The 264,905-nt window shown below is 36.7% G+C and overlaps 15 protein-coding genes, 1 long non-coding RNA gene and 2 pseudogenes across 42 annotated transcripts; 1 reads left to right on the forward strand and 17 right to left on the reverse strand.

Moving 5' to 3' along the window:
- Positions 1-5,824: 5,824 nt before the first annotated feature.
- Positions 5,825-22,825, forward strand: LOC113111170 (uncharacterized). 15 transcript variants are annotated; one of them, XR_003293281.1, is made up of 26 exons: positions 5,825-5,976; positions 6,228-6,313; positions 8,040-8,196; positions 9,001-9,021; positions 9,112-9,203; positions 9,476-9,574; positions 9,666-9,769; positions 10,044-10,162; positions 10,285-10,548; positions 10,639-10,808; positions 10,908-11,086; positions 11,342-11,418; positions 11,778-11,865; positions 11,946-12,082; positions 12,190-12,326; positions 14,778-15,012; positions 15,395-15,524; positions 15,613-15,883; positions 15,965-16,308; positions 16,989-17,572; positions 17,692-17,806; positions 18,110-18,302; positions 18,509-18,634; positions 18,707-18,882; positions 18,967-19,060; positions 22,689-22,825. It is a non-coding gene; the product is annotated as an uncharacterized LOC113111170 (long non-coding RNA). The 15 variants fall into 15 exon arrangements; XR_003293273.1 differs by having other exon boundaries at positions 18,707-19,060; XR_003293279.1 differs by lacking the exon at positions 22,689-22,825 and adding an exon at positions 7,248-7,396 and having other exon boundaries at positions 18,707-20,232.
- Positions 21,322-32,242, reverse strand: LOC113111167 (short transient receptor potential channel 4-associated protein-like). Its single transcript, XM_026275669.1, has 19 exons — positions 32,075-32,242; positions 30,004-30,132; positions 29,784-29,900; positions 29,357-29,411; positions 29,132-29,187; positions 28,900-29,028; positions 28,440-28,641; positions 28,021-28,209; positions 26,521-26,663; positions 26,306-26,437; positions 26,157-26,215; positions 25,964-26,065; positions 25,790-25,873; positions 25,615-25,705; positions 25,397-25,537; positions 25,151-25,262; positions 23,827-23,939; positions 23,512-23,718; positions 21,322-23,125 (listed from the first exon to the last, which is right to left on the reverse strand). Exons 1-19 carry the CDS (start codon positions 32,198-32,200, stop codon positions 22,988-22,990), a joined length of 2,325 nt encoding a protein of 774 aa, XP_026131454.1. The 5' UTR covers positions 32,201-32,242; the 3' UTR covers positions 21,322-22,987.
- A 122-nt stretch (positions 32,243-32,364) lies between these two features.
- Positions 32,365-36,434, reverse strand: sla2a (Src like adaptor 2a). Its single transcript, XM_026275670.1, has 8 exons — positions 35,899-36,434; positions 35,373-35,497; positions 35,118-35,223; positions 34,948-35,034; positions 34,524-34,627; positions 33,792-33,938; positions 33,507-33,636; positions 32,365-33,403 (listed from the first exon to the last, which is right to left on the reverse strand). The coding sequence occupies exons 2-8, from the start codon at positions 35,449-35,451 to the stop codon at positions 33,286-33,288; spliced, it is 771 nt and encodes a 256-aa protein (XP_026131455.1). The 5' UTR covers positions 35,452-35,497; positions 35,899-36,434; the 3' UTR covers positions 32,365-33,285.
- Positions 36,435-36,561: 127 nt separating this feature from the next.
- On the reverse strand, positions 36,562-71,349 carry LOC113111168 (protein NDRG3-like; annotated as a pseudogene).
- Positions 71,350-71,552: 203 nt separating this feature from the next.
- LOC113111171 (PHD finger protein 20-like) lies at positions 71,553-83,348 on the reverse strand. Of its 4 annotated transcripts, none has more exons than XM_026275673.1 (17): positions 83,194-83,348; positions 81,869-81,962; positions 81,606-81,777; positions 80,803-80,887; positions 80,621-80,697; positions 80,011-80,521; positions 77,005-77,061; positions 76,788-76,919; positions 76,663-76,710; positions 76,154-76,564; positions 75,946-76,044; positions 75,661-75,842; positions 75,087-75,186; positions 74,706-74,910; positions 74,241-74,613; positions 73,156-73,306; positions 71,553-73,028 (listed from the first exon to the last, which is right to left on the reverse strand). In XM_026275673.1, the coding sequence occupies exons 2-17, from the start codon at positions 81,949-81,951 to the stop codon at positions 72,886-72,888; spliced, it is 2,829 nt and encodes a 942-aa protein (XP_026131458.1). In that variant the 5' UTR covers positions 81,952-81,962; positions 83,194-83,348; the 3' UTR covers positions 71,553-72,885. The 4 variants fall into 4 exon arrangements, with proteins under 4 accessions (XP_026131458.1, XP_026131457.1, XP_026131459.1 ...); XM_026275672.1 differs by having other exon boundaries at positions 76,663-76,713; XM_026275674.1 differs by having other exon boundaries at positions 76,663-76,713; positions 81,910-81,962; positions 83,194-83,347.
- Positions 83,349-84,783: 1,435 nt separating this feature from the next.
- LOC113111172 (rho GTPase-activating protein 39-like) lies at positions 84,784-113,050 on the reverse strand. Its single transcript, XM_026275676.1, has 10 exons — positions 112,833-113,050; positions 103,515-103,982; positions 93,897-95,193; positions 91,187-91,811; positions 89,567-89,656; positions 87,507-87,580; positions 87,222-87,421; positions 86,485-86,576; positions 86,216-86,385; positions 84,784-86,130 (listed from the first exon to the last, which is right to left on the reverse strand). The coding sequence occupies exons 1-10, from the start codon at positions 112,844-112,846 to the stop codon at positions 85,936-85,938; spliced, it is 3,225 nt and encodes a 1,074-aa protein (XP_026131461.1). The 5' UTR covers positions 112,847-113,050; the 3' UTR covers positions 84,784-85,935.
- Positions 113,051-113,904: 854 nt separating this feature from the next.
- On the reverse strand, positions 113,905-140,568 carry sulf2a (sulfatase 2a). 3 transcript variants are annotated; one of them, XM_026275679.1, is made up of 21 exons: positions 140,145-140,568; positions 123,642-123,881; positions 123,015-123,254; positions 122,075-122,226; positions 121,507-121,676; positions 120,380-120,530; positions 119,761-119,936; positions 119,546-119,674; positions 119,075-119,140; positions 118,705-118,828; positions 118,405-118,603; positions 117,350-117,593; positions 117,146-117,242; positions 116,971-117,065; positions 116,821-116,880; positions 116,520-116,686; positions 116,256-116,398; positions 116,057-116,165; positions 115,914-115,947; positions 115,254-115,307; positions 113,905-114,892 (listed from the first exon to the last, which is right to left on the reverse strand). In XM_026275679.1, the coding sequence occupies exons 2-21, from the start codon at positions 123,820-123,822 to the stop codon at positions 114,862-114,864; spliced, it is 2,622 nt and encodes an 873-aa protein (XP_026131464.1). In that variant the 5' UTR covers positions 123,823-123,881; positions 140,145-140,568; the 3' UTR covers positions 113,905-114,861. The 3 variants fall into 3 exon arrangements, with proteins under 3 accessions (XP_026131464.1, XP_026131462.1, XP_026131463.1); XM_026275677.1 differs by having other exon boundaries at positions 116,520-116,689; positions 140,145-140,326; XM_026275678.1 differs by lacking the exon at positions 140,145-140,568 and adding an exon at positions 125,582-125,981 and having other exon boundaries at positions 116,520-116,689.
- Positions 140,569-149,806: 9,238 nt separating this feature from the next.
- On the reverse strand, positions 149,807-152,729 carry LOC113111174 (mitochondrial import inner membrane translocase subunit Tim17-A-like). The gene is made up of 6 exons (XM_026275680.1): positions 152,621-152,729; positions 151,938-152,037; positions 151,754-151,817; positions 151,018-151,146; positions 150,747-150,857; positions 149,807-150,641 (listed from the first exon to the last, which is right to left on the reverse strand). Exons 1-6 carry the CDS (start codon positions 152,644-152,646, stop codon positions 150,571-150,573), a joined length of 501 nt encoding a protein of 166 aa, XP_026131465.1. The 5' UTR covers positions 152,647-152,729; the 3' UTR covers positions 149,807-150,570.
- A 3,263-nt stretch (positions 152,730-155,992) lies between these two features.
- On the reverse strand, positions 155,993-160,408 carry LOC113111175 (leiomodin-1-like). The gene is made up of 3 exons (XM_026275681.1): positions 159,919-160,408; positions 157,416-159,209; positions 155,993-157,247 (listed from the first exon to the last, which is right to left on the reverse strand). Exons 1-3 carry the CDS (start codon positions 160,186-160,188, stop codon positions 157,221-157,223), a joined length of 2,091 nt encoding a protein of 696 aa, XP_026131466.1. The 5' UTR covers positions 160,189-160,408; the 3' UTR covers positions 155,993-157,220.
- A 668-nt stretch (positions 160,409-161,076) lies between these two features.
- LOC113111178 (protein shisa-4-like) lies at positions 161,077-166,494 on the reverse strand. The gene is made up of 5 exons (XM_026275685.1): positions 165,975-166,494; positions 165,080-165,257; positions 164,626-164,756; positions 163,699-163,887; positions 161,077-162,765 (listed from the first exon to the last, which is right to left on the reverse strand). Exons 1-5 carry the CDS (start codon positions 166,030-166,032, stop codon positions 162,725-162,727), a joined length of 597 nt encoding a protein of 198 aa, XP_026131470.1. The 5' UTR covers positions 166,033-166,494; the 3' UTR covers positions 161,077-162,724.
- A 1,047-nt stretch (positions 166,495-167,541) lies between these two features.
- LOC113111177 (importin-9-like) lies at positions 167,542-179,057 on the reverse strand. 2 transcript variants are annotated; one of them, XM_026275684.1, is made up of 24 exons: positions 178,785-179,057; positions 176,745-176,806; positions 176,578-176,664; positions 176,302-176,503; positions 176,110-176,198; positions 175,917-176,003; positions 175,260-175,379; positions 175,061-175,161; positions 174,552-174,610; positions 174,290-174,441; positions 174,114-174,212; positions 173,928-174,034; positions 173,172-173,311; positions 172,919-173,078; positions 172,153-172,379; positions 171,916-172,064; positions 171,714-171,842; positions 171,352-171,627; positions 170,369-170,535; positions 170,148-170,281; positions 169,945-170,064; positions 169,738-169,848; positions 168,262-168,338; positions 167,542-168,175 (listed from the first exon to the last, which is right to left on the reverse strand). In XM_026275684.1, exons 1-24 carry the CDS (start codon positions 178,948-178,950, stop codon positions 168,065-168,067), a joined length of 3,132 nt encoding a protein of 1,043 aa, XP_026131469.1. In that variant the 5' UTR covers positions 178,951-179,057; the 3' UTR covers positions 167,542-168,064. The 2 variants fall into 2 exon arrangements, with proteins under 2 accessions (XP_026131469.1, XP_026131468.1); XM_026275683.1 differs by having other exon boundaries at positions 172,919-173,081; positions 178,785-179,056.
- A 195-nt stretch (positions 179,058-179,252) lies between these two features.
- On the reverse strand, positions 179,253-198,862 carry LOC113111176 (lysine-specific demethylase 5B-like). Its single transcript, XM_026275682.1, has 29 exons — positions 198,651-198,862; positions 197,425-197,623; positions 195,727-195,804; positions 194,914-195,036; positions 194,569-194,739; positions 193,632-193,760; positions 192,981-193,071; positions 191,463-191,534; positions 191,092-191,159; positions 190,836-190,994; positions 190,441-190,560; positions 190,198-190,356; positions 189,921-190,102; positions 188,888-189,050; positions 188,665-188,784; positions 186,858-187,052; positions 186,407-186,588; positions 186,171-186,295; positions 185,646-185,796; positions 185,436-185,550; positions 184,993-185,348; positions 183,874-184,012; positions 183,590-183,769; positions 183,345-183,497; positions 181,743-182,153; positions 181,550-181,640; positions 181,258-181,463; positions 180,288-180,557; positions 179,253-180,155 (listed from the first exon to the last, which is right to left on the reverse strand). Exons 2-29 carry the CDS (start codon positions 197,575-197,577, stop codon positions 180,027-180,029), a joined length of 4,491 nt encoding a protein of 1,496 aa, XP_026131467.1. The 5' UTR covers positions 197,578-197,623; positions 198,651-198,862; the 3' UTR covers positions 179,253-180,026.
- A 1,115-nt stretch (positions 198,863-199,977) lies between these two features.
- LOC113111181 (guanine nucleotide exchange factor MSS4) lies at positions 199,978-201,233 on the reverse strand. The gene is made up of 3 exons (XM_026275692.1): positions 201,047-201,233; positions 200,764-200,936; positions 199,978-200,595 (listed from the first exon to the last, which is right to left on the reverse strand). Exons 2-3 carry the CDS (start codon positions 200,911-200,913, stop codon positions 200,347-200,349), a joined length of 399 nt encoding a protein of 132 aa, XP_026131477.1. The 5' UTR covers positions 200,914-200,936; positions 201,047-201,233; the 3' UTR covers positions 199,978-200,346.
- A 289-nt stretch (positions 201,234-201,522) lies between these two features.
- Positions 201,523-208,008, reverse strand: LOC113111179 (adiponectin receptor protein 1). 5 transcript variants are annotated; one of them, XM_026275689.1, is made up of 9 exons: positions 207,854-208,008; positions 205,692-205,768; positions 205,392-205,589; positions 205,182-205,292; positions 204,556-204,727; positions 203,830-204,016; positions 203,533-203,720; positions 202,748-202,941; positions 202,506-202,634 (listed from the first exon to the last, which is right to left on the reverse strand). In XM_026275689.1, exons 3-9 carry the CDS (start codon positions 205,533-205,535, stop codon positions 202,506-202,508), a joined length of 1,125 nt encoding a protein of 374 aa, XP_026131474.1. In that variant the 5' UTR covers positions 205,536-205,589; positions 205,692-205,768; positions 207,854-208,008. The 5 variants fall into 5 exon arrangements, with proteins under 5 accessions (XP_026131472.1, XP_026131474.1, XP_026131471.1 ...); XM_026275686.1 differs by having other exon boundaries at positions 205,383-205,589; XM_026275688.1 differs by lacking the exon at positions 205,692-205,768 and having other exon boundaries at positions 205,383-205,589; positions 207,854-208,000.
- A 437-nt stretch (positions 208,009-208,445) lies between these two features.
- LOC113111180 (NADH-cytochrome b5 reductase 3-like) lies at positions 208,446-212,819 on the reverse strand. Its single transcript, XM_026275691.1, has 9 exons — positions 212,659-212,819; positions 212,141-212,287; positions 211,976-212,048; positions 210,946-211,052; positions 210,735-210,864; positions 210,560-210,643; positions 210,395-210,480; positions 210,153-210,252; positions 208,446-209,184 (listed from the first exon to the last, which is right to left on the reverse strand). Exons 1-9 carry the CDS (start codon positions 212,671-212,673, stop codon positions 209,012-209,014), a joined length of 915 nt encoding a protein of 304 aa, XP_026131476.1. The 5' UTR covers positions 212,674-212,819; the 3' UTR covers positions 208,446-209,011.
- Positions 212,820-213,171: 352 nt separating this feature from the next.
- On the reverse strand, positions 213,172-217,817 carry LOC113110601 (aminopeptidase B-like; annotated as a pseudogene).
- A 603-nt stretch (positions 217,818-218,420) lies between these two features.
- On the reverse strand, positions 218,421-236,685 carry LOC113111182 (innate immunity activator protein-like). Of its 3 annotated transcripts, none has more exons than XM_026275695.1 (11): positions 236,539-236,647; positions 229,777-229,938; positions 228,413-228,527; positions 226,307-226,440; positions 225,297-225,419; positions 224,964-225,195; positions 224,782-224,829; positions 223,788-224,082; positions 223,356-223,511; positions 221,934-222,693; positions 218,421-218,871 (listed from the first exon to the last, which is right to left on the reverse strand). In XM_026275695.1, exons 3-11 carry the CDS (start codon positions 228,465-228,467, stop codon positions 218,794-218,796), a joined length of 1,881 nt encoding a protein of 626 aa, XP_026131480.1. In that variant the 5' UTR covers positions 228,468-228,527; positions 229,777-229,938; positions 236,539-236,647; the 3' UTR covers positions 218,421-218,793. The 3 variants fall into 3 exon arrangements, with proteins under 3 accessions (XP_026131480.1, XP_026131478.1, XP_026131479.1); XM_026275693.1 differs by having other exon boundaries at positions 218,422-218,871; positions 223,356-223,514; positions 236,539-236,646; XM_026275694.1 differs by lacking the exon at positions 229,777-229,938 and having other exon boundaries at positions 218,422-218,871; positions 223,356-223,514; positions 236,539-236,685.
- Positions 236,686-243,690: 7,005 nt separating this feature from the next.
- LOC113111184 (probable G-protein coupled receptor 25) lies at positions 243,691-246,029 on the reverse strand. Its single transcript, XM_026275696.1, has one exon. It carries the CDS (start codon positions 245,321-245,323, stop codon positions 244,187-244,189), a length of 1,137 nt encoding a protein of 378 aa, XP_026131481.1. The 5' UTR covers positions 245,324-246,029; the 3' UTR covers positions 243,691-244,186.
- Between the last annotated feature and the right edge of the window lie 18,876 nt (positions 246,030-264,905).

Consider the following 264,905-nt stretch of genomic DNA (forward strand, 5'->3'; position numbering starts at 1 on the left):
TTGGAGTTCTACTATCCGTTTAACAGAAGACAATATACAAGAACAATTTACTAGGATAGACTAGTACATGTGTGATATTTTCATTTTACAGGTGACAAAATATGCTTGCTAAGAGTTTCGTTTTTTCAAACAAACATGTGAATGGAATGATAAAGAATAATAAAAGGCTTCACAGTTCAGATGCGGCTCTTTAGTCTTTGAGAAAGGCATGCTGAAAGCCATCTGTGTCTTGGACAGGCTGTGTCCTACGTTTAAACAGTTGCTCCATGAGACAGGTGCCATTCTCCCCCGGGACGGTTCAGAGGCAGAGTAAACTGTCTTTAGTAGTGGGCAAACCCCCTCACATTCCACACCACATTAAATATTAACTGTGGCCTCTGGCATGTGAATCACTGCCCTTATACGGTTCAGAGGAACCATGGGTAAAGCTACGAGGAGGACACTGTCAATGTGCTTACACCTCATTCATCAGATGTACATTCAGGTATTACCTCCGCACAGACGGCACTCAGAATGACATACCAACTTTATTAGCAAGATCTCCATATTAGCGAGTTATCAGCGCAACACCAGGTCAGACAAACGAGTAAGGTTTAAATTTCTTAACAATACGATGAGGAACAGAGCTGCCTTCAGAGCTTTCATGTATTTTTGCTCAGTATAGGCAGCTTAAACCTAAAACTGGTTAGAGACTCCTGTTGAAAAAACTAGCATATGCTGGTTAGGTACGTTTTGATACAGGGATGCTGGTTTGAGGTGATTTTAAACTGGTTCGGCCAGCTTAAGACCAGAACATGACCAGCATAAACCAGCAGAGGACCAGCTTAAACAAACTCAAACCAGCATCAGAACATATCTAACCAGCATATGGTTTTTATGTTGGGTAAAATCTGTGATCTCTGGCTCAGTTGGTTTGTGGCTTCAGAACCTATAATATGCTGTGTTTTTGCCAACTGGGAACCAGGGCTGTAGTAATCCTATTGGTTAAACTGTCAGTGGGTGGAGTCACACAGACCAAAAACAAAAACAGACATTCCAACACGGAACACACAAAGCAAATATGCGAACTCAGCATGTTTATTTAACATCTGCAAACATATTATGGTATTTTTATGCTTTAGTACATCAAAAATTACATATAGCACCTTTAAATTTGAGGTGAACTGAAAAGGTTTCTCTTTTGGTTTATACATGGCAGGAGGATCAACAACAGACACCAAGAAGCTTTTATTTAACATGAACAGGGACAGAATGGCCATCAGGACATTTTGCATTCAAGTCTTTTTAAATAGATTTCAAGTATTTTAGTTCATACAATGATACATAGTTTAACCCTTTTTTTTAAAGCAACACATAATTTGTAATGGTTTTACTGGTTATAATGAAAATTGTATTTGTTTTAATGGAAACTGTAATGGCGCCTGTTGTTCTCTACTGGTAATTGGTCACCTTCTATTCATAGATTTTGTTAAAGCCACTAAATCCTAATGTAATGTGTCCCAAAACACACTACAGGAAACCATAATTTAATGGTTTTAATGGATAAAAGTTGATGGTTTGTAATGTTTGTAATGGTATTTATAGTGTAAATCATTATAATTTCTGTGATGGTTTCTATTGTATTTGTTAGTAGCGACTGTTAATAGTTGTGGTGGGCCTATTTGGGAGAAGATCCCGGGCCGTTTTTTACTCCCAGTCTGTCCCTGAACATTAATAATAAAAGTCCAAAATGGGGGAATAATGTTTCCAATGAGAAAAGGTGTGCAAATCAACAGAGGATGACATTTTTTTCCCATATTTTGGACTTTTCTGTCTTTTTCATTTTAAATGTAAACCAACTATTACACATTTTTCACACAGGACAAAATGCTTTTGAAAATATAGCTGCCTTTATTTTGGAGGGGGGCCTTCGCAAGCAGATTATCATATTAGGGGGTCCTTGTCATGAAAACATATAGGCTAAAACACTGGTGTAGGTAATCTCAGTGAAACACTGCCTTATAAAACAATTTGAACTATTAATTATCGATTTACAAGGCCTCCACTGTGTAAAATTAAAACATCATCAAGGAAGACAAAACAAACCAGTTCATTTTTCTACAACAGTCATGTTGAAGATCGTCACTGCATCAGTATGAAGCAGACTGGGGACGCTTAATGCATTACTGGAATGAGTCAGGGATTGCTGCGATATCCCAAAGTGCGACTGCTTGTCTGTATTGGTTTAGATAAAGCCACGTGGCGGTGAGATAGCCGAGCGAAGGTATGCCATGACAGGGCATAAATAGAAAACCAGTTAAAGATGCTGGTATCCCCAGTTATGGTCAAAGGCCATGACTTAACTCATGAAAGGCAGTCTAAAGTCTGAAGCCACAGGGGTAGGAGCAGATTCTCTTGACCCCCCACTTGCTAAAAGACTAATTAACTCATACATTCATGTTGGGCTCTGCTCATATTGAGTGAGATTACTGAAGAGCTGATGTATTAACTCATGTCTCCTCAATATGCTTTCCAGTCTCACAACGGATGGATTGATGACTCACAACAGAGACAGCGCAGTTGCTGAAAGGTTTTGCAGATGATTAGCTGACATCCAAGTGCTGAACCAAAATGGAGTGGCTGCTGCTAACTGGCACCAATAAATTTGCCTTTAAAGGCCGGTGGCGGACGCCAGCAATATTTTATTTGAAACACTGACATGCTTTACTATATTTCCTATTATCACTTGCAGAGCTGGGTGTTTATCTGAATTATCAGGTCTTATATGACAAATTAGGTATGTATGTGTGGTGGTCTACCCCCTCAAAAGTGTGTGTGTGCCTGTAAATCTCAGCCTCCCTTTCCTTCAGTCTCTAAGCCTGCTGGCATTTGGTGCACAATGATCTAAAACAACTGTGACCCAACTGCAATTGCAACTTTGATTCCAGGAATCCCTGTTTCAGTCGAGATGATCTGATTTAACTCTACTGTTTCGCAACAGCTGATTAATATGCAGATAAATATCTGCATGCACAAAAGTATTGCTCGTTTCAGGGTTGTGGTTATTTCACAGCTACTTTAATCTTCCTAAATGTTGTGTGTTGTGTTTAAACAGGATTTAAAATGTTACAGGCATCCTCTGATTTCATTATCTCTCACATTTTATCTGTCTGTCAACGTTTTTTATGCACAGTCCTGCAAGTGAGGCTGTACATAACCCAGCTGCCACACTTATGAAGCGTCCCAGAATAGCCCTCAACTGGCCTGCTATATCTAACCAAAGTGCAAGAAAGTTGCCGTCATCAATGAAACACTCAATGCTTTGCCAAAAGATAGCTGCAGTTCCATCAACGACAATCATTTGTAGTTATCCCACTACATTGCTGTAATCGTTAGCAACAGGTTTCAAAGTTGTTCTTTGTAAATTATTCATTTTGTTGAATGATTTCTTGCTCAATGAGCATAGCAACAGTGCTCAGTGTATTTAACAATATGCCTTGTCTATTGCACTTTGTCGGGAATGTCAGCCTTTGGCATGAGACAGGGATGGAGTATTCTTGTCTATATTGGGACACTATGAGTCCCTCCCCTATTGGTCCACACTCTTTACTCCTTTTCCACATACAAGGACACTGATCTCAAGGTCAGATCCACTGGGGCCGGTGTGTAAAAAAGAGGCGCTCCGCTCCAACACACTCAATTACTGCACTGACACCACAGTGGAAAAGTAGCAGCGGCTGCCTGCATAATAAGCTGATTTTAGGCCTGTTATTTTAGCACTTTGTCTGGAAAGTTCTGCACCACACCTGCTGTTTCATAAATCAAAAATGTGTTTTGGCAGTGAAGTGGCATGGATGTGTGAATTAATTATTATATGAGAAGCCAATTTTTTTCAAAATATTTCACACTGATCTTACGCTTAAAAAAAGCCTACTTGATGCAGCCTTGTTGTTTGAATTATATTATTTTAGCTGTACCAAATGGAGCATAAACCCTTACAAATAAATAATTTACAATAATATTAATATATGATATTTAATATAATTGATAATTTATTGTTATATTCTATATTTCTTCCCAAATTCTAATACCACTTTTATGATAGATTTATAGATCGGTTTGGAGTAACTGTATTTATTTTACTACTACTCTGTCAGAAAATTGTGCTCGTTTGCATGGTGGAAAGAAAATCCCTCTCAATTATGTTGCTATTATCATTAAGGGCAGTGGATCTTGGCTTATATCGGCATGTATTTTTAGCATCCCATATCATGTCAAGCACAAGGGACCCTTCAGTAATTTCATCTAGGGTTGCATTTACTGTGGCCACACACACACAGACACACACACACACACACACAATGCCCCCCTCCGCTGGCGTTTACAACAAAGGATTCCGCAAACAAGCAATTAGAGTAAGGGAGAAGACTGAACACATGGGCCATTATGTTCACCTAATACTTGTACTGTATGTTGAGGAGAGAATTGTTGACGAGTTATTGAAGAGATGTTAAACAGCCAACGTTAAGTGTGTTGCTTGTTGCCGCTGAGTGGATCTCTGTAACCTTTATCCAAGCAGGGACCAGGGGGAATTTACAGTGACTACAGCCGCTTAGATGATTGTGGTGCTGAAATCAAAATATAACTCCGAAAACAAGAATTAACTGAGAAAACTTTAAGGAGAAACATGTTCATTATTAATTATTACTGCATTGATTAAAAGCCTGGGTGTTAAGTTGGTGCATAATTGCACACATTTGTTATGGTAACAGCAGATCTGATAATGCCACTATTATCACTAAACAATTTTGAAACCAGGTTGAATAAAAAAAAAAAAAAAAATAGAAACAGAATAGAAATGACAGACAGAAAACAGAAATAGAATAGAAATGACAGTATTCAAAATGAAAAGTAACTCACTAATTGCTTTCATAAATTACTCTTTTTACATAACAGGAAGCCTATTACTTTTGAAGTGAGAAACTGAATTGAAATGTAAGTTAAAAACATGAAATCTGTAACAGATGATAAAACTACAAAATGAATAAAAATAAAACTAGCATTTCCACTTGCTGAAACATCTCAAAATATATTTTTAATTGTTGTTAATATATTTGTTTTTATTGCTGTAATATTATGATTTCTTTTTTGTTTTTAAAAAAGCTGAAAAAAAAATATTATTTAAAATTGGTTCTGTAACTATAGGCCTACTGATTGATAAAAATCTAAATGTAAATAGATTTTTGTAAAAAAAATAAAAAAATAAAAATAACTAGACTATCACACAATCACAATCAGAGTCCTCATACCCTGCAAAATTAAATCCTACTATAAAAATAACAAAGCTTGGGTTTGGGTTAAGATAAAAATGTGGCTTGCCCTTTTGTGTCAGTTTTGGCACATGGTAAGCACCAATAGGCTCTGGAGGAGTGACACATGATCATTTTTGTGACCGTGACCTTGGAGGAGATGATAAAAGGAGTTTGCCCACTCCACCCATTCAGTCCGTGTTAAGGTCAGTTAGCAAATTAAGACTGGACACCTTAACTCGCTTACGTAAACTTGCTTATAATACTATAATAATAATATAAATAATAATCAAAACATTTTTTAAATCTAAAATCTAATTTATCAATATTGAATTGCTTTGTTTTATATAACATAACTTACCTCCTGGAATATACATTTAAACATTGTAATAGTGATTATACCTGCAATGTTTATTACTACAAGTTTGTGTTTTGTATTTATTTTTTGTCAATATATTTTTTATTTTCTTTTTATTATTATTATTATTATTATTTCATTTTTATATGCAAACTAAAATATTTATCTTCTTTTAAGGTTATCTGGAAAGTTTTGCCTTCAGTAAGTAAGGGAGCGGTGGATTTATCATCATGTCGACATTGTTGGATATGAAAGAGTTTGAAGAAGCTGCTCCGTTTCTGCGCAAATCCGACCTGGAGCTGCTGGCAGCGCAAACTGTTGCGTTTGATGGTACTTGAGATACATTTTCAACTGACTTCAGCAAATGTTTTACGGTGGATACAAACACTTCGATTCTCTTTGAAATACTTGCCATCTTGTTTACGCGGGGGATTTTTTGTGTTCGTAATTGCATGTTAGGTTCTTAACTTGTAATGCTGAAAAGGGCATATAGAGGTAAATTCGGTACTGAATGATTTGGATTTCTAACATACAAACCAACGACTTGGATATTGATGACTGACAGCCTCCCTTGTGCGCAGGAAAGAAACGCGCTTGGATACCAGATGAAAAGGACGCATACATAGAGGTGGAAATCAAAGTCATCGTTGAGACCACGGACGGGAAGGTAAAATTAAATTAATCAGGTCAAAACATTATAAGAACATCCTTATTTAACTATTTGTGGGTGTGCCAGAATAAGTGAACTTTTGAATCATTTTTAAAAGTGCTTCTAAATAGTTTAGATCTCAGTTTATAAAATTAAATTGTAATAATCTAATGATTTTGCAATTGGCTAATGGCGATTGCGGTATTTTAATAAATAAATATAGGCTACGAACATGAAATGTTGTTTTGAGTTGAAACTATTTTACATGTAAATTAATTTAAAGCTTTTTAAATAGCTAAGAAAAACAATGTAAAAGACGAACACTGCGTTATATTTAAATATAGGCTTTAGTAGCCTAGTAGAAGCCTAGTAATTTAGTAGGTTAGTATTAATGTACAAACCAAGCTAGTTTTTTTTTTTAAATGATTGAGTTAACTAGCATGTTAATCGGCGATGTAGATTTAAATTTGCATCGTCCACTTTGTATCTTACCGGTTCGACGATCTTCTGATCAAGGAAGGTTTTTTATTTTTATTTTTATTTATTTTTTGAGCTTCCAGCCATTTTTTCACTTTTACCACGTTTAAAATATTTAATACTTTTACACACTTTTAATGGTTCATTCTGCTCAGGCTGTTTGTCATAGTAATTACCGTTTTTAGTCGCCAGATGGCGCCACTAACTATTTTCAATAGCGCTAGAATGAAAAGACAAGGATGGCGGAGTGCTATTAAAGTAGTGCTGGTTTGTTTACATGAGCGACTGCAAGACTATAGAATACCCTATATATATATATGTATATATAGAATAATGTCTTAAAAGGACTTTGGAAATAAATTGATAGCTCAGTGCGCAATTGACCTATAAAAATCTAATATTCCATTTAACAATAGTTCATATTAATTTTTTATGTTATCTATACCCATGCACTGACCATAGTTAACTCCTGCAGTGTTTAACTGCGAAGGAGGATGACGTTCAATAGATGAAACCTCCAAAGTTTGACATGATAGAGGACATGGCCATGCTCACACACCTGAATGAAGCTTCGGTGCTCCGTAAATTAATCTACGAAGGCGCTACAGCAGTTTGATGATCTATGTTGGTACCATCACATCACAACTCAAAGCAAAGAAAAGATCTGCCCTTTCTCACTAGTCTTTGATGCCACAAATAACTTGACCGCAGCATTAAACATAGAGGGGCGGCACTATTCATAGAACTTTACAGTCACAGTAATAAATTTAACACTTGCCTTTGCCAAGGGACAAATACAAGTGAATTCCCTATAGGCATGTCCTTTACAACTGCCACAGTCAAAGTACTTCATAAAGTCATTTAAAGGAAGTTATGTTTTCCTTAAGAGCATTTAAATCATTTAAATTAAATTTGAAAATGTTACATTTTTGTATGAAACAAATTGTATGAATGTACATGAAAAAAGTGAAAGTAGGATAAATATCATTGCCACTTTGACTTTGAATAGAAATAAGGGTACAGATTTTGTACATATGACAGGTGAATATTTTTTGGCTTTGTAATTTAAGCATCATATCAAATTATGTATATACAATAGTATTTTCTATTATCGGCAAGGCTTAAAATACAACCCTGTGCTTCATCTCTATATCCAACAAGTTCTTTGGGCTGAAGAATTGTGTAATTATTATTATTATTATTATTATTATTATTATTATTATTGTGTAATAATGAGATTAATTTTTTTCAAATCTTCTCATCGCAGACATATTCTGGATTCTTCTGTGTGACCGTGAACCCATATAAATGGCTTCCCGTCTACACGACCCCTATAGTGGCTGCCTACAAAGGCAAACGCCGCTCTGTGGCTCCACCTCACATCTGTTCCATCGCTGACAATGCATACAATGACATGTTGTGCAGTAAGTATTACATTAAAGTATTGCTTGTCTCTACCCTCTACAGTAACTTACAGGTGGGATAATTTCAAAAAGGAGTAAGAGACAAGCTCTCTCAGTTTCCCTCAGATCATCTCCCGCTTCTTTTTTTTTTTACCTCTCATGATGGCAAGTGTTTGTTGTTTTCATTTTGAAGTCGCTCCTCATCTAGATGTCCAGCACATTCTTTTACAGTGAAATTACTGTGTATTGTAACAAAGTTTACTGTTTTGGACATCCGGACTCAGATTTGTCTATCCCTACCATTTGCATATGGAAACTAATGTGGCTCACTCTTCTAAGGCACTGGTTTCGAACCTCTGAGGTCATCCAGTTTTTTTCTGTGAAACAAATTTTTTCTTCTTTTCTCCTTTTTTCAGTTTCAAGCAGGCCTAACCTCTTTTCAGCTTTTTGTCTTCATTTTTAAATCCATTGTTCACAGAATTTTTTTTTCTAATTATAATAGGGTGTGGTTGTTAAATATTTTGATGTGAGCTAACAAAATTTTACCCCATTTTTTATTCCTAATCCATGTTTATCTATAAATTTGCATTTTCAGTTATAACAAATTATTTTTTGATCTAAATGTTATCTATTCAGATTGTTGTCTGGCATAGTATAATACTTTTTTACATTTGTAAAAAAAAAACTGCATTATATCGCATTCACATTAAATAATCAGGCTGTCAAATGTAGAATTAAATAATAACAATATAATAACAGATGATGAGAAATATGTGCTATTTTACAAGACAACCATTTTTATGTGTTGTTGTTTTATGTTTTAAGGCCTCTTCCAGTAAAACTGGGGTGAGTATATCTTCACACGTGGGGACATACTGCATAACTGCAACAAATGAAGCTCAAAAACATATCAATTATAAAATTATGTTTCTTAAGGTACTTTAGAAGACCAGATCATTGAAGCTAATCCTGCAATGGAAGCTTTTGGAAATGCCAAGACATTAAGGAACGACAACTCATCCCGTTTTGTGAGTATTTGTCTCAATAAATAGACCAAAGTTGTAGTTTTTGAGTCTAAATTCTGTTTACTTGCAAGTTAAGACCTGTTACCATGTTGTAAAATTAAACTATAAAGCATTGTTGATCCAACCATGGCGTATTTCTTTAAATCCCACTGGCTTCCGCTGACATTGAGATATGTAAGTAAAGGATTCAAAGAATGATGGTGACCCTCCAATTTATGTCATTCCAAAATGTAAAAACTGGCAGTGCAGAGATTTTTCAAATGACTTCTCTCTAGATCTTCTGGAAAAAACCAGAGTGATATTTCAGCAGCCTGTAGAGCGTAGTTACCACATCTACTACCAGATCATGTCACAAAAGAAGCCTGAACTTCTTGGTAAGTTAAATGCTACAATTACAAATTACAAATACAACAATATATTATTGTCATATTATTAATAAATGTATTCTTTACGTGTGGATTTCAGACATGCTTCTGGTCTCTTCAAACCCCTATGTCTACCATTTTTGCTCCCAAGGAGTGACAACGCTGAAGAATATGGATGATGGGCAGGAGCTTATGGCTACTGATGTAAGCTTTAAAATCTCTCATCACCTCTAAAACCATATGAAAAAAAACTACAAAATAATTCGCTTGCCTATCCAACATGCCATGGATATCCTTGGATTCACTCCAGAAGAAAAGTATGGCTGCTATAAAATAGTAGGGGCCATCATGCACTTCGGGAACATGAAATTCAGAGCCAGAGGCTGATGGCACTGAAACTGAGTGTAAATCTAGAATTTAGTTAGTCATTATTACAGTATTACAGTTATCCAAAGCTTAGATTAAATCATCTTTCCAGGTGTTGATAAGGCCTCCTACCTGATGGGTGTTAGCTCAGCAGACCTTACAAAGGGTCTTCTGCACCCCAGAATGAAGGTGGGCAATGAGTATGTGGTTCAAGGACAGAATGTAGAACAGGTGAGAAGTTTGCACAAAATCCTTCCTCATTGGCTGTATGTCTATAGCTACAAAAACAGAATTATTTTGCTATGGCAATAATGCATGTTGAAACCACTGACATTTACTGTTGATCTACTAAGATACAAGGAATAAAGCAGCCTGAGAAATCAGCCTGGTATCCAGGCAACTGTTGCAATCCATGAGTGACAGCTGTGATCTTCATGTGCTCCACACACACTGTGTGGCTCCACCAGGTTAACTATGCAGTGGGAGCTCTGGCCAAAGCCACTTATGATCGCATGTTCTAGTGTTTGGTGGGGCGTATAAATAGGACACTGTACACTGGTCTGCCACGCCAGTTCTTTATCGGAGTGCTGGACATCGTCGGCTTTGAGATCTTTGAGGTGAGTGACTCTCGAAATTCCACACCGCACTTATCTAGATTTCCGTCGGCATTCACACTTGTGCATCTGTCATGTGGATTCTATCAACAGCTCAACAGCTTCGAGCAGCTCTGCATCAATTCACCAATGAGAAACTGCAACAGTTTTTCAACCACCACATGTTCATCCTGGTACAGGAGGAATACAAAAGGGAGGGCATTGAGTGGACCTTTGTTGACTTTGAGCTTGATTTCCAGACCTGCATTGATCTCTTTGAAAAGGTTTTTTTTTGTTGTTGTTGTTTTTTGTACCTAAATCAATGAGATGAAATAAATTAACAATTAGAAAAAATCCCTTCTAAGCTGTTTTCTCTTTGTTAGCCCTTAGGAATCATGTCCATTCTTGAAGAGGAGTGCATGTTCCCTAAAGCTACTGACAACAGCTGCAAGGCAAAGCTCTTTGACCATCACCTTGGCAAATCTGCTAATTTCCAAAAGCCAAGGCCTGACAAGAAAGAAAGTATGAGGCTCATTTTGAGCTAGTGCACTATGCAGGATTGGTGAGTTTCTACCAATAATAGAGCTCCAATGAGGCAGCACTTGATATTACAAGTATTTATGATGCATTTTTAGATTGTCCTTGCTGCTTTTTGTATTGAAAAACAACTTAAGCCAGTCTGTTTGTTGGTTTCCACCAGAAGGTTCTAGGTAGTCTATATGAGAATTATGTTAGCTCTGACTTCATATACAATGAAATATGCCACAATTCTCTTCTAAACCATAAAATACTCCTAAATATAACTTTTTCCTTTTAGCCTCTAAAACAGAAACAAGCGGCAAGGAAAACAGGAAAAAGGCTGCTTCCTTCCAGACAGTGTCACAACTACACAAGGTAGGAATATAACCAGACATTAGTGTACTTGGTGCAAATTAGTTAGTGACAACACATAATCAGATATTCATGGTCATTATAACAAGAAAATCAAAACTCTTCAGTACTGAGAGGGAGGCAGTTAAGACTTGCAGTGATGTTTAGAGAAATGACACATGAACATCACTTTAAGTCTGTGCTGTCTCCTGTTCTCTCTGTGTCCACAAAGAGCATCAACAACTCAGGTAAGTCTAGGAACACATCTGACAATGTTTTGGAGAAGGAAACTTTTGCATATGATTTTGATTGCATTTGATTTGGGCTGTGTTAAAGGCTAGGAACTTCTGAACAACAATGTTTCTGTTTTTTTCCAACTACAGGAGAATCTCAACAAGCTGATGACAAACTTGCGGAGCACTCAACCCCAGTTTGTGCGCTGCATTATTCCCAATGAGACCAAAACACCAGGTGTCGTAACCAATGAGTGCTTCAATACATCCAAACTGATAAGATTATGATGGGAATTACTATATTCCTCCTTTTCACAGGTATTGCATTTATAATTTATAATCAAGTTTGTTGACTGCAGGAAAGCTGCAGATAAACTTCTGGCTTCACTGGACATCGACCATAATCAGTATAGATTTGGACATACTAAAGCAAGTCAGACTTCAGTCAATAAAAGGTTGTTTGCTTGCTTTCAGCCTCAAGCAATGGGACATCAACCACAGGCTAACTCTGTACACAAAACAAAATGGGCTAAATCAACCCGTCTGTGTCTCTGCATTACAGGTGTTCTTTAAAGCTGGTCTGTTGGGAGACCAGGAGGAGATGAGGGACGAGCGTCTGTCTAAAGTTCTCACTCTGCTGCAGGCCACCAGCAGTAGCAAGATCATGAGGATGGAGCTGAAGAAGATTATGGAGAGGAAGTAATACATGATTCTATAAAAATTCTGAAATTAAAATACAGTGGCCCCCAAGAATATTTGGATATTTAAGTCACACTTAAAAATGAATACACGTAATTGCATTAGATAAGATTTCCAACCAGGTTCCAATTTTTTAAAGAAAGATATTTCATAAAAAATGTATTTCCTATAGTTAGTGGAACATCCACCCCACCAAAAAAATTACTTTGACACTTTGAGTTATTCCTGAAAAAAACATAATTTATTTAACCAGTTGAGTTGTTTTACCATTTTCTAATCCATTCAACCAATCTCCGGGTCTGGTGATAGAACATTTAGCTTAGCTTAGCATAGATCATTGAATCTGATTAGACCGTTTGTATCTCGCTCCAAAATGACCAAAGAATTTTTATTTTTGTCCTATTTAAAACTTGACTCTACTGTAGTTACATTGTGTACTAAGATTGACGGAAATTGAAAAGTTGCGATATGGATGATATGGCTGAAACTAGCTGGGAACTATTTTCATGCACTGTGTAATATCACTGCACATGCTGCACACATGGTACGGCAGCAAAGTTCCTTGATTATTACGCCAGAATGAGAGTATAGTTCCTAGCCATATCGGCCCAGGAAATTGCAACTTTTCATTTACTGTTGGTCTTAGTACATGATGTAACTACAGCAGAGTCAAGTTTTAAATAGGAAAGATATAGAAACTCTTTGGTAATTTTTGAGCGAAATGCTAACGGTCTAATCAGATTCAATGATTTATGCTAAGCTAAGCTTAACGTTCTACCGCCAGACCCAGAGATCATTTGTATAGATTAAAAAATGGTAAAACTTAACTGGTTAACTCTAGAGGAGTTGTAAAATAAGCCTATTTTCTAAAAAGTGGAGTGTTCCTTTAAGGTTCAGTCACATTAGCACAATTTCACAAGCAAAAATGTCTAAAGCACATCTCACACAGACATCACTTTCAAACCAAGCATCTTTCTGTTGGTCAGTGCAATTAATTCTTATTGAATTCCTATTGAAAATTACTCAATTTTGACTATGACAATTCACCAAACAACCATAAATGTGCATATATTCTCCATATTCTTGATGCCGTCCCACACAAATATACACAAACTATACTGATATCCAGCAGGTTTACTTCTAATAAAGTTAGCAACAAGCTGTTGCCACATGATATCTCTTAACCCTCAACATATGAGAGGTATTTTGGGGCCATGTGGATGGAGTGTGTGAAGCGTGTGTCTTCAGACATCCATTTGTCCATGTGTGCGTGTGTGGCCGAGACCCTTCATATGCCCCGACACTCTCTGTGAAACGCGAGGTTCTCCATGCCCATATCCATGACCTCCACCCTTCCCCTTATTAGACAATGCAGACGGTGTCCTTAAAGCCCAGAAGCCCAGTGGGTCACCTGACAGCTGCTCAGCCCACTCCCCACTAAAAATACAGTCCAGCACCCTGCTCAAAGGCCTGTTTTGCCAAGGCGCCTGTTCCTCTAAAGGACCACATTGAAAGCATATCTGCAGACTGGCAAAGGATTAAAGCCGCTGGTTCACAGAAGGCATCAGTTTCTAAATAAATATTAGACACTTCACCTTTTGGGTGGCCTGGAGCACAGATGCATGGCAGCTATTTGATCAGACCGAATTCTCTGCCGTCATCCACTAACATATAACCACAGTACTGTGAAAGCAAGCACATGACATCTGAAAGTCGCCCCGTAATAGACTAACTAAAGTGAGCCTCGTTTCATGCATTCATGGACGCAAGCCAGTGGGTCATATGGGGGTGACATAGTCTTCCCAGGATCAGGGTTCTTGTTGTTGACTTAAACTATTAAAATCAATTTCACTAACTGAAGTAAAGTTCAAATAACAAGAAATCAAATATAAATATTAGATCATTAGCAAAACTGTCTTGGCAACTCACTGAATTAAAAATAAGTTTTAGTTGAAGTACTAAACTTACTAAAGCTAAAACTGAAATTAAAACATTAGAAATATAAAAAAATATATATTAAAACAGGATTATTAAAATAATATAATATAATTTATAAAATAAAATTTATATAGCACAACTGCACTCACAGAGACCCGAGTTTGAATCTTGCCTAGAGGGTCTTTGCTGATTCCACTCCCCTCTCTCTATCAAATACTTTCCTTTCAGCTCTCCACTGTCCTCTCGAAATAAAAGGCACAAAAAGAAATAAGAAAATATAAAATAAATGCTAATTCTAAATATTACTAAATACTATAACAGTATAAAATAATACTAAAACAACACTAATGCAGTAATAGTTTGTGGGTTCATGTGGTTAACACATGTAACTGTAAAACTAAAATGAACATTGTATTGTTAAAAACAAGAGGATTGCACCCAAAGCTGCGGCTATATATAGAGCTATATATAGAGGCTGTAAAAATGGAATTATACCCGCCTCTTTTCATTAAGGAGGCTCTTATGATCATCCAGTGGAATATCCGGGCCTTCAACTTCGAGAAGAACTGGCCGTGGATTAAACTTTTCTTCAAAATCAAGCCCCTTCTGAGGAGTGCCGCCACGGAAAAAGAGCTGGTCGCTCTAAAAGAGGAGTTCCTGAAACTAAAGGAGGCACTAGAAAAAACTGGAAGAGAAACAGGTCAGCCTGATCCAAGAGAAGAATGACCTTTCCCTGCAGCTTCAGGCAGTGAGTATCAATGGCAATCATACTGTTTGCTCATAAACACCACAAATATGATGCTAAAGAACTACTCATTATTGCATTTTTATATTTTACTGTGTTACATAAGGGCATTTAGTACAGTGTCATAAAGTTTGCAATTTGGTTTTTGGTTTTAATCGCTGAATGCATTAAAAAAAAAAAAAAAAAAAAAAACGCAAGCTGGAGGATGAGTGCACTTGGCTGAAAAAGGACATTGATGATCTGGAGATGACCTTGGCCAAGGTGGAGAAGGAGAAGCATGCCACTGAAAACAAGCTGAGCCCATTCTTTTGACAAAAATGAAGGACAAGGTTTGTTGTTGAGCCACTGTGAAGTCTGTTAAACTAATTAAAGTCCGTTTTCATAGGTGAAGAATCTGATTGAAGAGATGGCAGCTTTGGATGAAACTATTTGAAAGCTCAGTAAAGAGAAGAAGGCCCTACAGGGGAAGACAAAGTCAACACTCTGACTAAGGCAAAGCCAAGTTGGAGCAGCAGGTAGATGATGTAAGGTGGATAAATGTTAACAGTTTCAAATAAAAGAATAAATCAGAAATTAGTAATACACTATAATTCCATGTTTTAGTTGGAGGGGTCCTTGGAATAGGCGAATGGACCTGGAACAGGCCAAACGCAAGCTGAAGGGCGATCTTAAGCTGGCAATGGAGTCTGTCATGGGCCTTAAAAATGACAAGCAGCAATTAGAGGCAAAGCTAAAGAATTCAGAAAACAACACATGACAGGATGCTCAAAAAAAAAATATTTTGATTCTTAAAATGTCTTTTAAATTGTAAAAACGATTTTGAAATTAACCAGATCAGTTTGAAAAGCTTCAAAAGAAAATCAAGGAACTGCAGGTGAGTCAAACGGGACTGTTTAATTTCTTGAGTTTGTGTTTCTATCAGAACACCTTCGTTCATTCTTTCTTTGTGTTTAAGGCTCGCATTAAGGAGCTCGAAGAGGAACTGGAAGCAGAGCGTTCCACCCGAGCGAAGATGGAGAAATAGCGATGCGAAGGAAGCCAGAGGTGCCACGTCAGCTCAAATTGAGATGAATAAGAAACATGAGGCAGACTTTCTAAAACTCCATCGTGACCTTGAGGAGGCCATACTGCACCGTGAGGCTATGACTGCCGCACTGCGTGAAAAGCATGCAGACAATGTGGCTGAAATGAGTGAGCAAATTTACAAGAGTCAAACAGAAGTTGGAGAAGGAGAGAAGTGAGGCCAAGATGGAGGCAGATGACCTAACCTTCAATTTAGAGCAGCTGGCAAAGAGCAAGGTGGAAAATATGATCCATGTTGCACCACATTCTGATCTAATTTAAATAGTATTAATTTAGCTTTGACTTTAACATTGAAAAATCATGGGATGATTCCAGTTGAGCTCAGGTTTAAAATCTTTTTAGTTATTTGCATGCTCTTAGTTAGTATATTTAATCAAATTATTTCACACAATAAGGTTAAAATGTATTAGGTATCTTGAATTTACAACAAACAACATTTTTTACAGCTTTTATTAACATGGTTTAATGTTAATCTTTAAATTTACTCAAACATTTATACATCCACATTACATTTAGACATTTAGTAGATGCTTTTATCCATAGTGTCTTACAAATGAGGACAACAGAAGCAATCAAAACCAACAAAAGAGCAATAATATGTTAATAATATTATAAGTGCTATGACAAGTCTCAGTTAGTCTAATAAAGTACACAAAGCAGTTGTTTTAATATAATAAATAAAATGAAAACAGAATAGAAAAAGAATAGAGATATCTAGTAATAGAGTTTTTTTTATAATAAATAAAAAGAAGACAAGTACTGTAGATAGATTAGAAAAAGAATAGAGAATGCTAGTGCTAGTGTAAATCACATTAGTGGAAGCACATGTGACCAGTTGTTTAATCTTATGTGCTATACAACTCAGATACTCAATGCATCTTTTGCATACATTTAAGACAAACACACTGTTTGATGACTGTAATCTCCTGAGAGAGCAGTATGAGGGAGAGCAAGAGGGCAAATCTGAGCTGCAGCGTGCACTGTCCAAGGCCAATGCCGAAGTCGCCCAGTGTAGGACCAAGTATGCGACAGACGGCATACAGAAGACAGAGGATCTCGAGGAAGCAAAGTGAGTGTGTGGACTAGAGAGGAAATAATGACTGGCTTCATTGGATCTAAAACTGAACCATTAAATTAAAAAAAATGATAGGAAGAAGCTGGCCGTCTGCCTCCAAGAGGTTGAGGAACAAGTCTAGGCATCAGATGCAAAGTGCTCCTCCCTAGAAAAGACCAAACAATGACTAAAGTCTGAGATTGAGGATCTCGTAGTCGATCTGGAGCACTCTATTGCAGCCGCCGCCGCCCTGGATAAGGGGCAGAGGGAATTCACAAGATTCTGGCTGAATGGAAGCAGAAGTACGAAGAGTGTCAGTCTGAGCTGGAGTCTTCACAGAAAGAGTCTCGTAATCTGAGCACAGAGCTGTTTAAACTCAAGAACTCTTATGAGGAGGCTCTGGACCATCTGGAGAGCATCAAACGGGTGAATAAAAATCTACAGAGTATGCTTTGAACTGCATGGACTATGAGTAGAGAAAAAAACTACAATATATTTATCAGTCACAAAACGTGACTTATCAATACCTTTCATGTTTCTGACAGAAGATTTCTGACCTGAATGACCAAATTGGCCAGGGCAGCAAGACCATTCTCGAGCTTTGAATAGATCAAGAAGGGCTTAGATCTGGAGAAGACTGAAATTCAGGAGGAAGCTGAAGTATGAATCATCTTTGTATCTTCAAATGTTTATAGTTGAAAACCAAAAATACAAAACCTGTCACGTTGTTATTAGACCAGAAAATATACTTAATGTATTGACTTAACCACATGAATAACATATTACATCATTCATGTCAAAAGGAGAAGTATTTTTTATGATTTTATAATTATTATTGTGACATAAAGTGGTAAATTTTGACTGATTATTAAACCATTATTTTCCAGTACTCCATTTCATTATACCATTATTGTTAATACTACAAGGCTTCCTAACTACTGTAACCACTATAAACTTCTCTAGCCATAACCATCAGCGTGCCATAGAGTCCATGCAAGACAGCCTGGACGCAGAAGCAAAATCCTGTAATGAAGCAATCATGTTGCAGAAAAAGATGGAGGGCGACCTGAATGAAAAGGGGCTTCAGCTGAACCATGCAAATCGCTTGGCCACTGAGTCCCAAAAAATGGCCCGCAACCTGCAGACACAGATTAAGGTAAATTAAACTTTTATTATAACAAACATATTCTAATTATTACATCATAATTGTGTTAAATAAGACACAGGTTTAGAATATTTCCATATTAGATGTATGCAAAATTACCTAAGGATTTACCATCAGTCTTTGCAAAAGGCAGTTCTTCCGAGCACTTATGACAAATAATACATAGCCATTTTCCATAATTCTTTCTTTCTCCCCAGAACAAGTCAATGCTTAATAAAAAGAAAAAGTTAGAGAGCGATATCTCCACGTTGTCTAGCGAGGTGGATGATGCTGTGCAGGAGTGCCGAAATGCAGAAGAAAAAGCCAAAAGTGCCATCACTGATGTGAGTGTCTTGCATAGAGAGGGTGTTTTATACTAAATGTTGTGGATGGGAAATTTAATATGACACTTTCAGTGTGCAGGCTGCCATGATGGCAGAAGAGCTCAAGAAAGAGCAGGAGACCAGTGCTCACCTGGAACGTATGAAGAAGAACATGGAGCACCATTAAAGATCTGCAGATGGGTCTGGATGAGGCCGAGCAGATCGCTCTAAATGCAGGCAAGAAAGAAATTCAGAAACTGGAAAGCGGGGTATGAAGTATGAAAAACCTGACTGACTTTAGTGGTGTCTTGCGTTGTGATATAAAGTGAACTTTTAACTTTGCTTTCCTTAAGGTCAGAGACCTGGAGAGTGAGCTTTAATCTGAGCAGAAAAAAAGCAATAAAGAGTCTCAAGTGAATAAACTACGGACCCGGACCAGAGACCCGGGTAGCAAGGCTAGTCCTAAGGCTTGTAGCTCTTGCCTACAGCAACTTCATGACATCTCTTTGATTTGAAACTTTTAAAGATAAAACACAGCCCTTCCTTAAACTCTCTTCAGGATATACACGGGCTTTTGCACAAAAGAGTAGTGTTTAAATTTTATGTGTTTACAATGAATACATGTTAACCACTTGCCTCCTTTGCAGTCAAAAGTGACGGAAGCTTTCAAATACAACTTTTTTTTTTTAGGAAAATCATTTTGAGGAAATTTTTTGATATTGTGCAACATTTAAACAATTTTAATGAGCTATTTTCTCCATTAGAAATAATTGTATTTCTTTATTTACTATTTTTTTTTAAATGCAATATTTCACATTAATACAGAGTGAAGGCTTTTTTAAAGTCAGAATTAAGCCATCATATTTTAAAAAATAAAAACGTGTGTAACCTCTTCCATTAGCACCCTGTATAGATATATACAGAGACTTTTGGATTCCCATAGTTATCTAGACATCATTTTTTAATTTTTTAGGTTTCGCATTTAGATTACCTCTTGTCGAGGTATAGATATTTTTGGGTAGATACATATCAGGTTTTACATTATGATTACAGTCAAACATTAAAATCTTGTTAAAAAAGAAAACACATAGAAAGCATTTTTGTTACTCAGCATTTGATAATTAAAAAATCTAGCAAAATTAGGAATGGATAGTGATATTTCAAAACACTTTATACAAACATTTTGTAATTAATTTATATTTTATTAAAGGGCTGTTTCATATATTTTTAAAATTTGCTCTGTTACAGTCTTACCAGTTAATTTCTGTGTATATATATATATGTGTGTGTGTGTGTGGGTGTCTATTTAGCATTCCTGATATTCTAGAGTCACCCCTTGATTCCTGTACACTTTTTTTCAGACCAGTGGCTTATTTGTAGTTTTTTTTTTATCACCAAAAGATTTACTGAGTTTTCAGTTTTATTTTATTCCATTTAGTTTAATTTTTATTTTTTTTCAATTAATTTCCTATGTCTGTCATTTTTGACAGCGAAGAAGTTAAGTGTGACTATTTGCTAATGTGACAAAAAGTCACCAAGTGTCATCTCATTCCGATGACGCAAAGATTTGTAAAATTTCATAATAATAATGATAATAATAATAAAAAAGTTAAAATCTTTCTTTTACTGTCTATGGTTAAAATAAGAAAAAAAAGGGGGCTCTCAATAGTCTTTCCTGTTATTCTGGTCGATATGGCAGTTGTCGTGATCTTATACTGACACCTAGCGCGTGGATGCAGCATCACAAATACGCAAATATCAGACTAAACATGATTTTAAACATTTAAGTATTATAATTGTAATAATTTCTTGTGGTGTTTATAATCAAATATGCATTTAGGAATCTTTAAGATTACTTACAACATAACTGCAACGCATTTTATGGACAGTTTCGTGAACCTTGGAGAGGAGGTCATTCTGAATTTGCTGCAACAATCTGGTGCTTCTGAATCAACTACTGTATGTTTTGTTGTTAGTTTAAGTATTTGTTATTAAGTATTGAATGTTCAGACGCAGAGTTTTGTGTGTGTGAGTGAGAGAGAGAGAGAGAGAGGGGGTCATATAGGGGAGTCAGCTGTCTTAACCTGTCTCTTGTTTACTGCAAACTCAGGCAATTCTGTTCCCCTTTCGGCTTGAACTGATGGTAAAACTAACGATATTATTAAGTCTATTTACATTTATTTTGAAAGATAAATGTCTAATGGAAAGGGGCTACATTTCCAACTAGTGCTTGTGGTGTTTGGCCAATCACAATGCACTGGGTCAGTTGGCCAATCAGAGCAGCCTTCGCTTGTCAGAAGGAGGGACTTTGTAAAAAAAGTTTTATTTAGGTCTCATTCCTCTCCATATATGAAAAAGCCTTAACTGAGAAAATTTTCATTTTTAAGGGGTCATATAATGCTTTTTTAAAAAGATAATTATATGACCCCTTAAAAATGAAAATTTTCTCAGTTAAGGCTTTTTCATATATGGAGAGGAATGAGACCTAAAAAATACAATTTGTTTTTTTTTTTTTAAATGCTGCATATGAACCATTTTCTTTCACATTACATACCTGTAGTCTAGAGAAAAAAAAAGAAAAGAAAATATTTTTTGATTTGCTTTTACATAAAAAAAAAAGCAGCAGTGTATGATTTATATTCAAACTGTAATAGATTTCTACAAGATGAAGCAATTGATTTTGGAAAGCATAAAAAAAGCAAATCATCCAACCTCAACTGTCAAGAGGCAAGATATTGAATTCCATTTTATTTAAAGCATCAAGTTTACTGGGCTTGACATGGTTCTCATTTATGACTAAATCCATCCAGACAGAGCTACATAAGAAAATGCAGGTATTTAAACCCAAACCCAACCCATGCAAGACATGACCCAAGGGTCGTGGATGATGAAGATACATTCAGATCCTTTGTGTTGATGTAGCAACCATTCTAATCAGAAAAAGCACACATTCACACTACTGCTAATATTACAACTGTACACATTCCTGGGAACGAACAGTGACCAAAAAACTCATTCATTATACCTTTTTATATGAATTGTATGATATAGTTTTGCAAACGCAAAGCACTGTGACACAGTATAAGCAACCAATATAAAGAAAGAACTGGCGAACATCCACAGGTAAAAGCCATCAACTCTTGTGAAACATTTAGTCACGTATACAGAGGAACTTTTGCATACACAGTGAACTCAGGTGCACCAGAATAAAAGCCGCAGCATGCTTAACCTATAGGAGTGGGTTAAAAAAACAACACCAATGAAACGAGGTAGTTGATTGGAAGTTTCTAGTTTAGCGCTTCTAGTCTAGCTCAGCTACCACATCCAGCTCGAAGCGACCGCAGCAGAGCAGCACCTTCGCAAGGGTCCCGGCCACCAAACGCCAGAGCCTCGTGTTTGAGTGCAACACAGATTGTCAAGAGCTGAGGCCTGTAAAGTTAGAAGGTGGTGATTTAGTGGTTTGCTACAGAACACATGACAGATGGCAGCATGGAGGTCAGGGCTAGCTGGATATTCAGGACCATAGTGTGAGTGAACCTGCATAGTTTAACACCTTCAGTGCCCACAAGATATGAAGTGTTTCACTGTGAGAAATAAAACAAAAGGGACATAGCTATTTTTTAAAATTACTACAAAAAAAAAATTAAAAATACAAACTCGAGATCTCTTATTTCATATGTGCTAGATAAAACCTAACAAAAGGAGAGAAGCAATGGAGAAAATGAAAAGAAAACAGGTTTATGGCGTAAGAGAGCAAAATTACAAGAGAAATATGAGAAAATAAATAAGAGTTGTCCAAATTTATCTTCAGTTCTCCGTCATCTACACTGTACAAAGATTTTGACATCAATCAGTTAAGCATGAGAGTCGCTCATCACCTGACAGCTTGGCAAAGTATCATCAAAGCCTTCGTTCAACAATCCAACACTTCCTGCTTTGCTTTTCTAAACTAAATCACAGAGAAAATCTCTTTAAAGGCCGACTGTGCAACTCATAGATCACCCTCATTCGCAGATGCATCTTTCCAATCCATTTAGCCTAAATATTTTCATCTTTGTATATTTCTCTTTAAAAGGCCCCAAACGATTTCCCCGAAAGAATGCCACCGAAACACAACAAGACAGTTTCAGGTCAGAGGTTCGGCTCTGGATTGAGCTGTCCGGGTACGGTGTTCCCTCTCAGTGAATGACAGGACAGGCAATCCTTCGCGGGACGTCCTTCGTTGCACCGTGACCTGGAGATGAAAAAGTGGAACATGGGCACCAAGTAGAGAATGGACAGCTCACTGAGCCGTAGCATGCAGTCGGATGAGGCGGGAGGCTGTTCTATACGCTCTCTGGACCGCAAGTCCCTCCCCAAGCCCACTCGCAAGAGTCAATCCTCTAGAAGGTCCCGGTCTAGCTCCATGTAAGGCTCATCTATGTAACCGATAATGGCACAGGGAGAAGTCCTGTCCTCACCAAGCAGTACTGAAACGGTCTCCTTCCAGAAACTGAAGGGAATACAGGAGCTCTGGAAGAAAAAAGTGAAGATTATATTATATTATACAAAAGCAATGTTTCTCGAACCAGGTTTACGGGTTTGGAATAACAAATGGGTGAAAAAATTGTGACAATTTGTATTGCTGGGTGAACTATCCCTTTAAGGCTCTTGGTTTCAATTTAAGCCCTTTAAAGGCCTTTGTCTGTGGAAGGCCTAAGACTTTCAGATCCACAGGAACCCTGTATAAATGTGCAGCTCTTTATGTAAAAAAAGGCCATATGACCAGAGAATCATAAACATGTGAATGTGTTGTGAAATTATTGAAGTATTTCATACCCTTATTTTTTTGGAACCCCTGACTTAAAGGTTAAAGGAAGAATGCGATACAGTTAAATATAAAATGGGTTCACACTCACATTCTCCAGGCAGGTGCTGTCCTTGTCCTTGTTGAGGTAGTGGTGCTGCCAAAAGCGCAGTAAGTTGTGGAAGTTATTGAGCAGGCAGCCGGGGTATTTCTCGGCGTATTCCTTCTCCCGCAGGGCGTTCAGGTAAAACGGGAGCTTGCCTCTCCTCCGGGCCAACATCAGAATCACCAGGCTGGTGTTAAGACAGCTCACATTCTCCTGGGAGAGCAACCAGAAAAACAAAAGGAGGAAAAAAACACAGGAATAATTATCAAGGAGGCTTCAAATGAGACCAGCAGGGAGAGGAGATGTGCACTATGGTCTTGCCTGTGTGAGGGTCTGCACGTTGATGATGTTAACCAGCCTAAAAAGGAAGGACAGTCTGTTCTCCACTCGAGCCATGTAAGACAGCAGACAGCACTCAGAGAGCACTTCAACCACTGCAGAGGCACAAACACAGACTTAAATAGACACTGCAATTTTAAAAACAAAGCACGGACAATCTTTGGAAATCCATGTCTAATGCTCTGAACCAACTTCTTTTTTGATTAAGCAATTTACCTGATCTTTGAAAGTGAGCAGATTTTAGTTACCTAAGAAAATATCATCTTCCCTTCAGAATTTTCCTAGAGACATCAAGATTTCTTACACTTAATTAACACAGGATGAAATATTAAATATACAAGTAAAGTGACTGGCATTATGAATGATAAATATTGTGATTAATTTAATGCACTTTTAATTTGACTATTAAAGACTTAGCCTAAATCAGACTAGTGAGCAAGAGAATGTGAAGACAGGTGTGTGATCTCCAATCTTTAAGTTGTAAAAACTGGATTAGACTTGGAAAGTTCAATTTGCTTTTGCGAATCAGGATCAGATTTACTGAAACTGATGAGAATTGAAATGAAGTCTATTTAAACCCTTGTGTTGAAAATGTGCAATTTTACATGAAATACTGTTTTAGTAAAACCAGTATGGAGATGCATACTACAAGATGCAAACAAATAAGTGGGAGAAAAAGGTAAGAACATCGCGTGGATCAGGGGCATGCTCCACACGGAGTTACTACAAGCTCAGTTGTAGTTACTTCAAGGTGTTTTTACATATTTTATTCTCTTATATGTCCAAAACTGTATTTTTTCACAAAACACAGAATTCTTTTTTTAACATCTTTTTTAAAAAATCTAGATTTAATATATTTGGTCAAAAACCCAAGTTATAAAAAATGAAGTGTTATAAAGGCTTTTTAAGAAAATATTGGCTTATTGGACGGCAACGCTGACCAAACAAACAAACACTAACCATATACCATTACACAACCACCAATATTGTATATATTTTTTAATTAAATGTATTCCTGATGACAAAGTTACATTTTTTCCATTAATCCAATCTTCAGTGTCACACGATCCTTCAGAAATCATTCTAATATACCAATTTGTGCGGTTTCATATTTTTATGGAAAAAAACAAATATACATGATTTATTTATTAGTGATTATTTGATGAACAGAAAATTCTAAATAACAGCATTAATTTTAAAGTGATTTTTTTACCACCTTTCAAACAATTCAATGTATTGTTGGTGAATGAAATATTTTTTTTTAGCTTCATCACTAACGATCCAAGAGTACAATTGCATGATTTACCTTTCACGTCTTCTGTCTGGCTCTCAAAGCGATCTAGAGAGAGGACGATGCATCGCACGAGCATGTTGGAGTCCACCAGAGAGCTGTTGATCTGAGTAAGGAACACCTGGAACTGAAGGAGACACATTACATAACCAAAGCCATGGACAGGTTGTTTATCACCAGCTTTCACTTCTCTATTACTCTACAGCCTCTACAATAAATCAGAAATCGTATATGTGACCCTCTTTTGGCTGCTGCCAGTACCTTTTCTTCGGTGTTGACGTATTTGTTGAATCTCTTGAAGGCATCAATGTTGAACTTCATAAGCTCCCCGAGCAAATCAAAGTAGCTTTGCAGGACATCTCTGGACTTGCAGCCGCTGTCGATGATGCAGAAGAGGATGTGCTACAAATCAAAGACAGAATTAGACTACTACTCAAGTAAAAACATTATGACACACAAGCTTGTATGAACGTTTTTACCTCCAGCAAGCCTCTCTTCAGCAGAAACATCTGGTCTGCATATGAGGTGGCCCCTCTGAGGAAGCTCTCAACAGCTCTGGCCTGCCAGAACCTTCAGAGGGAGCATGTGTCACTATGACTTATGTGGCATTTCAAAACACATTTAACCAAAATCATTCAGAACCCAGTGACTCACCTGAAGGAAGAGTCTGGCGGTTCTCTTTTCATAACGGTGAGGAGCCGTGTGAGAAGCCCTTTTTTACCATCACACACTAAACTCCTAAAAGACACCACACACCAGACAGATTGTAATATCGTATAGAAATGATGGATATTAGCATGTAAATGATCATTTCATTCTGAATACTACCTGTCGGTGTTTACTAGAGCCTCCACCTCAGGGATGTTTGCCTTTAGGGAGATGGCACTCAACTCATTCAGCTCCTGAGCGTTCAAAAGTAGGTACTTATTCCTGAGGACAAAAGAATAAATGAATAAATGTGTTGTTCGGTCAATCTACAGGTAGCTGGCACGCCACTGAAAGCTCACACAATCTAACTTACTCATGGTGGTCACTAAAGCTCTGCAGGAGCCTCAAGAACTGGATTTTAAAGGAGATTTCCTGTGCAATAAACAAAAACATAACATGATCAATGAGAGTTATGGGAAATAGAATATTTCGAACGAGCGGATAGACTATCCCAAAGTTCACCGGGCTGCAATCACAGTTTTCATTCTGTCCATGAACCACGTGATTAGAGGTGGTGTATTTCCTCCAAATGAGCTTGTCGAAAAGGTTATTGAGTCCAGGAATCAAACGAAACTCTGCCAACATTTTATGCACCTAACAGATATGATAAACAAAGAAGGGAATTACAACATAAATCAGCACTAAGCAGATCCTTTACTGACAAGAAAGGCTCTTGCCTGGTTTCGCTGTCGGCCCATGAGAAGGACACACAGCACGTAAAGCACTTCCACCTTATACATGATCTCATGGACGATCTTCATGGACTGTGGCAAACGGTGCCTCAGAGGGATAGAGGCCAATGAGCTCTCATCAGATGATTCTGTGAGGAAAAAAAAAATATAAAGAAATGCATTTCATTTAGCAAAGACACATTAATCAAATAAAGATGGTACAAAAAATTATAATGGTGCAAAACATTTGTTTCAAATAAATGCTGTTGTCTAGAATTTTCTATTTGTTGTAGGGTTAGTTCACCTCAAAATGAAAATTCTGTCATTAATTACTCACCCTCATGTCATTCCAAACCCGTAAGACTTTTGACAGCAACTCAGCTGTAATGTTCCCAGGAACAGAAACGTAGCAAGGACATCGGTAAAACAGTTCGTGTGACATCAGTGGCTCAACTTCCTATTTTGTGTAGCTATGAGAATACGTTTTGTGCGCAAAAACAAAAATAAAATGCATTATTTAACAATTGTTCTCCCAAGAGTTAAATTTTCGGCCATTTTGGAGTTCCCAAGAATTTTACCAGCCAGCATTGTTTATGTTCGGGGGGGGGGGGGGGGGGGGGGGAGCGCACATGAACATAATCAGCGCATTCAGCGTGGTTTATGCTTCGGGAAAAGCACGCGTACGTGTTGTGATTCTCTCCAAAATGCTGGAAGACAGTAACTCTAGGAATTGTTGAATGAAGTTGTTTTTATTGTTTTCTTTGCGCACAAAAAGTATTCTCATAGCTTCACAAAACTGAAGTTGCGCCACTGATGTCACATGGACTGTTTTACTGATGTCCTTACTACGTTTCTGGGCCTGGGGACATTTATAGCAGTTGCATTGCTGTATGAAAGGTCAGATAGCTCTCAGATTTCATAAGAAATATAAGGTCTCACAGGTTTGGAATGACATGAGGCTGAGTAATTAATTACAGAATTTTTATTTAGGGGTGAACTAACCCTTTAAAGAATCCTACCAGAAAACGCATGAACATTTCCAGAAAAAAAAATATTAAGCAGCAAAACGGGTTTCATCTGCGATGACAAAAAAGGTTTCTTGAGCAATAAATCAGAATGGAATGATTTCTCAAGCATCGTGTGAAACTGAAGACTGGAGTAATGGCTGTTGAAAATTCAGCTTTGCATTACAAGAATAAAATCACATTTCAAAATATATTCAAACAATATTTCACATATTACTGTTTTTACTGTATGTTTGATCAAATAAATGCAGCCATTGTAAGAGACTTCTTATATACAAGTTAACATCTTGAAGTGTGTATATAAGTGGTAAAATGATCTCTTTAGGGGAAAAAGCTAAAATATTAGGTGGAATATTAAAATTAACATGTTATATTCTGCATAATCATTACCAATCACTAAAATTCTCAATTAACGTCATTTCTCATTCATTGTTGCTGCCAGTGCACACCTGACTCTGTGAGTGTGATGTAGCGGTCGTACCTGTGCTACTGTGCTCGGCTTCATCTGTTGCTATCTGCATGAGCGCATCCAGCACAAGAGTGTTGTCGAGCCAAGTGTACCATTCCTCCAGTTCCTGCAGAAAGTTTGATGTTCCAGTCGCCTCGGACACCTTCCGTGTGGCCAACTTACAGAGACGCTCGATGAAGCTGGGGATGTTCAGGAGTGTGACTGGAAAAGATTTCATTGTGTTTTCATTATTGATGCCCTATTAACCCGAACCCCATGAATAAATCCCTTCCAGAATACTCTGCGTTTATACACACTGGAAAGTAGCAGCGTATTGAAAGCAAAAAGCTGGAGTTTCCCTTTAGCAATGACCTTATTCTCCACAAATCCTCCATCACTACTGCACCGTTCTTTGTGGCACTAAGTAAACTCACAGTTTGTAATCCACCTACCCTGGTTGACCTCGGCACGTGAGGGGCTGGTATTGCGTTTCTGCTGTGCATTTTTAGCCAGCAGTGTGTGTTTGTCATCGTTCCCCACGTCTGGCTCAGAGATGGTGACGGAGAGAATACGACAGAAGTTGGCGAGCTGCTGCTGGTCAAAGCTCTGAACCAGTCCTGACAGGTTTGGGATCCACTCCAGCTGAATCATCTCCTGTTATGAACCATCATTAACCACCGTCAGATATTAGGGGTTACATATCCAGGATGATTACAGCAATTCATTATTAGGTGGTTTTTTTTTTTTTTTTAGATAAGACAAATATTCATAATCGTCACAATGGATTTCTGAGCATGTCCATAGTATCAAGATAATAAATCCAGGGCTATTAAAATTTATCAGCAGCTTCATAACACAATATAATTAAGGAAATGAGGTTTGCAGTTGCAGCTATATAATATTAGCACGGACCTTTTTGACTCCAAGAATATCCTCAATTAATGTAGCGGTCTGCAAAAAGGTCTTCTTGTTTGTCATCAGCGTGAAGAGAAATAACACGAAATCATCCCTCGATGCCAAGATTTTTGTGACTCCTTCCGTCTGCAGGAAAACAAGTGCACTTACTGAACTCATGAACTGATCACGTGGATTTTAGTCATGCTTGTGTTCAATTTCTAAATGAGAAGGAAGGCTGAATACATACACATATGCAGCAATTGTACAGCACACTGAGACAGTCCTTCACCAAGTCATCGTTCACTACAAGCAGTTCAAAATTACATTAAAAAAAGATTCATTTATACATCTGAAGACATAAAAACATATCAATGGTTACTAAAATAAGAGAAGATAAGTTATTTTTAATGCATGTAAATATATTTTTATATTCCAAAATAATTTTTGTTCATAAAATCTCTAGTAAACTTACTCTTGGGTTTTTGTAGCGTAGTCAGAGTGGGTCTCATCAGAAGCTCCACCAGCAGCTAAGATGACAAACAATCAGTCAATGAACTCGTCTATGGCTGCAACTAACATCTATGTTGATAAATACAGTAAATTAATCAGCCAATTACTTACCCTTGGATTAAACTAAAGTTCATTTTATTTTACTGCATGTCACTGAAAAAATATTTTCCCCTATTTCCTCCTCCACTATCAAATAAACACTACCCTCATACTGACAGATAAAACTAAATAAAATTAAGTTTATGTATACATGTAATAAACTTTATTGCTTTCTGTAGAATTCTGCACCTACAGATTCAGTGAGTCTGCCGATGTTTTTTTTCCTTTAACAATGTGTAAACAAGTAGAATTGTTGTATTTTTACACTTAGGAATTCTATTAACACTCACATCTACACCTCCAAACAGGTCAAAGGTGTATGTGTTGGGAAAGGTGGACTCCTGTGCCGTCTTTCTGTCCTCTGTCACAAAAGACATGGCCTCCATAGACAGCAGGGATGACAGTTCCTGTATCAGAACAGTAAATTACGAAATACAGTTACCAAGAGGCTTTAAACCGGTTTGTAAGATATGAGTTAATATAAGAAGCGAAGAGAGAAAGAGCCCTCACCTTCAGGACAGTGTGTGTGCGGGTGAAGTCACTGTTTAGGTGGCTGCTCTCGTACAGCTCTTGGAGTAAGACTGGAATCCCGTGCCATTTCGCCCTCTTATCTCTCTCCTGAAGAAGAGCTTCTGGGAGCTGGAACAAAGAATAAATGCTAACTAGATTTGCATTCCCTTAAAGAAATACCAGTTCTCACAAGTCAGCCAAAAAAAAAAAAAGTGCTAGACTTTAGGCTTTAATTCTTAAATGCTATACAAATTCTGCATCACAGCTGCCTTGCCACTGTCATGACACTCAACATATACATCTCTATTTCTATATACACATTACACATTCATACACACATAATCTAAAGTAACTTTAAAGAGAATAGAGACATATCTACAAACAATATATATATATATATTATGCACACACACGTTAAATTATAATATGCACAATTCATTTAAGAGTACAATTATAACTAGACAGTTACATATGCATTAGTTATCAGTACTGATAAATGTAAAATTTAACACATTGAAACTAAAACTAGTTTTTAATAGCATCAATTTGTTGAATACGCTGCCTTACAAAACAAGTAAAAAATAAAATGCATTTGCATGTTTGACAGCTAATGACAATAATGAAATGCTATTACCGGTACAATGAATTTACATGTGCATTACTCTGGAGGTTGCAAAGTTCTCTTTACACACACACAGCACTGACAATCAAATGCAAAAGACATGTAAAAACAAGCTATATCCTTTGCATTTAATTTTGTGAAAGCTCTACACCCTGACACACAGCTAACATATTCATTTAGTTAATTAAGAATTACAGTATTTATTCCAGGTTGTCTAGTCTCATGGAACTTGCGATTAGGTTTGTGTATTTTTTATTACACATAATGCTTATATAGTGTTTAAGTCATAAATATTGATATTGATTGAAGTCAAATAACTGTAAGATTCACGTATGAACTAAAGTAGGTCCTCTACCTTTTCACATATATAAAATACATGACAAGTTAGTCAGGAACTAGTAATACTATTAATAATATTAACAAAAAAAAAAAAAAAAGGACAAAAACATAAGGCCAATCTGTATGGTTTCTGCATGCACAACAAACTGCACCTCAATTAGGATCAGTTTCTAGGTTATTTGGAAACATTTACCAACCTGTCACCAGTCTAAGATTATACTAATAGGTCCTAACTTATTAAGCAGAGAGTGTCCAATTATGTGCATGAAGAGAAAGTGAAACCTATGGGGTTTAATTTGAAGTTCCCAGGCTCAGATCCTGTCCAACTCAACGGGGCATCTTACATAATTCGAGGCCTGAGCCAGCAAAATATCACTGCCTGTTCCAATACCCCAAACTAAATTAGTGCAATTTGCTGTTTAGGCCTGTGACGGGCCAAAACTGCATAATAACATCTATAACAAACCATCTCTGGCGTCTACGTTTAATGTCTCAAACCTACACTACATAAAAAGCCAATCTGTCTAACTCATGCATGTGGACTATCTTGACAGCAAGTATTATTATTTTTGGTTACATGATATCCAAAAGCTTCCATAATGGTCAAAAATGCTGTTAGGTAACGTCATGCAGCTCAGTAGGATGTGAGACACAACCAGTGTTTACTTGAAAACAGCTGATCGATTATAAACATTATATGATTACAGATAGATCTGTGCGTGCTTATACGTGATAATTATTCATACATAATTATACGACTCCATGTGTCGGAGCCTTCAATTGGAATGTATTTGAACCGTATTTAAAGCCTCGTTTAAGCCAAATAATTACCGGACAGTCAAAGTCAAGAACAACCTAACGTTAGCGTTAATTAGTTAACGGCCAGTTGTCATTCTCCGGTTACGTGGTTTATTTTTAAACTATATTTTAGCGTTTGACTTCACATGTATTAAAAGATCACTTAAACTGCTTCTAGATTAAAGTTAAGTGTCACACCCGTCCGATTTATTTTGTTTCTTAACTTAAATCAGGTTGATCGACGGGTCAGACCATAAAGCGGATCCCTGACAGAGGCTTTTCGGAGTCAGTAGCACAAACTCTCCGGTTTACCTGCGTCCCTCTGCTGAAGCCCCGGCCTGCGATCTGACTCTGCCTTAATTTGCTGACAATATTTCTGTTTCGAGTCCGTTTCTTTCCTCCCATCCAAGGGGACTCGGGCCCCAGTACCGTCGCCATTACTTCGTCTTCCTGAACTGCTCCAAACAGGAAGTTAAAATCGTTCAGCCTTCGACGCTCACTGGTGTGTATTGAGCGCCCTCTTGTGACCAGTAGACGACGACATGCGCTGGGAGCTCAAATCCATTTATTATTTGAATAAAAATACAATGGGCCTATTACAATTTTACATGAATGTACAAATATACATAATAAAATCAGTTTTTTTTCTTTTATAAAAACAGCTTTTTTAATACATACGTTGCAGACAGCTGAAAAGACACAGGAATATAGGAAACGTTTAAATCAAAATCAACATCTGTTGACCCTCCTTCTAAAAGATAATTTAGCATTTCAACATAATAGCACATTTTTAAACTAAATGTTGAGATTTAACGTTGAATGTCGTTAAAAAGAAAGAGGCCAGTGGACTACCATTTTGTGACAACAGAATTTACCATAAACTAAATATAATGTCATAAATTAGGCTTTGATTCCATTATTTCATAATACAGAGACAGCTGCCTTATTTTCTCCACATTTAAAGGGACTATATAATTATAGTAGTTTTTTTTTTTTAATTAAAGTCTCATATTAATCATGATGACAAAACATTTATGTCAGTTTTCACCTAGGCCTAAAAGGCAGATTAAAAAGTTGAGCCCCATTTTGACTAAATAAATGACACATTATTAAAACTGTAGATTTCAAAATATTGTTATATTAAATGAAAATGAAAATTAAATGCATTTAAAACATTTTATCTAGCAATTTTCCCCCCACAATTTTATTTACATAATTATGTTGCAAAGTTATATAAAATTTTGTTACTTTGTTTGTATTGTTAATTTTTTTTTCCGTTGGGTCCTACTGACCAACTGAGGAATTTATTCTGTAGTTTCCCAAGGTAATGCATCCTGTACACTATGACAGACACAAAACATAACTATAACATGAAAAACAATCATTAAACAATAAGCAAAACATCATTAATCCTGCACGACACTGGGAATGTTCATGTAATGTGGTCAAAATGCCCACCAAATCCCCAAAACATCTTTAACTTAACTTCATCAGAGTCTTACAACTCTGTCCTGTGTTGGATGTCACTCAGTCCAACTAGACTCCTCTGTGACATAAAGATATGCTTTCATAGTCTCTCTTAGTCCTTCACTGAGCAGACTCTCCTGATCGGTTCCCTTTACCTGCCTTTGAATCATTGACCTGATGATAAACAAAAAAGTCATTTCATAGAAGAGCTCAAATAAGCATCATACTAAATTCTAAAGACTGGAAAGTGTGATCCAAATATAAAAACCGAACATACCTGGACAAATCTCTCCAGTTAAGATTAGACCTCTGGACTGATATTGGCGAGGGTCTATGGGTTCCAGCTCTGCTGGAGTCATGAGGTATGCAAGGTTCAGTCAGCTGACAGTACATACCATTAGAAGACCCTGGAAATGGAAGAAATGAATTAAGCGTTTCTTCTCTCTGATTTATTTTAACATCCAGATGTTATTTTAAACCTCATTAAAATGCAATGGACTGTCTTTTGAAGGTGGAATAGGACTAATATTAAAATAACAGCACCATTGACATTTGAGCTTACGTGAGTAATAGTCCACCAACTGTGTGAGAGTGGAGAAGAAGTGGCTCTGGTGGATGTAGAACCAGCCGTTGTGGAGCTGATGGATTCTGTAGTGCTTTACATTGTGCAGATGGCCTCTATCTTGTCGTATGGAAAGTGAGTAAGAACCTGCAATCAAGGCAATGCATTTGTTAAGGTTAAAGCAACTGTATGTAGTTTTGTATATTTAAGAGCCACCAACAGTTAAGTATGTGTTAAGTGGAATTCACTGTGGTAAATTGGATGGCGCACGTGCATTTGTAGCTGAGCCTTTTCATACTGGCTCAACAAACTCCCAAAATAGATGTTCACACGTTATTGAGTAAGTATAGAGACATATTTAATTTTTGACAGGCTGTGAAGTATGTAAGTACAGTGCATTCTGTACTGTTTTTTGACAAAGCCTATACTGATTGTTCATCTGGTGAAACTTTCAGTAGACAAAACACGGTAAAAGTGTTTTACATGATCATTACATGAGAACATTTTCACAGTGCGTGCCTGTAAATGTCTGTATCTGTGAACATATTCCTCCAGGCCTAATTTTGATAGCCTGATTAGGTCATTAGAAATGTGCCATTTTGAAACCGATATATCAAGGTAAAAAATTAAATAAAAGACATATTGTTACTTAGTCGCTTTAAGAAATAAACATAATTTTTAATACAACAGAGGGCAATCAACAAATTAGCTACTTTTGGGGTGCAGACTAACCAGGGCATGACTGGCTTTCCCGAATTAAAAAACATCCAGAGTAGTTTGGAGGCAGCATAAGAAGTTGTTCTGCATTTCTCCTTGTGATCCCTTCAAACAGCCACCTTTATTCAAATAGATAAAACCCAGAAAAGTTATTAAAGGACATAATTACATAATTTCCTAAAATCTGTCAATCATCAGTGATCATAAGGTATCATATGATTCAATTCAGTCCCTAATTATGATCTGATGACATCACATAATGCTCTGTCTCTGCATATGTTTTCTCTTTTCACCATTTTTATTGATTAACATAATAACAGAAAAAAGGTAAGGGGAGAGATGATTCAGATCTCTCATGAGTGTAAAAAGTCAAAAAATGCACTTATTTCCTTTTGTAACTTTGTAAAAAAAAAAAAAAAAAAGTTTGAACATGACTGACCGATAACGCACTTTGGAAACGTAGGTGTGAGGAATGAAAAACTCTGTGCCAGTTGTTGTAGAATAAACCATCAACATGTCATCATCTCTGCGACAGAAGCAAACCCATTACAAACCCTGCATTCACTGTAGCTAACACTTACATAATTTCATGAAATAATCTTTACTTACTCTGATATAATGTTCAGTCTGTCTCCTAAAAATATAGTGTGTTCATCAGACCTGTGGGGTGGAAAGTTACACAAGGCCACTGCCATGTGCATGTGATTTCCTGATGCTAAAGTAAAACAGACACAGGTGAGGGCTAATTATACACAAGCTAGATGTGAATGTGTCATTTATTTGTCATCTAACAACAGTCATAATAAATTACGCTGAGTAAAGATGTTTGTAAATGGAAGTTTAATTGCAGGATCATGCCCATACATTCATCAGACATCAAGACGGGGTCTTCCAGTCTGTGAACAGAAGATCGACGCCAAGGTCTGCTTGTTAGACAACCCATGCTTATTTTATCACCATGTCTGATGCATTTATGCACAGAAGCCCACCTGAAAACACAACAGAAGATACAACCCTGTATTGTCAAAAAGCTTGTGTGTGTGTTTGTGTGTGTGTAAGGTTTTTGGGCTTTTACATACAAGCTAAAGCCATAAAGAAACAACACATACCTTCTGGAAAATAAACCACAAAAACAATTAATAATCGTATAAAATAAAGAATAAAATAAACAAAAAATAAAGCTGCATATCCAAGTAAGAATCGAAAACAACACGCAGCATAGCAGAAAAATAGAATAAATGAAAAATAAAATCAAAATGAAAGTATAATAAAAATATATTTCTTCTATAAAACATTTAAAAATTAATAAATAAAATAAAAAATCTTTCTTAAAGAGATCCTAAACATTTATCCAGACCATAGCTACACACAAAAATAAATAAATACTTACTAAACTCAGTTTATTCCATTTCATCTCGTTCTGCAAATATGCTGAAATTATACGTTGATTTTCTTGGCCAACAATATGCAGTATAAGCCGTATAAAATAGCATCCACTTATAGACCCCAACACTAGAGAATGCACAACAGAGCTGATGCGACCTTCATCTTCTGTTGTGCGTGTGAATTGATGTGTGTGATCTGTTGAGTAGGAGTTGTGGTGAACAAACCAATATGCAAATGAAATTTCCTGTGTTATTAGACTTTTCAAAATCCACAATCCTTCTATAGTCAGAATTAAACTGCTATGTGCAAGAAGCAGCTCATTCAATTAAAATACATTTCACTGAATGGATATGGATACATAGATTATAGTGCATGTGAAAGGTAAGCATATGCCATTTCAGTCACAATGTTCTAATGCTTTCTTAGACTAATGTGCACCTTCGATTATTTTAAGAGGGTGTTAAAAATACTCCAACCACAACCTGAGGATAAGGGGTGCTCGACATGAGTGTCAAAAAAGTAAATATGTGGTTGGAAACTTTGCAACTCGATCTTCAATCTTCTTTACCGTTGAGAAATTATTTCTTCAGTGATTCTGAAAATAATAGTACTATTTTGAAAGCAACTTTTAATATTTAAAGGGGGGAAAAATGCACAAACAGTCTTATTTTCCATGATCTAACTTTATTTAGTAATTGAGAATCAGTGAATAGTGACTTTAGCAGACACCATTTCATCTTGTCTTCATGTTTATGAAAGCTGTCATTCCATGTGTACATTAATTTATGTTTTAATTCAGAATAATTATGTTACAAATGGTAAGGGAGTAAATATACAAAAGAAAAACAAGATTTAAGACATACTTAGTCCTTGCTACTTTTGTTTTGCATGTTTAAAAGAGCGATGGCCTAATGTAAGAATTAGTGTAAAAGAAACAAATATAAAAATGAAAATAAAAAATGATATTCCACTTCTTTTGTCTGATGAGTCATCCAAAGTCTTCAAAAGCATTGATCACCTAATAGCTGACGACTTTTAGTATAACCTATCAGAGTTTTTAACATAAATACAACAAAAGTCAGTTCTTACACATTCATTACATTCATAGGATGAACAGAAAAGTGGATTCAGTGACAGAACACGACAGGCATTTAAAGCACAGTTAAACAATATCACAGAGTGTAGCAAGATAAGAGCACAGGAGAGGTCACAGGTCACACCATAAAACAAAAACTACAATTTTAATGCATTTACTTTTAATTTAAATGAGAGTGGAACCTTTTCACTTGAACAATCATGCAATGCTAACAAATATAAAAAAGGGCAAAAAAAGCCTGGTGGAAGACCTTTCATGTGTAAATATATATTAGTCTTTCATTTTATCTGCTTTTATGACTTAAAATTTTACTAGTGTATATTAATATGTATATACTCAATGTGCATACCTTCAGTATGTCATACATTTCATTCAAGCCTCCCCTGCCTCACTATTAAAGGCTTTAGAAACACGTGGGAATCTGACACGAACAACAGGAGGTGAGGGGTGTAGTGACAGCAGACAGCAGACTGTGAGCCTTGGGCTTTAGCAGGACACCTCCATCGTTTGTGGCCTGGCCTGGTTGTCCAGGACTCCAGAGTTGGCCCCGTCCAGAGGGCCGTTAAGGTTGCGGTTGCGTGAGCCGTCCGTGGATGTGATGCCGGATGAGGAGGATCGGGACCGAGACAGACGGGTCATGCCAGCCGCTGGTACTGTGAGATGAGAGAGAGAGATATGAAAATGTGATTATTGCAGTCTTCATTATAATCTGGGGCGGCAAGCAAAACGAAAGAACAAGCATCATGCAAGAGGAAACCAAACCGAGAAGGTAATAATAGATAATCACAAATTCGTCTCGTGTCTGCCTACACAGAGTATAAATGTGCACACAGATGCATTTCTGACAAAATTTAGACCTAACGGAAAAAAAAGCTAAGACACATACATGCTTACCTAAAAGACTACACATACATTTTAGAAAAAATGTGTAAAATAAACAGCAAAAATTATTAATAATAAATTATGTAAAAACAATAATAAATGATAAATTCTAATATAAATAAAAAATTAAATAAAGCCACATTCAAAGCAACATTAAAAAAACTTGTACAAATTAATTAATAAATAAAACATGGTCTATATATCATACAAAACGTCTGCTGAAAAACTTTTTAGTTTTTAGTAATTGTAGTGACAGACCGATTGTTGACTTGGCCATGTAACAGTGATATTGTATCACTATATAGACCTGTTTTAAAATCTAAAAACAGTTTCTTTAATGTAAATTAGGCATATGTTTTAAACAAAAAATTACATTTTCAATAAAATACAAGTGTATCAGGTATTTACCACCCAACTTCTAGATATTTGCAAAGGCCAATGAAAAACCCATATCGGTCAAGCACTAAATATTACTGTCAAATATCTACATGCGGACATGTCTAAACACAATAACTGAGGTGAGCCATGCAAGCATGTGCAGTATACATCAGTCAAATCACATCCCAGGTACCTGATTCAGAGCTCAGATGGCTGAGCAAAACATGAGGAACTGTTTGCAAAAGTTGAAGGGAAACATAGAAATGAGAAAAATAAGATCTCTGTACAGCACAGATTTTTGGCATTTCATGGAAATGCTTTCAGTGAAAACAGGTCAGATACTTTTCAGAAACTTTAGTCTGGCACGTCTGTGTTTTAAAATGTAACCCTGCAAGTTACGACCTCGGCCCTACTAATCGCAGCTATAATTCTTGCATGTGTCTACAGCTTTTAATGGCTTCTCTGAAGGGGTTGAAAAATTGCAAATCCTTTCCTGACATTTAACCACCTGACCTGCATTATTGGCTCTTCACCTATAGAGGGAATCAAGAAGCAAAAAAACATTCTTTTATGTATCCTTAGATGATTATGGATATTTTTGGCACCCAAGCTAATTAAAGAAGTCTCATAAATGTCTATTTATTTTAATCCTCTTCTCTTTGTCTGAGACCTCCAGATAAAACTGAACTTTCAATTTATATATTTACACTGGGAGGTAAAGTTACACTGGAGTCCACTGAGTTCTAACAGACCCATAAAGCGAGAGTGAGTTTAGAGGGGGGTAATTAAGAATGAATGGGGGAAAGTCACGTGAGAGGACTCTGTGTCTGTGACCAATATTTACAGAGCTTTGATAACTGATGATCCAAAAATTTTTTAAATAGTTAACATATGTCCTAACTGACACAGAGGAATGCAAACTTTTGACCAATTAGAGGACAGTTTTGATCACATGTGACTTGCATAAACAGTCTGGTACACTTCGCAGTGTTGCCTTGTGAAAGTGCACCGAACCAAGAAGAATACCCAAAATTGTAAAAAAAATTAGAGTCCCTTGTTTTGGAACAAAGCAGACAATCTACAGATCTGAAAAAGCCCTTGGATTCCTCATGACATGACCTCTTTGGAAACTCTATAGAGCTTTAATGGCTAAATTCAAAAGCCTGCGATGAATGTTACAAGCATTATGCTCTTAAAAAGTAACTGTTTTGGTCTGACTTCTGACGTGATGTAAATTCCTGTCTGACTGGAACAAGGACTATACAACAGTGCAGAAATGAAACTGCAAGTATCTTTGGAGAGGGAGGTACAGGGTCAGAGAGAGGGTGACATATTTTCACACAGAGCACTGGCAGCACATTGAGCGCTTTACTGGAGCGCCAAAACCTGTCAACAAATATGTGAGGAGGGCTCATTCAGAGCACATTGTGATGTCGCGCACGTCTGTAGTTTGGAAGGAAATCGAATCAAAACACAGTGTGTGGGAAGACTCGCGGAGCTGTGTGTGGCAAAAAGAAAGAAAAAACAAACCAACCAACCAAAGACAAACTCCCTGAGCCGGATTTGTCTTTATAAAAGATGCCCATTAGTCATAGTTTGGTGCCGAATTGCTAATTAGCATAGACTAGCCTCTGAAAAACCCAGATGCATGTTTATGGAGAAAGCTGACCCAGATTACACAGCAGATTCAACAAATATCTGCAGACAGATTCACAGGCTAAAAGTGTCCAACTTTGAGGTAAACTGACAAAAATACTCACTGTATCCCATTCCCTGTACAAAGTATTTGAAGGCTTCGGCCAGCTTTCCAGGCTGTTGGGAGATTAGAGGTCATTTACACTGGTTTACACTTTCATATCACACTATGCATATATTGGTAAAGATAAAAAGTAAGTGTACATGTGTTTAATACGCTGTTGAACATCAAGAAATAAAGATGGAACAAGACTAACCTGAACAACCTGAGGCAGACCGCCACAGTCAGCCATCTAACAGAAGTGAGATGACACAAATAATGTATAGTGAGAAAGAGACAGAAATAGATACAGATTCAGGGTTGTGCTAAATATCAATGTCATATTACCTTCAACAAAGTGGTCTTTGTTGGATTTAACCTAGAGTTGCATTCAACCTGTAATGTGAAATATTAAACAGAATTAAAATAGTGAAGGGCAGAGCAACAAAAACCAAAATGACCCTGTACTTAGAAACTTACCACAGCCTCAACAGCAGGGGAAGTGTCTCCAACCACCAGAAGAGCAGAGCATCTGTACAGGGACAGGCAGTGATCAAAAACAATACACTATATATATACATATATATATATACATACAAATAAACTAATAAATCTTACGTCAGTGTTTTCACTGTATTCTCATTGAGTCCAACAACTGGCCTTTCGATTCCAAGATCTTGACGCCTGTTATAACCAAATACCTAATTTAGAAGGTTTTTTCAGCACAGGTAATAATCAATATATACATTTTTATAATGAAATGTCCCTTACGCATTGTATGAGCCACAGAAGAGGGCCAGGTTGTCCTGGTTGATGTCCTGGGCAATGTGCAGGCGGTACGTCTGAATCAGTTCTTGGTTGTCAGTCAGCTCCTCCTAATTGATCAGAATAACAACAGAAAAACATTCTGTTTAATGAGAAATAAAAGCCAGCTGGCTTTCATGGTGCTCACAAAGCATTATGGGATTGACTGATGTAAAGTCAAAGGGGTTTACTCACAGTGCTGAAGTGATGAGCCATCACAATGTCCACTAGATTGCTAGTCCACCCAGTGAGCTAGAAGGAAATCAGAATAATAATATTAATGTGGTTAATACCATTACATGAATCAATAAACCTTAGCTAGAATCCTTCTCTGTTTGGTCAAATTGTTTACTCACTTTAGAAGCAGCCCAGTCTATCCAGCCCTCAGCGCAGGGGTCCACATCGATCAAAACCAGCCCCTCCACTAGGGACGGCTGATTGAGCTGCAGACAGAGAAAAAGGTTTCGTTTTTAATGAGGATATCATGGGGAGAGGTTTAAAAATGCATGCAGTCACGGCAGAAGCAGCAGCTGGACTCAAAGCATCTCCCTTTAGCACCTACTGCTGCTGCGGTCTGGCACTCGCATTAATCTTATAGTGTGTCAAACATATGCTTCGAGGATGAGAGAGCAAGGCACAGAAAATGACAAAGGGCACTTAGCAGTGAGTAAATGAGAAAAGAGAAGGGGTATATTACGGGTTACCTTGCATAAAAAGGAACGCTGAATATATTAAGCTTTTGAGTGTGTCAAGAGATATTTTGACTTTGATCAATAGCCTCAGATGCTTGAGGCTGCAGTGCATGCAGTATAATAACAGTTCTGCATTCACAGCCTCTGGGGGCAATGCAGTTTTGCGGCACTATTTTGACCGAGTTCTGAATAGGGCAGTTGGTGGGATGATATAAACATATATGATATAGCTGTTTGATATAGGCCATGTACACAAATATGCACCATTTTAGTGGTTTTATTGTTTACTAAAACTCTAGAAAATTTACATAATAAATGTTGCATTGGTAACCTGCTGAAATACAATAAGTTTGAATTAAGTACTAACAGTGGAAATAAAAAACAAATCAAGCAAAACAGAAATGTAAAAAAAATTTACGTAATAAAGACTAAAACTAAAAACTGCAACTGGAAAAAGCTAAAGTTTACAATTAAGATTTGTAAAAAAAAAATGTATTTTTGTAATTTAAATAAGATGAATTCAGCTATTATAAAATTAAAACCAAATTGTTTGTTATAAAGTTTTTCTATATAAATAAAGTTTTTTATACATTTATAAAAAGTTTTTTTTAAGTAATCATTTAATTAAAAAATATTTATTTACACTTTCAAAAATGTTATAAAAAATATTTGTAATGGGCTGGGGAAAAGTACATTTTAAACTTGACCTGTGAATTTTTGTTGAGCCCTGCAGAGGTACCTAATTTGCAAACTGTAACTTTACAGTCACATTAAGTAGTTATTATTTCTTCTTCGCTAACAGCAAATGGGTTAAACTGTTGGCATCCTTGCACCTTGTTTACAACAGAGACGCCAAAATGTTGCTATGGTTTTACCGATGGGTTTTGGAGGGAATTCGGTATTCTGTAAACACACAGAATGCTAATTTAGGTGATTCAGTCCCGTTAAAAAAGAAAGAAAGAATGAATGAGACAGACACAGAGAGATGCAAAGTCAATGGTTTAAGATAACAAAATTAAAGTTATGCAAAATGAAAAGCTGAAAAATGTCGGAGAACTCACAGCAAAGCGGGTTAAGATGTACGCTCCTGCTCCCACACCAATGCCAATCACACTGTTCACCCTGCAAACGGAAGCACAACCACATCCTATGTCACTTTTAACCACTGCAATATTTAGTCAGAGAAATACTCTAATTGAATCCATCAATGACAAACTGCAATTGTGTGCAGTTCTGCCAGGCTGAGTCTTACAGATGCAGTGATGTCCCGTTCCTGAACGGACAGACCTCACTGATTGATGGTGTAGAGTGTAATATATTACTAATGGACTGTCTTGACTTTGTTACTCACTTTAGCTGAGTCAGGACTGAGGGCAACATCTCTGCCAGCTCATCCATGGTGGGGTACTGGTACCTAAAGATCAACAGATATCAAATATCAAACACAAATCACAGCATTTAGACTATCCCATGAGGCCACGGGAGTGGATTTGTGAATGGCAGTGAAGTGATGATTGGTCACACGACAATGACATCATGGAGACTGTGGTACATCTTGACTGCATTCATAGCACACACATTTATACTATATTTATACTATACTTTTTAACAGTGGCAAAGTAATTACTTGTACTTCTTTTGGATGAGTATGCGATTTCGGATTCAGTCAATATGTTAAATGACAATGCTGCTTCATGGGCTGAGAGTAGGGGTGGGCGATATCTCGATATTTAAAATATATCGAGATATTTTTTAAACACGATATGGATTTTGACATATCGTATATATCGATATATTGTTTATATTCTGATTCCGCCACTTTGCTTGTTTGCCTTCCCTGTGCTGTGCTCGCCCCCGCTCGCTCGCCCCCCGCCTCCTTGCTTTTGTCCCCTCTTACCTTGCGTGTAGAGAACTAGTCAAAAAAAAACAAAGACAACTGGCTCCATTATATGGAGATACTTCAGTTTTAAGGCGTAGGGCGAACGGCAGGCAGATGTCTACTGTAGGGCCTAATGAAACGCGGACGGAATCGCGGAATCCAGTCATAAAAATGGAATTTACAGTTTAACGCGGAATGTCACGGAATTGGTCAAATTTTAAATGAATTAATCAAAAGTCGGTCATGCACTTACATCAAATCGCGAAATGGACTAATATCTGCAAATATTAACCCGGAAAAGTCTATTTAAATATGAATCCTGCATGTTCTGCGTGTCTGTGTCAACGAATGGAGCAGAAGCGCGTCTTCATTCATTAAACACGGAAGCTCGCATAACGCTCGCGCTGATTTCATTGTCTTTCCTCTCTCTAAATAAAGACGTGAACACATGAGGAACATATCCAGAACTGCACTGAGAGTCACTTCATGAGCATCTGACCGTTTGATTTGAGTAAGACTAGCTCATATCACATCATAGACTGTGGTATCACATACACAGAACTGTAAAGGTAAACCCGTCAAAATAAAAGTATTTGACAGAAATCTATTACTATTGTACAGCAGAATGTAGATAGCCCACTACTACTACTATTAAAATGAAACGAACATAATTTTATAAGGAATAATCACACAACATTTCTCCCATGTTTTATTTTTAATAGTAAATCCCCTTTGTTTACCAAAAAATAAAGTTTGCTTAATTTTAAATAATTAAAAGATAAATTAAATGAATGTTTTATGCCTTCATGTGATAATCAGAAAAATGTAAATACACAGAATTTCTGAAGGGAAAAAAAACATTTCACATAAGGCTATTTTAAGAATTGTTTTTAACTAATTAAGTTGTTTTTATGCATTTAAATAATTGCACATGCTAAAACACAGAATTAGGTAACAATAAAACATATGGTGAAGAAAAAAATAAAATGTTTCATAGGCCCCTTAACATGTAATATTTGCCATATTTGTTTTTGCAGTAGTTTTTTGGGGGTTATTTTTCCTGTAAAGATATCGAGATATATATCGTATATCGAGATATAGCAAAATATATCGAGATATATTTTTTGCTCCATATCGCCCAGCCCTAGCTGAGAGTACGTGTCACTCACCCTGTGGGAAAGGGGGGTGCTCCCTCCTGCTGGCCAGGGGCGTCCACGTGCACAACGGCAAAGTGCTGAGTGATCTCCATCATGTCCTCAAAGTTGAACAGTGTGTTGAAGCAGGACTTGTCTGAAAACCAAGCAAACACCGTCACCATCATCATACTCAAGTATAAAACTGATCTGTTGTTTCATTTTTCCACATACGGTTGAGGCCGATGTCATGATAGGTCAGAATGACGGGACAGTTGCCTTTAGGGCTTCCACTCATGGTCACATGGAGCACACCGTAGGGCGTCTCAATGTCATGCTCCTGAAACAAAGAACAACAGTCCAAATACACAAATATTGACAAAATCTTTCCACAAAACCTCCTCAATTTGCCAGAAATGCTTGAGGATTTTCTATGCTACTTAGTGAGTGAAATGTTGGTTCTGCTGCTTTAAGGCAGCATGTATTTGTGTAGTAAGCAATATCTCTCCCATGAGGCGACTCACGCAGATGGCTGCAGGATCAACAGAAAGATCTAGAGGGAAAGCCAAGCAGCTGCACAGAGTCACGATTCAGTTCCACCACACATCAGTGCTCTTGTATTATGCTTTACAAATGCTTTTTCAGTGCATTCTAAAATGATTTGGGTGGATGGTTAATATAAAGAATCCCTGGGCATTCAAATACCAATTAAAGACTAGAATTAAAAGTTAGTGAACTAACTTTGATGTTGGCTTGGCCATCTTGGCCATGGAGCAAAAGAGCCAAAGTACTTGTGTGCCCAACATTGAGTTGCCCCGCTGCAAAATTAATACACATAATAATGCCATAAAAAATACACCTGCAACAGTCTTTTTCCATGCTCCCTTGCTGTTTTCTTTTTTTAATAAAAAGCCTGGGCTATGATAACAGCTATGACAGGGTTGTCTAGCTGGATGTGAAATAAGTCATGCCTATTTTTCTCGTGTATGTATTTCACAGTCCTGCCACCGTTGCGTTGTGGGCAACGACACACAAGATTACTGAAACAATGCATTTTAAATCAAGGAGATCATAAGGGGTCCAAGCACAATGGTTTGTATAGATGATGCAGTTACACACTGTTTAAAATTGTTTAATTTGTACTGTATGTTCATTCTATTTATTTATTTGTGCTATTTACATAATGTTTACTTTTTTTAAGTTTGTTTTTGTTAATGTAAAATAGCACTGCATAGTCTTCACTGTAAGATAAAATACACAATCAAACCAAAATGTATTCAGACACCTTCAACATTTCTCACATAATCACAGTTTATTTGCTGTAGTTTAGAAACTGGTAATAATATATGACAATAACTCAGAACAAATTCATCTTGATAATTTCGGATAACTTTGATAAAAAGATATGTAATGGAATCAACCAAAACTTCAGACTGTCAGTATGACAATATTTACACAACTATCAATACTTTGTTGAACAGTTACCAAGCAAGAAATGCTTAATTTGGTTCAGTCTGTGGTGTGAAAAGGTTGCATTAACAATTAAAGAAAGAAACACTTAAGCAAAACATGGGCAGGTCCTTAATTATTATTTTTTTAAATCAATTTCACTGGTAGCCTACTGTATGAAGAATTAGTGGGTATAATATTTCACAGATCACTATTTTGCCATACTCACTTACATAAATGAACTAGTGGCCTGCACCCACTAGTAAAACAATTCTATCTTATTTTTGGATTGACTTTGGATAAATTCTTGTACTACAAGGTAATTCAGTCAAGAGCAGTGAGTGATTTACTTTCATTTTCATACATTAAAGACTCTGACAGCAGAGCTAGTAAATTAGGCGCGGTCCCTTTAAGAGACAAACGCATCCATTATGATGATACACATCCGATTTTTTTTTTGCAAATCTTTACTTTCACTTAAGACATAACCACATACTTATTCGAACACACTTTCCAACACGGGTATTTCGACATATTTTGTATGTATTTGTTGTCGGTACAAAAGCAAGAAGACTTTGAGACGCGTCTCTGCTTGCTCCCTGAACAACACCGCGCTGCTGAATTGAGCTCTTTTGCTTTTCGCTCTTTTTTCTGTTTATTTAAACTGCGATTTGAATTTGTTCGTTCAGGTCCAGGAGGAAGTGAACGTCCTGAACGACAGCTCTGTTCAGTGTTGCTGTCCCTGTCCGCGATACGCGCGGCTCTCTCTCGTGCACACGCGCCATCAGCTGCTCAGTTCAGTTTCCCGCAGCGCGGGGCTGAAGCCAACTTGATGTGTTGAATGCTCGGAGCACGTTATAAAACGTATTCTTAAAATACACATTTCTGTTTTAATAAATGGTCATATTAAATCATAGCATAACACATAAGTAGGTACAAAAATAATCAGTGATGCATGCGACCCTTTTGGTCTCCGTGTAGCTCCCTGCTTTACCATGTTATGCAACGCTGAGCAATTGCTGCGACGTTAAGCCTGACAGAGAAATCTCACAAGCACATATAAACACTCATTTTCATATGTGTAATATATTCTTCTAATTGTTTTGTGCCGTTTCGCTGCAGTGTTTTAATGTGAAAGGCTGTAAATGTGTAGGCTACTTCAAGTGTTCAGAGAAATACATCGCGAGCTCATCTGTGACGTTCAGCATGATGATTCAGTTAGAAACCAGCTAAGACCAGCGTGACAGTGGCCAAAACTACTTTAAAACCATATAATATATTATTCTAATTGTTTTGTGCCGTTTCGCTGCAGTGTTTTAATGCGAAAGGCTGTAAATTCTCTGTGGACTTCAAGTGTTCAGAGAAATACATCGCCAGCTCGCGGACATTTGGCTGCCGCGAATATATCATGTTATTACTTTAAACAGTTCAGAAACATCTGAATTTAGCTCTTGGTGTGTTCTAACGTGTGGATTGCGTGCAATCGCCGTTTTAAAAGGTCTTAAATTAGAATGAATTCGCTCGTTGTGAGCTCCGTGGAGACAGACTGAGCTGAGCAGCAGTGATTCTTCTCTCATCTTTCTGACTGCTCTCTGCCCAGAAATAAATTATTAATGAGCCCTGACCCCTGTAATAATCAGATATGTTGGTTTAGCTTGTCAGTTTGAGGGAAATTGTATTATTTACTTGGTATTTTTAACCGGTTTAAAAGTGAAACGAAACCCGAAACCCGACTCCTCCCTTTAATCTCGGTTATTGCAACTAGGGGCGCAATTTTTCTCAGATAATGTAAGTCTATGGGTAATGTATTTTGACATTTAAAAATTAATAAAAAAAAAACTTTAAGTCTGATCAGTCTGAAAAGATATAGCACACACCACCGCTCTATCCCGCAGGTTTCTGCCGAGTTTGGGGCTTGTGGCTTTAAAGCCCTAGGAGGAGTAGCGTTCAGAATTTCTGTCAGAAAAATAATAAGAAGAAAAAGAAGAAGTTTAAATAGCATAACAGTATGTTGGCTTGTTGCCAAGCCAACATAATTAGTGAAAACATCATGATTAATATTCATTGCCTAGATTAACACTATTGACTATGCAAGTCATCTAAATCAAGAGCTCTGATGCTCTAATACAGTGGTTCCCCATCCTGGTCCTGGAGAACCCCCAACACTGCACACTTTTGGTGTCTCTCTTATCTGACACACATTTGAGGTCTTGGGAGTCTTCACTACACAGTTGAATCAGGTGTGTTTCAGTAGGGAGACATCTAAAATGTGCAGTGTTAAGGGTTCTTCAGGACCAGGATTGGGAACCGCTGCTCTAATATAAACATACAAAAATGCTGAAAGGATGAACCATTGACTTGTTATACTTTAATTACACTCCAGCCATGACCCACCCCAAACTGTTTAGGAAGAAATCCAAAATCCATTATACATCCTTCCAACAGCCCAATAAGTACAGCAATATTGTAGTTTTCTATCCTGCCATTAAGTATAAAAGCAAACAAACATACTCTGTACACCATTTAAAAGTTTGAACTCAGTAAAAATTAGGTTTAAAAAAAGAAATGCAAGAATGCATTAAATTGACCAAAACACACAATAATGACATTTATAATACTACAAAATATTTTTTTTTATTATAAATGCTATAAATGATTATTTTAAATAAATCCTGTCTGTCTAACCTTTCTGTACAAAGAATTCCATAACAATAATCACGGTTTCAACAAAAATATTTAGCTACACAACTTTTTATTTTTTATTTTTCTTTTATCATTGATAATAATAAGAAAAGTTACCCGAGCACCAAACCAGCATATTAGAATGATTTCTGATGGAATACATTGCTTACTTTATATTATTTTGTATACACACACATATACATACATACATACATATATGTTGATATGTATAAAAAATGGTAATTTTAATTTTATTAAAAAAATGGTAATGTCTGTGATAAGATGACCTCTAAACAGAAATACGTCCTCTGATAAAACTAACAATGCTAATGACGTGGATAGCGTCCAGAATCATCACAGGGAGTGGCTGCAGAACTGTGGAGAGGTACAATACCATCATCCTGACCATATGGTATGACTTTGCAGAACTGTAACAGACTGCAGCCATCGTGAAAGATACAGAGTGTGCTTTTCAATCAGAGCAAAGCCCTGAGTCTAAACAGTTACTGAACTAAGTCATATTGCACATACACACACAATAATAATAATAAAAAGCAAAATGTCTGAAACCACCAGTTACAATTTAATTGGCTGGCTTCAACTCTTGAGAGGTTAATAGCTATTCATTTTTTTTTTATTATTATTGATTTATTTATTTAGTATCACAATTTGTACTGACAGAAATTCTCATTAAATTCTATACATTTTCAGACATTTTTACAGTTTTTACATTTTTACAGTTTTAAGTCCATCTATTGTTTGAAGTAATATATTTCAAATAACCCCACCACTAGATGAAATGTAAAAACAAAGCAAACGGATTAGTCACTTTTCATATCAGACAGGTGATCTCTTCCAACTGTCTATCCAGAAAAGATGCTAATTGGCTTAAATCAAAATTCTGGCTTTGCAAGATGGTGCCTTTCCTTGTCATATGATTCTTTAAACCCAATTGGCCAAAACCAAGTCATATTCCTAAGAAAGCAGAGATACCTCTACAAGCGGAGAGATTCCTTTAAGCAGAACTAATGGAGAGATTAATAACACACACAAAGGGCACAGGGACAGAAAGTCTGAGATCAATATCTTCTGACATAAAATTGTAATTAGGTTAATGTTTTAATTCACTCTACATATTAACAGAGAGATTGGGTTGTTGTCAAATGGGAACACTAGGAATGTAGTCTTGTGTTGAGGGAAGCCAACTACAGTCTAGGTGACCCTGGGTGGAGGCTCATGTTCAGTGATGTATTTACTGACGTCACAAAAAGATGGAGTGTGTATAAAAATATATATAGACATGTAAGTGGGCACTTGTGTGAAAGAGAGAATTGTGCACATTACATCTTCTTCTGCATCAATAATAGAATGAGTCACATCAGAGGGACACACAGAGTCCTGAGATTAGAAAAATTAGCCTCTGTTCTGAAGCTCTTTATGTGAAGTCTCATAATTATGAAAGGCTATTCTTTGATAATATGGGCCGCTCATATGTTAAATTTGGCATGAAAATGGAAATGCATCTCATTTTGAAATGCAAATTAATCCAAGCATATGTTTTGCTTTAAAAAGATTATCTTTATTTTTAATTAAGAAGAAGAAGTCATAATTGGATCTTCCGATGAAAAGGGCAGACTTCTCTATGTAAACCAGACTTAATTTAATCATTTATTCCAGTTAAACTCTGCAGCTATCTTAATGTCTGCAATTTGCATTTAGTTCAATAAAGAATATAGAACGTATATCTGATTCACTGATATATTAGTAACTATATGGAAGAGAATCTCTGTTACTACTTACGTTTTATCACAACTTTAACATTGACACAATTTAGATATATATGTAAAATGAACGAGAAAACAAACCAAAAATACTGATGACTCATCCTGCACTGCACAGAATTTGTCTAATCAAATGCTATCTGGAGAGTATCACACTTCTTATTACCACCTGCAATTTACTAGCAAGTAGCAAATTAAATATCTCTGATATAACTAAAATTTGGCATTCATTAAATATGTCCCATTCAGACATCAATGCATCAATACCAAATACATCTATATGGGAAAATAAAACTGTGTCAAATGATTTTATGGTCTTAAATATAATACTTGTATCTCTGTACAGGAATAGATAAAAATGGGCACCATAGTTGAGTCTGGCATACTTAATGAATGAATGACTGGCTGGTGTGGGACTTTAAAAATGGTTGCTTTGGAACAAATCCGAAGCTCTTGAGGACATGAATGATCAAGGACAGAGAGTGGGAGACTCTGAAATCTAGCATTAAAAAAAAAATCTCCTGTTCGCTCTGCCAAACACATTCACAATCTTCTAGACACACACAAATTTACACTCTGCATATGGGTCTAGAAAGTGTGAGAGAGTCTGGAAAGAGGAGCAGAATAGGAATGAGCCTGAAAAAAGAAGACTAAAACAGTGATTGGCCATCATTAGTCCTGATTAGGTCAACAATCGGCTGTAGAAGCTGAACTAAACTCTAAAAAGTACTCATTGCAAACCATAAACACCTTAAAATATGATCCAATATCAAACGCTTGCATCATCTTTCTCTTTGTGCTCTTCAAATCAGAAAATCAGACTAGGGAGCACTTTAATATCACTTTAATATCTACAAACTGCTTTATCACAATCAAAATATGCTGATCAACCAGCATAGTCTTGGTGAAAACCAAAGTCATGGCTGGTTTGGCTAGTAAAGAAGCCTGGTCTTTTCAACTGGTTAAAGATGTTTCTTACACCCAAACAGTACTATAACAACCACTGACATTATGCAAATTATTTTGGATAAATATGGGTTTTTAAATGGTTGATTCGGAAATAATTATATCTAGTACTCTCGTATCCTGACCATGTGGTTATATCCTTGTGTGCAGACCTTCAAACATGGGGAAAGGACAATCAAAGCAGCTTTCTCTTGAGAAACAGAGGCTAAGCCAAGGTGAATGAATGACTACAAGCCAACAGTCTCAGCCTTTATCACCCCCCACCCCTGCTCACGCTTCCTAGCTAATAGCATCAATCACACACCACAAGCCTGGGGGCCATTACACAGCACAAACTTGATGGCAGATCTATATTACACATGCACACACATATATGCTAATGCCAAACATCCATACTAAAAAACACACACAATATATACTCACTACCACACCCAGCCAGTAACGCTAATGATTCTAAGTGCTCTAAATGTCCTTGATTTGCTTGACCTATTAGACCGCTTGATGATCATTGGGATGTGTGCCATATTTAAAAGATTGATAATTCCTTGTGTTCACTTATATATCATTTTAGTATACATCCTGAACTGAAGATCTTTGTAACTAACAGTTTAGTCCCATATAGGTTTAATCTGTGGTAGGTAAACAAGCTGAGAGGTGCATGACTCGCATGACTAATGCACGAAAACACATCCCTCATTGAAAAAAAAAAAAAAATCACATTTGCTGGCTCACACATCAATCATGACATGCATGCACATGCAAGAAATTCAACGCTAAAACACTCTGAAATCAGGAGTCAGAAATCAGTCTCAGCTTTCAGCTGTAACTGTCTCACTTACACACACACACACACACTCTCTCACACACACACACACACTCTCACACACACACATTCACACACTCACCACTGCATCTCCAGTGCATACATTATGCTCCACATCCAGAACGGTTGACATGTTTCCACACACGAGACAGTGACAGCTTCAGAGGAGACAGGAAGAGATGGGAGGATCCACGAGAGAAACACAGAGCGGCTGAAGGAGGGATGAAGGGGAACAGACAGGGAGAGCAGTAGCTAGGCAGAGATCCAAGAGGGAGGGGAGACAGAAGAGGAGTGAGAGATAAATGAAGAGAGGAGGTATGTTTTCAGCGAGAGAGAGAGAGAGAGAGAGAGAGAGAGAGAGAGAGAGGGAGAGATGGTTGAGATACAGATAGAGTGACGAGGAGAAAGAAGTGACTGCGGTTTGTGCTGGGGAGGGAGTGCTTGCTCATGCATACGGCAGCACTGAAAGAGCCCCGCTGTGATTGGACGAGAGGGAGTCAGGTGGGCGGGAGGTGGCAGGAGCAGGGATGAGAGGGTGGGGCAGACATAGAGAGAGCAAGGAAGGAATGATGCTCTCCACTGCACTTTATTACTTGTTTTTGGGTGGGGTCAACCGGTTCACTTCTCAGATTCAGCGAGAGAAGAGGTGCAGAGAGATTTGCGAATCAAATGATTTGGATTATTGATCAATAAATGATTGATGATTATTGATTATATTAATTCTATTTAGTCATAGTAGTGTTTCTCAACTGGTTTCCCCTAAGGACATATTTGATTTTATAAAAAAAAAAAAAAAAGATTATTATACACAATTATGCAAAATGTCCTTAAAATTTTATATTTATTTTACCTTAGCACATGGTTGTTTTCAAGATTTTCCAGGATTTCAGTATTTGGATAAAATGAATTCAACTAATTTCTACAAAATTACAAATTAATTTGTGCTAAGCAAATGTAAGCAAACACCATGTATTGAAATATACTATACTAATATTATTTATATATATATATATATATATATATATATATATATATATATATATATATATATATATATATATATATATTTAAAAAACACAAGAAGAACTAAACTTTTATCACTTTTCTTGGATTTACAGTAATATTTATTTCTTCATTTTCTACCATTGCAGTAAATTACCACGGTTGCAGAAAATTACAAGAGTTTGCACGTCTGTAACCCAGCAGAGGTGAAGTATGATATATTTTGCACAATCTCTCTATAGCTCTTGGTCTCTGATAGGTTATTGATCTGGCTTGCCTCCATTTATCAGTAGATGAGGCTGAAACAATGTTTTTCATTCAACAAGCCTCTTTGCCATTCCTCGGGGCCACCATAGACAAACACAATCTGAGAAGCACACAACTGGAGCTGGCAAAGGAATTCAGCATTTGTGGATTGGAATACAACACTGTGTTTATAAAGGTATGTAAAGTGTTTTGTTTTTATGTATCAGGCAATCAGCTAAAATCCATTGTTCAGATAACTTGTACTGCATATACAAGTACTACAATATACAGATAAAGTACCCAAAGGTTTAGAAGCAACATGGTTTTATTACTTATTGATGGACCTGCAGCTTCAGCAATAAATCAGATTGTGTTAGTCACTCTGTCCATCTGAGCGAGCGAGTCTTGTGGAGCGTGCTGTACCAGAGTGACCTTCAGGCAAGCATGTACAGACCAGAGGGCAAAGCAGACAGACACAACTCCTGAGGCCTGTCAAGAGACTGACTACCAAGAAACTCAACAATATATGCTTTATTATATAAACAAAACTGACAAAGTAAAGAGAGGTCAATATGATTGCAGGAATTTGGGTTACATTTTTACATCACTATTATGGCGGAGACTGAGAGAAGGTCACTAAGAACTGGAGATCAGAGATTAAATCATGCTCTAAAAAAACCTTTTCTCCTGGGAAGTGGTTTGTTGTGGTTTGAGATTATTTTGAATGCTATCTAATGATATAATGAGACTGTATTGGAGGATATGTATCAAGGATATGGCTTTGCTTACTCTGCGTCCCTGATGCCCTCTACAGGATGAAGTTGTCTCTGAATAATGACGAACCTGTAGTGATGACTTGCAGTATTCACACAGATGCTTTAGCTATTTCTATTGGCTTAAAGCTTAAGGAAAAACAGGGTCTCCAACAGGGGCCTTTTATATAAAACACACACACACACACACACACACAAACGTTTAGACGTGTCATACCCATGTCATTATATAGAGTTGTGTCCTGAAATGTCACAAAAACAAGAGCACACACATATAGTGCTTAATTATGTTTGTTATGGTTCATCTACACCAGTATGTGTAAGTTCTTCAGTCACAGTAGCACTTCTAAAGCTAAAATAAAATTATTTTAGGGATTTATGGATTCAAAGATAGATCGCACAATAGTTTTGTTAAAATCACGTCTTTGTGAACAACTAGAAACTATTTGGAAGTCAATAGCAACAGAGACTGTGGAAAGGTACAGAAAAATAATGGCAGCTAGAATGCAAGCTGTTATCAAAGAAAATATTTAACATTTTTAGGGTTATTCTGTGTGAATAAAGAGTATTTAGTTGTTTCTCTTTGTTATTTGCCTAATAAATGACAATACAATTTTTAAACAAATCTTTGAAAAATTCCTGAAATATTTGTTTTCTCTATTTATGATGACAGGTGGGCTAATAAATTTGTTAAGTACTGTACACACATACACCCCTACCCCCACATCCCTAACAAAAAGCACAAAGAAAAATTAAAAAATATATATTTATATGAATATGAAAATTCATTTAAAATCCAAAGAAAAATCTTTATATATATATATACCTACACACACACACACACACACACATTTCTTTAAAAAAAAAACTGCATTTCTTTCATTATCACAGTTTTAACATATAATAAATAATATTGTTTGAATTTATTTTTTTTTTTTTTATAGATTTAGACTGGATGTTTGTTAAGTATAAATCTGCTGGATCTATACAAAAAGGGGTTAAGAAGTTAGAAAAAAAAGTAGAAATGTAAAATGTTGAAATTTATAACATTTGGGACATAAAAGTTAGGTGTAATAAAAATTAAAGTAAACAAAAAAGTATAAAATGCTAAATTGTCTCCTTCCTAATTTTTTTAACGAAATGCTTTGTACAAAGCCATGTCAGATAGAATTGAGAAACATAAGCTTTTTCCATAACAAATATTCAACCTGACTTGTTAAAATTTCACTATAAAACTATAAGCCCTGGCAAATCATTTATTCTATTAAAAGGACAACAGATTATTTCCCTTTTATCTACTGGCTTTTATGCACCACTTTTTGGATGGTGGCCTGAGAGACAGTCTGCATTACCTCTGTTAACCAGCAGAGAGCAGTCACACCTTAAACCTGATCCACCTCGAGCACATACAGTATATGTGTTCTGCAGCACTCAGTCAGTGCTAGAGGGATTGGATTGGCTGGCCTGGTGTCAGCCCATCGTTGGACTTACACTTAATGTGTGTGAGCTCCTGTACAGAGGCTTGCTGAGTAAGGAAAACTAAAGTCACTATATAACGTAAAGCAGGTCATGCGTGAGTCTCAGCCTGATCACGTCACCAGCTGCAGGTGCTATATTTAGCTCATCTGAGACCCCTGCACTGAAAAAGGAGAATGTGATTCACAAAGAATGGTTTTCTCACTGCTAAACAGACATCAGTTATGAAACATCAGTTATTAACTAAAAATGTGTGTTGGTGTGCGTGTGTGTGTGTGTGTGTATGTACAGTATTTCTCAAGATGTCAATCATACCATCCATAACTCAATAGAATGGATAATCAGTTTGGATAATTCTAATATGTTTTACAGGAAGATTCATTAAATCTAGAGTACATTCTTAAGCTACAACATCAGAATCATCGTATTTCCTCTTAAATTGATTTATTTCAAGTAAACAAAATCAGTTTGTGGATATTTGAGCTGATTTACAGAGTCCTGGAGAGATAAAGTTTGAGCACACAGTAACATCAAATCACATTCCCTATTCATGATACCATATTTTCAGACTTATCTCAACATCAGAATGTGTTTTTCCCAAAATAACTCCTTTGATACTAAAATATGAAGGCTTAACAAGAACCTAAAATACTCATATCAAACCACTTGACGTTTAGCACACACAAAACTTTAATGAACGTTTAAGAATAACTCATTTTATCTCATCCAATCATGAAATATTTATAAGTCTTTTCTTACCTGACAGTCAAAGTCTTGGAAGTTTTGAGAATTCTGTAGGAGAGTGAGATGATATTTGATTATTCTACTGACTTGCAAGAAAATGTCTAACAATGTTACATTTTTATCAAATCATCAATTATTCTCTATTCAGCTTCTGCTGCTCTTTATCCTGACACCACTAGGTGGAGTGAGAGGTCAGGGTGTCACTCCAATTCAATCATTTAAGGAATGATTCACCCAAAAAAGAAACCAGAAGAAAAATAAAAATATGTTATATTAAATTTCCAACCATTATTTTAAAAGAAACGATAAAAGTGAAAAAAAAAGGTGAGTGTAATGTGTCAAATTTGGTGGATTTTAACATTTTATTATTATTACTATTTTTAAAACCTCTTACACACAGGACTCTGTCTGGAAACTCACTGCTATAAGCTTCAGCTCATTCATTAGTTCCAAGGAAGAGGAAGCCAGTCATAAAACGTTTGTCCCTCACCTTGTGGATCATACTGGCAGCCTTACTCAATGCTAATGGGTGTATAGCCTTTACATTTCTATTTTTAGTGTTTCTGATATATGGATGCTGTGTGGTAAAGAAGGATGGCAAGACTGAAACTGACAAACCCTGCGGATCCCATGATGCTAATTCTTGCCAACAGGGGCTGAAAGAGGAATAATAATTACTCTGGAGAAGACTGAAATATCTTTTATTGTGCAGAATTGTTTTGCACCTCAACTCCACCAATCTTATCTTTTTTTACTCCTGTCCTTTCAATTTCGTTCTCTTACAATCATTTCAATAATATTCCACCCCATCCACTTCTTTTCCATCTCCATTAATTTTCTCTTTCTACACTAACTCCCACACAAATTATTCAGTTCGATTAAGTAAAGACAGACACAGGGGTGAAAAGGAACTTCGGATAGAGAAACTCAGATTTCAAACACGAGGAGCCATGGAGGGTATACATGTGTGAGAGTGTTTTCATGTGGCATATATGTATAACATGAGTTCTGATTTTTACGTTCTCTTACTGGTGTATAAATCTTTACATAATCAAGCCCCTGGTTATCTCTCAGAGTTGTTGAGATTTTTATATTCCCACCAGAAGTCTTAGATGCAATGATCAGAATCTCTTTCTAGTCCCTCAGTCCAGACTTAAACATAGAGGGGATCAAGCTTTTTCTGTGGTTGGGCTTCGGTTATGGAACAATCTGCTGCTTGAGGTTAAAGTGGCTCCTTCCCTTTCTATTTTCTTAAAGCATTCTAATTATTTGTTTTAATTCTTCTTATTATTTAATTAAACTAATATAATTTACTTAATAAAAAAATAATAATATAATAATAATTTTCTTTATTTTTATTTTTATATATATATATATATATATATATATATATATATATATATATATATATATATATATATATATATATATATATATATATATATATATATATATATATATATATATAATATTATACTTGGATGGATCAGAACTTAAAATATATATATTTTTAAATTATTGTTTATATTACCAAATTTTAACTTCCATCATTTTATGACTGTGCTATTATTCTAACATTTATATTAAAAACCTTTTTACTTCTAAAAAGGGTATAAAAAAACATGTCATTTACAAGAGAGAAGTTGTGTATATCTGACATAAATATCACTTTATCATGATAGCTTGTTTATGCAGAAGGATGCAAGCATGCTAGTGTGTGTATCTGCATATGAGGCGGATGTTTCTAAAAGGTATATCTCACCTTGTAAGTCAGCAGAGGCTTGATCTCAGTCAGCTGAACGTCTTGTAGCTCATCCATCTCTGTCTGTCTGCAATACAAAAAGAAAAAAAAATGGACATTTGTGAAACACTCATGATCAACTCTATTTCTTATTATAAATAAAAATCAATGTGTTTCAGTTAAATCTAATCTAGTCTAATAAAGTCCAACTTTGCCAGACAAATCTCAGTCCACGTCACATTTGCAGCAGACCTCACCAAGTCAATAAAGGGGCCTTATATTGAATTTCTATTAATAAAACATGCTTTGCAAAACACTAAGCAGAGTTCTAATAAATTCTGCACTTGTAATCAAGCGTAAGTGTAATCACCCTTTTTATTTTTAATTAACCTGGAGGACCTGAGATTGGGTATCAGCCCACAACAGCCTATAGTTACACACACTCATACAGTAAACTGTAATAAAAGTTGAGCACCAAAGGAAACGTCTGCACAATTAAATCTGCTCTTTTTAGTTGCCTTGGAAACAGTGATATTTTAATGAAAGGGTATAGTCTGCTAGCTATCTAATATATAAATGATGCATGATTCTGGTCTGCAATTAACATTCTCAAGGCCGAACGATAAGCAAACATGCACATTGTATTTAAAGCATCAGTTTCTATTTATCATTCTTGCAGCAAAATCACATCCTGTTTTCATAACACGGACTGAGACAGGAATGATTATTTGCACAGACAGCTAATAAGTGACTAAGCAAACTTTCAATGTTCATCCAAGGTGAGAACAAGAGAAATATCATGAACGATCAAATTTTCAGCTTGCATACGAATAGGATAAAACACTGACATAGATGTTACAGAAGTGTGACAGTCGGTATGAATGAGGTGCCTATAGAGATCTGCTGAGCTCATGTTGTAAAGTGGAATGACATGCTGATGTGGCTTAACCCACTTCCACTCGCCTCATCTGTCTCCTGTCACAATCAACCTGACCTTCCTGACCCTGGGACAGGACCAAACGTGACTGATACACAGGAAATACCATCAGATTAGCAAGTCCTGATATGATGACATGCAGTTTTAAAACAATTCAATTAAGATTCGTCATAGATTTTTAAAGTTTCTTCAGTGTGTAGTTTCTTCAAACTAGTGGTGAACCGATATGTTTTTTTTGACAGCCGATGTCGATATCTTGGAAAGAATTAAAGAAATTTGACATCATTTGACAATGGATTTTGAAATGAGTGTGTAAAACAGTTATACTTTAGATAAAGTATTTTTCACAAATAAATAAATATTTAATACAAAATATTTAAAAAGGAAGTAAACCCTGTATCCAACAGGGCACTGAGTATTCTGGGAAGTTTGTGTGCATTGGGAATCATATTTTTAAAATAAAACAAAGGTAACACTCAAATTGGGGTAATGCAAAAAGAGCAGCCTAATTTAAAATCAGAAGTTTAAAGTTTAAAGATTTCAATTCACATGGACTGACCATCACGCAGAGAACACGAAGATCATTCTGGATAAAAATGCACACTTCACAAGATCTCACAGTTGGATTCGACTAAGTTTGCAATGTTTGTAAAATTAAATATTCATTAGTCATTCAAAGATTTGTTTAAATTAAATAAATGCGTATTTAGTTAATGCTGATGGCAAACGAGAAAGTATTATACTGTAATGTTTGCCTTTCTATTACTTATAATATAAAAGCAATCATTGTAATACTTTTTGTATACATTAACCTTTGTTTAACCGTTTTATCTGATTATTAGACAGACTTCTAATCTTATTAGAGAGAACTGTTAACAACGACAGTAAACGAGAGAGAGTGTGAGCACTTTGTGTGCTCAGGCACTGCCTTTCTCAGCGGCATCAAAATAAAAGTCCCGTCTCGAACACATTGACCAACTCCGATATTAGAAAAATGCCAAATATCGGCCGTGGCGATATATCAGTCGACCACTAATTCTACCATTATTATCAATGTTGAAAACTGCTTAATATTATTCTGATAACTGTGATAGATTCTTTGATGAACATAAAGCTGAAAATAACAGCATTTCAAATATACAACTTTTAAATGTCTTTACTGTCTAGGGCTGGGTTTCGACAGAAATTTCATGATTCAATTCAAATCATTCGTTTATTTTGTGCTGTAACTAGTTACAGCGGAAGAGATGGTAAGTTAACTTGTGTTTCACACTGTCGCTTTTCTGTGTGGTGCTACAGCGATCAGTCACTCCATATTAAACAGCACCAAAATGGTATTTATTGTTTGAATACTGTAATAAAATGTACAGACTTTGAAATTTGACACTTTGTTTCATATCAAAAGTAACAATGTACAAAGCTTATGGTGATTTTTTGGATACAATGGGCACTACAATCTTCTGTTCATTGCAGGCCAGACTAATCAATTCTTGGGATAAGAATCGATACGGTTCCATAAAAATTTGAATTAATTCAAATTGAGAATTCAATTATTTATTTACCCAGCACAAATATATTCCTTTTCCATTCTGTGAACATTTTCAAACACATTATTGTTTTTAGTAAAATTTGATCTTTGGTGTGACAAATGAGTTTTTAAAAGTATAAAAATCCATACCTTCAAATGAAGTGTTCATAAAAACCTGCACATACAATAATGAGCAAAATAATAGTTGTAAAGCAGCTTCCCTTATTCCAAAATTCAGTGCCTTTCATCAATGAAATACCAGAGCAGTATGAAAACAAACTTATACTAGCACAAATTAAGAAGTGAAAGCTTAAGGGTGGAAATCTCCACAATCCCAGCAGCAAATCCGGATGAAGGGCATTAAATAATATTTAAACAAGGAGTAACACAAAAAGAAAACAACAAATGTTCAGTGTGTCTGTAAAGATTTGCCAAATTGCTCTCCACTTCCGCACACGCTCCATGAATCTGGGCCGAGGACAAAGGCCAAACTGCAATCATGGCATCTGGTTGTAATCTGGCAAGACTGGAATTATCAAGCAGATTCATACACACATTAGAACAATGCTGCAATTAATGTCAAGATTTCGTGTCTTGCTTCACTAACCCAAATGAACTTCCTCATCAAAACTATCAACTGCAATCAATGTCATCCTCAGTTTTCACCCACTCTAGTTGAGAGTTCAGTGAAGTGTAAAACTGTTTCCATAGAGACAAAAGGGCTGATGTTTATTTTCAGAGAGGGCTCCCGAAGGGACGAGAAGGAGTAATGAAGACTCAGAACAGCAGACCGAGGCATGAGCTGAGACACTCAGACACCACAGTTCTACATTTACTTTATTCCTCACATCACATCAGGGCTTTTCTGAGTATAAACATAAAATCTACTGTAGGTAAAACCCACAACAAAAATCCTGATTCACCATCTTCCCATTTGTATTGCATAACATTGCCATCCGAAGAAATGTGACTCACGTAAAAACACTTCCCAGAGTTCCTGCCTCCTATTTCACTCAGACTCTACACAACTGCGAATAAAAAAAAGCCCAGATCAAATGAGAGCTAGGAGTCAAATAGAGCATTGCTGAATCACTTGCACAGCTAAATTGTCTACAAAAATCATCTTTTAGCCTCGACAAGCTAAGAGTAATCGCCTGAATTTAAATTTAGATTTAACCGTTTTACTTTAATATTGCTGGAAGCATGTTCACTAGACATGCTCTAAACCCTGTTAATACGTCAAAATAGGGATATGCCGGTATCAAATTTTCCTGTTGCGATTAATTGCTCATGATTTAGTCATGGTAAACGGTATTAAAGTGCAAAAGAACTATAAAGACCCATAGTTATCACTTTACAATCTCATTAGTTAACCATTAACATTCACAATAACTACATTTGTTACAGATGTTATTAATCTTTGTAAAAAAAAAAATACAAGTCATAGTTCATGTTAGCTCATTAAATAATACAGTTGCAACTTTACATTTTAACAACATGTTATTAAATATTGGAATAAACCAGAAACAGTTCTTGACTCGATAACTTCGTTATCTGGCTCGGTGTTCATCTTCATTTCTCTCTTCACAGCAGTTCAGTCAGTGTACTGTTTGTACTGTGTTTTAATGCTTATTGGAGATGTGAACCATTTAAACAATTCAGTTTGATTTGGTGAACTGGTTCAAGAAGATCCGGTAACATGGAATGATTCATTCGCGAACCGGATATCACTACACTGCAGTTTTGAACTCTCTCACAACAGACAAGGAACAGAAGACAATGCTGAATAAAGTCATAGTTTTTGCTATTTTTAGACCAAAATGTATTTTCGATGCTTCAAAAAATTCTAACTGACCCTCTGATGTCACATGGACTACTTTGATGATGTTTTTCTTACCTTTCTGGACATGGACAGTATACCCTACACACACTTTCAATGGAGGGACTGAGAGCTCTCCGACTAAATAAAAAAAAGATAAACGGAGGTCTTACGGGTTTGGTCTTATGACATGAGGGTGAGTTATCAATGACATAATTTTGATTATTGGGTGAACTAACCCTTTAATAACATGCACTTATAAATCCTTCACAATAAAAACAAAAATGTGCATTATTGCATTGGCAATTTGTATTTCATGTTGATGTTTAGGTGCATATAACCTGGAATATAAGATAAACCAGTGCTTTTTTTTATATTTTATTTTACAGTTCCATTTTAATAATTTGCTAATTTGATATAATTAATATTATTTAATATTAATTACTAAAGATTATCTAATCCTACAACATTACAGAAATGTAAAAAAAAAATTGTTACAGTGTATTATATAAAATTTTATAATTTTTCCTTGTATAGATGTCTTCACATGGTGAATTGGGACTATTCCTTGGTCTATCTATGTCTAGAAATGTTGCCCCCCACACATCTGACAGCCTCTTACACACACCTGCAAACACATTCTAAGTGAAATAACAAGATCTGGCACGAATGCCGTCAGCAAACACTGGTGAAAGATCGATGGCCATCACAAAGCACTCCATCCATCTCTCTCCCTCTTTCTCACCTTGAAGCTATAAACAGCCCAAGAATCAACAGTAAGGAGTGTCCACAGATGTAGACAGATGGTCTGTGCCTTCTCTTCTGCTTAGGTTAAGTTCTGTCCAGCTGGCGTCACGCATCTAATTTTAATAATCTTTGGTGAATCATTCATCAAAAGGAACTACCAAAATTAAAGAATCATAAAAAGATACAATCAAAAATAAACAAATAAATAGAAAATACTCAAAAAGATCAATAGAATTGTGTTTTATGCCATTGGAAAATTGTTTTAGATTTTTTCCCCCCTAAATTTAATTAAATTAACAGATTATATTTAGTATTTTACTTTTCCAATATAATAAATCAAGTTTCAGAAGGTAGTTTTTTACTTAAAAAAAAAAGACTAAAATACTAATACTGAAAATATTTTTACAGTGCATCGGTCCATGGTAAAACTAAACAAAAAATGAGTGCGTGTTCATGGTACAGGTCACTAATTTTCTAAAGAACAAAAATTCTGTGTGAATGATTTGTAATTTCTTTGTTATGGCAACAGCCCAAAATTAAATAAAACAATTAAGTCCACAATATTTCCACATTATTCCAGCTCATCAGTGCACTGCTAAATTCAGCTCTTACTAGCTCTAATCTTCACCACAGCAGCATAATTCTGTTAAAGGCAGTGTGACATGCTCAGCTCCAGATTATTCCATACGCTGTAACCCTGGTGATTTGGAAAGGGAATTACAAGGAGATTCAGACCAAGAGAGAGAGGCAAATACAGCATCCTTATGAGTAAGGATCACCAATGTGGCATGTTTATAAATGCAAAGGGTTTTCTCAAAGAAGCTGTGGCAAGTGGGGCGGGGCCGAGAGGCGTGGGAACGAGGAGTGAGGCCAGGTGTAGTGATTGGAGATGAGCTACACCTGAGCCCCACCGCTAGTATCGAGTCCCACGTAGGAGATGGAAGGATATAAAACTGGAGCGACGACCGTGAAGGACGAGAGAGGACCAGGCCTGGGATATTATTTTATATTTTGGCTTTTATTTGTGCGCGTCAGTCGCCGTGAGGGGCTGACGCGCTGTTTTGTATTTACTTTGAATATTAAAGTGTTTTTGATTGTGCGCCGGTTCCCGCCTCCTTCTTCCCGATGAATATGGAGATTTGTTTGTTACAGAAGCGTTAACTGAAATGTAATCCATAATAAACATTTTTAACCAAAATTGGTTAAAACGGTTACTATTCAACCTCTTTTTTACGTGGAAGGTCATTCTGATGCTAGGACATCACCACAGACCACTTCCATGCATGCTCATGTGTTAAATTTAAACCAGTCCAGTCATGTTCTCTCAATCTCCTCCCCCTTCACTGGGAGAGTGGAAAGCTGAGGGACAAAACCTCTACGACTAATGTCAGAATGAATCACTAGTGCACTACTGACATATACTACACTGTATGCTGCCAGCTAGATCTGAAATATTGTGAAATATTACATAAAGCAATGATAAAATGTTTAAAAGATAATGTCATTAAGCTGTACTTCATCTTTGGTCTTCATTTTGTGGCTCCGTGTATATCTAATTAAATTAAGGGAAACCCCTCATAAGCAGTTGTGTACGTGATAGGACACATACTACAAAAGCTCTTGTTGTGGCATTGTGCAGCCAATTCACTAGACTCTCTGCCAAAAAAGGACTTCCATCTCTCTCTTTTCATGCACTAAGGGCTGGGGAACACCCTGCATGCTGACGCACACTGTCACAGACTCCAAGCATCATATCCATCAGCCACTTCCTTGCTGTAATTTCTGGAGAAGCAAGGACTTGCATACATATAAGGGTATATGAGGATACTTTCTAGAAGAGACTATAGCAAAACCCTTCTTAGAGCTCCCAGAATGCTTTCAAAGATTTGCCTTTGCATTATTCCTGAAGAGTCAAAGTATTTAGCCTCATTAGAACAGGAAGCCACCCACTGTATCGATTTAAAGCTTACCATTTATTGGCATCATCAGTAAAAGCATCTTATGTCTTCCATACACACTTACACTTTTCAAGGCAGTTTCACACAGGAGCTTTTAGTGAGCTCCAGTATAAAGTTCACAGCTGAAAACAATCCATCCTAAATTACAGCAGTGAACCATCGATGATGCATTTCAATGGATATTCATTGTACAATTTGCAAAATAAATAAAAAAATCCCAAAATTAACTAATGACAAAAGTATTCTAAAATTAAAAGTATAGTAAAGAAGCATGCACATTTAAATATACAAAATAGCGTTTGGAAAAAACAATAACCAATATGCACTGTTTTTCTAATTTAAGTCTTTGCAAGCTCCTAGACAAAAATACTTAATAATATGCATAAAAAGCCTTCCCAGGCACCATGAATTCATTAGGTTAGCATGCTTATTCTTAATGTAAGTCTTTTGTACACAGCACATAAGCCTACCCTAGTAATGTTTTAGTTACGTTTACTTGGGGACATCATATCTGGCATCAAAACAATCCTATTACAGAATGCAGCTGTCTCTGGGCTTTTTTTGAGTTCACAAATACATCACATAAGAGCTGGTGCAATGCTGCAGATATACAGAGGCTTTGAAGAGATGTGATTGAATTCTGTGGGCTCTGTTTGTGTACTGAAAGCACGAGGATTTAAAATAGGTTAAATTACATTGTGAGAATGAAGTCAAGCAGATGGATGTTAATATTTAATCCAGCTCTAAAATATATAAAAGAAAATGTATATAATTTATATTCTATAGATTTCATTTACCTTATTTCATAAAGAAAATAATCAATCATTTATCATAGTAATCCTTGTAAGGGTGTCAGATCCCCCAAAGATGCACGAAGCAAAGCATGGGCTGCATTTGATGGATGTCAACAAATTAATCTGGTTTGAGTAATGACAGAAAATAAATTTACCACCTGTCCAGACAAGATGTGAGCTGGGAAAATGACCTTCTGCAACAGCTCACAGACACATAAATAAAATCTAAACCTGTTGTATGTAGAGCCTGAGCTAAACGGATTTAAGAGAACCTGCATTAGCACAGTTTAAAGGTTTACCTTTTTAGTTAAATATTTCCTCCTGGTGGAATGACCTGCCCAACTCAATCCTTAGAAATCTTCAAGAATCAGCTAAAAACACATCTCTTCCATCTTTATTTGACCCTCCAACTCTAGCACTCTATATTCTAATTCTATTCTATTTTTTTATTATACAATTAACAAAAGCAAAAAATACCTCTAACACTAGCTTGCTTTTTTTTTTTTTTTTTCTATAGGTTTTATTATATTATTTAAAAGCCCTTGCTACGTGTACTTCGTTAAGCTAACTAAGACATGTTATAGCACTATATCATTGCTCTTTGTTGACTTCGACTGCTTCCATTGTCCTCATTTTTAAGTCACTCTGGATAAAGCATCTTCTAAATTACTAAATATAAATGTAAATGTAAAGGGAAATCCCACATGTCTTCAGAATCAGCAGGGCTGAGGAATCTGCTCAAGAATCAAGTTTAATTCTCATCTGAACAACATGACTCTTTGCTTTTATCTTAAATGTATCTATTAATCCTAAAATGTTTTGTAAAATGCCTTCAGAATATCCATGAGCAAGATATGTGTTTGTATTTCAGAGTGAAACATTACAATCAACAAGACAACAAAGTAGGGTAGGACTTGCTTTTGTTCATCAGTAGGTGTTTGGGCCATGAAAAGTGGCAATTAGATCTTAATTTGAAGCCTGGTGGATGGAGAGGATTCATGTTTAGATAATAAGCACAGTTTTGATGGAAAAAAAAACAACAACATTGTTTATAAGCACACAACAGGTTATTTACAATAATAGTACAAAAAAATGCATATCCCCTTTAACGCGCCCTTGCTAAAAATAAATAAATAAATAAAGTCTTACTGATCCTAAACTTTTGAGCGGAAGTAATGCTTATATTGCTGTTGTTTTTTAATAACACAATAGGGATTTTAGGGTAAAAAAGCCAATAAGATACTAAATGTTCACATTCAGGCTCATGTAAAAAAAAAAAAAAAAAATGTTGAAGAAGCAAAACTAGTACTGTTGTGTTACAAAAGGATTAAATAGGCCTGACTCCTTAGGTATACAGTGCAAACTACTGCTCAGGATTATAATTCAAGAATTGCATGAAGACACTCTGAGCAAATAAAATAAGAGCCTCTACTGTGATCTGAAACAGTGCTAGGTGAGTGTGAAACCCGATGATCATTTTGATGGAATTGACCGAGACATCTCAGCAGGCTGGCCTGATATTGAGCCATCAGGCAGAAGCACAGCTGTCAAGGTGAAAATGGGAGGAGGAAACTGTAGGAGACATGGCACAAAACCAAAAACACAGGTTTTAGTGGGCTGGCCATGGTCCGGGACAACCACGTGAAACCCACACGGTCTGTGCGACAGGCCACAACGAATGACCTTTAATGCTAATGAGACAAAGATCGAACAGGTGAAATTGATTAAAAGAGCTGAGATCCAGCACAGGAATGATTCACTTTTGTAGGTCAGATATTAGATGGGTTTGAGCTGATTAACAATGCGCACATCTGAAAAAAGAAGAAGAAGAAAAAAAACAAGTGCACCATGTAGCAACAGCAGATTCTATTTTAAGGTCACAGGGAACTCACAAATCTTCAGACAGTCATGCTAACAACAGGTGCCCAGTTTCAGAGTGTTTTGGACTATAATAAAGGTTGAAGCAGGGAGAGAGCGGTGCAGTAGAATAGATCTACTGAAAGCCTTAAAAATCCCACTACTGAATCACTAAACAAATCAGCCTGATGTTTGTTTGAGCCTCTGTTCTCTTTGCACTACACTGCACTTAAGGAAGGACACTCATGGGAACAAATGCTCCAGAACATCAAATATGCCATTCACTATACAGCACTTACACTATGCAAACAACCAACCTGTTTTCCAGTAAACTCTCCAGCCTGTAAGGTTAAAGGGATAGTTCACCCAAAAATGAAAATTCTGACAAAATTTACCCAGCCTCATGTCGTTCCAAACCTGTATGAGTTGCTTTCTTTTTTGTAGATTGCTGGTAATCAAACATTTGGTGGTTGCCATTGACTATTATGGAAGTAAAAATGTAGTACAAATGTTAAAAATAAATAGTAACATAAAAATGTAAAAATTATAAATTATTACTAGTTAAAAGTTCTCTTTCCAATTTTAATATATTTTAAAAATGTAATTTACTTCTGTGAAGTCAAAGCTGAATTTTCAGCAGCCATCACTCACTTAATATGGTTATGGAAACAATTAAACCTTTTTTTTTCTCTCCAGGATTCATTGATGAATAGGACAGCATTGAACAACTTTACTTGAAATATATATAAAAAAAAACATTACAGATGTCTTTATTGTCACTTTTGATCAATTTAATTCATCACTGTTATATAAAAGTATAAAATTCTTTACAATCTTACACTTTAATCTTAAACTTCTGAACAGTAGTGTAAATACCATGGTATATGGAAATAGTTTTCTGCATCGATATATTCTGATAATATTCTGATTTAGTTTTTTTTGCTAAAAAGTGCACTTTCATGAAATAAATATTTAACAAAATTTCTTATTTATTAGATAAACTTAATACAAAAAAGTACCATAATTATTTGATCAACTATACCTGGTATGAAAATCGCCATTCAAAGAGCTCATTAAGGACTACAGACTGTGCCTTTGGTCTCGCACACGCAGTGAGAGAAAGTCTGGAGGAGCAGCTTGGAATCTGTCTACATCACACAACCACCAGCCTGACACCTGTGATACTGCTCCACCTGCACCAGGTGCTATACAAAAGATGCAGGAGGACTGCAGACGGATATTACTGCGTAGTTTCTTTAAGAGACATTTCACTCAGTATTACATTTTCTTAAAATTAAAACACTCACAACATACCCGGAAGAGAAGACAATGCTGAATAAAGTTGTCATTTTTGTTATTTTTGTACCAAAATGTATTTTCAATGCTTCAACAAATTCTAACTGACCCTATGATGTCACATGACTACTTTGATTATGTTTTTATTAACTTTCTGGACATGGACAGTATACCCTACATACATTTTATATGGAGGGTCAAAAAGCTCTTGGTCTAAATCTAAAATATCTTAAACTGTGTTAAAAAAATGACATAATTTTCATTTTTGGGTGAACTAACCCTTTAAAGGGCAACAACAGTATTCTCATGCACTATTCACCAAGACTTCTAAAGATGGATGAGCCTTATATGGCACAGTGCTACATAAAGATTCTTCAAAAAAAGATCCATGACACATTTAGAATGGCAAGTTTGAGACAAAGTGTCTTCCCTTATCTCTGCAGAGCACTGTGGGCTATACTCATTTGCCCTCATGCTAGTCCACAGTCCTGATAAGCAGGGTTTTATTGAGATTGTGAGCACACTCAATTGAACCGAAGCATTGCTTAATTAAAGCTTGCTGTTCCCATGAGTCCCATGAGTCCCAGGATTCCCTGACATCTATCTACGCATAGGAATACACCAACTCTCTCTCTAAGCTTTACATATAAAAATGTATTTTTCTATTGGGAAGTTAAAATGTTACTTAATGTTTCAACAATAGGAAACACACCAACATTTTTAAAAGACTTTAAAGTTACTTTAAAGTATAATTAAAATGAAATGAGCTAAGGCGATCACTTTTAAAGTCAAAATCAGAATAATAAGCAATCTTTTTCACAAAGTTCATGTCCTGTGCGATTCACTGATTATTTTGGGGGTGATAATGAACAAGAAATGTCATAACTCAGTTGTTAACTTTCCATAGACAACAAAAAACAAGCAAACGGGGTCAACTAGCTCTAAACATGCAATCACGGATGTTTACGAGCAGTGTCCCATCATTAATTACATCTAACAAAATATTAAATTTCCCCTTGAAATGCCTGTTTGAGTACCAGGGTTTTTTCTATTGAAATAAACAGGCTGATCTCAGAAAGATCTGTTAAAGCTTAGACTGTATTACAATAACAAACACTGTGTCAATGTATGTACGACAAACAGATTTCAGTGAAAAAACTATGAGGGGTCTCTTTGGAGCCCCATGTTGTCGGTAACAACAGGTTAGTGTTGTTTTGTTTGTTGTGAAAACTGTGTGTAGTGCACTAAACCGCACACCTGCGAGCACATGGAGTTCACTTCTTCAGCACTGCGACCTTCCCATGAGCAGGTGACCGAGGACAATGTCATTTGTTTCATGCCGGAAGTTGTCATATACGATCGAAAAGAACTGTTACCCCAGAATTCCGTCTCTTTACAGTAACGTTACGTCTTTGATATATATGCGTCATATTAGAAGCTCTGATCTATTGAGAAATACGGCAATTTTATACATAATGGTTAACATTAAGAAGAAGGACTTGATGCCATCACAAATCAAAGTTAGACCGACGGAAATAACTGAGCAATAGAAATAAATTCATACACTACAACAGCAACACATGCATTCAATTTAACTGCTAGGCTATATGTATTGTAGACAAAGACAAATCATATTCAAGAGACTGAATGTAGGATGCAGCTGGCCCTCTTTATCTACATGAGATGAACCTCGATGAAAACTATGAAACATCTGCAGCGACGAATGAACTAAAAATCACATGTAACGTTAATGAAGTACAAAGTTTCTGTTTTAGCGACAAGTTCCAATATCCTCAGTCTACGCTGTGTGAAATAAGGAAAGAAAATCGACCTATAATCAAGCTAAATGTGCGTGTTTTTTTATTTTCTGTCTTATTCAACGGCTGTTTTGTTGGAAATCGACGTTATTGTGGCTCCTGGCAGTTTAGAAACATGGAGCCATTTTAAATGGAATTAACGAACATTGTCCGCCGTAGAGAAGATAAGCAACACTATCACTCTAAATCATGTCACATAATTCCCATCGCTTTTGTTTCTATTCCTAGAACAAATCGTACTAATTTAGTTCTAAAATGAGGTATTTAACTCACCAGTCAGTCTTGAGGTACAATATTTGAATCTGACCAAGGAAAACCCTCCACAGAGGTGTTGAAGTGAACGGAGGACTGCTGGAAAGACTCGTCGTCCGCACGTTTGTCTGCTCTCAGCCGTGTTTTGATGTCACTCGGTGGGCGGGGTCTAATGGGCCTCCCGACGCGTTTGGAAGACCCCCTCAAACGCGATTTATCGCCCTCGTGAGGTTATCTGTGATATCATGTCACGTCAAGTAAAGTTTATATTATTATTAATATTTTTTTGATATATTTTCCTTCGTGTGTACAAATAAATTTGGCAATAAAGCAAATTCTGATTCTTAATAAAATCACACAGCAGACACATATTGTGTACAGTAGGCCATAAACTTGCTTTTATTGTAACAAGCCAGTCTCCATCATAATGCAATATAAAGAGGGAATACTGTTTTACATACATACCGCTTTGGAAAGACATTATTTGTGTACATAATTACATAATTTGAATATATTTATTAAATGCTAATCAAGATAATAGCCGATATGCATATATTTAATATTTTATTAAGCAATTAGAATTTCAATACTGAAATGCATTCGGAATAAAAAAAAGTCCATATTTCCAAGCTCAGAATTAAAGTTTTTGCTTTCAGACAAACAGTCATTGTGGGTCAGATGTTTGTAAATAATCTAAGATTTAATGGCTAATCCATGAGGAAGTGTTGACACTAATCACATTTGCTTCATAAAGGTTAAGGGAATAGCAGACTACTGATGATTACAGTAATTATATTCACAGTCGTTCAGGAATAAATATGCAATATTCAAGAAACATTTTAACATTTAAAAAATTTGATCCTTTAACTACAATGTAAAACACAAAAAACTGTATCATTGCGTGTATTTTACTTCAAACCCAAGCTCTTAAATAGAGGTTAAAGGGGACATCGGATGACAATTTATTTTTCTGTGTTTAGTTTGGTTTCTGGCAAGTCTGCAAGATCAGAAAAATTGAAAAGAAACACCAAGCCAGTTTTAATTTTCAGCTTGCTATTATTTGATGAGCCATACACTGTAACGGGTCTGTGTCGGCAAATGTTTTGGACAAGGAAAAAATAATGTTGTTTTACACAACGATTGAGGAATCTGAACCAAAGTGTGTTACCGACATTTCATAAAGACCCTAAAGAATCATACAAACTTGTGGAAAATGGGCATCCGATGTCCCCTTTCAGGATTACCAGCCTTTTATTGAACACAGGATGGATCCAGTTTTGACTCTTCAAGTAGGCTTTTAGCTTAAACATAACTCTAAATAACCAAAAATATCTGTAAAAAGAAAAAATATGTTTTCTGGTATTTCCATGTTAAATTTCCTTATCACTTAGTGTGGAAATATCAGAGGTTGGTGTATGCTGTGCATTGTTAAATCACAAAGAAATGTCTTGTAAATGTTTTAGCAATGTATTTTGGTGAAACAGAAAGGATGAAAAGTAGATTACATTTGTTGTGAAAAGGATAAGTGAGGTGATAAAGTTTTGTAAAATTCAGTCTTAATTCCACATCCACAGTCTGAATAACAGCATGTTCAGTTTCACATGTTCTCAGTTTATTCTTTAGGCTATTTGGTTCGTGGCCTGGTCTAGGAATGTATCAAGCAGAGGTAGTGCTGTGATGGTAGTGAAATATGCACTGGTGCCCTCATGTGGCACAAGTCAGAGCGATCTGCTGCACCTTTCCCATTTCATTCAGCAGCTGTTTGATGCTGTGCTTGAGTTCAGGCAGACGGTCTAATGGCTCTGGAGGCTCCAGCTCACCTGTGCAGTCCAGCCAGTTTTCAAGCACTGAAAAAAGAACAGTGGATAGGAATCAATATATAGTCATAGTACACATGAAACATTCCCATAATACAAATCTCTGCATGAAAAATAGCAAAACATAAATCCAGCCCTCTGAAACACTCTTGCACACCATCAAGTTCCCTTTCGATGAAGTCCATCCTGTGAGTAACCTCTTCTTGTACGGTCTCGATATGCTCCAGCAGGTTGATCCTCCACTGCTGCTGAGCTCCGCCCTTAACCCCGCCTCCATCAGCACCCGCCTCACACTTCTCTCCTGCATCCTTCATGCAATAAAGTAACATTCACCAGTCACCACAGCATAAAATAGTCAGTCTAAGATTGTTGAAAGTGTTACGGTTGCATTTATTTAATCAAAGGATATTGTAAAGGCTATTACTACAATTTAATAGAGTAATACATTTTAATAGGGATTTTATTCCTGTGATGGCAAAGCTGAATTTCAGCAGCTATTAATCCAGTCTTCAGTGTCACATGATCCTTCAGAAATCATTCTAAGATCCGAGTTTGGTGCTGAAGAAACATTTCACAGCATATCATTATCAATGTTCAAAACAGTTTTGCTGCTATCTATTGTGGAAACCGTGATGCCTTTTTTTTAGGATAGTTAAAAAACAGTGTTCCTATGAAACAGAAATGTTAACATTATAAAAGTCTGTATTGTCTTTTGATCAAATTAATATATCCCAGCTGTTTTCACTGATACTTTTGATCTATTTAAAGTGTCATTGCTGAATAAAAATATTAATATCTTTTAACAAATCTTGTCTTGAACAGACACATTGTAAAGTACACTTCAAGAACAAAGTTAGCTATAAATCATCTAAGGAATAACTGAAAATAAATCCTCAATGACTGGTGATTTGTTATTACATTTTGACATCAAACCTGCTCTGTCTAAATAAGCCATATTTTAATGGATGGAATTTAAAGGTTTTTACATTTCCATCTGGTCATCACAAAAATCTCTAGATTCAAAATTTAATAGACCATTTTTATGCTACTTTTATTGTACATTTCTGTCATTTTGGAGCTTAACAACAGCACATATCCCCATTCACTTTCATTACACAGACAAAAGTGGCATATTTCTATACAAACATTTCTTTTGATATACTATTCCTTTGGATTTGACCATGATAAATATATTTCACAGAATTGGTTGATGATAATAACCTCATTTGATGTGACCCTTACCTTGCTGTGGTTTAAAATCTGAGGACTAGATGTCTTCAGTAGTGCTGGTTGGATCTCTCCATTATAGTGTTGTTCATTCTTCAGCACTGCCTCAGTGTTATGTAATCTGTCTTCCAGGACTGACTCCACACGAGTCTTCAGCACCAGCCTCGGCTCCAATACCTGGTACAGGGTTAGTGGCTTTTGGTAGCAATGCTCACTGCTAATGTAGTCCGGGAAGGATGAAGTCAAGGGCTCTTTACATTGAATGGTTTCTAAGGATGCTGATGCAGAAACTGTTTTTGTGTCCGGAAGAGCAATGCTTTTCATCCTGGTTTTCTCAGTCAACTTCCATGGCTGCTGCCACAACTTGAGGTCTGGGTGACTTTGGCTCCTGTAGTAAAATAGTTTTAAACCATTTTCGTAATGCCATTCAAATAACATTTGCCTTATGGGTTCAAACAGAGATAAAGCAGGATCACTCACTGTAGCATGCTGATTTTGAGCTGCAGGCCATTGAGGACTTCCACCACATGCTGAACGTCCCCTAACAGCTGATGTGTGGCTGCAATCTTCTTGCCATTCTGATGGGAGTAGTTCTCCAGGAAAGAGAGGCCATACATGTGGCCAGTGCTAAGCCAGTCCCTGTCATACCAGTACCGCAGGCTCTGTCTCTGACCTCTGATCTGCCCTGGATACACACAAACAAATACACCGGTAAGCCGAATTTAAACTGAAAATGATGTAGATTTCCCAGCACTAAAATAGGAACTGACAAAAAGCTGTTACTCAAAGTGCTACTCAACCTGAGGTCTACATTAGGGTTACAATCAGAAATCAACGCTAAAACATGCATCACTTCCAAACCTGGAGAATCCCGGCAAATGAAGCAAGCGTATCGTTCTGGAACGTTCTCTTCCAGGAGGCCCATACAGGTTCCATGCTGCCAGTACAGACACTCTTCACACTGAGGTGCAAAAGAACAAGCAACAAACATGATGGTTGTTAATTAAGAGTGAAAGTGTGCAGCTAAATCTACTGTATTTACAGTAACTGTTCCAAACTTTTGGGTGGGTAAGATTTTTCAGTGTTTTTCCAAAGTCTATTTTACTTACCAGAGATAAAAAAAAATCTGTAACATTATTAAATAATTATAACAACTTAAACAGCTTTCTTTTAAAATATATTTTAAAATGTTATTTATTTCTTGTGATGGCAAAGCAGAATTTTCAGCATCATTACTTCAGTCTTTGGTGTCACAGGATCCTTCAGAAATCATTGCTGACTTGGTGTTCAAGAAACATTTCCTGTTATGTTTATAGAATAAATTAAAAAGACCAATTTAATGCATGCTTGCTGAATAAAAGTATTCCTATCTTTAACAAAAATACTGACCCCAACAATTGAATGGTATTCTACAAAAAGCCAAATTAATGATCACCTGTAACATGAAGTCATTTTCCTCTTCCACTTCACACACACAGCGGACAGTTTCCTGACTTCCTGTAGTTGAGGCAAGAGAGCTACAGCTGAGAGGTGAGGCAATGATGTCCAAATCTGCCCCCATTTCATCTTCACTCCATCCACAGCTGTCAGAGGACCAGTCAGAAATGCTATCCTCATCTAGAAACATGACCAACAAATGACTTGAGTTTCGCCGTCACTCAGAAAACAACGCTTTAATAACACACTGCATTGTGGGTAAATACATGCAGATTTTCTTCACCTGATGTGTTTTTTCTCATCTTTTTCTTTTCCTTCAACTTTATTCGCAGGAAGTTTCTAGTCTGTTTTTCTTTTAGCCTGTCACGTTCCTTCACAGCTTCTACAAAGGAAAGAAATCCAGGTTTAGTTAGATCATGTCATGTATCAAAGAAAAACAAGGAATAAGATTATAAATCCCACATGTTTTAAATTATAGCCACCAGCCATACCCATTTCCATAAACCTCTTGTCTCTTTCCTTGTTGAAGTATCTATGCATGTTGCAGTCTAGCTGATCGTCTCTGGTCTTCTTCTTCAGTGAGGTCCACTGTTGGTAATTCTGTGTACTGACAACAGGGGACACTAGAGAGCGTCTCTTCACAGTCATCTGCCCAAACTCATGCGATGGAATGCACCTCTTCTTAGGGCTACCCTGATTTTTAAGTGTGGTTTGTTTGTCCGTTGCCTTGGTCTGGTCCAGTTCCATCAGACGATCATCTCCATGGTAGTACTTCATATGATAGTGCAAGAGTTTTGCTTTGCGAAAAGACTTTGAACAGCCAGAAGCGCTGCATTTATATGGATTATGGTCCAAGTTGATAGAGAGCACCGGTGGAGGCTGGTTTCTGATGACTCTGTATACTGAGATATTTAGATGGAACATTCACCGTCAGTAATTCAAGCTCATTGTGATGAATCATGAATCTGTGAATTTCATTAGTGTAGATCATTATACTCACATGGTTCTCTGCTGAATCGGTTGGGGTTGTGGAAAGCTTGTTTTCTGACTGCTATGATAAAAACATTGATTATAATGAATAAAGGGATATTTGAGCATATATGTGTTGTACAGATGTGATCTCACCAGTAGGCTTAAAGGTTTCTGATTGGCATACTGCTGTTTCATTGGATGATTGTGTTAGATGTAAGGGGTCTGATCCTTTTCCTTGATCGGTGGATGCAAATGTGGGCTTGCAATCATTATGGAAACTTTTTTCTAGAGGAAAGAAATCAATAATGATGAAATCTAACATCATGGCAACGGTAAATATTTTTTTAATCTAGCAATCAAATAATCAAACCTGAATCAGTCTTGTTTTTTTTGGAGACCCTTCGTGCCATTGAAAGTCTCCTCTTCCCTAGAAAAAAATACATTTAAAATAAAATTTTACTGCTATCATGACAAAAACTTCAAGTAAATTAAAAATTACTTTGTAATTATTTTGAACATTCGATTATTTATTTTAAATCATATATATATATATATATATATATATATATATATATATATATATATATATATATATATATATATATATATATATATATATATATATATATATATATATATATATATATATATATATACATATATATATATATATATATATTACTATAGGGTCATTCTGTGTCCAATCAACCAAATTTCAGAAACTTTCCCAGCTCAAATATTTGATTTTTCTAATATTTTCTGAAGAAAGATAAATATGTATATTGATGAAAGCCAAAATATTAAATGCCATGGATGTATATTTACTGAGTAACCCACTATTTTGTAGAGGGGGGACAAAATGGCAATTTACATCTGAGATTCAGAGCCAAATTACAGTCGGTGAAAATGACTTCAGAAAGATGGCAGCATCATAATGTTATTTTTACACAGAGATTGGTAGGTGTATTGGTTAAATATGTTGACTTTAGCAAACTTTGTTGCAATATGTGCCAATGGTGATCATTCAGAAATTAGAAAACAGCACTTTTCAAGTTTTTCTCAAAGGTTTGCATGCCTATAACCCATGAAGTATTAAAGATTTCTTAATGACCTTTTAAATATTGGGTCTTAACAAACTTTCCTTTCGGCATCTTCATTTTTAAGGCCCTACAGTAGGGCTGGGCGATATGGAGCAAAAAATATATCTCGATATATTTTGCTATATCTCGATATACGATATATATCTCGATATCTTTACAGGAAAAATAACCCCCAAAAAACTACTGCAAAAACAAATATGGCAAATATTACATGTTAAGGGGCCTATGAAACATTTTATTTTTTTCTTCACCATATGTTTTATTGTTACCTAATTCTGTGTTTTAGCATGTGCAATTATTTAAATGCATAAAAACAACTTAATTAGTTAAAAACAATTCTTAAAATAGCCTTATGTGAAATGTTTTTTTTCCCTTCAGAAATTCTGTGTATTTACATTTTTCTGATTATCACATGAAGGCATAAAACATTCATTTAATTTATCTTTTAATTATTTAAAATTAAGCAAACTTTATTTTTTGGTAAACAAAGGGGATTTACTATTAAAAATAAAACATGGGAGAAATGTTGTGTGATTATTCCTTATAAAATTATGTTCGTTTCATTTTAATAGTAGTAGTAGTGGGCTATCTACATTCTGCTGTACAATAGTAATAGATTTCTGTCAAATACTTTTATTTTGACGGGTTTACCTTTACAGTTCTGTGTATGTGATACCACAGTCTATGATGTGATATGAGCTAGTCTTACTCAAATCAAACGGTCAGATGCTCATGAAGTGACTCTCAGTGCAGTTCTGGATATGTTCCTCATGTGTTCACGTCTTTATTTAGAGAGAGGAAAGACAATGAAATCAGCGCGAGCGTTATGCGAGCTTCCGTGTTTAATGAATGAAGACGCGCTTCTGCTCCATTCGTTGACACAGACACGCAGAACATGCAGGATTCATATTTAAATAGACTTTTCCGGGTTAATATTTGCAGATATTAGTCCATTTCGCGATTTGATGTAAGTGCATGACCGACTTTTGATTAATTCATTTAAAATTTGACCAATTCCGTGACATTCCGCGTTAAACTGTAAATTCCATTTTTATGACTGGATTCCGCGATTCCGTCCGCGTTTCATTAGGCCCTACAGTAGACATCTGCCTGCCGTTCGCCCTACGCCTTAAAACTGAAGTATCTCCATATAATGGAGCCAGTTGTCTTTGTTTTTTTTTGACTAGTTCTCTACACGCAAGGTAAGAGGGGACAAAAGCAAGGAGGCGGGGGGCGAGCGAGCGGGGGCGAGCACAGCACAGGGAAGGCAAACAAGCAAAGTGGCGGAATCAGAATATAAACAATATATCGATATATACGATATGTCAAAATCCATATCGTGTTTAAAAAATATCTCGATATATTTTAAATATCGAGATATCGCCCACCCCTACCCTACAGTATATGTTTCAGTTCCAGAGATATTGGGGTCTCAATTTGGCTTCAGGAGTAAATCGTTAAATTGTACACGTTCAATGGTCAAAAACCATATGTGGATCAATTTTCACAAATATGATACTTGTTTTCTTCTAAAGAGGAATGTCTGAAGAACAAATAATGTTGAAACTAGAGATGTATCTTGTATCCTTCTGTCAAAACAACTGCATTGAACATTATTTTACACAGTTTGCATGCCTATAACTCAAGAAGTATTATAGATCTCAACATACAATTTTAGATTCTATTTCTTAATAAATAAAAAAAATTAAAACTTCATTTTCAAGGCCCTACTTCGCTTAGTCTCGGAGATATAGGGATATCAATGAGGTTACATTTTCAGATTGTTGAGTGAATATTACCCATTTTCAGTTCTTAAAAACCCAATGTTTGTATACTGCTGATACTTATTGTATTTAAAGAGGAATGTCTGAAGAATAAGTATGCTGAAACTAAAAATGTATCTTGTTTCCTTCTATCAAAACAATTGTATAGGACATGGTTACAACAAAGGGCCCTTAAAGCCCCTAATTACAAGTTTGGGAAGATAGTTCACAAATGCATGTTACATGCTACCCAAACTCAGAGCAGATACAGACATCAGTGTGGAAAACACTCAAACATGACCTGCACATATGTAAAAGAACAGTGTTGCGTTTCACTCTGAAACACATGCCACATGTAGATTGCACATATACCGCACCCTTTGTGATTTGATTATCACACTAAGCCACATCGCCCATATCGTTATTCGTATATTCGTACTGGTTTCCCAAACAAGCCACCAATCAGAAACCAATCACCCCCAAGTTCACATTATTAGTTAGATTTGTACGTACTTCTTATGCGCTGCCTCCGTGACTTTCTGTCATGAGGAACACACTTTGCTTTGATTTCCTCCTCTTTTTGTTCCATGTGAACTTCCGCTTCCTCTGTCTCATTTCTCTTTACCATGCCCTCATTGAAGTTCATACCCATGCCAAACACCACAGAGTTCTCCATATTCTCTGCGGCTTCCTCTTCTTTCTCCTCAGGTCCTGAGACCTTCTTCAGAAATGACTTACTGTAATTGTGCTGCCCTATTTGCTCCATGCACCTCTCCTCATATTCCTCCTTCATGCTTATATCTTCCACTTTAAGGCATGTCCCATTCCCATTGCTTTTCTTCTGTTCACCTTCTTCTCCATCCAAATCTGAGATCTCATTCACCTCTTCCTCAGGAACACGGTCAGTTTGCCCTGCTGCTTGTTTACTGCCATTGACTTCATCCTCCTCCTGCATTTTCTTGTCCCTTTCTGACTTTTTTATTATGGTCTTCTCTTCATTTTTAGCAGTAAGTTTCTTTCTTCTCTATTTGGTGAGAATGAGAAAATGAGTAAAGAGAGAGAAGGCCAAAATGAGTCCTGAAATAGAGGTGCAACATGAATGGGATACAAATGCAAAATAAACCTCTTTGGTGAAGGGCTTCACATGGATTCCTTTGACTGTTTGGATAACACCATCATAGAACTTAACAGTGTAGGATGCTGCAGGATAAATAAAATCAAACATGAATCATTGCATTTCAATTTGGATAAGAATCTGTTCATGTAACACACCTGTTTAATGCAGTGAATATGGCAACTACTTACCATCTTTATTAACGGCCAAGACTTTTGCAGGATAAAATCGACAATCGGACCAACTGGCAAGAACTTTGTCATTCACATGAAATCCCTGCAACAAATTATGAATGAAAACTCAAATAACCGATTTTTTCAGTGGTTTTATACGTGCCTCAACCAAAGAGAATTTAGGGTCAGATTAGCTGATTTTTAAGATTTATTTCGATTCATAGTTATGAGGGACTGTAGGGGTCCTATGATGCTGTTTCCAGTTTTTTTTGTCCATGTTTCTGCATGTTGGTTGCACCACGTTACTAATACAAACAACAATTGTTGATACTTTTATTCAGTAAGGATGCACAAAATTTTTCAAAAGTGACAGTAAGGACATTTAAAATTTTACAAAAGATTTCTATTTGAATCCATCAAAGAATCCTGAAAAAAATACATGCTAGTTTCCATAAAAAAATATTAAGCAGCAGTTTTCAGCACTGATAATATGAAATGTTTTATTAGCTTTAATTTCTAAAGAATCATCTGACGCTAAAAAATGATCCGAAATAAGTTAGATTTTATATTAAAATAGAAAAAAGATGACTGAGCAATGGGTGATTACCAGCTGGACTAGTATCTGTAAAATACTGTATATCGGTTATTTATGATTTGCTTGTGTGATCCACACAGTAATAATCAGTTGAAATGAAAACAGGACTCAGGATGCAGCATCACTTTCGCATCTCAGTAAACAGACTTATACTGTACATGAGGCTTATCCTACTAGATTAGCTTTCATATACTGGGATTTTTAAAAAGCACAGTCTGTGACTCACAGGGATAAAGCTGTCTTCCTGCCGTCCCTCTCTTCTCAGCTGAACCCTCTCCATGGGTCTCAGATAAGGACTGGCCCAGTCAAACCACTCATCGTAGCGATGGCTCCACTGGCGGTAGTGGATTAAGATCTTCTCGTTCTCGTAGTCAATCTTCTCAATGTTGGCAACATACCTGGGAGTGAAACCACACAGAGAGGGCTTGCTATAAAATAGAGGAAGAGAAAGGCTAAGAAAAAAAGTGTTTTTAAAAGAATGGCACTTGCCAGTTCTTCAGACTGTCCCGTGCTTCAAGAGCAGCGCCCACCTTAAACTTAATTCCTCGTCTGTTAGGAGGCGTTTTGCTCATAATGTCAGCAACTAAGTAATATGAAAGAGTCACATTTGAGTAACTTCCCAGTGATCATTACATTACTTTAGGTCAGTTTCATGGCAAATACAGCTTGAGATTCACAGTAAACCCAAAGATTTATTCTAAGTGCCACAAGTCTACATTAACACAATTTTAATTATAATAGATAAAAGTATTAATTAATTGCATGATAATAATTACATTTATGATTTTAATGATTTAGTTACAAGCAGTCATTACAACAATCACAAGATTTAAATTAGTTTTTCATCAGAAATAATTTGTTTTTTTGTTTGTGGTCTGCCAGAGCAGCAGCTAAATCTTTCCCAGTTAACATCACTGATCTTCAACATTTAACTATACAGTGTAGTTGCAAAGAATCCAGGTCATGGCATCATGCCACTAAACAATCCAAACAACAGACGTAACTTAATTATCAATAGCCTACTTAGCTAAGCCTCTTATTTCTACATACATTTAATGTTTAAGTTGAAATTCAAAATTCCTTTTGTATTAAAAAAACAAATTAAATGATTATTTATATATATATATACATACATATACATATATATATATATATATATATATATATATATATATATATATATATATATATATATATATATATATATATATATATATATTGTATTTAAAAAATGTTAAGAATGGATCTATCTAAATGACAATTTAAATTATTGTTGCAAAATGATATAAATCATAATATTGTAAATTACAAAACAATATAAGCATATTAATTTAGTTACTCTTGCATGAGTAGTGACATAAGTGAGAGTGATTAACTGTGATTTTATCAGGAGCCACCAAATGCCTGACAATGACAATGGAAACAATAGGGATTCCAGATATTCCAATATTACACTATTGTTTCTTAATCCCAGATTTCTGCCTGTCTACAGCAAACAGCAGACGGAAGACATCATTTAAGATGATCTGAAATCCGACAGGAACAATATTCATCTAAATTAAAGCACTTCCTTACTGCTCCACACCCTCCAAGAAAATAATGACATGGATAGTAATGGGCGAGTACATCATCGCCACTCCCACAAATACAAGCTGTAAATCACAACATACATCTACCGACGCACAAGTTCCTATTACCTAAAATCTGTAACAGCACATTCAATTTTCTGAAACAGCATCTTTAAACATTCCGTACTCGTCCAAAGTCCCGCTATTGAGAAAACAGTATTATAAAATGCTATAAACATCAGTTACCTGCTGTGATATCCGTCTCTTTTACTATAAAGGCGCGTCGAACATCTATTAAAGACCCTTTTATTATAACCACGTTGGGCACGAGATGCACGCACTTACTATTTTCCAATGTGGTCCACACAGACTACCGGTATGAACAATAACGCCACCGCGCATGCGTCAGGACTTCGAGTCTATATAAAGACGTCGCTTCATTGTGAAGTACCAGTACACAGACATTACATTGACTCCAGTGCCCCCCCGTTAACAAGCTTGCCCCGCCCTTTGGTTCCCCTCGATTTGTAAACATATAACAGCAAAAAAAATGTGGGTTAAATGCGCAGTTTGTCCTGTAAACTATATATATATTTTAAAAAGGAAAAACATCAGCAGCTGCTAAATTCAAATCTGCGTTTGCTGGCTGGCACAGAGCCGGAGACACACGTTTTAAAGCGCTGGTCACTGTAACTAAGTAATTACGATTCTGTTGAGCGGATGATTGCAAGGACCAATCAAAGACGTTCTGATGAGTCACCGCTGAAACAAGCTGTTTCGTCACCACTCGCGCTGGCTGACTGAATTGTGTGACTAATTCTGTCTTCAGAAACAACAAAGTGGAGATGTGCAAATGTAAGTAAGATATTAATTTTACAGTGTATACAGCTTTAGTGATTATTATGGCAGTTTTGAGAGTGCTTGAACTCGTTGGACTGAAGTGAATATGTTCTTTGATATAATGTAAAATTAAAGTGTTACATAGTACATACATACATAGTAACTTTTAATAACTTGTTTTTATTAAATTCACATTAAATACAAAGTCAGTCGTATTAAAAGTTATTTATGGCATGACACCCATATCTGGTACTTGAGTAAAAAAACACGGGGTTTATGCAAAGTTAATAGATTACAGTATCAGGCTACTTTGCCCATAGCCCAATATAAATCAACTAATATAATCTATTAATGTGCAAAATGCATTTACTTACACATATTTGAGAATTAACAAATTTCATAATTTTTTTTAGTTATATCGAATAAAAATTAATGAATAAATAAAAAAAACCTTGCTGAAAAAAAAAAACAATAGACACCGTTACAAAATTTGTAATGGTTTTACTGGTTAAAATGAGATTTGTATTGATTTTACTGGAAACTGTAATAGACTCTGTTGTTCTCTACTGGTAATTGGTTGCCAGAAAACCATTTCATTTTAGTTTAAGTTTTTATAGATTACTTCTAGAGATTGCAGTGATACATGACATGGTGGAAAATGACTGATTAAATAATACTTAAAGTAGGTTAAGATGAATTTTAAAATTGTACCCCCTAAAATCACAAGTGGCCCCTGTCTGCAAAAATGTAAATTATGTAATCATTTACTCAGCCTCATGTCGTTCCAAACCAGAACAAGTTGCTTTCTTATGTTGAACATAAAAGATATTTTGAAGATTGCTGATAATCAAACAGTTGGTGGATGCCAATGACTTCCATAGAATTTTTTCCAACTATTGAAGTCAATGGCAATATATAATATCCCTTTAAAGAGTAATTCTATGATATATTCTCACAAATAAATACAATAAATACAAATAAATCACAAATAAAATGTAACATCTTTATGAAACTTTATTAGAATCCTCAACATCCATCTCACAAAATACATACACAGTCCAAAAGGTGTATAGAATATTTTGCTCATACACAATCAGCCGATAGCACAGAATACTAAATACAAGTGTTTAGATTTTTTAAATCTATTTTCCAACAGCTCACCACCACTCAGCTCCATTTATATGTAACGTAAGTAATATAAGCAGAGCACTATTTACAAGTTTTATTTACATACAAAAACTCAAAAAGAACATTACACAAAGGGTACCTGTCTTTTTAGATAAGTCATGAATTGTATTTTGTTCTTTTTCAAGATTTTACATTTTCATTCTTCAAATGCATTTTCACAGGCATCACATAATGGCATTTAATTCCATTATCACTTAATATATTCATTCAAAAACTTTCTCAAATGTAGTAGATCTAAATGGTATGTATGATGCTGTGGACTTCCACTGGGTGCTAAAAATGTACCATTTCAAGACACTTAACACTTAAAATACTTTACTTAAAATGGAGTATGAAAAAGTCACACCCTATCTAACATAAACGATTTTTCTGTTTTCTCTAAGTTTTTAGATCACACTAGGAACTCTAGTACATTTGTCCTGTACATGACATAACATTATCATTTTTTTAAAAATACACAAATACACAAAGATACTGTCAGAAAACAAACAAAAAATGGATTCTTAATGCCTCTCACTCTGTGACTTACTATACAAAACAAACAAACAAACAGCATTTGAGTGCTCACAAAGCAATGCATCCATGCAAGTTATTAACTTTGACCCACATTAACGTATTTAAACGATTAACAATTCATGACCATTGGAACTGAAGATTTACATTTTTTCATGCTTTTGAGCATGCAAAGAACAGGGGATAACATTTCTGACACAAATTTCAACTTCAACAGTCTTTATATCAATAAAGTGTACAGAACACAATTAAATCATGGAAGTAACAGTTTTGAGTTTTCCACTCGCAATGGAAAAAAACAAAAACAACAAACGATCACCCTTAAAATTGTACCTTTGCCCTAGGTTTTTAGTTTTTGTTCACAATGTCATATTTGTGACTGTGTTTATAATAAGCAGGTTGGTTTTGTATCAGTGATTCATGTTATGCTAAGAAGTAAAAAGAACTTTAAACAGTGCCCTCTATGAAGCTTGTGTCCAGATGTACAATGAGCATTCGCAAGAAAGACATCTCTTTGCGGGTGTTCTCAAATATGACACGGGGGTCGTCCGACTGGCACCGAAGACAATTAGGAGCCATTACCATAGCAAGGTTGTTCACATCCATTTTAGTGACCGCAACGTTTGCAGGCTGAGCAAAAACCTGAGGAAATGCGTCAGAGCAGTCAATAGATATTTTTGTGCATTTGCTGCCTACTGTGAGTGTGTTTGTTGAGTGTTGGGAATACCTGTAGGAAGTGGATGAAGTAGCACAGCACCAGGCGGTTGAGCTCAGGCAGCGACTGCACCACGCTGATGGCTGCCACAGGATCATCATAGTTACTGACACACTGCTTGTAGAAACTCATGGGGATGAGAGGCTCCTCCAGCTCACGGTACCACAGCTTCATCAGAGAGGCTGAGGAAGAACAATATTTTTGGTTTGATATTGAAATGCCAGTACATATTTTCTTTGGCTATGTAATGTTTTTGTAAATGCATGAGAATAGTTACTCACCAGGAACATTGGGGTCGGACAGATTTTCAGGAATCCTCCACTGGTCCACCTGAAGCTTCAGTGCATTAACTTCATCAATATCACCAGGAACCCTGTAGGTGGAGACTGTAACGTTACACTCAAGGACCACTAGAGGGAGCCCACACACCATTGTTATGTAGGAAGAAACTCTGTATGCCCCATGTGTTGAAAATGATAAGAAATGTTTCTAGAGCGCTAAATCAGCATATTAGAATTGCTTTTTTTTAATTAATTATTTAATCTGCTAATTAATCTATAATTATTAGATTTCTGAAGGATCATGTGAGTAATGTCTGTTGAAAACTCGGCTTTGCATCAAAGGAATTAATTGCATTTTATTTAAAAGTACATTTCATTAGTATTACTGTACTAATGTATTTATGATCTAAAAATGCAGCCTTTTTGAACAAGTCTGTCACTGAAACAGTTCAGTTAGCACGATTATATTTGACCCTTTGAGCTGCATATGTCAAAAATATATAGTTTAGTGTTTTGTTGCGTCACACTGCTCCTTGTCAACAGGCTACAAAAAGTACCTTGTAACTGGAAATGCTACTCTATTAGAAAACACCTGTTCAAAAGTCACATTATGAAAAATGTAGTTAAAATTAGTAGATTCGCAACTTTAAATTATGTACTTGTCAACACACTCATATATTAAAACATAGTCTGGTCTTCTATTCTGCCTAATTAGCAGGAATTTGAGCAGGTCTTACCTGAATATGCCCTCAGTCTGTGCTCCGCCCAGAGCTAGCACATACTGAGACAGCTGCACTTGCACCCACGGCAACTTCCTGTCTGGAAAAAGCTCACTCTGCCGCTCCATCACTTCCTCTAGAGAGCTGCCAAACAGTGAAGGGGTCATGATGGCACGCCGACTGTGGTCTACCTCCTCCAAACTGGGCTTACGGAGACCCTTTATGGGAAACACATAAAACACTACTTATTTCTATCTTCCTTAAACACCTGATTCTCCTTCAGTGTATTTGATCAAAACTCACCTTTTTCCCTCCAGTGACCGCCACTTTCTGGAGCTTCCGGTAGCAGTACTTGGCATATGTGCTGATGGGGAGAGCTGGAGACAAAAAGACACAGGGCCTGAACAGTCTAATCACTGACAAGATCTAATGCATCAAAACCTGTTTTACAAGGTAAAGACTTTGAGAACTGAGTTGCTTTTCTTTATCTGGAACATGGGCAAATTGCTCAAAAATAGTTGACATGGAATCAACGATCATGGGATCACAGCGGCACGTGGGGAGTGAGGCACTTCAAAATGAGTCACTGCTTTAACAATGAATGACAAATGGAGATTTAGTTCAATCAAAAGTGTGGAGGATGAAATCCAGCCAGCACAATCTGTTAGTAGTGACTCATCAGAGCAACATGTGAACTAAAGGAGACGAAATAAACAGAGGGTTTTCTACTAGGCTGCGTTTCATCAATGTGCTGTCTTATACTTTTGTTATGTAAGGGCCAAGGACATTAGGACTATAAAAGTAGACATCGCAGAACATTTTCCACTAGATGGAAATAAATGATATTCCCAGAAATCACTTGATGTCAGATAGTAAAACAAACTCCAGGCTTGTAGAATCGCTGGGATTTATTGTACATCCAGCAATGCAGAATTTATAGCAGCCTATGCTTAGCATTTTAGAGAAACCACAGTCGTTCTCCAAGGATTCCTCTGGTTTCAAGAAAGCTTCATAACTCCAAAGTAAAATCCATAGGGGGCATTCCTAATACAGGCTTTTCAAATCTTAACTAAAGGAGCCAGATGGTAAAAATCGGTGCTGCAATAAAAAGCATCTTCTCTGGAATGTGCCTCAAACTTGACACCTCTTCGGATTTATGGCAAACAGGTGACACACATGCATGTTGACATAACCTCTTGTTAATTTCCACACACCAGACCCCAATTACGTCTAATCAGAGATACTGCATCATAAATGTACCCTTTGATTTCTTTTTTCCCCCTGGATTCCTGAACCTAAGCAGACCATTTACAGGGTAAACATACAGATTCCACTGCATTCAAACATGCAGATTCTGATATTTTATATGACTGAATAAGTGCTGGTGGTCTGACTTTGAAACAACAGCTTGCACTCATCTGAAATGAAAGGCAACAATAAAGTAAAAAAAAAAAGCTAGAGGAAACAACAATCTATTCAGAGACCACACAGATCTTTGTGGTGACTCCCTATGTCAGGGAGATGTGTAAATTCCTCTTTTACAATGGCTCTGTCATCAGGGCTTCCAATTTAACATCCCAATAAACTCCTCAGCTGAGCCAGCCCTGCACATTTAGACCAGATCCAACTTCAAGAATCCCTATAGTGACTCACACCCAGCTGCAGCAGTATCTGTGAAGTCGACCCACTCATCTGGACATCTCCCCAACAGATCCAACTAAGTGACTCAAAAACAATGCAGGCCAGAGCAGGCATGTGAGCAATATCCTGCTCAATCAAGTGGCCAGTGGCTGGTGCTGGTCTAATGGGCTTGTGACTAGAGACGGCTCATGAGTAGGTCTGCTCCAGCGACTGTGAGTCACTGTTTTGCCATGCGTGCAGGCTATGAGACCCAGTGTGAGGGATCCTCACTGTGGTCAATGTCATGGTTATGTGTAGGCAGAAATGTGATGCGATCATCAGGACCACTCATTGTGGTAACAGCCACAAGGTCAAAGAATCACCATATGGGGGCACTGTCATTTACTGATAAGCACACGTGATGCATTCTGCCTGATAGGGCTAGTTAACCTAGTTTTATTGACATTGGCAAATAATCGATGCTGCTACACATGACAATGAAAAGCACTCAATATATCTCTACAGAGGCCTGCATACCAACATCTGATTCTCCTACAATGTATTTCATAGTGGTGCAATAAATCTCTGGTTGGTCCATTACATTAAATTTCAACAAACTGAATAAAAGTGACTTTAAAATGTCAGTTCACTCTTTTTATTTATTTATTTATTTATTTATTTATTTTTTATTGTTCCAATGTGTCTCAAATAAGAAATCATCCACAGTTTAAAAATACCCCTACCTTCTGTTTCCTCTGAGTTCTGTTTTCTCTTCTTCCTTGACTTTGAGTTCTTCTTCTTAATATCCTGCTGATCCAATATGTACTGGGTTACTGCAATGAAAACACAAAAACCAAAACAACCTATTAAATAAGCCATATATAAAAAGGTGTTGTTGTCTGAGAACTAAAATAATCAAAACCAATTAATAACATGTATACACGCTGTAATGGAATAAAAATCTGCTTCTGTTTTAATATATTTTAAAATGTAATTTATTTATGTGATGTCAATGCAGAATTTTCAATTTTCTGATATGCTGATCTGATGTTCAAAAAGCATTTTTTTCTTATTGTCAATGTTGAAAAAAATTGTGCTTAAAGGGATCCTATTATGCTTTTCAGCTTTTACAGTACCGTTTGAATTTCGAAACGGAAACCGAAAGTGTCTTTACAGGTCATTATGTTGTTTGAACAAACAGCCTATTATTAGACCACAGCAATCCATTTTGTACTCAAGTTGTTGTTTTGCCGCGTTTCCACCTCAGGAACTTTACCCAGGAACTATGGACTTTGGCCTGGTACTTGGTGTGTTTCCACCGTAGGAACCAGGAACTAAATAAAGTTCTGGGTAAAAAAAATTCCCTCAGAAAGTCCCTGCTGGCGAGGTGGTACTTCTTGAAAGTTCCGGAACTTTCGGGGTGGGACCTGGCCGCTAAACATGCTGATTGGTTGAGTTCAGGCAGCATTGGTTGAGTTCAACCACCATTTATTCAGATCATTTTCAAAATATTACTTTTATTGTGTCATGAAATGTAATTTTAAAAGTATTTCAGGCAAGAATGTAGTTGTTTAAAACTCAAATCTGTGGTTTATTTATAAAGACAGCGCTTATTTAAAAATGTGTTTCGCCGATCTCAGAGACGGTGAGCTCCACGCGATCAGCGGGAGCTCAGTGATCATTTATCCGCCGAGAGCAGCCTCACCTCGGCTAGATCTTCTGATGTGTGCCGCTGGCTCTGATGTCTCTTTAGTGGTTAAACATAAAATATAATTTGATATCCTATTTCGTTTTATTGTAAATATACAGTGAGGAAAATTGCAGAAGCCAAGGCGAGCTGACTGATGTTATCATGTATGCTGCTGTTTGCAGAATTACCGGACTTTCGTCATCGCAGACATCACACTGCCGAGTTGAATGCACAAAGTCTGAACTACCGAGGATGCATGTCCAAAATCAGCGGTACTTTGTATTGAGAAACGCGCACAGACCTACGTCACCAGTCTATTTGCCTAATCTTCCCGGTACTTTACACCACGGTGGAAACACAGAAATAAACAGGTCTGGGGGGAAAAAAGTTCCTGGTACAAGTGTTCCGGGTAATTTCGGTGTAAACGCAGCATTTTTTATGGATCTGTCTGAGGCTGGCCCCTCAGGTCTTTCACACAGGATGTGTTCTTTGCATTTTTAAGGTGAGACATATTTTAAAAATGTCTCATTGCCTTCGGTTTCATTCAGTTGTGTTCAGAGCACAAGAATGTGTCCTGTCTAAACAGCTTTTAGCTGATTTAAAAAAACAACAACAACAACACACCCTGTAAGCCTAGAGTAGGTCGTTTTAAATAATGAATTGACAAACTTACTGTTTTTGTCATTGGCTGGCTCCATGTGCCGCTGAATGTAGCCTTCCAGGTAGCAGCAGAACTTGGGTGAAGGAGCGAAGAAGGCAAGGCACACAGCCATGAGCTCCCAGCCTGCTGCCAGGCTGCGTGGGCTTGTGTTGCCTGTGGTCTGCCTCACGAGTTGGACATAAAGCTCATCCCTCAGGCCCTGCATGCCCCAGCACTTGGTGACAATGAGGAGGGCTGCGTGACGCCGGTCCAGCCGCGAGGGCCGGTCACCCATGTACGCCTGGACGAGTTTAAACATCTCGCAGGCTTCTTTGCGTACAGTGCGGTCATTGGTCATCAGCATAGGCTTCTTGATAGAGCCGCGGTTCCAGGACAGCATGTTGGCGATGGAAACTCGGCGGCGGAACAGGCCCTGGGTGTGCATGTTCAGGTGCTTGCTGGCCCAGTCAGCCATGTTGGCATCAGGGGGTGGGGGTTGACGGAGGGTGGCGTAGGAAAGCTGGTAAGCCCCACCACCACCTGCCTGCAAATTGGAGTCGCTGGCTGCATGATGATGAGGGCCGAGTGAGCCTGTTCGGTTATCTACCATACCTTTCTTTCTACTGTCCAGCTGAACTGTTGGCTCCAGAGTTCCTGCCTATAGGTGAAGAGGAACAGGGTAAAAACACAAAAGCATTCATAAAACAGCTATTATTTTTACACAGCTACTTTGTTTTTGCCCTTCACTTTTTTCTCTGCATTAACTGTAGGATCAGCACTTAAACTTGTAAAATTAGCACAAAAAACTACAGATAAAGAAATCCAATCCACTATATGAATGACCAATCGCTGACATAAAAAGTCTTTCTACAGTAAGTCGTTTCTCCTTCCATGTCTCTTAAAAATAGTGCAAATCCAGCAATGGCCTCATTTTGATCCCTAGAGGAATTTTGTCCTGTAAGGAGGTCCGTTTTGCAGCCATATGCATACTCTCTCGCTGTATTGTAAGCTGTATTCCTGTTACAAAAACCATAACGCATCTGCCAACTCCACTTTTATACTTACTATTTAAATGCAGTTTTTTTTTATGTTGAATAAGTTTTTATGTTTATATTTTAAGTTTACATTTTTAGCAATTATGTGACATGCTTTTATCGTATTTTTTTTTTTTTTTATTGACATATTTAGCAATATTTAATTTATTTTCAGCTTTACAGATTTAATTACTTGAAGTTTTTTTCATCCTAAATGTATATTTCATTTTATTTTGGCTGCATTTAAATTAACAAAAGCATGTTGTATATAACTTTTTTATTTTTCAGATTTTTTTCCATTATATTCACCCTCATCTGCCAATAATTTGGGGAATTAGCACACTGAAATGCCAGTATGGTGAAATGGCTTAGACACCATGGAATGAGGTGACCTATGATGTCATCAGTTTATGGAACAATCCCCAGCAGGTACCAAACCCCTATCGGCTTCACCGCAGACACACAATTGGTCTGTAAAGTGACCACGCCTGTCCAGGACCCAACTGTCCCTACTGTGTCAGCAAAGCTACCATATGGGCCACAGTAGCCATCCTTCCTGCTCAATAGGCATCGTGTTTTGCAGCTCCGCTACATTCTGGCATTTCACCCATTACCATGGCAGACCACTGCTGGATTCGTATCAGAGGACGGCGGGAGGGGAAGAGGTGGGTGCAACGAGAGTAGATATCCTTTACTCTTTTTAAATAGGTAAAGAAAACATTTGTAACGATCAGCACCCGTAAGTCTCAATGCCTTAAAATAGTCCCTTTCATGTTTCCAGAGCTGATTTGGATCGAAACCCAAGTAGTTAATTCTTGAAGGCATTTGAGAAAGTACGGCGCCTGGATGTTGAACAATGCAGATAGAATTCATCACTGAGGGAGGACAGATTACAGCTTTGCTACGGGTCAGAGCGGCAGTAACCGTTCCTTTGAGTGATCATTGCCCTTAACTAGAATCATGTGCAGCCGGGGAATTACCTAACTTGCCTGACTGCAATGCTGAACACCCAAGAGAAAGATGTTGTTGCCTCATTGTGATTTACGGTGTAGACTAAAATAACTGGACTGATATTTTACATCACAATTATGTTATAATGGGTAGAGTAAGGTGTACATAATAATCTGTTTCTTATAAAGACCATGGGGGAAAAAAATCAGACGGGCATGAACAACTTCAACAACTTCAACCAAACAGTCCCGCATGGAGATTAAACAAATACGACGTCTGGTTTTTAATGATGCTGAAACTTAAGATCTGTGGAAAATAGACTGCGCCAAAAGTTCATACACATATTTTATAAGAAACTGCAAATCTCTATAAATTAAAAAGGTACAAGTTACTCCCCTAGAGGACTTGTAAATGTTAAGCTCATTATAAGAAAGTAATAGTTTACTAAAAGGTCACTCGTAACATTTTAGAATATTATTTTGTGTGTTAACATTAATGTATTTAATTTATAAATATACTTTTGTGCATTGTAGATATGTTTTTTTGTCTATACAATGTAAGTAGGGCTCATTTTTGTGAGTAAATAATCATTTTCAGTTTAGATGGACCATTATCTAGTATAATATCTATAACTGAAATTAACAACTTCTGTAAAATTACTGTTGATTCATGATAACCAACTAATGTTAATGAACTGATCCTGTAAAGGGTTAACAAGCCATTTCTACCAAAGGAATATTAAATTGAACTTGTAGTACCTGTGAAGGGGGTCCAGCAGTCTCAGGTGAGGACAAAGTCACACTCTTCTCAAGCGTGTCCACCTTTTCGTAAGTCCTCTTCTGTCGTCCCGGAATCTCCAGAGGTGTGAACACCATACTGGAATGGTTACTTGTCTTGCTAAGTGACCTGCTGCAAGATGCAATGTCCTCCCTGGAGGAGCACCGTCCCACACTGTGTGTGCGCTCGGAGGAAGAGTTCTCCGACATTTCAGAGTCCAGACTAGTTTTGGTCTCTCGCATTGTGTTCGAGCGACTAACCACCTCCCTCATCTCTTCCATCAGACGCTCGTTCAGGGCTGTGAGTTCCCCTGTGCTGCCCACAGACCCGGGTCGGCCCTGGGCCCCGGCACCCATCCTCCTCCTGCTTTTCCTCCGCAGACTTGGAGATGGGCCGGTTGAGTAACCTGAGTCTTGATAGCTAACGGCGGGAGGTGGTGGGGTTGAATAGTCCTGAGATCCTTGACTGCCCTGCCGGCTATGGTGCACTTCCATGGCTCTGAGAACACTTGCTTCTAGGATCCTCCATGACTGCTTCTTCTCCAGGCTGGCGGGCTCCTTCTGAAGCCCCCTTGTTGGGAGAAGCAGAGATTCGGATGCTGAGGTTGGAGAGGGGCTGGGAGAGGGGGCCGGTGAGGTGGAAATAAGCCCTTGCTTGGGGTCTACATTTACCATGTGCTTGATACACTCTAAGCCTGCTGGACTATAGTCCGATGGGTTCCTCTTGTGTCTGGAACTGCTGTGAGATTGACCCGGGTGCTGAAGAAGCTTCATCTTCTGGAGACTGTGTCTAGATGGGCCGTTATGTAGGTGAGCACCTTCAACCTCCATATCTACTGGAGGCTCATCATAAATGGGGCAATCATATGATGGATCATCGTAGAGGCGTGCGGTTGCTCCATACTGAGGAGAAACTGGCCTAGATGAGCTAGAAAGTGGCCGTAGAGATGCTGTCGAGTCCTCAGGGGTCACTAGGCAGAAGCTGCCATTGCTCCCCTTCCTCAAGTGGTGGGCCTGCCTGCAGTCTGCTGCTATTTTTCCTCCTGGTGTGGTTTTGTAAGCCTGTGGTGAAAGCATGTAGCCTGAAACAGATTTGACGCTGCCAGGATTGAGTGTGCAGGCACTATGGTCATTGGCCTTGCTCTGTGGGAGATGAAGGGAAGCAGCTCCACTGGTTACTCTTGTCTGGCTTCTGCCAATGCTGCTGACCTTTACCAACATGGCGGCTTTGGATCCAGGAGAGGGCTGCCACCTTTGAGATGTGTCTCTTTGCTCTTCCCTATTGTTAGAAGTAAGAGAAATGCATTTAAGTTTGTCAATATACGGAAGGCCAAAGATACAGAAAGAAAATGAGGCACAGGCAACACAAATCTACAGAAGCAGTAGCAAAAAATCTAATCTATGAGGCCAAAACTAATCATCTTTATGACACCTTTAACAAGTCCAAAGCTGCAATCTTCAGCCTTGCCTTAATCATCGAGACAGGTCGAGCTAAATTCTCAGCAATTTTGGGAAACTAAGGGTCTGTTAGGAGTATAACATGTCTATCTAAACACCCATACTGCCATTTTGTCAGGAAAACAAAACCATGATTGTTCAACTGAAATAGATTTTAAAGCACTACAACGTTTGAGTTTAAAACAGATTAGTGGTGAAAATGAATGCAGTCCCTTTAATTGTGCTTGTTCGAGAGTTTGCCTACAACTTTTTATTGTCACTACGCCGATCTGCTGCTGTTTGTAAACCCAACAATGTCCAAAGCCTCAGCAGTCCTAAACTGTGGTTCAAACTTAAGAAAAATACTAAAAGCACTATTCCCAGCCAAACATGACTTTCTAATTGCTCCAAATTGGTAATTTTTAGTTATTAAACTTTCAAATAAAACCATATTGATTTTAATAGTCATTTTCTGCCAAATGTTTATCAAATACATAGTGAACCTTGAACAAAAGTAAAATAAGAAAAAACACAGTCACTCACATATAGATGATCCCTAATCATAAATCATATTCCTAATAATAAAAATATAAAAGAAGTCAAGCTAAGAGATTATTAAATACTTTTACCGTTATTGTGTAAGGAGATGCATTTCTGTCCTATATTGAAAGAACTGGAGGAGGAACATGCTTTCACAGGGCTTTTATGTACACGGCTGGTCACCACAATAAAAAACCCCAAGAAATCCTCTAATGAAAATATGCTTAAGCTCCCTCCTCTGGGGATTTCTGAAGAGTCACTTCTCAAATGAACACTTCCTCTTATAACTCTACATTCCATAAACACAAACAAAACATATTATCCCATCAAACTCAGAAAGACAAGATAAGTGGTAAGAGATAAGAGAGTTGTGTCAGACTTTAAGTCAACACTTTTACAACCACTGCAGTGACTATGCTAATCGGCTGTTGCATTTCAAAAAAATGAAGGTATATCACTGTGGTGCAAGCACTTCCCTACTCTTCCATCCAATGAGGTATTTTCCGCCATTAGAACTGTTCCCTTTTTTTCTCAAATCATTTCTCACACATTTAAATGTTAAACACATTCATTTTGAGATGCCAGACAGGTACAACACATATGAAAACTTGAAGCCAGCCATCTGGCAGAGCCCCAAGGCCACTGTAAAGACTGTCTGACGTGACAACACGACAAACAACAATTCAAAGTCTGTCACACTGATAAAGAGACTTGACACTTGAATCACAGAGTGTGAGTGTTTAGATGGTGTTGGTTTTCTCAAGGTGGTGACAGAGGGGCATTGCTTTGGAAGTGTTACCCACCAAAGAAAAGACAGTAAACATGTAGCTGCTCTTTCCTAAGAAATTCAGCCTTCGGCATCTAGCATGACACAATGACAAAACATCCTCACAAGTTCACTTTAACAATACAGCAGAGTGATTTTAATTTGCTTGAATGTTGAATATGCAAAACCGAAAACACTCAATGTAGATTTGGGTCTCCAGGATGTGACACTGAACATCCAGAAGAGATGTTTATGTAAGGCCGACAGATTCAATGTGTTGTTGTTTTACGAGTTCTGCCGATGTGAGCAAGCAGGCAGCTCAATTTCCTGCCACAGGGAATGACTGTTAAAGAGTTCAAAGGACAAACTTCACAGCACAAAGAGAAAATACCAATGCAGATATAGATTTAGCACCAATTTTACTGCTGCACTTGTGTAACGTTCCTCAGAAATGCAAACGATAATTTAATGTACACTACTGTTCAAAAGTTTGAGGTGGGAAGGATTTGGTCTCCTATGCTCACCAAAGCTGCATATTTGATCAAAAATACAAAAATATTAATATTGTGAGACGTTATCACTATTTAAAATGTTGTTTCAAAGCAGCTTTTCAAGTAGTAGAAACATTTATTTTTAGCATGTTGTTTATCATTTTGTAGAATTTCTTAGTGAACGGAAATTAGAGGACAGCACTTTGTAATAGAAATCAGATTTTTCTCTTTAAAATCTTTGTTTAATTAGTTATTAATAAATCATTTTAACATGAGTTCATGGCCTGAATTAACAAAATAATTACAATAATTTGTCCACAATTATACAATATATCAATTAGCTTACAAAGACATGGATTTAGCATTTTTTGCTTACTGAAAAATTACCAAATTTATTGAATATATCTTTAAATTTTTCACACACACAAAAAAAATTAATACTATAACCTCAGCAGCCAAGACTTCTTGTCCCTGACGCTAAAGTATGGCACAAACACACGTCAACTGTATTTAAACATACTCTATGTGAGAAAAACAAAAAACAAAAAAAAAACAGTACTGTGACTATTAATGCACCAGAGATAAAAAAAAATAAAAAAAATAAAAAAGGAAAATGAGAGCGGAAGAGAGAACCAGAGAGAGTGTGAGATTAGTCATGGGAGGCTGCTTTGGTTGGTATTAGACAACGTTGGCATTTCTTCCACTGATCACTCAAAGGCATCGGGATTGTTTAAATAGCGGTACAATGCATGGTTGTTAAGCGCCATGGCAATGGTTTTCTTACCATAACATTCCATAATAAGATCCTTGTGGGTAGAGAGTGTGGCTGCTACCAAAAAGACTGAACGAAAGACAACCTAAAATATCAATGCATCACAAAATAAATGTCTTTTAAAAAATTAAGATAATTCTACATTTTTCTTTGGTAAGATTATTTAGATCTTATTCATTAAACCTATGCACCTTTGCCAATTTACAGATGACACAGTTTAAGCACACATTTTATTAAAGTCATGAAAAAAGGAGGCCAGCATAACTAAAAAAGCAAGTTAAAATCCTTTAGAGCCGCTTTGGATAATTTAATTTGGCAAGGAGGAAAATAAGGTTAACTAGTCAGGGAGGATCAATTCGTCCCAGGCCGTCTGGTGTCTAATAGTCCTAGCAGAGGCAAGAGATTAGGAGTTTTGCAGGGTGAAATGTGTCTAACCTCATTATACTTGTGAATGCATTGGACTTTCCATCAGTATCAGAAAAAATATCAAGACAGCGTGTCCAAAAACTCTTCCCCAACTAAAGAGGAAGAAACTGACATAATGGGCTATTTTCATCGTATGGACAGGAAGAGGAGATGTGGCCTATAGCAAAAATCTGAAGCATGACTCAGAGTTGAAAATCATCTTTTCAACAGATGTGAAAAGCTAAGCAACATAAATACACATGCATATATGCCATTCAAAATCTGGTTTAAGTTTTTTTTTTTTTTTTTTGTAGTCATTAGTCAGAAATACAGTCAAAACAGTACTATTCTAAAATATTAACATTTAAAATATATATTTTTTGATGAATAGAGAGTTCAATATTTTTTTGTAACATTAGAAATGTCTTTACTGCCAATACTGATAAATTTAATGCATCCTTGATAATCCAAGCTTTTGAACAGTACTGTATATGTATTAATGTAATATGTATTATGTATTATGTATTATTTCATCAGAATGATTCATTTGACTCAAACTTTGCTCAATGAAGCAAAACTGATGTGTACGAAGATCTAGAGGACTCAGCTGTTTGTGGACAGCTGAACACCTCTCATTACTGAGCCAGTGGGTCTAGCTTCTTCACATACCGCACACGTGACCGGCCCATCCTCACACCCACACCCTGCTCTCAAAAGACGTGAGAACAACTTAAGCAGATAATTCTAATTATTAAGTGCAATAAAGCCAGGCCACTAACAGGGTGGGAATCACTAGGATCCCTACATCAACACAATTTCGCAATAATCCCAATACTTCGATTTACTTGAAATATTATGGTTTATTACAACTTCCTGAAACATGTATATCGTATTTTTCACTCCGAGCTAATGCTGTACACTCTGCTCTCTGTGACCTCTGGAAAAGGCAGTCAAAATGGCTCGGCTCAGCATATGGACAATGAGATGGCTCTGGAATCTCAGCACTAATCTACATCTGTTGATATGAAAACAGATAGCATGAGAATTCACAGCTCTGGTTACATCTGTGAAAACTGCTTCTTCTCTCATGAACAGTGAACATACTGTACAGAGCATAAGGCGCACAAAACCATGGCCAAAACATGTGAAAATTTGTTTAGAATATTTTAATATGTTTGATAAGTTGAGAGTCACAGTTTTGGTCAACTAGATTAATATATAAAAAATCATAAAGGTAAAGAAACTCAGCAAATCAAAAGGGCCGTACTGGTTTAGAGAAATCCCAGCCCTGCACTAGGCTTTCTGCGTCTCTCTGTGTTTAAAGTGAAGCCAGTGGATCAAGGCAGCAGTCTGTTCTCAATGTATTTTAAGCAACACCAAAGGCACGACTAAAATAAAACAAAAGACGGTTGAAATTGTTCCACTTTCATAGATGATCTGTGTTAGGCCACTAATCTAGTTTTCAGAGTAAAGGACTGAGGTAACACACAAAACGTGTGGCATGGAGTGCAAAGCCTGACTGAGTTATTTTTTGTGTGTTTTTAAGGAATCTAAATGTTTATGACCATTTAAATGTAGAAGCACCAGAAAGCCCAAATGATTTCTGAAATCCAAGATGCCCCTGGAGCGATACTCCCTTAGGATATTAATGGTGACCTTTCCACTCCAAACATGAGCCATAGCCTATAAACAGACTTCATAATTCATTTGAAATGTCTTTTGCAATATCGGCTATTTCTGAACTCCCAGACATTCCCTAAATCAAATAAACCTCGTGAGCATGACACAAGTGAAAATATGGTGCACATGACTGGCACGAAAAGTGTTGTTTCTCTTTCACAGCTTTCACTTTTGGTATCTAACCAAGCCGTTACAAAGGCGGTTTTCAGCCGCACCTAAGAAATCCCCATAAATACCATTATCATAATGACAGATGTTATATATGTTATGGCATGCAACATTGTCGCAGTTATCATCAACTCCATCCCTGAATCATTTAAGTCTGAAAATCATGCAATAATACAAGGCATCTGTCTTTAACCCTAAATATCAATACTATTCAGATCTGACTGAACTCCAACAAAGCAAAGTCTGTTAAATCATTTGTCCACAAAGAGAAGGTTGTATTAGGCTGGGTGTTAATTTAATGTCTTAGATCCCAATCCAATTCATGCTATGGGAAACCCTAACAGCTGGTCTTCGGGGATTTGCGTGCTTAACTAAAACCCTTGTCTTCCTATAGCAGCCACTCGGCCTGGGGTCCGCCTGCAGGACAAAAGAATTTCATGACCCCTTCACAACTTCCCCAGGTCATCCCTGGGTTACGTTACACCATTCCATCACACAGCAAAGGAAGCACAGAGGTGTCCTCTAATCACCAATCTTCTCGCCATGGTAACCTACTAAACGGCTGAATGCTATAACACTGACACTGTTGAATAAACCCTTGTGATCTCTAGTGCAGATGTGGAAAACGTAAGCTTCCTGTTTCCCCACACTTAATAACTTTCAAACTGAAACACCCCCGTCCCAGCCAGCCATCCATCCATCATTTAAACACAATCACGTTGTATGTGTGTGTGCCAGTGTGTATATGTTTGTTTACAGGGTTCTCTCTTACTAGAGTCAAGCTCTGCTTGTCCATACTATGACTTCGTCTTGGAGGGGCAGTGTGATGAAGCCCAGATTTAGTACTTTTTTTGTTCATCAATCAAGGGAAGCTGTTTTTACCACAAACACACCATATGATAACACAGATGGTGCTATTTGGATCATTGTCAGGCTGATATTTTATGACCACTCCCTGGCTTTTATTTTTAGATGGACAAAAAACTGAAATTGTTATTGGAGACTCCTTCCCCTTGAGGCATGAAACCATAACAAAGAACGTGCCACAACAGATCAATAATAATTATACAGCAATTTAGCAAAATTACCTTGCTTTATTCTGGTGTAAGCAAACATGGATATCTTCTTTCCATGGGTGGTAATATACCTAAATCATTTGTTTTTCATAGAATATAATTTGAAATCTTCACTAGCCATAACAATATGCCTGTTTTATGATTTCTGCAAGTCAGCTAGGGCTATGCAATATAGCTACAGTATATCTTAATATTTTTCAGCAGAGGAAATAATTTCAAACAAACTTCCAGGATAAACAAATATATAGGTATTAATGACCTAGGCATGAAATGCTTTTTACTAAATTACATAATTTATAGCTATACAACAATAACTAACAGACTGATTTTATGTTGCCCACAAAATCACAAATTTTAGAGGTCAGTAAGAATTTTTTAAATGTTTTCTCATCAATGTCTTATCAAGGCTTTATTAGTAAATACAGTATTTCATTAAATATAGCTGCTTTATTATTTTTGTGGAAACCGTGACATATTTTCAGAATTATTTGATTATTGTTAAACAGCATTCATTTGAAATACTTTTTCTGTAACATTATGTCACTTTTGATCAAACATTAAGTGAAGGGTCACTTTTTATCGCATCCTTGCTCAATGAAAGTATGAATTTCTTTCAAAAGATTAAAAACCAAAACATTTGAACAGTGGCATATATTGTATCATGAATATCAAATGTATCTCCCAGCCCTGCACACAACCCACAGAAGTTTTTTGAAAACAACTAAGATATTATCATACTGCTAAATTAGGTACAATGCACCCATAAAGCTATAGTTATGGTCTCTGGTTCTTTCACACACAGCTGTCCATTGTTTTGGGCACATCGTATGACCTTTGAAAAATGTGAGTCATCCGTAAGGAGGCTTAGATGTGTGGGGTTCCCAAGAGAGCCATACAGTTGCTTGAGAGGTTTGAAACACTTCGAGGCCAGGAGGTGGGAGATGAGTGGTTTGTTGCCCTTCTAGTTTTACCTAAAGGTCAAAAATTTGTTGCCCTACTAGTTTTACAAAACGGTTAAAAATGTTGGGCCTCTCAGAGACAGCAGTCATGCGTGTCTAAAGCAAAGAAAAAGGACAGCTCTTCATAGCACTCACCACTCACAAAAGTAAGTCGTGCCACAAGCAGCCACAATATTTCAAAATCCTCCAAAGCTACAGTGGGATCCCACAGTTAAGATATTGGACTCCATTAACTCTTTTTCCATGGGTGGATTTGAAAGAACGAGTGCCCTGCTAAACATTTCCCTGAAATAGAAAGAGCCACTGTATATGCTGGATAATGTATACCATGGCCTCAAGAGCGCTTTTCTTTGCGGGAAAAGGGGAAAGTCCAGTCACGTTCGAACCACAATGGTTTGGCTCTCCCTGGGCCCCGACCCCAGCAGCTTTCATCTGGTGGGGCTCAGAGATTGTTTTAGGAAAGAATGAATGGCCAAAGGATTGTAGTTTGGTAAAGCATAAGGCACTGAAATAGCAGAGACACAGCCCAGTTGCCAGGTGAAACAGAGCTGTCATGACTGGAATCTGGTTATGAAGGTGGTTTGATTGGTTGGGGAAGAAACAAACTAACTCTCACTAAGAACTCGATAATTAGGGTTATGAGGAAATGTCAACTTTTCACATTTGGAAGCAATTTATCTAAATGACTGCCTTACGAGTACATGACAAACACAAGGAGTGCAGCAACAAATGCTAAAGGAATACATGGGTTTAGTAAATAGTTTGCTCAATCAAAAGCATTTGTGGCATAATGTTGATTCAATTCCCACATATAAATTCCTACCTTTGCCTGTTTTACTACTTTTACAAATTCAGTGGTATAGCCACAAAACATTAACATGTTAAAATGAATTTAGTGTGAAATATGTGGTTAAACTTTCCAACGTTACAACTTTTGTTGTAATCCCTACAACAACTGCAAAAATGATTTAAAACAATTTACAGCTCAAATAGTACACAAGTTTAAAGAAGAATTAACACAAGTAATTTCTGCTCTAACTCCTCAAAAAATTGGCCCTATTTACTTCTATTTCTCAAAGTAACCTTGTTTTTTTTCCCCCAAGTAATATTTGATAGAAAATTTTTGTAATCAACAGTATGCCACAAGTGTTGCCAGTTGAGCCCAGAGGGTTCTTTAGTTTCAAAGAAAAACAGAGTGATATTCCAGCAGTTGAAGATAATCGGTCTCTGGTTAAGGCCAGTTATTTCTTAGGAACCATAAACGGCTAGACTCAAGATAACATGCGGAGAAAGTTCAGAGGCCTACCTGAGTGAGTCTTTGCTGTTGTCTACGCTGTGGATGTCTGGTTTCTGTCTGTTGTCCATTTCTTGTTGTTTAGGCTCTTTGCTGGCACATTCAGGCTCTTTAGTGTAGGGCTCCATGGGTGGTAGAGGGGTGCGTCTATCTTGACTCCCTGTGGACTGAGTCCCATGTTGATTTTCCCTAGTACCCCCATCAGCCTTTCGTTCGGATGCAGTGCTGCGTTTCATGGCCTGGAGCTGAGACAGAGGGACAATATCTGCACCCTGTGGTCTGTGCCACACGGTCGTGCGGCCAGCAGAGTTGTAGTAGTAAAACCTGCCACTCTGGGGGTCAAAAAGCTCCCACCACTGGTTGCCATCAGCCTGGCGGACGGGCACATCGGTGGGTGGGTCCCAACCACACTCTCCCGTGGCCAAATTCACGTACATACGCTCTTGCGAACGAGGCTCAAGGATTTCCACCCAATCAGCGCTGAGGAGAAAGAGAGAGAGCATTATCACCATTTAAATCATATTTCATTTTAGTATACAAAAAAGCTAGCAAAACCCATTTATTGTCATAATACTGACCCTGATTGTTTTCCAAACAAAATATGGTACATTGGAATCAAAGTAAATCAAATCAACAAAATGGCACAGCTGCACTGTTATAAATTACAGGCTGGGCTCTATGGTCAATCTCTTAAGTGTTATCTGATGGATGTGTTATCAAGGGAATTAGGCCAAAGCCACAGAGAGATTCGCCATGTGTGAGAGTGCATGCTCAGAAATGCTGGCTCAGCACACCCTTAATCCTATCTGCAGATACAGCCGAGGAAACAAAGTTGTGAGCTGGAAAGCATTCACATATATTCCCACACACACACAGGCTATCAGGAGACAAATAAGTTCTCCCATCTGGTAGCAGATGCGCTTGTCGTGGTCTGAACTCTTTAAGTCATCTTAGTGTGTCATGTGACTGCTAAATTATTTACAGATGACACAGGATTGAAAAAAAAAGCGGGACTTAAGACCCTTCAATTGTATTGGAATCACACACAAGACACTAAGATGTAGAAAGTTTAAAAACATGTTTGACCAGTCACTTGACATTACACAAAAACTGTAACCAAGCAGTGATAAATAACACAGAAAATTTCATTTTCATGCAGACTTATTCCGTTTGTTTTCCAGTTATATGCTATTGATGTTGTTGTGAATGTTTCATCTATTCATGTTTAATCTTTGTACCAAAAATTCTGACCATGCTAGACATCTTTGCCACTCCATGGAGAAAGTGACATCTGATGGAGACCTAAACAAAAAATAATCTAATGCAGCTAATTTGGGTCATGCTGCCCCTCTGAGAAACCTATTTTGTTTCTTTTGATCTAGTTTCTTAATGCAGAGAATCTTAAGTGTGCTAAATTAAGCCATGTAGCTCAGACTATCTGTCCTGGGCGGTGAAATTGCTTCTGCCACCTAAACCAGCGAATGGCTTGATATGACTCAATCTGAGGTAGTCAAAATACTGATATTTATCTTAAGTGGTTTAAGCCAGAGTAAACTAAACACTTACATACAAAAAAAAAACAAAAAACAAGAGACAATATGATGTCTCTGATGTCTAGACGTGCAGACACAGCTACTGTAAATGATTCTTTCAATTCTTCAGCTGTTTAGCATGGTCTGATGATACTCCAGTGAGGCATGTCAACGTTTGCCCAGGTTTCACACCACAAAAAGTGTACTCTTTCTCTCCTGCCATGTGCCCTCTATACCACTGGTCAGAGAGTGAACAGGGTGCTTGTGCGTTGTCACAGCCATATGTCCTTTTGTTCCCTGGGCTTCAACCCAAGCTGTGGCTCAGGATCAGAAATAGTCAGCCCACCTGTTCAAAGGTGCTTGAAATGTAACACAATCCAACTCTTTTTATTACTCTGGCTTTTACATTTGAAAAAGCAACAAGTACCAAATATGTTAACATATCATTGCATCTTCATACAAACAAATGTAGATATACAGTGGCCATGAGGGACTACGATACAGATGGTGCCAGGTAAGCTGGGAAATGCAAAGCAAAGCAACAGATCTGACTGTGTCTAAGCAGAGACATGCTGGGACACCATCTGTCTCAAATATACCGATCATTTCATTTTACCTTCATTATCACCATTAAATATTTGAGCCTTTCCTTGAGGGAAATAGCATTTGACTTGAGGAAATGCATTGGTTTTGTGTTGATGCATTAATCCTAAGGGTGTGTGCACATTTGACAATTTGAAAAAATTAATTATAAAAGCTGGCAATGCTACTGATCACAAAGAATTCTGTCCGGTAGTGTCTATTCTGCACAAACTAATTCTTGCTACCAGATCAAGAGCTTTATGGGTGGGAGCTGTGTAATTGAAGAGCGGTTAAACTGGAGCCTTTGTGTGCTGAACTCCACCCACCCTTTTCTCACTCATTCGCACCGTCTCTAGAGAAGCATTCGGTTTCTCCAAAAGAATCCTCAAGACTAAAATCCTCCTCATCAAACTCAAATGTTTGCCATCATATAATCAGGAAAACAGATTTGTATACATGTGAAAAAATTAAATGGAAAGAATGTGAAAAGTTGCATAAGAAAGTATTAGGGTTGACTGCCAAGACCACTGTGAAAATCAAACAAACAACCGTGTGTTTAACATGCAGAGAGAAAAAAAACTATCCTTAAAAATAACCTCACAGAATTAAATCAAAACTCTAAAATTAATAACAGAAATAATTAATGCTGTTTGATGTTTTTCTTTTCATTTTAGAAAATCTTTTTGTATAAGAATAAGTATCCCCATCCTGTTAACTTCTTGTCTGTAATAAACTTTTTTCAAGTTAACTCTTAACTCTGGTTCTGCAAAAGCTATTCTCTACCAGCAGTTATTCCTGGGCATTAGAAATCTGTTTAATACCACCAAAAAAGACAACATTCATGGGAGTCTGATGCAAAGGCTATTCACCCTCTTTTTAACCCTAGTTCTGTATGAAGAAATATTTTTAGAAAGTGTCTAATAATGTCAAATATTTTCCCAATACATAAAACAATGAAATCATTCAAATTCCTGAGGTCTAGAAATCTGCACCATTGTTTAAAAATAACTGTAAGATGGCTGGTCTCCAAGCACTGAAAAACAACGACATAATGGACTAAATCCATTGTTCCAAAACGAGGCCAAATGCCGTTTTTATTCAGTGCTTTTTTAGGGCCTCAATTTTGAAATTCCACCTAAGGTGTTTCTGACTTAGACTACCCGAAACCACTCTAAAAGTAAAGAAAAATGCAACAACTTTAACAACAATTCTCTGTGCCAAAGTCTTTTAGCTGCCAATTACTCCTCATAAAGTTGGACGCCAGGCCAAACAATAACATACTATTCTGAGTTTGACACTTGACAAGCATTGGCCATGCCGAGCCAGTGTTTAAAAAAAAAACCTGCCTTTGACTTAGACACCTTATTAGAACTCTAAATAGCATAAAAAGTGCAAAACAGCCAATAACCGATGAAAGGGGTTTGTGGTGATGTAATGCCATTCAATATGGTGGTATGGCATGCAAATTGTGTGACAGGTGGGGTAATTTCCCTACCTGAGTGAAACGTAGTTTCAATGAGGTGTGGCATGAAAAAATATTTACTTCCTTTGATAAACAAAAACATATCAATTGTTTTAAACTGAAATCAATGTTCACCTCAATCTATTTCAAACTTATTTTATTGGTGCATTTGATTACAGAAACCATGCTGTGTCACTCTCAAACACAAATGAATGAAGTGTCAGCTGAGTACACACATAAGCAAACAATAGGCGTAGCTCCACAAACAGAACACACATGGAAGGACCCTGCCCTGCCTCTGAAATAGAGAAGAGCATGCAGTGCACGTTTATTCAACAAAAAACAAACTGCTGCACCCGTCAAAAGAATTCTGTGGCTCTGTTAAGTAAGGTAACTCATTCCGGTGATAATAGGAAAGGTTAGATGCAAAAACTGTACTCTCACATATTTGAATGACAGTAGCTGAATGAAAATGGGTGGATACTTTTCTTCTATTCCCTCCGTTACATGCAAATGCTTCATTTATCCCATGCTACTAAACACAGGGTTTTAGTTCATAGAATATGTAGTTGATACACAGTAATGAATAAAGTGCCGGCTGGCTCATCTTAAAGAGCAGACTAGGCCTTTGTCAGCACAGGTCATGATACAGACGCTTCCGTCTGTTTCACTTTTATTCCACCTGGCTTTATTTATCTTTGGGGGTAACTCATCAGAACTGAGGCCTTCTGTTAACAGACTAGTTACAGGAATGATTCTGATAAATGGCTGAAAGCCAGAAAAGAAGAGAATAATAATTGTTAAATTAAACATTTGGGTATGGTCAGAGTCTTCTACACTATAAAAAATGTGAGAGGAAAAAAAACACAAATCACTTGTTTGTTTACATTAAAATTAACATAAAACTACTGGCACTCAGCATTAAATAGAATAAGACATAATAAAATAAGCCTATCCTTATCAAAACCAGATCTTCCGAATTATTTTGTGGTGGTGCTCTTAAGTGTTGTCAATTTATACTAGAGTTAAAAATTACTACAAAAACAATCCTATGACAGCTGTATTTTTGAAAGCAGCTTACTGAGATTTATATTTATATATATATATATATATATATATATATATATATATATATATATATATATAATTCCAAATTATAGGATATTGGATTTCTTAAAAAGATCTATTCATTGTTTGAGTGGATTTCAATGGTCAGGTACACATTGCAGCTAAGCACAGATGTAATTCCAGCTGGTTATTTACAGAAGTGACAATTGCATTACAAATTAACATAAAAAAACTAAATTTCAAACTTTAAAATTCAGGTAGTGACAACTAAACTTTTAATACAGTGGCACAGATTCCAGTGTGTACAGATCTGAAACAAACAACTCGCAATGTAGTGACAAATAAGTTGTTGAACACTTTTGAACACTGACAGCTTGTCAAGAGGTGCGGTGTTAGAAAACCACAGATAATATGGTTTAAAAACAAGAGACAATATGATTACACAGGTATGAGTAACCTACAATTCTTGTTTATAATCATGAGATGCTGAAATATTCCTAAAGTTATACAAAAAAAACTTATTTGCCATAAATATCTAAACATGTTTTAAGGTTGCATGAAATAAAAATTCACCTCATTTCTAAGTTATTTATTTTTAAGCTAGTAATTTTCTAAGAAATTAAGTACATTTATCTCGTTTTAGAATCTTTATATTTTTATGCAGTGTAATTGCGGAAATCATATGGCTAATGTCTCTTGCCTTTCCCGAGACGATGATAGCTAAAGCAGATAGTACTCAAGTATTGTGGTTCAGAGGGCATCAAATAGTCTAGCCAAATTGTAAGTCAGTATCATATGCATGACAATACGTGAGAATTCCACCCATTACTAATGGATAATGGGCACATGACAATGGAGAGCATTGTTAGCGCAACCATCAGCCTCTATTCATTTGAAACAACCCCCTTTACAATTAAAGCTCTCACGACACCAGTGCCCAATCAGAATGCGAGTTGTTCCTCTAAGGGGGTGTGTGGCTTTGGGGTAAGGATAAGGGGTCTGAGATGCTGAACTACAACCCCCTTTCCGGGAATTCTTTCTATATAAAGCAAGAAAAGTTGACCTCATTGGGAAGATGCACTGCCTGTATGTACTATATGACTTTTTTGTCTGCACTGCTGCTGATCTACTTCCTGTCTCAGTGGACACTGCTGCCGGAGACTTCTGCTGCAGGCAGGAAGTCTGTAACTGCCAAACAGCAACTGCGTTAGTAAAACAATAAAACCTCTTTCTAGAGGGGACAAATCTGACAAGCCTGCTTTTTGCAGCCATGCACACACACACACACAACCCCAAAGGCCTTATTCAGGCCAAACTAGCACACTGACAGCAACAGTGAGACATGAATGGACATGTGTGAGGGGGTGAGATACACTGACGTTAGCAGGATAGATGTGTGCTTAAATACAGAGGCGCTTGTCTACTACCAGCTGTCAACGTCAGTATCAATACCTCTTTTGAATGAACATCTCATTCTGAAATACACAGACAACTGTACAGATTCAGTAAGATAAAAAGAGGTTAACTGTTCCCTGAGCTGATTATTCCTGTTGTACAGTATATGATGACTTTATCATAACGTGTCCAGTAAGAGTCACACAGGCAACAAGTCAATCTCTACCATCTACTTTAAGTGTTTAAAAATACCAAATTCAACACATCAAATATCCTCTCAGTGTTGAGGGTCATGCTGGATGACTGGGTGGGAGGAGGGTCAGAGGTCACCTAACCACCTCAAAGGACAATGTTGTCAAAGCGAGCTCCTAGGAGATGGGAATGGGAGCCCTGAATACCCAACTGACGGAGTTGTTAACGTTTGTTAGTAAGGATGTCCTAGTAAGGACAAGATAAAAATAATCCTTTCTGCCTAAAGGCCTGAAGTCTTGCAAAAGATTAGCACATTAACGGTGCAAATTGTCGAGATGGGGTCAACAGCTGCATTTTAAGTGCCCCATCCTGAACAAACACAGGAGATGAGATATAAGAAAGCTAATTAATACCAATAAAACAATTCAAATAACACTAATACTAATAAAGGTGTTTCAAAAGACTCCAAATAAAGAATGCAACTATTAATCCATCTATTATTTGCTAGCCCATTAATTTTGTCATGTAAAGCATATTGTGACATGAGTAAAACAGATGATAAAAATAATAGACAAAATAAAAGGTGTGCGGGAATGTGGGTTATGCATCGGTTGATAATTGGAGGCCGATCTGAATGTGAATTTGACAGACTGGAAGAAAAGGGTTTTAGTGGACTAAGTGATTGGAGAAGTCTGGTATATCACTCAACCAAATCAGCCCCCAAAAAATAGTCTAGTCTGTTTTGAAATTTTTTTTCTTGTGCGCAATTCTTTCAGAATCAATGCACCTTCAAAAGTGATGCAGTGTCAATGTCTTTGCCAGACAAACAAAAACAAACTGTGACACAGATGACAGCTGAAATTCACTGTATTCTTTTAAAACCACATAGCTATTTGTGACGCACTGATTCACTGATACAAAAGAACAGCATCATCATCTGACTACATCTGATCTGACTTAAAAAAACAAACAAAACTGGAATAGAAAAGCTCGCTGGCCCGCGAGGCACACCCTCAGGCAGAGCGCTGGAGACGGGCCATTGGATGCTTTTCACATTGCGCTCAAAGGTCTTGTTAAAACACTGGTGCTAAACTGCTGTCACAATGCTACGTCCTCCCTTTGTCTGCACACTATTGTACCAGACATGCAAACAGGGGAAAAACATCCTATTGTAAGATCCCATTCTGGATCAAAAATAAACCTCAGCTTGTCAAGACATACGTTTATACTCACTAGCTGGAACACATCACAAAAGTGCCCATCAACGCTCTCTAATCACATTAGAGTTTCTTCAGAGTAATGCAAATCTACAACACCATCTGAAGCATTTTATACAAGCTTTAAACTTCAGTTATACAGAGACGGGGCTTCAAAAAGCATCAAGTGTCCGATGTCATGCCCCTGTTCAGCTTCTGAACGGGGAACTTGGAGAGAGGAACAGAGAGCCATCAATACTATGGCTGATCAAAGCTTGGTAGTGTGTTACATCAAACAGTTGAAGTCTTTCAGCCACCTCTTTTCATCTATTTACATTTCAGCATCTGTGTCATAATCAAGCTCAGGGTGGAAAAAGAAGGCAGACTACATTTTAACTTAATGAATTTAATTAATTCGAACATCTGTAACCCTTAGCTTAACAGATGCTCTGTGTAGCACCAGTGCAGCACCAGTAAACGCAACATGTGTCCCCAGCTCACATTGTGACTTCAGTGTGTCTAACCACAGCAAAGGTTTTGTGGGATATCAAAGAGGGTTCTGGTGGTTTCCTGTAACCACCAGCGAATATTAAGAAAATTTGACTATAGCACTTGTGAATTAGACCAGATTCACTATCTCATAAAACACTGATTTTTGATTACTGGAACAAAATGGGACACAAAATCGAAAAAGTGTAGTTTAAATATCAAGGAATTATAATATAATAAATCACAATCATAAAACAATATGTGCATTTGTTTACATACTCAGATTCAAAAATAATGAACCACTATGCCATACATATTTATTATAAATATTGCCAAATCCCGCACTTTAGTGTATGAATGAATTGAGCATACAGGATTGGTTTCTAATTTAAGCACCATGTATTGAACATGTACACCACAGCTGCACAGAATATAATTCAACAATGACAAAATATTTTTTATACCATCTGTGTAGCTGATTAGCTACTAATTTTTCTATGATGTTGGGTGCCACTGACCTGCTACTCTTAAAATGATGGAAATTATCTAAAAATACCTTCATAAAAAACAACAACAACAAAAACATTCTAACAATCCCAAATATTTTTTTTATACTTTGTATGATGGTTTGTAAATATCATGGTTGTGACAACAAAAAACCCCACACAATTACATAACATAAAATTATATATAAAACTTTTAAGTCTCACTAGAGCCTGTGTGATGTTACTGAACTCAAAGCAAGTGAAATATTAGAAGACCTTGAGGATGAAGGCTAACTTTGATAGTAAGTTACCTGAATTATTTAAATATCTGGCGTGATAACTTAAAAGCTTAAAAAGAGGTAATGTTGTAATTTAAGTCAAAAACGGAAATGTTGCAAAGTTGTGAAACCTGCTTTGTTCAAACGTCTCAAGATCAGCGAACAGTGCAGTAGTTTATCTGTTCACGCATCAGATGAGACCAGACTGAGATTTCAGTGATTGGAATACTAGTCCAAACAACCAAGGATCGTCAGGTTCCTGTGAGCGAGAGTTTACAGTAGAAGTCCATTCAAATCAAATACATATGGTTGAAAAAGTTGGCCACCGGAATAGATAATGATTTAATGACACGACTGAACAAACGACAACAGCAAACGGAGCAAAATATCACTTATGACTGAACCCTCGTGAGTCGTGAAGTCGTGGGAAAATTATCGCGTCATTCACACAATCTCCATTTTTTCCCTCATACTGATTTATAGGCGACTTATAGAAAATTAAGTTGTATTTGCGGCTTCCTGTAAAGTAATAATTAATATAATGTTACAGAGCTTAGTAGCTTAGTTGAGCAGCAAACGTTTAAAAGACACCGCGCTAACCCCTCGTGTCAAAACTTGCTTACTTTTCTTTAAAGAAAGACTGAACCTTACCTTGTCCCGGCCATTCTTCTCACATTGTACGGTTAAAACACAAAAAATATAAAGAGGAAAGGTAAAGACAGTAAAACTTTATCCCCTAAGTCTGTAGGACGTCCTGCGCGTGAGCTTCGTGTTATGCCTCGAGTCCCAAGTGCTGCTGCGCGCGCGCGTCTGTTGGCTGGGGGTGTCTCGTGCGTGGGCACCTCTCTCTCCCTCTCTCCACCCCCTACACACACAGATAGAGTCACCACGGTTTGCTACACACTGAATAATTGATAATAAAGAAATAATTAATAAAATAAACTACATGCTTTGGAGAGTTTAGGTGTTGGGTTATACTACACGACAGGTGCAAGTTCAGGTGGAGTTGGATTCATATATGTTTGATTGCCTGAAGGAATTTATATCGGATTATTCAAACAGCGCCACCTGCAGGGGAACAAGGTAACATGTTGTAAACGAGGAACACAAACGATTCCAATGTGGTAAAAAAATTAAGTCAAACATTTATATATCAAAACTTGCAAAATGAAAAAAAATCTGCCGGCTACATAAAACTCGATTAAGAGCTGTTTGTGTGCAAAATAGAGCTGTATGATTCTAGATGAGAGTTTTTTATTATTATTTATTATTAATTGAGGTTGTAGTTCTCACAATTTTAAAGAAAAAATATTAGACATCTAAACAAAATCTCACTGAATTTATGAATGGAACCGTTTAATGATCAGTGTTTTTGAATAAATCTGATTCAAATACAAACAGCCCCTTTTTGTCAACTAAAAAAAAAATTGATAGGTGGAATTGAAATTTGAATTTTACAACAAGTATCCGATTCCTGGCCGATTCTTGAATTGGAATTGATTTTCGATTCCCAACCCTATGCTACACCGCTTAAAATACACAATATTCATGATAATTTAGGGTTTGGCTATCTATCTTGTCTCCCAGCCTAGCCAAGCTGGTTTTAGCATGGTCATTCTTAGGTTGTTGTGTTCTTTCTTTATGTTCCCCAAATATATATGGGGACTTAATTAATCCTCTTCGTCCCAAGTGAGACCAAAGGCAGCAAAAAGAAGTACACATGGGTATTTAACACTTTATTCACCAACTACAACACCTTCATTGTTTTCCAAATTTCAAGGCAAAGGAAAACAGCAAAAAGTAAGGAATTGGTTGATGATGACAACTACACAAATATTTGAAATATCATAACTATTATAACACATTACTCAAACACTGTTTAGTATGTTATTAATAAGTGCATTCAAATTAAACGTAAAACCTTTGTTAGACTGAGGGTGCTCTCCTTTTACGAAGGCAAACTCCTGTATGTTCAGTCTGGTAAAAATTATTCTAATATTTACATGAATTGCACATACATTCAAATACATACTATGCAGCATTCAGTTCCAACAAGTGTTAACTTACATAGCACCATGTTTCAAAAAGTAATATTTCCATGAAGAGAATCACATAGGTTGCAGATGACATAAACATTATTAAAGCACAACATGGGTAAAGTATTATGACATTTCCTTGGGATTTTCACTTTGAGAGTAATATTACAATATCCACAGCAGCAGAGAAGTCAGAGCTCACCGGCCCCGCGTTTAACACAGTACCAGAGTCCCACAGTCTTACAGGAATGATAAAGAAGTAGTGTGTTTACTGAAAAATAGACAACAGGTTCCTATCTTGATGATGAGCCATTTGAGTTTTCTCGTCTTATGAGAGCAGTGAAGGTGATCGATCTTAGCCACAAAATGGTACATGCTTGATTGGACAGAGATTTGCTCAACTCCATCAAAGTCCATTATGGTAAAAAGTTTCATTGAAAAGTTCACAAAAAATGTAGCGAAATTTGAATAGAAACATTAATGAACTGCACTGAGAGAGGAACTGAGATGACCACATTGATACAACTCCACACTTCATTATAGCTAGACGTTTGCAGAGTTCACTTGCTGTCGTCGGGTCAGGAGTTCATCGGTTCACATTCCTCAACTCTGTGCATCCTTCACAGTGGATGGTAGAGACAGATCTAACCTACCCATCCTTCCCAAATTTGGCCCCTGAGTAAACAAACAATAACGAATCTTAGTTCTGATAACGGAACTTCAGGTTAAAGCAGAATATGAACAACATAAAGACAAAAGAAAGTCAAGTACAAAATGAGGACAATGTGTAATTATGGCAGTGGGATGCTCTGCGCCATTCTGTACTCTGTTAACACACTTTTTTTATCAGTAATGAAGGACTCTAGTCGTTACGTGCACGTCTAAAGGAATGTCAGGAGAACTGAAAAGCTGCTCATGCAGCGAGGGACAGCATGAACATACACCGTGTGACAGAGGGAAGAGGGCTACTGAGGATTAGGACTGATAACTGGCTGGCTCAATTCTATTAAGCAGATGGTGTGTACAACAAACTCACATTGATTTGGAGGACGGTTTCTTCACTTTTGGCCTCTTTCGGCGATGAAGAGGCCTGAATCATGTGGAGCGCACACACACACAGCACCCCGTGCCAGCAAAAACAAAAACACATGGCAAAGATAAGAAATAGATAAAAAAATATACAAGAAATAAATAAGAAAAATGTTTATAGTAGTAATAACATACGTGTATGCATGTGTAGATATTTATATTTTTAGTATATATTAGTATAATTATATGTTATGTATAAAATTATTAATACTTTAGAATAACTTTAAAATACTGTAATGATAACACAAACATGAAAGTTTCTTAAGCTCACCAAGGTTGGATTTATTATTTGATCAAAAATACTGTAAAAAAACAGTAATATTGTGAAATATTATTACAATGTTAAATAACTGTTCTATTTTATTATATTTTAAAATATAATTTATTTCTGTGATGTCGAATTGTGATGTCATTGTAAATGTCTTTACAGTTTACAGTTACTGATCAATTTTATGTGCAGAATATATCAATTACTTTCTTTAAAAAAATCTTACCCCTTATCACTTTAGAACAGTTTGTACTGTACACACACACACACACACACACACACACACACGTATTAATAATAATCCTTTTTTTAGCCATTAAAACAGGAATGAAGCCATACCTGTAATCGTACAAAGAGTTTCTTTCTTTACCACCTATAAGAGATAATGATGTGTCAATGGGTTATAGATTATAGTATGTTTACAGGTATTATGCTGAAATGAAACATCAATGCCAAAACATTCATCACGTGGCATGACTCACCCGTCTCCTGATCGCACTCTTTGTGACCTTTGCAGCTGCGCAGTTTCATGAGCTGCTGGTGCATGTGATTCACTGCATCACGATCGAGCATGCTCACAGCATTTATCAGCTGCACACAAAATAACAAGAGTGGAGATGATGGGGGTACCCGTGATTAAAAATGTAAAAAAGCCTAAAAGAGATTTTAAAAGAAACCTACCTGATAAGGGTCTGTGTTCAGATCAAAATACTCAAGGAAGCCAGTGGCAAATTCACAGAATAGGAAGTTGTGTGTCTCATTTATAGTCCTCAGACACCAGTAAGTGTTGTTGTTGGCACTGGTGCAAGCACAAAATGGCCCCACTGACAACACAAAAAGAGAATATAAGTGAAATCACATCATTATTTAACTAAGCAAACATATTAAATACAGTTTTGTGTGATATATGGACAAAACGATGTGATATGCTATGCTGTGCAGTACTTGTCCAGAAGGGGGCGGTCTGCCAGTGCTGGTTATCATGGGTGAAGCAGGTGAGGCCAGGCATGCTGCAAGTGTCATTATTACGGAGGCGCTTCAGGAGCTTCCTCAGCTTTTTCCTGCGTTTCTGCTCCTTCATCAGCCACTGTTTCTTATCTTTGGAGGTCATTCTACTAGATTAAAAGAACAGATATCTTCACTATCAACTGTAAACAACTGTCAGCTGCAGATTGCAACATTAGTGATGATAAGGCGTTAGTGGGCCTTCCTTCAGCTTTATGACAGATGATGAATGAAAACCTACTTGACAGAATGCATCCGGCCTGATTTGAGTTTAAACAGTGCCCTATTGTTGTGTTGATACCTTTAAAGAAAACATTACATGATTATGTTACATTTGCGATAAAGTCAACACAGTATGAAAACCTTTTTTTATGTAAAGGAGGAAGCTTACATGTTTTGGTTGCATTCACACTCTTTCGGTCGAACCTGCTTTAGATGTCCTTTCACCTCTCTGAGATTCTTTATTTTGGTCTGCAACGTCTCAATCTATTCAAAGAGCACAAATGTTTTAATAGTAAAATCAGTTGTTTGTTTTTACTCAGACTGTTTAAGAACATAAATCTTACCTCATGCTCAATGTGCAGTTTGTGATCTTTCCATGCTTGTAGAGATTTATAAAGTCCACCATCACATCTGACTGTGTCGTTCATCAGTATCGAGCATCTGAACAAAACAAGTAAAGTTCCTTTTTCAGTTGTCTATCTAGGTTACAAGGTTAACAAGGTTCACTGATACTAGTATATACACGGTAACAGACTATCTGTGTTTACCTGTAGGTGACTTTAAGAGCAGCTGCTGGCGTGAGGGAGTTGAAGTTGTTGTCTGTTGGTCCCATCCCGCTATATTCAGCATTCTCTCCATACACTGCCTGCTTTCTCCCTAGCATGAGGCTGGTGTTGAGGTTGAGGGGCTGGTAGCCTTTCTCCAGGTCCAGAGTGTAGACATTTGAGTCCAAGTGATAAGAGACAGAACGAGCCCAACGGTTACGAGGTAAACTTTTCTTGGTCTTCAACTCTGGAATTAACATTGAAATATTACTTACAGAATGTTACTATAGAATTATTTCTCAAACTGCTATAATACCAATAGCATATATTCATATGAATGTATTCAACCACCAGATGGAGACATTTGTACTGAAAAGAGTAGGTGCTTTTTTCTATCTATCTATCTATCTATCTATCTATCTATCTATCTATCTATCTATCTATCTATCTATCTATCTATCTATCTATCTATCTATCTATCTATCTATCTATCTATCTATCTATCTATCTATCTATCTATCTATCTATCTATCTATCTAAAAATATTTCTTGAGCATTAAATCAGCATATTTCTGAATGATTAGAATGATTTATGAAGGACCGTGAGGACTATACAACTATGTATGTATAATGCTTAATATTTTTGTGGAAACTGAAATAAATATCTTTTGTAAAATTATAAATGTCACTTTTGATCATTTTAACGTTTAATGCATCCTTGGTGAAAAGTATTGTATTATAAAAGTATTCATTTCTTTCTACACACACACAAACAAAGTCTAGCAATTCTAGCAAAAACCAGACTAGCAATTGTCACTGTGATAGATGGAAATAAGTAACAGATACCAAACAGATTTCTTTAGCCACCTTTGAACTAACCCTTTTACATTTTGACTTAACTCTGTTGATTCACTTATATCCATCCACCAAACAATTATATAATAAAATATTTCTTTTCTGAAAACAGAAAACCAGCCTTCCTGTGATTTAACCACCAGCCAAGCAAGAGCACTATGACACTCTCAGGACCAAATGTGTGAATCTATAGAATGACTCACTCTTTTTATTGAGGGCCTTCTTTCTCTTGACAGGTACGGTGGGCTCACAATCACAGTGGTACGATGCCGAAGGAGCTCCATTGACCTGTCCCCTGTTGGCAGCCATCAGACCCAAAGCACGAGGTGCATAGAGACCAGCCATCCCTTTACACTTATACAGCCTCGGTATGCCAGTGGGATCCTCAATACACTGCCACTTCTGCTCAGAGAAGGAGCGGTTAGTTAGAAAGCACTAAACAGCAGGGAACTGCCCGGCAATAATCAAGGGAATATGTAGTGTAATTGAAAGTGAATATTTACCTGGCCTGGTTGCTCACAGGGCGTTTGGTATTCAGCTCTTTGACACAGGTCTCTGACCCGCTGATACTTTGGCAGCGAATTCTGTTCCACCTCTTTGCCATCTGCTAGCTTATGCAGAGGCTTGCTGTGGATCAGAAAGAGATCACATCAGGTTGCCACCCAAAAACAGCAAAGAATTAGATACAGCCTCTATTTGAAACACGCAGATGTGTCCGATGTCAGTGTGCCATCTGGTGCCTCTCTAATGGAGCCATGTCTAATCAATTTCTGGGGTTAAAAATCTTTTTCGGAGCGATACAGTGTAGGAGTTTGTGATACGGTGATCAATTAAAAATGCATGGGTTCATCTGGCCTGATCAAATGTACTCACCCCCTCTCCACCAGGAATGAATCCCGCCACACTTTGGCTTTCTTGTAGGAATGAAACCTGGTAAAACTGAAAGAATATGAAACCAAAAGTCTGGGTTTTTATTTGGAGAATATTACATTTTTATGTTGGTGTAGTTTAAATCACTTCAACTTATATAGTGCTTTACACAGTACAGATTGTTTTAAAGTAACATAACAGGAAAATAACAGTCAATTAATTTCTTTAAATTCTGCTGTAAAGCAGCTCTAAAAAGACAATAGTGTCATTCAGCTCAAGTCTCACTGTGAAAAGTTTAAAAATTATAAAACATTCTGTTATAAACTGCTCTACCGAAGGCTAAAGTCAGTATAATGTCCATTCAGTTCTGTTAAATACATGATGATGTTGCAAAATTCATCAATTATGGAACAAATTTAATTCTGATAAAAACCATCTCTACAGAAGACAAGACTGTCATTATGCAGTGATTACCTATTGACTGGTCTTTCTTTTTCTAACAGCTTGAGGATGGACTTGCCATCCATGTCCAAGGGAATATCCACTCCGGCCATGTCCAGTAAGGTAGGGGCAAGGTCAATGTTCAGAACCATGTGAGGATTGCTGCAGGAGATCACAAACAAGGAATCAACAATGGGTTCTTTTTAGCATTTCAGTGTGAAGTTGTGAGCTTGACATTTTTGACTCACATGGCACCTGCATCCACATTAGGACCTCTCAGGTAGAAGGGTATACGAATGTCAAATTCATATGGCATTGATTTGCCCTTGACCAATCCAAACTGGCCAATGTGATAGCCATGATCAGACATGTAAATGATGAAGGTGTTATCCAGCTCCCCAGTTTCCACCAACATATTGTAAACCTGTAGGGAAAAACAAACAAACATGAAACAGCATTTTACAATATCTTGGTTAGTTGGCCTGTCATCAGTTATTCTTTACATAACTTATACACTATAATTCAAGTTTTGGTTGGTAAGATTTTTCAAATGTTTTTGATAGATAGATAGATAGATAGATAGATAGATAGATTGATAGATAGATAGATAGATAGATAGATAGATAGATAGATAGATAGATAGATAGATAGATAGATAGATAGATAGATAGATTGATAGATAGATAGATTGATAGATAGATAACCTACTAGTGTAATGATATAAACTGCAGAAGCTGCAGAGACACTGAAAGAAATTGCAATACAAATGGAGTAGTGCCAGCATTCTAAGAATGTCACACTGCCAGTGAAATACAAGCAATTTAACTATTTTTGTATATGTGCTGTTAAGTTAGCATGATCTGTGACCTTCTCAACGCTGTCATCCACTGAAAGCAGGGTCTGCAACCTCCTTCTCTGCAACATATTGGTGAACTGCATGTGCACAGGCTTCATGGGTCCTGTGTACCGCAGGATCCAGTGCTTGTCAGGGTTTGGGGCATGGTTGTAGCTTGGGGTTCTGTGTGGGACATTTTCACATTTATTAAAACATTTTACTTTTTTTTTAATACACTTTACAATCCATAAATAAAACTTAACATTGAGAATTTAGAGTCACAGTCCTAAGTTTTGTGCATATTTTGAGAGTACAAAACATCTGGGAATGGCGAAGCTTTGTGTTTAATGCATTGTGTGCTGCTTCATGGTGCTAAACCTGCTGAATAATATTGCTGAGGAATTTCATGGTGTTGCGGATTGAAAATGTCATTGTTGCAAAATTGTGCATTGTGCTGAATTCTGAAGTCCTGTTTCATATTTTAATAAGCCAAGGCATTGTCATCTTTTGGTTTGTGTATATTCGATTTGCATAGAATGGCATGCCAGCTGCAGCTTTAAGAATGAGCAACTGAAAAAAAAATTTGAAAAAAAAAAAACAATAAAATAACTGAATTTGTGTTTCGATAAAGTCGTATGCTAATTCAGAACTTTTGTGAAATATAAAAGTTGCAGAGTAATCAAACTCAAACCACAAAGCCAACAAAAATAACAGTACATACACCAGCCATGGGGTTTATATCTCTAACGGGACCTAAGAATGAACATTTATGCAACGGATAAATCATAATATTATAATAATAGCACTGTGTATCTCTCTTGAGCCTACTATATAAACTCATTTGCCTGAGGCGCTATGGAAACAATTACTGTACACAGAATACATAATCAAACCTCTGTTCCTGCAATAAACCAAGAGCAAATAAGTCATAAGAGTTGGTTCATTAAAAGTAGCTAGTATTCAAATGAGAATAGTGGCTACAGTACTATACAGTGAGCATTATTTATTAGGCGGTCGTATCTCAAACAGCGTGAGAACATTTGATAAAGTGCTGAAGACTGAAAAATTGATACTGAAGGAGATTTATGAGACCACGCAGACTGAGAATTTTCTTAGTCTGTGTGTGTGAGAGAAAGAAATATGAAAAAGAGAGTCTCACATGTGTTGAGATGCATTGGAGAAGGCACTACTGTACTGAGGTGCTGCATCCTCCGGTCCATGAGGGGCAGCGTGACTCAGGACCATCATCACAGGCCTGTGTGGGTACATTCTCTTAGACATACGAAAGTAGTTGATGCTGTCGTTTGTGATTACATCAGTGAGATAATCCTGTAAAAGAAACAACATTAGTCTCTTATGCATAACAAGGCTGCATTTATTAGATTTTTATTTTTTTCCTGTGATGGCAATGCTGATTTTTCAGCAGCAATTACTCTAGTCTTCAGTGTAACATGATCCTTTAGAAATCATTCTGATAGGTTCATTTGGCGCTCAAGAAACATTAATTATCATTATAAATGTTGAAATCAGTATTATTTTGTGGACAATTGATATGGTGGGAATTTGATAAGGTGCTAATACATTGTGCAACCCTTAATATGTTAGGTAAATATTGTGAATGAGCAGAACAGATCCTGACAGTAGTAAATGCCCTACTGTAGGAAGCATATATTAGTTTCATCACATGATGTTCAGTCATGCTCTTTGAAAAAGATACAGCAGACAACCTTTGGATACTCTGTGCCATGTTTTTCTCGGATACCGTTCCGGCACAGTGTGTAGTTGTAGAAGCGAGAGTTCTTCACCAGTGCTACCCATTCTCTCCAACCAGGAGGCACGTAAGAGCCATTGTACTCATTCAGGTACTTGCCAAAAAAGGCTGTAACAGAAAGCGATTATTTTGAGATCAGAAAATGGCAGAAGAACAAATGTCTGAGAGGAACAGTTTACTCCAAAATTTTAAGCGAATCATTCATAAGACATTTCATATTCACAGATTTGGAGAAATTTAGCATTGCGTTACTTGCTCACCAATGAGTGAATGAGAGTCCAAACATCTATTAAAAACTCTACAAGTAATCCACTCGACACCAGTTCCTCAATTAATATCTTATGAAGAGAAAAGCTACATGTTTGTAATAAACAAATCTATCATGAAGACATTTTTAAATTCAAATTGTTGCTTCTGGCTTAATTATGAGTTCACTATTGAAAATACAGCATTCTCCAGTGAAAAAGTCAGCTTGTCTGAATTAGGAGAGCGAAAACAATTCTAATCAAATAGGTATTTTTCATTGTAGAAGGTATAATGAATTAGGTATTTTGGCCAGAAGCAACTGTTTAAATTTAAAATGCTATAATGATGGATTTATTTCTTATAAACACACAGCTTTTTGTTTGACAAGACATTAATTGATGGACTGGAGTTATGTACTATTAAGATATTTTTAATCAGCTGTTTGGACTCTTATTCTGACGGCACCTATTCACTGCAGAGGATTCATTGCTGAGCAGGTGATGTAATGATACATTAATCCACATCTGTTCTGACAAAGAAAACTCAACTGAATCTTGGATTGCAAAAGAGTCAGTAAAATTTCAGCAAATTAGATTTTTGGATGAATGTAGTTCAGTGTTGAAAAAAATAAATGTGTGCTGCCTACTAACCCGTCCTGTAGCCTGAATTGTTGAGGTGAACAGCAAACGTGTGAGGTTCATGGTGGGCCTGCCAGGACGGTGATGAGCAGTTCTCATTGTTGGTGTAGGTATGGTGGTTGTGCACATATTTCCCAGTCAGGATGGAAGATCGAGAAGGGCAGCACATCGGAGTGGTTGAAAATGCATTTGAGAAGTGAGTGCCTCCCTGCATCATTATGCGCTTTGTTTTGTTCATGGCCTGCATTGAGCCTTTGGGGAAAAACAGGGAATATATGTAGATTCGAAAAAAGAGGGAGACAGAGATCCAGATTGTTTTATGTAACAGATGCTTGACCATAAATTTCCTCCCTAAAAGGCTTTGAATGAAAAGCCCAAACAAAGACCAGCAGCAAGGCCATTATGTTGCCACTTCAGTGATTAAAGTGCCAAAAAACGAGTAGAAAAACAGAATGTTTGGCATAATGGACCTCAGCTGTTGGCCGATGCTACTGGACTGAGTGTGCTAAGAAAAGAATAAAATGATATGATAATGAATTGTGAATATAAACTCATACATGATGTCACAGTATGCACATACTCACAATCAAACACTAAAAAACATACCCACATACAGAGTAGCACAGATGGGCAACGCACCTAGTTCAATGTCCTGGTCATCAGTAAGAATGAGAATGATGTTTGGACGAACGTTTCGGCGATCCCTCTGAAGACGAGACCGCAGTCTCTGGCCAGAGAGGTACATGGTTCCATCCAAGGGGCAGAGGAATGTCAGGGCGAAGACAAGGAGAAGGGTGGCCGGTCTCCACCCAACCGCCATGAATTTAACCTGTCTTCCACTTCCCACTCTTGTTAGAAAGATCCCAGGTTCTTCTCAACCTGAAGAAAAAAACAAGACTAAGTGGAATTTCTACAGGGACCACCCTAAATGGAATGGAAGTTTTTAATATATTTTAGGTTCCTGATATCACAAATGAGGTCTTCAGATTTCAGAACCAGCTTGGTTTTACAATATGACTTAGGGAAGGAAATTGTATGTTTTCATAGTACAGTAAACTCTTTTTTAAATAAACATGACGATAAAGACATTTATAATATTACAAAATATTTTCTATTTCAGTTAAATGCTGTTATTTTGAACTTTCTATTAATAAAATAAAAAAATAAATAAAAAAACAGATATGTAGCATTAACACAAACTGGCCTTTACTGACAGTGGCACTTACACACACACTCCTTCTCAAATGACCCTCCACTTCTACTCCTTTGGGATTTTTGGTCACCACTGGCAGAGTAACTGAGGAGCTTGTCCATATAAATGATCTTATTTATGACGCTTGGCATTAATTAATCATTAATGATGCATAGAGACCGACTCATTCCCGAAGTGTAACGATCGGCTCGGTTGAACACATGGCAGCTGGTGTGGATGCTAATGACAGCGGGCTACAGGCCAAAAGGAGGGTGAATGATACGGGCCAAAGGTTAAAAGAGGAAAGGGTCATTATTAGAGAAGACAGTTGGGTGTTAATGGATTGCAAAAGGAAGGGTATGTCATGTCTGACACAAATTAGTTATGGAAATATGTAGATGCATGTTTAGACTGACCTCACAGCCAGAGCCGGGGTAGTTTTTAATGTGGTAGAGGGGACTATCTGAAGAATGTGCGTTTGGGTTTGCTTCAGGATTTTACAAAGAAAAATAAGCCAGAAAGTAATAATATGCACAATTATTAACATGAATGAGAAAAGTGACCATTATTAAAAATGTTATTTACCTGGGAATAACCCCTTGGCTAAAAACATGTAATTACAATGAATCTTGACATTTAAAACGTTTTCAAATGACAGAATACATTTTAGGTTCATCACACTTAACGCCTTTGACGTTACATATAAATAATATAGAATAAATTCTATTGCATTTTGAAAGTTAATATATTTACTTTGCTATCCTATGCATAATTATGTTCAGTTGCATTTTATTATGTAAATTTTGGACTGTTTTCACTTAAAGTACCCATCAGAACAAACCAACCTAAAACCACTGATTTAATGTGTAATCATTAAATTTGGCAAATTAAAGGTAAAATTGCTGCCTTTTATAAACACAGCAATTATAGACCATTGTTTCCTCTGTGAAAGCAGCACTACACATATAACAAGATGTTAATAGTCAAATCATTACAAGCAGAAAACACTCTAGAATTACTAGATAAAATCCACAGCAGTTGTTCTTTGTCCTCTAAGGAGGTCAAACAAAAAAGTCTGATAATAAAATACAATACAAGGATTTTGTGGCTTCTTTACACAACATTAACCCAACACACCACCAACTGTGATGGGTTACATTCAGAAGGAAACATGAGCTAAGATAGGAATTACTGTTTGTTTGAGACCACAGGAAACCCATCTCCCACAGCGTCAACCCATGAAACACAAATCCACATGGAAGTATCCCTCTCATGAAGCTCCATGCAAGTTTATTTTCTTAAAGCTCAGAACACACAGGCTTCAACAGACTCTGGCGATTTCCAGAGGTTAAAATTCCTCCCATCCTCCTCAGTCTCATAATCTTACCTCTGAGCAGTCAAGGCCAGGCGTGCTGTAGATCCAGGCACCCTGCGGTCTTCAGAGCAGATGTGATTGCACAAAGTTCACCCTCCAAACTAACAGCCGAAAATTTCTGCAAGAGTTGCCTTGAGGGTCTCCCACTGCTCATCCCTGGAGCTTTTCATCTAAAAAAATTCTCCAAGGGTATTTTTAATCTTATCATACATCTTGACAGCCTTCTGTCCTGCATCTATGCTTTTCTCATCACTTCCATTTCTCCCACCATCTCCTCTCATACACTCACAAACACTCACACAGCTGCATTCAGTCCATGTTAATTCCCGTTCTCTCCTCCGTCATTGTTCTCTCTCAGGGGAATGGATGAGGTCTGACCTTGTGGGTCTACTGTTTTAAATTCTCTTGGCTGCTCTGTTCACCCCGGGACCCCCTCCTCTACTCCTTCTCCCTCTTGAAGACTCATTGCTGGCAATTGATAAAAACAACAAGTTGAGAAAAGAGTTAAACCTTTTTTAGCTCTAGTTGGACAAACAGGAGATGTTTTCATCCTTAAAAGGAATGCTAACATTGTTAATTGCGACATACTCATTGCTACAAATTCTTTGAACACGTGCATGGTGATGGGAGAGATACGTTTCAAGCAATCTATTTCACAGGCTCTTCATTACTGCCACACCAGTGAGAATAATTTATGACAAGGGGCTTGAGGTAAAATGGTGCCAGTATCAGATGTTCTGTATCTGATCTGCCATTCTGTATGCCAGCCTGTCCTTTAGCGCAATGCTCCTGTTATTGCAGCTGTCAGCGTTTTGATCAGCTTGCATGGTAAATCGGGATGACATGATATGGTGTGGCAAACCTAGGGATATAATGAATGCCAGAATGAAAAAAGAAATAAATAAATAAAACATTTGGACCTCAGAAAATCATAAAACTTCATATCAAATTTCACTCAAAAGTAGGGGGAAAATGCAATAACATTTCTCAATTTTGAGCTAGTTATGAAATGTAGAGTTAATTTTTTTTTATTAAATCCACAGAGTATTGAATATATAAAATACAGCAAAACATAGCTGAAAAGTTTTTATCATTAAAACAAGTAAAACTATTTTAAGTTGCATAAAAATATATTTTACTGGAAATAAAAATAAAAAGCTTAATATTTACATATAGATTTGCATTTATAGTTTTTTCTTTTATTTTAAATTGCTTAATAATTGATTGCAGTTGTCTACAGTACATTTAAGACATCTTTTATTAATTTGATATGGCATTTTGTGTGTGTGTGTGTGTACGCTAACTCTTACAAGCAGGCTGATTTCAATAATAAACATCAAACAGAACCAGACCAGAGAAAAGTAACTCAGTAGGAACGCAGGCACTACTGACAGTCTCATTGACAAACATAATAATGATTTTTACAGAAGGTCTTAAACATGGCAGAACAACCGAAACCAAAAAGAGCCATTGGACACAGGTGAAATAGGGCGCACTTGACCCGACTTTCATGCCCTGGGCCTCTCAAGTACCACCATTCGTCTACTTCCTGCCCTCATAACTATGCTGGCATGGCTTGGGGAATGTGCGTCCACCCTCCAATTCAGTATGCAAACTTTCCAAAGTCTCCTTGAATTTGCCAGCAGCAGTTGGCATTCAGATGCAAATGGTCTGACAAGCCTCTTTCATGGAGAAGACCTTTATCTGCCAGCTAGTTTAAAGTGAGGTGGGGGGATATGTGGACTCTCCAGTTGAATACTGTACATCAGACCCTTTTGTGGTAGACTGTGGCCAAATGGACTTGCGTCGGATTTGGTCAACATCAGTATCCATCATTCCTTACTTGTTTGGAGTGGAACATATAGGCCATGGCACCTACAACAATTGATTCGTGAGTTTTAATGATGGTGTTAGCAGTTGCAGAAGGGCATTTTCTTACGGCAAATATTGAACATATAATTATCACGAGCAAATTGTGGTTTCTTCTTTGATCAGCAATATGATAAACAGCCGAAAAAGCTGCATGTCAGCACTGTGTGAACACAAAGGGCTTCTAAATCATGCATCTAAACTAATTTGACTGGTTCGGAGTCAACACCTTAAGTCCCGTAATCGTCATTGACATGTAACCCCCTGAGACACATCACACGATTATGCTGACAAGAGCAAATGAGAGAGCAAATCAACTCAAGTGAGAAACAATAAAGCATTGCTTTACGTTACTGACAGAGGATGGCTAAAGTATTTATGTTCTCTCTCTCTCTCTCTATATATATATATACACTAAAATACTCAGTAGTAAAGCCACAAAATATTAACAAAAAGAGCTTATAAATTTTTCTGCCCCATTCAGTTCCATTTCTAAGAAAAGAAAATAAGGGGCGATTTAGAATTATTTTTGGTCGTAAAAATCATTTATGCCAAAAAATTTTGTCATTCGTATTTGAATCCAGAATATTAGTTGAATAGTTATGTAAAAGCACATAGAAGTTTTAAAAATGTATCACTTTAATCAAGCTTCCACAACCGATGAGCTTCTTGGAACTGATATCCGTGAGTTTAATATGAGGCTTTTCTGTTTCCGATTCAAACAACACCAAAGAAAGGTCAGAATAACCCTTAATGATCATAATCATATGCTTGTTATTGCAGCAATCATCTAATGATGCACAGATGAAAAGTCATGTTTTGGTGCTTCCTCAAGACAAATGACACTGACACAATTTTCAGAACAAAGAACAAAGGGAGGAAAAGAACAAGACATGAAATACATTAAAGAAATATTTTTAGCTGAATTTAAATAAATGTGGTTTGAAATGTGTGCACTGTTGCTATTATGAAGCTAAAAATCACAAACAACCTGACAGGAACCCTATGTAATAATAATTGTTGTTTCCCTTACTAATTGCAGTGTCTAACTGGCGACAGATTAACAAATGATATGTGTGGTACTCCTGCCATCAGGAGCAAAGGAATCCAGTTCCCGTCTTTCGTATCTGTCGGCAACCATATGGCATTCACTATGCAAGCGTGGTGGTCCTGAGCTCTGTGGCCAGTGGGGGATATCTGTGGGGGTCACCCTGGTCACTTTACCGCCCTCCGTCTGTCCTGTGACAGAAGGACAGAGGGCAGCATACAGTGAGGTCCAAAAGTCTGAGATCGAACATGGAAATCTGGGATTCAAAATTCAATTCAGGTCTAAAAACATAGAGAATGTAGTAGTAACTTTGGAGATCATGGAGCTTGAATTAAAGGAAAAAGGGCACAAACCCACCAAAGGAAAAAAAAACAGTTTGGACAATATTGGATTAAACCAGCAAATGTAAAAGAGAGTTATGTTCACTAATTGACTCAGAACCTTTTGGCCCAAATGTACAAACTATCAGCAGTGCTGTGATTGAGCCTCTGAGGGTTTCACGTGGACCCTCTGGTTCCTTAACAAGCAACTAGAAGAGAAAATAGTTTCTGGTAAATATTTCAACCACAACAAAGTGTTTTTCCACTGCCAAGCACCAGGAACATTTTTTTAGGATTACTCCTTCTGGAAGCACTGGTACCACTCATCCTCTTCTGAAAAGTAAAGAGATGGAGTGAAAACTACTAGTTACTTCATTTGCATATTCTAATGTAAAATATACTAAATGCTGCTCATCTAAATATTCATCACATTAAAACCACAAGTACTATGAATATATCCTTAATAAAACCTGGAATAATATATCCAAGGACAATACATTTATTTGTATGTTTTTATCTATGAAACATTTGAGTTTGTAGTGAAAGATTAGTTTGTTTGTGTCCAATGATTAGTATCAGTTTTCCATGCAGTCTGCTTTCTGCCATGCTAGAGGATGCCAGAACACGTCATTCATTCTCTTTTAATTACTTGCAATTTTTCTTGTCTCCTCTAAATGACTTGGGGGAGAGGGGAAGGATAATGGCCCTGACTTAATGATGATTACAGACAATATTGGTATCTTATTTCTGTAAACTGGCTCAGTGGTGAATACAAAGAAACACATAAATCTTTATGGTCAGTCAGTGAGTGACTCAAGTAGAAATAACAAGCATAGCAATAAATAACAGTGTTTAATTGACAAAATTTACAATAAGTAAAATAGAGAACCAGTCCAACATTAGAAAAATGTAAATCCAAATAAATGAAAAATTTTATGACAATGACATTTAGAAAAAATAATGTATGAGTATGTTGCACTTTTTTGGTATTTGAATATTTGTATTTAAAAAAAGGAACTAACCCTATCTTCCTACAAAGGAGCACTTTTTTCACAGCAGAAATTGTAATTATCACATTCAACGTCTCTGACCCCTGTGGATTCCTGCACATGAACATTAGCTGTAATTCGAGGGCTTCCCACTGTCAGTGTGGCCACTGTTGGGATTTTCTAATCTTCATTGGAGACTGTCCCTGGGGATGTGCGGCTGGTTGGTATTTTCCTTTTTCTGACTTTCCTCATCCTAATCCTCTTCTCTTTCTCCCGTCCGTCTCTTTGTGGTTAGATTAGCAGGCTTAGTGGTAGCCCCTCCAAAATCTATACATGTTACAGGCCTCATTGCCAAAAACACACAAGGGCTTTAAGAACAGCAGGGATGGATGGGAACTTAAAAAGAGGAATTAGACAAGGTCCAGTGCCTAGCACACTGACCCGAGTCTTCATAAGAAATCTCAGCTATTCAGACATAAACTGCTTTGATTGTCTTTATGGAAAAAGAAACAGCTAATGAGGTATGAAACAGTTATGAAATATGGACCTTGAAATTTTAAAAAATTTTCCCCAATAAGTAAAAGAACCCCACATCAAAACAATTCTAAGAAGTGAACCTGCATAAAAGCAACTCAAACAGGAATGAATTTAATCTTTAACTAACTGACTTAACTAACTGAAAAAAATCTAATTGTACTTGCACTGTGTCTGAAATTCTAAAATTTCAGATGGTGGGATAACAAAGACCCATATTGTTAATCATGCTCGGTTTTGGGCACAACCGAGGTATAACCATCAAAAGCTTTTTCTTTTTTCAACATTTCTCTATTTTCAGATTGGAAGCAGTTTATTTCACATGCCACTGCAGCCTCTGATTAAGAAAGTACTAAAGATGCATTCCTGGACAGTTCTTATCATTATCATTTGTTCCTGTCCTGCTGAATTTGGACCTAATAATGTGTAGTCCAAATTGAAAGCAGTTTCTCACACTCACATAACCATAACAGAAATAAATTACCCACTGTCAGACACAAGTGCCAAACTGATAAAACAGCTGGTGAAAATCATTGTTTTAATTGTGCATGAATATCTTTAATCATATCACCAACGACCTATGACTGGCATCCATTGATTTACTCAGAATCAAACCCTCCTGTCAATAATAGAATTCCATAAATGCCCTTCCTGCTTTGTGTAGGTTTCTTTAAAAATGTGGTCAATTTGATAATGATTTCAGCTACCAATAAGACTATTCAGCTCCATTTAATACATTTTACCATATTTAAATCCACAGATTTCCCCTCAGAATCAGCACAAAACAAACAAACAATTAATAAATAAATGTCACTGTGACTAATGAATATAGGCCAACGACTCCTTTAATTCCAGTAATTCCTACAGATCTCACTGGTAAGCCACACATTAGGGATGGGCTTTAACAACTTGTGAACAATATAAAGGTAAAAGAATGTTTCAGTCTCAGGTCACCTGCTGTCACAGCTGTTTAAATCATCTTCTTGATGTTACCATGCCTTTGATCCTAAAACTCCCTCTAATGCTAATTCATAAGAAGCAATGACAAGACATGCAGGCCAAAACTTAATAAACAGCATTCCAAAAATAGTAGTTTCTTAAACAAAACAGAGCATGGAATTAGATACATCAAGTTTAATGGCTATTTTCACTGAAGGGATCAAATGTATACCTTAAAGGGATAGTTCACCCAAAAATGACATTTCTGTCATTAATTACTCACCCTCAGGTCGTTCCAAACCCATAAGACCATTGTTCATCTTTAGAACACAAATTATGATTTTTTTTAAGAAATTTGGGAGCTTTCTTACCCTACATAGACAGCAACACAACTAACACAAAAAGTAGTAAGGACATAGTTAAATTATTCACTTTGACATCAGTGGTTCAACCTTAATTTTATGAAGCTACGAGAATACATTTTGTGCACAAAGAAAAAAAAACTCACTTAATTTAAGCAGCACCTCACGCATGTGTCGTGGTATTCTCTTGAATGTGCGTTGAATACTGATACAGAAAAAAATTAATCGTTGAAGTCATTATTTTTTGTTTTCTCTGCACTCAAAAAGTATTCTCATAACTTCATAAAATTATGTTGAACCACTGATGTCACATGAACTATTTTAATGATGTCCTTACTACCTTTTTGAGCCTTGAAAATGTCAGTTGCATGCAGGGTCAGATAGCTCTCAGGTCTCAGGGGTATGACGGGGAGTAACTAATGACAGATTTTAAATTTTTGCTTTAACTATTCATTTAAATGCAATGTAAATTGCTTTAGATAACAAAAAAAACATCTGCCACTGAATGAAAAGGGAACCAGGTTGGGAAAATATGCAGTTTCCCAAGATAGTATTACACAGTTCCCACATACTGTATATACATTTAGCTTATACAGTACCTAATCATTGCATTGTGGTATTTGGTTACAATAGCCACTTTTCCCTCCATTTGATAACTGGCCATTAATGTGGCGTCACTAAAGCCCATTTCGTTAATGACGCTGTCACTGGGGCCAGTGTATGCGTCTTTTACCCTGTGGCGAGACTGGACCCTCTCAGCCGCCCCTTTGATGATCGTAATCTGTAATCCATAAAAAAGACTATTACCATTCCCACAATTTCCACTGCTTTTCCCCTCCATTTACCTCCCTACTGATCACAATGGTCGTTACATTCACATATAGACCAGCGCAGGTGGTTGCCACTACTAATCGAGAGGTTCGGATGGAATCTGCTTCAGGGCAGAGAGGGCTACACAAAGCAAAATGTACTTAATGAGAGACTGAGTCTGACCCAACCTCTATAAAACAGACCGTAAATTGTGATAGTGAATGACTCTACAGACACACAGTCATGGCTTCGACATTAAGGTCAGTGGACAGCAATAGGGGTCAGTTAATGGCCCTGAATGCACATGAACTGATGTTCTGTGGTCCCATTCCCAACTTAGATGATACCATAAATACAACAGACTTAAGATAGAATAAAAATAATAAACAAGATTGAATTTTAAAATCAAAGAAAGGTAAAAGGAATTATTCTCTTACTATCAACATCACACATCCCTTAAGCTTCTAGTCTGTTGCTAATCTCTATCTAAACCTATTAAAGTAATTAGCAAAGCAGCGGGAGAGTTGTCCATTTTGATAACTCTCAAAGGAAGAGGGTAATTATCAGGGTTTGAGTGTTTTTGCCCGGAGGAGAGAGAGAGAGAGAGAGAGAGAGTCAGAGTGTTACTCTGATGACAGCCAAAAAGTGCGGGAAGAAAAAGCGCGTATGATTTCCCACTGACCTGCCAGGCTAACCCACTCATACAAACAGGAGGTTATTCATTCATCCCCATACACACTGGGATGCATGTGGCGTACCTTTGTGTGCAGGATGTCTGTTGGCACAATCTACGTTGCTTCATTGGGGCGCCTTTTTTAAAAAGCAGGCACATCGCCCAGTGTTGACAAAGCCGGGTATCTCCTGCTGTCTGCTTATTTCATGTGCACCGAGTGGAAAGAATCAATTATCCCAGCACACAGCTCACTGTTTTAATATCTGACTCCTAATTAGATTGCAGGGGGATCTGCCTGGTGTGCGTAGATCAGGGGTTTTAATATGTACACTACCATTCAGAAGTTTGCGTTCAAGAAGATTTTTTAAAGAAATTAATACTTTTATTCAGCAAGGATTCATTACATTGATCAAAAGTGACAGTAAATACATTAACAAGGTTACAAAAGAGACTATTTATATAATTCAAATAAATGCTGTTCTATTGAACTTCCTATTAATTAAAGAATCTTAAAAAAAATCTTAAATATTAGAAAATAATAAGCAGCACAACTGTTTTTAACATTATGAAAGCATATCAGCATGACTTCTGAAGGATCATTTGAAACTGATGAATGGAGTTATGGCTGCTAAAAAATCTTTTTAAAGTTTTAAAATATATCAAAATGGGAAATAATTACAAATCTCAGCATCTCAGCATATGTGTATATAAATATATATATATATATATATATATATATATATATATATATATATATATATATATATATATATATATATATATATATATATATATATATATATATATATATATCAACATTTCCACTATGTCTTTGAAGAGTTTTTCACTTTCTTCCAGGTGGCAGAGGCTGTTTTATCTTGCTGCTCTGAAGGCAAATTCAAAAAAGAGGCTGGAAGGGGATGAGAGGTGAAGTATACACACGATCATGCCTCAAACAGAATAACTGAATATATATCTGCTTTCTGTAATATCACCAAGCATGAGCCCTTTTAGTACACAAAGTAATCTAAGCCTCAAATCCAAATCTACTGATGGACAGCTACGTCGATTCTTACAATTCATTAACATTGCGCTAAACCTCTAAGGTGTGATTTGTCAATGCTCCACCTCAAGATCAACACCCCAGACACGGATGTAATTATGTACAGAACAGAAAACGCATTAGTCTTCAGGTTTGGTCTTGATTATGTCCAGAGGCCAGATCTCTCATGAAAGCTCATGAAAACTGCATTACTTCATACACTCATGAAGAAATGAGATCACAGGATCCTGAGCTACTGATCTCCTCTGTCTCCCACTGTCTAGGTGGCTATTAGTGACTCTGGCAGCTATTTAATATAAATGAGGACTCAAAATGACATGACGGGCAGAGATGCTCCTGAACGTGGGTTTTTATGAGGTCTGTGCATCATTACTCACTGCACAGCTAACTGTGTAATGGGCTGTTTGTTTGACTCACTGCAGGATACATAGCCAGATAAAAACTAATAGGCCCAGTTCTATTTCTGTTCTGGGGCTGTGCAGAAACTAGGCAACAATCCAGTCCCAAATCAGGCTTAACCACGCTGCCACCCACAACCAATTATAGTGAAAGTAACACTAAGGAGACAAGCATACAGGAGGATGTACATCTAAATATTAAGAACTTTCTCACGCAAACCCATATAGGTCACTATTTGTTGAGCTAAGCTAGAATAGTTTCTGCTAATACTTCAGAGTAGTTAGATTAATAACTCAATGCAATGCAATTAATAACACAAAACCTTGGGCCTTGTATCAAATTTATGTTCTGGAACCATTGGGCCGATGATTGAACTTTGATAATCTTGAGTTTCTATGACAGACTATTAGTTTGATGATAAAAAAACGTCCATATGAAGTGTTATCTAAGTCATCCAACATGGCTCATTTCAAGTAAGTGCTTCCCTAAGATATGAATCTCTGTCTTTTCACAGATGCCAGTTACCATAATTCACATTTAACAGCTGATACTCTCAGTCATCACTCCACCTTCACACATCTGCTATGATGACATTATGATAAATCCATTCCTCCAACAGCTGAATAGAAATATGTCATTACAATAAAACCAATAAAAAAACTATAATAATTTAGAATAATTGTTTGTTTTATTGTGCATATTTTCATAGCAGTAACATATCAGTATCAGATATGAAAACTTGGGAAAATGGCAATAGTAAGTTTAAAGTATTATTTTCAGAGATGTGCACGTCACCAACTCATTAGTTCTAATTTATGAAAAATATGTAGCCTATGCAATGGGAGGTTTATCAGTGGTTTCAGATCAGTTCTGGTGCAGACTGGCCCTCAGGCCATGTTTGCTTGATTCCGTCTGGTCCAGATCTCTCTCTGTCTACTCCAGAAGCCTTTCATTTACCCAATTAAAATCTTGATGTGTGGCCACAAAGAAGCTCGCTTTAGTAGTGCGCCCCTGATTTTTCAGCGTGAACAACAAAAACTGAGTTTTATCCCCATCCACAAATAAAAACAAAGTGCTCATCTAAACTTTCTAAAGCTACCACAGGCTATTGTGATTTGATTCTACTAGAAAAGTGGGGAAAAAACTACTGGAAAGAGAGGATAACCTGTCACAATCTAAACTAATTGTCCACATTCAAACATTCAAGTTAAGTTTCGGGCCAGAAAAACTCTGGTGCATGTAAGAGTAGCCAGCTAATCTGCTTTCTTTAGTGAGTTGTGAAAATCCAATTTCAGAAATCTATAATTCCATAAAAGTTAATAAGCAGCCACAAAGCCTGCTGAGCTCCTGAGGGAGTGAGAGATAGATACGGTGTACGAGAGAAAGCCAGAGAGAGTAATGGGTAGATGTGAGCTGAAGTCTGAGTAAGACCCTATTGAAACTCAGTTGTGAGAACCCTCAGGGTACGTGATTGAGGAGAATGGCAAGAATGAGGAAAAAGACACATCTTTATATGTCGAGTATATGAACAATGTTAAAAACAGTACTCTAAAAATATTGATAACATCACTTGGAAAACTCTATATATTCTCATATACAGACTCTCTGTTTGCCCATAAGTGCTTTTGATCACTTTAAGGTCACTGTAATTTCCTTTGGTGTGCAGTTCACCATTAGTCCCAATGACTGTCACAGCTGTCTCCCAGGGTACTTTATCAAACCTCTGCAGCATATCCTAAATGCTGTAGCACCTCTATTAAACTTTCCCAAGCACTTTCACATCACATCGCTGCTTTTTCCCTACACTGCTTCCCTATTCCTACATAAATCTAAATCTACATCCACATAAAATTTTTTAAAAAATAGGCTGCCTTTTATCTTTATTAGCATTTCATTTGCATTAGCATTTTTTTAATGAAGTTATTGTTTTCTTAACAAAATACTTTTTTAATCTTTCTACTTCCATATTTCATGTTTAATTCAGTGTGTTACTTGAAATTTCTTTGTAGTACTCTCATGAACGCACAGCGGAGACTGACAAAGAAGAGAAGAAATCGTTGAATTAAGAAATCGTTTAATTGACAAATTAATTAATTATATTAATTATTTAATAAATTATTTTATCTGTAAAATAAAGAAATATAGGTTTTGAGCAACTTCTCATTTTGAGTTTAAATTCTCTCTTTCAATGGAAATCTACAAGGGCGCCTGAAACCTAAACACCCACATCCATATCCAACACACTCATTTCATTAAAGCACCAATGAGCCACTTACTGCTGTTGTGAAAGATGTTAATGTTACATGAGACGGATTCTAGACCTGAATGCTCATTGCTTCTGGAAGAGGGGTGTGGTCTACAGTTGGAGGAGTGGTCTTTACAGTGGGAGGAGTCTGAGTGATGATTAATTTACATTTACATTTACATTTATTCATTTAGCTGACGCTTTTATCCAAAGCGACTTACAATTGCTATATATGTCAGAGGTCGCACGCCTCTGGAGCAACTAGGGGTTAAGTGTCTTGCTCAGGGACACATTGGTGTCTCACAGTGGATTCGAACCCGGGTCTCTCACACCACAGACGTGTGTCTTATCCACTGCGCTAACACCACCCTATTGATTAATGAGTAAACAGGTAATATTATAGCAATGGCATATTATCATTCAAAAAGCAATTGAAAACATTCACCAGTTATCTCAATGGTGAAGAAAATACACATTGATCTTGACTGAAATAATAATAATAATAAATAAATAAAATAAAATGCTTTTGATTACAAATTCTGATTCTGATCTAAGATTGATGTTCTCCATATCCTTGGCTGAATGTAATTACAGATCTCAGCTGGACACCTGCCGTATCTTGGCACAGCTCTCTGTAATGCATTCACTGCCTCAGAGGGCACCGCCAGAGGTGCTGTACTCCAAATCACTCATCAAAGACTTCCAGTCAGCATTAACATGTAAGACAGTGGGCACCAAGCTCAAATTATGCTTTAGATTCATATCAGGCCTTGTTTTGCTCTCAGCAGCTCATGAAAATGAGACCTTGTGTCTCACAAAGACGTGCTCTAGGCTGGTTCGGATAGTGTCCAGACTCTTTGATAAAAAAAAATAATTAAAAAATCACACGGATGTTCTGGGTGGCTGATTGGATCTCATAAGAGATGTTGAGAGAAATAAGAAAGACAAAAAGAAAACATTTTACACATCTTGCTCATTTTTTAATATATAATATATAAGTAACTAAATAATATGTGCACAACCTTGTTCAATGCTTATCATCATTTTATTTAAAAGCCTTTTATTTGACCACAACAACCAACTCAGTTCTCAAAATATTAAAACATATTTATGGTTAAATATCAAACTTGTATTTACTCTAGAGATTAAAAAGTGCCAATACAACTCTACTTCTCAGCGGTTTGATGGCTTAACCTTTAGAAAAGTCAATGATTCCTTACTGATTTGTGTCAGATCTGTTCTTTTCTAGTCTATCAATTACACTGCTAACACACTCATTAAAACTGATGATGAAATCATGTGATATTGTGTGACCTGGATCATTTCAAATTCGTAGCTTTAATAGGGTTTTCCAGTTATAATTATGGTTAAATTATAGATTTGGTTAGGAGTGAGAAATTTTGGTTAAGTTTAAGTTTGAAATGGACAAAAATGGTGAAATATTGTACTGTAAATTGGGATGTACAATTATGGTGACTTAATCTGACACCAACATTTTAAGACGAGTTTGAGAAGACTAGGAGAAATAAACCTAAAAAGATTCAATGAATGGAAAGAAATTCAAGAATCACAAAAAATTTACCTCCTGAATATCACAACAGCAATGCGTTGGGCACTATAAGTTTATGAAAAAATGATGAACAATCAAGAAAAAAATCTGAGTGATTTTACAATAATAGATATAGTTATAAGGTTCGGTTAGGAGTGGCGTTTCATGGTTAAATTTAAGGCTTAAAGTCCATTATGTGTTCTTTCATGCTAAACGTTACTCAAGGTTTCCACTCTAAAATGTTCTTTTAGAGTGCAAACCTTGGAGATAAATATAAATAACAGATGTTTCGGCTTGCTGCTTTCATCAGTGTAATGAATTAATTTCATGCTAAAACCAACAATACGGAAACTTATATTGTTACAAATAGACAAAGGAATGCTAAATATATATATTGGTTTCTAACTAGTAAACTGGATAAAATCATCAAAACATACAAGAACCCTATTGAGGCTGCGACGGACATATGAAAATGAACCCTAAATAGCTCCCACTCAGGAATTAGAAAATTGAGATCAAATTCCATTTTTGTGTGTGTGTGCTGTCAGACAGAGGTCCCAAATGAGCAGTTTCACTTAGCTCTAAACTTACTGCTGATCTACTTTTTTTATGGGCTTTTTATTGAGATACAGCATTAGAGATATGACAAGAAAGCATTGGGAGGAGAGAGGGGAGCAGGATCTGCAAAGGACCTCGAGATGGTAATCAAACTTGGGTCACTGTTAGCCAATTGCACTATGTGCCGACGCACTAACCACGAGGCAGTTGGTGCCGACAGTGCTGATCTACTTTAAAGAAATCTTTGAAAAAATATGCATTGAATGCATTGTGTAGAGGGTCCAAAAACCAGAGACCACTAAATCATCTGAGTCAAAATGTAAACTGAATACGAATTATTTTAAATTCAGCACTATTTCTAGGTTACTAATCAAAGAAGCATATATGTGACATTGACCATGTGAACTCATTCGTACAGGTCTGATGCACTAAATGTCATAGGACCTGGTCCACAGTTCTGGTTCAGACAGCAGAAGAGGAAAAGGAGGCCAGTTGTTCTGGGGCTGAGCGGAGACAGAGTGAACATTAAATAATGAATGACTAAGGCACAGATCTCTCAGCCCCCATCACCTTTGTCATTACCTCATAGCCTCACACAGCAAACATGAGCACACACTCACTGATGCATATTTTAGTCAATGAATCCATCCAAACATCACTTGCTTCCAGAGACCTACTTGACCCAGAGAGCAGTTCTTCACCATCAAAAATGCAATGTGAGTCATGTAGCATTTTAAAAGGGTGACGAAAGACTCTTGTTAAAGTCCTTAAAAGGGCCAAAATCACACACACGACTCACGACTCAAACATGGTAAGTGACTGCGAGTATGAGCGACAAACATCTGAGATATGAAAAACCAAGAACTATAAGCCACCAACCCGAAGAGCCTGAGAAGTCTAGAAGAAACAAACCTAAAAAACGTTTTAATAGATGCAAAGAAATCCAAGAATCACAACTATCTGAATCTCCCAATGCCAGTGATTTGGGCTTAAAAAAGACATCAATTTAGGCATTTTATTAGCATTCAAGAAAGTCGTATACAAAATATCAGTTAAGTTATTTAGAATTGTAGATTTATTTTGCATATTACAGTCTGGAGAGCGTGGAAAATTATAATCTGCTTGAACAATAGAGGAATATACCTGTGAATCCATTAATGGTGTCAGTCTGACAGGGGTAGTCCTACAAAGCAATAATTAGGGACAAAGGCACGTACCTCACTGATGCCCACCTCTGAATCCTTCCTGAAGAACAGAGCAACTACAGGAGGCGTTTAAGTCAGGGATATGATGATCCGTCACCTGTTCGTTCTTCGCCAGACCACCTCTGACTCGACTCCCCCTCTGCCAGCCGTACAAGTGGGCTCTCTCATAGCCGGTCCCCTGATATAGACACACGGAGAGGTGAAAGGAAGGAGGCGTGGTTCCATAGCAGATAAATAAAAGAGGGCGGGAGGGAAAGGAGTCCCTCAATCTACAATTCAATATCGTCCACTCCTCTCTCTTGTTGTCTCTCTTTCCCTCTCTCACACAGTTACTTTTCCCCTCATGCATATTAACACGTCCCTGTTTCCCCTTGTTCTCCCACACACATGGGAAACTCTATCACTCTCTCTATCTCTCTTTTGCTGTCCTCAAACTCTGTTTTTCCACTCTTTCTGGGCTCTCTGAGCTGGTATTCATCCGGCAGCACTGTGACTGAATCAGGGCAGCTCTGGCCATCTGTTGGAGCCTCAGAGTTTCACCTATTCACATGGGTTCTAAAGCTGCGGGTCTGGCAGCGACGAGAGAAAAGAAGGGGTGGGGATAAGGGATCAATCTTAGAGCAGGAGGGCAGGGGACTGGATCCCCGGGTACAGAGACGGTATTTATTGGGCTGGCAACTATCAGAAGCACTGGAGAGCAGAGGGCTGTTAACAGGGGCACAAGAAACTGCAAAGTGGAGTGCTCAAAGAAACAACTGTGAAGAAAATGCGGGAGACAATTAGATGCATACAGATGAACTTACAAGAGTAAAGAGTAAATAAAGAAGTAAATAGAATTATTTTAATTTTGAAAAAATGAATACAAATATTTAAATGTATTCAAATTAATATATATTTAGATTAAAATTCAATTAAATCTTTCAACCAAATTGACCTTTTTCATACAAGAATTAACCATTTGCAGTAATGCTGAGTAAAAAAAAAAAAAAGGACTATACTACATTTATAGAAAATGTTTTGGGTTATGGTTTAGTTAAGTGCTCACAAAAGAGGTGTGGCTTCAGTGAATGGGCGTGGCTTCATAATGTAAGTATGAGTTAAATGATAGGCTATTGAAAACATTTTGTTATCATTAAATTATATATCTTACTATATATTATGTGGCTTACTGTGAAGATATGTGCTGTTCTAATCTTACAGTTTTCCCATTTTGGATAATTAAAATATTAAAAAAATTGCAATGAAGAGGCAATAATGTGTGAGCTTTAGAGTGGGCTCTTTTGACTTGGACCGGTAAGCAAAAACTTAGCAGTTGAGTGCAACAGTGCCTGTCCACTTTTCAGTGACCTTGGTTAACAAAGTTCGTATTTATTGTATTTTTTAATGGATTTGTCCCATAGGGAATTTTTTTATTTAAGGTATTTTAGAGTTAAACCATGAACAAACCAGCTACGAGATGAATCACATTACAAACTTTGATATGAAGCAAATAAGTATTTGAAAATTAGATAAAAAACAAAGTTATAACATATAAAAGGCATAAAACTGCCTTCAAGTTGCTGGCTGCTGCCCACTGACATCTACAGCATGAAAAAAAAAACACTATGGAAGGTAATGGCTATTCCGAAAACTGTTTAATGACCAATATTCTTCAAAATATCTCCTTTTGAGTAAAAAAAAAAGAAAAAAGAAGTAGTTCATACATTTTGAAACAACTTAGGGGAAAATATGATGACAGAGTTGTCATATTTGGGAAAACTATCCCTTTAACAGTGAATGAGGGAAAGAACTGCATTCCCATAATTGAATTGAATTGATATAAAGGAAAAACAACGGATAAACATTAAACTACTGACTTAAAGATGTTGATATATATACACACACATACACATACACTATGCTTATTACTTGCAAATTATGCATACAAATATACAAGAAGGCAAACTGACTGTCATTCGCAGTGCTTCATGTGAGTGGGCAGGTGCCACACAAAACACAGCTTTTATTTATTTGCTTTAAAAAAATCATGTATAATGTAGTTTACACCTGGAATTTTGCTGTTGAACAGTTAAAAAAAAATCATTAAAAAACAAATTCCCTGAAGATCCTATTACAGTCTATGCCAACACCTAGACCACCCTAGCAATGTCCCAGAACACTCTTCCAAATGCATAATAGCCTATGTGCTAAAGAACACTCAAAACACCTTAGCAATTGTGAGCACACACACACAAACACTAGGAAAACATCTAGTCTCTTTGCAAAAATCTAAATTTTTAAGCTCAGTTCAATTGATAAATTCAATTCAATTCAATTCCCAAGGACACATTTGAAAAAAGAAAAATAAACATCTAATCATGTTGTTCAACAACATAGAGTCACATTACATGAAGTGATAAACAAAACACCAGCAGAAACCACACACTTGCCTGCTCACTCATCCAGTGCAGGCGTCTCGAGCATCTCAGTGATAATGTCACCCACGTGAATACTGGTGCACTGGCAGCTGCCATTTCTCACAATAAAAGTGCCAGTGTCACGTATCCTGTTCCCTCAGGAGCTTCACACAGAAATCAGTCACTGTCTTTGGGACACTCTCATGATGGATGCCTCTGTTTATTTGCATTCGCAGGTTATTTATTTGCACGGAGGCACAAACGATCAGAGGAATAGGACATCTAATCACTCATCCACCCCCTTCCATGCATACAGTATATCTCAGGGGCTGCAGGCAGCATCTCTAATGAAAATGAAACTATTGCCATCAAACAACTAAAGTTTTCTCTGTTTTGTGGGGAAATGAACATCAAAAAACAGACTACATTTAATTAATAACAAATAAAGCGTTTATTTGTGTTTGCTAGGTCTGCAGTGTGATCAAGTGCCAATGATACAGCTAACTCTTCAATCTTTTTCTAATAATAATAATAATGTATGTATGTATATAAAATAAATGTATATAAAAATTCTGACTGGTTAAACTTGGATTTGAAATTGAAACTGCCCAAATGCATGTGGATTTCATGTCCAAGTTGCAGCTGAACTGCTTTGCAGGTAATTAAAATCACACACCAGTCACTAATTGTCACTTCTGATCACAGATTTAATGAAGAAAGAGACACAATAGTCAGTGAGACGAGCAGCTGGAACAGCCCCTGAGACAAACACGTTGTTCTAAAGAGGAGATGACATGTGCAGACACACACACACACACACACACACACACACACACACACACACACACACACACACACACACACACACACACACACACACACACACACACACTCATCACTGAATAGAAAGGCATGATTTATTAATGCATGTTCTCCCAGGAGGAATGAGATGTCTGGATTTTGATCCTGTGAGATTTTGGCGCGTCTCAGCATGGAGATGCAGAGGTGAACAGGTGTCACTGATGTCATTCCTCCTGAGGACATGGTTTGTTGTACTTTCTCCACAGCGATAATCAATAATGGGATTTCACACAAATAGGGTTGGAAAAGATGTTTTGGGTTTATTAGTTGAAAACAAACTACCAGTCAAACGTTTGGACACATTTGACTAAAAGACCTCATAAAACTTTTGATCTAAATGCTTATACATATTTTTTATATTTTATGTCTCTAACATAGAGACATAAGAGACCCTTAAATCCCATTTCATTTTAAAACAAAATATTTAATCTTATCATAAAAAACACGTTATTGTAAAATAAAAAATGTTCTAAAAATTTCAGTAAGATAAAACGATCTAAAATAAAACGATCGATTTGCTTTTATAAGAGGTTTTATTATATTTTATTGAACGAATGAATAAAAAGCAGGCTCAGAAGTCCTTCAATACTGTTCAAAAAGCATTCAATTTGAGTACCATGAAGATAAATAACACACAAGAAAAATACAGCAATAATAATAAACGAGTAGATGTGTTCAACCTTTTGTCTGACAGTAAACTTCCTGAACTAAGAAAAGCTTGTACATAAAAGTCATGAATCAAAACAGTTACACCTGCATTTTGAACAACACTGGTCTTCTTTTAAAAAGCCACGTTTAGTTCCCGTGGGCACGGTTGTTTGCTCGGCAAATAAATAAGGCGGAATAATGTTTACTCTGATTTTCCAAAAAGAACGGCAATGTTCCATCCTGCTGAGCCATTGTCCTTGGCAAGGACTTCACATTGAAATGAACGTGTTTCTTTCCATGCAGTGTGTTTCTCACTGATAAAAACGTCTGCTGTCAGCTCTGGTTTGAGAAGAAGACTTTGTGCAAATTAGACCAACCCCTCTCTACCTCTGAAAGCAGTCCATTCTCTATGGGTATTTTATTTTGTTTGGGCCTGAATCCCTCCTCCATCACCCCACACTGCCTCTTCAAAACTGCTCCTCTTTTATTCCTGACGGCTCAAAGAGCGTCTCTATCCATCCGTCGATGCCCTTGTGATCACCATGGCTACCTTAGGGAAGGAGCCTGTTACAATGGACTTGAATGGTGGTGTCTTAAATATTGAGCGACAACACAGAGGTTTGAGTGGCATGCGGATTTACTACCAATGCATTCCTCATGGCTTGATGTATAGTGGGTTATGGAATAGCAGTAAACTCATTCTCACAGTTAATCCAATTTAAATTTAAAGGAATAATCCTGGGTTCAATAAAAGACACAATAAACACTGATAATCACAACAATTATTTTATTTTGGGGTTTTTCTTTTGACTATTTTCCTATTAACGGTTATTGCTTTTATCGTTTTCTGTAGACCCCACCTTCTCTCACACCATGATTGATCGATTATGTACAATGCCTTCATGCTATTAATCAAACTATTTTTCAGGCATTATCATCAGCAAATAGGAAAACCCAAAAAATTTAGGCAATTTAGCAATCACGTGGAAAAAGATTAAGTGTGGTTACTTAAAACAAATAAACTTTTACAACTTAGCAGCCTAGACTTTAAACTGAATGTGAAAATAATCTCAACTAATACAGCCTCTAAAAATACAGTCACTTCCAAAAGTTGTGTTACAGAAGCCTCTGCATACCAAGGCCTCATTAAATGCACAGCATTCCACCAAACATCTGAGGGTCATTATCACCAACAGTGATAATGTCTATTGTACATCATGCTGTCACGTTGTAATGTATTCCATCTTATTTATTTTTTCCGCTTGCAACTGTTCACATGGCAGACTCTGATTATTCACATAAATAGTTAATATGACATTTATGAACTGCCGTTTATTCCATGCAATTGCTTGCAAGCCTTACATCTAAAAATGATCTGTAATTCTCCCAGGCAGTAGTGAAGGACAGAGCAGGAGAGTGCTGAAAACAAGGAGAACATTTAAAGGGTAGAGTTATGCATTCATTGGTTACAACTGGACACAGTTGCCTCACTGAGCTGCTCAGAGATGAAAATAAAAAGCTTGATTCATCCACTGAATAACAATAAAACAATAGTCACACCTGTGATGTTTTATGATAATTATTTATGATTATCAATCAGGACATATCTAACAAGTAATATAAGTGTGATTCTTCAGCTTCTTTAGAGGCACATTTGACAAAACTAAGCTTCTTCAAATTAAGTTAAAATTAATTATCTTTGAATTTGTAAAAGAAATATTAGTAGTATCTATTAATATTCTCTGTGTGTATATATATATATATATATATATATATATATATATATATATATATATATATATATATATATATATATTTTTTTTTTTTATTTTTTTTTTTTTGAGTTATAAGATTTTTTAATAATACTGCTATGTCATAATTATTCAACCCCTATTCAACATTGCCTTCTTTTAAATCACTTATTTGCATGGTGGGGAATAAAACACAATTAAGCTTTTAGAAACTCTATTAAAAACATAATTAGCTTGAGCCGTTACACATACAGTCAGCCCATGCATGTGTTGAAGTTGAGTAGCAAAGATTTCAGCAGAGATCTCAAAAAAGCTAAAGAGAATAAATATTGTATTACTTTAGAAAGGCTAAGGCTATATGAAGATTTCCAAGACATTGAAAGTTCCTAGAGACACAGCTCTCAGCCTTATTCCTGAGCTTAAAGTGTGTTTTACCAGAAAACCTTTGAGGGTGTTGAAGAAAAAGCACAATATCATAAAAGTTTAATCAGAGCAACTGAGAAAATCCTGCAATGTACAGCCAAAGACTTGCAAGATGACCCAATGAAAGGAGGAAAACCATTTCAATGCAGTGTGTAAGAAGAACACTAGACAAGAATGACCTTCATCTTGAGACATCTTGCAGAATACCACTCTTGATCAAGAAGAACAAAAGGCCACATTGAACTTTATAAAATTTGTGTAGACTGTGGAGCTCTGGAGGAATGTTTTATGGAGTGATGTGACCAAACTGGAACTTTTTGGACCCATGGATCAGCGGTATGTCTGCTGAAAAAAAGGCAAAGCTCATAAGTAGAAGAACACCATCTCCATCGTCAAACTTGGAGGTGGATCAGTCCAGTTATGGGGTTTATGTAGAAGAAAGTGGAAATCATGACTGTATGAAGGACATCATGGATTATTTGAAGTATCAGGCCATTTTGACAAGAATTGTGATGCCTTTGGTGCAAAGACTGAAGTTGATGATCAATGGACTTTCATCCCAAAGTACACATCCAAATCTACTAAATCAGGGATCAGTCATAGAATGTACTTGAGTGACCTGTTCAGTTTCCAGGCTTAATTTTCATTGCAAATATCTGGTTGAATTTGAAGAAAGCAGTGGCAATGTGAAAACCAAAGATTATCAGTGATCTGGAAGCTTTTTCAGGCGACGAATGGGCCAAGACTGTAGTAAAGAGGTGACAGAATCTTCAAAACACTTACAGACAGCGTTTACTGGTGATTTTAAAGAATAAAAGATTCTGCACAAAGATTGAATAATTTTGAACATGAATGTTTAGAGCCAATTTGAATGTTATCACGATTCATCAATGTTCCATTCTCAGAATCACTCAAAAGTGTATTAACAAACTTTTCCTAATACTTTACTGATGCCTTTGTTGAACTGATTTCATAAAATGTTGTTCTCCACAGCAAAACGTCTAGGTCAAGGGGGTTGAATAATTTTGATTGCAACTGTGTGTGTGTGTGTGTGTGTGTGTATATATATATATATATATATATATATATATATATATATATATATATTATCTGTACACCATTTTAAACCATTTAAAAGAAAAAGAAAAAGTCTCCTCATTTATAAATTGATTATATATTCATCTTCAGTCAGATTCAAACATTGATACCATGCAGCTCAGTAAATAAGAGCAGCTAGTTAGTGTGCCTCTGGTGTTAAAGCATAGGGCCTCAAGTGAGAAAAGCATCTAATTAAAAGTCTCTTTGATGGCTTGTTACATTACTGTGCTCATAGATGGACAGATAGGTCTGAGATTGTTGCATTAGCATCTACACATCATTCTGTAAGCATTTACCTATAACTTAAAATGCCACATGCACTCTCTCTTCCTTTATTCAGTCAAACCTCATCTCCAGCAAGACACAGAATGTTTTGGAGTTTTTCACCAAACATCTTGAGTGCCTGGCCAGAGCTTGTTCATTGCACTTGTATACAATCTAGAATGCTACGCTCCCACCGTGCCTTCAAAAGCCCTGAATTAATAATTGCAGCACTTTTTAGGAGCTATGTAGATTAGCAACCAGTCATGTTTGCTGCCTTAAATTATTAATGAGTTGTTTGCACCACAAGCTGACCTTCCTTCTGAAGCTGCTCTCTCCAAACAAACTTGCATGCAAGCAGGATGAGGCTGTGTGAGGTAAAGTGCTGGGGCTTTTTATAGGAGACATGCTTTTACTGAATGAAAAGGATTGGAGCAAAAAGCTGAAGTCAAGCCAAACCACTTGGACCTGTGAATACTGAGGCAAAAGGTGAAAGAAAATTACTTTCTCATAAAACAGAAAGGCTAAAAAGACACAGAAGTAAACTAAATGACATGAAACACTCAATGAAAACAGCACATTTTCAGTCCAGTTTTCAAAGGAACACGTGTATCTGCTGGAATACCTTTTGACAAGCAACATGCAAAGAGAATGAAAATGATTAAACACTGAATTTTCTTTAATCAATAACAGTTCCACACATTTGTGAATGTTTCTTCATTTAACAACATAGTTTCCTTATTCATGATAATAAGTATTCTAATTCATAGTATTCCATTGCTGGTTTATGCTGGTCTCAAGCTGGACCAGTTTAGGACCAGTACATGACCAGCTAAGGACCAACATAAACCACCAATGGACCAGCTTAAACCAGCATCCCATCATCAAAACATACCAAACCATGCTGTTTTTTTTTTTTACAACAGCCATTCAATTTACTGTGAGTCTGTTACCACGTATGCCGTGTAGAACTTTGTAGATGCATTATCTGTTATTCTGTAAAACCTGATTGTGTCTAATCATCACATAAGAAAGCCATGCCTCTAGGCAGAACAAAAATGATTTCTTAGTCTTGGGTAACGAACATCGGCATCGACTTTTGCTCATTTAATATAAGTGGACATCCGCCATAGATTCTAATGAAGCTGCGCATTCAATGAATCATAAGCACAGATTCATGTACACTACATAGACAAAAGTATTGGGACACCCCCTTCTACCTTCTAACTAATGAGCAGGTTTGATTACTTTAGTCATTTCCATGAGTACAAATCTTAATGATAATGGAATTCTAGGGAATTATGCTTTTCATTTTCTAGCAACAGTTGGGACCCTTTCCTATTCTAACATGATGATGCCTCTGTGTATAAGGCATGGTTTAAAAAAAATGAAATACAATAAAAAACAGTAAAAAAACGATTCAGTCAGTGTGGAATATAATTTTATGCCTTCACATTAAGATTTGTCCTCGTGGAAATTGTTAAAGTGGTCAAACCTGTGCATTAGGATATGTTTGTCAATACAGTGCATATTAAAAGGGGATGATGTTGTTTTTCAGTGTGGTGAAACAATCTGCCGAGGCCTGTTCTATAAAACAAGTTTACCAAAAAAGTCAGGTTTATTTCAGTTAGTCTGACTTATTTTGAACCAAATTAATTGACAATAAGTCAGACTAAATGAAATATACCTGGCTTATTTTGTGAACTTGGTTTATGAAACAGGCCCCTTGTGTTCTTGTAGACATCGACAAAGTAACTTTCAGTAGTTTAAAATTCTCCCAAAAAGTGATGATTTAGCCAATCAAACGTTCTCTAGAACCATATTATCGCACAATTTATAGTTCATACCTTAATCCAAATGCTGTTTTAAATATATGTTTAAAAAGATGTATTGTATAAATGTTTTTCAAACGTCAGGATATCGCAGAGATTGTTTTTTTTTCTTTTTTTTAATTCTCAAAAGCTCAATGAAAATTACATTTCTCATTACAACTAATGTATTTAATTGATGTGTTACACATTTTTCTCTCGGTCTCCAAATATAGGCTATTACTTGTTTTAACTTGACAATTTCAGTGAATCACGTTAAATCTATACCGCCATCTAGTGGACAATATTACTACCTTTTTTATTTTAATGGAGATTATGCTAATCCTGTCTGTATTATAACTATAGATAAGCAATTACCATATTCAATGGGAAAAAAAAATCTCATGATTTTCAGACAGAGACCGCCATAGTAGTAATAACTATAGTTTATTTATGATGTTTCTCAGCCTAACTTGGCTTATATATCCACCAGAAAAAGACTATTAATTCTGTCCATTCATAAACCTTTTTTTTCTGATGCATCCTTTGCGATCCTAACATTCATTGTAAATAATTATTTAAAGTACAATACAGCGTAACATCTTGAAACAAAAACTTCTATAAAATAAATAGCAATTTCAAAAAGGAAACTGTGAAGGAATATATTCTGCAAGAGAAGGTTTGGCATGGAACAGTCAACAAAATCTCCAATAAGTATATACGATCTTGTTGAGGCCCATGAGAAAGTTTACATTAAGGCAAACAATCAGTGCACAGTCATGTATTGCGCGCGCGTGCGCACACAAACACACACACTTTATATAGCCAATTGATTGGGGCTCAACTCAAACAACCTAGCATGACTTAAATAGTGCACCTATTGCTTCAGCAAACATTTCCAGCTGTTTTTAAAAAATGAGTTCACAGAAAACAACATGTGGATGAAAACATAGAAGTGAGTTTTGACTTAAACAGGGTGACCCACAGGCCAATGACAAAGCTGAGAATAGCAAAAGGCATACTGAAGACAAACGCAAGGACAGGAACAATAGTGTTTCCCCTTCATATTCCCTTTGTCCCAGTTATTCATGGTTGGTGGCATGCTCTGTTAATGAACGAGGGCCACACTGTAACTTCAGTGTCTTAGATGAGTTCATGGAATAAGAAAAGGCCTTGAGTTTTAAAGGGTTTCTCATTGAAACTGTCTATAGTCTCCGAATGATGAAGCAGGCATGGGAGCGGGTTCTTCTGCAAACTGTGGGCCTGTAAAAAAAAAAAATGACGTTGGTTTTGATTTAAATATTATTTATGGCTATTTGCATTTGTAAAAGTTTTACTCTGTTTCAGAGGATGACTTTGCACACTTACCAGTTGGGAATTGTGCTGAGGCAAACCTTGTGAGCAGAATTCCCGCACCTTCTATTAATGCAAGCAGTATACCTCCCATTGCAGCAGAGCCAACCATGGCCACTGGCCCATCTGTGAGGAGACAAAAAAAATTAATACCACATGCATAAACACAGGTTATCATTTTTTTTAAGACAGAAAAATGAACTGTTAATATTATAAACTGGCATGATTTAGAACCTAGAACTCACTTGACCACAATTATCCACATTTTATTTGGGATTTGACTTACTTCTTGCTGCTAAAATGGCTCCTGTCATGGCTCCACTTGTGATTGAGTTCCAGGGGTCTTCTTTGCCCCTCACCTTGACCAGCCCACAATCAATCATCGAGAAGAGGCCACCCCACACAGCAAAGCTTCCTAATAATCATGAACATTTGACAAACATTTGTATTTTGTAATATCTTTTAAAGTAAAGCCAAGATGTGTGATGCAGACCAACAGTGTAAAAAAATTAAAATAAAACATAACTTTTCAAAGGTTAGCAAGACTGTTTATAAGAAATATTTTTTTTTATTAAACAAGGATGAACTTAAAATATTTGAATAAATAAAGATTAATTAAGTTTTCAAATAAATAAATGCATCTCAATTCATAAAAGATTTCTGGAAAAAAGGTATCACAAATTCTACAAAAATATTAAGCAGCGCAATGGTTTCCAACAGAAGGAATGTTTTTAAGCAGCAAATCAGAATATTACAAGGATTTCTCGAGGACCATGTGACACTAAAATACTAAACTAATGGCTGCTGAAAAATCCAAATTAAATGATATAAATATTTTAAAATTGTTATAATATTTCACAGTATTACTATTTTTACTGTATTCTTGTACAAATTATTCTGTTTGGCTTTCAAAACTACTAAAAAAAATCTTACTACCACCAAACTTTTCAGTTTTTCCAGAGTGTATCACTCTGCATCCATGTTGCAATCATGTGATGGATAACCTTTGAACTTTACATTACCTCCTAGTTGTGGAGCTCTGGTCTTTATGGCTGTCAAGCTACCCTTCATTCTGTGATTCATTCCCTGAAGACAAGAAAAAAAAGAAAAAAAAACACTTCGTCATACTAGAGCCAAGAAGCACTACATGCAGTTAACTCAAAACAAAACAGAATCACTGCATCAGCAGCTGGAAGAATCACTCACAGAAGGAGAGTTTCTAAAGCCTTTGACTGCCTGAAAGATCCCTCCACCAATGGCCCCCATGGTGAAGGCGCCCCCACAGTCATCCACTATCCTCCAGGGGCTGAGAAACCAGAGGCATTGATGATGAGAATGATAACAGAAAAAAAAGATCATCTCTCCTACTATCATCCCTTGCAAAAAAGTACTTTGGTACACACCGTTTAAAACAACAACAACAACAACATGTAACCACTTCTAAAATGACTTATTTGTTTATGCTCAAAGAAGTATCGCAATAAAAGTGACAGAAATATATATACCGGTATCTGTTATATAATTTCTTTAGCGCTTATGCTTTCACTTCTTACTCCTAGCCGGTTGATCTTCAGATCCCACAGACCATATGTTAATAGATATTTTATAAGTTAAGTTTTTAAAAGTTTAAACAATAGATATTGCTAGTAAACAAACTGTAAAAACTAAATCAACTGATTGCGGATGCCGGCAGAACAAGGTCATGTGCTTGACTTGACAGCATGAAGCTTTCAGTGAAGGACATCGCGTTCATCAAACCGACCATATCACGAACATTCGACCACCAAATGGCCTGACAATTACTAAAACCGCATAAACAATAACTAAACTATTTTAACAGATATAGAAACAAAAATATAAATATATAAAAGAATAAGCTGTCAGCTCACCATGGCTCCCTCGCGTACTCCTCCATTTTGTTCTTTTCCGGTTCGCACTGACGTAATCAAACACGTGCCGTTGCTTCGGGTGACGTTCTATGGTGACGTTAGGTTATTCGGGTGTTCTTTTGCTGTCTTTTTCTTTGTGATCGGTGTACAGATGCCCCTCTAGTGGCAGCATTTTTACTAACTGCAACCATTGACAGTGAGTTTGTTATTAGGCAGAGCTCCCCAAAATGCGTGAACTCCATCTGGTCCAGAGGCTTTGATGGCCCACACATTGTTTTACCAGGGATTAAACATATGTAGTAGGTCTATGCTGTAGGCCTAGGCTAATTGTGCTTTTAAATTTGGCTGTTGCTCATTTTGTCTTGATTTATATCCAGGTGCTGGTCATATAATTAGAATATCATCAAAAAGTTGATTTCACTAATTCCATTCAAAAAGTGAAACTTGTATATTATATTTATTCATTACACACAGACTGATATATTTCAAATGTTTATTTCGTTTAATTTTGATGATTATAACTGACAACTAAGGAAGGTCCCAAATTCAGTATCTCAAAAAATTAGAATATACTGTAACTTAAGACCAATACAAAGAAAGCATTTTTAGAAAACTTGGCCAACTAAAAAGTATAAAAATTAAAAGTATGAGCATGTACAGCACTCAATACTAAGTTGGGGCTCCTTTTGCCTGAATTACTGCAGCAATGTGGGGTAGAATGGAGTCGATCAGTCTGTGGCACTGCTCAGGTGCCCAGGTTTCTCTGATAGTGGCCTTCAGCTCTTCTGCATTCTTGGGTCTGGCATATGGCATCTTCCTCTTCCCAATACCCTATAGATTTTCTATGGTTAAGGTCAGGCGAGTTTGCTGGCCAATTAAGAACAGGGATACCATGGTCCTTAAACCAGGTACTGGTAGCTTTGGCACTGAGTGCAGGGGCCAAGTCCTAATGGAAAATGAAATCTGCATCTCAATTAAGTTGGTCAGCAGCAGGAAGCATGAAGTGCTTTAAAAATTCCTGGTATACAGCTATGTTGACCTTGGACCTCAGTAAACACAGTGGACCAACACCAGCAGATGACATGGCACCGCAAACCAGCACTGACAGTGGAAACTTTACACTGGACCTCAAGCAACATGGATTGTTTGCCTCTCCTCTCTTCCTCCAGCCTGATATCCAAAGGAAATGCAAAATTTACTTTCATCAGAGAACTTAACTGTGGACCACTCAGCAGCAGTCCAGTCCTTTTTGAAGCGAGATGCTTCTGACACTGTCTGTTGTTCAAGAGTGTCTTTACAGAAGGAATGTGACAGCTAAAACCCATGTCTTGCATACGTCTGTGCTTAGTGGTTCTTGAAGCACTGACTCCAGCTGCAGTCCACTCTTTGTGAATCTCCCCCACATTTTTGAATGGGTTTTGTTTCACAATCTTCTCCAGGGTGCAGTAATCCCTATTGGTTGTACACTTTTTTCTACCACATATTTTCCTTCTCTTCGCCTCTCTATTAATGTGCATGGACACAGAGCTCTGTGAACAGCCAGCCTCTTTTGCAATCAAGTCAAGTCAAGTCAAGTCACCTTTATTTATATAGCGCTTTAAACAAAATACATTGCGTCAAAGCAACTGAACAACATTCATTAGGAAAAAAGTGTGTCAATGATGCAAAATGACAGTTAAAGGCAGTTCATCGAGAAAAAAACCTTGGGAGAAACCAGGCTCAGTTGGGGGGCCAGTTCTCCTCTGACCAGACGAAACCAGCAGTTCAATTCCATGCTGCAGCAAAGTCAGATTGTGCAGAAGTAACACAATGACCTTTTGTGTCTTGCCCTCCTTGTGCAAGGTGTCAATGGTCGTCTTTTGGATAACTGTCAGGTCAGCAGTCTTCCCCATGATTGTGTAGTCTACAGAACTAGACCAAGAGGCCATTTAAAGGCTTTGCAGGTGTTTTGAGATAATTAACTGATTAGAGTCTGGCACCAGGTGTCTTCAATATTGAACCTTTTCACAATATTATAATTTTCTGAGATACTGAATTTGGGATTTTTCTTTAGTTGTCAGTTATAATCATCCAAATTAAAAGAAATAAACATTTGAAATATATCAGTCTGTGTATAATGAATTAATATAATATACAAGTTTCCATTTTTGAATGGAATTAGTGTAATAAATTCTTTTTGATGATATTATAATTATATGACCAGCACCTGTATAACAACTTTAGAAATCCCGCAATTACCATGTTTTATTTTAAAATGGAAGTTGTCAAAAAAAATTAGCTTGTCCTTTATAGTATAGCTTTTTTGATGGGGCCAAATGGAGCAACATTATGAATTAGTAGATGGCTCTGCATTAAAACATAACTCAAACAATCTTTCTCTATTCCTCATGTCGCCTTTAAGCCATTGCTTTGTGTCCGACAGGCTGTTGGATGTTTCCATTATTAGGAAGGGGAAAGGAATGAGATGCAGACTGAGCCTGCATTGAGAAATTACCAAATATAGGCATTTCAGCAGTGCTGAGGGTTAGTTTGGGGTAATCAAAATATAAACTAGCTTGCTTCAATTCCTATCAACTTTCAAACTCTGAAGGAGAAGTTCACTTCTAAAAGGATCTGTGCATGATTAACAGACCTTTGCAATCCAGCAGTTATGAGCTATAAAGTAATCTATACATATATACATTGCAATAAGTATCTGCTATAAATGTAAGATGTAACAAAAATGTAATAGGATTTTTAAAAATGTTTAACCTTTGACTGAGTTGGATGTAATTTGCAGTGTTACCTCACAAGTGCCTTGAAGATAAAATGTGTTCCTCTATCCTACATAGCCTTCATGTGTAGCTCTTTATTCTAGTGAACAAATAAAGCAGGATTACGTGGCATTTGCAGCAATGCATTAGATCACTGGCTTTTTTATGCCAAAGGAGCTCATTGTAGCTCTGGAAGCGTGCTTCAGCCCTTTATTAGGATCTGTGTGATCATATGTAGAGCTATTCACTAACACTAGAATCGTTAATTCTATCTATGGTTCTGATCTAGACTCTAAAACTTTTACTGCATTTTTATATCCTCATAAAATGACCAGGAAACAAAAAAAGATTTATTCAGATACTTATTATTGTTGTAGGTTACATGACTCTGGATGACTATGGAATACTTTGGGTGGAGTGCCCCTTTAAGGAGTTTGTCTTGATGTAGGCCTAAACACTATAAAACTAGTTTCAGGTATGAAATAAAACTGAAATAAAATAAAATGATGAAACAGATAAAGAGGGTTCTGATATTTTTCTGACAATGACCTGAAAATAATAAAGTAAAATCAAATGACCAGGTGTGTTTGTTGAACCAATCATATCATTATCCGTCAGATTCATCTAAAACAAGTTTTATTTTTCTAAATAACACACACTGAATTATTCAGCTTGATTTCCCACATTGAAACCTGAAAAAAAGATTTGTGAATTTATGTTTCATACTGCTTATTTTCATTAAGCATACATTTAGCCTTCAGATGTTGAAGAGACTTTCATACAAGCATGAAAATATATTACCTAAGCATGTAAGGTACATTAACCTTTTTTTTGTGCAGAGATTGCTTCCATTCCCAAAGTAAAAACTTGCTACATTAATTTTTTTTTTATAAATTACAGATGGATCACACGTGATCAACATTTATATAATCAATGGATTACATACAAAGTTAAAGGAAAACTCAGATCAAAATAAATATTGTTTGTTTAGGCAGTCATATTCACATAGATCTGATTATCAATCCCTTTCTCTTGAATGCTGTAATTCTGTTCTCTTTCACACTCAATCATTTAAAACAATGTATTAAAAAATCTGTAGTACCATGGAAACTATACATTGATTTGTGATTTTATTATTCCCTGATCAGCAAGAGCTTTTACTATAGAGCAGTGATCCTCAAATCTGGCTCGCGAGATCCACTTTCCGGCAAAGTTTAGCTCTAACCCTAATCAAAAACACATGAGTTTGCTAATCAGTGTCTTCAGGATAATTAGAAAATCACAGGCAGGTGTGTTTAATTGGAGTCGGAGCTAAACTCTGCAGGAAACTGGATCTCGCGAGCCAGATTTGAGGATCACTGCTATAGAGATTCCCAAACCCAAAATAACTAGGATAAAATACAGGCAATTATTGTTTCTTACATAGCTCAATTCAGTCACCTGTAAGAAAATCCAATTCTACTGCAGAAACAAACATCTGCTCAGCATCCACTCATACTGTTCCAAACACACACTAGTAAATCTATCGTATGAAATTATTAATTTAGTGCAAATGACAAGCAAGGAATAAACTCTGCAGTTCCACAGGCCACTGAAGACTCTGAGCACCCATGACTGCCCAACACTTTCATTTCTTTATATCGTCCAGTGTATTTTGTACAAAGACTCCTGGGTAGAGGCTGTGCATTTGATTATATACGAATCCTTGCATGTCTTCCATACTATAGGGCAGCAGTAAGACTCTGTATGGAAGATTCTGAGTAATGATCTTCTCAAGGTCTGTGAGATGTCTGTCCTTTCATTCCTGTCTTTTTTTTCACCCACAACTATATCTCTGTAATGCTGGATTATTGCAAGAGCTTTGGTAATGCAACCTGCGAAAAAATGATTAATGGTGAGTTAAAATGTCCAATATTTTCTCAGGGAAAAAGTTCTGAATATGAGACCCAAATTCCCAATAAATCCATGGGAATATTTAAGGACAATTTCAAGAATGTAGCTTGCAATATTGTAGATTTATATATATTTAAATTATTACCTACCTTTTTGAGCTTTCTGATATTGGTGCCTCTAATGGAAGCCAGAAGTTGGTCTCTTGAGTTTTGAGCTCCTCCTCTTCCACCACTCCTATTGTCTAGCTTCCTTTGTGATACGGGCGTCAGGGAGTTCTTCAGGAAATCTCCATCTAGCATTGGAGGTGGAGGCGGTGGTGGTCCTCCAGGTGGTGGTGGTCCTCCAGGTGGTGGTGGTGGTCCTCCAGGTGGTGGTGGAGGTGGTTGTCCACCACCAAACCCACTGAGCCTTTTCTTGTGAGTCAACTTGGGTGACGGGGCAGGTGATGGTATGGGAGAAGGAATGGGAGATGGCCTGGGTGAAGCTCTCGGGGAGCTTTTACCGAAGCCAGGTTTTGGAACTTCTAATGAGTCTTTCTTGTCTCCAGTGCCTTGGGCTTGAGCCTGCTTCTGTTCCTGCAGCCGCTTTTGCCGCTGACGGTCCATATTGCGACTCAGAATATTGGTCATGGTCATACGAGGGCCAGCTAACTCAAAGTGGTAGCCCAATTTCAGAAGAGTTGTGTTTTCTTTCAAGATTTTGGTCATCTCCATCTCAGACTTTCCTCCGATGATGTGTCGCTGGTTGTGGAAGCGTAACTCAGTGAGTGTGGAGTTGTGTTGGAGGGCACGGATCAAGGCCATAACGCCTTTGCTAGTCAGAAGATTGGAATCCAAATTGATGCTAGTGATGCTTTTGTTATTGCGCAAGGTCTCTGCAATAGCATAAGCCACATGGTCATCAGCTCGGCAGTTAGCCAAAGAAAACACTTTGATGTGTGTGTTGTTTTTTAGGGCCTCTGAGAACTGAATAAGTGTTTTGGTTTTTATGACCTCAGAATTGTTAACGTTGAGGTCAGTCATGCTTGGATCATTACAACAAACTCTCTCCAGATCTTCATCAAACATGCTGGTCGACTCATCCTCCTCTTCCTCCTCTGTTGTCTTACTTTTTGAAATAGTGTCTGAGACACCGTTTCCAATTTTCTCTTCCTTAATGGGCTCATTAACTTCCTTTACAATCTCATTTTTTTTCTGAACATCCTCAGTTTCCTTATCGATTATTGATTTTTCAGCAAATTCTTGTGTCTTCCTCACAGCTTTTTGGGGTTCTTTCTCTGTATTTTCAGGAAGTCCCTTTACTTCCAACAAGGGGCTCTCTTTCACCTTTTCACTTAACCTTCTTATTTTGTTTTCTTCATTGTCCTTCTTGGTTTCTTTCAGTTTATCTTCTAGAACCTGATTTTGTTTTTCCTCTATTCTGGATGAATAGCCTCTAGTTTTGTTTTCCTCTCTCTTCCTAAACTCTTCCTTTCTCTCCATTTCCTTCTCCTGTTTCTCCTTCATCCTTGAAATCATCTCCTTTGCTCTACTTTCCCCAGATTCCCTTTTCCAACTGTCTTCCTTTTTATTTTTCTCTTTACTATCCTCCTTCTTCTCCTGAAGCTTGGATATTAATTCTTTGGTTTTGCTGCTACTACTTTCTCTCATCTCTCGTCTATCTTTGAATTTACTCCTATCATTTTGATCCTTCACCTCTACTTTCTTCTCACTCTCCTCGTCCTTCCTAGAAAGGTCAGATGGGCCAAATTTGTCATCTTTGCTGCCCTCTGTGACTTTGCAGGTTCTGTCCTCCATCCTACCATCACGTTTAGAGAAGGAAGAGGTGGAAGGGGTCCTTTGAAGTCCCCCATCTTTGCTATCAGATGCGGAGGTATTCTTCTCTTGGCTTAGGCCCATCTTACGCAGGTACTCTTGCTTCCGGCTCTCCTTCTTCGGCTCTCCCTGTGGATCAAACATGAATATGGACAAACAAGGTGACATATGCAACTAATGTTATATATACTTTTTTGTTTTAGAGGAGCCAAATGGAGAAAATGCCAGTGGCTTAAGACTACATATCAACATGTTCAAATGAAGCCAGTGCTTCAACAGATGGTTAAACACAATCTGTAGTGCATGAACATTGGATGTTTACACTATGCACAGTCGGTTGTTTAACAGTGACAATGTTAACTTGCACAGTGGCTGAGCGTTTGATTTGTGAGCCACACTGTTTTGCACTGGAAAGATCCAGCCTTGGCAGACTTATCCTTAAAAGGCAGTGAGCAAAGGAGCAATCAACTAAGGAACTTCAACCAGGCAAACATTTCAAGAGACTTTTAACATCCAAAGATAGATATGTCTCCATTAGATATAGCCTATGGTTATGTCTCCTGGTTGTATTATGCTTCAAAAAGTAAACATTTACATAGGACTACCCATAGAGTTAGTAATTTGTGAACTCTTACTTTGCTGAAAACATACAAGGGTCATAAAATGATGCAAATCGGCTACATCTATATATTGAAAACGTGTCAACACCATAAAAATAGGAAGCCAGGTTATTTTATTGTATTTATTTATTTTGCTATTTCTTTTAAACTCCTGCTTTATTAAGCATGTTGGTTTAAACATTTTTATAGATGAACTTGTTAGGTAGTGAATATTTTACCTCAGTTGAAAGGTTTCTCTGGAAGCGGGATCTGAAGTCATCGGTCTGGCTGCTCAGCTGTGATTCCTTTTTAACTGGCGCGGTTGGTTTAAAATCTGTTTGGTCCACAACGATGATTTCACTCGGATCTGGATCGGGAACGACAGAAACCTCTTTCTGCAGCTCCTCCATTTCCTCGGGCGACAGGTTTGACAGCAAACTGTCGAGGTCCGGATCCTCGCTCACCTGTCGTCCGGTTTTCGTGAGTCCCCTCACTTTCCTCCGGGACATAGTTGCGTTCAGTAGTGACACAGACTGATGTAAAGTTTTGTTGAAGATATTCTGGTGATTTTCACTTATTTCCCGTTTGAAAAAAAAAATCTATTCATAAACAGTTAAAGTTTAAAATGAAGGAGGATGAAAAGAGTCAAACTGAAGCCTTTCTGGGAACACGAGGAGCAGCGCCAGACGCGATGGAGGATCAGCTCAAGTTTGTGGTGCGAACATTCCTTGAAATCCATCGCGAGCTCATGCCCATATTTAGATGGGGGTACACAGTCCTTTAAAGGCAATTGGGAAGGCTGTGGTTTACTAAAACTCAAAGCATCCCAGAAACAAACTTTTACTTCCTGATCACTAAGGAAATCAGGATTCTTGGAGTAGGCCTACTGACAATATTTTTCCAGTCCTGTTATATTACGTTATAGAGAAATAGGTTGGATATAGGCTAATGTGCTTACAGAATGTGGATCAGTAGACTAGCCTAGATAATTTGGAGAGATAATATTTCATTCTAGTAAATTACAGGATTCCTGTTTTAGCACAAATCATTGGATAATTCACTTCAGATGTAAAAACAAAATATATAATAATTATTCAGCTTATTTTTTTAATAGCTATCTATCATTAAAGGTTCAGAAAACACTAGTCTTTTTGTGGTATATAAAAATATTGGTGATATATTACAAATTCACGCTGGGCAAAAATAATGCGGCATTAAATAATGACAGCAGGCCAATGTTTGATTTCAGGTACAGCATTAATGGAGACAGTACAGTAAATCAATTCTGTTTTTATTGTAAAAAGATAATTATGCAATACTCCTTCAATTAGATCTCTCTTATAGGATGTTTAGTGGAAGTTCAAACACAAGTAGCCTATTAATCACCCCCCCCCCAAGTTATAAATACCTATTAATATTCCACATTGTAAAAAAGACCTTTATAGATCCTTTTCTTTTTTGTGCTTCACATTCCAAAGTGACAAATACAGTAGCATATGCGGTTTATAGCAAAAACAACACTGTTAACTATACATTAATTTAAATAACTAACAAGTTATTTAAACTGTGGACAAAAAGCATCACAAATAGTGAGATGAGGAGGTAGCAGAAATCATTTTAAATCCAAAATTGCACCTTAAATGTATCTGATAATTATTTTAAGCTGATACACATTTGAGTGAGAATCTAATTCTTTTAATTCACGTTCTATTTTATCATTGAAAAGTGACATTTATGATGAACTTCAAAATTAATTTAAGATGGTCCACTGATGGTTATGAATGGGAAAAATTGGAACATTCAATATGACGGCAATGGAAATCCCGCTTTAAAATGGTCCATAGTCTGTTTTCAATAGTGTTGAAGCACAGCTCAAACAGAAGTCACTTCTTTCCATTGATAAACACTGCAAATTTGCATGACCAATGAAACCAATGTGAAATCGGCATTAGAACATCTTACACCAGAATGAGAAATTCCTGAATGTGTGGATCCATACTGAAAATATAGCCTGTGAAATTTTGCTAAACAATGGTAAATGACCGCATTATTGTGACATTGCAATTATAATTTTTCCCCTTAATTCTGAGTTTACATCTAACTATTCAGACTTGGATGGAAAACTAAAGGGACTTTGTTTAAACTTGTCTCACTGTAGATAACATAACAAAACAACATAAATTACTTTGAAAGCTTTTTGAAACCAAAAAAGGGCACAAACGGACAGCTAACCAAATGCACACATTTTTGTGATTCCCTTGACAACTGGTCTATAGCATGAGATACAATTAAGGACATGCAAATCCAAGGAGCGTTAACATTACAGCTCAACCTCAAGCCAGATCTAACAAGAGTTGACGACCTTTAAATGCACAGAATGAAGTTTGGTTGGATGCTATAAAACATGAAATTCTTCCTAATGTAAGTTCTCTCTTATTTACATCGTGTTAACTGTCTATAACATCCACGTTTCATGTCCACATGTTAGCTGTCTATAAGACATGAAAAGTGTACAGCATGAATTGATGTTAATGATGCAAGTGACATTGAATTAGTGGTCAAATAAACACATTATCAACAAACAAACCAGGAGAGACAGCTAAGCATGTCTATTGCAGGATAAAGTGTAAATGACACAAGGTACTTATTTGGTTGAACAGAAAACGAGATCCTGGATGAGTCAGAACTGGCAGTCAGTCTCTTCTGCAGGAAAATCATCTTTAACAGTCCATTTCGGAGAGTTTGACAAAACATAATGGCACGTTTAAAGCAGTCTTTTGAGTCTGTGAGTTGCTGGATTAAAGTGGGAGGAGTCTCACTGATTAGTGACACATGAAAGCTGTACATCAAACAAGAAAACACTCCAGACATGTGAGGTGATTCTGAGGTCAGTTCATGCTTCACTCCACAAATTAATCAAGAAATAAATAACAGAAATTAATTTTAAATGGTTTCTCATACAAAGGATTCCATACAAGCATGGGCCCTCTTCATCATCACCCATTCTATAGGTTATCTTCTGGATAAGATAACCTCAAAGCTCTTTCAGTGCCCTGGGTACTGTGGAGGGGAATATGGTGGAGGAGCTGAAAACAAAAATAAAATAATAACTTAGAGAAAGTTGTTTTGGTTGTCTTTGCTGTTATATGCAAGAGTAGTGTTTTTATTTCCACTCTACACACTCTAAAATTACAGGTTCTTATTTGTATTGATGGTTTCATGAAGAACTTACAACAACCATGAAACCGTTCCATTGCACAAAAGGTTCTTAAACGGATTAGTTCACTTCTGGAATAAACATTTCCTGATGATTTACTCACCCCATGTCATCCGAGATGTTCATATCTTTCTTTCTTCAGGCGAAAAGAAATTAAGGTTTTTGAGGAAAACGTTCTAAGATTTTTCTCCATATAGCCATAAGGAATAATCCATGTAGAATAAGGGTCTTAATAGAACAAACTGAGACAGACTAAATCCAGAATAACTGTGGCAACATCTTCAAGCTGTTTTAAGAAACCTACTGGCAAAGTTACAGTACTTTAAAAAGTTTGAGGCACCTGTGTAAAAATGTTGTAAATGAGGATGATGCCAAAAATAATGTCAAATTGATCTTCTTTATCAGTTAACGTCTATTAACTAAATAATAGAAGCTTTTGAAGCTGCACTGACCCAATGGGTCCCACTGAAGTCCACTATATAGAGAACAATCTTGAAATGTTTTCCTCATAAACCTTAATTTCTTTTTAACTGAATAAAGAAGGACATGAAGAACTTGGATGACATGGGGTTAGTAAATTACCAGGAATTTCTTATTCTGGAAGTTAACTAATCCTTTAATTTGGAAAAGTGATCTTCAGATGAATAAAATGTTCCCTACACTAAGAAAAAATGGTTCTTTTGAGATCTGTTCTCTGAAAGCTTCTTTGGGAAACTTCTATTGAATTACTGTGAAACCTCCTTTTGCTGCTTTTGTTTTTAAGAGTGTAGTATGTGATCTCTCAGAGTGGCCATTCGAATACCTGCTTGACTGTATCCTGCGTCAGGAGGATTGGGAGGATAAGGACCCTGGGGCATCATAGGATAATGGTGGGGGACACCTGGATATTGTGGCACCATTGGATAGCCAGGATAATCAGGATGTCCAATGGGTTTACCAGAAGCATCGTACATGTGCTCCACAGGATAGCTGACCATTGGAATATGCTGGACTAAAAAATGCATACTTGGTTAGTAGGTGATGATTTATATTCTTTGTAAGAATAAGTTCATGCAAACGAGCATTTTGAACATTAGCCATGGTATTGCAATAGAAAGCCAGTGGTTAAATAAGTATGCTTACAAAAAGCAATGCAATTGTAAAACTAGAAAGAGAAATCAAGTCAAATTTATTTATATAATGCTTTAAACAAATGCACAGAGTTTGAAAGCAGCTTTTCAGAAAAACATGACAATTCTTAATAACTTAATGCCTCGTCTAGCAGACTAGAACCGAGCGATAATATAGTTGCATGATAAGAACAATCAAGCAGTTGTTATTTGCTATAAAGTATATAATGTGAGTGCGCTGTAAGTATATCGAAAAAGTTGGACTATTCGACTTTACGAATAGAGCTCTGTGATAATTTACTTTACATGATATATATCCAACTTTTAGTATATTGATGTAATATAAAACAGTTTCCTTTACCGACAGTACAGACAATCAAGCAATTCAATTCAGCTTGATTTTATATCCAGCTATGTGTAAGTGTATATATCCAGGTAAGATTGGATGTACTTACATTATATAGTTGCTGTATATCATGCAATAACAACCCAACAGCAAAACTAAAAAAATGACATGCTAATATAATACAGATTTTTTCTTTGTTCATTTTGAATTCATTCATATGTATTTGTAGTCGATTCACGGTGGGCTGTGAAGAGAATAAAGTAATTGCATTCACCTTCATAAGGAGTTCTGCCACGTTGGCGCTGGTACAGATAACAGCAGGAACACATGAAGCAACAGACCATAGTTGCTATAGCAGCCACAAAGAGCAGGATCGATGAAGCAATGCCAGCTATAGTAGAAGGGCTGAGAAAGGCAGGACAGAAAACTTCACTGATCTTATCCAACACCAATTCTGAATGACCTCTCTGGGAGCAACTCACAGAACACTCACTTTGGACAAAAGCATCTGCTAAATGAATAAATGTAAAATAAAACACTTTCTGTTGGGTCTAGAAATTAGCACCTTTACCATTAAGATTAGCACTTCTTTTATAAGTCATACTTTTGCTTAGCTATTTTTAGAAACATTTTAGCTATTTTTAGAAACATTAACCAGTCTAATTTGAGGTTAATGAGCCTCTCTAGGCCACTAAGAGGTCAATAATCTAGAATCTTGAAAAGTGTACCTGAGATGGAAAAGCATGCAGCGCTTCTGTCCCGCCTCGGTGATCATCTTGAAGCCATCCAGGCAGCAGTAACGGCGGTGACAGTTCCCACAGCAGAAGGTTATGAGCGGGCAGTCAAAGCCATTGTGCCAGGTGCCATTTTTGTCCACATACCACAAGCAGTCCTCATCTGCACTCACTAAAAGAAATAAAACAAAACTGGTGCTTATAAATATCAAAATACTAACAAATATTGGATGTTAGATTCTGAAGGTGATGCCAAATCCTACGATAATACTGAACATGAACAATAACCTAAATAGATAGATGGATAATTAATGCACTATGAGCACATTAATTCATAAGAACATTAATCGTTAATTCATGATTATTTAATTCCGTAGGCGCTCACTTAATTAACCCAAAATAATGACTGAAGTTATATATTTTTAGTAAAAACCTCTTGAAAACATCTAAAGACGGTTTTTAGGTGAAATTGCATCTTTGTTTTCATCTTCAGTTGCAGAATCTTAAATGTAGGTCAGTTGACCACCTGCTTGAAGTTCTCGATCAGCTCTTGGACTAGGTTTCAGTTACTCCTCCGCGGTGAAGGACCTAACGTTACCTATACAGAATGCAGAAGAGCAACATCCGCAGCCTCATGTGAACTTACGAACCTGAGGGGTTTGAGGGCTGTTGCTATAGAAATGACATATTCTGGATTATAGCCATGTTAAATACATGGCAGCTATGCATACAGATTGCATTAGATAAGAACTGTTACATGGCATCGGAGTAATACAATGCTTTTTTTTTTTTTTTGCTGATGACGATAACACATTATGAACAAAAAAAACGTGTCTAAATACATGTTTGCAGCAATGAGGCCTATGAAGAAACTACATTATCGTCTTACCCATCCAAAGAGAGAAAATCATATAAAGGACCAGTATAACGACGGCGTAGAAGGACATCCTGCTTCCAGTATACTTTTCGCTACACCAGATAAAAACGGTTACATCTGCATCCTTTGAAAAAAGGCCCGTAAAATGATATAATCTGCCACGTCTCGCAGACAGCGGAGCTCCGGATCAAGCAGCGTCGTGATCAACATGCGATCTGTGCGGAACGACACACCGCCCGTGACGCTACACGCCAGATCTCCAGTACCAGCCTCCTCATTGATGAAATAAATCAAAAGACGTCCATTTCGCAGGACAACGCGTAGAACGCGTGTAAATTAAGAGGACGAATGATGGAATTATTCAGGAGATTGACCGCAGACGCCCGAAATTCCACGAGGAGAAATGGAACCCGTGGGATCCTGTAGCAGCGCGCCTCGGCCCCTCTGAATAGTTCACATTTCTGGAGATAATAAATACACTCATTCACATTATATGTACAGAACACAATATTATCTCTTCTGAAAGGAAGAGGGTTATATTACAGTTTATGAAATGTATTAAAAACACAAAAACTCATCACTAAACATATAAATTGTATAAATTACATGTAAATTGCATTTCCATCTCTGTTCCAACAGTTTGGAAGTGTCTAAAATGACTGTAGCCTATCCATATGTAAATGTTATTGGCGTTTGGTGATACATTTTGGCTCAAGCTTTGCGTTTAAAGTCACACTCACTCCAGAGAGGTGTTCAACTGAGATTAAGACCTAGCTTTCTGCAGACCAGTCTAGTTCTTCCACAGACTGAATCAATCACCTTGCCTTATAAACAGAGGCATTGTCATGTTAGAATAGAAAAGGGTCCTGTCCAAACTGTTGCTATAAAATTAGAAGCACACAATTGCTTAAACATTAAGATTGGAATTGGACGGAAGATGGAAATTACTAAAGCAGTCAAATCTATTCATTAGAAGGGCGTCACAATACTTTTGTCCATTATTATGTATTGTATTATATTTTGTTTTATCACCTCTAACTCAAACTGATAAAATATTCCCATGTTTGTTTATTTCTAATTAAATTAGTTTTAATATATACAACTTAAGTTTATAATTGAAATCATTTTCTAATAATTCTGTAAATAACTGAATAGTGAAGTCCTAAAATCTTTCCTAAATCTTAATTTAGTTCTTAAATTTATTTTTGAAAACAAGAGGCCAGATCTTTTAGCAAATCAATGCTTAGTAGCATAATGTACATATCCTTTATGTAATATATCAAATTAAAATAGCTATTTGCACGTGCATAATTAAATCGGTTAAATGTCAACGGCAATCAATAACATCTTCATAAAAAAATTATAATTCTTCAAAAAGTTGTCTAAATCTCCAAAAACTTAATTTTGAATGTAGACTCTTATAATTTAGACCTTAACAGGTCTTTTATTATGAAATTCTTCTCTTGCCACAATGAAGACAATGCTGCTAATAAGATTGTAGCATCACTATGGTAACACTATATTATTCTTCATGCTCACCCAACAGTGTAGCCATAAAGATCAGGCTCATGAGACCACGTAATGACAAACAACATGGATAACTTTAATAAGGCCGCCAACAGATCCAACTTCTTTTCAAAGTGTAGATTCATCATCTGCCAGAAGTCTTTTTCCTTCCTCCCCAGATAGATTTTGTAACCATTGTGATTTAATAAAGTGAGAAGGTACAGATGGATAGATGACATTTTAAATCATTTCTTTACTGTTACCAGTCCCTTGGCAAAATTTTTTTTTTCATCATACTAGACAGGTCTATCAAAGCACAGTAGTGTTTTGACATCTGATTCAAATGTACCCACACAGTCCTGCTGCCCCTCATGCCCTGCTCTTATAACATCCCGGGAATCAATGTCTATTCCTTCCCTTAATAAAATACAGGGAGAGGCACGTAAACCTTTAAGTCCTCTCTTGGGTTGTGGATCAAGAGCGTTGTCTGAAAGGCATTATGAGTCCACTCGAATGTTTAAGTTTGAAGAAAAGATGATTGAGTGGTAGAGACGGAAACAAAGGACAAGGAGCCAATGTTGGGTGGGGGATACAGGTCATATACCGATGGACTGCAAGACTCTTCTCTCTACTTCATTCAAGTGGCTTGAAAACATGCTATAGCAAGGCTGCTGAGCAAACTGGGTAAGGAAATCTGTCAGGTATGCCTATGGAAAAAAAGCATGGGAGACAGGAGCAGTGAAGATATGAAGTATGGTTACAGTAATACTTGAGATGGTGCCAAATAACTTACCTGAAGGTCAATTTGATAAATGGGGTCCTTCAGGGCGTCTGGATCCTCCTCATCATCATCCTCATAATAATCATCGTCTAGAGGGAAATTACAATAATTGTTATAGATCATTTGTAGTAAAGACAAGGTAGTGAATATGGAAAGCATTGTGCACTAATTTACTCATGTTTTTGTCATTTTACTTTACTAATGAATCCTAACATTTAAAGAACAGCATGTCTGCCCGCCACAAAAACATTAAACTATTAAAACATTTTTTTTTTACATTTTGAAATAAATCTGAAGTACTAATTAAAAGGAATACTGGGAAAAAAATTAAATGTTAATAAAAACTGCAATAATAAATAAATAATACAAAAATAAGTTGACAAACTTTATGGCCCTTGTACTTTTGCATCCATTAATTTTTCATTTTTTTTTCCTGACGAATAAAAGAAAACAGAGAATAACGGTTGTATTTTTATATGCTATGCTGAAAACCAAAATTTAAATTAGAACCGTACACAAAATTCTGTCTGAAAAAGTAAAATATTGACTTCTTTTCAGATTTTTCTAATTCTGAATGGCTTAGCCCATAGCCAAGAAAAACAGCAAAGAGCACTCCCTTAGAATAACTGAAAAGCTGTCACTCATTTGAGTTCAGTGCAATCTCACAAAGTTCCATTATAATCGATGAAGCTCTACACAATTAATCTCTTATTTAACTCATGTTACACTTTCTTTGTTATAATAAGAGACTCCCAAGCGTGCATCATTGAACAAATTGTGGTGTGGAGTGGATTCTAACTTAAAACACTTATCCATTGCAAATCAACAGAAAATGTTAGTGATTGGATGCGTTGATCAGTGCAACAAAAACATGTTTTACACAAATACACACTGGAGCGTTTGGAAAATATGTTTTGTCAGTATCCTCTTGCTTTCATTTCGTTCCCTCTAGCACTCCCACAGAACTGGCTCTGGATACAGTTAATTGCAAAGAAATATGTAATGAGTATTTCATACATGTTTTTAGGAGTAAAAAAAAAATATCAAGATCATAAAAAAAATGAAGCCAAGGTTTTCATAAGGGTACCGGCAGACATGACAGCAGCGCGAGAGGGCATATATAGTTTACTTTACAGAAATGCTAAAAAAGCTAGAAATTAAATTTAGCATTTATATATATATTAAAAAAAAAAATTATTATCATTGGAATTTTGAATAATGAAAATTAATTTGTGTCTGCTTATTCTATTTATCAGTGTTTGAAACACAAACAAGAAAACGCATTTTCTGTATTTAATTTCTGGGTAAATGAATGGATGCAAAAGTACAAGGACCCTTTTTCACAATGCTCAGAACAAAGGTTTGACTCCCTGGGAATGTGTGAATTAATAAAATTTGTAACAATAAGTCACTCTAGATGCCAAATGCATACGTAAAATTAGAACGGACAAATGCAAATTAAACCGTTTTAGTATTATGGGTCTTCACCATATTTGTTCGAGGAAATGAGATCAGACAATAGCTGTCCTGCTAATCCTTCATCTTCCTCGTCATCGTCATCTTCATCCGCATCCAGTTCATCCCACATTCCACCAGAGTCTGCAAAACAAATGTTCAAACCTTAAGAATGCTCCACACTTCAACGTCATCAATAAATACTAATACTAGGGGTAAAGAGTTCAACCACACAAGTACCTTGGCTCCAATCTGCAGGATTTGCTCTATTTGCATTAGCCTCCACCACGGAAGACAGTTCATTGACGATGAGTTTAAAGATCTTTACCAGCAAAGGAATGTTGGTCCACCGCTGTGGGTCTAAGATAAACAGTTCAGTCAGATATCGGAGACAATAACAATTATTAATCAATCATTTAGCAGTTTAGAGATTATTAACTCACTCTTGGCTGATTTGGAACGTGTGCAGATTCCCTCGTCTGGATTAAATAGTTCATCTCCTTTGACCACTATATCTTGGAGGCGTTTGTCATTTGTATTCAGACCATGCTGGAGAAGTTTACACAAGGCAACAGCACTGTGGACAGAGCCATTACGGTGTTATTTCAAATGGAAGCTGTGCAGTTTCTTCAGACACAACAAGGACGAGATTGGAAACCCTCACCTGACTTTGCCTTCATACTGGCCATAAAACAGATGTTGGCGACTCATCCACTCAGCCATGACAAACTCTAGGGCAGGTTTCCCTGTGGGGCCTGGAAGACTGCATAGGAATTCTAGCAGAGGCTCCAACTGGGAATGGACCAGGTGGGCGAAAACCATGATCAGGGACTGTAAAATGAAGAGCGAGAATGTATTACACACCTTATTTGAGCCAGCAGCTACAGCACAATTCAGACTTATCTGTTGTACAAGTAAATTAATGTTTAACAAGGGGGGAAAAGAAGTTATTATTTTTAGCTTATTACGTGTTATTTCTTTACCTGTGCTACATCATATATCTGCAGTATTATCTCAGCACTGTGATATCTGACATTTCCCACATTTTGTTTTCATGGCTAACGTGAAACTGAATGTTCTAACATGTTAACTACTAATGAATCACTAATTAATGATACTGATTATTGTTACTATCTAATTATGGTTCTAGTTTCATTTCATAATTTGCCCAAGGTGTTTATTTAGTCTACACTTTTGGGATTATGGGAATTTGTTCAAACTTATTCATGCTGATATTTTTATGAATCATTCATAGAAGTTTTCAAACTTGATAACAATGACTACCAAATATGATAGAGGACCTATTTCACATATGAAATTAATGCAACAAAACACGCACACACACAAAAGACAAAGTTATTTAGTTTTGATAAAAAAATAAATGAAAACTGAAAAAATTAATTAAAAAACGTGAAAAAGTAATAATGCCAAAATCAGTAAGTGTTCAAATTACCGCGTTAACATTTAATTGATATTTAAAGTAAACATTAACAGTGATAGCCTAAACATGCATTTTGTACAAATATTTTGGTTTTCTCAAATTTTCCCAGCTCCCAGTTCTTAGTTTTAAAACCCCTAGGTATCAGTTTTGTATCGCTCCAGTGGTACTGTACCTAGGCCAAAACTCTGTTATTAATTCAACTCTACCTGCATCACACTGAGGGTCTCTGCCTGCTGCATCTTACTGAGAATAGCACGCAGTATTTGGTCCAGCTGGTCAGCCAACTGAGTGCCAGCCCGTGCAATGAGAGTGGACACCAGGCGCCCAACAAAAGCAGCGGTGAACTCAGACGTACGGGGGTCAAGGAGCTGACTGACAACCTGCATGACATACCACAGGCCACTGTGGCCTTGCTCATCTTGCCACTGGGCAATCTGCTCCAGCGCCACAGACACATAGGCCCTCAAGCATTCGCCACCATTCTAAAAAATAAAAAGACAAAATTCAGAGATGATGAGAGTCAAATATCAACTGACATGAGGACTCTGAAAATCTGCGAGAATGTCACCTGCATCGTGGTGTTGTCATCTGTGCGGAGGGTGCATTGGGCCACTGCAGGAAATGCTTGGCACACAAGCATGTCAGACAATGGGGGTTTAGTGTTACGAACAACCGTAGTTAGGATATCTATGGATGTCTGTGAGAACAAAAAATATGTATTACTTACAGAATACAGTAAGTAGTAGAACAAATTGACAAGTGTAACTTACAGCACAAAGGCCAGATGGGATTTTATCAGGCGGTGCCTGCATAATGCTAACAAGAGTAGGAATGAGGCGCATTTGCATGGGTCCTTGGCAGGCTTCAATCTGGGCAAGCTCCTTGAAGACGTCCTGCGCTAAAGAAGCTACAACAGGATCTAACAAAAATGGAAAAAAAGAACATGATAAGCGGGTAATCTTTTAAATTACAGAAAATACTAGCCGTTGTCTTTAAAATGATCCTACCATTACTATACTTAAGGAAGACGGCAATAGTGAGTGGGCAGATCTTGTTCTCAGCACTCGTGGTGAAAGCTGGATCCACAGTGCAAACAATACAGAGGGTCTCCATGACTAAAGTAAGAACTTCAGAGCTGAACTGAGCTGCGAGCTGCACCAGCCCTTCCAAGACACTGGGCAGGAAGGGCTGCAGGACATGAGTGCTCTCGGACAGCTTGAGTTGATCACAGTACCTGTGAAACAGACATACAGAGAGATCTCTATTTATGTGGACATCATGTTACTCATCTCAAGATTCTTCGATGATATTCATTTGAAATAGAAATCTTTACTGTGCTTTAGTAAAGGTCATTTCTGTCATTTAAGACCAATTTAATCCATCCTTGCTTTATTATTTAAAAAAAGGACAATGAATCACAGAGTTATTGAATACAGAATATAAAATTATTAAATTGTGTTCATTATTCAGTTTAAACCACACAAGATTCCTGCTTAGAACAATAGTGTATTGACTATTTTTTTTCCGAAATAGTATATTACATTATACATTATTTGTTATAACTTTATTTCAAGGTGTCTTTGTTAGTGTACTTATACATTTAAGTACTGAGCAATATTAATTAACTACAAGTACTTATTATATAGATATGGTTATTTACATGTAATTATTCATACAGTATTGTTATCACAATAGTAAGTAAGTACATGTAACATGTAACAAGGACACCTTGAAATAGAGTGTTAGCCATTATATAGCTGGAGAAAGTCCTACCCCCAGATGGCTCTCACAGCAGAAATGCGGACCGAGGGTGGCTGGCTCTCATGCAGACCACTCACAGTGGCCTGAAGGAACTGCTGTATGAGTTCTGGGGACATCGCTGCAGTAAAGCGACTGGCTGCCCATAAGGCCCGACCCAAGAGGAATGGAGAGGCTGCTGGGAATTGAATAACATGGGGATCAGATCGTCAGGTCTACACTCCAAATACAGATGCAGGATCAAAATTAAAATCTAGAATAAAGTTACCTGGTAAATTGAGGTCTGCAAGGATGACACTGGCAAGGAATCCATGCATATCGAATTGCACACGACCGTTCTTTACATTCTCAGTGATGATGGTCTTGACTGAGCCCAGGGACAGCATGCAAGCCTCATGCACCTTCCACCTGCATATCCATATAGATACTAATGTAAGGCAGGGGTTACACAACTTTTTTGTCAGCCGAACCCCTAAGACATAACATATTTACTTGAACTACCACCAGAGATAAAGTTAATACTTCAACAATTTAACAGCACATTTTATGGTTCTCTGATATTGGCTAATGGGCATGCAACATGAAATTGGACAAAATGTATACTTATTATATACATTTATTTATACATAGGACCGCACATATATCGGGTTTATTATTATATTGTTTTAATTGACTATAAAAATGAAGATATAAATATATTTCTGTAGTAAAATTGGCTGGTAAAAAAAAAAAAAAAAATCAATTTAACGATAATAGGCTGCAAGATACTCTACTTATATTTAAGTATTAATTTCTTTACTTTCAAAAATTCAAATTTGTAAAACAACTATACGTCAGTTTCATTTTTATTTCTATTAATTCCACAACCAAATTTGATTGTTTCAATTATTTAGCTTTTCATCAATTCATCAATTCAAAAAGCCTCTGCAGTTCCCTCACCAATCCCCATTTGGAAAACCCTGATGTAAAGCAACACACTGAAAAAGAAAGTTTAACTGAGAGAAAGGATGTCTTCTCTCTTTACCAGTGTTCACTGCCTGTGTTCTTGGCTTGCTCTGCCTCCTGAAGGTGTCGAGTTGCCGCCGCCGCTAAAGCAGCAGCGCTCTCGTTCTGAAACTCGGCAGCAACAGCCTGATGAACAAAAGCATACATTGAACATAAGAGAGGGAAAATATTTCAACATCTACAAACAAACTCTCTGTGCTCTCACCAGCAACAGATCCTGTGCCGATATCCGGACCGAATAAGAGAATGTATCATCATCCTCATCCTCAACAAACTGTTGCGGATTGGCTGTCCATACCTTGATCTGTGAGATGGATGAGAATGTTGTGATAAAGCTTTAGAAAAAAAGTCACATGACACGCACTCACCCTGCCCACAAACCTGATCCTCCGTGATCTGCATGTAGAGGATGATGTAATATATGAGCTCTGGTAAAGCTTTCTTCACTGTGCTCTTGAACTTCTTGTTTTCCAGCAGTGTGTGGACGAACTCAAAGATGCTGAAGACGAGGTTCTCAAAGCCAAGAACCTCACCTGCGACGTAACAATGAATTAACAAAGCTCAATGCTTACTAAAACAATCTGAATGACTTTGATCAATTCTTGCAAAAAAACAAACAAAAAAAAAAACTAGTAGCACATACCATCAGAGTCAACCGGATCATCTACTTCTTCTGTGTAGTTGACCTCAGTTCTCACATAAGTACACGATTGGTTAAAAAAAATACTTTGAATGTTTACTGATATTACCGACACTGACAAAAACAGCAATAAGATCTGAGATATTAATGGTATAGTTTACCCAAGATGGAGAAGGCAATGGATTCATATTATAACTGAACAGTTACAAGCAAAAAATATCTCGTTGGATGTATTTATTATAAACACACAGCTTTTAACTTATAAGATGTTAATTAATGGACTGTAGTCAAGTGGATGTTTTTATCGGTAAGTGTGGACTCTCATTCACACTGGAGTGGATTCATTGGTGTGCAAGTGGTGTGATGCTCAAAATCTGTTATTATAAATATGCAAACTCATCTACATCTTTCGATGGCTTGAGCATAAGTCAATTTTCATCTTTGGGTGAACTTTTCCACTAATGGTGATAGTTTAAACAAGTGGGAAAAGCGGTCAATGAATTAATGGATATAAAGAGGCGCTTTCTGTCAAGGTGTTCCATACTATAGGTAGAATCTGTTGCATGGAGGACACCATGGGTTTGGGGAAGTTCTTCACAAGGGCTGTCACTGCCTATGAAGGGAAAACAATTGATAATTACATTCATCTAAGGAAACATTACATCACTAAGGAAAAAAAGTATTTTTCTGCACAATGCAACAGCTAGTCACCTTTAGTACTTCCATCTTCAGGCCACTGTCTGAAGTGGGTCCATCTGGAATCTGCAGCGCCTGTATGAAGGCCTCGGTGAACTGCTGCACCACCGGGAAGATTAGAGTATTGGCAGCACCCTAAAATCAAACATGACTGTTTTAAAATGTCAGTAGCCCATTTAATATTTATTGTAAAGTATTGGGTATTATGAAGTCGCAATTTCCACTACATTTATTCATTTAGGTTAATTCATACAATGTGGAATTAAAATTTTATACAAATACAGCTCAAAACCTTTTTTGAGTTGGGTTGATGCATGTTTTTAAAAAAAGTCTCTTTACCAACAATGCTTTTATTTGATGATAAAATACAGTAATACTAAGAAATATTTATGAAGTTTAAAATGAAAAAAATAAAAATACATTTATATATATATATATATATATAGGAGGCCATCAGCCTTCAGTGTCACAGAATCCTTCAGAAATCATTCCAATATGCTGATTTTGTGTTCAGGGAACATTACTTTTTATTAATGCTGAAAACAGTTGCATGGCTAAATATTTTTGTGCAAACCCTGATACATTTTATAAACATGTAACATTTTAAATGTGTATACTGTCCAAAGAATTACCTATTTACCTATAAACGAGAGTATTTTACTGAAACTTTACCTTTGCTACTTCATCAATTGCACAGATGAGATTGGCACACGTGGTAAAGATCTCAACTGCTCTGGATCGAGTGCGAATACTGTAAACCTGCAAGAGTAACAACACAATGTTGTTTTTGTCAGTGATATATAGTACACATGGTTGTCTCAAAAGCAAGGACTGTACTGTGTTTTTATTAAGCTGAGTATAATACCTCTGCCATGGTAAAAATCTTGTACATTTGAGGCAAAATAACAGGTGCAACATCTGGCATCTGTACATCCGTCACCTCTCGGGTAAATTCTATGAAACGCACAAAAATATGTTGCTTAGTAATGGTGAAAAACACTGTCACTTGATGCAACTGTGAGGAAGAGAGGTCTAGATGTTCTGACTGAGTGATTACCTGTGAGGACCCTCATGGCGCCGTGTACAGCGTTAACATCCCCACTGGCCAGCATGTCCATGAGGAGCTTGAAGAGCCCAGGCCAAGCTTCAGGCCAGTCCCAGTGTGCAATAGCTGACACGGCGTAGGCCACGCTGGAGCGCACCTTACTGATGGCCTCCCGCAAGCCACTTGGCAGGAGCTCACGGATTGCAGCTTTGGCCTGAACAGAAAGGGATACGGGTAACAAATTATCTCGGATAGTGTCACATCCAGACATAATTATGCAGTTTTTACCCATTCAGTCGTCTCTGGGGGCCTGTATTTCTCTGACTGGGCGCACCAGTGTGTCTCAACATACTGTTTCAGAATCACAGAGGCCAACTACAAGAGACATACAGCAAACAAATTAATTAAATATTACCGTAATTTATGTTAATTTATGCTTTGATATGAATTCTTACTTGGCGTATAGCAAGTGCTCCATGTGGGTCGACAGTGAGCTCTGCGAGGTGAACTCCAAACTCTACAAAACAGGTGAAATAATATTGCATAGTCAGCCACAACAACCATTAGCAAATCAAAACTGTTCATAGATTAATATAGGTTAAGATTAGTTTAGTTTAAAAGAACAACCAACAATCAGTTTAACTTACAATAACAAGCTGATACCACAAATGCATTAAAAGCCAAGTCTGAAGAGTACATTCAAAAAAACCATTTCTAATGTATGCTTGATTCACAGCAACACAGCACTGACATATCTTTCATCATCCATGGATTTAGCTCAATGAGAGGCTGGTGGCCAAAAAACAATGTTACTGCTGACACCCAACACCCTGAAAGAGAGGCCACAGCCAGTGACCCACTGGGTTACACGGACCGACTGATTTTCAAGGACATTTCTACCTTTAAGTGGGCATGGTTTCATTCTAAACATAAAGACATATAGTGTACAGTCGGTCCACAAATACACAACTGGTTGAAACATTTGTGGTCATTTAAAAAAAAAAAAAAGAATACTTTTATTCAGCTAGGATGCATTAAATTGATCAAAAGTGACAAAGACATTTATGTTATAAGATTTCTACTCCAAGTAATGTTGTTCTTTTGAACTTTCTATTCATAATAGAATCTCAAATAAAAATAAAATATTATCCTGGTTTCCACAAAAATATTAAGCAGCAACCAACATTGTCAATAAAAAAAAAAAAAAAAAAAAACTGGAACACAAAATCAGCATGTTAGAATTACTTCTGAAGGATCAAAGCCATTTAAAGCTTTGCCATCACAGGAATTGTATTTTAAAATATATGAAAATAGAAAACAGTTATTTTAAATAGTAAATTCACTTCATAATTACATCAAAGAACTATAAATAAAGCATAACTATAACAAAATAAAACAATAGCTCCACTACAATAATGCACCATTTACTCTCAGAATATGAAGAACATACTTCAATATGAAGAGAATATAATAAAATACAGGTCAACTAATGTATACTAAAATAATTTGCTTCCATTTGAATGTTGTTAAATCATATGGCTTTTGCAGTGACTGATTCTTATCTTTGGTCAAAGATACTGACTCACATCCAGACACATAAACAACATTTTCTTCTTTTTTTTTCCCCCCAAAAGATGACGAAACAGACAAAAAAAAAAAAAAAAAAAAAAACTAATTAATATCTTAAGTTTAAAAAATAATGGGTGATGTAACCTTGATTATAGTGGGTACTCAGACTTAGTATTATGGACTCTCCAAGAAACCAAAGTCACAATCTCTGCTTTGGCATAGAAGTATGAAGGTAAAATAGGATGAGGAGTTGCTTTATTATTTTATTCACAAAGCATAATTAAAGAAGTCTGAGAAACATACAAAAAAGCAAAAAAAGAATTATGTACAAAAACGAACTTTTGGAAACGGTTAAAGGGGTAGCTCACCCAAAAAGTGTCATCATTTACTCGCCCTCGTACTGTTTTGAATACGCAGTCATTTTAAATGACAAATAATGCAATGAAAGTTAATAAGATTTGGAACCACGTGAGCTTGAGTAACGTTAAATGACAGAACGTTTTATTTTCTTGAGGGGTGAACTATCCCTCAAACTTCGCTGAAAACTTAAATATTCTCACAAAGATGACGCGTATTTATCAACACTAAATTACCATCATGTTAGTGAACTTAAGAGTGAAACTGAATACGGATCCACAGAACCGAACTTCTCACTTAGAATCTTTTCAGATGACTTCAAATCAATCAAATGAAAACGCGGGGACATGTTGGATTCGGCTGCACATGCTTGTACCCCCCAATTCAAGCCGATGTGTTGACAAATTCACCGCGACTAGATAAATGCTAAACACGGTCGACACGCGTCATAAAACCAGCCAAGGTTTATCGGAAATTGAAAAACGATCGTCTAAGAAGGCCCATGTGTAAAAATCTGCACTTCACATGGTGTCATGCATGTTGTGGCAGCATCTCGCGTCAGTTCTTACCCTCCGTCACTTCCAATACTTTAATGCGCTCCTCCGCCGCGGCACGCACTTCTTGCACCGGCGACAGAATGGCGTTCAGCGCGTCTATAAGAGTCTCCTTCAGTCCTTTATCCACCTGGTCGAGAGTCGAAACCGGGCCGGGACCCGACGCGTTCATACCCGCCATATTTTCGCCAGTCTTACTGACTGCTGAGGCTAACGGAGAGATGACCGGGGACCCGACGGAAGGATGCACACACAGCGCGCCAATGCACGTTCAGGGAGGGACTATGAAACGACGAAATGATGCCATTCGTAAATCATTGGCGCTTTCTTGATGATAATGGCTCCATCCACAGGAATGGAGGTTGAACAGCTACACTGAACTGCCTTTAACTTTGTCGCCACCTTATGCTCAGACCTATGCATTTGCTTTATGCAAATTAACACATTGAGTTGCCCTCAAATAAAGACCAGGAAGACTCATGATAACAGAAGTAGATCAGTATTTATAGGTGAGAACATACCATTTTATTCCACAACTGAATTAACATCGGAAAGATCTGTTTTGAATATTAAAGAAAGCCACAGTATACATCACAAATTATATTTCACACAGCTTTTCTTCTGCCTGCTACATCTCATTTGTCTGACAACCTACATTATGATTCTGTACAAACACTTCTAATGCGTCAAGCAACAGATCAGAGCAGATCTCAAGCTACTGAAAAATCAGGGTGACCAGCCGGGTTAATGCTGGGATAAATAAATAATATTTTATATTATTAGACACATGTACCAAAACAGCGGGTTCCAAAAATAATTTTAGACCTATTTTGTTTAGTCCAATTAATGGTATTTGGTGTAAATAGCCCAGATTGATAAATTCATGTTGGAAATCCTAAAGGTGACCGGGGAAAGAAAACCAAAAACAAAACAATAAATATGAACAAAAAAACATTTAGGGAAGCTGAAGTTCCCCATTGTTTTGCATTCATGGGATGGAAACCCCTGAGGTACATCTATGCATCACGTTCTCTAGAGAAGAAATAAAATGTTATAGAAGGAAATCTCCAAAAATACAAAACAAAAAGCAGAATCATACAGATTTTTGTTAACAGTCCTATCAAGAAGGCAGTAGCACCAAGGGAACAGAGGGGTCGGGATTCAGTAAGAGGATGATATCTGGTGCATTCTTGGTGCTTTAACTTGTGCAAAACGGGGAGCCTTTTGACTATCCTTCGAAAAACATGATTTTGGTCCTCATTCTGTCAAATCGCTTGAGCAGTTGACGCAGATGTAGTCCTCTTTTTCAGCCTGCTCAGCAGACACTCCCACACAAATCTGGTGGAACCACTGGTTACAGCTGCCATCGCACTGAACCCAGTTTACCTGCGAGGACGAGAAAGACCATTAATTATTCATCCAGGCAAAGAGACACACAATAACCCAATTATATAAGCAAGAACGATGCAGTAGATTAGAAAACAAAACCTCAAGCATTTCAATTATGTTAAAACGAACCTCGTTTCCTTCTGGCTGTTGACACTGCTTTGCCGAGCACACAGACCAATCCTCCTCTGAGTCGTCGGAATACGATAGGTCAGAAAGGGAGTTGGAGGGGGAGGTGGTTCGTTTCTCCTCTCTTCGCCTTTCTTTGTTCATTTTAGGCTTCTTTTTCTTGGGCTTCTTTATCTTGTCTCTGGTTTGCCCTTCCATGTTCTCCTTCTCTAGACGCCGTTTGCTGTTCTTCTCAAGCCTCTCCGGTTCCTTCTTGGTCTCTGGAATGCCATCCTAGATAGAACAATTTCAAAAGTCAAAAGCTCTGTTCTGAAACCTAGTGAGCGGTCACGAATATCATCAAAATAATTCCTGCCTACAAAATCCAAATGGTTGGGGGGTGGGGAGGGGCGAGGTTGTGGTTTGAATGCTTGGTTGAGTGCTTCAGACAACACAACGATGAAAAAGTGCTGCTGTAGCATCAAGTTTTCGTGGAACAGCTAACCAAAATCCCAACACATTTCGTTTTTTGTAAGGCAGGCCTTCATCTAAAACAGAACTGAGCAGTTTGTGCCAGGCTGGAGAGAAACGCTAGAGAGCATGTTCTAGTACTCCCCAAAACAAAATCAAGACTTTGTAAAAGAGCAAAATAGGACCCCTTAAATGTCAATTATAACTTATATTATAATTATAAACTTATGTCATCATCATGAAGCATGATGACATTTTTACTATGTGGCAGAATTGGACATAAAAACTAAAAAGATTAATATTTGTTTACTTGCATGTCATGTGACCATCAACTAACATCAAAGAACCGTAAACATGAATGTGTTACATTTTTTAAATTAACTTAAGTCAATACTGAGTACACTCTTTGTCAAATGAGTTTAGTTAAAGTTTGGAAATCATATGTTTAAATCAGGGAAGTTTACAGTGCAAAAAATCTAGTGCTACTGAAGGAGTAGTAAACAAGTTGGGGATGTTCTCCGACCTGTCCTTTGTTGTGTGAGGGGCTCCGGTGAGGTGGACTTCTGTCTTGAGCAATGTGATACTGGTGATCATGTTCGCTGCTCTGCAGGGAGTGCTGGGATGGTGAAAACCTGTTGAGCAGGCTGCTGTAAAGCTGCTGGAGCTCAGGTAAAGTCACCTGCATCAGAAGACCTTCTACCAACAGCTCCTCCAACTCAGTACTGAGTTCTGTAACACATGACACAATCCCAAATGTTTACACCCATACAATCCCATAAACTCGGTAAGTGTTAAAACAGGTGTAGTAGTCTCACCATTGAGAGGAATACATGGCTGCAGCATGTAGAAAGAGCTGTTGCTCCCCACCAGTGTCGGAGATGATGCTGTTCCAGGAATATGTCTTGCCTGCATCATATAAATGGAACAGAACATGAATATAAACAGAAAAGTGTCACATTTTAATAGATTTTCCTCTACAAACGAACTTTATTCAAACATTAATCTCACTTTTCCATTTGGATGCTGCGTAGGAGAAACCAGCTGCACTCTGTGTTGCCAGCGCACCGTTCTCTCAATCACATATCGTAGGGCATCACCCTCTGGAAGCCGAACCCGAATCCGCTGTAAGGAAGCAAGCAGGGGAAGCACCTTATCCAGGGGCGGCTTTTCGGAGCGCTTGCAGAGCGGGCATAACCATGGTGGCCCTGTCTGGATGTCCTTGAACCCTGGCACACAGCCGCTGTGGTAGGCGTCTCGACAGAGTTCACACTGTAGCATAGGGCCTGCTGGGACAGTGTGACACAAGCACACTGTGGGGGCCAAACAGCTGGGTGAAGAATGAAACTTTGACTCATTTGAGGTCCTCAACATAGACAGGCTCTCCAGCTCTTTCTGATGCACCTCGCTGAGAGTGGCCATCTGTTTGGAAAAGAACGCACAAGTCTGAGCAGATACCCAAATGTCCATCACAGACATGAGAAGTAGGGACTCAACATTAAGGATGGCTTATTCTAGAGGTTTGGGGGGGGTGGGAGACCACAAAAAAAATAAAAAATAAATAAATAAATAATAATAATAATAATAATAATAATAATAATAAGCCAGTTTACGGTGTGAAAAAAAAAATCTATACATGTGGGAGTTAATTATGAAATACACAGAGACCCCTTGAAATGCTTCTACCAGCTGCTCATTTAAAAAGACGAGGAAGATAAAATTGGCACCATTACAACAATCTACAACATAAATACACATGGTAATCATTATCAATTCATTAACAACAGTAAACCAATCAAATCATTCAATAAATGCACAGTACTATTTACATTGCAATTCTCGTTTTCCATCCCCAGATTTTTAACCTCTTTAAATAAGACTTTTGTAAAACCATTTAAAGGGGACATGAACTGCATTTGTTATTTTATAGTTCTCCGAGGTCCATTTATATAAGCAAGATCATAAAATATTAGCCAAAATACATCATAATTTAGAAGAAAATCTATTTTCTATACTGTTCATGACAGTCTCTTTGAAAATCGATGCTTTGATAAGTGTCCCACTTAAGTTCATCCACAATGTAACCCAACAGTTTGTTTCGTATGTTTACATGAAAAATTTCAAACTTGTTTTGACAGCTTGGAACCCATTATAATCAGTGATTCTGTCTACACTAATCTCTATCATATTTACTCACCTAGTATTACATATGTGAATCAGTGGGTTGGGCTAAAGAGCCAATAAAGTAAAAGTAGATGTTGCTCTTCTGCAGAAGTGTATTTCATTGCACTATAACATCATTCTGAGACTAAATATAAAACTAATTTAGCAACTTGGTTTCAATAAAAGCTGTTTTTGGAATGCCAAGGAGGTTCTGATTTCTGGCAGTATGTTTTTATAGTACATTGACCTCCCATATGTGAAAATACTCATGACCCCTTTAAGACATTTATGGTCTTACATATAAATGCTAGAGACAGAAATCCTGAAAATAAATACATATAAACATTTTTGAGTGCTGCATTGGCAACTCAAAAGATCAATGTCAGCAGGACTAACAAGAACCGGTTTGCTTTTCAATTTAGTTTCAAACCTAACCAAAATATGACTTACTGCTGAAACTGTATCTTTGCTCGTAGAAAGCGCCTTTTCCACATCAAAAAGGGAGTCTAGTTTTACTTCAACTTTCTTGCAGGGTACCGAGACATCCTTGGTTTTTTTAGACTTTGATTTCTGCGGTCCGTTCTCACACCTAGGACACAAAACCTTAAACACACAACCAGAACAATAAATTTAACTCACAAGACTCATAGTTATTCACATCCTAAAAAAAAGTACCGTTGTAAATAAGTATGTACCTCGAGGAGAGAATGGGATGAGTTCCTCAACAGGAAAGTTTTAGCTGCACTCTCCTTCCAGGCCTGTACCTCTGATATTAAACTTTCCAGTCGAGACAGTGGTTCCAGCGTTACCGGAATACTTCTGGCTCTTGACACAAGTTCAGATAGGGCAGCGAGACCTGGAATTCGGCCTCCAGCCTGTAGCAATAAAAGTTTAAATGAGCCCTACTTGCTCAAGGTTCTGTGTGTTCAAATTAAAGGGTTATGAATAATAGAGAATTACAGCAACATGCAAAACATACCTGAAGAGCATCTGCTTCCATTATCCACTCTTTGGCCCGGTTTACACAGTCCTTAAGTTGAAGACAGCCAGGCAGGTATGCTGGGATGTTGTCAACTTCCTGTATAGCTGCCTCAAGAGTCTCAATACTATGACGGGGCCTAAAATGAGCAAAGAAGTTAAAATTATGCTTTACTTTAGAGATGCTAAACTATCCTAGATTATTGGGTCAAGTACTTTTATATAATTATACATACATACACACACATATACATCTGTATAAATAATGCTTTTATTTAGCAAGGAGGCATGAGACTGGTGAAAAAAAAGTGACGGTAAAGATTTCTATATGAAATAAGTTCCATCAAAAAATAATCAGTTTCCACAAAAATATTAATCAGCACTATACTAATATGAGATTTCTTTCAAAAACATTAAACCTTACTGTCCCCAAAACTGAACAGTACGTTATCCGGTGCATCACATACACTGTCCATACATTGTTCAATGTCACAATAGACTAAACCAGTTAATCTGCCAGGAAACAGCTTTAAGTCAAAATGCTAACCTGGCACATTTTTATTCCTACTAGCTCAACCATCCGTGTGTGTGCTTAACAACACACATATTGGGAGAGCATAAACTGTATTTACCATAAGCTAATGAAAGAAATAAGTTAAATAAAAATTTGCAAGCAAAATTTAACCATAATGCAAATTATTTTGTTGCACAATCAACGTGCTCAAGCACACTGCCAAACCTAAACCACCTAGAGTTGCTTTCACTTTTCAGATCTTGATGATAAGTCGTAAAGAGTTTGCATGGGACCACAAAAGCTTGTCACCATTTACTCTCCCTTGTGTTACTCTAAAACACAAATTTTAAAATAAGGATGATTTTTTTTAAACCTAAAACCAATTTGTCTCTTGTTTTCTCTTAATGAACTTTTGAAGCATCATTATTTTTGTCAGCAAAGATCACCCAGTCTTGCAGATGTTAAAGACTTGAAAAGTAGGGACTGACATCTCTCAGGTTTCATTATTTCAAAAATTGCTTTACAAAGACATGAAATTATGATAGAATTGATTTTTTGAGTGAACTATCCATTTAAATTACAATAACATTTAACTTCAATACAAACCTAGCAGTGAGCATGTTATGGGCCTTTTCTTCCCAGTGTTCACAGACAGTGAGCAGCTCCTGCAGGCGGGCCATGGTTCTTTCCACACAGACATGCGGTGTCAGGCCCACTCCTTGATCTATGAGCCTTCTCATGCAGTCTAGACTGAGGTCGGCTGGCTGATCGCTGGCTTCCTGAACGGCCTCCACCCAGCGGGCCTGCTCCAGCCTCTGCCTCAACACCACCAGCTGAGGCAACTCCACATCCAAGCCTGCACCTTCATCTAGGAGGCTCTGAAGAGCAGATGAACCAGGCATGTCCTCTGCAAGGAGATCCGAGCTCTGTTGCTGGAACTGTTCGACGCGGTTCAAAAGAGCCTGAGATGGAAGTAGAGACAGAAAATGTCAGATCAACTCCCAAGACATCTGAGAGAATTGCACCAAGTCTGTTGTGTGCTTGGGTACCTTTAAGAAAGGGGCCTGTCGGATGGTACAGGGCAGGTCATACAGCTGTTTGACAAATGACCTCAGTTCCTCCACAGTGAGCTGGTTCTGAGACTTTCCCCCACCGGAACGATATCTATTAACAAAAATACAGATTTGCATTCACTTAAAACTAGTGAACGTGCAAGAACTTCAGACAGCTCTACAATCCAGAGGAAAAAATAAATGCACCTAGTCTGTCTCTTGCCATTGAGGAGTTGTTGGGCCATTGAGGTACATCTATCTGCATTCTGAATGACTTGACGCAGGTGACTTAGCAAGTCAGTCTCAGGGTATGACTTCTTCTCGGCTTCTACTACCAGTGAACGAAGCTCCTCCATATCTAGGAAGAAAGCAGAATCCCTTATTTTAGTTAAAAAGGTGCTTTTAACTCATAGACCCATTGTTGCAGAACTGCCACATTTGTACAGAGCAATTAAATAATACCTAACTTTCAATAAATATGTAAAACAATTAAACACAATAACAGATTGGGTGGAGAATGTACATATAACCTGCTACAGCTGGCTAAAATCTAACAAAATGGCACCAGCCAGCCGAAACAATTCTTAACACTTTTAGAATAAAATAAATCATGCCTTGAAAGTTTGAACATACATGAATAAAAAGTGTAATAAAATGCAACACTGGGCTTTAAGGTTCAATACTTGGGATTTCTAAGGGATAAAAGACAAACACATTGCAATAACAACTCACCACTTTTATTATCTTGATCTGCTTCCAAAATCTTGTTAACTTTAGATGCCCAGTCTTCATAGGACTCAGCACGAGCTGTCAAAGCCTGGAACAATGGCTTCAGTTCGGCAAGTGTGTATTTATAGCTGCGCAAGTAAAATACAAAAAGGTTAATTTAAGAAAACCTACCAAATTAAATCAAATTTGCATTTGATCTATCATTCAGAAATGTGTCCTATGCTTTTGCAAACACACACTTGAGCATATAGCTTCTAGCAGGGCAAGAGCAGAGGTCCTCGATGTGATGGAGACAGACCAGCTGGTCGGGGCTACAGGGACAGGTGATGCCAGACAGGTAACAGGTGGTCCGGCACTTAGCACACTGCCTTTCCTCATCTGGCAGCAAATCATAGTCAACCTGTTGGGAGTGCCACACGCCCTAGAGAACAACACCAACACAACGGGATCAATTAGTAACAGACAGACAGACTTTGAATACAAAGTGAACAGACACAAAAGAGCTACAGGCTTAACTACTTCAAGTGAATAAATAAAAAAAATGCATATATAAAATATTACTATTATAAGTTTATAGATTGATAGACCGATAAGACACATATTTTGTGGTTATTCAACCAACTTGGTCATGAAGTGCATGTTTCAGCAGCTTAAATGGGCTAACCGCCGTTTATAGATTTATAGACCCACCAGTTTATAGACTTTCTCACGGAGCATCTTCTCTTCCAGAATCATGGCACACATGTCCTTCTGGACAGCAGAGGCCAGTTCTAACTCTAGAGAGTCTGCCTTGGAGGCAATATTACAGGTCATCTCATCGTGAGAGAAAACACAGTATCTGTTGAGGGACCGGTAGTGCTCGATACACTGGCGACCAAGAGACATCTGAAACGCAAGACCATATTTGAGCTCATTATGCTTCATAACTTACATTGCAATAATTATGGTTATCCTACATTTATGTCGCAATCAAACTGAAGTAGCGCCAGATCACTGTATTGTGACGTACACCAGAGTATAACATTAGCAATCCACTGGTGGCTCATTGGATTTGAAGATGTGGGTGTTGCACTAAAAAAAAATGTTGCAACCTTGCAGTCGATTTTGAGCAACGGGCAGGGTTTAAACAGACTAAATGACCAGAGAAAAGACATTGATATTGATTACACATTACAAGGTCAACAACTTTTTAGAAATGAACTATGCATGGATGAATAGTTTACAACAGGGTGAATTTTAATTTCATGCCAACTAGGGCTGGGCGATATGTCCAAAAACATTACAGTGATCAAATGTTTTATATATAGTTCATATCAATAATTAAATAATTTCTTTCAAGTTTAAAGGCAGATTTCTTGTCCTGAGTGAAAGTTGTATTATCGGTCAGAACATGAGAAACGCTTCAAATTTTTTGATTCTTTACTTTTCCAGTCATTCTTCCTTAAAATAAATATCTTAATTGAAAAATTGGTTTCTGCAAGTTCTAATGGTGATTTGGTTTCAAATCATGAAACATTTGCGTCGCCTGACTTTGATGACATGCTTCCTCAGCACAGTTTGCAGTGCATGCTGCAATATTAATAACATTACATTTTTTGTTACTACATTTTCAGTAGTATTAGCTTGAGTTGGGATGCAGATGTACAATTAAGTTCCTTATCATAAAACAGCAGCATCTGTAAAAACTAACAACCTCATTTTTTTATATGGTGAAATTAAATAATTTCTGACTGTTTGAGTTTCATTAAATAGTAGCATACCTTTCTCAATTAACCACACATATCAACGCAATACCACAGTAAAGTAGTAACTATATGGTTTCTAAGTACTTGTATTAAAAACAGTAGCCTAGTCTAAATACATCTATTTACAAAAGCTTCATCACCAAAAAAAAAAAAAAAAAAGTACGTATATAATACAATTTGTTATGAATATCCCACATTTCTGCCACAATCCCACAGTGCAGTAAGTGTTTCTCAGCACAGTTTCATCTGGCTTGAAGTTGTGTGTTCTTCACTGAATTCAAGCTCACACTGAATCTCATAGCACTGCTTTGTCATTGCGTGGCCGAGACTCATCATTGAGTAAACGCATCTGCTCTAGTAAGCTCACGCTGCACTGCTGTATCAACTTAGAGCCGATTGGATGAATGGACCGTGTGGCATGGTTCAAATGTTTAGTTCTGCTTTTAGTGTATAAACATTATATCAAACTCATGTTATCGCTTTCCCAAAGAAAATTACATTGTGATAATTACTGATTTTATTTTTATGTTTATGGGCTTTTGGTGCCTTTTTATTTTGAGGACAGTGGAGAGATGACCGGAAAGTATTGGGTGGAGAGAGGGGAACAGGAAAGGACCTTGAGGTGGAAATCAAAATGGGGTTGCTGTGAGCACAGTTTCGCTCTGTCGACACACTAACCATGAGGCTATCAGCGACGACTATTATAACGGTTTTATCATCCTGCCCTAATGTCAGCTTTGAGAGCCTTTTACCCAGTCTGCAGTGCAGAAGTTGACTGCCTCAGCAAAGTTAAAGCCCTGGTTGAAACCACTGTGATAGGCCCTCGGAAAGGTTATGACAAACTCGCCAGCACACTGGTTTGTACGGTAAATCTAAAAGGAGAAAAAAAATAACAGATTATGTGCACCTCATATGAATAAAATGACTCCACTTTATGTTATAAAAGATCTTTGTTTAGTCCATAACTCCACTCACTGGTACTCCATGCTCCATGAGAACATTTGGGTTCATGATGGTGACCAGCTGGTGCAGCAGGTCTGGCTGAGACTCAAAGAGCTCAGGGGCCAGGCTCTTCATCACATTCTCCAACTGCTCAGCAGCATATCCAGGAGCACCATACCACGTCTTTGGCTCTCCCCTGCAAATCAAAACGACAAAAAGAGAATGGAAAAACATCAATCTCAGAGCATTAATTGTTTTTGTCTCAGAAACTATTAAAATGAAGCACAAACAACCAATTTAATAAGCCATGTACATGGATATCAGGTACACTTGCACAATCTACTATGTTTTTTCACACAAAAATGAAAATTCTGTCATTAATTACTCACCCTCGTCTTGTTCCAAACCCATAACACCTTCAGAACACAGATTAAGATATTTTGGATAAAATCTGAGAGCTCTCTGACCCTCAATAGACAGCTTTCCAACTGCAGTTTTCCAAGTTCTAGAAACGTAGCAAGGACATCAGTAAAACAGGTCATGTGACATCCATGGTTCAACCTTATTTTACAAAGCTACTAGAATAATTTTTTTGCACAAAGAAAACAATAATAATTTATTCAGCACGCACATGCTGAACATAAAAAAACGCTGATTATGTTGATTACTTTCAGAGATACTCTCCAAAATAGTGGAAGACGGTAATTCTGGGAGAAGAATTTCGGAATAAATAATGTTATCGTTTTCCTTGCGCAACAGAAGTATTCTCGTAGCTTCATAAAATTAAAGTTGAATCACTGGATGTCACATGGACTGTTTTACAGATGTCCTTGCTACGTTTCTGGACCTTGGAATAATGCAGTTGCATTGCTGTCTATGGTGAGTCAGAGAGCTTTCAGATTTTATCAAACATAGCTTTGTTTGCGTTCCGAAGATGAACGAAGTTCTTAAGCGGTTGGAATGACATGGGGGGGGGGGGGGGGTAATTAATGAGAGAATTTTTATTTTTGGGAGAACTAACACTTTAAATAGGTTACTTTTCATCTGGAAAGTGCAAGTGGATTACCAGTGCAGATAGTTGATGGAATAACTCCAATGGTCCTCAATGTGCCAGCAGAAGGAGGAGAAGCACATGCCCACATAAAGCCATGGGAGCTTCATCCCACAGATGTCTGCCGTGACATGAGTCAGCACAGATGCATCCAAAACTGGCATGTTGTTGAGGTTCCAGCCACTGCTCAGATAACCCTGGACAAAAACAAATGTAATTTCATGAACCTGGGATTTAGGTTTGTACTTCCATCGTGTTAGCAAGAACAAAGCATTTCAGGTCATTTCTGTACCTCCTCCTCTGCTGAGACCTTAAATGTGCCGTTCTTAACAGGGAATCCACTTCCGAAATCTTTTGAAGCAATATCCGCCCCATATTCTACAGTGACATCCTCCTCAATAGTGCTAACCAGCCTCCAAAACTCTTTCTCCACCAGCTCTGTAGGAACCATCTGCCAAAAAATACAACCGATCACTTCATATTCTACATGGTATGCAAGCATTTCTCACACAAAAGTGTTGTTTAACAGACATACATGAACAGGCATGTTAAAGTAGTCAGACTTGAAAGAGTCAGCCATATCTCCAAAGGTGCGAAGGGTGTAGTCTCTGGAGGCCTGCTCAAACCCAAACGCCACCGGTGGCTTACCACACTCCTAAAGGGAGAACAGAGAGGCCAATGATTACAAACTACATGCAAATAAATATCAAATAAAATCCAGTCCTACTAAGCAACATCACATACTAACAGACATTAGGTAATCGTTGCAGAGAACACAAACAGGAGTGGCTGTAATTTAGTTATAAAAAGAAAAGATTCTAAGAATTTGACGGTCACATGATTGTTTGGTAACCTTGTGTAAACCTTTGCTTAAATAAATACAAAGACAAAGAAGACATCAGTTTGCAAATGCAGTCGGGAGTGGTTCACCTGAGCCAGGCACTTGGGGCATCTCCAGTCACCTTTGGGGACGTCATGGAGGGGTGGGATCAGACAGAAGGTGTGATAACTGTCGTCACACCCATCACAAAGCAAGAGTCTATCTTCATCACCTCCACCCGCACATACCAAGCATATGTACTGCTCCACCTGTGGGGAAAAAGCAAAAACTTTACTATAAAGGTATGCACTAAATACTTTGTTATGTTATGGAAAAACCAAATGGTCCTTTGACCTCTGCCCTCACCTTTGATTTTTCACCTTCAACTTGCTGCTCAATGGGTTCTTCTTTCACCTGCATTGTAATTTCCTTTACTGGAAGAAATGTATAAAGTAAATAGGTTTGAAATTCCATACTGCATTGAGAATAAAATTTGGAAGTACACTACCATCCTATAGTTTGGGGCTGGTACATTGTTTTTTTTTTAATGTTTTTAAAAAGTAGTAGTTATTTATTTTCATTGCCATGCCTAGGGATATCTTCATGGCAAAAACTGAGTAACAAACAAAATAAAACCAAGCAAACACAAAAACAGTTATAGAAGTTTTTATTAATATATGATAAAAACAAATCAGTCCCTGAGTGAGCATACTTCATAAAAAAAGTTTTCTACTTGCATTTAAATCGGGACATTCCAATAAAATATGTTTCATGGAAAGGGGGGTCTTGCAGAAGAGTTGGGTCTTCGCCTTTAATCAAAAAGGCATGGGTCAATGACCTACACGACATCTTGTAAACACCACTTGATCAAATCTTGTTTTAAAGGAGATTAACAGTCTTTCAGATTTCAGGAAGAATTTTAAGTATTTTATTTTTTATGTTTTTAAAAGAAGTATCTTGTGCTCACGAAAGCTGCATATATTTGATCAGAAATACAGTAAAAACAATAACATTGTGAAATAATTTTACAATTTAAAATTGTTTTTCTTTATTAATATTAATAATGCCAACCCCTCAGAGGGCCTCAGATGTTGCTAGCCCTAAAACATCATACAGAACTTCCAAATATTGCTACACGTGTGATTGCATCATATAATAATTGCTGTTAATAGTGTTCATCATCTGTTTGACTACGTCTTGTATTACTTTCTGAGGTAACACTTTAGAATAAGGTTCCATTAGTTAATGTTAGTTAATGTATTAATTAACATGAACAAACAATGAATACATTTATTACTGTATTTATTCATCTTTGTTAATGTTAGTTAATGAAAATACAGTTATTCATTGTTAGTTCATGGTAATTCACAGTGCATTAACTAATGTTAACAAGCACAACTTTTGATTTAAATAATGCATTAGTAAATGTTGAAATTAACATGAACTAAGACTTATAAATGCTGTAGAAGGATTGTTCTTGCTTAGTTCATGTTAACGAAAGTAGTTAACTAACATTAACTAATGGAACCTTATTCTAAAGTGTTACCCTTTCTGAATATTTCTCTCAAATGCACAAACTGACAGTCACAACTGATAAGCTACTAAATATTATAGAAACTTAATTTTCTGTAAGGTTGCTTTGCAATGATTTGTATCGTAAACAGCTCTATACAAATAAACTAGAATTTATGTATTTTAAAATGAAATTTCTGTGATGCCAAAGCTGATTTTTCAACAGCCAGAATTTTAGTCTTCAATGTCATTTCAGATTTCTGAAAGATAGTTTCTAATGTTTATTTGGTGCTCAAGAAACTCATCTTATTATGGAAACCCAGATATCGTGATTATTTTGTATGATTTTTTTTGTTCATTTGAAATTGAAATGTATTGTAATACAGTAAAAGTCTTCTACACACACACACACAAATATATTTATTAGGGGTGCTTCGATCACGATCGGCCGATCAGCTGTTACTACACAGAGCCGTTGTTAACTGAGAAGATGAACCAAAAAACGCTGAAAATGAAGTGGATTTGCGCATCTTCTCTATTAACAACGGCTCTGTGTAGTAACAGCTGCTCTATGGGAAATCACGCACCTGATGGAATTAACCGCTGATTAGAAAACCGGCTTTACTGATGAGATGCGCATTAACGATCGGCCGATCGTGATCAGAGCACCCCTAATATTTATTACATTTTTGTAGATGGATCTTAATACTACACCATGAAGAACTTTAAATCTAGATCTTTACCTGGTTCTGGTTTTGCCACATATGAGCCCATTCTCCTCCTCAGGTTGGGTTTTTCACACACCTCACCCGGTTCTGATTTAAAACAGCGGCCCTATGAAAACAGGCAATGTCAGTAATCAAGACATTACTATCTAGTAGGTGTGAGACGAAACACTTATCCCACGAGGCAAGACGAGACGCAAGACTGGGTTCACCAGAACGAGACAAGATTTTTTGACTCTTTTGATGGAATCCTCAATGATGAATTCTATAGGGAAAATGGTCTTTTATTCAACCGAAAAACACAAAATGCATAAAATGTAGGTTGCATTTTGAAATCAACTTGTACTTTATGAAATTAAACATCTATTTTAATGAATTATATGCAGCAATAAACAAGTAAACTAGAGCTGCAAGAATCTGGATAAATTGAGAATTATGTATATAGGCCTATAAATTGGAGATCACGATCCTAAAGAAAAAACAAAGATTGGAAAACTGTAAACTTACTAGTGGTTCTAACAAAATGTTAATTGCTTAAAGTCTTGGATCTCGCAAGACACATCGAATCTCGCGAGATATCGCGCCACGAGATCTCGTCACATCCCTACTATCTAGTACAGACTACCACCTAGTCCAGGTATTAATCAGATTTCTGTATCCGTCTTTTACCTTGGTCCGTTTAGCTCTGCGGGCGATAGTACAGGTTTCCGCTGGTTGCACTGACTGACGCTCGAGCAGGTCGTGGGGTTTGTACTCCTTGTCTTTGGTGTCATTAGTCAGAGTTGGCTTCTGAGAGTTCTGTTAGAGAAAGAGATTTTATGTTGACATCATGCAAGTAACAAGCCCATACATTAACAATTAAAATAAAAAAAAACTTAAATTGAAATTTTCAAGAATACAAACGCATAGCTGTATTTATAACACCATAATAAATGTGTGCATGTGGCTTCACTCTTATTTAATTAACCAGTGAGCCACATGACAGCAGGGTGGACATTATTAAAGCCAGTAACAGTGAGAGGCAAAGCAGATCACCCCTAGGGTATTAACCATGGGGTAAAAGCAGAAGGCGAATGGGCCTAGAGTTCAGGGCTCAGTGAATGAATTCACACTCCTTTATTGGGGGGGCGTGGGTACAGCACTGAAAAACATGCACGTCAGAGAAAGCTGTTAACCACTGAACCCACAGGAACACTAAAACACAGACGAACAGCCTACCAGACACTACACTAAGAGTAAAAACAAATGACACCCCGTAAAAACATACACAGGAACACAACCTCAAGATTGTTCACTGCACTTCATAGATGTATGTGCTGAAGACATTTATGCTAACTACTGTGCATGCTACCTAACCTGCACTGAATATATATATATTTATATGGTGAAAATAAACTAGGCTGCTTATCACTAATCCTTCATGAACTGGAGCACCCTTTCTGTTCAGATACAGTTGAGTTCTTTGCCCAAAAAAAGAAAAAAAAAGAAAATGACACTGGCTATCATGTGCGCACCATAACAAAGAACATTTACCAGGAGACGGGATGGAAACTGAATAATATAATGTTGAAAAGGGAAAGTTATTTAAGAGCTTTAGTGACCTCACCATAAGATTAGCTCCTGTCTGGAACAAATAATATGGGTAGAGAATCCTCTCATAGTGAGCACGAAGGTGAGAGCCAACTGCTTTGCCGGGAGCAAAGCCCATCTTCAGTGCGATCTGGGTCCATCTCCGCTCTTTACAGACCACGTCAAAGCCTCCCTCCTCTTTGACCAGCTAGACAGATAGTCACCAAAGACATGTTTACAACCATATTTCATTTTCAAAAAGGCAACTGAGAAAGTATAGGACAGCATTTGCAACTCTAGTATCCTAAATTACTGGTCACCTGCAGAAATTAAAATGCACTTTAAACTTTGCACATGGCTGCTAGAGATGACTCAGTCCTACCTTGTAAAGCACATACAAGTCCAGAGTTTTGCGCTCAGCATGAGGAATTTTCAATGTACAACCCTGCAGTTCCCAGAACTTTGCTATCTGGTCCAGGAAGTTGAGCTTCACTCTGGTCTGGGCCTATAAAACAATACAACAAATCAAACAAAGGCCTCATTCTTTCAACAGCGTTTGGTTAGCAAAGGAGAAAACATCATGGTATTTCATATTCAAAAGAATTTAATTTTTTATTAATGTCTACACTGATGTTCAAAAGTTTGTGGTCAGTTCGATTTTATACACGTAATCAGCAAATAATTAAATGCATTACATTCAAAATATTGTTACAAAAGACTTTAAAAATGTAAAAAAAAAAAAAATTGCCTTCTACTTTTAGGATTCAAAATTTCTAAAAAAAATTAATAAAATGCTATCAGTTTTCAAAAGAAAAATGAAGCAGCTTAAATGTTTTCAACATTGATCACTCTTGAACAAAAACAATCAGCACGTTAAAATGATTTCTGCAATCATGCGACGCAAAAGCCTAAAGTAATGGCTGCTGAAAACGCAGCTTTGCCATTACAGAATAAATCACTAATATTTTATACATAAAAAAAACTCAGAAACCAAAAGAGATAGTGACAACAATGAGGACTTTTCTTTTTGTTAGTGACCTTTTTCAAACTGACACTAAACCTGAGCTTTAAAATGTGGCAGACCAAAAAGAGGTCACACTGGTGGCAGGTTATGCTTTAGGCTTAATAAGGCCACATGAATATATCTGCAAACACAAAATATATAACAAGAAGGACAGAAATAACAAGGTCTCACCTCTAACTCATTGAGCCTCTGAATGCGTGGCGTAAAATGCAGTCTGTCCACATCACAGGCAAATGGTGGCTGCCAACCCTGACATAAAGAAAAAAAAAAAAAAAAACATGTTAAGCTTTTATGCTTACCATTTGCCACAAGACAAAGTCCTGCCTAACGGAAGAAAATTATTTGTGCTTCTATCTGCATGTGGGCATTTCATTATGCTATCTTTCTACTCAATGATGCTTATGAATACAACATGTAAGCAAATAGAACATTTAATCTACAAAACGATTACAAAAAAAAAATACTGTTAAATCCTTGTACTCAAAACAATATCACGATTGTCTTCATTTCAATTCAAGAGGTCCTGATTTTTTCCCTACTAAATCATCTTCGTTATGTCATAAGGCAGGTATTAATTTCATAGTATACATAAAATAAAGTTATAGAATGGTCCAGATGTCCACTTGCATGATTGAGGAAACATTAACAGTTTAATTTTTATTATGATATATATATATACACACACATATATACATATATATATATATATATATATATATATATATATATATATATAAATGATAAAGCATCAGCGATAAAGCATATTCGCTGTGCAGCACACTAGATGGGTAGAGAAGACCACAATACATTTCTTTATCTTTACACTGAGGCCTTTTCAGGTTGTTAACAATTGTGAATAAAACAAACGCAAAAATATGCATAGCTAATACAACGTGTAAACGTTTAAAACGCGACCTAAACTAAAATTCACTTCTTACTTGCGTTATTTACATCAAATTTCAGTTTCAATGGCTAAATGCAAATACACAACTAGCACAACAACATGGAGGACAACGGCTGAGACCAATTGCGCCACCTCAAACTTCAATATTTGTACATGTTTGTTTCAAGATTAAACTTAAAACTTTAAATATTTGATAAACGATAGAAAATCTTTGACAAATTCTGAGGTTTTACGTTATTTGCTAGCAAAAGTGATCATTGTTAGTTTAAACAGTAGCACCGAGTAAACGGTACAAAATGCATCTGATCCACTTCTGAATAAAATAAAAAGACACTTTAACGCCATATTTCAGCATCAGTTAACCAAATAAAACTTTAGTTTAAACGTAAACGCAAATGCTTTAACGTTAAAGGTAAAAAAAAAAAAGGAAGTTGCACGGATAAAAAGAAATGTTCATCAAAAAGTCCAGATTATTCGGGAAATGTTCTAAACTACATGTAAAATGAAGATATATATATAATACTTGGAAATTCACTATCTATGATTGCTCTTGTTTGGGTGGATCCATTCTAGCTAACATTGATTTTGGAAGACAATAACAATCACCACATTCTGCCCCTCAACATTTTCCATCAAGCAAACATTTATTAAAAGTATCTGCAAAAAAACAGTCGTGATACTCAAAAGAAAGCAAGAGCATGATAAAACTCTTTGAAATAAAGTAAGTGATGTTATTATGGTCGCTACTGGTGTAAACCACACGCAAGCATTCACGCATAGCTAGTAGCTGCGCGCACACGCGCATACGCCGATACGAACGTTCGCAATGGCTGGAGCCGCAATCCGCCATGTTGAAAAAACCTGTCTTCAGAAAAAGTGTTTCGGGATCTGCGATCTGCGAGTAAAAAAGACGCCCGAGAGGCAGCGTGCATCTGACAGTTCTGTTATATGTCGAAGAAACTTACCGGGGGTGGTCGGATCTTGCAGATGCCAGTGTTCTCTGCAATTGGACGTATTTTGTTGATGAACCCAAAAGGGTCGGCAAATTCCTCCCAACTGGGCTCAAAGACAGGGCACTCCGGTGGTGGAATAAACTCGTTGGGTCGTGAATGGGTCATTCTGGGGAACTTGATCCAAATGATGACATGTAGAAACTGCAGTAAACTGTTTGAAGTTGAAGTAAATGTTTTAATTAGTCTCGAAAAGATGGCATATTAAAGAATGATTACACCTGAACTCCGACAATTAACATCCTCATCCACTTTGGGAAACGTACACACAGACGGAGTGCCGACTTTACAGTGCTTAGTAGTCTTCCGCTTTCAAAAGTAGAGACGCTGGATTTCCTTTCTCCATCCGACTTTCTCACCATTGTAGAATTTTAAAAGTTTTAACAAATGTAAAACGCACACTTTTTAATTTTCCATGAGGTATGGCAAGTGGGGGAAAAAAATAGTCAACATCGCAACACTTATGTAACGATCAATACTAACAAAGCTTTTGTTTTGTAATGGTCAGCAATGACCAACATGATACAATAAAGCACCAAATATACATTTCTTCAATTAACTGCATTATAGCAAACAAAATATGCAATATACATAATAACATTTAAACTCTGAAACACGGAGCTGTTTATAGAAGTCACCCAAGATTTTATTTTCGTTTCAAACGCCTTTGTTTTTTCAAAGCTCCATCTCCTCGCGAAGGCGTAAACATTTTAATTAACAGACAGTAGTGTCATAAAATCTGTGGTTACAAAATAAGTTTTTATATATGACAAACCCATCAAAAACGTTCGTACATTTGTGTGTTAAAAACGTCTCATCTAAAGTGTTTTAAAAAGGCAGAAGTAGGCTGCCACTGAATTAGAGAAGTGACTTGCGCGGATAGATACACCACAGCTTCATTGTAACCGGAATTACTTCTTTAAATGGACTCTTTCAAGTTACTCACACTAGGAAGTAACAGATGTTGTCCAGGGACGATGAATTAAGCCACTCTCCACTCGATTGACATTTAAATTGACAATTAACCTTTTTAGTGGGGTAGCATCGTGCAAACAGCACATCAAAAACCATCTGAATATGTAATCTGTGGGCATTTGCAGCGTCACATGACCTGATTTCGGAATGCGGGATTCTTCAGCGGAAAATTAAACACTGTGCCAAGAAGACAGAAAGTCTCTCACCGTACTGGCGTTGCGCTTGGCTTCTGTCTTTACATATCTTTGTGCAGAAGGGCCATTAACATCCACCGTAGTATTCCATGGGAGCCATATCTATGAGCACGTACCACACGTCAACTCGGAAGCTGTCGCCGTCGTCCTGTAACAGACAGATATCCCCGGTTCCCTGGTCCGCCTCTCGAAGGAAACAGCTACAGCTCTGCTCCACCAAGACAGACTGAGGTGTGGCGCTAGTAGCCTGACCTGTTACCGACGATATCGAGGATATTGTTTTTGAAATTAAGAAATCTTATTTGCTAATTTGAATTCAATACGGCTTATTTTCTCCAAATCACTTTAAAGCCTAACTCTTTATTAATATTCTTATTTACAGCAGCACATCTAGTAAAGGTGTTTATGTGTATGTGTGTGTAATGATTTAAGCCATGAGTACATATACATGTACATATATTTTGTTCAAATGTGATACATGACAAGTACAAAACAGCACTTTAGTTTGAAAATGATGTGTATGTGTGTACATATTTGTATACAGTCAAACCAAAAACACCAAATATAATTAAAAAAAAATATTTTTTACCAGTGGATGCAGGACTCTATAGTTAATTTATAAAAATAAGTAAGGATAGCAAAATAAAGTAAACAGTGAAATTATACCAAAAAATCATTTGTACAGTGGACTATTAGAAAAATTGATACAAATTAAAGGCCAAAAAAAATTCAGATTCTTTGACCTGCCCATGGTTTAAAAAAAAAAAAAGTGATGTGACATACAGCCAATTGTGGTGACCCATACTCAGAAATTGTGCTCTGCATTTAACCCGTCCAAAGTGCACACACACAGCAGTAGGGAGCCGTTTATGCTGTGGCACCCTGGGAGCAGTTGGGGGTTCAGTGCCTTGCTCAAGGGCACCTCAGTAATGATATTGCCAGCACGAGACTCAAACCCACAACCTTAGGGTTAGGAGTCAAACTCTCTAACCACTAGGCCACAACTTCCCCGCTTTTTGCTTAAGTGTTGCAACACAGACTGAACAAAATTAATAAAAGTGCTGCTAAAATGGATAAAATGTAAAATTAAGCATAGCTTGGTAACTGGTTGACCTAAATTGGTATTAGCTAATTGTGTACTTAAATTTAACTGTTGACAGCTATTCAACCTAATTAACTACCTAGCTTTCTACCAAAGTTATCTGACATTATCAAGATGAATTTGTTCTGACAGTTTAACTCTTGAGTTCTTGTTGTATTTTAGTGCCATTTTCTAATCTATTGCACATAAACTGTGATGATGAGAGAAATGTTGAAAATTTTCTACAAAAGCCTCAGATCAATTTTAGTTGTTATCAGCTTTATTTTACTTGTTTCAGTTAATATTGCAAGTGTCTGCTGAAATGGTGAAATGAGCAATGATGAATTATTGTTACATGACAGGGAAATCTTTTCATACACAAAACATCTAGATAAGAAGGATGGAAAGAACTAGTGTTAAGGAATGTTTAAAAGCATTGTCTCCATTTCTTTTTGGCAGACTGATGATAGACAGGTGCAGTGGTACATGTAAGCATACAGTGTGGTGAGAATGAAAACATTAAACAAAAACCAACTGAACTCTGCCAACATAATAAAATATGAAATCCATTTGTGTCATGTAGTCGAATACCACAGAATTTTCATATCAGTGATTTCAGTATGTGCTCTATTCATGGTTCACCCTGTCCAATGCCACATAGAAGCTCTTCTTGTCATCCAGGCAATGCCAACCAATAGGTCCGATCTCACAATCTGCACAAATAAGGAACTTTACTTTGCCTACATCTTTTGTAAAGCCCACATTCTCAAAAGTGTACATGTCATCAACCAGCCAGTGAGCTGTCAATGTGTCCCCATCCAACGTCCCGTCTGATTGACCAATGGAGGTTTTCTTTTTCATTGCAGGCAGAAAAAGCTGGGAAATGGGAACAGGTGTTGTGAAGAATACAGAGGACACAACAGTCTTAAAATAACATTCTCATCATCATACAGACTATACTATAATTCTGTGAATTACTCGGTGTAAATTCTATTTTTTAAGTGACATAACACATCAACCATAACTATATTTTTTAAAAATCACCTCCTTTTCTGCAAACAGTGCCATGCCTGGGCAGAGCACTTTGGAGCCACATCTCTGGCACAACACTGCTTTCACATTTTTACCATCTTCTGACACAAGAGAGGGGTCTACAGATCCCTCGGGAGAGCAGGTCTGTTTGCTGTCATCCATGTTAGTAAGCAATCTGGTTCAAACTGAAAACAAAACATACAATCAATTAGAATTGAGCAATTATTACTTGATTAAGCACGGTCATCTAATATGATATTAATATAAATAGTGACTAGTAAGGAAAAATACTCGCCTATGAGTCAAATCATGAGGGAAATTGATCTTAAGACAGATGTATTACCCAAATATAGTCTTAGAAATGTTGAGAACAAATATGGTAACTTAGGTGTAAACACAATAATAGACACTACTTGGTGAATACTAGCGGACTACTGTTGGCTAATGCTAATATTTGCACAACCGCTGAAGCAGACCGGTTGAAAACAAGAGACGACTTTTACGTTCCGCTCAGAATAACACAAGACTCCATTTTCAAACGATATTAGTCGTTGTTTTGTTCGTATGATGGGAACACCAAAGTCACACATGGATTATTGCATATTTAAAATTATTTATTTAGATATAATTCGCAAAGGGGAACGTGTTTTTATGCAGATCTATAATAAAAGAGACTTACAGGGATCAAATTGTGAACATATCAAAATCTCCACTGTTGTGTGAACAATTAATCTCCATCATATAAATCCACCAAATAAAAGACACACAGCGTAGGATCCATAAATATTTATTTAAACATTCACATTTCAGGTAAATGTAAATGGCATATCACCTCTACACATAACACATGGATATATGGATAGGTTAGTCTCTGTGGTAAAGCCACACAGTAAGCTTTAGTTAAAAAGGATCCAACACTACTTTTTTCAAACAGCAGTTTGAGAAAGTTCATCAATAAAGGTCAAACTTTTTTATTGGTTTATATGATTGGATAGCTTGCTTAAGTAAATTAACTAGCTATGCTTGAAACTAATGAAATTTACTACACTGTAGTTTTGGCCCATCTATTTTAAACCTATTTCCAGTGGCCTAAGGCACAGGAATATTCTTATACTTTACAGGAAAGTTTATACTTTACAGGCTGCACAGATATATCCATGCAGAAGCTTTAATAACAATGATATTTGATATCTGTGCTGTAAGGTGCGATAGTTGACCTGTATGTGTGTTTTTATTTTGACCTAGAAGTATTTTCCAAGCTGGTAGGTTTTACCTAAACCCCTCAAACCCTTATTTGCCCCTTGTGCAGTTTCCAATCAAACACATTGCTCTATTCATCAAAGTTTGGGCAATTTTTTTGGGTGTGCATCAAATGATGCCAAGAATTGTTGGTTTACATTAAGCAAAACTTAGATGCATTATATTCTGAAGGGGAAAGTCTACAGCTCAGTGAAAGTGCTTTTCACTACAAAAGAAACAAGTCCAAATCCCATGAGATTGTGCTCAAATTAAAGTTTGATGATAACAAGAGTCATCATGTTCCAGCTATTGGATACTTTTTCAGTGCCCTTTAACCCTTTAACCACACAAACACTTTCATCAAATGAAAAGTCATGGACTCTATGTAACAGGAAAAAAATAATAAGTCAAAACAATCAGGGAAAAAACTCAAAGGGAAATTAAAACAAAATCAAGGAATGAGTAGAAATGTGTGCACTAAAAATCCTAATTGAAAAGGGATGTTTGCAGAGCTCTCAGAGGAGAGTGTCATCAGTGCAGCCTCCCTCAAGTCCATAGCGGAACTCCTGCAGGTTGGACACGCCATAGAAATGAATGAAGGCCGCTGCCACCACCAGCACATGAAATATCTGGTGTGAGTGAAACTAAAAAGAGAGCAAAAGAAGTTGAGTAAAACATGCGCAAATCACTATATTTCAGAACAAGATTAAAGGAACTTATTTCTTCACTATGACAAAACAAAAACACATTATCTTACCCAAATATCGCATTTGCCCGGGAAATAGCGCTCTGGGATGCGTGCAGCATACAGCCCAGCACCTGTGATGTACATAGCGCCCATTAAATAGAACCAGCCCATCTGTCCAACAGTAGTGGCCTTGACGAAACCCTCCTCAATGGTGAAATGCATGGTGGGGATGATCCCGCTCAGTCCAAGACCCATGAAAACTCCTAAAGAAAACATTTTTACATTAATTAATGCATTGCTGTTATTTAGCCTTACTGGAGGCACTATTACAGTTTTAGTTTATTTTAAATTAGCTGTTATTTATTTATTATTTAAGTTTTTAGTAATTTGGTGTTTGTTTTGTCATTTATTTATTTTTTAATAAAAAATATTAACTAGCTGAAATAAAATTCACATTTTCATTTATATATTTTCGTTTTATATTTCATTTTATTTCAACCAATGAAAATATATATTTTTTCAGGTTTTAGTTTAATTACCTAATCAATTACCAAATCCAACCTTAATTTTTTTTTTCTTGTTCAAAAAGCAATTTAACATCAAACATTAAAAAAACAGTATGAAAAAAAAAATTCCATTCCATATCTACAGCCAATTAAACTTACGAAGAGCAAGATTTTAGAGTAGACCAATGAGATTTTGCTGTGGGCGGGGCTGCCCAAGTGCACTGCAGCAAAAACCAAATCAAGTGACAAACTTGCATGTATTTTGACTGACTTCATGACCAGACAAATTTATTTTTCATTGCATCACATCAAAACTTCCAACATTATTGCAAATAAGTGACTGCCCACCTGCTCTGGTGGGTCTGTGTCGGGGAGTGGAGAAACGGTCCCACTGGGCAACGATAATAGCTGCAATGCCCAACACACAGACGATTGTGAGGTAGATGAGACGTGGCTGAGGAGAGCAGTAGAAGGAGTAGTAAAGCCAGGGTACAAAAGAGCCCATGATCAGCAAAGCAATGCCAGAGTAGTCTAGTCTGAAAGAGAGAGAGAAAGAACATGAGAAACAGAGAGATCAAAGGCACTTAAAAATCACTTGAAATAGATATTATCTTGTTACAGTTAGTAACAAGACAATATACTTACTTGGAGAAAGTGCGAGAGACTTTCTCAGAATGGCAGTAGACCGTGTGAAAAAGCCAAGAGAAGCTGAGGCACAGCACTGCACCCAAGAAGAACATCCCGAACACCACCTTCTCCTGCAACGGGGCCATGAAGTACATATTGGGTCTTAGCATGGTAAGTGTGCCCAGGCACAAGAATAAGATTAATCCTGTGGGGGAAAAAAAACAAACAAACAAACATGTAATTGGTCAATGTAACACTTATTTTAATCTTTGACTGGATATTTAATTTATTTAAAATGCAATTCATACAGACAATGGCTCTAAATGTTCATCTTTTTTGCATCTAAAATTCATATTTTATTATAGTATTTATTTAAAAACCATTTAAAATATTTTTACCTTTAGGTAACAATGAAAACACTGCTTGGCATATGTGTTTTAGACTAGATTGTTTGAAATGCTTTCCTTTTCTTTATCATGGACGCTTTGCTTTTGATATTATTTTATATAATTATTTGAAACTTGAAATCTTAATAACAAATTTCTGTTTCATTTGTTACTATAAAATAGCTGATACATTTCAGCATAAGTAAAAGGTTTATCCTGATCCCACTTGCTCTCCAAATTAGAGCGGTGTTTGTTCTCGTAACTGAGCTGCTGCATACTCAATGCACTAAATATATGCATGAGGTGCACAACAGGCACCATTCTCTCTGACGGCTAGACACTGTAACCCTAATCTTACCCAACAAATGAGTCCAGATATTCCCAGTCTCTGTGTGGATCCTAAAAATGCTCCCAAAGCAGGCACGAAATGATGGCATGGGAGGCCGATGACCATGTAGGAGGTAGTCATTGTCTTTTAGCCACTCCGGCAGGACATGAAAGGGAATGACCCTCCAGCGGCCCTCCCAGACCTGCAGAACAGTGACCCAGCATGACTTTTATTTCATTTCTGTTCAAACTTTAATACATTTAATACGTATTTTTTGGACTATAAGTCGCACCTGAGTAGAAGTCGCAAAAGTCCCAAAATACATTATGATGAGGAAAAAAAACATAAGTCGCACTGGACTATAAGTAGCATTTATTTAGAACCAAGAACCAAGAGAAAACATTACCATCTCCAGCTGCCAGAGGGCACTCTATGTTTTCAGTGGGAGACTACAGGAGCACTGAGCAGCATAGAGCGCCCTCTCGTGGCTGGAGACGGTAATGTTTTCTCTTGGTTCATGTCTCCTAGTTCATTTCTCTTGGTTCATGTAAAATTAATTTTTTTATAAATAAGTCACACCTGACTATAAATCGCAGTACCAGCCAAAAAAAGTGCGACTTATAGTCCGGAAAATATGGTATGTGTGACGATCACACCTTATGCACAAACTCCTCCATCTTCTCCATTGCATGGTGAGCCTGCAGTGGGAGCGTCAGAACTTCTCCAACTTCTTCATCCTCCTCTTCATCAGCAAGACTGTTTGCTCCCTGTAGGCACAATCAGAGCTCAAAAGGAGCCTGCAACACTGCTGGCACTGAATATGAAAGACTCTGTAATGCATTCTGATTAATAATTACATGGCTTGCCTCTGACTGGACACCTTTGGCTCCTATGGGGCTGTTTTCCTTCAGCAGGGGACCCAGCTCCATTAGCTCCAAGTCGGCTGGAACGTGGCATTCCTCCGTGACCTGGCAGTCTGCGTGACTGGCAGACCTGATTTGGCCTGACATCAGTAGACTGCCCTGTGACCCGTCTCAGAACTCTAAAGCCTCCACTTCAGTTCACTGAGGGCCAAATATAATACATTCATTCAAAACAGAACTTCACAGCCTAAGTAAAGTTATGACAACATCAGTGACCCATAACAACTACAACAGACTGCTTACCTCTGGCAGGAGCTCTGAACACTGGCAGGTCTAAACCTGCCTCCTGATGTTTGCTTCACTATGAAATTGCATTCAGTCTTGGAAGGAAAAAAAAAAACAGCAACTAGCCATCATCTCTGCTCACATTGCTACAAAAATAGTTCACACTGGCTGAGTTTCAAAACCAAAAGAGCTGTTTTCCATGACACCTTATTTTGACATCATAGGCACATTATAATTTGTGTATTTTTTTTTTCATTCTTGTTCGCTACCATGTACTGACTAAATTTCATCACTCGCTGAAACGTTAATGGAGTGTGAGCATTAGGTTTCCATAGTAAACATCTCATTAAATTTCCTCCATAGAGTTTTAAACAATAACTTATAAACCTTTAAAAGCAAGCCTACTGTGAGCTACAAGGTTATTAATTTATAAGATATGCTTTTGTTGAAGTCATCAGCCCACATAATTTCAAAATTTTTTTTTTTTAAATAATCTGTTTAACGGGACAATGTTTAACAGGGGAATTCCTGGTAAAAAAAAAAAACAAAAAACAAAAAAAAAAAAAACATTATTTTGCAGAGAACTGTCAAGGAATCAGAGCTGCAACAATCAAATCGTACAAAATCACTTCAGTAAATTTCCTGAATGACGTAGTAGAATCAGTCTCTGTATGCTCCCAAACTACTTAAAATTTTGAAAAAGCATATTTTACAATAAATATAAAATATATCTTATATATTTTACTATTTAGCCATCATTAATGTCAATGTGCAGCACTTCACAGGATTTTGGTTCACCTCATTTAAAGGTTGTTCACTCAACAATGAAAATTTTGTCATAATTTATTCACCTAGATGTTGTTCCAATTTGAAGTCAATGGCTACCAGCAACTGTTTGGTTACCAACATTCTTCAATAAATATATTGTGTTCAGCAGGAGAAAGAAATTGATACAGGCTTGGAACAACATGAGCATGAGTAAATGATGACAGAGCATAATGTCTTGTACTATTGTCTTTTGACATGATTTTTAAGTACCTTTTTGGTTTTAAATCAAAGTTTTTAATATTTATGATTAAAATCGTAGCTGGTTGTTTTGGTTCATGGCTTATAACTCGTTAAAACAAAGACTTAAAATCCTCATGGGTAAAAAATATTTCAGGAACCAATGGCAATATATTAAAACAAAACTCTGATTTAGCCCAAGAACAAATAAGACATTTAGTTTGTGAAGAAGAGTCATGAATGTGCGAAAGTGAATTACAGATGACCATGTATTTGTAAATGAAGTAAGAACATTCTGGGTAACGTTACTCTTTATTGTTTATTCAATAACTGTTGTCTTCTTTCGACAGCTTGACAAGAATAATTTCTAACAGTTGAAAAAAAAAAAAAAAAAAAATCCGTATACAGATGCATCTCAATAAATTAGAATGTCGTGAAAAAGTTCATTTATTTCATTAATTCAACTCAAATTGTGAAACTTGTGTATTAAATAAATTCAATGCACACGGACTGAAGTAGTTTAAGTCTTTGGCTCTATTAATTGTGATGATTTTGGCTCACATTAAAAAAAAGCCACCAATTCACTGTCTGAGATGCACCTGTACAGCATAATAAAACGAATTGGTTGAGATTATATTGTGAATGGAGTTAAAAGATTCGAGTCACTGGGGTGAATCAAAATCCTCACCACTATTTCGAATCGAACTTTTTGTTCCAAATACACCGTCTCGGTAGACAGCTCAGCAGATTTCGAAATATAACCGTTATAACTAGCATTGATCTCTGTATGAATTGACATCATTCATCTCATACCTGGGAATAACGGTAATTAGCCTGCTGGCTAACAACGGGCTTTATATTTTAGGAGAGGAGCAGCCAAAACACCGGTACACGTCATTAACAACTCTTACATTATGCATAACATAGCAACAATGATAAAACTACAGCTATATGATACACAAATGTATCTCTAACGGCGATTAATTAATTAGTACGACATAAAGCCCTTTGAAAAATACAAAAGGGTTATAATTAGAGCAGGTTAGCATTGAGAGACGGAAACCGCTGCTCACCGCTAAACTAACGTTTCTGTCTGGATGCGTTTACAACAACATTATGACACAGTTTTGCCTTTAAGTTTAAATAATGATGCATTTTATCGTGCAGTTGGTTACCTGATGTCCGGATCTGTTGTTAAAGAAATAGGATCTCTTCCGGATGGCCACCAAAACAGCAGCAGGATGGAGAAATAGAGTTGCAAGCTACCGCTGAATGTCAGACGGCGAGTTCAAACCGGCTCGCTGTTGTCTTTGAATTAACGCCGCGGTGGCGCCGCCTGCTGGAGAAAGGCGGAGCTAGATTTTGTAACGCTTTAGTGGCACTAACCCATTTATTTGATGGTTCTTATGAAGGTTTCCAAATTTAGATCATTAATCTCCAGCAGGTGATTTATTGTATTGAAAAAGACCAGACAGTAACGGTTGAACATCCATCTAAAAGGGCAGCTCAGAAAGTACTGAAGTGCTTTACCATATCGCAGCGTTTGTGTAATGGTCACATTTATCTAGCACGTGCTGGCCAGATTTAGGAAGATAAAAACCCTACTATCAGTCTTTCAGCAAGGAGTATTTTGTGTTATACCAGCTGGCCTTACAATCTCCTGTAATCCCCAATCCTCATCAGTCTTTATAATCTCAGTGAATGCAAATGTGAGCATCATATTATGGCCATCATGTATTGCTGGGGGAAAAGGAATTAAAAACAAGATGCCAGTGAAAACAATTTAATAAGCTCTTCTTTGTTGCCTCTCATTTAGTGCATTCAATATTAACAACTGCATTGCTTTTAAAATTCAATATTGTTAACATAACAGATAAACATATGTGGAGTGCAACATGCATACAAAAATACTCCAGTGAAAGCAAATGCAGTATACATACATCACGTCACACAGGCACATGAATTATAATATTCAGCATTAAATTCAGCAAGCAGGTGTTGATACACACTGGTGCCTTTTAAAAGTGCATTAAATTGGGAATTTTATTTAGCATCTTATTGTGAGTTTTATGCATATCAAGGCAAAATTGTCAATATAAAGCCTGAGGATACAGCAGACAGTCTCTGTATCGTATTATAGGCTTTAAAATGAAGAATCTATTACTTTTGGACAGACTAGCACTTAAGCATTTAATATATACTGTCCACAAAAAGGATATTTGCTATATATTTATATGATCAGATTTGTAATGCCATATTTGCTTAAATACGATTGCGCGCAACTTAGTATCTTTGGAGTTATTTGTGTCTGGGGCCTGAACAACAGGAACGGTCTAATAGACGAAGCGTTGGCTCTGCTGGTAGCTCAATTTGTCAAGGTTGGGATTGCAAGCAAACTGGATCATGGGAGGTGGACCGCACATGAGGATCATAGAGTCATCACTGGGTGGAGGCAGGTGCTCCTGAATCATCTCAGCACTGATGAAGCCCTGACTGTACTCCCAATCTGCAAAGAAGTCAATGTGTGCAAATGTCAAAGAAAACCATATGATAAAAAATAAAAAAATATCTAATCTTAAACACATCCCAAGTTCTTAGAAATGTTGATCCAAGTTTAGATTCAGAAAGGTAATTTGTCCAAATTTGCCTTAAACACTGAATGCATGTGTACATTAGTTTTCATTTTCTTTAATATTTTAATGTAAAAAATACTTTTCCCACAAATATTCAAATCTATTAATTCATAAATATCATTATTTTCTGTCCGCATTGATGACATTGTGAAAGCTAAACTAAATTTGTCATGTAATATAAAAGGTCAAATTAGCTGACATTTTATTTTATTAGGACAGTTGTTACAAATTTGGATTTCATGCACAAAAATGTAAAACATGCTCATCATTCATAGGTGGTCAAGTAATATGTATAAATACAATTTTTTAAATTGTATTTAAAAAAAAATGTCAAATTCAAAATTGGGGGGTCATTAAGACATTTTTAGAATAGTTTTATTCAGAAAGGATGCATTAAATTGTTAAAGAATGATAGTAAATACTTCTGCATTAATTATATATTATATAATTAATCAAATAAATGCAGTTTTTCCTATTCTCTGCTTTCTATTTATAAAAAAAAAATCCAGAAAAAAATACTGATTTTGTTTCCACAAAAACATTAAGTAGCACAAATGTTTTCAACATTGGTACTGGTTCTTTAGCAGCAAATCATTACATTAGAATGATTTCTGAAGGACTGTGTGTTACTGAAGACTGAAAAATGGCTGTCTCAGGAATCTGAGACAGATTCCTGACAGGAGAAAAAAATATCAGGAATAAATTATATTTTAAAGTACATTAAAATAGAAAACACTTATCTTAGATTGTAATAATGTTTCACAAGATTACAGTTTTTACTGTATTTATGAGCAAATATATCAATGTATCAAACTTTACTATCTAGTAGGAAGTCATATACCTGCAGGAGCTCTGTCCACGGTGTACCAGAGTTTAAAGCGATCTGGATGCCTCGCCTGAAGCTCCTCCAGTTCATCCTTCAGCAGAATGTCCTTCTCAGTCTGGAAGGCAGACGAAAGGTAAACAAATTAATTTTATACTTGCTAAGCAGTTGAATCTGTCTGAACATCATTTTGTTTATGAGCAAACTAAAACAATGTTTATTTCATGAATACATCTGAAACAAGCCCTTTTCTAATAGACCTGGTTGGCAAACAGCAGGCTGCATGTCGTCATGTCACTTGAGTTTTTGACGATGTCACGAATCAGCTGCAACATTGGTGTAATGCCTACAAAGGGAGGAGGACAAATTATTTTAGTGATTATACGGCTTCATTATGACTGTGAACAAGGAGAAAGACGCTCTACCTGTTCCTCCAGCTATAAGACCCAATGCTCTTGCAGTCTTAGTCTCAGCAGGGGCCTTCTTATCGGCCTGTATAGCGAAGCAACCTGTTGGGAGGGGATGTAGGTGTAAGGTGTGACCACAGTGTAAATAGTTCCACCTTAATTCAGTAAATGTGTGAGTATGTGTGAGTCAGACCTTGTCCTTTGTACTCCAGCAAACCTCCTGGTCCCCTGAAGTCAATCACGTCTCCGATCCTCAAACTCTCCAGGTACTGGGACATCTTTCCCCCTTCTGGGAACTTTGGGTGCACATTCTTAAAATAAATCTGCAGAAAGAAACATGTCAGCTCTAATACTACCATTTAAAACTACAGGAGCATTTCAAAAGAAATATAGAGAATATGAACCTTCACAACGAGGTCAACGAATCCCTTGTCATTGTCGCTGGACACCGGTGTGTAAGGACGCACAACCAAATTACCATCAATCCTTGCAGACAGATAAACATGCTTGCCTTGAGAAAGAAAGACAGGGAATGTTTAGCGTCACATTGTAGAAATTATTCTAATATGCTGATTTGCTGCTCAAGAAGCATTTCATATTATTAACAGTTCACCTGCTTAATATTTTTAAGATAATGTTAACATAATGTTTTTAACATTTATTTGAAATGAAATATTTTGTAATATTATAAATGTTGTTACTTGATAAATTGAAACATTTTATTTATTAAAAACAAAAAACAAACAAACAACAAAAAACAACTTACTGACCCATAACTTTTAAATAGTGCCAATACAGATTTGTATATATCAACAAATATTTTTATTAAACTTATTTTGCATTGCTATCAGGAGATATGAGGAAAAGCATGCGAGATTATGTGTGCAACGAGAACAACAATTTTCTTTGTGCATAAACATTTTTTTCGTAGCTTCCTTAAATTAAGGTTGAACCTCTGATGTCACAGTTTTAATGATGTCCTTGCATTGCTGTCGATGCAGGGTCAGAAAGCTCTCTGATTTCATCAAAAATATATTAATTTGTGTAATTTGGGAACAGATTTGGAACATCATAAGGGTGAGTCATTAATGACAGAATTTTCATTTTTGGGTGAACTATGCCTTTAAACCCTTGTTTTGACAAACAGTCAATCCTTCACGGTCTGCTATTGGTAAACATCAGGACAGATCCGCATTTTCTCTACAAATCTGATGAGTGTCCAAATGTCTGCAATTAGTCTCAAGCAAATGTGCGTGTTTAAACAAGCTGCTTTTCAAAGCCTAAGCTCATTTATCATTTAGCACACTTATCCAAAGCAGTCAACACGAAAGGACAGGTGTGGGATTTAAGCACGTTTCAGACCAAACCCTGCAATCTTTGTATTAGCACCAGACAAACCGTCGACCCACCACCCAGTCCTCAAAGACTACTCACCAACAGGTAAACCCAAAATATGCTGCGGGCTGGGCAGGGCGAAGCGAAACCTGCGGGTATCATGGCTTATGATCTGCAGGGAAGAAAAATGTCTTATTTTGTCAGCATCTTGTCAGTATCACAAATATAAGATCTAGCACGTGGAAATAAATATAGGGCAAATACCTCTTTGTCTACTAGTCTCAGTTTGTATTTTTCAGAGGGATCAATCAGAGTAATCTGTGGTTTCCTTTTCCTGTTAAAGTAATAATAACCCAGCAGACCTGCTGTTGAGACCAGCACCACTCCAACCCCGACTGCAACTGTAGTGAACTGAAATCCAGATGAGTGCACATAAACATGGTTGAAAAGACAAATGTAACAAAAAAAATCTCCGCCCAAATGCTTGAATGAATCATCTGTATTTCCAAAAATAAACTCTGACGTTTATGCTTTGGTATCCCATTTCAAGAACTGTCTGCGGATCTAGTTTTCTACAAGACAAAGCCGTTATTTTAATAGAAACGACTGAACAGCTTGCGTTTAAGTTAATGGCATGACTAATCAATAGTGTGTGCTGATAAACTGATAAGCAATGCTATCTTAAACAAACTTGGTGGTATTCCAAAGCAGTATTTCCTCTAAATAAGAGTAAACTGCTTCAATTAAAGTTTAGCGTACTTCTTTAAAGCTTTATGACTTACATTCACGTTACTCATGACGGCTGATGTGCGTCTACAAGGAGATTCAGTCAGGAAGATTCTTCAGAGTAATATTCGTCAGACTCATTAGGCACACCCATGGACAATGCAGGCTGAGGACTCTTGTGTTGGAGGCGAATAACGCTGCGTAGTTACTGCGCATAACAGAACGATTCGAACAACGCATAACGTTTTGCGTAATCCCATCCACATTGCAACAGTATCTAATGTCTGTGGTCAGCGTCTAAAATAAAAGTCCTTGAATTTGCATGTGTCCAGAAATGAAATCTTTTAATATCTAAATTAAAAGCAAGCAAACAAAATTCAATTAATTATTGATGTCTAACATTTAATTAATTAAAAAAAAATGTTTATTATTAAAGTGCAAATAATAAACGTCCTCTGCTTTATTTTTGTTTACAAATGTAATGTAAACAAAAATGTTATATTTGTAATATTTATTCATATAAAAAAATGCAATACATTTTAAAATGTAAAAATATGGAAGTAATTAAATGCCTGGAAAATATTTTATTTATTAAAAACACAAATATAATTCACAAAATCAAGTCCATTCTCAAAGCCCCATAATTTTAAAATACCCGGGAGCAGATCATTGCAGATACATTGGTTTCCCTTATATTTTTTCTATTTCATTTATGCTTAAGTTATTATCTTTTTGACATAATTGCGGATGTTGAAGTGAAGCTGTTTCAAGGTGGCTGCGAAAATTTCCATTGCCAGAGTCTTTGTCTCTTCTGATCCATTCCAAAGAGCCCGATAAACCTGTTTCCCCTGAACGCAAAACATGAAAATCAGTCTTTTAAAACAGGGTCAACTGATCTCTATTCATACAGGCCATCTAATTAAAAGTCCAAAGAGCTGTACGAATTATAAATAAAATGTTAATATTAACTAATTATAAATACATATGCACAGATTCTGATTCCAGCTTCTTTATGTGACCTGTTAACATGGGGATATTATATGGGGTTATCTATTTTACAATATTACTTAAACCATAAAAATAAACCATAAACACAAGGAGTTCTTTGTACCATCTGGAAGTGGTGACTTCTCAAGTATCTTATTCAAGAAGTAGACAGTTTGGTAGGTCTTCCACGGTTTTATATCAGTTTTGCAGATAGATTTCAAGTCTAGGTTATGATCCCTGCAGATCATAAGCTCCTGACCAGCAGAGAGGTCGGGAACATATGGAGGCCAACCAGGGACATTGAGCCAGCTGTCAAAATCCAGACCTAACAAAGCAAACGAGAAGAAACAAAGCTGATGGCAAAAGGCAGTTTGACCAAACAGTATTCATTTAGTCTAGCTTTTGTGATTTTATAACAAAGAAATGGTACTAATGGTCTTTTTCCGCACCCTCAACTAAAATATGTCTGGTAATTGAAATAAAGCTGCAAAAAAATTAAGTTGAAGCACTAAAATTACTAACTGGAAATAAATAAAAACTAATACTTAACCAAAAAAAAAATGAACCTAAATAGTAACATTTAAAAGAACAATAAATAAAGTGACAAGCACCAAACAAAACGACTAAATATTGAACAAAAAATAAAACAAAGCTAATTCGAAATATTAATAAAAACTATAAAGGTATAATTCTAAAATAACACTGCACACAGGATTGACGTAAAGGCTTCTGAAAGTTCTGTTTTGCCATTCGAGGAATACATTTAATAAAAAAATATATTTTTAATGCATTTTCAATTGTAATACTATTTCACAATATTTCAGTTTTTAGTAGTATATATATATATATATAGATATAAATAAGTAGTCAACATTTGAAGTGGCTCAAAGAAGTTCAAAGGTTTTAGGAAATTTGATTAAAGTTTTTGATCCACTTCAAATGCTTACCACTGTATATATGTATATATATCATTCAATATAATAATTAGTATTAATTGAGAACAGTTTCTGTAAACATTACATTGTTCAAGTAACCTTGAGGAATGCGTCAAAGCGTGATTGATCTCCTGCGAGGTTGGCTAGGTAGGAAACAAAGCAGAAACCTTTCTCATACGGCGTGTCATTGTAGGTATCATCAGGATCAACACCTGCAGAGAAAAGACAGAGGCTGTTACAAACAATTCTGCAATAAAAATAACCAGGTTATGGAAGACTGCCATCTTTTTTTCGGCCTACAATGTCAAATTAAAAATCGTGGCCTACCTGGTGCAATCTTAACCCGTAGTTTATTGAGGGAATGGTCCTTTCCAGTGTTGTCCATGTGCTGACGGAGAAGAGCTTTACCAGTCGCTGCCTCCAGACATGTATAAGCCTCTCCTGAGAAGAGGATCTCTTTTTTTATTGAAGTCTTTATTAGTGGAATACTTCAATGAAGGTTCAAATAATATATAGCATACCATACAGCTCCCTGCAAACCCTGCACTGAACGTACATGGTGAAGCCCTCGTTCAGCCAGAAATCACCCCAGGTGGCGTTGGTGACGAGGTTTCCAAACCAGCTGTGGCAGATCTCGTGTACAATGACGTCAGCGAGAGAACGATCGCCAGCCAGCAGACAGGGTGTGACAAAGGTCAGGCAGGGGTTCTCCATCCCGCCGAAGGAAAAGGATGGAGGCATGAACAGCACGTCATATCTGAACAATCACAACAGATCAAAACACATGTCTATTGTAATATAATCACTACTGAATAAAAGTAGTGGAAGATTTATTACATAATACTTTATTTATCTTTACAGAAAATGTACTATCTACAATTAGTGATTTTACAGTCAAGATTGAGATCAGAATAGGTACAAGAAAATGTCTGTAGTCATGTCTGTTAAGTCCACAAGGGCTAAAGATATCTATGGTTTAGACACACTTATATTGAAACAAATTAGTTCCTCAATATTTAACCATTTAACACATACTATTAATAGTTCATTAGATCAAGGGAGATTCCCCACCTCTTGGAAACCAACGGTTGTGGCCTCTATATTTAAGGGAGGCGACTACAGGTCATTTAGTTTCCCACCTTCCCCAAACGTAGGGTCCAAACAGTTTCTCTCCCACGGACAGGAACTCTTCGATCACATTATCATACTCATGCTTGGCAGCCTGCAGTAAACAAGGCTCAGTCCAGACACGTGATCTGAAAATGCAGTTGAAAGTGATTATTACAATAATAATATGTTTTATATATATATATATGGTTCAACAATATTTTTTCTGTAAGATTTTTTATTTATTTATTGTATTTTCTTTTTTTTTGAAAGAAGCCTCACGTTGGTCACAAGGTTGGATGTACTAGCAGTAAAAATTAAAAAAAAAAAAAAAAAGCTGCACAGTATATTTAGTAACAGCACTATTGTGAAATACTATTACAATTTAAAATTACCTTTCCAGTTTTGTTTTCTACTTTTTAACTCTTTTCCATTTTAATATATCTTACAAATGTAATATATTTATTATGAATGTAATTTATTCCAGTGATAGGAAAGCTGAATTTTCAGCTGCAATAACTCCAGTCGTCAGTGTCGCATGATCCTTCAGAAATCTTTCTAATATGCGCCTTCTGAACAAGAAACATGCTGAAAACAGTTATTTCGCTTCATTGTGTTTTTTTTTTACATTATTTACATTACAAGCATTATTTGAAATAAAAATCTTTTGTAACATTATCACTTGTAACATTGTCACTAACAAGTATTAATTCCTTATAACCCCAAAATATGATTTATTTGACAATTATTCTGTCATAATGAAAAATTAATAAATTAAAAAACTGAACAATTACCAGTATATCACTAAGAACTTTTCGTTTTCTCCCCCTTGAATCCAAATTGACTCCTGATTAATAAAATCTAATCCCACTTCAAATCATCAGATTATGTAAACTATTATGTCTTTACACCCATATCCTCTATCTCTTTATATGTGAACATTTTGACAGGCCCAGTGGCCTCACCTGAACTGTTGCAGAGTAGGTGCTCTTTACTGCTGGAGTATCAAAGCAAGGGAAGATGGAGCGGTTTAGAACAGCCTGGCCTTGAGTAAAAACATAAGGCTTGAGCTTTCCCACAGTCTGCTCTGGTTCCAGCCAAAACACCTGGAAGAAGATACATGCATTTGGTAAGACATTACCTGCACAACAGCCGAGTAAGTACTCTTTGTCATGGGTGTATGGAAGCCATGAAACATGCTTCGGTTCAGGACAGGGAACCCAGATGTGTACAAGAATGGCAGCTTCTTCTCAGCCATCTGCACTGGGTCCAGCCATGACATCTACATAGAAGTGATGCACGCTTTCTTGTACAACAAATTAACCATTTTAGCATTATTGGTGCTTATTTGTAGACCAGAAGTAAATAAAGGCTGTCAAAAACAGGTTCAGAAAGAGAAATAAAAGATTCTTCCATTTGAACAGATTTCAGTTTTGATCATACAGAAATGCTCAAGTTGTCATCAGCTGTCATTATGGAAATTACTAAACAAAAAATATTAAAAGCAGTTTACATGCTTACCCCTGGTCCATCAGTAGCTGTATACTTGATTAGAAGTTAAAGTTTGTCATCTGAGTTGAAAGTTTTTGGAAACTTCACGACCAGAGTTGTCCCATAATTGGTGAAGTCTCGAATCAGAAATTTGGTTGTGGTCCAGTCACGTCACGTGCATTAGGACTGAACGTGATCTCATGCACAGACAGTGTTGGATGAATATCCAGCTGTAACTCACTTTGACCATTCTGAATGCACTGCAGCTGTACTGTTTCGGTACCTGATATGGTTTTCTGCTCAAAGTCCACTTTAAGATCGAGATGAAAATGATTTATTTTAAACTGGCGGAAACTAGAGGAGGTAGCGACGTCTTCGGCTTTGTCCGAATACAATGTAAATGTTTTATCCATTCTACTGCGGACAAATAACTGCAACAATAGAATAGACGGGTCCACACCGGCAGACGGCGGCCAATCTTCATTCACTGACGAATCAGGAGCCACTGTAAACAGTCTATGTGCTGGAAGACTAATCTTTATAGCATATGGATGGGATTTATACCGCAGTTCTCTGCGTTATTGCAGCGCAGTGTTATTTGTCGTGAATACACGACAGTTGACCTAAAAAGATAAATCGTCAAAAAGGTGAAATGCTACTAGTTAACAACTATCTGTTATTCATACCAGACATATACCTGTCTTTGTCAAGTAGGCCTGAGGGGGCAATACAGACAAGAGAGTTCTCTTTAAGACCATATTCAGATCTCAGGATGTTTTTGTCTTATTGTATTTTTTTATATTACAAGGTACAATATTTTAAATATAATTATTATAATGATTAGTATCTGACATTCGAATAAGAGCCCTCCGCACCATTTTTGTATAAAATGTGCAAGAAACATTTAGTAAAAGGTGATAATACATACAGTAATCGCTGTGATTGGCTTATCCTGATCAGCGGTGAGAAAAGTAACACATGTCAGTTGCCACATGACGATCACGTTTGGGCACTTTTCTCTAATATCTAAATGGATATTGACAACAAGATTCCAAAGATGATTTTTTTTTTACTCTAATCAGCATTTGTCATCTTGATAATTATATTTGTTTTTAAGAACAACCATTTACAAAAATAAATGTAGGCTATATAAAAAAAGAGTTTAGTATTGCTCTTGTCAATCGGAAGAAATTATTTTATGTAGGCCATTCTGAGTCAACACCATGCTTTTCCAATGAGGGGTGGGGGGGACTGTTTCCCCCACGCTGACTCCGCCCACACAGTTATGACGCGACACCGAAAAAATCTACTGATTGCATACAAACAGATTCTTTATTTATTTCACTTCATCACTTTATCAATCTCAGTATCAACACACACTAACCAAACATAAAACAACGCTTAGTAACAAATTAAATTTATTTAACTATACAAAATGTAAACAAGTAAGTTAATCCATTAAAAAAACTCTATAAAACATTTGTCACAGTAAAACACACACACACACACACACACACACACACATATAGGGACAAGGCGTTTAATTGAAAGTGATGACTGTCTTGACATATCCCTGTATATAGTTTTCGATGTTAAAAAGTCTATACTTTAATTCATCAACTCAATAAATTATTGCATAAATAGGACTGTTGTCATAAGTAGTCCAAGGTTTCACACCTGGCTGGCAACCTCAGAGTCATCCTCATACAACCTGTCTGGAGTCCTAAAAACAACCTGTTTCTGGGATACCTGGAGGAGAAAAGCAAAGAGAAAAGAGGTCAGTCCAGAGGGAAATCTGTTTGCATTGCTTTAACATTCTAGCAACCCTCGATGAAACTCGGGAGTGACTGCACAATCAGCAGCTCTGTGGTGTTGTCTGAAGGTGTGTCATCATAAATCTGGGTTACACAACAGCTGGATCTTAAATCACGGATCTCACAGTGTGTTCTTACACCCAGAAATGCAGACAATTAACCCTGTGTTACATCCTATAGTGTAGTAGGACAGTCGTTAACAAAAATGTATTTGCTTAATTATTTCCTCTTTCCATATTGTGAATAATAAATGTGTATAAATCATTTTAATTTGCTTGTTACACAGTGGAGCCTAACTTATTGTAATAATTACTATTTGTCGTTCCATGAGCTGTTGTTGCTTTAAGTCTCTATTATTGCCGCCTGTTGCAGACCACTAGTTTAGAGTTTATATTAAGAATTTTGTCCCATTTTATCCAAATATTTTCTTACAGAGTCGATGCAAAAGGACAGGAAAAACCAAAGTGTCTTTCATTACACTAAAAGTTTCTCAGATAATAATGACATTTGAGTAGTAGCCTACAAGACGAGCTCAGCTGTCTCTGTATTTGAAACACATGATTCTATAAATCATTGCATGACATGATATAAGAACGAAGCAAATGTGTGTCTCAAGACAGTGCTGATGTTCCCACATGAGATCTAAATATCTTCAAAGAGACGACAACAAAAGACCAAATGACTAAATTAACCACCCAAATAATAGATTTCAAAATCTGTGGTTTTGAATATGTGGTTTTTTGCAAAGTTTCAAAACGAGTGTGTCATTGCACAACTCACAAGTTTTTGTATCCTGAAGGCATTCATACCCCATCTTAAATTTATTCAGCAGGGAATTTTCAATGATTATTTATGAAACTTGTTGGTACATGTGCACTGCATTCTCTAGTGGCCTGAGTGCACATTTTTGACTGTAGTGTAAATCACCGGACTTGAATTGAGAAACCGTTTAAAAGTGTTTGGAATTGATTTAAATCAGTAGTTCTCAAATGATGTGTCACAACTGAATATGCCTACCTCCATACTACATATGTGACCCTGGACCACAAACCAGTATTAGGTCACTGGGGTATATTTTTAACAATAGCCAAAAAAAACACTGTATAGGTTAAAATGATCAATTTTACTTTTATGCCAAAAATCATTAGGAAATTAAGTAAAGATCATGTTCCGTGAAGATATTTTGATATATTTTCTACCATAAATATATCAAAACGTAATTTTTGATTAGTAATATGCATTGCTAAGAATTCATTCAGACAACTTCAAAGGCAATTTTCTCAGTATTTAGATTTTTTTTGCACCCTCAGCTTCCAGATTTTCAAATAGTTGAAGCAATAAACTAATAAATCATTTTGGGGCACAAAATCTTGGTCCCAAAACAAAACTACTCACGTCAATGTTCAATATTTTCTTTACTATAATGGAGAACTTAAGTTCACTAGTACTCCAATTAGTAATGGATTACAGTAAACAGCGTTAGGTCGTTGGGAATTATCCTTCTGACATCTTAACAAAGGACTTTAGTTTGACGAGTGACACCGCTCATATTATGCGCAGGGTTTCTGGTGTTTTCTTGCCTCTACATATACGATCAAATGCAATGCCAAGCAATAGGATGAAAAAGCAGCTAACAAAGACACCTATCAGATTCAGCTAGGAACATGCCAGCTATTAAAATGTTGCTCGAGGAGATGCTAAAGCTGGAGTAGAGGTGCATTGGCCAAACAACTTATCTGGCTTGCTCTTGAGAAATAAAGGAGCTAATGGGCCGGGGCGCTATCACCGTTTCCTTCCGTCCAATCAAGCTTTTGTCCCTGAGGAATGGAATGCTCACCTACATATCAAGTTCACATACTGTAACCACCGCAAGCTTGAATGGAAATAAACAGCAGAACAACCTTGACTGCATGCTTTCCCACTAGACTGTGGTGTTAATGGGAAAGTTCCTTACTGTGAGGAATGGGGAAATGCTTTGATCCTCTGTTTTTAATTTTCATTTAACATTTTTGATCATGATCATGTCTTCCACAAAATTACATTTCTCAAATTCTATATTCATTTCTTTTCAACTGAAAAAAGAATTGTCAATGTGTAAAACCTAAGGTGATTTGTTTTATTTATCAATGTATGTAATGCTCAGAACGGAGCAGTAGCAGTTTCCTTTAAATATGTGAGAACATATCATTCCTCATACACTAACATTCAAAAGTTAATATTTTAATGCATGGTTGCATTAAATTGGTCGGAAGTGCCAGTAAAGACATTTATAATGTTACAAATGATTTATATTTCAAAGAGAACTTTAAATTAATTAAGGTTAAAATCATGGTTTCCACAAAAACACTAAGCAGCACAACAATTATTTTCAACGCACAATATGAAATGTTTCTTGAGCACTAAATTAGCATATTAGAATGATTTCTGAAGGATCATGTGACACTGAAGACCTAATAATGAAAACTCAGCTTTTCCATCGCAAATTTTGCATTTTAAAATATATTCAAATAGAAAAGTTTTTTCAAAATTGTATTATTATAAAACAATATTTTCATTTAAAAAACATTTTAAAATAATCTTACAGTCCTCACACTTCTGTGTGCACTGATTTAAAGCATTGTGTTGTAATATCTCTGGGCAACCATAAACAACAAAATGACAATTATGATTTGTGTGCAGTTTTCTATTGTGCCATTCCCTATGCTATTCCAATCAAAAGCTCTTTCATAGCTGAACACCACACCTAGACCCAGCAGTGATCTCACTTTGACACAGCAAGAACATCAAGCCAATCTTCCCCCGCTCCTCAGGCAGGCCTGGGCAGTGCGTAACTGATCTGCCTTTTCTGGAAATTCCTCTCCCAACAGACTGATACTTGAGAGTAAGGCGATACAGCTCTATACTATTTCATATAGAGACAAGATAGTTACATATTTGGAGATGTTTCCTTTCTCTTTGCACACTTATTCTGAGTGACTGTGAGGAAAGCCTATTTACCTGCTGTTCCTGGAACCGGTGGTGCTGGGAAAGCGAAAGTGGGGACTCTTGCCCAGGCACATTTCGGATGCGGAGTGCACCCTGCCTGTTCCGGTCCAGCGAATGTGGGCGAGGCGGTCGGAGTTGGTTGCGCTGGTGCCACGATTTGAGTTCCTCTGACACCACCTGCCGTGGCAGGCCTCTGTTAGGATGGTGTGGATACTCTCTAAGCGAAGGAGCCCGTGACAATTTCACATGGGTGGGTAACAACCTGCAACTTCCCTGCTGGGAAGGCAAAGCCTCACTGTAGCAGTACTCATAGTGACCATTAGTCGAATAAACAGGTGAGGGGGTCTGGTGTCTCATGTACAACAATCGTCCGCTGTCCATTTCCAAGGGGTGACCCCATCCGTCCTCCACGTACCCCCTGGAAAAACTCGATGAGGACTGGTACTGAGCGTTCTTGTAGAAGGGGGTAGGAGAGCATCTTTGTGGTATGTGATTGTCATTGAAGCTGGTGTATTGGTATCCGTATTGGGGCTGATTGGGCCATGGAAGTTCCCCAGGGTGCTCTTGGCAGGGCGAGCTGGTGTATGAATGCACAGAGTGTTCTGAGTTGCTGTCCTCGGAACTAGAGTAGTACAAAGGGTTTCCTACATTTAGACTTATAGGAGAGTATTCTGATTGTGTCACCGCAAAGTCTGTCAACCGTCTCCTGGGGCCCCTTGAGCGCCCACGTTCCCGCTCGGGATCATAAGGGTTGGGATCAGTGTTGGGAACTCTGTTATAATGAGAAAATTAATAGATTTGTCAACATTTCGGATGATCATACAATATATAAAACGAGATGATCATACAATATATAAAACACATGTGAACCATACACTACCACTCTAGAGTTAGGGGTCAGTTATATATTTGTTTTAAATAATTTTTTTTTTACATAGCAAGGCTGCATTCAAATGATCAGAAGTGACAGTGAAGACATTCTTTATATTACAAATAAGAATAAATTCTGTTCTGAACTGATATTCATCAAAGAATCCTGAGAAAGAAATGTATTACGGTTTGCAGAAAAATATTAAGCAGCACAACTGTTTTAATCATATGTTATAATAATTAATGTTTCTTAAGCACCAAATCAGCATATCCGAATGATTTCTGATGGATCATGTGACCCGGAAGACAGGAGTAATGGCTGCTGAAAATTCAGCTTTGCCATCACAGGAATAATTTCAAAATACATTTTAAAATACATTAAAACGGTTTGAAAACAGTTTTTTTTTAATTCTAATATTTCACAATATTACACATTTTGTTATATTTTTGATCATAACAACACAGCATATTAAATATGAAATATAAATGGGTTATAATTATATAAAATATATTTGTATAAATAAAACTTTAGAATGGTAGTTTTTGAGTAAACTGAAATCAAACCTAAAGGACTGTATCCTGCGCAGGTGCATCTCTGGAGTGGAGGGTGCGCTGCAGGACTGTGTCTGTTTCAGAGCAGCATGGGTGGGTATCTGCAGTGATATCCTGGCCTCCGCAAGACAGGCCTCCAGAGGAGGCAATGTGGGGGTAACAGCAGGACTACTATGCAATTGAAAACAAAAACACTTTTTTTTTTACACATACGAAAACAAAGCTGAAACAGTAGAGCTGTAGTTTTGCAATAACATGTTTACTGACAACAATACATGTGTTCCATATATCAACTTATATATCAAGATATTTGGCTTAATAGCCATTACAGAAGAGGGGGTGTGAGTCAAAACTGCTTTTAAAAGGTCATATATCACACGCATTTGACATTTAATACTTGTTTTGCACTGTAGAAAATGTAAAGGATAAAAAAGATGTATGTACCTGGATTTGATGCTACTAGAGCGAGATGTTTTCTTTTTCTGGTAGGGCTGGTCCAAACTACTCTCCATCCAGGGAGAGTTTTGAATGGGGGCAGGGTCATGCTCTAAGACTGGACTCTGGCATGTGTGCAAATCCTCCAGGGATTGTGGTGGAGTTTGACGAACAGTGGCCTCGAGGGGCCGGTAGGAGGGGGCTATAGGTGTATTAGAAGTGGTATAAGAGTTGGTTTGAGGTGGAGCATGAAAGTCTACAGCAGGAGCAGGAGGCTCTGAAGAAAGCTGGGAAGACAGTTCCTCTGAAACATGGATGAGAGAAATTATTTAATTTAACAAGGGTTATTGGCATGAATAAAAACGACCACAAAACCAGTCAAAAGTAACATGGTATAGTAGCAATATGTAGCAATAGCCAAAAATATATTGTATGGGTCAAAATTAATGATTTTTTATGCCAAAAATAATTAGGATATTATGCAAAGATCATGTTACATGAAAATATTTTTTAAACATCCGACCGTAAATATATTAAAACTTAATTTTTGATTAGTAATATTTATTGCTAAGGACAATGCACTAAGCAATGCTTCTTAGAAAGCTTAAAAGGTAATTTTCTCTATATTCCGATTTTTTTTTGCACCCTCATATTCCAGATTTTCAAATAGTTCCCAAATATCGCCCTATCCTAAAATGTACCCTTATGACTGGTTTTGTGGTCCAGGGTCTCTCTCACACACACACACACACACACACACACACACACACACACACACATATATTTATAATGAATTGTTATTAATTTTATATTTAAATCTTTATTATTTATATTTTTCAAATAATATAATAATAACTTGATAATATATATTTTTAATAAACTATAAACATAATAATAATTTTATATAAAAATAACCAGTTCTGCCCTTTATTTAGGGACTGCAATATCTGAAAAATATCTGAAAAAAAAAAAACTACTATGCATAAACATGGTTTTGACTTACCCTCATCCAGCACAGCTGAGTCTGACAACGAGCTATTGTCTGAAGTGCCTTGATATAAAACAGATAAAATAAGAACGACATGATTTTAGATTATCAAGCTGTTAACTCATCACATGGTGGAATAAAGTGAAAAAAAAAAGAGTAAAAAAAAAAACACTCTGAAAAAGTACATGTAAACTCACATAATCGCTGTGTGATCATGCCAGGGCGTGGTGAAGATCGGCCATGTTCCAGTCTCAGCCTAAACACAGCTTCCTGTAGCTCTTTGAGTTTCCTTTCCTCACGCTGGTACTGCTGTAGACGACTCCTCTTTACCGCTTTGCTGAGATGTTCCTCCTGGCACAGTCTCTGGGATGCCACGTATATCTGCTGCTGAAGAGCCAGATCAGCCTCCACAGAGCTCAGCTCAGAGTCCTGTGTATCATTTTCATCAGATTTAGATTGGTTTATATGAACAGTAGATTGTTATCCATGATTTCTGTGAATACAGATTAAGAGTCAGTCTAGGATTTTACCTCAGTTCTATTTAGGATGCTTGGCTCATCTAATTTAAAAGCAGCTCCGATGCGCCGGCGAATTTGAGGGGGCTTCTCTCCAGGTAACAGGGGATAATCTGAGGACAAATGTCCTGTGAGTTCCTAAAACAGAACAGGAAATTGATAAAAATATATTAGAAAAAATCTATCTTGGGCAGTCAAGAAGATCTGCTATGTGTCTATGTAATCTGTAAGTATAATTACATTAATTACATAATGAAACAATTAAGTAAAACAGAACAAAGTCATGAGCAGGTTATCACGAACAAGCCTTTATCCAGAATTCCAGTTTCTCCAGTAAGAATCCTTTCAGCGAGTCGGGACAAGTTACACCTTTCAACCGCTACATTATGCAAGCCTGTTGTTGAAAGATTTGATTCTTGCCTAAGCTGTACCAAGAGCTCTTCCTGACTAAACCAGCCCTCTATCTTCTCCAAATCCATGTCAGCATGCCTTTAGATACAATTCTCTTTGAGACAAAAACCTCAAGCCCAGAGCTCTTTAAAAAACTACAATAGAGGTGAAGCCCTTCAAAAACAGATGATACACACTGGCGTGACATCAGACTCATTGTGATATCACAAAGGTGTCATCAGGCACTGAAGAACACCTGGACAAGCCACAGCAGGTGACTCCGACAGGAAGTTATGATGCATTTCTGTGATTTAACATCTTATCAGGAGGACTAATACACCACAATGCCTCTGGGTCTGAAGATGATGAGCCTTTTGGTGACTTGCTCACTCAGTCATTGGCTTGAGAAGAGGGAATTATGTTTTTTGTTTTTTTCTTTATACAATAAATAACCTTTAAGCATCCTGCAGCATTTGACGTGCCTTCTGAAGAAGTTATTTTGGGTGGAAAATGAAACTTCAAAAACATGATGGTATCAGCATGCAGCGGAAGTGCCCTCTTATTCCCATGTGAGAACTGCCTTATCTCTCTTCAGGAGCGTTTTGGTAAAGCAGTGAGTGTGAACGGTAACTTACAGCCTCTCTGATGCAGAGTTTCTTGAGCTCCAGTAAGCAAATCTTCAACCTGTCCTCCAGAGCTTGCTGCTTGAGTTTCATGACCCGAGTATGAGTATTCACGTCCTTCATCACTGTAGTGGGGCTATCAGGCCCTACAACAAATAAAAGACCCTGATGAGGAGCAACTTCAAGATAATAACAGAAAATCAGCAATTCTACAAAGAGCTAGTCTATATAGATATGTTGTTTCTTCTAAATCGTAACCATTTTTTATATAGTATCCTAGCAAAAAACCCTAAAGATGCCAATTTATAATTAGTGTTGGAGCAAAGGCATATCTGAGAAACTGATCTAGACTTTCAGGAAACAAATACTCATCAACGACTACGATATGATAAAAAATGAATGCTATGACTGGTGGTTCCGGTCTCTAAAAACGGCTAAATGATTGACAACAAAGGATTAATTTCTTCTGTATCCGGTAACTGAAAGCAAACGCCTCTGGCATGTCTGGAGAGCTTATCTACTGAATTCTTGAGCGTACATTTTCAATCAGTCATGTGACAGCATACAAAGAGATAACCAACAAAAAAAATGTATGAATGCACAGAAAAAATGTGATTATTAGGTATACATTATGTCCCTTTGTAAGAAACAGTTTGACTTGTTCTAGTTTAAAAGGGCTTTTTTAAAAACCTGTTACAGAGAGGCTGCTTCTGATTCAACCGTTACAGGTGTAATGTACATAATCTTCCTTTTCAGAATTGAAAAACAACTACTAAAACATGCATTTGTAAATCTATGTAAAAATTATTTTGCATGCATTTTTAAATGTACGTTAAAAATTGAACTACTGTTCAAAAGTTTGGTCAGTATTATTTTTTTCAACTAATTTGAAATAATACTGACCAAACTTTTGAACAGTACTGTAACTTTTTACATACATTTACAAATTAAATAAATGTAAGTAAAATAATACACAGTACAATAATACGTTTACCAAGGCTGCATTTTTTGGATCAAATATAAAAAATGAAGGTGAAATAATCTTACAATTGTAAAAATATTATTATATATTATATAAAAAAATATTATTTTGAAATTTAGACCTAATTTATTCCTGAGATGGCAAAGCAAAATGTTCAGCAGCTGTTATTCTAATATGCTGATTTGATGCTCAAAAAGCATTTTTTTAAATTAATATTTGTATTATTAATATAATAATTTGAATGTTATGTAATGTTTTCAGGCATCAGAAAAAGGCAATACTGACCCCAAATTTTTTAACTTTGAGTGTATATATATATATATATATAGTACAGACCAAAGGTTTGGACACACCTTCTCATTCAAAGAGTTTTCTTTATTTTAATGACTATGAATATTTTAGGGTCACACTGAAGGCATCAAGGGCTATTTGGGCAAGAAGGAGAGTGATGGGGTGCTGCGCCAGATGACCTGGCCTCCACAGTCACCGGACCTGAACCCAATCGAGATGGTGTAGGGGTGAGCTGGACCGCAGACAGAAGGCAAAAGGGCCAACAAGTGCTAAACATCTCTCGGGGAACTCCTTCAAGACTGTTGGAAGACCATTTCAGGTGACTACCTCTTGAAGCTCATCAAGAGAAGCCAAGAGTGTGCAAAGCAGTAATCAAAGCAAAAGGTGCTACTTTGAAGAACCTAGACTATGACATATTTTCAGTTCTTTCACACTTCTCTGTTATGTATATAATTCCATATATAATTCCACATGTGTTAATTCATGGTTTTGATGCCTTCAGTGTGAATCTACAATTTTCATAGTCATGAAAATAAAGAAAACTCTTTGAATGAGAAGGTGTGTCCAAACCTTTGGTCTGTAATGTATATATATATATATAATCTATACATGTCTATTATACACATCCTTTTATTTATATGTTGTTTATACATTTAAGAGCATTTAAAAATGTTTCGCTTCTAATCCTTTCACTGAACTATACAGAAGAAAGAACAACACAAAGCTTAGTAAATGATGATAGATAGTGTAATTTTTGGGTGAACTAACCCTTTAATCTTACATCCACATTCTATATGGCATAAAATATATCATTGTATAGGCAATGTGTTACAGGCTGAACCTACCAGAATGCAGAATAACCCCGCTGTCAGTATCACTGATCTCCTCTTTTCCTTCCATGACAGATGGTCAAGTGGTCTTCCAAGTGAAAGCCTCGGTTTTTTCTTACTTTACGAATTCCTAAAGAACAAACACAACTTGTATCACATTTACCAGACCAATTTAGCTGTTCAAGCCAAAGTGAAGAAAAACTAGTCCCGTGGAACCACTCAGCCCCTCAGCTGTGATGGGTGTCCTGACCCAGAGCCACAGGGGTCAGAGCAGATTCCAGCAGACTGCTCTGGCAAACAATAGTTTTCACAGGGCCACTAAAAATCCCAGTCTAACTACGCCTTTCGGCTATGCGCCGTCAGCAGGAGCTCAGGGTGAGCTTTAACTGAGAGGCCATTCAAGTAAATACTCTTCCTTTACACATCCATCTGTATCTGAAAAATGTCCATTTTCCAGGAGGAACAAGGCTGTGCTGTGCTTAGATTACAATACTGGAATGGTCCCAACAGAAGAGGGCTGCTATGCCTCATTGCACACACTTGTAGTTAATTAACCTCGATTCACTTCTACAACAGTTTCTCAGACAACTTACAGTTAAAAGGAATTGCAATTAGCTATAGACTGGTTTTCACATTTCTTACATTTAAATTTATGATTAATGCCTTTAGTAACCTAATAGTAACATAAATTAACATCTAAATGAACTATATATACATACATATTTCAGAGGCATTTCCATACAAAATGTGACATCATAATGCCAAAGTCCAGACCATTAGCAGCTTGTGACACATATGTTCTGCGGTGTATGACTCTGACAAACCTGAGTCTCACCGCCGGCTTCCTGTCGATATGTCAAAATGTTACTCTACGATATGATGACAAACTCCTGAGTAAGCTGTGAATATCTACAGTTGGAACAATGATTAACAGATGCTTGATATTAGATCTATAATCGATCAGCTGTGATTTTATTACTTTGAAACTGCAGATGCACTCTTAAGTCACTAACAGTGCAACCAGTCATTCTCAATATCACAATCTTTAAAGAGATGGAACACCAAAATAGCCTCATGTTTATAAGGTTTTATTATAATTATTGCTAACTGTTCAACCAGTAATGAATTAAAAATTTTTTTTTTTTGGAATCAATTTTTAAGTACAGTTTTATTTCGTGGATTTTCGAACATTTCTTGATTTGAGAATGAATGGCTCTAAAAAGTTGGTGTTATTTATCAGTAGACTCAATATTAAACAACTACCATTTCACACAAGCAGTGAAAACATTCACCCTAAAAAAAAGCTATCTCTAAGCATTTAGCTGTCCTTGTATAACTTATATGATTAACTACAGTCATTATAACATTAAAGTACTCACATATTGTAAAATGCTGATCCTTCTTAAAGTATAAGTGTATCCGGTAAACAGAATAAGTTGATTTCCAAGAGATGTCTAGCTCCACACTACACTCCAACTCTGGATGAGCACCGGTAGGAGTTTGTACTGTGAAATGAACCTGGGCGAGTCTTGTACATACCTCTGTGCGTGTGTGTGTGTGTGTGTGTGTGTGTGTGTGAGAGAGAGAGATATCACAGTGTCACACCTCTTGTACACACTTGTCGAAGGCTATAATAACTCCCCCTGTTGTCGTTATCAGGATGTGCACATACAATTATGAAGCAAGTGATGAAATCAAACCATAAAAGTGTAAACAATGTCTAAATCAAGACCAAAATAATACATTTTAAACTCAAAATGTAATTCAAACTTGGAAATAAACAACAGGCTTTTTACATTTTAAATAGTTAACCCTGAACAGAAAGAGTGGACCGAATGGACTTTTCACACAACAAATATAAGAATGAAATGGTCCCTTCTTCAATTCATGTGTTGTCCGTCACTAATATTTTTTCCACTTACAGAAAAGACTGTTTATTAAAGAGCAGTGTTTCACAACCACAGGTACATGGTTGTGCTTTACCCAGGGGTTAAAACCAGGGTTTAGAACAAAGATAATCCAGGGTTAAGGGCAATGTGAAAAGCCCTAATACATGATTTGAAATGTTTTAGGACTGAAAGTGAACAGTATTTCTGGGTCACTAATAAAATAAGCAAAGTTGTGAAATTGATGATGTGAGCTCCTTTATACAAACAACCAGGTGTTCATTCATCTTCTTCGGATCTTCTAAATCCCTGTTTAAGAATATGATGATCAGGAGTTTATGATGTTCAAATTTTCCTACTGAAGCAAAAGAGTGAAAAAAATGTCTGAGCATTTTCACATGCATTCACATTTTTTGGTTTGGCTTTTCATTTAAATTGGTATGACAATAAAATTATTTGCAATGAAAAAGTGTATTAAATTAAAAAAAAAAAAAGAAAGAAAAAAGCTAATAAAATTTTCGCCTGTGGTCTCAGACTTTTGGACTCTGCATAGGCCTGCACAGATCAGTGTTTCATGAGATCCTGCTTCCCCCTAATGGTGATACTTAGGCCAACACCATTTTCAAACCATTAGTCTATTTACAAGAACTGACATGGATACATTAAAATTCAGTACAAAAATGATTAAAGGTTATCTGTAATATTTGGCATCTAATTAAGAGAACTGGTCTCCCAAATACCTCAATTCATCATTTGCATTTAAGACAACCAATTGATGCAAAGATATAATACCAAACAAGCAAGCAAACTCCTTGTTCAATTAAATTATTTTACCAGTACTGTAAATTATGTTGTCATGCATACAGTTACCTCACAGAGGCATTGTGTAGAAACTCATTCCACTCTAACATTCTGACCCAACAGAAAACCAACCCACACACAGATGTCAGAGGAAAGCTTCTCCAGAGTACTGTGGGAGACGCTACACCTGCTGCTCTCATGCATCGTTCACATACATTCAGGAACCTTGTTCTCACACTGGCTCTCCAAGAATGCCAGTTAAACGCGTATAGGAGCCACCACGGCTGCCAGTCGGGATAGTATCCTATCTCTCAAGGAAACACGACTGCTGGAGCATACCAGTATCTGGTTTCACAGCTAGTCTACAAGATTACTCTGTGTCAAAAATAAATAAATAAATGGCTTGGAACGGGATGATCACTTCATAAATGCATATTTGAGTACTCAAACATAAATCAACTAAGCCATGGGCATTATTATATTTTATAATACATCACCATAATTAGGCCTTTTTCAACTCTTTTGCTGTATATATATATATATATATATATATATATATATATATATATATATATATATATATATATATATATATATATATATATATATATATATATATAGTAGTAGTAGCTATGTTTGCATGCACCAAAATTATGTTTAGAACAATGATTCATTGTTTAATCGGACTGAAATGTCTTTGTGTATACATATTAATCAATCCAATAAAGCCTGAGCCAAATGAAACTTCGATCGAATTGAAAGGGGTAGTGTAGACCTACAATGATCCGATCAATAAGAAAAAATAAAGCATGTAAACATTTGAATTTGATTACTTCCTGCCAATTTTTTTAGTCTCTAATTTGTATATCTTGACATCAAACAAAGATAACATAAAAACAATAGTATCATGATAGCTTTTTAAAAGTTTCAACCTTCAAAAACAATACAAAGCCCCAATTTACGTAACATAAAGATTCATAAGCTGGGGCATACATCAGGTTTCCTGAGTCCACACAAATTTGAAATAAAGTCATATGAGTTTAGAACAACGCAAGGGTTTAAAAATTGCTGGCAGAATGCAGGAATCGGTACTTGTCTTTGCCTTATATAACCATGGGCTGGGCTCCACAAACACTGAATTGAGCACTGACCTCTGAACTGACCAGATTTGGCCGCAAGACTTATGTGGGAAGTAATTTAGTTTTCTGGATCATGTTATTTGTGTCAAAACAAACTCTAAAGGGACTTCCCTGCTAAGAGATACTGTAGGCATATGTGTGCTTTTTTAGACAAATCAGGTGAACACAACTGATATTTAGTAGGGACATTTCAGAGAACTGATTTTAAGCAGTAAATGCACCATGGATGATTAAGAAAACAACAACAGATCATTAGCATTAAGTTGGCACTAACTAGATGATTCAAGGATTGTTTTTATCTTCCTGTAGCTTTATACTACAGCCTACTATTATACAGCTATAAGTCCTTTGCTGTAAAATGGGTCTCTTGTGTCATGTCAAATGTGCATGTGAATGTCATGTAGCAGCAAAGTCTGCATAGCAGCAATGGGTCACAAAACTAAACTAGCAAACTGAACAAGACAGTTGTGATAGAATATATACATCGTTTATTTAGTGCAACATCCACTGGATTTACATAGGATTAGCTGTCTAAAAGTTAAAGCTGATATTGTATGGAAGCCTTTAGATTCATATCTCGCCTCCTCCCGGGGATGTGGGGTATGTTGGATTAGCATGTATGGGAGCAGGAGAGGGTTTTATTATTGTGGGGATCTCCCCCATCCTGCCCATTCAGACAGGGAGCTCAGGCTTACTGGGAACACCAGTGACCTGGACGGCTGAATATTAACCTTTACTTAGGACCTGTCTACACCAGGCACAAAAAGAAAAAAAAAAGAGGAAAATAAATGATAAGAAGAAAAAGGTCTAAAAGTTTTACTTGATTTACATTTAGATCAGAAAAATATAATAATTCAGAATAAAATAAAAAAATAAAACACTGAATTTTGCCATTATATAAAAATCTATTTAATACCAGTTTATGACTACATACAATCTATATCTAAGCATTATTCTCACTAATGCCAAAATATGCAGCTATTTGTATATGGTCTGACCCTATTGTCATTAAAAAATCAAGTTGATTCAGTCATTTTAAATAATACTACTATAATACATTAGACTTGAATTAAACACGTTTCTACTTTTACAGACAAAACATTTTGTAAAGTTTAAAGTATCAGCATAAAAACAATGACTATAAGGCTGCACAAATTTACAGTCTAACAACTGCACTGTATAAAATTACAATGGCAGATCAATCTAAAGCCAAGCGTGTAAACAGAAAAGGGATGTTACACTTATCAAGACGGATTAGGACAGATAGTTAGAAAAGAAGAAAATGGAATTGTCAAAACAACATCCCCTAAACCATTTAGTTACAATGAAAAGACATTGCTATTTTAAAGAATGGGGGAATGTTACATTTAGCCTCAATAGGAATAAGAAGGGCCTAAATATACACTCTGTGGGTCAATGTCAGTAATTATTGACTTGTAATTACTCCAAAATAGTATCCATAGTATAACACTGCATAATTAAAGCTTTGGCATGTGAGACAGAGAAGGAATAAGGATGTTGAGCCCTGTGAACAACACCACCACACCCGGGCATTTGGAACATGTGTGGCTGCAGGGCTCCCTTTTGGCAGAAAGAGGATGTAAAGTGGAAATTGATTTAAATGAGCCAAAGCACAGATAGATTCTCTGATGTGGACTGTCATGTCGTACGCTGTACCGCCAGCACTGCAGAGCAGCACGAATCCCCCAGGCTGCAAACCCCAGGAGTACTTTCCCTCCGTATATTCATTACAACTGCGGCAAGACTGAGAAGATGAAACAGACCTCACAGATCCTGGCTTAACTCACTCTGCTTCACTGGGTGGTTTGTCTGCTAGTGGAAAATGTTTGTGGCTTGTTCACCCGGGAAATAGCAGAGATTTCAATATAATCATTATAATAGCCAAACAGCAGAATAATATCAGAAAAAAAAAACTTTGAAGAAACCATTAAAGGGAAATTCCAGCTTTAATCAACAAGGCTTGTGGCACTATGTTGATTACTACAAAGTTTTTTGACTTGCCCTCATCTTTTCTTAAAAAAAGAAGCAGCAAACATTGGTTTTAACCATTGGTTTAACAATGAGGGACTTACAATGGAAATGAGTGGGGCCCAAAAGTCTTTTCAGTGTAACGTCATATCCAAGTTTACAACTTTGCGGCCACGACCAACGACAAAAACCCTAACAAAGAAAAAGTGATGAGAACAAGTTTAAAGCTCAAATAATGCTCAAGTTTTAACTGAATAATAATAATTACTATTATTCTTTTTTATTACATGATTCGCATTTGTTTTTTAATTCACAAAAAATTGCAATTTTTTCATTGCAAATGCTTCACTGTAGCCTTGATTTTTGCACATTATGACGCAAATGCTGTCAATTGCGCTTAACTTGATATTTATTTCTTTAAATGTAAAATTGTATTACACAGTGGAATACTTCTGTCATAAATACACAGGGCAGCATTGCACCGATGTTCGTTTATCTATTACTCATGAAAACAATATCTTGTTTTAATCGTCCTTTCTTTATCCAAAAGGAAGTGCAGTGTTTCTTTGAAATCAGTGTGTTATGGTTAAATGCTTTAGTCAGTTCCTGTTTAGTCTTTGTGTCATTGCACAGGACAGTAGATAAAATATCTATCTAATGTCCTGTTTGGTGACGCATGTGTAACAGTAATACAGTTAAATAAAAAGCTATTTCTCACTAATTCATTCAGATTTACAAGATGTGAATGATGCTGGATGTATTAGTTTACAAAAAGGACACCATTCAATCACTTTTCTATACTGACTTTTCTGATTTGCATTGCTCTATAAATCATATAGTATGATTTATATTTTATATAGGGATGTTGAAATATGAACCAAGAAAAATTTAGAATAAAATAACAAAATAGAAACAACAGATTTGGAAAGTCAAATCAAATATAATGAGCTGCTGCACAAGCAGAAATAGAAACATCACTATAGGGCCTGTCATTGAATTAGACCACATCCAGAGTTGCTAATGCAAGCCTTAAAACTGAGCTGTCGGCAGCAAACAATACACACACACTGCTTGGCTCCGGTTTGGCCGACCCTGTCTATGAACCAACAAAGACACAGATTCCAGGGCTATTCACGTTCAGTGGAACACACCTCCTTCTGATGCCGGCCCACTCAAATCACCCTTGACGCTCTGAAACACACTGATCACTGGATTCCAAAGCATTACACAAGGACAAATTGTTCAGTTGTCTTTCTTACACAAGGAACAACACCTGAACAATTACATTAGACTACAGAGTATATACTTTATTACTTAAAAGCTAAACTTGCAGTTCTGATCTGTTTTGAGACTGACTGATCTAGTTCATTTGTCTTTATAAACATTAAAACCAAACCCCTTTTGCAGAAATGAATGTTCCCAGCTGAATAAATGAATGGTGTGTAAAATAATATCTACCTTTAGACAATGAAACAATATAAGCATGTAATTCTCACGCCACAGATATAATACCTGTGCAGATTTTTTCCCCCTTGGGTTCTAAACAAAGCTTTACAACTTCTCTACACTGTCCACACAATACCGCACTTCCATATAAACAATAATCACAGGAGCTTACTAACTTCACACTGTTAAAATGTTTTCATTATTATAACATACTTGTTACCATCCATTCCGCATTTCAAACTACAATATAATTTTGTAATTTCCTTATAATTGTAGGAGTTACTAGATTAAAATGTATATATTTTCTTAGTTACTAGTTAAATTTGAATAGGTCAAAAAGTGAAAAGGACATATCACTGCAGGTTATATAATGGTGTCACTTTGATTTTACTTAAAAGTTTAAGACAACAATTGAACTTCAACACAAAATTGACTAGGAAACTTGTCTAGTTTTTTATGATTTCACAACTAGAAAAGAGTTTACATTTATTAACTATTAGGGTATCATTAGACCACTACATTTTAAAATAAGCACGTACTTATTAAAGAACTTTTGCAGTTTTATTTTCAACATAAATCCTGGGTTTGTCGTTGTTACAAAATCTGAATGTATTTATTTTGCTGTATTTTCTTGAATCATTAAAATAGGATGGTGGGTTAATGTTACGTTATTCAGTAAGTTACACCATACTTTGAAACTACGGATAAGTAAATATATACTTTTTAACTTTTCTGTATAGATGTCCAACTTTGTTATAAAGAGTTTGAAAAGCTAACGTTACTTGCAAAACTTTGGTTAAAGCGGCTGTCCTGTACAAGCTGAATTTTACTCAATATATGGCTGTGTAGGTATTATCGATTGATGAAAATATTACCATACCCTTTGTCGTCATAACAGGAAAACGTACGCAGAGTCGTCAAATCTTCACGCAATGCCTTATCATGGGATATTATTCATCCACGCTTTCTCCAGCGCCGCATTCCAAATTGATGTAAGCGAGACGCTGAAGAATGGACGATACCAAACCACACGATATAAGGGTGTTGCATATCACGTAGTTTCTCGTTGATGGTTCTGACAAAAGAAAAATAATATTAAAGAATTTGTAATGAAGCAAATTTAACATGAGACGTCTGAAGGAATGCGAGACCTGTCTTTTTGTTATATGTGCTTTACGAAGGCACTTTAATGGAAACTTAAAACCATACCCCCTCACACAATGGTACGCCCCTCACCTCCCCAGAAACTTTTTTCTAAGCGCTGACTGAACTAGAGATGGGAAGTCCGACTCATTTTCCCGAATCGGTTCTTTTGAACAACTTGTTTCAAAGATTTAAAAATGTGTTTTATTATGCTTTTCCACTTTTTCAACTTTAGTTGGTCTGTAATGTTGCTGTTTGAGCATAAAAATATCTGCAAATTTACAAAGCTCAAAGTCTACTTCGAGAGGAAATATTTTATTTAACATAAATCACTTTTAAAACTACAATGAACGATGAACACTGACTTCAACGCATATTTTCCGGAATTTGTGATATCAGAAATACCGATGAATGGGACGAGACCTGGTTGAACTGTAATAGAGAATGCAACGAGTGTTATCACTATGTCGGAGACATTTTAGCTTTTCGGACGAACATAGAGTGGTTATAATCGGCTGGGTTTAAATCACGCTCAAATTGATTTGATATCGACGCAATATTTACACTGTAGCCCACATAGGCATGACTTTTCCCGAACAAGCGCTGTGTAGAGCCAATCACAACAGATACACTGGCCCAGCTAACCAATCACAGCCCATTTTGTATTTCAGAAGGCGGTACTTAATATGATTAAGTCGTTCATGCCAGACTAGGGAGAGAGGTTTTGTAATAATTCACATGAGATTCATTTTTCAATCAGAGAGTGGTGGCCTGGGATCTGAAGTTTGAGTTCTTTGCGTGAGATTTAATCTTACATCACTCATAAGAGCATCTCACTCCCCACAACGAGATGCAGTTTTAGTGTGACAGGACTTTCGTCATTGCTGTCTTCTTCTCCTCAAACTGATAAGAGCTGGTGTCGACCGCAGTGCGGATGTGTTTGTTTATCCATGAGCTGTTTGCTAGAGTATGCTAGAGTATGAATGGATGCCGTCAGAATGAGAGTCCAAATAGCTCAATATTCATCACAATAATCCACAAGTAATCCACACCTGTCCATCAATTATCATCTTGTGAAGTTAAAAGCAGTGTGTTTGTAAAAAAAAAAAAAAAAAAACAAACAATCCATCAAGGAGCTTTAATTTAAAACTGTTGTAAACTCATCTACATATTTAGCTGAACTGTTATAGGGCAAAAGCAGCAATAATTTGAAAAGGAATCCCACAAGCTGAGTGTTTCTTTTTTGATTCCATTGATATTGGACATGTGATAGCTGTTTCCTCCATCTTTATTCCAAAATGTGTTTCATACATTTGTTGGCAGTGTGCATCATATGATACAATATTGTGTGTTTTGGTGTCTCAGCAAATCCTTTAAATTATATTGTTAATAAACTTAATACTGCTGTTGAAAAGCTTCTGTGTCACATTAAACCTGGAAAAGCTGCATTTTTTCTTTTAACAGAAATTTTAACGGTTGATGTTAGCGAATTGTTCAGACGATTTGGTGAACCGGTTCAAAGGATTTATTCACAAATCGGACACTGTTAGACTAAACACTTGCTGAGCAGCATAGTTAGATCCTGTTTTATTAATGGCCTAAATCATTTGCAAACGACACGTCGGCAATGTAATGGATAGGAAATGAGCGCTTTTGTAATTTCTATCAAATAAGCCGTTGAGCTGCATGCAGTCGGATCTTTTGAAAGGGAGAGAAGGTAGAAAGTAATGAGCCATTATGGGGCTGCAGGGTGCTGGTGCCTTTTATTAACATATGAAAGGTTTCGCCTTGAAAAGGAGACTGTCTAACAGTAAATGCTTACGCTTCAGTCACGGAAAATAGAGAAATATTCTTGGATTTGAACACAGAATAACTTGATACAGCGGTATTTTTTTCTTGTTTCAAAAGGTAAGAGCCTTATTCCTAGTCATATAACATTTAAGTTAACCATACGGATACAGTTGTAGTATCTTGTTCCCCTTTTTACACGTTTCATATTTGGTTAGCAAAACAGGTTTCGAGGCAAACCTGCGTTGACGTTAGTCACTAGGCTATGTCTTGCGTTTTCTGTAACAAAGAAAGTAAAAATAGATTTCCGTCGCACATGATTGGATATACAGCCTGTGAAAGTTTCTGTACTACGGTTATGATTCGAATATTCAATGAGGTAAGCACTGAAGCAGGTTATGATTGGTTGGCTGTTGGCTGTCGCGTCATAATCTGAAACCCCGCCCATTGAGGGGAGGGGTAGCCAGTCCAACGCCTCCTTTTCATTTCCTAAAAGCTTCTATGTGACAAGATCAGTGTTGGGCTAGTTACTCAAAGAATGTAATAGCCTATATTACTCATTACTAGTTACTCCTTTCAAAAGTAATATTGTTACTTTACTTATTAATTTCTGGCAACAGTAATTAGTTACACAAATAGTTACATTACTTTTTTCTTCATGGCCCACAGAAGTTGTAACTGTGTATCGTCCACATAAAATGCTTCTAGAATGTTACTAACAGCATATTTCTGTCTCATAATTTGACCAAAATCCACACTGGATCACAGTCAGAAGTTATTACAAACACGCAATAGTGATTGATAGTGATAATCAATTAGAAGTGTTGCATTAATCTCATTAATTGTCATGTAGCTTGAAGCTAATTGCAATTTCTCCATTACCCATATACTATTATATTTCATTATGTATTTTATCAAATCACATAAGTTTTCAAAAAAACGGTTTAATTTTCCAAAAATATTTTTAATTATAGTAATAAGCTATAATGTAGGCTACCACATGCTGATAAGAGAGATGTGGGTGGGATGTAATGCCATAGTAAAGTAAAGCCCCGTTTACGTGCACAATTTTTGGTTCAATTGGACAAAAATACATTCCGATGGACTAATCTGATTGTAGTGTTTACATAAACACTAAATAAAGGGATCAGGTTGATGTGTGCATTTATATGTCACAAGCTTCAAATCGCTACTGTTTTTTTTTTTTTTACATGTGTTTCTTACTTTTTGCACATAATAACCACTCTCCAATACAGTTTCTTTATTTGGTTTTTACAACACAATTAATATTTATCCATTTATCCATTTATGGATTTTGCCTACTTTCAGTTTCCTCGATAAATCCCATCGAGTGTTTACATGCACTCTCAATATTAGAAGAGGAATAAACCACCCTCTTCAATCTGATCAAAATTTATTTTCAATCGAGCTCAGTCTGATCAATTAAGGTGTTTACATGAGAGCTTTTCAGTCTGTTTGAGCCATCAATCCGATTACAAACTGATTATCTGGTTGCATGTAAAAAAAAAAAAATATAATGCTATAATACAATATAATGCAATATTTCTATCAGCTGAATGTAAGGTTTTCCATATCCCAAGCTTGCCTGCTGTGCTGGGGACATCACATGCATGTGCGAGTCGTGAAAATTATCAAATTAAATCTAGGAATTATTTGATTGTTGGATTATAAATCAGTGAGGTTGAGGCATTAAAAATAACACAGTAGATAAGCTATTTTATGGATGGTAACTGTAATATTATAACTGAAATCTAATTAGTAATTAGTTACACTTCTAGTTACTGTAAAAAGTAATATAGTAGATAAGTAACTAGTTACTATCCAACACTGGACAAGACAGAGAACTACATTTTTTTAAGATGTCGACCCAAAAAATGAGCGTTTAAGGACACAAAAGTAGAACGCAACGTGTCATTTTATTCTAAGAACTGCACCCACTGGATGGAAATGTAATTGTGTCAGGAACTATTCATTATTTTTTTTTTACCATGTCAAAGGATTATTTCCCCACCCTATGTGAAACTGAGAGGTGGAGATCTATTGAGAAACTAAATTTTAGTAGTGCCCCTTACCTTCCTTTTCTTTGAATGACCCAATGTGAAATACCCTGTCATCTACAACTATTTGTTTTTCTTGGGGTTGACAGCTTATAAAAAAGTAGTTCTCTTCCCACAACACAAAGTCAATGGAGAGCGTTGGAAATTTCCACTCTTTTACTAGATCCGGGTCCAGTGGATCCGAACATCCTGTATGCAATATAAATGTGTGTGTGTGTGTGGGGGGGGGGGGGGTAATGTAACTTAATACAACAGTCATATAAACATGTTTACGGTTGTTACTTGCAAAGAACACAAAATGCATAAAAAAATGTACAGCTAGGTGTCAGCAGCGAGCTGTGAGGTTTCTTCAGTGTTTTGTAGTAGTTTGACAAAATGGTCAAAATAAAAATATAAACTAATTTTAAAAACAAGTTTTTCGCTTATACAAATGCATAAACAGAAGATCTAAATTAGGGTTGTCTTACTAACTTTACAAAGTAATATTTTTTACAACTAACTTGCAAGGTAATGTGGGGCCCAAATGAGGCTATTCATGTATTCAGTCTGTATTGTAGAAAAAATAACTTGTACTAAAAACATAATGTAGCCTACATTTAAAATCACATTAGATATTTTTATCAATGGAGTAACAGTTTGGTGTAATTAAGATTAACAGTTCTGAGTAATTGAGACAGAATTGTACAGTATTTTTTCCTAAAGTGCTTTGTGGTTTCCCCTGAGAGGAAAAAAAACAATCATTTACTTTGCAAGTAACTGAACTCATTTATAGTCCTTTTGATCTACATGTCTCTAGTCAAAGCATGCAGTAAACTTGTATTGAATTCTACTATGATAATTCACAGATTAACCACATAGATTCTGGCAGCAAAGTATGCAAAGGTCATGCAGTGACATTAAATTTAAAATTTTATTTTCCCAAACAGGCTCCAAAGATAGTCTGATAACTGCTGTGTGTGTTTGGTCCTGGTATTTCCTACATTATGGGGAACAAATGTCTAATACATGCACACAAATTTATAACTTCTAACTTTTTGTGTGAATTAGCAGTATAAACTAATAAATGCTACTGAGCTGTTTTGCCAGCACAGCAAGTAAACAGAACTTGTGATCACCCAAACCTCGTCAACATTTATGAAAATGTGTTTCCTGAGTGGTGTACATTTTTGTGTTTCTGTGGACAAAATTAATGCCTTTATCTAGATTTAGGCCACAAAGCATCATGTGACTGAACTGGTGCAAAAAACTTACAAAAATTTTTCTTATTTCCTATTATCTTATCTAGATGACTCTTGCAATTTTCCACATATTATACACAGAGCCTTGTAAAATGTTGAAAAACTAACCACTGAGATAAAGTAATCATTTATTTTAAATTTAGACTTAATCACTACTGGTTGCTTTAAATGCATATCAAAAATAATATATATTATTAGCCTTTTGGAAGTGTTTAAAATTTGCAGTTTTCAATTACAGGAAACAGTGAGCGTGTTTTTGTTCATCCTAATTTGCAAGCATTAAAAAAAGTTCTTATCTCATATTGTATATCAGCTTTTCAGTTAGGCCTACTAAGATATTCTCTTTGTTGTGTTTTCAAATTTGTATAAAAAAAAATGTGAGAAGATTCACAATCAAACCGAGAGTAGCTTATCGCCGTGTTAACTGCAAGACGGGAAAGACGCTCATGAGAATGTTTGTGAAATAACATTCTCACTGGGGTTCTTATGTCAACTTACACTGTGGTTGGTGAGGGCAGTAAAACATGAACATAAAAGTAAAGCATAGGTCATAACCTATTTTTTCTTAGAAAATGTGCTGGGGTAAGGTGGCAGCTGTTTATGTTGACGGCAAATAAAGCAAGTAAGTCAAGTTAATGAAGCCAGGTCAATTAATTATTTTTTAGCTGAACTGAGGCTGGACAACATGTTTATGAGAATGTTTTTGATTCAGTTGATTATTTAATTTTGAAAAGGAAGCAAAAAATTACAGATCTGAAAAATACATCAATTAACCCATACAGGATTTGATTTTATGTCAATATGATTTGTATTCAATTTTTTTTTATGCTGTTGGAATGTACAGTTTTAGCGATAATGGCAACCTTTTAGTAACTTCTGATGATTTATTTCAAAACTAGGTGCCATACCTAAAAGAAAACAATGAACCATTGAACTTCCAGAAACATCCCACTCAGTCGCTGAAATGAATCACTGAGGCTGGCACTTACCTCTTTAAATGACTTGTTAACTCACATTTCCTTTTTAACGTTCGAATTTGTTTTTAAATACTATTATACTTTATTTATGTAATTATTTATTTTGCTGTGGAAGACAACACACAGCAACGGAAATACCTTTTTGTAGCTGGTAGCTTTTCTTCCACCAACAGTTTTTTTTTTTGCCAGCTTTTTTTCACACCGTTTCAGAAACAGTATTCTCAAATTTTTTCGAAGATGAAAACTGTTGACCTAAGTTTGCCTTTTGAGCGGTGCACACAAGGACCATTTTGCTTCAAAACTTGCTGTGTGATTCATTTCGAAGAGGAACTGTGATGCCATGCCACAAAGTGTGAACGATTGAACTCTCAATTCTCACAGCAGCCCACTCAAGTTTCTCATGAGAACATTTATCTAGAATAAAATGAAACCTTTGTTCTAAAGCCATTTGCCACCCTCAGTTGTTCAGTGATTGTAGCTATGATGACTGATCAGTACCATGATTTTGAAGTGGGACCCTAACAGTCCGAAGAACGGTAGGCGATTTTGCTGTATAATGAGAGTTAAAGGCTAGTTAAATGTTTCTAAAAACGATTTGAATTTAAGAGATTGCATATACAACGATTGAAGTTTTTTGTTTATGCTACAGTATTCTTAATAAAAATGAAAAAGACTTTAATAACTAAGAAATTTTATTACATTGCATACATATACAAGCAAATAGAAGAAAGAAACCATTTATTTGAAAGCTGTATCTAGGAATAGTAGAAACTAAATAAATTGTTAATATTTTTTTTAATGCAGGAAATTAAATACAGAAATGTAGAACTTTGCTGAAAAAGTTATATAAAATAAATGCAAAAATGTATGTATTATTTAATTGCTTTGCATACATAGACTTAACTTAAAAACAAATCCATTTATTTTAAAGCTGCATATAGGAAGAGTTTAAACATAATACATTGTGAATATTTACGATTGTCACTAAATTGCAATACAGTCACCTCATGATGTTAGGATGTCAATTATTACTGTGTGAAAATACCTAAATTAATCTTGTATACTAAGTGATGTTCACCCATACATAATCTATTGTATGTAGGAAATTAAATATTCAAATGTATAGAACATAAAAAAAAAAAAAGTAAAATAAATGCAATATTCATATTAAATGCTCTGGGTAATTAATTAATATCAAATTTTAGCAAATGCATAAAACAAAAGATCCTAACATCTACTTTATTTGATAATTTCAACGATGAAGAAAGAGAGCATTCTGAAAACAGCAAACTGAAAAACAGTTTTCAGTCCTTCTGAGAAAGAGAGAAAAGCCGCCCGCGGGTTGATGTATTTCCAGAATAGGTCTCAGATGTCCCGTTAGAGAGAGAATTCGAAGAGATGTAGCTCTGGTGCACCTCTCCTTGACCCAGACAGCTCAGACACAATTTCGAAGCCCTGCGCCTGAAATGCTGATCCAAAAAGAAGTAGATGGCTGGATTTACACAGCTGTTGAGAAATGCCAGGCAGCAGGATAGCACTAGACCATTACCTACAACCGACATTGTTTCCCCGCTAAGATCTCCGGTGCTCATCAGTATGATAACCTGCATGGTCTTGAACAAATTGAAAGGTAGCCAAGAGATCAGGAAAGCTGCAATTATGGCAAACACAATCTTGAGCGAATGTCTGCGTCTGGCTTCTGCACGTGAGTTTGTGGCCATATGAGAGTGACGCCGCAGGTTAATCAAAATTGATCCATAACAGAGGCAGAGAATCAGTACAGGAAGCAGGAAGGTTAGAAATATGGTCAGGAGATTCATGCCTTGGACAAAAGAGGATTTCGAATCCTCTGAACACATATTGCCTGTCAGCCGACGGTAGACCAATGATGGGATTCCCAAGAAGAAAGAAATGATCCACACGGCACAACAGGTGATCTGCACACAGTTGCTGCTTCGCAGAAACTGAGAGTCCATGAGGCGCACGACAGCCAGGTATCGGTCTATACTCATACACGTGAGGAAGAAGATGTTGGAAAAGCGGTTGACCGCAATGATAAAGCTGCTGATCTTGCATAAGGTTTCGCCAAAGGGCCACTCCTCAAATCTGGCCGCAATTGCCCACAGTGGCAATGTGAAGACAAACACAAGATCGGCTAATGCCAGGTTTATCACGAAGGTGTCCACCAGACGTCCATTCTTTTTTCGCCGCTGTCCGATGACCACAATGACGAACAGGTTCCCCAAGAAGCCAATGATGAACATGATGAGGTACAGCACAGGAATGTAGATATTGGACATGGGCATCAGTACGGAATTGTTCTCGACAGTGATGTAGTAGTCGTAGTCATCTGTGGAATTCATTGAAAAATCATGAGTATAGGCCTCACTTGTGGAGCTCATTGTAACATCAGAGTATGCCATCTCTGTGCTGCTTGCCATCTGTGCACGAGTGATGGGCAAAGTAGAGAAAATGTAGCCTGTCACATGCTTAGAAACCACAAGCTGCAATAACAGTCTCTCTCTCTCTCTCTCTCTCTCTGTTTCCTTAAAACTTTTAAATATATCACAAAGAGGCGCATTTTTTTTAACTTATGGTTCTGAAATGAGAATTACTGAGTTTACGGAGAGTTATTTCCACCATGTCAATATAGATAATTTGAGGGACTTGACTTATTGTTAACTGGGTCTTGAGTGTAGTTACTTTTTAAAAAAGCAGTTTTTCTTCAACAATTGATGTGAGAATCTTAACACAAATTTTTTTCATGAGATCTTTTGTCATGGCATTAAAGAATGTTTAAGCAGTTTTCTCATGTACGCACAATCACTTCCTCTTAGGAAGACGCTCAGAGGATGCACCAGTTGCAAAAAGAAGTGAGAAAAATGATGTACCACTAGGTTGGTGAGATTTATTTTAGTAATTTAGATGTGCAACAACCTGAAGAAAAAGAGTGTGTGAGGTGCAGAGCTTATTTGAGAAGTCTTCTGAGTTGCTGTGGTTTCCTGGTGTTCACAGGGCTACCACACATTTTTCAACAGTTAATGAACTTTTTTCCCCTGACAAATATAACAACCAGATAGTATAGGAATGTTTGATACAGGACTACTTTATAGCTTTCCATCACAAAAAAATAAATAAATTAAAAAAATAAATAAAAAATAAACGATTATGTAAAAGAGATAAATAAAATGACCATGTAGAGGTACGGTATTTGGCAAGGCCGTAGTTGGGGTTTGCTGGGCCATGGTGAAGGCTGTACCAGTGGGCCCTGTTTGAAATTGTTTAATTTGTATGTTCGTTCATTTTTATTTATTTGTGCTATTTAAACAATGTTTACGTTTTTTTCAAGTTTGGTCAAATAGGTGTCCAGGTACAGAAACCAAATAATTAAATGTAAAATAGCACTGGATAGTTTTCAAGGTAAAATTAAATATACAATCAAACCAAAATTTATTCAGACACCTTCAACATTTCTCACATTATTACAGTTTTATTTGCTATTGCTTCTAAAATGGTTATAAAATATGACAAGAACTTAGAGTTAAACTCTAAACAAATTTGTCTTGATAATGTCATAACTTTGATAGGACTGTATTTAATGCATTACAATCAACCAAAACTACAGACAACTGCTATTATGACAATATTTACACAACTATCATTACTTTGTTGACCAATTACCAAGCAATGCTTCATTTTGTTCAGACTGTGGTGTAAGGTTGCATTAGCAAAACAGGTGCCATTTTTAAGGTATAATTTTTGGTGCCAATTTTATATATATATATATAACATTTTTATCAATTTCACTAGTAGTTCACTGTATGAAGATTCTTTGGGTATAATATGTCACAGTTCGCTTAATTTTGCTATAGCCTACTCACTTACATAAATGTATCATAGTGTCCTGTACCTACTAGTAAAAAAAAAATATATATTTTTTCATTTTCTTGTATTAACATTACAGCAGCTAGTAGCTAAATTAGGCGCGGTCACTTTAACAGACGATGAACACATCAAAAATAATTTTTTTCCTCAACTCTTTACTTTCACTTAAGAAATAACTGGCAGATATTTCGAGCATACTTTCCAAGGCGGGTATTTTGACATATTTTGTATGTATTTGTCGACACAAAAACAAAAAGAAGCAAATTCGGTGTTCAAGTGTTTGAGACGCAAGACGGAAAAAAAGAGTGATTTTAAGTATAGGGTCTATTCTAATTCTCACTTTGAATTTACATGCGTAATTTTTCCTATCTGACCGTTCTCTTTCTCTCTCTCTCTCTCTCTCTCTCTCTCACACACACACACACACACACGCACACATTATATGTGTGTATATAAATCCTTTTTTTATTTACCATGCTTTTAATTTCCTACAAGGTATTTGATTGGCTTAGAATGATAAAACTCTTTCCAATTACAGTGACTGCTGTCCTATTTAAGTGGCGGTTTGAATGTTGGTTTTAATGTATCAAACATGGAATCAAAACCAAGAAAGGGCGAGAAAGCCAAACTGGACAGAGGGACAGTGTTTACTGTCAGCCCAGTTAGTGGATGAACACAAGGCCATTCTTAAAGGAAAATCTGGGCCGGGTGTCACAGCAAGGGACAAAAGCAGACATGGGAGCGTAGGACAAACTATTAACGGTTCATTCCCCCTGCTTGTGTGCACCTATAAGCCTGCTATGTTCATAAATGCAGTTTTTTGAGCCTGCAAGCTGGGAATGTCCAGTGGAAACGAAATGAACTGCGACACAATAAGATGTTCTGAAAGTGCTGTAATTGTTTGTGTGATCACTCTGCTTACAGAAGGTTGTGACAGACCCAAATCATCACTATTGCATTGTTGCATTTCCCAGTTGCCAAATATCGTGATGTAGTGATTACTTTAATTTCTGGCACTATGGCATTTCTGCGTTGTGTTGGAGATGTTAGCACATCTCTAATAAGATCAGTCACAAACATGATCCCTGCACGATCTAATCTATAGCGTCTTATTAACTCACTGTCATCCATTGTCTGCAACACGTTTCTTCTGCCTCTTCGTCTTTCTGCCATTTTCTCCTCTGCTAAAGAAACTCTTATAGCCTCTTAAAAGTCCTCATCTGTGCTCCTAACAAGTTTGACCTGAAGACCTCTTTTAAGGGTTAAGATGCTTTCTGAATTACTTTTTTCTTTAATAGGATTTTTTCGGTTGCACTTTATTTTACAGTACGTGTACTTACATGTACTTATAGTGTACTTACAGTGTATTTATCTAAGAAAGTTCTGGTAATACAAGGTAACTACATGGGGTAGGGTTAAGTTTAGGGGTAGGTTCAGGGTTAGTACCTAGTTATTACATAGTTATTGTAATTACTATAATAAGTACATAGTATGTACATGGGGAACAGGACTGTAAAATAAAGTGCTACCATTTTTTCTTTAATTTTAAGAGTAAACGCCCACATTTCTAAGAATTTTCTTAGAATTTTGTCGCTAGGAGCTACTTTTTGCATTAAGATTCTTTATGAATACGGGCCCTGAACACCGTATTTTACCGTACTTTCACATCTTTTTGTTTGTTCAAACTGCGATTTGTATTTGTTCGTTCAGGTGCAGGAGGGACTTCGAGGAGAACTTCGCAGAAGAGAGCTCGGTTCAGTGTCACTGTCTGTGAGACGCGGCTCTCTCTCTCGTCCGCACCGAACACAGCGCGCAAGTAACCAGCTACTCAGTTAAGATGTTCCAAGTCTTGTTTTTGGATGTTTTAATGTTTAAATCGACAAGCTTTTAGGCTTAAAAACATGTGAAAAAGATAAGCTTTCTTGACGACGCACGCAGGGGCCTGTCAACTGTCCTGAGCATATTTTTAGGCTGGCCTCAGCCAGGCGGTTGAGATCGTTGGGGGCCCTGCCTCAGCCGTGGGCCCCGCCTCATTCGTGGGCCCCTATGACCACCTCTCACCCCACTATCGACGGCCCTGGTAATAGGACATTTTGTGGGAAACTGTGTTGCGTGCTATGAACACTGCTCACATGAAAATCTGTTTTGTCAACGCGGTGAATCCATGTGGCCAACATGAACACGCTGATATTTTTTTTTTCTTTGCCTAAGTGTTATTCAAAATGGATTGCTTTCACCTTAAAGCAGGTGAATAACCACACACATGGACACATAATTTCAAGGTGAACTCCAGTGTCTCATTTGTGTACTAGCAAATCATTGCACATGTAATGACATATTATCAATTTGATTTTTCAGTTTCAGATTCCTTTAAAATATTTGTAGGATATATTTTACTCAAGGCATCTGTTTGCATGTGTACACCAGTTGTACTTTTTTGCAGATTGTTTTTGCAAGGACTAGCTATTGATGTGGTTTCAGTTTCACCTTATACGTAGTGTTTATCCTCCGCTGGGTTTAGAGGCGGTTACATAGTGGTTAGAGATGTTGGCAGTAACCTGAATGGTCATAGATTTCCTGTGCTGATCAGTGTGCATGTCAGCAGAGAATCCCCAAATCTTGCAAGACATAATAAGGACTACATTAATATAGCCTAATTAAAATTACATTTTAAATTAAATATTACATTTTTAATCATGACAAAACATAAACACCAACTGCTTACCTCAAATTCTGTAAAAAAATTCAGTATGCAGACAAAACAGTGCTGTACTTGTGAAAATTATGTTTATGCAACTAAAAAAATGTAACCACAATATTTTGGTCAACAAGTATTTTGGTATCTGTATGTATATATATATATATATATATATATATATATATATATACACACACACACACACACACACACACACACACACACACATATATATATATATATAGAGAGAGAGAGAAAAAATGTACATGAATAATTTTTAATCAATATTAATTTACTGTTTTTTAAAGATAGTACTAATTATCAATACACTAATGATTAATTATGTATTGTAAAATCAGTCTTTAATAGGTCTCAAATATAGATTGTTATCCTCTAATTATAATTTTTTGCAAACGGCAACACATCACGACTATCCTGACTGTCAAATCACTTTATATTTAGGAATTTTAAAACAACATTAAATTACAATTCTGTATAATAGATGGAATATTTGGCCTTTACATATAGATTTTTTAATTATTTCAAGATTGAGGCACTCACTGGAGCCTTGAAGGTTAACTTTGCATTTAGATACTAATCGTTTTCTGAAATTTGACATTTTTACTTCCATCACTGGAAACTTCATGACCTATTTTTGATGAGCGGACACATCATTTTAATGAAGTCTATACAAACCTTTCTGCATTAAGTAGAGACACAATTAATAACATATTTGTAAAAATATATTTTACATCTAATTCACTGTAGAGCATACTTAATAAAATGTAGTGTTTATTTATTTTTATTTTTTTAAGCCAGGACCTGCAGAGTTTTAGGGTTCTATATTTTTAAAGAATATAATTTTTTCCTCTACAGCATATTGCCTTAACATGTACCACTTTCATCCTTCCCTTTGGGCCTCTATAACATGGGCTTCGTACTGGGAAAGGGAAGATTTATACAGTTTATGTAACAGTGTAGCAAGCAAGTCACTGCAAGGTTACATTTCCTCAGGTGGTCATTTATCTGTAGAGTTTTTATGTTATGAGCAGAGAGAGAGTTATCTATTGTCAGCGAAAAAGGCTATGTGCCGAAAATACCCATCTGATCATCTTTCTGATTATCTTTCTCACACTGATCTTTGTTTTTCTGCAATGGTGAGTTGTTTTCCCATAATCTGCTGCTAGTTCAGAGAGGTTCACTGTAAATATTAAATCCATCTTTTGTGTTCAGAAGTGATTATTTATACACTAATAACTACAAATGCAGGCAAACAAACAACAGGAAACTTGCATCGTGGGTCACGATACTAAGTTGCAACTTAGTAATATTGACCTCTGGTGGTGGGAAGTGGACATAACATTTGTGGTAGTACATCGTGAATTTAAAACTGTTATGCAATTTTTAATGAAAATTATCTTAGTAAGATTTATATACTATTATAGTTTTTGCTAATACTTTGAATGAAATGTTATATAAATATAAATATATATATATATATATATATATATATATATATATATATATATATATATATATATATATATATACATTTTGAAAATGTATTGTCTAGTTTGATTTTTAATTTTAGCTAATGATACCAGTGCCACTCAAAGTCTTCATTACTGGAAATTCTGACAGTTCTAGAAGGATGCCACGTAACTTCTGTGAATGCAGGGTAACAGTGTTTCTGGTTTTAGAAAACGACTGCCACAAGTGGTAACCATGAGCCAATAAGATCATGTATTGACCAGCACACCATGCATATAAGTTGCGATAATTGAAATTTTTTTTCCAGGCCCTGAGGTTCACAAAATTAAATGAATCTGCACAAAGATTGATACCATCTGAGTAGAATGTTCCAACAAACATTGTGGTACATTACATACATGTTTATAAATATACTGTTTTGTATTCAACTGATATATCTTTACAACTGTTTAATGGCATGGCACGGCACCAACATACCTAAACTCACTTGTTAAATCTTATGTGCCCTCCAGAAGTTTGCGCTCTACAAGTGAACGACGCCTTGTGTACCATCCCAAAGAAGTTCAAAATCACTCTCACAGACCTTTTCTTGGACTGTGGCAAGCTGGTGGAATGACCTCCCAATTTCAATTCGTACAGCTGAGTCTTTACTCATTTTCAAGAAACATCTAAAGACTCATCTTTTTCGCATGCGCTTAACAAACTGATACTAGCACTTTTTCCTTTTCTTGTTTTTTCATTTAAAAAAAAAAAAAAAAAAAAAACTGGCTATGCTTTCTGTACTAGACTAACTGAGACTTGTCATGGCACTTGTATACTGTTGTTGTTCTCTTGTTGATCTGACTGCTTCTATTGTTCTCATTTGTAAGTCGCTGGATAAAAGCATCTGCTAAATGATTAAATGTAAATGTTAATGGACATTGATCACAACTGTCCAAATGTTTACAATAAATAAATAAGAAAAAACACTGAAGTTTGGGTTCGGTTTTGTCATATATGGCATTATACAAAGAATACCTGTCTATAAAATAAAATGCATTTTTTTTTTTTAGTTATAATATTCACTTTGATGTTTTCTTTTATTGTGTACTGATCATATTTATTACACTTGGAATGAAAAGCTTCTTAAAAAACATTAATTTAGAGTAGAAATAATGATAGGCTGGATTAATTAAACAATGATGCAAACGGTTAGCCTGGTAATACCAGACTCTGCTACTTCACTTTGCTTCGTAGACAGAGTCTGGAATGGCATAACAGAGAAGTGTTTTCTCTCTCGCTAGGGGATGCTTGTCTGAAGTTTAAAATCATTGGTTACCCGTAGCCAATCAGATACGTTTAGTTATGACGTATGTGATGCACCTGTACACTCGCATCGAAGCACAGACATCATGCATCGAACTCAAATCTATGATTGAACTTCCACTGTAAACCTGTTGTTAACACATGATGATGCGAGCGAAATACCGGAGTGAACATGGCTGTAAACGACTTTTGCAGTTTGAAAAAGAGTTGAGTGTTCTCCAAAACAGAGCGAATTGCATCCCGTGCCTCGTTTCCCATTTCCGCGGTCGTTTCGGTTTTCGATTTCTCTAACCTACAATTTAAAACTCGGTGCTTAGCATCTACGTCACGGCTCTCAGCCCGCCCTCTGCTCGTTGATTGGCCCGGCTGTTTCCAGACCGGTGGCAAACAGAAAGCTCTGACGCTGTATCAGACTGAGTACAGAAGCGAAATGAAATTGAGCGGAAGTAGGAAGTCTGACGTAGTCAGGCTAGCAAACCGGGCAGATATAGTGAATTGGGGGCCCCAGGCAAATATAGTAATGGGGCCCTATACATTTGCACACATTTACCTAGATCAACCTTCAGGTTCTTTTTTGTCGTGATTTGTCCACATTGTTGTGTCCATTTTTTAGGTAAATGTTAGAATGGGATTGTTTAACCATTTACATTAATTAATTCAGCATTATTAATTTCTATTATTTAATGTGGTAGACCACAATATAGTAATTAATTTACCATTGAGATGCAAGTTTTGACAAAAAACTAAATAAATTATAAAATGATAAACCTGATAAAACTGAACCTTTAAACCCTTTTTTTTTTTTTTAAAGAAAAGGGATGAATCACAAGTATAAATTATTATATAATTTAAAATGGATTCATGTGGGTGAATTTTCACATTGGTCTGAACAAAAACTGCAGACTGGATTATTGAAAATGCACATTCATTCTCTGCCAATAGGAGGTGCTTTTGGCACGTCAGAAATATAGTGGTTTACCCTGTAATGGCTGTTAACAAAGCAGCTCATCTCATAAATTACACTTAATCAGGTAAAATGAAAATGTGATATTTTTTTAAGACAATCAGTTCCCTTCAGAGGTAAGTATGAGAAAAGTGTGAAAAAATGTAGCCTATATTGACGAGGAAAGTTACCATGAGTTACCAGCATAAGCCTACATTTAAGGGCTGTCAGTCAATTAAAATATATAATCGCGATTTATTGCATGATAATCATGAGTTAACTCGTGAATAATCACAATTTAATCACACATTTTTATCTGTTCTAAATGTACCTTAAATTAATATTTTCCCCTCGGTTTCACAGAAAAGGCTTAAGCAAGTCCCAGACTAAAATACATGTTTGAGCTGTCTCAACTGAAAATATCTTGCTCTGACACATCATATGTCAGTGTCATTGTTCTGTGTCAAGATGCACACCTGTAACATTGTCTTGTAAGGCATTTTTGTAAAAATGTCTTAAATATTTTAATTTAACTAAGGCCTAGTCCTGGTTTAAGAGAAGACCTGTTTGTGAAACCCTTCAAGTTTTTAATCTAATCATCATGGGCATGGACAAATGCTTTGTGTAATATATTTTTATTATTAGTGAAACCACAGTTAACAGAGAATGAAGAGTAGACATGTTTCTTAGGTCATAGATGTTTTTCAAAGAACTTCATGTCTATTAGACAAAAAAAAAAAAAAAAAAAAAAAAAAACTGCACTGAGCTGTTTACTTAAAGTACACAACCTGTTTGTATTTTTCATAAAACAGGGCAGCTCACTTCTTCTGAACATGCAAAATATACATTTGTTATTCATAAATACATTTGTTTACCTCTCTGTGTCACATTCTGTATGATGATGCAGCTAAACTCCCCCCCCCACTCTTTATGAAAGGGTTAAAGTAAGTGCACTGTGAAAAACACATCACCTCAGATTTAAAGATGAAATAAATACATATAATTCAGAATGAAGACATGCATCTGATATTAACAAGCTTAATAATTATTGATGTTGCTCATGTTGTGAAACCAAGATATGCAACAAAAACTAAAAGCTCTCTAGTCAGTACTGAAACAGAAAAAAAACACCCCGGCAGACAGACAGGCTTACCACAAAATGGTTCAGAGATTGCTATCATGAAGAAAACATCTGTCCCATACCATAGTGGAAAAGGTGACAAGAGGCCCAAGGCCATTGAAAAAAGACGGAGGTAGTAGTAATGTCTGTGTTGTTTTCGATTCTTTTTACTCTCAGCCTCCTATGCTGATTACACTGGACTTAGTGCATGCACTATATTTGCAAGTCGTGCAAAGAATGGAAACTAGAATTTTGTCAGTGGCTGAGACTTTTGGAATTTCAGAAACAAGTAACAGTTTTGATTATACTGTAGGCACCCAGCTGAAAAATAAATGTGCTAAGTGTACTAAAATTTAGCATACTTTTGTGTACTTGTGGCCACACTAATCATCATTATACTTCAAGTGTGTTCATGATTAGTTAACTTGAAGCTTGCTATTTTGGAACAACTAATTGTGTACTAAATATATTTTAATTGTAATTAAATTGTAGAAAAACTCAACTTGAAGTGTATTTAGTGTACTTTTATGTGCTAAAGTGGAACAACTTAAAGTATATTTTGTATACTTTTAATAAGCATATGGCTGTATAATATATGCTTAATAAGTACCATTATAGTATACTTTGTCTTATTTAAAATTAATTGTTAGTGTTTTATAAATATATAAGCTGTATACTTTTAATATATTTTAACTGTGCTAATAATGTGCCTAATTAAAATTTTGGCTCATTCCAATTACCAACAATTTTGAAAGAGATTAAAATTCTTGGGGAGCTAGTACTTTACAGACATCAACGCCAAACCGACCTCTATATCAGTCCTTTACGCATGAATACTGCCAGTGACTTTTTGATCTGTACACTCTCCAAGTGGTCTTGTTTGCAGTAGCCCTGTTTTTTCTCCATTAAATAATACCAATAAAATATTCTTTTTTTAAACACTTGTGACAATGTTAACACAGTGTGAGTGAGCTTCATTTTTCATAGTTATACTATTGAACACTTTCTAAAAGAATGTCCTGAAGTACTAGCGTGAATAATTTCACTCCATAAACAGACTAAAATCTAACTTCAAATACACTCAAACTTAATATTACAGTTTTTATTTTAAAATGTGTTATTTTAAAATGTGCTTTTATTCTATGTTACAATGACAATTTTGAGCTTACAATTTAAAATATACAAAAAATTATGTTTTTTTTTTCCAAATAAGTACAATTTAGAAAGTACACATAACTTTAACTTAAAGTATATTTTAGGATAATATATTTCTATAAAGTTTAATATAGTTTAATTATTTTAAAGTGTGTTAAAAGTGTTAGCGTGAAAGCGTAATGCCAGTATACTTTATATATATTTACAAAAAGTACAATTTGTGTAAGTACATTTTCAACATACTATCGGAAATATAACTATACTTGAAATACAATTAAAGAGTCTGATCCCACAACACACTCTCAATAGATATTGGGACTGTGTACTGTTTGTGATGTTATGTATTTCACTTGTTGATTGCGATAATCTATTAAAATGTGTACGGACAGAAATAGTTTCTTTGGTCTAATAATACTGCAGAGTTTAACAATTTTTTTAATAGTACATTGTATATACTTTGCTTAGGATAGAAATGTGTAGGTTATGTCTATTTTCTTTTCAGCCCCAGAAACAGGAAGAGGAACTCCAAAATGCACTTCACTACCTGATGCTGCATGCTAATGCTGTGCACCTCCTAGTGGTATACTGTTTGTTGACAAAGCAACAACAGGATTTTAAGTTGTTGAATGATTTTATTTTAACCCCATGAAGCCTGTACATTTTCAAAACTTTGTAAACCTCTTGTATACAAACTAATACCTGTCTTCTGTCATATGAATGATAATCTATCTTAATTTTTTTTTATTTAATGTCCTATCCAGATTGTAGTAAACATCTTTTTTAAGTGGAATCTTTACTAATTTTTATAAATGTGAGGATAACTTTTATATTGTTAGTAATATTTCAAGATGAACACTTACTGGACTGCAGCAACTTATGCTTATTAAAATATCCATACACAATTACTTGATACTTGATTATGGTTTTTATACATTTTTTTTTAAAGAAAAACCATGTTAAAATCCATTACAGTATATATGGAAGATCAGACTTTTAAGGAATGTTTATTTCTGTATCTCAAGCATTTTTGTATTATGGTTTTGTGCACCATTAAAACTAATGTTTTTACTAAGACATATTGGGGGATATAGAGTGACAACTGATATTTATATATAAGTCTAGATTGTTTTAAAGAACTCATTGATTTACATTATAATCTTTCAGAATTTCAGAATTGCATTTTACTTTGTGACCATATAAACATCAGTAGCTGCATGTTTCTCAACCTGGTTTTTTCAGCCTCATGAGTTCCACATTGTCAACATGGCATACTATATGAACCATATAAGCATGATCTACCAAATAATTATACATATAAGAATAAAGGTTCAAACTTTATTTATTTTTCTGACTATTATTTAAAATAACATGACAGGTTTCACAGGTTTAAGAACATTGATAAAAATGCAACCACACAAAATGACTGAAATAAAAATAGTTTATATCTTTCAGTTCTTGATTTCTGAGACAGTGACCTTTCGCTTGCTTAAAATTTCAGTAATAATTTTGCATTGCATATTGCATTACAGACCAAGAGAGCCACAAACTAACCATTATCTATGGTTGTTTCAACATGTTCCACTTTGTCTGATCAATGTGAAAGATATGCATAAATTTCATTCTCCTTGCACTGAAAACAGTGCCTTTAGGGCAAAGTGGAGAAAACCTAGTATGTTACATGCTTAGAAACCTGCAATAACAGGATCTCTCAGGATTTCCTTAAAACTTTTAAATTTATCACAAAGAGGCACATTTTTTCAAACTTCCAGTTCTGAAATGTAAATTACTGAGTTTTTCTTTCCATTATGTCAATAGAGTGGTGGAACTATGATGTCACTTTGTAGGCAAAACCCCGAAGTAAGTTAGTATAACTCTCCTATTTCACTCTGTTCCACAAACAGCTTTGGGACGCTCTGATCACTGGTTGGTTTCTCTTATACTGACCTACAGGCAGAAACTAAAATCAGCTAAACCTATATAAATGGCTGTAAAAAGATGGAATAATGAAGCAGAGCAGGATTTACAATCTTTTTTTGACTTCACTGAGTGGAGTGTTTTTTTTGTAAGCTGCTGCCACCGATCTGAATGAACTCACAGAGACTTTAACATCTTATACCAGTTTCTGTGAAGATATGTGAATTCCCACCAGGACTCATCTAAAGTACAACAACGACAAACCATGGTTCACTGCAAATCTCCGTCAGGCCAAAGAAGATGCTTACAGGAAGGGGGCAATGTCTTGTATAAACAGGCTAAATACACACTGGAAAAGGAGATCTGAGTGGCAAAGAGGAATTATTCTGAAAAAATAAGGACTCAGTTCACTTCCAGCGACTCAGTATCAGTGTGGTAAAGTCTGAAGGAGATCACCAATAACAAGACACCATCCACCAGCACTGTGGAGAATCAGCAACTGGCAGATGATCTGAACGAGTTTTACTGCTGGTTTGAAAGAACACACATCACCTGCCCTGAACACCTTTCCACACAACCGTTCACACCATTTACCCCTCTTGCAACCCACCCTGAACACCTCTCCACACAACCTCTCACACCATTCATACCTCCTGCAACCCCCCTCTCCCCCACACCTGCAAAATAGATCAGCGAGGAGGAGATGCACCAGGTCTTCCGGAAACAGAAAAGAAAAAAAGCACCAGGCCCAGATTGTGTTCCATCAGTCAGTCTGAAATCCTGTGCTGACCAGCTGGCCGCCATCTTCACACAGATCTTCTAAAGATCACTGAAGCTGTGCGAAGTCCCTTCATGCTTCAAACGCTCCACCATCATCCCCATCCCCCAAAAATGTCAAATTACAGGACTAAATGACTACAGGTCTGTGGCTCTAAAGTTTTAAAGTTATTTGAAAAACTGGTGCTGGCCCACCAGCAGCTAGTGAGGCTGGGAAAACTCACATCTAGCCTCTGTATGATCAGCACTGGAGCTCCTCAGGGTTGTGTTCTCTTCCCACTGCACTTCTCCCTGCACACCAATGAATACATCTAATGACCCCTCTGTCAAGCTCCTGTAATTTGCTGACTAAACCACACTCATCTGCCTCATTCAGGACAGTCTGCTTGCAGACAGGAGGTCAAAGAGGTTCAACATTCTCGAAACAGTGGAGATGATCATGGACTTCAGGAGAAACCCCACTGCTCTCCCCCCACTCACCATCACGGACAGCACTGTGACTGCAGTGGAGTCTTTTAGGTTCCTGGGCACAACAATCTCTCAGGACCTGAAGTGGGACATTCACATTAGCCGCATTTCCACTGTCGGGCCAGTGCGAGCCAGGGCTTAAGGCGGGGCTCATAGCCTCGGGCCAGTAGCACTGTGGCCAGGATAGCGCAGAGTTTCCACAGTGGAGCCTGAAGCTCCGTTGATCGTCACTAAAACACGCCCTTTACACACCTCTCAGAACAACGTCATGCAACCTCATTATTTCACCAACAAAGAGAAGTTATCAGAAAACTAAGAAATAAGTCACTGGAACATGCGCGATCACACAGGAACATGATAAAAGCGGCCGTTTGTTTGCATGCTTTGTTATATATTCAAATTCAAAAGCATCGATGTTTTACTATAGAATAAGTGATACATTGATCATAATGAATTAGTTTAACAGGACTCAAAATTAATCACACATAAATACACTTATTTCTTTTTTTTTACGCTTATTATATTTTTATGATAGGCTATAAGATAGATAGTGATAGAGAATAAGAAACTGACGTCTGATTTCTTCAAGCGGTCATATTTACCATGTTTAATGTTAATGCCCAGCGTGCATAGTCTTTTTCATCGCTTATAAATATTTCTGCCTTGGTGATTATAATCCACATTGGATCAAGTTATTTCAAACACTCGCTGCTGACTGAAAGTTTTGAGTTTTGAGCTTGACTTATTTAAAAAAAAAGTGTTTAATGATGGTGTTAAAGCTGTTATCTTTCTGTTATTATTCGCAGCGCTGACTCTCTATTTTTATAAAAGCTCCCGAACAAAAATCATTATTATATTTTGATGATATGCAACGTGGAGCTAAACTCTTGAAACGGGACGACAGATAAAATGTTACTTAATAAAAACACAATTGTGATAGAGAATAAGAAGCTGATGTCTGATTTCTCCAAGTGGTTGCATTTACCATGTTTACCATGGTAACGTTAATATTTAGCGTGCTTAGTCTTTTACATCGCTTATTAATATTTCTGCCTTGTTTAGTGATTATAATCCACATTGGATCAAGTTATTTCAAACACTTGCTGCTGAATAAGAGTGATTTTTGAACTCAACTGATTTTAAAAAGTCTTTAATGCTAATGTTATATCGCTGTTATCTTTTTGAAATGATCCGCGCTGATGCTCTCCAGATGCTGAGAAACTCCGCCTTTGTTCATAACCCCTCCTCTAGCCCCAGCTGGCCCGCTTTGTCCCAAAGATTTTGTCGGGCCGAAAAAACCTGGCCGTTGGCCCCGAGGAAGCCCCAGCGAGGCACGATCAAGCCCCGGAAGTGACAGTAGAAACGCGACTGGCCCTGGCACGCACTAGCACGCCCGGTTTAAGCTCGCCAGGGGAAACACGGCTATTGACTCCATTTTGAAAAAGGCCCAGCAGAGGTTGTACTTCCTTCACCAGCTGAGGAAATTCAACCTACCACAAGAGCCACCAAATCTGACCTCTGAAGACCAAAGAGTCATTGGTATAACCCTCCCTTCTATTCAAGAACTGAACTCATCCAGAGTGAGCAAAAGGGCTAGCAAAATCACTCTTGACCCCTCACATCCAGCACACTTCCTCTTTGAACTGTTGTCATCTGGTTGAAGCTACAGAGCTCTGAGCAACAGAACGACCAGACACAGGAACACTTTCTTCCCCCAGACAATCCATCTAATGAACACTTGACAATAACTGTGGAACACACAACGCTCTTTATATACACATTCACTTATTTATCTAACACACATACCTAGTCTACACTTCAAATTTGCACATAATATGCCAGTACATACAAAACTGCCTATTGTAATATACCTGCACATACAATTGTTAGTTTGTATATTGTTAGTCCTTACCTATACTTTCCTGAATTTTTTCTTAATTTATTTTTTTGTTCTGTCTCTGTCATTCTTTTGCACTGCGAAAACTTTTGCCATTAACACATTCCTTGTATGTGTAAACAATAAATCCCATTCTGATTCTACGATATAAAATCAGTTACACCCCACTCATGGGATTTTTTTTCAAACTGTTACATTTCTTAAAAAAAAAAGATGATTGATGACAAGTTGCTAAATGGTACAGGTGCTGTCGGTGACATTAAACGTCATCATGCCGAACAGTTTATAAATATACAGTATTTTCCAGTCGTAGAATAATAATTCAATTATTCTTTTTATTTTTTTTACCTTGAAATGCAACACAAGTCTTCAGTGGAAGATGCTCGTTTTATGGTTTTACGGAGAGTCTGTGTTCGGAGCATAAGGTAAACTCATATTAAGATTATTCTTTTATATTTATTATATTTTTTTAAATGTCAAAAAAAGAGTTAGAGTATCAGCAGGTACCTTCTTGAGCTATCGCGAAACATTCAGGTAAAATGGTCCAGCTGTTCAGTTAAAATGGGCCAATATAAAAAGAGAACAACAGGTAATTTCAGCTGAAATTTTTTTAACAGTAAATCTTTATTGTGCCATAGCAAAACAGTAAAACTTTGAAATATGTTTACTATTTAATATAGACTCCAAGTTTTGAGTGACTTTCTTCCTTGGTAACTGGGTCATGAGTGTAGGTACTTTCTAAAAAGCTGGTTTCCTTCAACAATTGATGTGAGAATCTTAACACAAATGTTTGTCATGAGATCTTTTGTCATGGCAATAAATCATTTCTCATATACATACAGTCAGTTCATTTTAACATACTGAGAGGAAAAACAAAATGCACACAGTTGCAAAAGAAGTGAGAAAAATCATGTACTACTAGATTGGTGATATTTATTTCTATTATTCAGCTGTGCAACAAATTGAAGAAGAGTGTGAAAGGTGCAGAGCTTATTTGAGAAATCTTCTGAGCTGAAACAGAAACACATATTTTCAAGGTGAAATCCAGTGTCATTTGTTTACTAACAAATCATTGCATATGTAATGACATATTATCAATCCGATTTTTCGGTTTCATATTCCTTTAAAAACATTTTACTCAAGGGATCTGTTTGCATTTGTACACTCGTTGTACTTTTTTTTTGCAGACTGTTTTCGAAAAGACTAGCTATTGATGTGGTTTCAGTTTCACCTTGTAGTGTTCATCATCTGCTTGATTTAGAGGCGGTTACATAGTGGTTAGAGATGTTGGCAGTAACCTGAAGGGTCGAAGATTTCCTGTCAGTGGCATATCCTCTCTGCATGCAGGGTGTGCAGGTGCATATGGGCCAGGGCAGGTTGGGGGCCTGCCGAGCCCAGGGGAACTTTTTGTTGAAACGGGGGAATGAATAGAGCCCTGCATGGGCCCAGCCCTTGTCCAAAACCTTATCAGATTTTTTTTAAAGGAAGAACCAAGCAGGAAGGAAGTACGATGAACATATTTTTGATCAATTGAGCCCTCTTCTCAAAATCAACACAACTTGCCTAAAATAAAATCTATAGATTAAAAAAAAAAAAACTCACTTAATGCTTTTAACCACATTAATTAAAAAAATTCAACCTAGATAAATGTGCGCTATTAGGCGTATATCTGATCATTATTTCCAATTATTTATACCATAAATAAAAAAACTTGTGAAGCACGATCCAAGTAACTTTATTTACTTCACACAAATCAACAATAGGTGCTTGCTACACCATTGTTTCCTGTGCTGATCAGTCTGCAAGTCAGCAGAAAATCCCCTCTATCCAAATCCATTTTTAATCATGAAAAAATACTTCAAATTTGTATAAGCTCTGTATACAGAATAGCTCTGTACAATACAATACTAAACAGTGCTGTACTTGTGATAATTATGTTTATGCAACACAAAAAATAGTAATTCTATATATAAAAATTATAATTTATAATTTATTTTTTTATAATTTATAAGACATATTGGGAGATGTAGAGTGACAACTGATATTTATGTATATTTACTTCGTAAGTAGTCTGCTATATTGTTTTAAAGAACTCACTGAAGAACTCATTTACATTATAATCTGTAAGAATTTCAGAATTGTTACCATATAAACATCAGCAGCTGCATATTTCTCAGCTTGGTTGTTTTTTCGTCCCTTATGAGTTCCACATTGTCACTATCGCATACTATATGAGCCATAAAAGCCTGACCTACCAAATATTTATACATATAAGTCTAAAGGTTCAAACTTTATTTAGATTTAGATTCTTCTATCTATTATTTAACATAACATGCCAAGTTTTATAGGTTTAGGAGAAATTAATGTTGCATAAAAATGACCATGCAAAATTTCCGAAATCAAAATAGTTTATGTTTCAGTTCTTGAAAGGCAGTGACCTTTTGCATAATTTAAATTTCAGTCATCAATTTGCATAGAGCATATTGCATTACAGACCAAGAGAGCCACAAACTAACCACTATCTATGCTTTTTTCAAAATGTTTCCACACAAATTAACCCATCTTTTAAATATTCAGTGCCTCTACTCACGTCTCTTTCAAACTGGAAAAATAAATTCCATATATAATTTACATAATGGCTACATTTGTTAAGGGAACATATAATGAATGAATGAAAAACATACATCATATATACAAAACCAGTTATTCAGACTTAATACAATCTTCAACGCACTGCCCTCATCTTTAAATAATGATTAAAACTAGCTAGTGAGCGGATGTCTTAAGTTTTATAAAAAAAACAAATAAAAAAAAAAACAAGAGTGCACATCAATTAAGCCAAAAAAGCTCAATGTAGGTGTTCTACCACACAACAATAAGAACAAAACATCAAAGTAGGAACATCACAGCTCCAGTGATAAAGACATATTTAATTAATGTAATTCCTCAAATTCCTCAATTTACCTGAACTGCAGAAGAACAGCACTTTTATTTGAAGCAGGCTTTTATTAGAGGCAGGCCTTTATTTCTAATTTCATCTGTTTGATAAGGAATTGTTTGAAATAACTCATTTTAAATCATCATCAGTTCCCAGCTGTCTCAGAATAGAAGGATTTTAAAAGCAATATACACACTCTCTGACTTTGCTGTTGTGTTTCCTGGTTTACTGGTTGTGCTAGATCCTTGGACTGTTACCTTTTTTTTACCTATTTATTGCTGCCTTCCCTGACTATCGCCTGTCTTGTGGATTACTTTTGCTTTTGCCTCAGATGTTATTATTTGCTGGTGTTTGACTCTGCCTGTTGTTACTACACTCTATAAATTAAAGCCTTGCTTTTGGTTCCCCAAATCCATTGTCATGACCCCCTACGTTGCAACATGTATGTGGATGTGTGTAATTAGTTAATATATATAAATGGTATATCTGGTATTGTATAATCTGGATTGGATGTTGTAAATCTGTCTGGGGAGCTAACTAGTGCACACCACAACCTTAACCACAGATTACAATATAAAAGGAGCTTAACTGATACAGACACAACATATAAACATCTGGAATACATGCATATACCATAAATAATGAATAGTCATCCATCAGGTCACACCCAGACTAGGTGAGCGTGGTCTGGAGGTGCCTGTAGTGGTGGCCCAATAGCCTTTTGGGGAGGAAGATAAAAGTGGTTGAGAAGCTGTTTCCACTGGTAAGGGAGTAGGGCTTTGTTGGTGACAAGGAGGAGGAACAAAGTGGTTCAGAGGCTGGGATGGTGTCTATGTCGATGGGTCTGTTGGTTGTGCTTGTCGGTGGAAATGAAATGACTTAGAGGGGTTTGAGGTTATTTGTATGAATCTCACAGACTGGGCTGTTTATTACTATTATTATTATTGTTTTTGTTATTATAATATTTAAGATTATTTTCAAAGCTACTGCCACTACTTTCACTTCTGCCTCCATCACTAATAATATTGATATTATTATCACTCAGTGCAAGTATACATCTATAATTTTTTCTCTCTCACAACAACACAAGGAAATTTAATGAATAATCATTACTAATTTATTACTATTAATAATATTTATTTCCACTCATGAAACTATTTATTGGATTTAACTTACCTCTATAGCTGTTTTAACTACCACATCTATACATCAATAGCCTGTGTGTTTACTTGTTTTTTCACCTTTTCCTGACTTTTTTTTTTCTCTTTTCTTGTAAATATGTGTATATATATCTGTCACCGGTTTCATCCAATATATATGTTACCATGTTAAATTGTTGCTGTTAAATAAAAAGAAAAAAGAAAAAACATGCTCCCACACTGACTGATCACTGTGAAAGATCCTCATGTATTTCATTCTCTTTAAACTGAAA

The sequence above is a fragment of the Carassius auratus genome, chromosome 11, assembly GCF_003368295.1.
Source record: "Carassius auratus strain Wakin chromosome 11, ASM336829v1, whole genome shotgun sequence".
Lineage (NCBI taxonomy): Eukaryota > Metazoa > Chordata > Actinopteri > Cypriniformes > Cyprinidae > Carassius > Carassius auratus.

Coding starts and splice junctions, on each gene's coding strand:
- LOC113111167 (XM_026275669.1), bottom strand. CDS start 32,200: ATGGCGACGGTACTGGGGCCCGAGTCCCCTTGGATGGGAGGAAAGAAA. Junction 29,901..30,003: donor GCACACACACTGTCCTGAAG/GTGAGGGCTCTT, acceptor GTTCTGATACAG/GAACTGTCATCCCTGCTGTC. Junction 26,216..26,305: donor AAAACTGTGATTGCAGCCCG/GTGAACTTTGGG, acceptor TTTATTGCACAG/GAAATCTCCTTTAAAATCCA.
- sla2a (XM_026275670.1), bottom strand. CDS start 35,451: ATGGGTTGTCTAACAAGCAGACCTTGGCGTCGATCTTCTGTTCACAGA. Junction 35,224..35,372: donor CGTCTTGATGTCTGATGAAT/GTATGGGCATGA, acceptor GTTTTACTTTAG/CATCAGGAAATCACATGCAC. Junction 33,404..33,506: donor AACTGGAGAGATTTGTCCAG/GTATGTTCGGTT, acceptor GTTTATCATCAG/GTCAATGATTCAAAGGCAGG.
- LOC113111171 (XM_026275672.1), bottom strand. CDS start 81,951: ATGAGCAAAACGCCTCCTAACAGACGAGGAATTAAGTTTAAGGTGGGC. Junction 75,843..75,945: donor GATGAGAAAAAACACATCAG/GTGAAGAAAATC, acceptor TCATGTTTCTAG/ATGAGGATAGCATTTCTGAC. Junction 75,187..75,660: donor AAAATGACTTCATGTTACAG/GTGATCATTAAT, acceptor TTTGCACCTCAG/TGTGAAGAGTGTCTGTACTG.
- LOC113111172 (XM_026275676.1), bottom strand. Junction 87,422..87,506: donor CGGTCACTGGAGGGAAAAAG/GTGAGTTTTGAT, acceptor TTTCCCATAAAG/GGTCTCCGTAAGCCCAGTTT. Junction 86,386..86,484: donor GTCCGACCCCAATGTTCCTG/GTGAGTAACTAT, acceptor GTTCTTCCTCAG/CCTCTCTGATGAAGCTGTGG.
- sulf2a (XM_026275677.1), bottom strand. CDS start 123,822: ATGGCGGTTGGGTGGAGACCGGCCACCCTTCTCCTTGTCTTCGCCCTG. Junction 117,243..117,349: donor GCTCTTAAAGTCACCTACAG/GTAAACACAGAT, acceptor TGTTTTGTTCAG/ATGCTCGATACTGATGAACG. Junction 115,308..115,913: donor AACTCTTTGTACGATTACAG/GTATGGCTTCAT, acceptor CACATGATTCAG/GCCTCTTCATCGCCGAAAGA.
- LOC113111174 (XM_026275680.1), bottom strand. CDS start 152,646: ATGGAGGAGTACGCGAGGGAGCCATG. Junction 150,858..151,017: donor AGCCATTTTAGCAGCAAGAA/GTAAGTCAAATC, acceptor GTCTCCTCACAG/ATGGGCCAGTGGCCATGGTT. Junction 150,642..150,746: donor CTCAGCACAATTCCCAACTG/GTAAGTGTGCAA, acceptor TTTTTTTTACAG/GCCCACAGTTTGCAGAAGAA.
- LOC113111175 (XM_026275681.1), bottom strand. CDS start 160,188: ATGTCCCGGAGGAAAGTGAGGGGACTCACGAAAACCGGACGACAGGTG. Junction 159,210..159,918: donor AGAGAAACCTTTCAACTGAG/GTAAAATATTCA, acceptor TTTGATCCACAG/GGAGAGCCGAAGAAGGAGAG. Junction 157,248..157,415: donor ATATCAGAAAGCTCAAAAAG/GTAGGTAATAAT, acceptor ATTTTTTCGCAG/GTTGCATTACCAAAGCTCTT.
- LOC113111178 (XM_026275685.1), bottom strand. CDS start 166,032: ATGTCCTTCTACGCCGTCGTTATACTGGTCCTTTATATGATTTTCTCT. Junction 164,757..165,079: donor TGCATGCTTTTCCATCTCAG/GTACACTTTTCA, acceptor TGCCTTTCTCAG/CCCTTCTACTATAGCTGGCA. Junction 163,888..164,625: donor TGGCAGAACTCCTTATGAAG/GTGAATGCAATT, acceptor TGCATTTTTTAG/TCCAGCATATTCCAATGGTC.
- LOC113111177 (XM_026275683.1), bottom strand. CDS start 178,950: ATGGCGGGTATGAACGCGTCGGGTCCCGGCCCGGTTTCGACTCTCGAC. Junction 173,312..173,927: donor AACACAGGCAGTGAACACTG/GTAAAGAGAGAA, acceptor ATGGATATGCAG/GTGGAAGGTGCATGAGGCTT. Junction 170,065..170,147: donor ACGTTCCAAATCAGCCAAGA/GTGAGTTAATAA, acceptor TGTTTATCTTAG/ACCCACAGCGGTGGACCAAC.
- LOC113111176 (XM_026275682.1), bottom strand. CDS start 197,577: ATGACCCATTCACGACCCAACGAGTTTATTCCACCACCGGAGTGCCCT. Junction 185,797..186,170: donor AGATCAAGATAATAAAAGTG/GTGAGTTGTTAT, acceptor CTTTCTTCCTAG/ATATGGAGGAGCTTCGTTCA. Junction 185,551..185,645: donor AATGGCAAGAGACAGACTAG/GTGCATTTATTT, acceptor TTTTGTTAATAG/ATATCGTTCCGGTGGGGGAA.
- LOC113111181 (XM_026275692.1), bottom strand. CDS start 200,913: ATGGATGACAGCAAACAGACCTGCTCTCCCGAGGGATCTGTAGACCCC. Junction 200,596..200,763: donor CACTGTTTGCAGAAAAGGAG/GTGATTTTTAAA, acceptor CCCATTTCCCAG/CTTTTTCTGCCTGCAATGAA.
- LOC113111179 (XM_026275687.1), bottom strand. CDS start 205,535: ATGTCAGGCCAAATCAGGTCTGCCAGTCACGCAGACTGCCAGGTCACG. Junction 204,728..205,181: donor TGGAGGAGTTTGTGCATAAG/GTGTGATCGTCA, acceptor ACTGTTCTGCAG/GTCTGGGAGGGCCGCTGGAG. Junction 202,635..202,747: donor CGGGCAAATGCGATATTTGG/GTAAGATAATGT, acceptor CTCTCTTTTTAG/TTTCACTCACACCAGATATT.
- LOC113111180 (XM_026275691.1), bottom strand. Junction 212,049..212,140: donor TGAGACTAGTAGACAAAGAG/GTATTTGCCCTA, acceptor TCTTCCCTGCAG/ATCATAAGCCATGATACCCG. Junction 210,481..210,559: donor TCTTATAGCTGGAGGAACAG/GTAGAGCGTCTT, acceptor CTCCCTTTGTAG/GCATTACACCAATGTTGCAG.
- LOC113111182 (XM_026275694.1), bottom strand. CDS start 228,467: ATGGAAGGAAAAGAGGAGATCAGTGATACTGACAGCGGGGTTATTCTG. Junction 224,083..224,781: donor CTCAGCTGTGCTGGATGAGG/GTAAGTCAAAAC, acceptor TCCATGTTTCAG/AGGAACTGTCTTCCCAGCTT. Junction 223,515..223,787: donor TCTAGTAGCATCAAATCCAG/GTACATACATCT, acceptor TCAATTGCATAG/TAGTCCTGCTGTTACCCCCA.
- LOC113111184 (XM_026275696.1), bottom strand. CDS start 245,323: ATGGCAAGCAGCACAGAGATGGCATACTCTGATGTTACAATGAGCTCC.